Source organism: Pelobates fuscus, chromosome 1, assembly GCF_036172605.1.
Source record: "Pelobates fuscus isolate aPelFus1 chromosome 1, aPelFus1.pri, whole genome shotgun sequence".
Lineage (NCBI taxonomy): Eukaryota > Metazoa > Chordata > Amphibia > Anura > Pelobatidae > Pelobates > Pelobates fuscus.
In genome coordinates, this window is record NC_086317.1 from 479,283,304 (window position 1) to 479,571,661 (window position 288,358).

The 288,358-nt window shown below is 42.4% G+C and overlaps 1 protein-coding gene and 1 pseudogene across 3 annotated transcripts; both read right to left on the bottom strand.

Moving 5' to 3' along the window:
* Positions 1-12,362: 12,362 nt before the first annotated feature.
* Positions 12,363-167,537, bottom strand: LOC134572973 (retinal guanylyl cyclase 2-like). Of its 3 annotated transcripts, none has more exons than XM_063432318.1 (20): positions 166,655-167,537; positions 162,800-163,612; positions 154,417-154,718; positions 152,560-152,914; positions 105,942-106,026; positions 104,605-104,701; positions 101,682-101,804; positions 95,510-95,590; positions 94,762-94,938; positions 88,523-88,679; positions 87,106-87,255; positions 85,025-85,173; positions 74,976-75,139; positions 72,950-73,142; positions 65,072-65,246; positions 64,008-64,106; positions 50,486-50,580; positions 49,796-49,881; positions 37,585-37,676; positions 13,393-13,455 (listed from the first exon to the last, which is right to left on the bottom strand). In XM_063432318.1, exons 2-19 carry the CDS (start codon positions 163,542-163,544, stop codon positions 37,592-37,594), a joined length of 3,318 nt encoding a protein of 1,105 aa, XP_063288388.1. In that variant the 5' UTR covers positions 163,545-163,612; positions 166,655-167,537; the 3' UTR covers positions 13,393-13,455; positions 37,585-37,591. The 3 variants fall into 3 exon arrangements, with proteins under 3 accessions (XP_063288405.1, XP_063288388.1, XP_063288397.1); XM_063432327.1 differs by having other exon boundaries at positions 166,636-167,537; XM_063432335.1 differs by lacking the exon at positions 37,585-37,676 and having other exon boundaries at positions 12,363-13,455.
* Positions 167,538-273,723: 106,186 nt separating this feature from the next.
* LOC134600054 (endogenous retrovirus group 3 member 1 Env polyprotein-like) lies at positions 273,724-274,863 on the bottom strand (annotated as a pseudogene).
* Between the last annotated feature and the right edge of the window lie 13,495 nt (positions 274,864-288,358).

A 288,358-nucleotide genomic window follows, 5' to 3' on the forward strand; every position in this document is an offset into this window, starting at 1 on the left:
CCCCCTCCCCTCTTCTTATTCCCCCCCCTCCCCTCTTCTTATTCCCCCCTCTCCCCTCTTCTTATCCCCCCTCCCCTCTTCTTATTCCCCCCTCCCCTCTTCTTATTCCCCCCCTCTCCCCTCTTCTTATCCCCCCCTCTCCCCTCTTCTTATTCCCCCCTCCCCTCTTCTTATTCCCCCCTCTCCCCTCTTCTTATTCCCCCCTCTCCCCTCTTCTTATCCCCCCTCTCCCCTCTTCTTATCCCCCCTCTCCCCTCTTCTTATTCCTCCTCTCTTCTTATTCCCCCCTCCCCTCTTCTTATTCCCCCCTCCGCTCTTCTTATTCCCCCCCTCTCCCCTCTTCTTATTCCCCCCTCTCCCCTCTTCTTATCCCCCCTCTCCCCTCTTCTTATTCCCCCCTCCCCTCTTCTTATCCCCACCCCTCTTCTTATCCCCCCCTCTTCTTATCCCCCCTCCCCTCTTCTTATTCCCCCCACCCTCTCCCCTCTTCTTATCCCCCCTCTCCCCTCTTCTTATCCCTCCCTCTCCCCTCTTCTTATTCCCCCCCTCTCCCCTCTTCTTATCCCCCCTCCCCTCTTCTTATCCCCCCCTCTTTCTGTTTCCTGTAACCGGCTGGACTGACAGGAAGTGCACACTCAGTGTGCACTTTCCTATCACTCCGGCCGGGACCGCGGACCGGAGACCAGCTCGGCGGCCACGCTACAGGGGAGGGGAGGGAGGGAAAAGCTGCTGCAGCCGCCTGAGCGCTCTTTACAGAGCGCTCGGCGGCTGCAGCATTTAAAGTGCCGGCCCACCGCGGCCGGTCCTAAAAGAATTTTGGGCGGCCTGGGGGGCAATTGCCTCCCTGCCCCCCGGCCCAGCCCGCCCCTGAATGTCACTGTGACAGAACACCCTTTTCCCAGTTCAGTTCGGGAACCGAACAAATCAACAAATTATAGCCCCCCCACCCCCCCTGTACTCAGCCTTCATGGGGGTTCGTTAACCCTACTGACCCCTCTTGACACCTCCATAATCGTTTCACACCTAATTTTTTTGAGTGTTCTGCTGGGTGGCCGCCGTTTGCATGAACAAACTCGTCTCACGAAAGCAGGCAGCGGTGTTCGGATCTCGAGTGCATGGAACTAAAATCGGACAAACTAACTTGTGAACACTGCTGAACTTCCATCCTCGCCTGATTCTTTCCACACATCTCAGGAGAGTGCTGTTTGGTAGGATTGTTTGCACAAACTAGGTGAACAATCGCTTACTCTGAGCCAGCGAATCTGTTTGGTGCTTCGTTTGCTTTGGGACTCCCGAAAGTGACAGACCGCTATCACTTTTCTCCTGGAATTATTTTGGGCAGATGCCATGTGTGTGGTTCGTCAAAACTTTACCCCGGTGGCGATTTGGCTGTATTTGTGGGATCTGAGTGCTATTTGGACACTTTGGGTGCTCAGATCCAGGCTATCTGTGGATATAGGATTTGTGGGGATCCCTTGTAATATTGTGTGTGTTTTGGGATGTTTTATATTTTTTACATTTTACCTCTGTGCCTGGGAGATAATTTGTTTAAGCAAAAGTACACTCAATTATCTCCCAGACACAGAGACGCCGGGGAGGAGTCTGTGTTGAACTGTATGGAGACCCCCTGCTGGAGGTCTGTGTATAAATTGCGTGTACCATGTTGCATTAAACCAGTTCACTCCCAGCATTAAGTCTCGACTAATGTCTGTGGGGGAAAGCTATAATCACTCAGCAGCTATTATCACTTAGCAGCTATAATCACTGTATCTAGCAAAGCAGTGTTCCAGACAGAGGGAAAAGGATATCCTTGGCGGCAAGGCCTGTGTCCCTATCTGCGTGGCCGCCACAGTCACTTAGAGGGCTACTAGAGGTGCTTTCTGGGTTAGTGCTGCACAGTGGGGCGTTCAGCATCTCCACGCTCTGTGTGGAGATACTGAATTCACTCAATAGAGATGAATTAATTCAATGCATCTCTATGAGGAGATGCTGATGGCGACAGCGCAACATTTTGCTGTGCATGCGCAATAGCCTCCCAATGCTTTCTTTATCGGAAACCACTGGATTGGTTGAGATTATAAAATGTGATAATCTCAGCCAAGGAGGTGGAGCGGGGGTAGGGCCAGCAGCAAAAAGTTCTGTGCAGCTGTGGAAAAAAGCTTTCTTTTTAACATGGGACAAGGGGACCAGGGACTGAAACGGCGCTATTAAAACTATAGTTTCAGAAATACATGTTAGTGTTCCTTTAATTTGTCAGGTATTACAAACTGGAGGCGGATCCTTACCAGAGGTAACATTTCTAAGCATTACTTCAACGTATTAACATTTACATACCTAGCAAGTTCAAAGGGTAAAAACTACAGGAAAAAAATCAATATCTAGCAAATAAAAAAAAACCATAGTTGATTTGGAAGTAGATTTTAAAACCCACTGCTCAAAATAAAAAGTTACATTTTTATTTTTCTATATTTGGGCTACTGGTTCTCCGATTCCTCTTAATTCGTTTGGTATAAACCGAGGAGCTGTAGGTGCTTACTTAACACTGCAGAAGTTATTAGAACTATATTTACAAATGACAGTTAAATAGAGAAAGGAATAATAATATAATAAAGCACGTTCTTTGTGATAGTTTTAAGGCATTCAGGCTTTTGTCACTCGGATGATTATTGAAAATAAAATGATACTGTGAGCTACGAAGAATTTTACCATAAAGTTTATTGCTTGTTGCTGACATCGTGTGACTGTTTCCCTGTGCTACGCTTGGAATCTCAAAACAAATAATTCAAACGTTTCAGAAACAGCAGCATTTATATACACGTTTGTCACAAAACACAGTACTGTTGTGGACTGAATAATGTTTTAATCACTGGTTAGGCAACGAGGCAGTCGCTGAACTAGCATTCTCCTCCAGTCAAAAATCATCTCTGCTTCACAGTCGCGAAAGTTACAATTAATTTGTTACTTTTGCAAATGTAATGCAAATACTAGCAATACTGCCCTCTAGTGGTACATTGTAGATCTGCACTCCTGTATGTTTAAAATAAAAAAACACTTTTAATTTTCTTTTAGATGAAGATAAGGCATTAGTCTAAACGTATATCTTATATATCTGATATATATAGCTTTTGATATTTTTCTTTGCACCTCTTGCAGAAGTCATTTCCTGTGTAAGCTGGACAGAATTTCACTTGTTAAAGTTTAACAGAAACAAAGTAAACATGTACAATCTCCACTGAGGAGAAATAAAGAACATTGTGCTATGTTTAATGTAGTTTCAGTTACCATGGCAGTATTAACTATCCCACTCACAGCAATAGAAAAGGAAATAGACTGATTGTAGTATCATAAACCCACTCATCCCGATCATACAAACGCTCGCAGTGCCATGGTACCTTGGTAATTGACAAGAAATAAACGCTCTGGTTTTATTCAATCCATGTAACCATACTAATAAGTAATCTGTAATGACGGTGACAGATGTTTTAAAGAGTTTATGTTTCTGCTAAAAAGGAATGTTAAGAAATGTTAAGCCATTTGTGCTGTACGAATGTAGGGTAAAATTCCAAAATAAGACTTCAAAGACCCTGCAAAGGAAGACCTCAAGCAGTTTAACTTGCTCAAGAGGTTTATGTGTCAATAAACCAGCAGGTCCTGTCACTTCCTGGTTTGTGTAGCTCAACGGAGCGAAACTCAAGAGGCAGCAATTGTCCTGAGCACTTGCCTTGCTAAGACTTCTCATTGAGCTGCATTGGGAAGTCTGTGATTGGACAGCCACAGAAAATCTGGGTGATGAAAGAACGCACGATTAAATGTATATTTTCATTTGGGGTATATCTACTAAATAGTGATTTCTTTATATTTTAATAGTGGAGTGTCACGAACCCTGCAAGGTGTTAGCAGAAAGCCAAGAATTTCTCCACTACTTCAACCCACGCACGAACAGAAACAGTAGGACTAAAACCTTATGTTATTTGATCATCAGAGACTTAGAAAATTAGGTCATGGGAGGACGTTGTCTCTGACCTTCAGGAATAATAAAAAGACAGAATGTACATTATCAATGTCCGTGCTTTTCTATAAATGCTTACTGACATATATAGGGCATAAATGACTTATCTAGGCGTTCAGTGATATGCTCCTCACTGTGATCTCTTTTATATAATCAATCTACCACACAGAGTACTAGGGGGTGCAGTTGTAAAACAAGGACACTATATGTATTCCAATCATACATTTCTAAAAAGAGTAGGTATTAGCCTGAAATGGTAAAGGCAGAACCTAGCTGATGGCCTATGGACACCATGCATATTGGAGATCCATATATCAGAGATATGTGCCATGCTGACTGAGAACTGACATACTGCACAGTCTGTGCACATAATAAACACATTACCGTGTATCATGTGCCCCATAAAGGGTTACATATTCCTCTGTCATCCACTCAAAGTGAGAGTGCCGTTGGTCCTCTAGTCACCAAGAGGATCTACCCAGGAAGTCACATTTAATGGGGGAGGAGGGGAGTGGAGGGGGGCTGTGTGACTGGGTCTTCAGGGAGGAACAATAAATATATTATATTTAATAAATATATGTAATATATAAATATAATTTTTTTAATGCACATCCTCTTTATCTCCTTCTAATTTCCTCTACGGGTCACTTTTTATCACTTTCAACCAAACGGTGCAGAAACAATATTTACATTATGTATTTATTTTGCAGTACACCGTTTGGCCCATTTTCATGCAATATTTGGTTCATCTGATTTGCTTTACCAAATATTTTTCAGAGATGATATTTGAACGAGCCGAACCATCAACTCAATGAGTGCTGGAGGTCCAAAGCAAAATTTCCATTTTCAGGAAAAATGGTTTGGCAAAACAAAATTTTTCTTTCAGTCACACGTCTATTTATTCTCCTGTGCAGTGAGGGTCCAGGCCAGAAGGCATAGTCATTTCACAAAAAAATCTATTTTCTTTCGAAAGTTGATGAAAGGATCATTATATTAAAATATAGCGTGGAGGTGACTGCTCTGCTTTAAAGGGGCAACTCTTTTTACAACTTAAGGTAGATCCGAGCTTTGTAATAGTTGATATCAGCCCTTAAGATAGCTTACATTCTCTGAGAGAAATACGTGTTTAATCAATAATTGTATTTCTGAGTTTTTATTGTTGAGACAAAGCTAGAAGAATTTGAAATCTCCTATTAATGGTATAAATCCCATCTCACGCAACGATTTGTACATGGGAGTCCTGAATTTCGACTTGGCAATTCCCTTGGCTAATTCTTCATTATGTGAATTGGGGAAATGTTCTCATATTTCTCAAGCTCTGCATTTTCCATAAATTCTTCTGTAATTCCCATAATAAGCCAAACAAGACCGTTTACAGGAAAAAAAAAGACAAACTAGTTATGCTTTCATTAAAATCTTTCCTTTTCCCATTCACACGTTCTGAACACATTTCAGACTTATTGAGGGTCCATTTGAATTTTATAGGCTCGTGAGAAGTCAAAATGCTAATTGTTAGCAATGCACTTTTACTTTTCAACTTTAATAGAGATAATAGCACAAACATTAGGATTGACGAATTTAGTTAATTGATAAAAAATGTTAAATGTGCCAAATGTTAAAGGAATACTATCGTCACCTAAATTACTTTAGCTAAATAAAGCAGTTTTAGTGTATAGATCATTCCCCTGCAATTTCACTGCTCAATTCACTGTCATTTAGGAGTTAAATCACTTTGTTTCTGTTTATGCAGCCCTAGCCACACCTACCCTGGCTATGATTGACAGAGCCTGCATGAAAAAAAAAAACTGGTTTACCTTTCAAACAGATGTAATTTACCTTAAATAATTGTATCTCAATCTCTAAATTGAACTTTAATCACATACAGGAGGCTCTTGCAGGGTCTAGCAAGCTATTAACATAGCAGGGGATAAGAAAAGCTAACTTAAACAGAACTTGCAATAAAAGAAGGATAATCTTTAGATCACTCTTTACAGGAAGTGTTTAGGCAGGCTGTGCAAGTCACATGCAGGGAGGTGTGACTAGGGTTCATAAACAAAGGGATTTAACTCCTAAATGGCAGAGGATTGAGCAGTGAGGCTGCAGGGGCATGTTCTATACACCAAAACTGCTTCATTAAGCTAAAGTTGTTTTGGTGACTATAGTGTCCCATTAATGTGGAACTGTTTGGGACTTGCACTTCATTGAGCGTGAATTAATATATACTTTTTTTTACTATGTTAGGCAAAAATATTTCATACACCAATCCAAAGATTGATATCGCACTCTTGTGGATATATCAGAAAAGTTTTTAAATATATATATCAACCTTTTCTGATTTATATCTACATACAAGTGCGATATCATTCTTTGGATTGTTGTATTAGTTGGGGGCCTAAACAGTGGGTGGCCTTGATACCTGCACCTTTTGTCAGGAGAGTGTCAGCATCACATTTTGTTTTTTTATAAAAAAAAAATGATATTCTTCACATTCCGAGGTAAATGTAAAGTATCGTGAAATGATTATCATTGACTGAAGACATTTTACTTTCCTTTTTCTTAGCTTTGATGCAGAAAATCTCGATAACATTAATTATACTGAACAAAATTATAAACCCAACACTTTTGTTTTTGCCCCCATTTTTCATGAGCTGAACTCAAAGAGCTAAGACTTTTTCTATGTACACAAAAGGCCTATTTCTCTCAAATATTGTTCACAAATCTGTCTAAATCTGTGTTAGTGAGCACTTCTCCTTTGCCGAGATAATCCATCCACCTCACAGGTGTGGCAGATCAGCATGACTATTGCACAGGTGAGCCTCAGTGGCGTGTTCAGGATTCATACTTAGGGGTGGCACATGGGGGGCCAGGGAAAAAAGTAGGGTGGCAGTTATAAAATGTATTTATATTTATATATATATATATACACACACACATACAAACACACACATACATACACAGAGCATGACAAATTCCAGGCGCCAGATGTCGCCTGGCATTTGTCAGCCCTTTGCTAAGCCATGCAGGAAACATTAAAGCCGTCCGACGCAGGGAGCAGTAACCTTCCTGCAGTTCCTCTCTGCTCCCTCATGTGCTGTTTAGTGGCATGAAGTCACTCCAGCATCACTACAGAGAGCGCGCAGGGGAGCAGAGAGAAACTGCAGGGAGATTGAGAGGAGACACACTGGACGCCAGGGAAAGATCCACTCAGCTCTCCCAAAGGTAGGGAGGCTGGGTGGATTTAAATAAAAATAAAAATTGCAATTTGTGAGAAAATGTGTGTGTATGTGTCTCAGTGTGTGTCTCAGTCAGAGAGTGTGTGCCTGTCACTGTATGTCTGTCAGAATCTGTGTATGTCTGTCAGTGTGTGTCTCAGTCAGAGAGTGTGTGCCTGTCACTGTATGTCTGTCAGAATCTGTGTATGTCTGTCAGTGTGTGTCTCAGTCAGAGAGTGTGTGCCTGTCACTGTATGTCTGTCAGAATCTGTGTATGTCTGTCAGTGTGTGTCTCAGTCAGAGAGTGTGTGCCTGTCACTGTATGTCTGTCAGAATCTGTGTATATCTGTCAGTGTGTGTCTCAGTCAGAGAGTGTGTGCCTGTCTGTCAGAATCTGTGTATGTCTGTCAGTGTGTGTCTCAGTCAGAGAGTGTGTGCCTGTCACTGTATGTCTGTCAGAATCTGTGTATGTCTGTCAGTGTGTGTCTCAGTCAGAGATTAAGGACGGAGCTTGCGTACGGGTAGGCGATCTTCCATGCAGGGCGAGAGCTTGTGTGCCGGGGAAGCTGCTGCACAGTGGTGGAACTAACGTAGAGAGGGCCCTGGTGAAAAAACTGTTTTGGGCCCCTGAAAACACATGCCCATCGGGTGGCCCTAATTGCACGGCCCACTCAATGTAGTTCCACTGCTTCGCCTTCCTTATTACAGGCAAGACATCTTTTCATGGAAACTGGAAAATCTTTTCAGGAGATGCAAGATAATTTTCCATGGTGTTTAAAAGGGGCTGTGGGGCTGTGGCTGTGGTTTTGAGATTGTGTGTGTGCCGAAAGGGCCTGTAAAGTGTGTGCGTATGCATTTAGGGGCTGCATTGTGAGTGTATGTGTATTGGGGTTATCAAGGAGCTGTAGATATATATATATATATATGAGACTCCATGTGTAATGGGGTGAAGCATGTATGTATGTATGTATGCATGTGTGTGTGTGGGGGGGAGGGGTAGAAGTGTGTATGTGGGAGAGATGATATGAGATGGTATGTGTAGGGGTGGACTGTGTGTGTATGCAAAGGTGTAGTCTTGATGGGAGTGTACTGTATGTGGGGGATTTACTGTCTGTGAGGGTGTACTGTGGCCAGGGGGTGTAGAGAGTGGGACAGTGAAGAGCTTTACCATTTTTACTTTAAATTGTTTAGAAAAAAAAAGAAGAATATTCCCCTTTCCCCGATCTTACCTTGCAGGGAAGAGGTAGCACAATCAGATCCGTGGTGGCTGAGAAGGCTGCCTATCCATCGGGTACAGGGGAGGTCACAAAATGAGAGGTCTCTCTCTTCAGGGCCGTTTGAAGGAATTTGGAGGCCCCAAGCAAAATGGATATGGAGGCCCCCTCAACCCCCCCCCCCACGCATGCAAACGTGTCCTTCTTACTTCCCCCTCCCCCTCCCTGTGTACTTCTTACTCACCCCTCCCCCTCCCTGTGTCCTTCTTACTCCCCCTCCCACTCCCTATACCACTGAGCCACTCCAAGGTCCAATATACCACTGAGACATTCCAAGGTCCAATATACCATTGAGACACTTCTTACTCCCCTCCCCCTCCCTGTGTCCTTCATACTTCCCCTCCCTGTGTCCTTCTTACTCCCCCTCCCTGTGTCCTTCTTACTCCCCTCCCCCCTCTTTCTTACTCCATCCCCCTCCCTATGTTCTTTTTACTCCCCCCTCCCCATTTTCTTTTTACTCCCCCCATGTTTTTTTTTACTCCCTTCCTCCCCCTCCCTATGTTTTTTTTACTCCCCCCTCCCCATTTTTTTTACTCCCACCCCCTATGTTCTTCTCACCTCCCCTTCCCTGTAGCATGGCCGAGCTCCTCTTCCTCCTGGCTGTCAGTCCGGGCGGGTACCGTGCAGTAACTCAGTGTGCACTTCCTGTCAGTCCGGCCGGAAACAGGAAACTGAATCTCCTGTACCGCGCGGTACCCGGCCGGACTGACAGGAGGAAGAGGAGCTTGGCCACGCTACAGGGAAGGGGAGTGAGGAGTGCTGCAGCCGCCTGAGGCTCTCTATAGAGCGCACAGGTGGCTGCAGCCTTATAGGAAGCACCTCTCTGCTTGGGGCCCTGGACCACCTCGGGGCCCCAAGCAATTGCTTGGTTTGCCTGCCCGCTAGCAACGGGCCTGTCTCTCTTGGAACTCTAGCACTTACACAGACTGACCCAATCAAACCCAGACTGACCCATACATACTCACAGACTGACCCATACATACACAGACTGACCCATACACACCCACACTCAGACTGACCCCCACACACAAAGACTGACTGCCATGCACACAGACTGACCTACCCCACACACACAGACTGACTCCCCAACACACACTCAGACTGACCCCCCCCCCTCTCCCCACACACACAGACGGACCCATACACCAGATCACCAGATCAATGTAGTTGTTCTGGTGCCTATAGCCTGTCCCTGTAGCCTTTTCAATGTAAACGCTGCATTTTCAGGCATTTGAGAGAAATAGGCCTTTTGTGTACATATAAAAAGTCTTAGATCTTTGAGTTCAGCTCATGAAAAATGGGGGCAAAAACAAAAAGTGTTGCGTTTATAGTTTTGTTCAGTGTACGTGTGACGTTGGCCATTCTCTTATATATGATGTTGGTTCTCATATATACCTGATGTTAAACATGTGCTCTTCCAGCAATTTACTCTTCCTCTGGCAGAGTTATTTCAGCATCCACAAATATGCACCTTAACCCCTTAAGGACACGTGTGACACGTCATGATTCCCTTTTATTCCAGAAGTTTGGTCCTTAAGGGGTTAAATGAGGTTCCAACATGTAACATTATCCAGCCCAAGGTACCATTAATAGGGATGGGCGTCTCTAGGCTTGTTCCCCATATCTATCTGCTAAGACCAGTACATTTAAGTGGTGCAGTAAGATTTAAAACTGTATTTTTGTGTGTTGCTCCCTAATCTTGTGTGAATTTATCTATTTATTTAGTTTTTTCTTATTTTCGTTTCCATGTCTCATGACATTTATTTTCCTAAATCATACAAAATTTACCAGAATAGCTGATTACATGGGTCTGGTCATGTTTTTGATTCATTTTTTCCTGTTTACAGACTTTGACCACTGTGTTTACTACATAGAGATGAAATATTCTTTATTATGGAATCTTAAAAACATATTTGTGTCTGTCTAGCGCCACCTGTAGTTGCTGTCACACAGACGCCCACTAGAGGGGGCTACTTGGGTTTGATCCTGTAAAGATTGCGATACTGACATTCAGCGTCTCCACACTCTGTATTGGGATGCTGAACACTCCTCATTGAGTTGCATTGATTCAATACAACTGTATGAGGAGATGCTGATTGACACAGCGCAGAGATTTGCTGCATATGCAAACTAATCTCTCCATGACACTCTATGGGGAAGGATTGGATTGGCTGAGATCATCAAGGTTGATGAACTCAGCCATCAGAGTTTGGATGGCCCCATGGACACCAGCGTGCCGGGGAAAATAAGGTAGGTAAATCTCTTTTTTTAATTGAGCGGAGAAATATCTAAATAGTTACTAGAACAATATAGCCTTAGGGATACATTGTACCCTCAACAATACAGTGCTCCTTAAATAAAATATATTAAAATAGTAAATATTTAGCTGTATTTCTGACCTCTGTACTGTAACCCTTGTATCCTAAATATTTGGATCTCTATAAATAAACCACAAACTATGCAAGACTTTTATCAAAGTATTTCATTTATTTACAGAAATTTATTTTTTATAAACCTAAAAATATCACCCATATAAAATAGAAACTATCTACAAACTATCTACACAATAAAATACAGTGGCTTCCTGTACACACATTATGGTTACACTAGAAATCGATTTATAGAATATGTGAAGAATATATAAGAAATGCATTGGGTCCACAGGGTGAATTATTCCGATACAAATCTGTAACCAAGTTGACACGCACACACAAAAATGTTTGTCACTGACGGAGTGTCATACAACATTATTAGTAAGCTAGATTGCTATAATAATACTCGAGTTTCAGTGTATTCATGTACGTATTGTTGATCTCGAAAAAATTATATAGAAATACGGTTTGGATATTTTAAATTGTTGCCTATTACAAGCACATGTGTAAAATATTGTGGTTCCTAGCTGTTGAGGAACTACACAGCATCTGATGGTTTGAAAACCTTAATTGAGTAACTAAAACTCGATTCAATAATTTTATCTAGGAAATGGGCCATTGACATAATATCAAATCTTCCTTCCTTTTACCTACACATATCACTGCCTACAGTGTGAATATGGGATCACAATTATCCAGTTGAAAAAAAAAGATACCCAGAAAAATATTTTATGAAAATTGACTGTATATTTGCATAAATATACACTCGATAAACCTTTTGATATATTGTGTAATTTTTTAAAAACAAATTTTAGTTGTTACAGTTGTTGGGTCTTGTAAACCCGGCAGATCCTAAGATCAGATCATTTTTTTTATAAAGACTGTTTTTACACTGAGTGTAAAGCCAAAGTTCACTCGTATATAAGTAAAATAAAAATCAATTATTCATCAAACAAAAACACACAAATTCCTTAATTAGACTATTTTAAAGGTCAGTTGTTAATTTATAAAGTGTATTCGTACTGCAAAACAGTTTAATATAAATTGTCTTATTTTTCTAATAGCTTGAACTGCTATATCTTTAACTATCATCATTCTCAAACCTCGATTTAATACGTTTTCTAAATAATTCAATATTACTAGTAAAACCTTGCAAACAATTTATCAACAGAACCATTAAAATCTATGGAAAATGTTGTACGTAATCAGAAATATTGTGAAAGTTTTTCTAACAGCATTGAATCATTGGGGAAGCGTATTAAATCGAAGGCTCAGTTGAATGAAAAGAAGGCTTGATTTTATTCACAGCTTTATCCACTAGATGTCACTATATATCTTCATTACTTCTTTACACTAAGATCCATACTCTATATTTTGTTTCTTTTTAATTATCCATGTGAGTTATCTGAAAGATCCGATCATTGCAAAAACTATGTCTTGGAATTCAAAGACCGATATTTTTTTTTTTAATGATATAGTTAATGTCTGAATCAATTAGCTGGGTTCAGTGACCGAGTACCGTAAGACATTGTAGGATTACACCTCTATTTATGAAACAAGAGGCAAAGATGGTTCAGAAAGTTCAGAAAGATATCTGTATTTCATATTCTATCCCAAATTCTAACTCTATGCATTATATGTTCTATTCCCATCTCTAAATGCACTGCCTTCCAGTCATGTTGACCATTAACTGATCCATTTGTTTGTAACATATATAATTTTAGACATGCTCTAATTTTCTAATTAAGGGTTTTGTTATCTTTCTGCTTCTTGCTCATACCTGTTTTTTTATTGACCATTTTGCTTTGTCCATGCCTATTCTGTTTTGTTTCTGCCCTTTACTTACTTGTCACTCTATATCAATCCTCCGTTGATACATATTGTTACTCTCTCATTGATACTACGGTCTGCAGAATGGCCATAAAACTCAGGATGGAAGTGAATGATGTTCAGTGTAGATATAGGACTTTTGCTTCTGGACCATATGAGCATAAAATCGAACGTAACCAAATACCAATATACCTTCAAACTATCCTTTTCATTAAGACCTCTAATCTTGTATTTCTCTGTTTTCAAAAAATACAATTACAAATTAGTTTGGGCATAATATAAGGTCTTTTAGATTAAATATGATACAATTATTCTGAGTTAAGCCAGAATAACATGGCTTTTTCTAAAGTATGGTTTCCTTATTTCGTTGGTTCTCACTCCGATATCCATTTCATCAACGTGGCATCTTGCAATGATCATCATGTCAACAAAACGAATGCCGTAGATTCCAAGTTTTTATTGTCCGTGGCTAGATTTTCTAGAGCAGTTGCTTGTTTTGTAGCTAGGTTTAACCTTCAGCCTCCATATGCTTTGTCTACTCACATCATTTAATTCTCTGTGATTCTATAGTCAATGTCTCTGTGAGCTGACTCGTCCAACCAATTAAACCACCAGGAAACCTTCCACAAGGGTTTCTGCTCTACAGCTGATCAGCCAGTCCAAGACTATCACAGTCTCAGTATTTTGTGATTACACTCTTTCTTGTTTTCCAAAATATTGACTTGATTTCTTTGTTTATGACTTCAAACCAGTCTTCCCTGTAAAGAAGAAAAACAAATTAATCAGAAATTACTGCATTGAATTTTTTTTCCTTCTTTCTTTTTTGCCATAGATGAGCACAAATAAAATCTAGAAAAATATTTTGTTTAAAATGTTCTTCCCTACAGGGCAAGGCACCTTAAAGACTCGGAAAAATGTCTACAGGAAAAATGCTTCTTAACGGGACACTGTAAATAACATAATTACAGAAGGGTTAGGCCACCTTTGGCTCTCCAGATGTTGTGGACTATATTTTCACTGATGCTTTGCCAGCATTATGGTTGTAAGAGCTTTACGGTAGATGAAGTCCACAGCATCTGGAGTGCAGCGGGTTGCCTATACCTGTTAGCAGTTATGTTCCCTGGAGTGTTCTTGCACCATGACCCAATTTAATTTTAAAGCATTTAAGAGCAGTTGACGTAAAACTGGCTTTTTGCGATGCCTGCACACCACCTCCTCGGCTGCATTAATAAAGTGAAATTTACACTGATTGTCTATTTCTTCCAACACGTACAGCATCGCTGTTAGCATTGCTAATTCTCCTGCAGATTTTACAGCAGATTATTCAGTAGTCATAATTTTGACTGACAAGTCAGTCATAGCCAGTGGTGTATCCTGGTTTTGTGCTGCCCTAGGCAGGACAAAACTCAGGCGCCCCTGCCGCCCCCCCACCCCCCGTGCCACCCCCACCCAACCTTTCCCCCCACACCGCATTCTAAATACACACACATTCACTGACAGATACGCATACACTAGCTAACAGAAACACACACTCGCTAACAGAAACACACACACACTAACAGACACACTCACACTCAGTAACAGACAAACACCCTCACTAACAGACACACACTCGCTCACTAGCAGACACAAACTAGCAGACACACACACACTCACTAACATACACACACACACACTCACAGTCAGACACACACACTCACAGGCAAACACACTAACAGACACACACACTAACAGACACACACACTAACAGACACACACTAACATACACACACTAACATACACACACACTAACAGACACACACTAACAGCCACACACTAACAGATACACACACACTAACAGACACACTCACACTCAGTAACAGACAAACACACTCTAACAGACACACACTAACAGACACACACTCACTCACTAGCAGACTCACTCACTAGCAGACACAAACTAGCAGACACACACACTCACTAACATACACACACACTCACAGTCAGACACACACACTCACAGGCAAACACACTAACAGACACACACACTAACAGACACACACTAACAGACACACACACTAACAGACACACACACACACTAACAGACACACACACACTAACAGACACACACACACACACACACACACACACTAACAGACACACACACACACACACACACTAACACACACACACTAATTAACACACACACTAACACACACACACTAACACACACACACTAACAGACACACACACTAACACACTAACACACACACATTAACAATTTTTTTTAAATTTATTTAAACACCCCCCCCCCCCCAGCCTCCTTACCTTTGGGAATGCTGGGGGTGGGTTGGGGGGGGGGGGCTCTTCCTCCCTGGTGGTCCAGTGGCTGCTGGGCTGGGTGGGCTGGGAGGCAGAGCCGGAATATGACGTCATATTCCGGCTCCCAGCCTCACTCTGCGGCGCGCGAGGGAGCTGAGCAGACAGCTCAGAGGAAGTGCTCCCTCGCGCGCCGCCTGCCAATGCCGCCCACCCAGCCCAGCAGCCCGCCGGCATGTCTGTTAGCCGCAAGGCTAACAAGACATTTGCCTTGGGCATTTGGGGGCGGCTTTTTTTGCCGCCCCTGGAAAATGCCGCCCAAGGCAAATGCCTTGTTTGCCTTGCGGCTAATACGCCCCTGGTCATAACTCAAGCAGTAACTTTGAGAGCAGTAATGGGCAGTGAATTTTGGGTTGTTTATAAACCCAAACTTAATGGCATATTCGTTTTCCTGGCACTGCAGGATCCTGTAGTGCCCCTCTTCCTCCCACCCCCATCCCAAGTTGCTGAAGGGGTTAAAACCCCTTCAGTGACTTACCGGACTCCAGTGCCGATTTCCCTCGGCGCTGGGTGAGGCTTCGCCTACTGTCCGCCTACTCTGCGCCTACTCTCCTGAGTCCGCAGGGGAGACCTCCCATAGGAACGCATTATACAATGCTTTCCTATTGGGATTTTGGCGATGCTGGAGGTCCTCACATAGGACGTCCAGCTTTGTATAACTCACTTTTCGTGTTCTAAGAACACGGAAGTCCTTCTAGTGGCTGTCTGATAGACAGCCACTAGTGGAGGACTTAACCCTGCAAGGTAATTATTGCAGTTTATGAAAACTGCAATAATAACACTTGCAGGGTTAAGGTTAGTGGGATTTGGCACCCAGACCACTCCAATGGGCAGAAGTGGTCTGGGTGCCTGGAGTGTCCCTTTAACCTCACAATGGTTGTAACAATTAGTTTAGATACTTTGAAGGTTTATAAATGAGGAAAGATTGAATATTAGTCATATGGATGATTCAAACAAAATGTAGGACAATTAAAGAACCACTGTGAGCACCATAAACCTATGCTGCAAAAAAGCCATGTTTTTGTGCCAGTGGTTTGAACAAAAGCATGGCTTACCCTGGCACCACCCTTTCTCTCCTAAGCTGCAGTAGCAATGCAGAATTACCTTTTTCACATTATGAATATTGATGGTGCACAACATCGATGATGAAGATTGGCTGAGTGCACTTTGGACAGAATAGTTAAAATCTTAAGAGCTAGCCGAGATAGTGCATAAGTGAAAAATTGGTGCAAAATGGTGATACAGACCATGATAAGGCTGGGTATACAAATTTTAGACCCAATCATATTTTGTGACTCAACCGAGGGCATCTTAGAGTAGCAGTACCAAGCAAAAGGAAAGCTAGAGTACCCTGAATAATCAGAGTCCCTCCAGAAAATTAGCACTTACACAACGGTCACATCAGAGAGATACCATCAGGATGGCTAATACACCAGCTATAGCTCCAGCCCACGCACACCAGCTAGGGGAATGTGCAGTAAGGGGTTTTAGCGACTCTACAAGCACAATCATGTTGTTGTTTCCAGCAATGATGACAATGATCAAGACCACCAGACAGACTCAATCTGTTACAGATGTAATATTATGTTATGCTGCTGGTTGTCCAAGACTGAAGGGGACGATTTTCAAGTAAAAAGGAAGAGATTGTTGATTTCTCATATGAAGTATTTTAGAATAAACATGCAATTCAGTGGATAATCCCCTTGTGAATTGAAGTACTTGCTTCATATTCAAAACAAAGCTTAAAAGGTTACCCCAAGCACCACGACCACTTCAGTCAATGAAGTGGTCATGGTGCTTGGAATCTGTATGTGCACACTCTGTATGCAGAGAAAGTTTGTTCAGGGAAGTGATACTCCAACTCCAGCACCATCAAGAGTTCCAGGCTGCCTAGTGTCAATTATTTGCATATTTCTTTGCAGATTAATTGGTTGAGAGTGGCCAGTTGACGCTCTTAGCCAATGAATCGCCTCTAGGATTAGCATCTGGTTTCTGCAGCCCTTCAGAAGCTGGATGCACAACAACAAACCTGGAGGACACTTGGTGCCCAATAGGGACCAAGGTATGAGGGCAAACCATTACAAAGTGGCTTGCCAGATTACCAGGAAATGTCCCGAAGGTACTCAAGCAGTCAGTAGTGGCTGTACAATGCTTGGAGAAACCCTTTAAGACTTATGTAAAAAATTGTAACATAACATATAGCCGATATCGCAACATTCTTTACCAACGTTATCAAAAAGAAACATATATAACTTGCAAGTGCAACACAATACTAAAATGCATCACAACTAATCCAACTAAAGGCAGAGCAGCTAGTGTTAGGCTTTATAAGTTCTTTGCATGACTTTGTATTAGTTTTGGTAGAAGTGTAGACAGAAACATAGAAACATAAAATGTGACTGCAGATAAGAACCATTCGGCCCATCTAGTCTGCCCAATTTTCTAAATACTTTCATTAGTCCCTGGCCTTATCTTATAGTTAGGATAGCCTCATGCCTATCCCACGAATGCTTAAACTCCCTCACTGTGTTAACCTCTTACCACTTCAGCTGGAAGGCTATTCCATGCATCCACTACCCTCTCATTAAAGTAATACTTCCTGATATTATTTTTAAACCTTTGTCCCTCTAATTTAAGACTATGTCCTCTTGTTGTGGTAGTTTTTCTTCTTTTAAATATAGTCTCCTCCTTTACTGTGTTGATTCCCTTTATGTATTTAAATGTTTCTATCATATCCCCCCTGTCTCGTCTTTCCTCCAAGCTATACATGTTAAGATCCTTTAACCTTTCCTGGTAAGTTTTATCCTGCAATCCATGAACCAGTTTAGTAGCCCTTCTTTGAACTCTCTCTAAGGTATCAATATCCTTCTGAAGATATGGTCTCCAGTACTGCGTAAAAAATAGATCACAAGGCTTCTATAGTGTAATACTGTCAAAATAACTTAATGCCTTGAATGAAAACAAGAAATAAGGACTCTAACCAGGTAATAATGTGAACTGCTGTGTAAAAAATGTACAATAAATGCATGAATATATGACGGTCTCAATCCAGGAATTGTACGGCCAGTAAGAAAAATATGCGACTAAAATCGCTGAAGTCTAAATACACCACCAGTAATAAAATGAAACTCAATTGTTTTACACAGTGGAGCCTCTCTTTTCTCTTAACCCCTTTTATTTATTTGTTATTTTTTCTGTGTTATTGGGCTTGACATTCTTTTATTTTCAGAAAAACTTAAAAAATCCTGTTCATGGCCGTGAAATGTCTCTCTTGCACATTCTGTATGCAGTTTACTGACACTTTTACCATTGGTGTTCTGTGATAATAACGTGTTTGCATACACATTCATGACTAAATGAAGAATTAAAAAAAAAATGAAATGAAGTTAAGGCAAATATAGTTCTGTGTCTTAAAGGTTATCGCTCAACACCTTTGTGATTGGTTGTCTGCAACCAATGCGTTTCACCATTGATATCAGAGCACTGCGTTGACTTTGTTACAGTGAGATGAGACGCTTAGAGGACACAGCATTCTGAATAGTCTATTACCAGGCATGCTGAATAGTCAATTACCAGGCAGAGATTCAGATAATCAGATTAAAATGTCATGGGATATCTTTCCTGAAGTGCTGAATAGACAAATCAGGATCAGGAAGCTTTCTGCTTCAAAAGAAAAGGATAGTCGGAATACTTTACGTGTTCATGTCTGTAATATTAGTTTAATTAATTCTGGAACATAAAGTTATGCACAATATAAAAGTTAATTGTTAAATTTGTTAGTATGGGTCTCCGGAAAAAAATTCAATCTCTGTCTTTTCTCTGTATTTCTCTCTTTCTCTATGTTTCTAATCTCTATCAGACTATGCACTAAAGTGGGAATTTAAAGTGAATATAAGGTCAAATTAGCTGAACTAAAAGCTTAGGTGACATGGAGAATATTCCAATTTGGCTATATTGACCTACAATATGTTACATGTATATAATACAATCCTGACTCTTTCTGTTTCATATTGCTAAATCTTATCTAATGCTGACTCATTCTCTATGCCGATAAGCTCTGTTGGGCAAATCTCTCCCCACTAACTGTTTCTGTATGTCAGACATTCTGATCCAGTATGTTTTGTCAGAATTAATTGCTTGTCTTGGTTAATCAGCCACAACATTAAATCCACTGACGGGTGAAGGGAATAAAATTGATTATATTATTACAATGTCCCCCGTCAAGGGGTGGGACATATTAGGCAGCAAGTATACAGTTAATTCTTGATTGTTCTTCATGTGTCGGAAACTGTAAAAATAGGCAAGTTAAAAGTTCATGAGTAACTGACAAGGGCCAAATAGTGATGGCTAGATCAGACCATCTCTAAAATGGCAAGTCTTGTGGGGTGTTCCTTGTATGCAGTGATTAGTACCTACCAAAAGTAGTGCAAGGAAGAACAACCGGTGAACCAGCATCAGGGTCATGGGCACCCACTTCGCTCATTGATACATGTGGGGAATGAAGGCTATCCCAACTGGTCCGATAACACAGAAGAGCTACTGTAGCTAAAATTGCTTAAAAACATTATGCTGGCCATGATAGAAAGGTGTCAGAACACACATTGCAGTTTGCTGTGTATGGGGCTGCGTAGACGCAGACCTGACAGAGTGATTATGATGAATTCTGTCCACTGCTGAAAGTGTCTTCAGTGGGGGGCATAATTGGTCTGACAAGTCACAATTTGAGATGGCAGCAGGATACACCATTGGAAGAAGGTAGGCCGGCAAAGACACTGTTATGATCTGGGCACTGTTCTGCTTCTTGGACCTTGGGTTCTGGCATTCATGAGGATGTTACTTTGACTTGTACCACCTACACCTCTTGGCAATGATATTCCCTTAAGGCAGTGGTCTCTTTCAGCAGGATAATGCAGGAATGGTTTGAGGAACATGTCAAATAGTTTCTTAGGTTTTACACAAAATAAACAAATAAAGAAATGATAAAATATGTAGTTCAAAACCAGCAGACTGTAGCTCCTCCTTCTTTGAGCTGAGTTGATCCTGATGAAAGCCACTGATGCGGCTGAAACGTCGATAAAATGACAGCAACTATGTTTTAACAATATGGAATAAAGAAGAAGTGTTTTAATACTAACAACAGACCGTGAGTGCAAGCCTTTATTTTTGGGATTGTTCTATATATATATATATATATATATATATATATATATATATATATATATATATATATATATATATGTATATGTATGTATATATATATACACATATATACACACACACACAAAGCTGTGTGTGTGCTGTGTGAGGGTGCTGTTAGTGTGATGTGTGTGTGCTGGTAGTGTACTATGTGGGTGAGGGTGTTTGTGTGTGCGTGCTTGTGAGGGTGCTGTGAATGTACTGTGTGTCAGGGTGCTGTTTGTGTGTGTGTGTGTGTGTGTGTGCACTTGTGAGGGTGCTGTAAATGTACTGTGTGTCAGGGTGCTGTTTGTGTGTGAGGGTACTGGTAGTGTTTTGTGTGTGTGTGTGTGTGTGTTTGTTAGGGTCCTGTTTGTGTTTGTGAGGGTGCTGTGTGTGTGGGTGCTGTATGTGTGTGTGGGTGCTGTGTGTGTGGGTGCTGTATGTGTGTGGGTGCTGTATGTGTGTGGGTGCTGTATGTGTGTGGGTGCTGTGTGTCTGTGGGTGCTGTATGTGTGTAGGTGCTGTATGTGTGTGGGTGCTGTGTGTCTGTGGGTGCTGTATGTGTGTAGGTGCTGTATGTGTGTGGGTGCTGTGTGTCTGTGGGTGCTGTATGTGTGTGGGTGCTGTGTGTCTGTGGGTGCTGTATGTGTGTAGGTGCTGTGTATGTCTGTGGGTGCTGTGTAGGTCTGTGGGTGCTGTGTATGTCTGTGGGTGTGCTGTGTATGTCTGTGGGTGTGCTGTGTATGTCTGTGGCTGTGCTGTGTATGTCTGTGGGTGTGCTGTGTATGTCTGTGGGTGTGCTGTGTATGTGTATGTGTGTGGGTGCTGTGTATGTGTGTGGGTGCTGTGTATGTCTGTGGGTGCTGTGTATGTCTGTGGGTGCTGTGTGTGGGTGCTGTGTATGTCTGTGGGTGCTGTGTATGTCTGTGGGTGCTGTGTGTGGGTGCTGTGTATGTCTGTGGGTGTGCTGTGTATGTCTGTGGGCGCGCTGTGTATGTCTGTGGGTGTGCTGTGTATGTGTATGTGTGTGGGTGCTGTGTATGTCTGTGGGTGCGGTGTATGTCTGTGGGTGCTGTGTGTGGGTGCTGTGTATGTCTGTGGGTGCTGTGGATGTCTGTGGGTGCTGTGTATGTCTGTGGGTGCTGTGTATGTCTGTGGGTGCTGTGTGTGGGTGCTGTGTGTGGGTGCTGTGTATGTGTGTGTGGGTGCTGTGTATGTGTGTGTGTGTGCTGTGTATGTGTGTGTGTGTGCTGTATATGTGTGTGTGTGTGTGCTGTGTATGTGTGTGTGTGTGTGTACTGTGTATGTGTGTATGTGTGTGGGTGATTGTGGGGGGTGGAGGTGGGGGTACATTACTAAATATCCCCCCTCCCTTCTTACTTTATGTGGGGAGGGGGGATTCTTGTTCCTTGTCCCTGGTGGTCCAGTGGAGGTGGAGGCAGATCAGTTATCCCCCCTCCCTTCTTACCTTATGCCTGGGAGGGGGGATCCTGCTGCTGCTGCCATCCCTGGTGGTCCAGAGGAGAGTGAACTCTAGCCCCGCAGGGCTAGAGTTCACTCATGCGAGATCTCGCGAGAGGAACCCGGCGGAGCTGCTGGCAATAGCTCCCCGGGTCCTCTCCTGCCTCCCTCACTGCCTGTGAGCCGGTGAGGGGAGGCTGAGAGCAGAGCCGGCGCTCGGATAGCGCCGGCTCTGCATGAGCCGACAGGGGAGATCCTGAGATCTCCCCTGCCGGTCTCAATGCATAGGCGTGCCGCGGGGATTAGGGTGTGCCCAGGCACACCCGGCACACCCCGTGCGCACGCCTATGATCATATCCCCCCTGTCTCGTCTTTCCTCCAAGCTATACATGTTAACATCCTTTAGCCTTTCCTGGTAAGTTTTATTCTGCAATCCATGAACCAGTTTAGTAGCCCTTCTCTGAACTCTCTCTAAAGTATCAATATCCTTCTCCAGTACTGCGTACAATACTCCAAGTGAGGTCGCACCAGTGTTCTGTACAATGGCATGAGCACTTCCCTCTTTCTACTGCTAATACCTCTCCCTATACAACCAAGCATTCTGCTAGCATTTCCTGCTGTTCTATTACATTGTCTGCCTACCTTTAAGTCATCAGAAATAATCACCCCTAAATCCCTTTCCTCAGATGTTGAGGTTAGGACTCTACCAAATATTCTGTACTCTTCCCTTGGGTTTTTACGTCCAAGATGCATTATCTTGCACTTATCCACATTAAATGTCAGTTGCCACAACTCTGCCCATTTTTCTAGTTTACCTAAATCATTAGCCATTTGGCTTATCCCTCCTGGAACATCAACCCTGTTACATATCTTGGTATCATCAGCAAAAATACATACCTTACCATTAAGACCTTTTGCACATACATAAAAACGCACAGAGACCACCTGGGAGACCCATCGTCTCAGCCATCGATGGTATCCTTGAACCCATTGCACAGTGGCTAGATTTCATCTTCAAAAAACCAGTCGAAGCTCTGTATACTTGTGTCAAAGACACGCAGTCTCTACTACATCATCTTAAAGCATTGGAGTTTGGAGACACGAAGCCGATTTTTATCACTATGGATGTATCCAATCTATATACAGTTATTCCACATATAGAAGGGGTAGAAGCGATGCGGCAAGTATTATGCAATACACCATACTATCAAGGCCCCCCCATAGAAGCGGCACTGGAGTTATTATTGTTTATCTTGAATCACAACCATTTCAGATTTGAAGATCAATGGTACCTACAAACAGCAGGAACCTCCATGGGCTCGGCAGTAGCACCAAGATATGCCAATGCATACATGTATATGTATGAAACACAATACATACTGACCCCATATGCTAGATCAATAATGGGGTACTACCGCTACATTGATGATCTCCTCATTATCTGGAAGGACACACCCGAACAAGCCCAGAATATGGTGGACACACTGAATCAGCTACCCACACCGATCAGGTTCACTTCTAACATCAGTGAACATTCAGTCCAATATTTGGATTTAGAACTATCTTATGGAATAAATGGTATTGAGTACACCCTGTTTTCGAAACCAACCGACAGAAACACTCTCCTGCATGCCCAGAGTGCACACCCATGGGCATTGAAAAAATCGATACCGAAGGCACAATATCAGAGGGTGATACGGAATAACTCAAACGCAGAAACAGCGGAGATACAATTGAGATCAATGACCCAGAAATTTGTGAACAGAGGCTATGAAGATAGGGTGCTGCGAGAAGCACTCATCCAGGCCAGGCTAGCCCCAAGAAAGGATAAGGCGCACTCTTCACAACGTATGGTGTTTCCATTGACCTTCCATAATACTGCAGACAAGGTAACAGCACTCATCAAGGACAATTGGAAGATGGTATCCACTGACGATTCCCTGCCCAAGATTTTCAAGGAACCGCCAATGATCTGCTACAGAAGAAACCGCAATTTACGTGACATTCTGATACATACAGACCCTGTGGACAGTTATACCAAGACATTGAAGTCCAACATACGCGGCTGTGTACGTTGCCTGGGATGTGTCACGTGTGGGCACATGATCCCATCTAAGAAGTTTTGCCATCCTCACACTAATAAAATATATGACATCAGACATACTATCACTTGCAAGACACCGTATGTCATTTACAAGCTTATGTGCCCCTGTGGGCTTTATTATGTGGGCAAGACGGAAACCCCCATCTGTGAACGTATACGTGGCCACCGGTCAAGTATCAGGCTGGCCTATCGAGATGGCCAATCTGACAAACCGGTGGCCAAACATTTTCTGGAGAAAGCACATCCATTATCCTCACTTAAATTTGTGGGTATAGACCATGTACCTTGCCCAAGAAGGGGTGGTGACAGGGGTCGTATGCTGCTCCAAAAAGAAGCGTTTTGGATTTATCAGTTGGGAACTATGGCTCCGAAAGGGTTAAATGAGAGTATCCCATATTATGCATTTATTTAACTCCTGTAACTTGTATTAATTTTTATAGTGTATTTTTCATAGTTAATTTTGTTATATATCTTGATTTATACAGTACTCGGGTATTTGTCTATATTAGATACAGATAATCGGATTATAAGGCATTAATATATGTTCTTTTTTCAGATTTAATATTTAGTACACATGCCTGTTTAAGTAGAAGTGGTGGTTGGGCATTTTACATTGCACCAGGTGTTTATTACATCGGTCTAAGTGTTCATGGGCATTTTTACACTTAGATGTTCACTGACCATGTATGTAAGTATGTCTTACATTTCTAGGTACATACACTATTTACACTGCACTGTGGGTATTAGTAAAAATGCTACATCTTCATGGTTATTTAACACATGTACATCTATTGTCCAGTTCTGTAATGAATCGGAACATACACTGTTTTCATTAAGTATATATTTTATAATCACTTATGTTTAAGATTCTGCACCACAAGATCATTTAGATTGTAGATCTTGGGCACAAAACCGATACGTTTTCGTATCTTTTTATTATCCCGGCATGTCATATTGTTCATTTTGTCCTTATCCAGCCAGCCGGTTGCACACACATCATGTTGCTTAGCAACTGTATACACATCACACGCCTAGCACGCATCACGTGCACGTAAAGGGGGCGGAGTCCCAGCGGGTGTGCGCGCGCATACCCGGAAGGGCCACTGCACACGGCGGATCCGTTTTCACTACACCTGGGTGAGTTTTACCAATTATATTTACCTATATATTGTCTGTTTGCTGCATATGTATTTATTATTGTTTTGTTACCCTGAGGAAAGTCCCGAACGGGGACTGAAACGTTGGTCTCTTTTTTAATTATTTCTAAATAAATTTTGGACTTTTACAAGACCGGTGAGCGGCAGTTTTTTGGCAAATATCTTTCTATGGGAGTTCATGCCAGGCACCCGGCAAATTGGACACACAACTAAGCGTGAGTGCGGGGGATTTTCAATTTTCTTATATATATATATATATATATATATATATATATATATATTTGTGTACGGCACATTCCGAGGACGTAAGGAGAACAGGGTTTAAAATAAGTAGTTCCTTAATAGCAAGTCAGTTGAGGTGTGCCGAAACTGACGTAAGGTTAGGCCTGTAAAAGAGGGCCCACCTAGGAAAATGATAAAATTGAGGGTGCGGTGGGAGGGGCACTTCCGAGATCGTCGAAGACAGGTAAGCAGGGGCTTACTGGGTTTAAATAGGGAAATTAAGTGCCTCCCACAATTACAGGCCAAGCCTTCTATTTGTGTACGGCACATTCCGAGGACGTAAGGAGAACAGGGTTTAAAATAAGTAGTTCCTTAATAGCAAGTCAGTTGAGGTGTGCCGAAACTGACGTAAGGTTAGGCCTGTAAAAGAGGGCAAAAATAATAACCATTTAAAACAAAATGCGTTTATTAAGCGGTACATCATTTAGTCATATCACAGAAAGCCATCCTTATCTCTTTCTCTGGATTGGGAATGTATCTGTTGTATGCGGATGACTTCCACCTCCCCATGTTTTTAATTATGTGTGTCGGTACATGATTACCTGAGGCAGCTGTGGCTGCTCCAATGCGAAAAGAATGGCCCGAGAATGACCGTGGGTTTTGTCCCAAACGGAGTAAAAGGGTGCGTATGTAAAGCATGAAAATTTTTGTGGTCAGGGGTTTCCCTAGAATAACTAGAAGTGGGCTATCGGGAGCGGAATTAGCTTGGGCTGCTACTAGCTTATCCAATACACGAACGGGACACCATTTGGTTGAAGTGGGATAAAAGTTAATTTCCACTGGTGGGCCTGATTGGCTTGTTTTGGTGCGGGTAACGGACAGAGTGTAGTGATCTAGATTTTTAACTAAGTGTTTCTTTTGGAGGCACGAGCTGAAATCAGAGGCTCTCTCTACGGTGAACTCTTTGGGTCTCAAGAAACCGTAAAAGGCTAGATAAGCCGCTGATTTGACAACGAGGTTTGTGATATGTTCGAAAGGGGACGTGTCGAGTATATCGGACAAGTTCTTAAACAGCTTACTATCTATGGGAAGGCGTTTAGTGGGTATGTGTACTGACAAGTTATGAATGCCTTTGAGGACACTTTTAAGAGGGTAGGAAGATAGGAAAGGAGACTTGTTGGGAAAGGAGGTTAACATGTAGTGTTGGATTCCCGTTAAGTAGAGTTTGATTGTGTTGTAAGATAGATTAAGAGAAAAGTGGCAAAAAGTTGTGAAAGCAACCATGGTTTCAACAGAAAAAACATTTATTACACAGTAATTACGAATGAAACACATAAACAGTTCATATGCTCTGTAATAGGCTTTCCTCGTGTTGAGGGATAAACCCGCCTGAGCAAGCGTGCCGCTCAGATGTAGGAGAGAGCTTAATGCATTACCAGGTCTTCGAATTTTGGAGGTACCCTGGGTTGCTGGGAAGCTGTAGGATGTAGTCTGAAGAACTCCTGCAAATTGAAGCGTGACAGAGCATCAGCGGCAGTATTTTATATACCTGGGACGTGAACACAGGATATGCAGAACTGGAGATTAGCTGCTAGCCAAGTGAGTCTCCTGACTAGGTTCATGATCGTGAGGGACTGAGAGCGGCCCTTGTTGATGATGTTACAGGTAGCTAAGTTGTCACAAAAACACCTGACTGACTGCCCCCTCCACTCTACCCCCCACGTGTAAGCTGCTGCTACGATAGGGTAGATCTCAAAAAGAGAGGAGGTGGTACTGAATCTCTCGAGTGACGTGGTTTCGACCAGCCAGGAGTCGTATAGCCACTCGTCTCCAAAAATGGCCGCATATCCTAAGGCACCTGAAGCGTCAGTCCAGAGTACTGGGGAATCGTCGGAAACGGGGGGAACAAACAGCGACCTGCCATTCCACGAGGAAAGGAACAGCTGCCACATTCTCAGGTCAGCTGTAGCTGACTCGTCTAGGGTTGTAGTGGAGTCATCGTCAGGGAGACCGTGCAAAAGTGAAAGGATCCTGGAAATGAAAGACCTACCCTGTGGAATTATTCTCATAGCAAAATTAAGTGAGCCTAAAAGTGACTGTAGCTGTTTCCTGGTGCAAGTGCCTAGTGACATGCAGGTGCTAATGTAAGATAGAATACGGTCTACTTTCTCCTGGGGCAGGCTGGCGTGCATGGTGACAGAATTGAGTGTAATCCCCAGAAAAGTAATTTCGGTTTTGGGACCTTCAGTTTTGTCCTGGGCTACGGGGACACCTAAATCTTTGAAGAGCGTGAGCAAGAGATGAAGGCTGCGTGGAGTGCAGTGGTGAGGTTCTATGGCGAGGAAGTCATCTAAATAATGTATAACAACTGGGCATCTGCAGAAGTTAAGGAGAAGCCATGTCAAGGTTTCGGCGAACAGGTCGAATAACTTGGGGCTACTTTTGGAGCCGAAAGTAAGCCTGGTAGCGAAATAGTAGTTGTCTAGCCACTTAACTCCGTGCAGATGCCAGAGTGATTGATGGATGGGAAGTAACTTAAAGGCGTTGGTAATATCTGACTTACTTAACCAGGCTGCCTTCCCAGAGTTAATAATCGCCTGAATGGCATCATCGATTCTAGCGTACTGAAGAGAAAAATCTTCTGACGGGATTAGTGCATTCAGGCTAGGTGTGGGAGAGGCGTGTGGTGCAGAAAAATCAATAATAAGTCTCTTTTTGTCGTTAAACTTCCCAGTGGCGATACCTAGAGGGTTAGTTCTCCATGAGGAGAAAGGAGGAGTAGTGAAAGGGCCTATCATGAAGCCGTTATCCACTTCTTTCTGTAAGAGTACTTGTAGGGTATCGGGGTCTGTGAGAGCTGACTGAAGGTTGGGGCACTCCAGGATGCCTGAGGGGAGAGAGACAAAGCCTGTGTGAAACCCGTGAGTGAACCCCGACGTGAGAAATTCCACCAGATGTAAAGAAGGATGATTAGCCAGGTAACGTTGCAAACTCGGTATGTTTATTGGAGTAGAAGCCTTTTTAGGGTACAATTTGTTAGGGCACATCGTCTTGGCATGTGCCCTGAAACAAAGCGAGCACACATGCAGCAGCCTACAAGCACTGTAACTACAACCCCCAGCATTAAAATTATTGCAGACCTGAGCTTTTCCCAAGAACACTATTGGCCTGCCTAATTTATCTCTAATCTCCTTCTGGTTGGAAGTTGACTGAAAATCGGAGTTGGCGTTGCTGGTAGAGGGGATAGCTACATTCTCAGGACAGAAATTAATGGAGTGAGCTGCAGACGAGCAAATGGCACAGGAAGGGGTTTTGAGACCTGCAAAATGCATAAGAAACAATTCTGTATCTAACTGACCCCAGTCCGTGACTGTATTATACTGGGACAACGAAGCGGCTGACCTAGCGGAGAACGACTTGTGATAGTCGTAAAAGGCAAAGCCCCCGTACTTATAAGCCAGCTCTATCACCTTGTGAAGGTACAAATCTAGCTCCTCTCTGCGGAGGGGAAAAGCAGTACAGATAACGTCTCTGTATAGGCCAAATGCCAAGACAAACTCAGGGATGTTAAGTTTCCTATTCAACCTAGGGTCCCTGGTCCTCATCACTACTGATAGGTCCTCAAACGTGTATGACTGAAAAATAAAAAGCTGGAGGGACCCCACTTACTAGGCTAGTGCCCATAGGCGAAATTGTATTAGCTTAGCTTTCGTTGGTGGCAGATGAGGCCCTAACTACTTGCCAAGTGGCTATGAGAGGCACTAACTATGATTTGGCGCGTGGGGCCTTGGTGCCACTGAGGTGGGTGGCGGGGAGTTGGCCTCTCGGTGACATGAAAAAGAAGCAATACGATTGGCCGTGACTGGTGAGGCCCTAACTAATTTTGAAGCAAGGCTATAGCTATGCGTTGGGACGATTGGCCTGAACCTCCGAACGTAAGGGCTGACCTATGCCTTGCGGGACCTCTAACCTTGTAGGCAAAGAGCCCACGGGAACATACCTAAGTTGGCGGGAGAACTACAACTAGTCCTCGAACCCCCCCCCCCCGCCAGGAACCAATGGAACTAAAGGAAAAGAAACGTGACCTATTTATGAAATGTACTATTTAACTACAACATACACACAAGAACTGGGTGACACCGAGGCCTACCTCTTTAACAAAGCTGCGAATACGTACGCCCGCGAAGGGCCACTTGCGAGAAGTGTCAGTACTAGTAAGAACTACAACAAAAACAGGACAGGAACAGCCATTTAACACAATGGAACAACATACCCCCTATTTACACTATTTAGCTATTTATGACATTAAGGGGACCAAATAACTACTTTAAACACAGAAGTTAAGAATACTGGCACTACTAAAACCGCTTAAACCCCTTTCATATAAAACGTAACTATTAAGACATAGCTTAAAACGTGAACAAAACCCAGAATACGGAACAGAATGAAGATATAGTACCCCCTGAACGAAAACGTATGGCAACCCGGTGTGGCTGAACGAGACTACGAGGTGTAAGTGTAACTGAACGTGTTACACTGACTGAAAAAATGCAGGAGCGGATTGAATCCGAGCCCGTGAGCGACAGGGCTAAACTTACGATTCTGATGCCGTCCGTGTGAGGCAAAAGCGGAATACTCACGAATACAGCCGCAGGGCGTTTGAACCGGGCTGCCGGCGGGCGGGAATACTGACGTCACGGATCTGTAAACCGGAAGTACACTGAAGCACTTCCGAGATCGTCGAAGACAGGTAAGCAGGGGCTTACTGGGTTTAAATAGGGAAATTAAGTGCCTCCCACAATTACAGGCCAAGCCTTCTATATATATGTATATGTATGTATATATATATACACATATATACACACACACACAAAGCTGTGTGTGTGCTGTGTGAGGGTGCTGTTAGTGTGATGTGTGTGTGCTGGTAGTGTACTATGTGGGTGAGGGTGTTTGTGTGTGCGTGCTTGTGAGGGTGCTGTGAATGTACTGTGTGTCAGGGTGCTGTTTGTGTGTGTGTGTGTGTGTGTGTGCACTTGTGAGGGTGCTGTAAATGTACTGTGTGTCAGGGTGCTGTTTGTGTGTGAGGGTACTGGTAGTGTTTTGTGTGTGTGTGTGTGTGTTTGTTAGGGTCCTGTTTGTGTTTGTGAGGGTGCTGTGTGTGTGGGTGCTGTATGTGTGTGTGGGTGCTGTGTGTGTGGGTGCTGTATGTGTGTGGGTGCTGTATGTGTGTGGGTGCTGTATGTGTGTGGGTGCTGTGTGTCTGTGGGTGCTGTATGTGTGTAGGTGCTGTATGTGTGTGGGTGCTGTGTGTCTGTGGGTGCTGTATGTGTGTAGGTGCTGTATGTGTGTGGGTGCTGTGTGTCTGTGGGTGCTGTATGTGTGTGGGTGCTGTGTGTCTGTGGGTGCTGTATGTGTGTAGGTGCTGTGTATGTCTGTGGGTGCTGTGTAGGTCTGTGGGTGCTGTGTATGTCTGTGGGTGTGCTGTGTATGTCTGTGGGTGTGCTGTGTATGTCTGTGGCTGTGCTGTGTATGTCTGTGGGTGTGCTGTGTATGTCTGTGGGTGTGCTGTGTATGTGTATGTGTGTGGGTGCTGTGTATGTGTGTGGGTGCTGTGTATGTCTGTGGGTGCTGTGTATGTCTGTGGGTGCTGTGTGTGGGTGCTGTGTATGTCTGTGGGTGCTGTGTATGTCTGTGGGTGCTGTGTGTGGGTGCTGTGTATGTCTGTGGGTGTGCTGTGTATGTCTGTGGGCGCGCTGTGTATGTCTGTGGGTGTGCTGTGTATGTGTATGTGTGTGGGTGCTGTGTATGTCTGTGGGTGCGGTGTATGTCTGTGGGTGCTGTGTGTGGGTGCTGTGTATGTCTGTGGGTGCTGTGGATGTCTGTGGGTGCTGTGTATGTCTGTGGGTGCTGTGTATGTCTGTGGGTGCTGTGTGTGGGTGCTGTGTGTGGGTGCTGTGTATGTGTGTGTGGGTGCTGTGTATGTGTGTGTGTGTGCTGTGTATGTGTGTGTGTGTGCTGTGTATGTGTGTGTGTGTGTGCTGTGTATGTGTGTGTGTGTGTGTGTACTGTGTATGTGTGTATGTGTGTGGGTGATTGTGGGGGGTGGAGGTGGGGGTACATTACTAAATATCCCCCCTCCCTTCTTACTTTATGTGGGGAGGGGGGATTCTTGTTCCTTGTCCCTGGTGGTCCAGTGGAGGTGGAGGCAGATCAGTTATCCCCCCTCCCTTCTTACCTTATGCCTGGGAGGGGGGATCCTGCTGCTGCTGCCATCCCTGGTGGTCCAGAGGAGAGTGAACTCTAGCCCCGCAGGGCTAGAGTTCACTCATGCGAGATCTCGCGAGAGGAACCCGGCGGAGCTGCCGGGTCCTCTCCTGCCTCCCTCACTGCCTGTGAGCCGGTGAGGGGAGGCTGAGAGCAGAGCCGGCGCTCGGATAGCGCCGGCTCTGCATGAGCCGACAGGGGAGATCCTGAGATCTCCCCTGCCGGTCTCAATGCATAGGCGTGCCGCGGGGATTAGGGTGTGCCCAGGCACACCCGGCACACCCCGTGCGCACGCCTATGATCATATCCCCCCTGTCTCGTCTTTCCTCCAAGCTATACATGTTAACATCCTTTAGCCTTTCCTGGTAAGTTTTATTCTGCAATCCATGAACCAGTTTAGTAGCCCTTCTCTGAACTCTCTCTAAAGTATCAATATCCTTCTCCAGTACTGCGTACAATACTCCAAGTGAGGTCGCACCAGTGTTCTGTACAATGGCATGAGCACTTCCCTCTTTCTACTGCTAATACCTCTCCCTATACAACCATTTCCTGCTGTTCTATTACATTGTCTGCCTACCTTTAAGTCATCAGAAATAATCACCCCTAAATCCCTTTCCTCAGATGTTGAGGTTAGGACTCTACCAAATATTCTGTACTCTTCCCTTGGGTTTTTACGTCCAAGATGCATTATCTTGCACTTATCCACATTAAATGTCAGTTGCCACAACTCTGCCCATTTTTCTAGTTTACCTAAATCATTAGCCATTTGGCTTATCCCTCCTGGAACATCAACCCTGTTACATATCTTGGTATCATCAGCAAAAATACATACCTTACCATTAAGACCTTTTGCAATATCACTAACAAAAATATTAAAGAGAATGGGTCCAAGTACAGATCCCTGAGGTACCCCACTGGTGACAAACTCAAGCTTCGAATATACTCCATTGACTGCAACCCTCTGGTGCCTGTCACTCAGCCACTGCCTTACCTTATTCAACAATATTGGAATCCAAACTTAAATATTGCAGTTTATTGATAAGCCTTCTATGTGCAACAGTGTCAAAAGCCTTACTGAAATCTAGGTAAGCAATGTCTACTGCACCACCCTGATCTATAATTGTAGTTACCCAATCAAAAAAATCAATAAGATTAGTTTGGCATGATCTCCCTGAAGTAAACCCATGTTGTCTCTGATCTTGAAATCCATGTGTTTTTAGATGTTCAACAATCCTATCCTTTAACATGGTTTCCATCACTTTCCCCACTACTGAAGTAAGGCTTACTGGCCTATAGTTGCCCGACTCCTCCCTATTACCTTTCTTGTGAATGGGCACAACATTCGCTAACTTCCAATCTTCTGGGACTACTCCTGTTATCAATGATTGGTTAAATAAATCTGTTAATGGTTTTGCTAGTACACCACTAAGCTCTTTTAATAGCTTTGGGTGTATTCCATCAGGTCCCATTGACTTATTTGTCTTTACTTTTGACAGTTGAAATAGAACCTCTTCCTCTGTAAACTCACGAGTAACAAATGACTCATTTATCCTTTTTCTTAAGTGAGGTCCCTCTCCTTCATTTTCATCTGTAAATACTGATCAAAAATATTCATTGAGGCAGTCAGCTAGACCTTTATCCTCCTCTACAAACCTTCCTTCTTTTGTTTTTAATCTAACTAATCCTTCTTTTACTTTTCTTTTCTCATTTATGTATCTAAAAAAAGTTTTGTCTCCCTTTTTTGCTGACTGTGCTATTTTCTCTTCTGTGTGTGATTTGGAAGCTCTTATAACTTGCTTAGCCTCTTTCTGCCTAATCTTATAGTTAATTCTGTCTTCCTCACTCTGTGTTTTTTATAGTTACTAAATGCTAACTTTTTTGATTTTTACTATTTTGGCCACATCTGCGGAGTACCACAGTGGTTTCTTGAATTTTTTGATTTTACTGACAAGCCTCCATCTCGAGTTCTCTGCAGTACAAGGCTAAATAGGGTCCTGAGGGGAGACACCTGTGACAGGGAGGGGTGCAAAACCCAAGGAGCTGGCTAGACTCCTAAATATATATGTATATGAGAAAACAAGCAGCAGCACCCCATTCAAGCATGTTTAGGTGAACATAAATGCTTGGTTGTATAGGGAGAGGTATTAGCAGTAGAAAGCATAGCATGTTCGCGTTCGCCACCGCGGGCGAACACATGCGATGTTCGGTCCGCCCCCTATTCTTTATCATTGAGTAAACTTTGACCCTGTACCTCACAGTCAGCAGACACATTCCAGCCAATCAGCAGCACACCCTCCCAAGCAGACCCTCCCACCTACTGGACAGCATCCATTTTAGATTCATTCGAAAGCTGCAACCATTTTATTTTATTTTTTCAATTTATTTTTTATTTTTTTATTTTTTGTCAGTGCATATAAATGTTACAAGGAGATACTCCCCCGAGACACTCTGTATTACTGCAGATACTCCCCCCAGACACTCTGTGTTACTGCAGATACTCCCTCCAGACACTGTATTACTGCAGATACTCCCTCCAGACACTCTGTGTTACTGCAGATACTCCCTCCAGACACCTTGTGTTACTGCAGATATTCCCCCCAGACACCCTGTGTTACTGCAGATACTCCCTCCAGACACTCTGTGTTACTGCAGATACTCCCTCCAGACACCCTGTGTTACTGCAGATACTCCCTCCAGACACTCTGTGTTACTGCAGATACTCCCTCCAGACACTCTGTGTTTCTGCAGATACTCCCTCCAGGCACTCTGTGTTACTGCAGATACTCCCTCCAGACACCCTGTGTTACTGCAGATATCCCCTCCAGACACCCTGTGTTACTGCAGATACTCCCTCCAGACACTCTGTATTACAGCAGATACTCCCTCCAGACACCCTGTGTTACTGCAGATACTCCCTCCAGACACCCTGTGTTACTGCAGGTACTCACTCCAGACACTCTGCATTACTGCAGATACTCCCCCAGACACTGGTACAGAGCAGAATAGGGACTGTTCCCCCTACATAGGGTCACTTGGCAGATATGGATTGACACCTATCCTAAGGATCCCTGATACACACTGACACAGAGCAGAATAGGGACTGTTCCCCCTACATAGGGTCACTTGGCAGATATGGATTGACACCTGTTCTAAGGATCCCTGATACACACTGACACAGAGCAGAATAGAGACTGTTCCCCCTACATAGGGTCACTTGGCAGATATTGATTGACACCTGTACTCAGAGACCATGATACACACTGACACAGAGCAGAATAGAGACTGTTCCCCCTACATAGGGTCACTTAGCAGATATGGATTGACACCTGTCCTAAGGATCCCTGATACACACTGACACAGAGCAGAATAGAGACTGTTCCCCCTACATAGGGTCACTTGGCAGATATGGATTGACACCTGTCCTCAGAGACCATGATACACACTGACACAGAGCAGAATAGAGACTGTTCCCCCTACATAGGGTCACTTGGCAGATATGGATTGACACCTGTCCTCAGAGACCATGATACACACTGACACAGAGCAGAATAGAGACTGTTCCCCCTACATAGGGTCACTTGGCAGATATGGATTGACACCTGTCCTCAGAGACCATGATACACACTGACACAGAGCATAATAGAGACTGTTCCCCCTACATAGGGTCACTTGGCAGATATGGATTGACACCTGTCCTCAGAGACCATGATACACACTGACACAGAGCAGAATAGAGACTGTTCCCCCTACATAGGGTCACTTGGCAGATATGGATTGACACCTATCCTAAGGATCCTAAGGATCCCTGATAAACATTGACACAGAGCACCCCTACATAGGGTCACTTGGCAGATATGGATTGACACCTGTCCTCAGGGACCCTGATTCACACTGGGGGGGGACCTACTGTCCCCCCCTCCCCTGCAGCTTAATTGACGAAGGCAGGGTGGTCTTTGTTCGTCTCCTGGTTCCTATTCGTGGGGATGTAGCCGAACAGCCGTTTATTCGGTATTTTGTTTCATGTGAATTTGTGGTAACCCAGATAGCTATGCCATGGAGCCTATTCGTGTGATTAAAGACTTTGGCTCCATGGCGATTAAACTGTATTCATGTGGTCTGAGTGCCATTCACCTAATAATGTGCACTCAGACCTGAGCTATCTGGGGATATGTGACATGTCTATGTTTAATGTATAAAAAGTAACTTTATGTATTTTAAAGCATATTACTGTATTTGGGTCCCCACATGTGTAATGGAGTTTTGCCTTTGTCCTGGGAGATAATTGAATTACTTCTCCAATTATCTCCAGGGCAGAAGGGAGGAAGCCAGGATGCATTGTGGGGATGTTTTGCTTCTGTGAGTCTGTAATGTGATACATGTCTGTCTGTGTTACAGTCTTCCATTTGGTCCCCTAGGGGAGTGTCCACCAGGTGGGAGACCTGCATAAATACAAGGGCAGGTAGCCCTCAATAAACAGACCACTGCTTGACCCTCAACACGGAGCCTTGTCTCGTTCTTGGGGGAATTCACTGTATGCTGATAGGGACTGACTGCCAGGAGTGTAAGCCGCTTGGGAGCTTTTCCTGTTCGTCTGCTAGCAGCTATTCGTGAGGTTCCAGTTCGGGAGTTTGGAGTGCTAGCTTATTCCCTTGTATGCAGTTCGGGAGTTTGGTGCATTCACCTATATCCAATTCGTGAGTTTTGGTGATTTTACAGTAGCTGTGCCTGTTTTGAAAAGGGGATTATCGCCTAAACAGATTTTAACCCTTTGTCTGCTGAAACGGTCCGTTACATTGACTGTAATGTCAAGATTATATGTATACGAGGTGGTTCTTTATACAGCTGCCTGTAATATCCATTTCATAGATGTACATGACAATGGCTTTATTTAAACGATTATTGGGGGGGGGGGGGTCGTAGATGATTATTACTGCAGGTCATGGCTCAATATAGGGTCCTTTTTGTTTAGACCTACAGAGATTATAGCAAGATATAGGATACATTACATGGATGGGATACAGTACAGGCTCATCTTGGAGCAGTAACACTGGTAAATACAACAAGGCACTTATAGGCTTGAAAATACGATTAGTCAAACTAGAGACACAAAGGGAAAACAATAACTGGTTCTGGATCTCTGAGCAGTATTTTGGGGTCATTCCTCAACCCGTGTACTCACGTTGTGTTATCAGACTCACTGTGACATTAACCCTATAATGTATCAAGACACCAATATATCAAATCAGGTCATGTTTCCAGATGAAAAGATTACATTGTGTTTTATTCTTATTTTTAGACTTGTGTGTAGCAAAAAAAAATAGTCATGGCTGTCTTAATTTTGCTGATATTTTTTTTTTTTGTTGGTTGATTTATGATTTGTGGCATTTTGGTTCTGAAGAATTTCATCCATGTTTTGGCAAATATGACTGGGATAAACCAAAATGTGGCAGTCAGTGTAAATATTAGCGATATCTTTTGCAGTACACTGATAAGATCCATATCCTACCATATGGTTCACAGATCATTTGGATATAGAATTTCAGAGTTCCGAAATTTGATTTTGATTGCCCAGATCTCGGACGAATCGCAATTCTTTTCAAACCAAAAATCTACTTACTATGTGCGTATAATTATTACATTTTTTTTGTACCTTTCTACTGTGAAATGTTAAGAAATGCCATTTAAAATAGTGATCAATATAAAAAAAAATAAACTTTTGTAAATATGCAAAGGAAAAACAAAAAACGCACACAATTTCTTTATATGTAGTTTTTCACGTAACAAATGTATGACAGATATCTGACTATCACAAACCCCCTCAAATCTTTGCAGGAATTTACTCAGTACATTCAAATGTGCATATGTTCACGTTTTAATTTTTGTTAGAAATCTTTATTGTTTGTTTGGTAAAATCAAAACTAAAGAAGAATTTACCAATTCTTTTACTTCTGTTTGGTTATTGTTTTTTTATTTTCAATATAAAATTATGCAATTATCCATTATATAGAGTTTGAATAATTGCCACCAAAAATGCCAATCTACGGGTTTGGGTGAATTCAACTTTCAGAAGAGAAAAATGTTTTGAAAACAAACAAAACACAAGCACATGGAATAACTGAACAAAATTATAAATGGTCCACTACCTCCACTCTACTCCTTTTTAGCAAGCATCTTTTCAGATTTTCTCCTTTTGAACTCTGCAATTTCCTCCGCTGTTAAACCGTGGGAATTACACCTGCGATAAATATATATACCATTAGTATAGAAACCTTTGATTCATAACAAAGGTAAAAGAAAAATCCTTGTGGAATTATTTACAACTTATTAGGGCTTGAAAGGTAAATAATGTTATCCAATTATTTTTTACATTCGTTCGGCACTTTTCGGTATAAAATACAATATTTTGAGCAGCAAGGATATCTGCATTTAGACTTTGAAACATTTGCCTGCATTCTCAGTAATGCGAATAAGCTTTTGGAATACAAATAGATGTGCAGGTGTTTGATCTTATCCAGGTGGAAGGTTAACCTAAAGTCTGATTATCTGAAATAATTGCATAGCTAAAAAAACATACATAATTCTAATATTTGCATTAAACAATATAAAACAGTTGAATGAGATATAATATTCAAGCAAAATATAGAATGCGTAGCTAGCGCTTAAATCTAGGACCAAGCAATAATTAGGAGTATGGAATATTTCAAAAATATTAAAACAAAGTCAGTTTACATTATTTTCAGTTTTGTTTAATTTGTTCATCTCTACAGAGATGAGGGCCGGTGTATATTTCCCTAGAGATTATGTGATATATGATATATGTACAGAAGTTATAACAAAAAATGGTCAAATACCCTTCTTAAGAACATAATGTAATTTCTGGGAATGCAGCTTCCTAAAAATGCTTCCAGAATATTAAAATAATGTCCGTATGTCCACATAATATCCATATACAGTAAGTGCAGCTACACTAATCAACTGTACTATACTGTGCTTTGCATGATCCCCTTGCAGCCTACAAACATTCATTGTTGCACATGCAGAGTACTCAGAGCCTTCCCTCAACTTCTGACTCAATGTCTAGGATGTAGCCATGAAGTGTGATCTATTAGCGTCACTCGTTAGTGAAAGATGCTTTGATATCCCCTTTGCAGAATGGTAATGGGCATATTGGTGCTTAGGTAGATAAATGTATTACTCTGCGCAATAAAAGAATATGAGACTTTGTGGGATACATTTTGTATTGCGTTGTTTAGCATAAATGTGGGACAATAATGAATTGTATGATTAATATTATAACAATATATATATATATATCAATTGGGCCATGACTCTGGGAAAGAGGGCTTTCTAAAGAAAAAAGGAGCACATGATTGGCAGAAGCGCTAACAAACTCCAGCTGTGAGAGCTTTTTGTCCAAAGGAATCTGCCTGAAATAAATGTAACTGGCTTTGACAAGGGAAAATGCTGATTTGGAGAGAAATGCAGAATCCTTAACTGGCACCCCACAGCTGTCACTAATTTGTCCGTCATATTGTTCCCTGATTAGAAAAGTATTGATAAATGCAATATTAGAACTTCATTGACAAAAAAGCCAGTACTCAAAGTAAAATCCATAAACTGTAAAAAGAAAGGGGGCAAGGTAAAGGGGTGAGTGCTGAGGGGGGTTAATTAATATTAGTAGTCATTAGTATTTCTACAGACTGCCCCATTTTCCTAAACATAAAATGCAATGGAGAGAGGGGCTAGATATAAACCGGCTCTTCTCTGCCTTATTATTATTATTATTATTATGTTATTATTTATATAGCGCCAGCAAATTCCGTAGCGCTGTACAATGGGTGAACTAACAGACAATTAATTGTAACCAGAAAAATGAACGCACAGGAACAGAGGGGTTGAGGGACCGGCTCAATGAGCTAACATGCTAGAGGGGGTGGGGTATAGTGACACAGTAACAAAGGGATTGAGGCCCTGCTCAGTGAGTTTAAATGTTAGAGGGAGTGGGGTATAGTGACACTGTAACAGAGGGATTGAGGGCCCTGCTCAGTGAGCTTACATGCTAGAGGGAGTGGGGTATAGTGACACAGTAACAGAGGGATTGAGGGCCCAGCTCAGTGAGTTTACATGCTAGAGGGAGTGGGGTATCGTGACACAGTAACAGAGGGATTGAGGGCCCTGCTCAGTGAGCTTACATGCTAGAGGGAGTGGGGTACAGTGACACAGTAACAGAGGGATTGAGGGCCTGCTCAGTGAGTTTACATGTTAGAGGGAGTGGGGTATAGTGACACAGTAACAGAGGGATTGAGGGCCCTGCTCAGTGAATTTACATGTTAGAGGGAGTGGGGTAAAGTGACACAGTAACAGAGGGATTGAGGCCCTGCTCAGTGAGTTTACATGTTAGAGGGAGTGGGGTATAGTGACACAGTAAAAGAGGGGTTGAGGGCCTGCTCAGTGAGTTTACATGTTAGAGGGAGTGGGGTATACTGACACAGTAACAGAGGGATTGAGGCCCTGCTCAGTGAGTTTAAATGTTAGAGGGAGTGGGGTATAGTGACACAGTAACAGAGAGATTGAGGGCCCTGCTCAGTGAGCTTACATGCCCGAGGGGGTGGGGTATAGTGACACAGTAAAAGAGAGATTGAGGGCCCTGCTCAGTGAGCTTACATGTTAGAGGGAGTGGGGTATAGTGACACAGTAACAGAGGGATTGAGGCCCTGCTCAGTGAGCTTACATGCTAGAGGGAGTGGGGTATAGTGACACAGTAACAGAGGGATTGAGGGCCCTGCTCAGTGAGCTTACATGTTAGAGGGAGTGGGGTATAATGACACAGTAACAGAGGGATTGAGGCCCTGCTCAGTGAGCTTACATGCTAGAGGGAGTGGGGTATAGTGACACAGTAACAGAGGGATTGAGGGCCCTGCTCAATGAGCTTACATGCTAGAGGGGGTGGGGTATAGTGACACAGTAACAGAGAGATTGAGGGCCCTGCTCAGTGAGCTTACATGTTAGAGGGAGTGGGGTATAGTGACACAGTAACAGAGGGATTGAGGGCCCTGCTCAATGAGCTTACATGCTAGAGGGGGTGGGGTATAGTGACACAGTAACAGAGAGATTGAGGGCCCTGCTCAGTGAGCTTACATGTTAGAGGGAGTGGGGTAACACAGTAACAGAGGGATTGAGGCCCTGCTCAGTGAGCTTACATGCTAGAGGGAGTGGGGTATAGTGACACAGTAACAGAGGGATTGAGGCCCTGCTCAGTGAGCTTACATGCTAGAGGGAGTGGGGTATAGTGACACAGTAACAGAGGGATTGAGGGCCCTGCTCAATGAGCTTACATGCTAGAGAGGGTGGGGTATAGTGACACAGTAACAGAGAGATTGAGGGCCCTGCTCAGTGAGCTTACATGTTAGAGGGAGTGGGGTATAGTGACACAGTAACAGAGGGATTGAGGGCCCTGCTCAATGAGCTTACATGCTAGAGGGGGTGGGGTATAGTGACACAGTAACAGAGAGATTGAGGGCCCTGCTCAGTGAGCTTACATGTTAGAGGGAGTGGGGTATAGTGACACAGTAACAGAGGGATTGAGGGCCCTGCTCAATGAGCTTACATGCTAGAGGGGGTGGGGTATAGTGACACAGTAACAGAGCGATTGAGGGCCCTGCTCAGTGAGCTTACATGCTAGAGGGGGTGGAGTATAGTGATATAAAGGGTATAAGTAGGGGTAATGAAATAGGTTGTTAGAAAAGTATTCACAGATAACTATTTTTGACAGTTGCAGGAGAGAAGTAATGGGGTGGGGAGGAGGAGAATGAAAACACGCTAACAGTTTAAATGATATGCACTCCTGAAGAAGTGTGTTTTCAGATATTTTTGGAAAGAGAGAAGACGGGGTGAAAGTCTAATGGAGAAGTAAAGGTAGTTCCACAGAAAAGGTGCAGCCCTGGAGAAGTCATGGAGGCGAGCGTTAGAGGTGGGAGTACGAACAGAGGATAGACGTAGGTCTTCAGCAGAGCGCAGGGGCCTCGATGGGACATACTTGCGTATTAGGGAGGATAGGTAGGTTGGAACAGCATTAAGTAGGGACTTAAGCAAGGTAAGAAAGCACCTGAATCTTAAATTGAGCCTTATATCTAACTGGAGTTCAATGTAGGGATTGACAGAGAGGGGAGGTGTGGGAGGTGTGGTCAGACAGGAAAATGAGCCTCGCCGCCGCATTCATTATAGCTTGCAGCAGTACAATCTGGGAACACATAAGACCACTGAGAAGGGGACTGCAGTAGTCAAGGCAAGAAAGAATAATGGCATGGACCAACACCTTTGCTGCATCTGGTGTTAAATAGGGCAGATGCAAGCTAATTTTTTTAGATAGAAGCAGCAGGATTTGGCAATCGACTGGACTTGAGGGGTGAAGGAGAGGTTGGAGTCAAAGAGAACACCTAAGCAGCGAGCCTGCGAGGTAGAGGTGATGGTGGCGCCGTTTACTTGGAGGGAGACAGACACAGTACCAATGGTGGTCTAGTGGTTAGGATTCGGCGCTCTCACCGCCGATGCCCGGGTTCGATTGTAGTTTAGGTAAACTAGAAAAATGGTCAGAGTTGTGGCAACTGACAATTAATGTGGATAAGTGCAAGATAATGCATCTTGGACGTAAAAACCCAAGGGCAGAGTATAGAATATTTGATCGAGTACTAACCTCAACATCTGAGGAAAGGGATTTAGGGGTGATTATTTCTGATGACTTAAAGGTAGGCAGACAATGTAATAGAGCAGCAGGAAATGCTAGCAGAATGCTTGGTTGTATAAGGAGAGGTATTAGCAGTAGAAAGAGGGAAGTGCTCATGCCATTGTACAGAACACTGGTGAGACCTCACTTAGAGTATTGTACGCAGTACTGGAGACTGTATCTTCAGAAGGATATTGATATCTTAGAGAGAGTTCAGAGAAGGGCTACTAAACTGGTTCATGGATTGCAGGATAAAACTTACCAGGAAAGGTTAATGGATCTTAACATGTATAGCTTGCAGGAAAGACAAGACAGAGGGGATATGATAGAAACATTTAAAATACATAAAGGGAATCAACACAGTAAAGGAGGAGACTATATTTAAAAGAAGGAAAACTACCACAAGAAGAGGACATAGTCTTAAAGGTTTAAAAATAATATCAGGAAGTATTACTTTACTGAGAGGGTAGTAGATGCATGAAATAGCCTTCCAGCTGAAGTAGTAGAGGTTAACACAGTAAAGGAGTTTAAGCATGTGTGGGATAGGCATAAGGCTATCCTAACTATAAGATAAGGCCAGGGACTAATGAAAGTATTTAGAAAATTGGGCAGACTAGATGGGCCGAATCGTTCTTATCTGCCGTCACATTCTATGTTTCTATGTTTCTATGTTACTTGATGGAGGAAATATCAGAATTTCTGTTTTAGACAGGCTGAGTTTAAGGAGGTGAGCAGCCAGTTGGAAATCGCGGAGAGGCAGTCAGAGACAAGAGTCAGGATGGGTGGAGAGAGATCAGGAGAGCACAGGTAGATTTGTGTGTCATCATATAAATGATAATGGAAGCCAAAGGAGCTGATAAGTTTACCAAGGAAGGCAGTGTAGACTGAGAACAATAAAGGATCAAGGACAAAACCTTGGGGAATGCCAACAGAGAGGGGTTGGGGAGAAAAGGCAGAGCCAGAGAAAGAAACACTGAAAAAGCACTGGGTGAGGTAGGAGGAGCACAAGGAGAGAGCAGTATCTCGTTGTAATGGAACTCCCCGTACTCTGACCGAGTACCTTCCGTTGATGGATGCTTCCCAGCCTGCGCTGAGAACCACAGTCACCACACTGGACACCACAACCACCGCAGACGCCACAACTGCCGTAGCTTAACTGGAGTCTCGCCGTCTTCTGTCCACCCTGGATCGGCTTCTGTCCTCCAGGACCGTGTGGGGAAGACCTCTCCTCCAGGAGAGCGTATCAGGAACAAGCTCTTAAAAGAGCTAAGTGATTAAAGCTCAAGGGAGTATGCAGAGCATAGCAATCCCCAGTGTGATTATAGCAGTTCCCTCCAATAACGAGACGAGGCTACGTTTTGAAGGGTAAAGAAGAACTGTTTTACTTGGCACCAAAGGGCTTTCTTTAATGCAGGGTTTACAGATACAGTACCACCCACAGGGTTTTGTAAAATAACCAATAAAGCACGTAACATACGGTAAAACCACACCCATTCACTTCCACAAAATCCTCCCCTCTGCCTGTGATATAATTATTCAACAAAATAGATTAACTTAATTATCACAGGCAGAAAATATACAGTTTTTACACATACACTATAACTTTAAAACCACACATCCAATCTTCATAAATCAGCATACTTAAAATATGAACATACTCAAAAATCATGCAAATCCTTCCATTAGTTCAAAAGTTAGTCGGAAGTCCTTTGTTACCGACCGCAAGCGCATTTTCCTGCCCAAAACAGTTCCATAGATTTGGGCTGTACGGTCGGTTAATTTCACACTGAAAATATGACTAAGTCCCATTCGAACGTGCATTCGAATCTTCGAACGGGACCTAGTCTCTGTGGCTGAAAACTGAAAAAAAAAAGTGCAGGAGAAGGTAAGGGTCAGCGGTGTTCGTTGAAATGTGTAGCCGATTTCAGTTCCATGGATTTGGCTACACATACCTCTGACCTCATTCGAATGAACAAAGATGGCCGCCGCCATGTGTTCGTTTGTCGACTGGCGGCCACTTCGACTACTTCGCCACTTCGGCTGCATCCAAAGTGCCAATTTAAAGCTGCAAAACTGCTCCAATACAATTTAAAGGGGCAGCAAGAGTCTTTTAAAATCCAATCTGCTAAAATAGTCTTTAACAGGCAATATCTTCCAGGGGCCATAGTCTTAAAGGGGCGTTGTTCACCAAAGTCACAATATGCCCACAGACGGTTCTTAAAGGGCCATAAACAGTCCAATAAAAGTACATAAGCCCAAATGTTGGTTTAAAAGGGTACAATCTCCCAGGGCCAAAGTCGCAGGGCAGGAGGCTGGCAAGCAGGCCTCTCCAGGACCAAGTGGTGAAGGGCACTTAGTCACACATCTCCCCTTTGGGGGTAAGACTAACCAGGCACCTGACCTTCTGTCGGTCAGTGCCTATGTTAGTCCATCCACCCACTCACAATAAACAAGTACCAGAGTAGCCCACCCACAACAAACAGATACAAGAGCAACCCACCCACAACAAACAGTTACTGCACCTGGATATTCCTCTGAGGTCACTGGGCAACACGCTGTGGTGACTTGGGGGCAGAGGCCAGCTGCACTCTGCCCCGATGCCAGCGCTTCTGCTGGGGTAGACTGTTTGGGACATGGCTGGGGAGGGGAGACATCGTTGGTTTAAAAGGATAAATCTCCCATGGCCATAGTCACAGGGCAGGAGGCTGGCAAGCAGGCTTCTCCAGGACCAAGTGGCGAAGGGCACTTCGTCACACTCGTAGACTGAGATTACGGAGAATGAGAAGAAGCTGTTGATGATCAACAGTGTCCAAGGCAGCAGAAAGATCAAGGAGAATTAAGATAGAGTAATGGCCGCGAGATTTAGCAGTGATTAAATCGTTGCATACTTTGGTCACAGCTGTTTCAACAGAGTGACGAACATGGAATCCAGACTGAAGCCGGTCAAGCAGAGAGTTGGGTTTGAGGAAGTCTGTCAATCTCGCATACAAAACTCTCTCAAGGATCTTGGAGGCAAATGGCAGTAGTGATATAGGGCGATAGTTGGATGAGGAGTTGGGGTCAAGGTTGGGCTTTATCAGAATCTGGGTTATAGTTGCATGCTTGAAGGGTGAAGGGAATGTGCCGAAGGAAAGGGAGAAATTTAAAATTTTAGTTAGAGGAAGAGCAAGAAAGGGAGACAGAGTGCGGATGAGATATGAGGGAATAGGATCAAGGGAACAGGTGGGAGGGTGGGAGGACAGGAGCAGAGCAGAAACATATTTCATTGTAGTAGGTGTGAATGAGCAAAGAACCGTGGAGCGAGAAGGGTTGGGTGATGTATTGGAAGATGTATTGTAAGGGGAGGGAGAGAGGTTAGAGATCTCTTCCCTGATTGTAGAAATCTTCTCAGCTAAGTGAGTTGCAAAGTTTGAGGCGGACAGGGTGGTAGGGGGAAGGGGAGCAACAGGGCGAAGGAGAGCATTAAAAGTGTGAAATAGCCATTTGGGTTGGTGGGACAATGTGCTCATGAGGGTGTTAAGGAAATTTACTTTTGCAGAGGAAAGAGCCAGAGTGTAGGAGCACAGCATACATTTATTGTGGAGGAAGTTCGGTGCAGAGTGAGACCTTCTCCAACAGATATCAGGTCTGCTTGGTGTGCCAGGGTTGTAATTGGAAACGCTTGCTGCGTTTAAATGTAGGAGGTACCATGATGTCAAGTTGAGAGGAGAGAGTGGAGTTGTCGAGTAAGGTTGCAGAGTTAGGGCAAGTGGGATTTGAAATGTGTAAAAGGAGAGTTTGGAGGAGAGATGCTGGAGATCAAGGCAGTGGAGGTTTCAGCGAGATTGGAGAGTTGAGGCTGGTGAAATTTGGGTACGGGGTATGCCAATGTCAAAGGTCAGCAGATGTTGGTCAGATAAGGGAAATAAAACATTAGAGAGATTAGAGGTGGTTCAGAGATTGGTGAAGATGAGGTTGAGAGTGTTTACTGCTGTATAAGTTGCTGTACTAGGTATGCACAGGTAATTTTTCATATGTTCTAGGGCTGATTAGTCAGGTGTACTAGATCCTAATAGCAATTGTTCTAGAGTGGCATTGATGTGGTGTGCTTATTTACTAGACAATGAATTGCAGTGAACTGAAACATGAATGTCAAAAATATGATTGTTCAGAATAAATTCTACCATCTGTGACCACAGGTTGGCTTTTTTCAGCCTAAATTCTGCAGTTAATTTCTCAGTACATGGCTCTTTCCTGGTTAGTGAATAGTGAGTTTTTCCCGATACCGTGTGATGATTATCTGGAGGGTCCAATAATTTATTTTGGTCTATAGCCCGTGGTGGTGCATACCAAAATGAAGGGATTAAACCCCAATATAATGTAAATACAACAAAACCTGTGGTAGCAGCTAAGCAGTTACTAGGTCTGATAGACCCATTATTATCTATGCAGTGGAAAGATCCAAACTCCACCCCTAAAAAACGTAATTATATAAACTGTTTAAATTTTTCATTGAACAATCCACTAGAGGAGCTATTTCCTAGATTTGCTTTGTTGAGTTAAAGCTGGTTTAATATGTTATTTTTAAGACTATCAACCATCAGGGCTATTTCCTAGCATGAGAATTTAAATTATGGCAAAGTATCCAAATTGAAATAATTCCCGTATTCAGCTAGGCTTCCTGTTGGCTTCACTGGCATTAAATATAAAATCACTTTGAATTCCCAACAACTGCCAATAGAAAATCAACCACGGATTAGTAATACTAATCAGCTCACATTATTGAATACACACATTTTGAGCTGTATCGTAGCTCGTAAGGAAAATGTACTGTTTCTTTTTATATTTTCACAAATTTTTGACAAGTTAGTCCAAATAAAAACTCCCCCCCCCCCCCCCCCCCAAATCTGAAGATCTAAAGCAGGCGTATCCAACCAGCAGCCCGTTGACCACATGCGGCTCTGAACTGCTTGTAATGTAGCCCAGTTGCTGTCCGGACTGCCGGGTGGCAAGGGAGGTAATGAGCCCATTACTTAATGTGCACTTTTTGCACAGCTCTCTGTGTGTATGTGTTTAGTAGATATCTCCCTAATTTGATATCCTTAGATATGGCAATGCCACATAAGGATAACAAATAAGGGGTTATCTACTAAACAAATGAAATATAAAAATTAAGAAAAAGGCTTTTGAAGTTTAATTATATAAATTAATGGTATTATATAGTTTATATGTGGCATAAGACAATTACTCTTCGCTCATTGTGGCCTGGGGTAGCCAAAATGTTCAACACCCGTGATCTAAAGAAAGAAAGATTTTGTTAAATAAATAAATAAAAGATTATCACTATGTAAAGTATCAAACAAATAAAAAGACATAATATAAATATAAAACCAATAATTAAGATAAATGTCATTAGAGAGGGTTTAAATTTCACATTTAAATTAAACCAAGGGAAATGGACATTTTTTTGATTTCCACGCCGGGTCCCTCAAAAGGGATTTAAAACTATAAGAGCAGTATTGTGGTGGGGGGCTGTATTGTGAGGGTATAGGGGCTGCACAGTACGCTAGGTGCTGTATTGTGGAAGATAGTGGCTTTATTGCAAGGGTGTAGGACCTTTATTGTAAGGGGGATATGGGCTGTATTGTGGGGGGATTGGGGCTGTATTGTGGGGTTTGGGGCTGTATTGTGGGGGGATAGAGGTTGTATTGTGAGGGGATTGGGGCTGCACAGTATGTTACAGGATAGTGGCTGTATTGTAAGGGTGTAGGGACTGTATTGTAAGGGGAATATGGGCTGTATTGTGGGGATTGGGGCTGTATTGTGGGGGATAGGGATTGTATTCAATTTCATTTACAGGATAGGGGCTGCATTGTGAGGGGATATGGTCTGCGCAGTGTGTGGGGGGGATAGGTGCTGTATTGTAAGGTGGTAGGGGTATTATTGTGGGGGATATGGGCTGCACTGTATGTTAGGTACAGGGCCTGCATTTTGGGGGGGGAAAGAGCTGTACTGTGTAAAGTGGAATGGGCTATAGTGTATGGGGCAAGACAGGGGCTATATATAACCCATTATAACACACTGATACACTGGCCAAGCAAGTTATCTGTTCTGCGCCCCCTGCATTCCCTGCTCCCTGGTCATGTAGCTCCCTCTGTGGGCCGGCGCTGCGTATTGTCAGCTCTGCATGGGCCATCTGGGAAAATCGTTTAATCTCCCCTGTCAGTCTTAGCCCATGGCCTTCATGGTCCACAGGACATTTACTGTGGTTACATCTTGCTCTTAAAGAAGTCTCAATTCCATTCTTCTCTTGTCCTTGGTTGTAATTACTTTGTTTACAATTTGTTTACGTTATAGTTTCGGGTGTAACCTAGTAATTTGGGGTAAAACAAAGAAAGAAAGAAACAAACAAACAAACAAACAAACAAACTCAGAAGCACCACATTCACTGCTTTACATATCCCATATTGCTGTTCAATCTTAATATAAGTGAAACCACCTTACATTACTAGCTTGACAATCAGATGTCTCCCTTAATAAACAGGTTTATATTGAGATGCCAGGGCATACTTAGTTGTATTAACACCATCTGATCAGTGACTAGCCGTCTTGGTCTGTAAATTAAACCCAGGACGATACTTACTTACATCCCTTAGCAGAACAGCACAAACATCACAAACATGTTTAAAGATGGATAACATGTAACCTCTGTATAGCACACTGGTGGAAAACAGGTTAAGCATGAATCACAGGAAATAAGACAATGTAACTCGTACTGTTTTATGGGCCACCTACAATGTGGCTGGAGATTGGGTTGTACATGGATTAATTTAAACATCTCTTTAATTGAATCATTTGATCTTTATATGTAATGTCTTCGGTGGTGAGGAGAGGAAATACCAATAGCACGACATGATCACCCTATATGATGAATGTCCACGGCTTTATTTTTTCAATTTTGATATAAGCTCATCAACATTTAACCTTTTCTACCAGTCAATGTTGCTAACATCATCCTTCATTTCACAAGTATATGATCCAGTTTAGTTTTAAAGGCTTACTCAAAGCATCATGAACACTTCGGTGATTTGAACTGGTCATGGTGCCTGGCAAGTGTTTGCTATGAAATGCTGCATGTACAGAGATTAAACACTCTGCTGCCAGAGGTGTAACTCATTAGCCAGCCCATTGAAAGGGTGGCTAATGTGAATTCTGTGCAAATCTAGCACCTGCCGTCAACACGCACAACGTGTTGGCAACATACAGCCAAATGAGCACTCACCCCTCACCTCAGCCTTCACTTTTTTTTACTATTTACTTTTTACTATTTTTACTATTGCTTATGTTGCAGGAAACCAAATCATGCAAATATAGTTATTTGCTGGATAGATAGATGGATAGATAGATAGATAGCTAGATAGATAGATAGATAGATAGATAGATACCAGGAATGGCTGAACCTATCTTAAGTGGCCATGATGGGAAGCACCTCAAACCATTCACTGAAAAATTGAAGCTGCAATACTTTCTATTTGAATACTTTTATATTGTCTTCATGTCTTAAAAAAAATAACAATGTATACACTCTATTCATAGAAACAGTTTCCATTTAATTTTCCTGGCCAAATAGGTCTATAAGAAGAAATACCTACCCTGGCTTGATATCCAGAGGATTTGGTAATGGTTTGGTAAAGCTATCTCTTCCTACTAGCCAAAATGTTTCTTCTATACCTTTACCCTAGGAGAGATAAAGTGAATAGGGTGTGTTAAAATGCTACGTCTTTATAGTCTTTTGACAATAATGTAGAGACAGTCCCCACAAAATAATTGGAAAAGTAGGAATGATGCAGATAAGAACATACAATTTTCAACTTTATGTTGATTTAAATCAGGTAACGATTAAACAAAACGTGTATACACAGTCGTATCTGTGTCAATCTTTGAAGGAAGTTCAAAAAAGTTGTTTTATATCACCAATTCCTTATTAACAATTAAGTTTTTATTTTGACAATATTTTTTCAAATGTAAAAATATTAGAATGGTTAGAATTTGAGGTAAGACTTTGACCCTCAGGACGTCAGTGTCTTTCGCTAGTTGCAGTGATAATGTATAAACAGAGCTCTCCCATTGTCACAGCAATAATATAATTTACTCAACTATTATCTCATCGGCAGCTCCTGACAACCCCCGCAGACGGGCAGGCGTGCACACTGACTGTTCAAGCCTGCTGCCTCACTAACAATATTTATAAAACCAGCACTTATTAGTCAGCAAAAACACTTTGACGCTAATCCCTCCACAATGAAACACAAATGCTTAATTCATTTTATTACTAAACTCACCTTTAGTTCTATCTTCCCTCTAAGTTCTATTTTGTAATTTTCCTTTAGTGTACGAAGAGTTGCCACTGTGCTTTGGTTGACGTGGATCCTGTAAGCTGTAAGATAATGATAAAAAAAGAGGTATAGGACAATGTATAATAAAATTTCACAGACAATTTAAACATCTCCTAGTATGTTCGTACACTGCAAGAAATATGGCTTATTTTCAACTATTTTTTCAATCACCAAACAATAATGTGGAGTGAGGTGACAACAGTATTTTACCTTCACCTCCACTCCAACCTGTTCTGCCAGTTATTATTTATTACCTTACCAATAAAACATCAGTCGTTTAAAGACAAACAGTAGGTCCTGTTTATACTCAATGCAAATTCATGGATTGATTAGTATCATATCATAGAAAGAAGAAAAAATAGTGCGTAGGCGCTTCACTGAAATTATGACAGTTTTGTATATAGTGAAAATATACAATAAGTGGTGTAACCGGTACCCTAGTGCTTCCCTTATGCACCAGATATTAGTAATACAATTTTCACTTGTCAATTTAATGTCTGGATATTGAAGGTTCAGGAATTCTAAAAATGGCCGCAGTGATTCTTCATCATCACGCCAAATAAAAAAGGTGTCATCTATAAACCGACGATAAAGGACCAGGTTCCGCACCTAGCCACCTTCCTCCGTTAAAAATGGATTTTCCCAATGCGCCATGAATAAGTTAGCGTAGCTGGGTGCGAACCTGGTCCCCATCGCGCTCCCCTTAAGCTGTAAGAAAAAATTGTAGTCAAACCAAAAGTCTTTGCATTGGGAAAATCCGTTTTTAATTGAGGAAGGTGAATCGCAAAGATAGGACCTATATAAGAAGACTCAAAAGGACATTGAGATAAGCACTGGAAGAAGGCTGCTAGTCGAAACGCATTTACTTTTAACTTATATACCTGTTATTTGTTATTTTATGTGTATATCCACACTCTGGGCTACTATACTAATAGGGGTAAGTGGAATTCCAATTTTGTCATATTTTACAATTGTCTGTCTTGGGTTCCATCCCCATAGTGCCCTGTAGTGCATAATTTTTATATATTTTTTAACAATACTTGGAGTCTCATCTACCTGAATCACCTGGATCGCTAGCCAGTATTTGGCACCCCTGAGCCTGATTTACATATCATAGAAAGATCTGATTGTTTACGCATTTTAGTCTGATGTTTTTTTGTTTTTAGACATTTAATATATGTAAAATTATTTTCTATAACAATAGACCACAGACCATGAATACAATATTGAATATTGTTAATTTTTAAAAGACAATGTAGAGCACATTTTACCATTTAACTTTTTTTCTAATAGATAAAATACACAGCACATTTAATTTAGCGCAATACATAACTGAGTGCACACACATGTTTAGTATACATAGTGTATTACTCTGTGGTCCGGATATTCACAGATATTCACAAATACTGCAGCCAATGAGAGCACTAACAGCATGTAAAACTCATGCACACTATATAACACTATATAACACCCACCCCTGTGACACAATGGTAGATACTTGCAGTATATAGCTGGTGAAAATGAGGAGTGCTTTTTGCTAGCCATCTGGCATTGAAGCCACAAACACAGCACCAATAGTGATTCACAAATGTTAAAAATTAAACAGTCTATTTAATTTACTAAAAAGTTATTGCAAAAAATTGAATTGGAGAATTTTTCCAGTTTGGTTAATTTTGCCTATATTTGATAGTTCTCTTGGAATCTGCTTGCAAATTCACCGTTAATCGTTTTTAGTGAATAGATCTTAAATGTGAAACATATATGCACACAATTTACTATTTTTTATTTAAAAAAAACATTATCATATTAATTGACAAAAAGAAATAAAATTATTTTTACTGGAGCAATTAAGTGTACTCAAGCTCTATATGGGTGAAGATTTAGAGCTATTTAAGCATATAGTTATGTACAATTTAATTACAGCAGCTTCCACGCTTCTACAGGTGTTCCCTTCACCAGATATAAAATATTGTAGTAAGATGTATAAGAAGTGGAGCGATATGAAGTGAATAAGCCCCTATCACCAAACAAAGATGAATTTATACTTAGACTTTGCTGGATAGGATTCAAATTTCAAATGCAACATGCAAAAAAAGATCAACAAGAGATCATAGTACAGATCTGCATGGACTAATATGAATTCATATACGTATGTATGATATAAAAATAACAATTTATTGTATACAATTCATAAAAAACGGCTAAAATATAGCTAAATAGCAGTAAAAACAAATTCCTGCTTACTGGAAATGGAAATGGAAAAGCCTTGCAGATAACTTGTGATTGGATGACTCGAGACAAGGTGCTACAGCTGTTAAAGAAAATACATGTGAAAAAAGTTCTGGGCCCTGACGGTATTCACCCACGAGTACTTAATGAGCTAAGTGGGGAAATAAGTGAACCTCTGTATTTAATTTTTCAAGATTCTTTTGTTTCAGAAATTGTACCGGAGGATTGGAGGAAGGCAGATGTCGTTCCTATATTTAAAAAGGGTTCAAAATCCTTGACTGGAAATGATAGACCTGTGAGCTTTACTTATGTGACTGGGAAAATATTTGAAAGGCTATTAAGGGATAATATTCAGGAATTCATTGGGAAGAACTTTGTTATTAGCAATAATCAGCATGGTTTTATGAAACATAGGTCATGTCAAACTAATTGCATTCTACAAAGAAGTAAGTAGAAGTACAGACCAGGGTGTTACAGTGGATGTGATCTACTTGGATTTTGCCAAGGCATTTGATACGGTTCCTCACAATAGGTTAGTCTTTAAACTAAAAGAAATTGGTCTAGATGAATATTCTTGTTCTTGGGTAGAACACTGGCTTAAGGATAGAGTACAACGAGGTGTTAATAATGGTACATTTTCAGGCTGGACAAAAGTGGTAAGTGGTGTCCCTCAGGGTTCTGTTTTGGGACCGCTTCTATTTAACATATTTAGAAATTATCTTGAAATAGGCATTGAAAGCCATGTTTCAGTGTTTGCAGATGACACAAAACTTTGTAAAGTAATACAATGTGAGCAGGATATCGCTTTGCTAAAATGGCAGATGAAATTTAACATAGAGAAATGCAAAGTTATCCACTTTGGGGTCAAGAATGCCCAAGCAAATTACACCCTAAATGGAAGTGAATTAGGGATAACCACACATGAGAAGGATTTGGGAATTGTTATAGACAACAATTTAGGTAGCAATATGCAATGTCAATCTGCAGTTGCTAAGGCCAGTAAGGTTTTGTCATGTATAAATAGGGGCATAAATTCTTGGGATGAAAATATAATTTTGCCTCTTTATAAATCGCTGGTAAGACCACACCTTGAATATGCTGTGAAATTTTGGGCACCGGTTCTAAAGAAGGATATCATGGCACTAGAAAAAGTGCAGAGTCGAGCTACAAAATTGTTAAAAGGAATAGAGCATTTTAATTACGAAAAAAAGGTTAAAAAATGTAAATGTAAAAATTTAGTTTGGAAAAACGGCGCCTCAAAGGGGATGTGATAACATTATACAAATATATTCGGGTTTGGTACAAACCATTATCTGGAAATCTATTCATAAACAGGGCTATACATAGGACACAAGGTCACACATTTAGGCTGGAAGAAAGGAGATTTCATCTAAGGTAAAGAAAAGGGTTTTTTTACAGTAAGAGCAATAAGGATATGGAATTCTCTGCCTGAAGAGGTGGTTTTGTCAGAGTCTATACAGATGTTTAAATTGCAATTGGATAAATACTTACAAAAACATAACATTCAGGGATATCATTTCTAATTAGTGGGGTAATAGCTGCTTGATCCAAGGAGACATCTGACTGCTATTTTGGGGTCAAGAAGGAATTTTTCTCCTAGTTTGTTGCAAAATTGGAAGCGCTTCAGACTGGGTTTTTAGGCTTATTTTGGATCAAAAACATGTGAGGAAGGCTGAACTTGATGGACTCAAGTCTCTTTTTAGCTATGTAACTATGTAACTATGTACTATATATGTATATATATAGATTTACTTAATTGTACATGCGGATTCCAATACATTAGAAAAACATCAAGACAAATAATAATTAGAATGGGTGAACATATAAGGAACATAAAGAAAGGATTCATAAACCACAGTGTATCTAAACATTTTTAGAGAAACGTGGATCAGATCCGAAATCTCTAAATTTTTGCGCAATAGAAAAAGTTAAAGGGACACTCCAGGCACCCAGACCACTTCTGCCCATTGAAGTGGTCTGGGTGCCAACTCCCATCACCCTTAACCCTGCAAGTGTAATTATTGCAGTTTTTTCACCCCTTCAGTAACTGGGGATTGGTGGGTGGGAGGGAGAAGGACCCTCCAGTGCCAGGAAAACGGATCGTTTTCCTGGCACTGGAGTTTCCCTTTAAGTTGCACTGGAGAGGGGGAATCTTCCAAAAAAATTAAGTACCCAGGAGGTGAAATGGATTTTTGAAATGCGCACCTTAACACCTATGGGTGTTAACATTGACTTTGAAATAAACAGTATTTTATAAGGTTATTCACCTATATACATGTTTAATATTACTCTTTTATATTTTTGTACAATTTTTAAAAAGTCCCCCTATGTCTATTTGACTTCTAACCTTGCACTATTCTACACGTTTCCACACAATATGTTGTTGTAAATATGGACTAATGCAACTATATTTGTTTTTTCTATAAAGAGCATCATATCTTGTTTTCATTTACATATCTGTGCTATTTTTGATATTAATATATATATATATATATAGATATCAAAATACACGTAGAACAAAACAATATATATATATATATATCTATATGCATAAGTATATACGTATATATCACGATATATACCTATATGTAAATACAAATAATAATAATAATATATATATATATATATAATTCTATGTATATATTAATGTAATATTTTAACATAATTAGGTCATTGTATTAATTACTATTAGTTAGTTATTATTTAGGTATTAGTTATTAGTTTACTGCATTTTTCACACACAAACAAATATTAACACTAAATTTGGCCAGTGTTTGTGACCAAGTGGCTACTATTGCAAATGGGCTACCACACGGTCTCAAAGTCAATGTAACCAATCTGTCGAATATCAATGTGAAAAAACAGAAAAATGTAACATGCTATATTTGACCCTGTAACTTCCCAAAACACCATAAAACATGTACATAGGGGGTACTGTTTTACATTGCTGAATACAAATATGTGTATTTTTTTTGCAGTAAAAGCAAACAGTATTATGACATTTACAGTTAAAATGTCACGTAGAACTAAAAAAATAACAACATTTCTTATTTTCTCCCATTTTTTTAAATATTTTATTCATATTAGTTATGTTTCATAGCTAAATATTTAATGTTAAATAAAAGCACTGTTTCCCCTGAATAAAATGATATATAATAAGTGTGGATGCACTTAAAGGGACACTATAGTCACCAGTGCAACTACATGTATTCCTGACTCTATAGTCTTAACACCACCATCTAGCCCCCCCTTGGCCCCTCATGCCTTCATAAATATAGTAAAATCTTACTATGCAAGCCAATAGCTGTAACTCTGCATGCTGTTTTCCTAACAAAAAAAAAAAAAACAGTCTGCTGACATCATCAGAAGTTGTAGCCTGATCCAATCACATTGCTTCCCCATAGGATTGGCTGAGACTGACAAGGAGGCAGATCAGGGGCAGAGCCAGCATGATTCAAACACAGCCCTGGCCAATCAGCATCTCCTCTTAGAGATGAATTGAATCAATGAATCTCTATGAGGAAAGTTCAGTGTCTGCATGCAGAGGGAGGAGACACTGAATCACAGGATGCTCGTGCACAGCAGATCTGAAGTCCCTCTGGTTCACTGTGAGTGACTGCAACTGGAGGTGTTCCTAGCTTTCAATGTAAACACTGTATTTTCTCAGAAAATACAGTGTTTACATGAGAAAGGCTGCAGGGAGCTATAGTTCTCACCTGAACAACCTCATTAAGCTGAAGTTGTTCAGGTTACTATAGTGTCCCTTTAATATGAAAGGGATGAATTACGGCTGACCAGACATTTAGTCAAATTCCAGATTTTGTTTACGTTTTCTTTTGATCACAACGTGTACATTTGGCTCAGTCCTTAAGAGGTTTGTGAAAAATTGTGAGTTTAAATAAATATTCTTACGTATATATAATCTCACATATATGATTATACTATGTGTGTTTTTTTTAACTCATTTTAATATAGGTTAAAATAATTCTCTGTGTGTTGGTTACCAAAGAGATATTAAGTGTAAGGTAAACCAAAATATTTATTTCTGTGTGCACAAATCACCTTTTCTGCCGTGTTTTACTTTAACACACACAGAAACACACACTGGCACATACACAGACACACACATTCTGACACACACGCGCACACACACACACACACACATTCTGACACACACACATACTGACATACCTATACACATGCACACACACACACACACACAGACATACTGATACACACACACAGACACATTTACACTTTTAAAGCCACCCTCCAGTTTCCTACCTTCTGGGTGAAGGAGGGTGCCTACCCTGGATTCCAGTGTGCTTGCTAAGCCCGCCTTATCACAGCTTCCTCCTCCTCCCGGCAGAGGAAGTGACCGGCTCTCACTTCCGCACATGCTGCCGATAAGAAGGCAGCCTGGTGCACTGTTAAAGGGCCACAGCATTCAGCCTGAACCCTGCTGACAAATGCCCACCTGGGGGTCCTAAGTGCGCTACCCGATGGGCCCCCTTAGTGTGCGTGCCATGGTGCACGACAAGCACTGGCGGGGTCTCGTGGCAGTTAAAATAAACTGCTGCATGCAGCGGTTCATGTGGCAGCTAAAATAAATTGCTGCATGCAGCGGTTCACGCGGCACTTGGTTTAGGCCCCCTAGGAGTAACTGGGACTGGGGCAGCTGCCCCATTTGCCCTGAGTTAAAGACGGCCCTGATTTCTAATATGCTTCACTAATAATGCTGTATGTAATAATGCAGGTATTATGATTGTAAGGTGGTGGTGAAGAAGAAGATGGTTGTGCTAAGCAGATCATTGGGGAGAGCTACCACTCAATGTTCGTTTCAACCAGTGGATGGTACAACTGCTAGAAGGACTCCAATAAAACTCTCTGGTGTGTTTTCTAATTACAATGATCAGGCACTGCCTGCTTACTGTTTAGCTGACATACCCTAATTATACAAATTCTTACTGGGTTATTGATTAAAGTGAGAATTTAAAATGAATTTAAAATTTTAGGTCAAGCTTAATTAGAAGCATTGCTGACTTCCAGTACAGCTATTTTAACCATACATATTAAACTCACTTTGCATTCTCTATAAATTCTCACTTTAGGGATTAACCCTGTTAGTATACATACCATATACTAATATGGGGAAGGGGTCTTTAACCAAGGAGAGATCTGACTGCCATTCTGGGGTCAAGAAGGAATTTTTTCCTACTTTGTTGCCAAATTGTAAAATGCTTCAAACTGTGCTTTGTTTGTCTTCTTTTGGATCAACTGCAAAAAGAGATGTGTGAAAGACTGTCTCTTTCCAGCCTATGTAACTAGGTAACTATATAACTGTCATGATATATGTAAGGGAATACAAACACACAGACCTGAAATATACAACAGAGTATATTATAATCGTATTACCGGACCATAGAGGCTTAACATTAATGACAAAGAGATAGCCAAGATCAAGGGTAGGAGAAATAGAGTAAACGTTAAGACAAGACAAACTTCAGGAACACAGAGAACAGAATAAACCAAGGTCAGTAACAGGCGATCAGAAATATCACCAAATGCACTACTTGGCTAAACAGGAACCACAACAGGGAGATTGTGACAAGAAAATTGTGGATCTATTGGGGTTGGATTAATTCATAGGGGATCACTAGAAGACGATTGGCGATTTTCCGTCATTTGCAACTTTATTCGTGTGCACTAAACAGGTGCTCTGGGTCACTCAATTTGGACGTGTGCCAAGCACTTATAAATAGACACAGCAGAGTGTGGTGTCCGACTCATTGCCGTAACGGTAATGGGGAGCCCTGGAATCGATAAGTCTGATAGTAACCATCTTGAGAACCACCCACAGAGTAAAGACCAAAGGCCTTGTTGGGAAACTATGCATGGAACCTACAGAGCAGATGAGGAGCATGCTCATCTGAAGCAGAAACCCATGAGGGTTCCTCTGGACTGTAACCCTTTCAGTGAGCGAGATACTGCAGACATCCAGAAGAATAGCTGGAATCAAGGATTGATTGCACTTTAAACTCTTCTGACTGTTACAGGATGAGGCTTGGAAATATTTAAGTTACAAATTAAAGGTTTAAGAACAGATGTATGGAATGTATTTGGGATCCTTAGAGAACTGGGTAGGTCCAAGGTACAGTACACAGGATTGATGCATCTGAGAATCTTATATGGACCTATGTATTTAAATTTCATAGTGGGGACATGTAGGAGAATGTTACATGTCAAATCGGAATTACTGATTTTATGTAATTTGTTACTTAATTTGAATGCGCTCTGGAGTACACCATTTGGACTTGGCCACAAGTCTATAGATCTAGATTTAATAAGCACAGTGGCGTACTAAGGGGGGGGCGGAGGGGGAGGCCCGCCCCGGGTGCCACTGACTAGGGGGGTGCCATGACGTCCGGTGTCATGTGTCACCCCCCGGCCCCCATCATTACGCTGCGCACAGCCGCAGCACCTTTGCGGCCCGGCAGGACTTACATGGATGAGAAGGGGAGGAGTGTTGCGGGCCGCGGCGTCGCGCAACGTGATGACGTCGTGCGCAGCGCCGTCAGCCCGCCTTCACGGATCTTCAGCGGAAGGATCCGGGCGGTGAGGGACCCAGTCGGTCAAGGCATCAATAAAATGTAAGTAGTAATTTTATGTGATGGGGCTAAATTAATTAAGGGGGGGGGTGTATTAATTAAGGGGGGTTTATTAATTAAGGGGGTGTGTATTAATTAAGGGGGGAGTGAGTATTAATTAAGGGGGTGTATTAATTAAGGGGGTGTATTAATGAAGGGGGTGTATTAATTAAGGTTTGAGTGAGTATTAATTAAGGGGGTGTATTAATTAAGGGGGTGTATTAAGGGGGGAGTGAGTATTAATTAAGGGGGGTGTATTAATTAAGGGGGAGTGAGTATTAAGGGGGTGTATTAATTAAGGGGGTGTATTAATTAAGGGGGGTGTATTAATTAAGGGGGGTGTATTGATTAATTAAGGGGGGAGTATTAATTAAGGGGGGGTGAGTATTAATTAAGGGGGGAGTGAGTATTAATTAAGGGGGTGTGGATTAATTAAGGGGGGTGTATTAAGCGGGTGTGGGTTAATTAAGGGGGGTGTATTAATTAAGGGGGGAGTGAGTATTAATTAAGGGGGTGTATTAATTAAGGGGGTGTATTAATTAAGGTTTGAGTGAGTATTAATTAAGGGGGTGTATTAATTAAGGGGGTGTATTAAGGGGGGAGTGAGTATTAATTAAGGGGGGTGTATTAATTAAGGGGGAGTGAGTATTAAGGGGGTGTATTAATTAAGGGGTGTATTAATTAAGGGGGGTGTATTAATTAAGGGGGGTGTATTGATTAATTAAGGGGGGAGTATTAATTAAGGGGGGTGAGTATTAATTAAGGGGGGGTGAGTATTAATTAAGGGTGTGTGGATTTATTAAGGGGGGTGTATTAAGGGGGTGTGGGTTAATTAAGGGGGGTGTATTAATTAAGGGGGTGTGGATTAATTAAGGGGGGTGTATTAATTAAGGGGGGGAGTGAGTATTTATTAAGGGGGGTGTATTAATTAAGGGGGGTGTATTAATTAAGGGGGTGTATTAATTAAGGGGGGTGTATTGATTAATTAAGGGGGGAGTATTAATTAAGGGGGGGAGTGAGTATTAATTAAGGGGGGTGTGGATTAAGGGGGGTGTATTAAGGGGGTGTGGGTTAATTAAGGGGGGTGTATTAATTAAGGGGGGTGTGGATTAATTAAGGGGAGAGTGAGTATTAATTAAGGGTGGTGTATTAAGGGGGAGTGAGGATTAATTAAGGGGTGAGTGGATTAATTAAGGGGTGAGTGGATTAATTAAGGGGGTGTAATAATTAAGGGGTGTGTGGATTAATTAAGGGGGGTGTACTAATTAAGGGGGTGTGGATTAATTAAGGGGGGTGGAGTAATTAAGGGGGTGTATTAAGGGGGAGTGAGGATTAATTAAGGGGGTGTATTAATTAAGGGGTGTGTGGATTAATTAAGGGGGTGTATTAATTAAGGGGTGTGTGGATTAATTGAGGGGGTGTATTAATTAAGGGGTGTGTTGATTAATTAAGGGGGTGTATTAATTAAGGGGGAGTGAGGATTAATTAAGGGGTGTGTATTAATTAAGGGGGGTGAGGATTTATTAAGGGGGGTGTATTAATTAAGGGGGGTGTGGATTAATTAAAGGGGGCTGTGGATTAAAGAATTAAAGGGGGAGGTTTAAATAATGGGGGTGCAGGTTTTTTTTTATTAAGGGGGTTGCAGTATTCTATTTATTAAGGGAGGATGTGTACTGCAGATTTTTGTTTTTTGTTAAGGGGGTGTGCAGGGTTTTTATAAGGGGGGTGTGCAGGTTTTTTGTTATTAAGAGGGGTTGTGCACGTTTTTGTTTTTTATTAAGGGGGTGTGCAGGGTTTTTTATTAAGGGGGTGTGCAGGTTTTTTATGTGTAGGGAGTGAATGAAATTTATGTGATCGAGGTGCAGGGTTTTTATGTGTAGGGAGTGAATGAAATTTATGTGATCGGGGTGCAGGGTTTTTATATGAAGGGCGAGACAAGGGGCTTTGTAGAAAGGGGCAGGGCAGGAGTTTTCTAGAAGGTTCTCACCAGCCCCTTTCTACAAAAGCACTGGTATTAAAACTATTGAAAAAATATGTGGGTGTTTTCTTACATTTTTATTATGGGGGGGTGGGGGGGGGTGCCACACTCAGGGTCCGCCCCGGGTGCCAAATGCTCTAGGTACGCCCCTGAATAAGCATGCAGATTATTGTAAAGGAGGAGCCATAGAATCTGTAAGTATGACAGTAACATCATCCAGTGGATGGCTGAGTCTGATTAGAAGTTTAGTTTACAAAAGCTCTAGAAAGCTAGTCAGTATTTTAATGGACACACGCATTAATTATTAAAAACGGATCTTGAACCAAGTATGAATTTGCAAGCTTTTGACCGGATAGTTTCCCAGGCATAGCAAAGAATTCGATGCTGGGAAAAAATATAGATCTCCATATGCTGCAGAGGCCAGTTTTGCAGCTAATGACATGTAACTTTTGATGTGTTCATCCTTTATAGAAATTCTTATGGATATAAAGCTTTAGACCATATACAGTGTCCTTTATCTTGCAATGATTTAGACAGGGTATGAAATGTTACAATAAAAGAAAAACAATATACAGTGTGGCAAAAGGAACCTCGCCACTGGGTCTTGGAGGGGCTTGCTTGCCAGTCTCTTGCCTCAGGACAATGGCCCCTGTAATAAACCTTGCTTACAGACACTGTTCGTGCCTTTTGGTACTTGTATGGTTCGGTATATGAAGCTTGTCGAACAGATTAGACTAATATTGTTTGAATACTGAATGAACTGTCGAACGGACTGGCTACCCAGAACAGTCATATGCTGCTTGTTATCCTCATTGACCTCGCTAACCGCAAGTGGTTAGCTGGGTGGCTGTCGTTCTTATGTGCGAACACGTGGCGGCAGCCATTCTTAGCCACGAACACAGACAGAGGTGTTTGGTTGTCAAGTGCAGGGAACTATAATCGGACACTCGACGGTGTAGCGCGGAGCTGGGACTTCCACCTCCAGTCACGTTCGGGAAAATGGTTTAGAATGAATGGCGTTCGGTGGGTGCAAACTCCAGAACGTGGGGCACAAGACAAGCGTACGCACAAACAGTTTATTCGTTGATTTGACTATATTAAGTAATCCTGAAAGAGACCGACCACACAGCCTGAATTCATGGAACTCTTTTGGACGGGAGCCTCGTCTGCGGTCGGACAAAATATGACTTCCATGGAAATCATGAACCCGTGAACCAATCTGGGTGATTTTTGGATATGTTGGTCACCAAGATCTGGTCCATCAGGGGATGTAACTTTGATGGGGTTTCCATGGGGTTTAGGGGTACTTTCGGGGTATTGCTGAAATGTGTGTTTTTCTGCCTGGTGATAATTGAGTTAGTACAGTCCATGACTCAATTATCTCCTAGGCACAGGGGAGGGATTTTCTCATTATGTATGGGAGTGTCCTGAATCTGAGAGCCAATGTAATTGTGTATTTGTTTCTACTGTGGTTTACTCTCAGGTTCAGGGGGGAGTGCCCCTTGCACGGGGACTTGCATATAAGGCCAATTGTGGCTACCAATAAAGAAGTTCCTCTTCACCCTCAACATAGAGTCTCATCTCATGTGTGGAGGGGACATCTATACTCACTCTGGAGATTGCTATATCACTATACTCTCCTGGGATTATAATCACTGGCTCTTTTAAAAGCATATTGCTACACTCTCTTGGAGGAGAGGTCTACCCACTGGAAGTTGGATCCTGGTCTTGGGTCCAGGGTGGGTGGAGGACAGCGAGATACCAATCGAGCTGTAACGCTGTAATGCTGGAAGTTGGGACTATAGTGCTGATGGTGTCTGGTGGAGTGCTTGGAGTACTCAGTGAGCACTAGGAGCATCCATTAGCAGAGGCACCCGGTCGGGTGTCAGGCGGTTCACCACATCTAGTTTTTCTCAAAATAAATAAATAAATAAATATGATTAAATACCTTGTTTTTAGGTGTTTGTAATGAACAAGAAGGCATTATAAGCTGTGCAACTTACTGAAAATGGCAACATTTTCTACATTTGAGTATAGTGCCAACATATAGTAAATATAGTTGAACGAATACTCCAAACGTGTTAGACACTCCAGCTCGACAACAGACCCTAATCATGTGAGTGTTTCTGATTGTTTAATACACTGGCACAAACTGAAAGAGGATAGAGGGCTTGCAAAGGCTGCAGACACCAGATTGGCAGCTTTTGCAAGCTGTTTATCATATATTGCAAAAGAAAACATGCAGACTAAAATACATATACGTTTTGTTCAGGGGTATATTTCAGGGGACTGTTCCTTTAAATCTAAAAATAAAAAAGTATTTATAAAGTATCACAGCAAACATTAATTTTTGGAAAAGATTATCTTTGGAATACTTTATAATGCTAACAGTTAAATGGGAGAGTCCATTCATCATCCACCTCCCTTACTGTAGGAATGTTATGACTCAGTGAAACCTACTTTATTGTTTATAGTTTATTTTATTGTTTAAATATTGACTTTTTCTGCATACTTGCAGAACTTAAGTGATATCCAGTAAATCCTGACAGAAAATGTGTTCCTCTCATTTCAGGGGTACAAATGGGTAACTTACGCAGTCCTGTGGATTCCATTCGTGAGGCAGTATTTACGGTGTCTCCAAACAGACAGTAACGTGGCATTGTAAGGCCCACAACTCCAGCCACGCAAGGTCCTGGTATAAAATAAGAGGCATATTGTTAGATTAGATCTCAACAGCAACCCCTGTAGTAGAATTTACATAAAAACAGATACATCTAGTTGCTGCAGGCATCTATAATTTCATAAAAACATTTTAAAAGATAATTTAAACATCTGGAAATGTATACTAACCACAGTCCTTCCATAAAATATTTCAATCAGGACTCACATATTCCGTCTTGTGTCCTTTGTGCCCAGCATCCCAAAACATTATACCCCATAGGGTTTAATGCCCTATATAGCTATTAACTTCTTAATTATTGCTATAATGTGCCATGTTCAGGACCTCTCCAGACTGACTGCAAATCATGCAACCTGGCCCCATTAAGGGCTGAGCATGCGCAGAGTGCAAAACTGAGGCTGATATGCCAGATTTGGGCAGTTCGGAGGTTTGCCACTGGATTATAAATGGGTGGCTGACAACCAACTTAAAGGGTTTTCCTGCATCCTATCAACACAAATCAGATTATTTACTAAATTATGAACTGTACTTAATTAAAATACAAATTACAAAATTATATGACTATAGCTGATTTAGAGAATGTTTAGATTGGTTTTTAATTCTGTTCAATTTGTTTAGTGAATAACTCCTCAAAGCTCTCCTTATCCTATTTAAAACTCAAGTTTTGGAAAAAATAAGGTAAGCATAATATAGACCAGCTAAATATAGACTTCCATGTTATAAATCTTATTAAAACAGAGCAGAGATCATTTTCCGTTTGCATGTTAGAAGCAATATATTTAAATGGACACACATAAATTGCATAAATAAAATAAATGTTTTTAAGAATGCCCCATAAGCCTATGTAATGTAATGTTGGTGCCATTACGTTCACATAAGCTTATTAAGTCCATCCTGAACATATGGAACAAAAATAATGTATTCACTCAATTTAGAAACCAAAACATAGGTGTTTGGACATCCATCAAACATTGTACCTGAATGCAATCCTATCCTAATCCTGACAGGTACATCGGGCATGTGTCTCATTTGGAATGTTCCTACAGAGCTAAGGATGTCTAAAGACATATTGGCGATCTCTGCTGCGTGCTTGTTTCCGTTCCTCTTTGGGAGTCCAGATGCCACCATGTAGGCATCGCCGATGGTTTCCACCTGAAATAAAATACATACCAGGCGTTGACACAATATTTTAGTCTTGATGTAGAGGCACAAATTCACACACCATTTACTGGCATCAAGCCATAACTGCGGAATTAATAATCTAATTTGTATTTGTTCCAGTCCCTGAGATTTATTTGTTTGCCTACAATGCCAAGAATCTATCAACTAATAATCTATAGTAAAACACACACAAGTGATACATAAAAGAACAACATTGTAAAAACATGACATGTAACTACAACATGACCGTTAGCACAATGTGTTTTTTTACGTTACTTTTTTGTTCTCTTGACCGTGGTTATAGGAATACTTTAAAATTTAATTTTTGATTTTTGTAATCCTTTTTTTTTATGAGTGACAGTCATGACATTAACATCACATGTAACATTAGGTAAACTTGGTACAGATTCTATGCTGATAAATACAAGCCGTAATAGTATATTTCTAAAAAGGTGTGTGGACTTTCCTTTTGGTAGTGCCTATGTCAAAAACATGTCACATTTTTATGGTTTAGGTATATCATGCGCTACAGTTAAAAGAATTGTAGTTGTTAAATTATAATCCATTTGTTGGTGCTGTAGGTAGCTTATTTTATGGTTGGATAGGAAGTGTAAACTGTTCAGAATGATTCCGAGAACTCCCAACATAACACAACAATATTGAACCAACAAGGGTTAATATCGGGTCTTTGATACATTCCCATCTGGAGAAATAGAAGGAAAGAGTGAGTAAAGGAAAGTAAAAAGGTAGGGTCTAGAAGAGTCGAGTCTATAAGAAGAAGAGTCAAGTATAGGTAGGTCAGCGGTGAGCCATGAGTGGCCGGGCGCGTAGTACTGGGCATCTATAGTCTTCTGCTGTCTCAAACCATGTCCCAATTTGAGGGTCTTCGTAGATCATTGTACTTTTTTGTTGTTGTTAAACAAGTACAACAGGTACTGACCCCTTATTTAGTCTGCTTAACTGCAATTCAACCAGGGTTCCTATACATTTCTTCATGGAGCCTCTGACCCTAGTGGTCAGAGTTTTCTAGCGGTTTTCCATCAAATATGTATTTCGTATTTTAGCCATGATTTCGTCTTAAGATAAAAGGCATATTGCACAGTCTGTTGTTCTACATAATTCATTTTCTGCACTTTCAGAGTGTAGTGGTGTCCTGGAGATAGGCACTGAGGCTAGTGGTGTTGTGCAGAGAGGCACTGAGGCTAGTGGTGTTGTGCAGAGAGGCACTGAGGCTAGTGGTGTTGTGCAGAGAGGCACTGAGGCTAGTGGTGTTGTGCAGAGAGGCACTGAGGCTAGTGGTGTTGTGCAGAGAGGCACTGAGGCTAGTGGTGTTGTGCAGAGAGGCACTGAGGCTAGTGGTGTTGTGCAGAGAGGCACTGAGGCTAGTGGTGCTGTGCAGAGAGGCACTGAGGCTAGTGGTGTTGTGCAGAGAGGCACTGAGGCTAGTGGTGTTGTGCAGAGAGGCACTGAGGCTAGTGGTGTTGTGCAGAGAGGCACTGCGGCTAGTGGTGTTGTGCAGAGAGGAACTGAGGCTAGTGGTGTTGTGCAGAGAGGCACTGAGGCTAGTGGTGTTGTGCAGAGAGGCACTGAGGCTAGTGGTGTTGTGCAGAGAGGCACTGAGGCTAGTGGTGTTGTGCAGAGAGGCACTGAGGCTAGTGGTGTTGTGCAGAGAGGCACTGAGGCTAGTGGTGTTGTGCAGAGAGGCACTGAGGCTAGTGGTTTTGTGCAGAGAGGCTTGAAGACTATGGTGAGGCCTAATAGAAAGCAGTTGTTGTTGGGGGATTCCATCATAAGAGGTGTGGAGATGGACAATGGTGGTCTTGTGAGGTGTCTTCCCGGAGCTACTGCTCACAGAGACAGGAGACGTATCTGTAATATTGTTAAGCAAGCAAAGCAGGAAGGGGAATTGGATGTACTTGTCCATTTAGGGACAAATGACTTGGCTTGCAATGAGGTTTCAGAGGTTAAGGAAGTCTTTAGTGTTTTTGCCAATGATATACGGCAGGTTGCTTCCACACTGTCATTCTCTGAAGTTCTGCCTGTGCATAACACTCAGAACGACAGGCGGATGCGTATTAGGGACTTTAACTTGTGGCTTGGTGAATGGTGTCGGGAGCAAGGATTTGGCTTTATTGTTCATGGTAGCTCTGTTTGGAATGGAAATAAACTGTATAAAAAAGATGGTTTGCATCTTTCTCAAAAGGGAACAAATGTTCTCAGTGAGCAGTTCAGAGGTTTTGCTAGGATGTTTTTAAACTAGGAGGGGGGGGCAAAAGGGTGATAAAACATCAATCCAATTGTCCCCCAAAACAAGGACAGAAGGTGCCTGTAGCAAGTGTGTTAAAAAATGATAAGCTTAGAGTCATGTCTACAAATGCTCGCAGTTTAGGGAATAAGATCCATGAACTTGTGGCAATAATGGCAACTGATAGTGTAGATTTAGTCGCTGTTACCGAGACATGGTATAATGAGAAAAATGACTGGGACATAGCAATACCAGGGTACTCTTTATATAGAAAAGACAGGGAAGGCAAGAAAGGGGGAGGGGTGGCCCTGTATGTAAAGGATAGCATAAAATCTAGCCTAATAAAGGTTAGTGAGGCGAACATAGAGTCCGTTTGGGTTACGTTAGAATTTGGTAATCACACAGTAACTCGTGTAGGTGTGATTTATAGGCCCCCAGGACAAATTGAAGAGTTAGATAATTTACTAGTTGAAGAAATAGCTAAAATGACAATGAAGGGGGAAGTTATCATCATGGGTGACTTTAATCTTCCTGATGTGAATTGGAAAACAAAAATAGCTACTTGTGCCAGGAGCACACATATTCTAAACTCCCTACTGGGATTGTCTCTAAAACAAGTCGTTGAGGAGCCAACTCGTAAAGAGGCCATACTAGATTTAGTGTTAACAAATGGAGATTTGGTATCAGATATTACTGTAGGTGAAAGTTTAGGATCCAGTGATCATCAGTCAGTGTGGTTTAATATAAGAACAGTGACTGAGTCACACCACACAAAAACAAAAGTTTTAGACTTTAGAAAAACAGACTTTTCTAAAATTAGAATATGTGTAAAGGAGTCATTATCAGACTGGAGCAATTTATATGGAGTCCAAAATAAATGGGATTATTTAAAAGTTGCACTACTAAAGGCAACAGAAAATTGCATTAGGCTTCTCAGTAAAAGCAAAAAATTCAAGAAACCACTGTGGTACTCCGCAGATGTGGCCAAAATAGTAAAAAACAAAAAGTTAGCATTTAGTAATTATAAAAAAAAACAGAGTGAGGAAGACAGAATGACCTATAAGATTAGGCAGAAAGAGGCTAAGCAAGTTATAAGAGCTTCCAAATCCCACATAGAAGAGAAAATAGCACAGTCAGTAAAAAAGGGGGACAAAACTTTTTTTAGATACATAAATGAGAAAAGAAAAGTAAAACAAGGATTAGTTAGATTAAAAACAAAAGAAGGAAGGTATGTAGATGAGGATAAAGGTCTAGCTGACTGCCTCAATGAATATTTTTGTTCGGTATTTACAGATGAAAATGAAGGAAAGGGACCTCTGTTAACAAAAAGGATAAATGAGTCATTTATTACACGTGAGTTTACAGAGGAAGAGGTTCTATTTCAACTGTCAAAAGTAAAGACAAATAAGTCAATGGGACCTGATGGAATACACCCAAAGCTATTAAAAGAGCTTAGTGGTGTACTAGCAAAACCATTAACAGATTTATTTAACCAATCATTGATAACAGGAGTAGTCCCAGAAGATTGGAAGTTAGCGAATGTTGTGCCCATTCACAAGAAAGGTAATAGGGAGGAGTCGGGCAACTATAGGCCAGTAAGCCTTACTTCAGTAGTGGGGAAAGTGATGGAAACCATGTTAAAGGATAGGATTGTTGAACATCTAAAAACACATGGATTTCAAGACCAGAGACAACATGGGTTTACTTCAGGGAGATCATGCCAAACTAATCTTATTGATTTTTTTGATTGGGTAACTAAAATTATAGATCAGGGTGGTGCAGTAGACATTGCTTACCTAGATTTCAGTAAGGCTTTTGACACTGTTGCACATAGAAGGCTTATCAATAAACTACAATCTTTGAGTTTGGATTCGAATATTGTTGAATGGGTAAGGCAGTGGCTGAGTGACAGGCAACAGAGGGTTGTAGTCAATGGAGTATATTCGAAGCTTGGGCTTGTCACCAGTGGGGTACCTCAGGGATCTGTACTTGGACCCATTCTCTTTAATATTTTTATTAGTGATATTGCAGAAGGTCTTGATGGTAAGGTGTGTCTTTTTGCGGATGATACTAAGATATGTAACAGGGTTGATGTTCCAGGAGGGATAAGCCAAATGGAAAATGATTTAGGTAAACTAGAAAAATGGTCAGAGTTGTGGCAACTGACATTTAATGTGGATAAGTGCAAGATAATGCATCTTGGACGTAAAAACCCAAGGGTAGAGTACAAAATATTTGATAGAGTCCTAACCTCAACATCTGAGGAAAGGGATTTAGGGGTGATTATTTCTGATGACTTAAAGGTAGGCAGACAATGTAATAGAGCAGCAGGAAATGCTAGCAGAATGCTTGGTTGTATAGGGAGAGGTATTAGCAGTAGAAAGAGGGAAGTGCTCATGCCATTGTACAGAACACTGGTGAGACCTCACTTGGAGTACTGTACACAGTACTGGAGACCCTATCTTCAGAAGGATATTGATACCTTAGAGAGAGTTCAAAGAAGGGCTACTAAACTGGTTCATGGATTGCAGGATAAAACTTACCAGGAAAGGTTGAAGGATCTTAACATGTATAGCTTGGAGGAAAGACGAGACAGGGGGGATATGATAGAAACATTTAAATACATAAAGGGAATCAACACAGTAAAGGAGGAGACTATATTTAAAAGAAGAAAAACTACCACAACAAGAGGACATAGTCTTAAATTAGAGGGACAAAGGTTTAAAAATAATACCAGGAAGTATTACTTTACTGAGAGGGTAGTGGATGCATGGAATAGCCTTCCAGCTGAAGGGGTAGAGGTTAACACAGTAAAGGAGTTTAAGCATGCGTGGGATAGGCATAAGGCTATCCTAACTATAAGATAAGGCCAGGGACTAATGAAAGTATTTAGAAAACTGGGCAGACTAGATGGGCCGAATGGTTCTTATCTGCCGTCACATTCTATGTTTCTATGTTTCTATGTTTCTATGTCTTTAAGCCATGATTGGGCTTATGCCCTCCTAGCCGCTAAGGTAACCTTGTGTAGTAATAGTTGTTCGTGCTTAGTCCATCCCTTCAAAGGTCTGTTTAATAGGTATACCCATGGGTTAATGTCAGGTTTACGTCAGGTCCTATCTTTTTCCAATACAGTTGAACTAGGGGGCGTGTGGATATAGGATCCTCTATGTCCGTATCCTGCCCAAAATGTATCCATCAGCGAATTTTTCATTCTATACAATTTTACGAGGGTTGTGTACCACCTGAACATAGTTTTAAACTATTGTTCCTGTAATGGCACGCATATGGACACAGCGTTATTGGCTTCCCATATGTTTTGCCAGTCTACACGTTCTAATGTTTCCCCTAAGTCTGCTTCCCATTGTTCTGTGTAAGTTAATGACCCCCATTCGTTTGTTTCGTGCTTAGATAAGCGTACAAGATAGTGATTAAGTCTGACTGTATAGACACTCAAACACATCCTCTTAAAGAAAGACATTGCTTTGTGAGCAGTTTCTCTTATGTGTGCTTGATTCGCAAAACCATTTAGTTGTAATAACAAAAGAAATTAGTTGTTGTAAGGTGGGCCTTTTTTTTAATTCATCGAATTGTATTATCTTTTTGTTAATATACATTTGATATATTCTCTGTATGCCTACTCTCACAAAGTTTAGGAAACCACCTTTCAAATGAAAAGAAAAGTAAAAATTAAAAGTTAAAATCACTGTTAATTCAATTTAGTTCCACTCGCCTTGAAATCATCATGATCAATAGTCTCAGACCGATCCTTAAAATTCTCATAGAGAAGCACTGGGGACCCTACAGAGCATGCGCGGCAATCAGAGTGTTTCTCCACTTATCATTGAGAATCAGTGGTTTTATTCACTCTAGAAGTGAACAATTTCAGTAACCGAAGGTCTTCACAAAGAAGTGCCCTAGTAACTAATTAACACCCACTAGAGGCATCTTTAGTGATAAATGTAAACATTGACATTTTATCACAAAATGCACTGCTTACATTTGCCAGATTACAGGAACGGGCTCTTTGCTTTAAAATCACTACATTAAGCACCAAAACCACTGTATTAAGATTTAATCATTTTGGTGCTTAGAGTTTTCATTTACTAGAGTTATTATAACAAGCATAAGCATATGCATGGGGAAGATTTTCGGTTCAGTTCGGCATTCCGAAATTCGTGACTTTCGCAATTCGGAACTTCGGCACTTCAGCACTTCGGAACTTTGGCACTTCGGCACTTCGACACTTCGTAAATTCGGCAACTTCGGCACTTCGTAAAGATTAAGATTACTTAGTATTAGTAAATTATGCCCCTACTCTCTAAACCGCGGTATAGCGAGTAGGGGCAACATTTACTAATACTAAGTAATTTTTACTTAGTATTAGTAAATTTGTCTGAAAGACCAATTTAGGTATGTCAGCCTTTTGGTAGATAACTCCCTAATACCGTGGGAATTAGGGAGTTATCTACTTATTCATTCTTGTCATTACATTGACTGGCTAAGTAACTTACATTTTACATGAACCTATGTTACTTGATTGTTGTAAGTGTTGCAAATGCTTACAGCTGAATCCTGGCTATGTTTGTATACTTTTTATTTCAAATTGAATACAATGTAACATTCTTCTTCTTTCACTGGGTAAGTATATTAGTACTTAGGCAATACTGTGCTTCGGCACTTCGGCAACTTCGGCACTTTAGCACTTCGGAACTTCGACACTTCGGAAATTCGGTAATTTCGGAACTTCGGGACCTCGGCAATTCGGCAATTTGGCACTTCGGCAATTCGGACATTCGGAAGTACCCGAATGTCTGAATCGCCCGAAATTCGTCCGAATTCATATTCGGACCGAAACGAATTGCACATGTCTAACAAGTATTACTATAATAGACTATATGGCATACAATACAAGTTACAGCACATTTTCAACAGCAAAATGTCAACTAATAGACAGACATAAAAAAAGATCACAAGCTCTAAGCTAACAATAGATACTTGATGAGTTTTGTATGCATTATTAAAAAAATGAAAAATAGTTTGGAAGTTTTGATTTGGGAGACTTTCAAAAGCAATAACAATAAATGGACACTCATGCACCAGGACCATTACAGTTTATTGTAGTGGACATTGTGCAATAAATTTAGGGTATCCCAAAACCCAAACTCTAGCGCCTCACCTGCCATTCAGATAATCAAACACATTACCTTCTGCATTATGTGTCTACAGTCATATAACCTAGGACAGTGATAATAGGCTGTGAATGCTGACAGTAGATGGATTTAGGAAAATGTGCAGAAGGTTGCAGACCCAAAGATTTATTTCAGCATAACCACTGCACTAACCTTTAGAGGATATATTTCAGAGAATGCCATTTTAACTCTTACTTGATACACAGTGGTGTACCGGGGCATTCAATGAATACCCATGCTGTAAACCATACGTAGCTTACCTTGTAAACATCGTGATTCCCCAGAACAGCATCAAACAGGGTGTAGAGGTCGTTCAACAGGTCGACCACTTCAATAGGTTCACTGAGCGCTGATATCGTGGTAAATCCAACAATATCACTAAAATAGATGGTAACTTGATCAAAATATTCTGGCTCCACGGTGCCACCGGTTTTCAGAGCTTCGGCCACAGAACTGAAATGCAGAGTGTTCACTACTCAATAATAGCCAATCATATGAAAACCAGCAATGATTAAAACATAATAAATATGGCATATAAAAGCTAAAGGCTAAGGATCAGATGAGGCCATAATTTGCATTTTTAAATTTTTTTACGTATTACATTTGATAGTAGTAGTGGGTATAGCATGTTATTGTATGAATTTATTTCGCTTTTTTCCTCTTTGCATGCATATTCACACTTTTTATTTGTTATATTAGTGAAAATTCTAGACACTACACAATATGTTATGTTTTGTACTACTGGTGTTCCTAAACAATTTTCCAGTAGTTAATGGGACACCTCAAACCCAGAAATCACTTTAGCTTGCTGACATGCTTTACGTGTGAAGAGTGCGTCTTGTTTTCATTTTAATTGAAACTTTTATAAATTAACCTGGTTACACTTCCAGACTGTCTATCGGACAAATGGTCCTGTTACTTCCTGGTTTGTTTAGCTCAGTGGAGATAAACTCAAGAGGCAGCAATTGCCCAGAGCACCTGCCTTGCAAAGACTTCTCATTGAGCTGCATTGGGAAGTCTGTGATTGGGCAGCCACAGAAAGTCTGGGCGGGGTTAGAAGGGGAGGGTTTGCAAAGACTGAAGACAAGATCTGCAATGTTAACAAGCTGTTTTCAGATTTATCGCAATGAAAAAATGCATAATTAAAGGCATTCTTGTTTTCATTTTGGTTAGATCTATTAAACAGGGGTTTTTAACATTTTGTCAGTGGAGTGTCCCTTTAACAAAGCTACATAGTTCACATGTGCAGATTATATTAACACTAACTTAAGCTTACTACTACTACTACAATGCTCACTTCAGTTGGTGCATTAACCAACTGGCTTATCACACAGTAGAGCCAGACTTTGCTATTAAGCAGATGATAGTGAAGTGATGACATTATCAAAGTAAAATAATTTGTAAGCTCTGCTTTCGTTTGTCAGATAAGTAAACCAGAGTTATTATTTTTATAAATATATTTCTTATCTGAGAATGTCATATTTTTTTCCTTTGGTTTTCCTACAAAGTCTGCTGTCTGTTGTAATATATGCTGTGTATTAGGTTTTGTATAATGCATGCTGTCTGCTTTAATGCATGTTGTTCACTTACTCATGCTACTACTTAAAGGGACACTCCGCTGCTCATATTAAAACAAAATAAAAATCACTGTTTAGCAAATATACCTAAAATGAAAACATGAAAACATGTGTGTATTTAATTATGTATTATTATTATTATTGGTTATTATTTATATAGCGCTAGCCTATTCCGCAGCGCTTTACAATAAGAGGGGAATTTACCAAATTAGACAAAATGTAACAGGAACAACGAGCTATGTATTTTTTCATTTGACAAGATCTCTTGCTTGCAGCCTATGCAAGCCCTCCCCGCTCAGACTTTCTGTGGCTGTCCAATCACAGACTTCCAATGCAACTCAACGAGAAGTCTTTGCCACGCAGGTGATCTGGACAATTGCTGCCTCTTGAGTTTATCTCAACTGAGCAAAACAAACCAGGAAGTAAAAGGACCGTCTGATTGACAGCCAGTGGGGTGCAACCAGGTTCATTTATAAAAATGCCAATTGCTATTGAAATCTGAACATTTTGTAAAAAGAAAAAAAGAGGACACACTCTTCACACATATCGTACTTCAGCAAGCTAAACTGTGTTAAGGGTTTGGGGTGCCCCTTTAAGAAAGCAGAACATCCTGTAAATTAACCTTTTCTTTACATACAAAAAAATACAAGAAAAATAAAAAGATAATTATGTGTTTTGATTGTTCCACAAAATGACTTTTTAAACTTACGGTGGTAACATCTGAGAAAGAAGTTTTTCAGTTTTCTGCTTCTCAACCTCCAATTCCTCTGTTCGCTCTCTGATTAAATCTTCCAAATTACTCGAATATTGCTCCAGCATCCTCAACATTGAGTCTATGATATTGGTCTTCTTTCCTTTGTTAATTGTTTTAAACTGTAAATGTGACAAGGTTAGGTGGATGCTGCCGGCTTATTTGATACAATGGTTGCAAGTGTAAAAAAATAAATATAAACGTAATCCGGATACAATATATAATAATAACAACATATAATAGCTGCAGAATACAATGCACAAAATATAATGTAAAAGCAGGGTAGAGCTAAGTCAGGAACCAGAGAGAAAATACATTTTCAACTATCTTGTGTGCACAATTTAGAACAGTGTGCCTACTAACCACTAAATCTTGTGCACAAGATAACTGTATCATGTGGGCACCTACCTCGTTCCCTACTGCCTTGACCTGCTCTGTTCCCTGCCTGGGCCTCCAATTACATCACTGGAGGGGTCGTCAGACTCTTCCACTAGAGGTGCTACTCAGATGGCCACTAGAGGTGCTTCCCGGGTTAAGTTCTACAATGTTTGCAGGACCCATGTTCAGCATTTCCATGCTTTGTATGGAGACGCTGAATGCTCCCCGTAGAGATGCATTGATTCAATACATTTCTTTTTTTTAATATTTTATTATTTTTCTTATTATATAAAACATATACAGTATGCAATATACAATATTTCCTCATATTGCAATTACGTGATAAAATTTTCAAGTGTATACATATCTAACATACAAAACATTAACTATACATTAACAAAGATAAACAAAAAGTCCAGACTGAGGGCTCTCTTGAGTCAGATTAGATTTTAATTTAGTAATTTTACATTCCTATTATAGCATCTAGCTATCTTTATATCAAATGTAAGCAGGGTTTATCTATAGACTAATTTTCCTGTATGATACCTAGCCAGTTTTTCAGAGTACTTGGTTCTTTAACTAACCCTATCTCCATTTTCAACTGATAGATTAATTGTGATTTTACTTCCTCCCATATTGGGATTTCTCTGGCTTTCCATTTCCTAGCAATTGATATTTTAGCTGCTAACAGTGTATGGATTATCAAGAAAACATATTGATCCAAATTCTGAGACATATATAGTTGTAACAAAAATAACTGTGGTTTCTTGTCAACCTTAATTCCTGTCCATGATTCAATATTCATAGTTACCATATCCCAAAATCTTTTTATCACACCACATTCCCACCATATATGTAGCATTCCTGCCTTATGTTCCCCGCAGCGCCAGCATTTATCCGATGCATCCGGGTACATTTTAGCAAGTTTATCTGGCGTTAAATACCATCTATTCATGATTTTGTATTGGAGTTCCACTAGGTTCAGACAATGTACATTTTTTATGGTCAAATTCAATGCTTTCATCCAGTCATCGTAACTTATGTTATTGTCTATTTCCTTTTCCCATTTTGATATCACTAGACCAATAATTTCTTCCGGGTCAGTTTCGATTAAATTAAAACACTTTGAGACTAACTTTTTAATAATAGTATGGTCTTTTAATAGTTGTTCCAGTATTAAATGTTTCGCTGAATAATTTTTTTAATAAGTGCTCTTTAAGATACCCCTTTATTCTCATATAGGTAAATATCTCTTTAGATTGTAGCTTATATTCGTCTGTTAAAGTATTAAAATCTTTTATCTTACCATTATCTATTATATTGTTAATTTTGTTAACCCCTGCATTGATCCAGCTCTGGATGTTTAGATCCATTATATTTTTTTTGCAGCTGTCCAAAATCAATGCTAGTAAGCAGTTTGTCTTGTAAGTCTAGATCTTTTCTTAATTTATACCATATGGGGATTAAATTGTTTAGGATCAAGCCCTTATCATAATTACCCTGTCTAAGGTTTTTTCTATGATCTGTCTTCCAGAAAAGAGAATATATATCCTCCTTTATTTCATCGTTAAGTAGACTCTGTTCCATTTTAAACCAGATTTGTTCTTTTGCTAAATCGGATTGGGTTATTATTGCTTGTGCTATGTTACAAACTCTCCAAGTATGATTTAATTGTGGGATTCCCAGTCCACCCGATTTTATCTTTAACTTTGAATGGTTTCGACTTAATCTAGGACGTTTTTGACTCCAAATAAATTTATTAATAATTGATTGTGCTAAAGATAGCCAGCTTTCTGAACAGTAAAGGGGTAGCATGCGGAAGAGATACACCCACTTTGGGTATATATAGAATTTTATAATATTTATTCTCCCCCACCATGATACTTCAATTCCCTTCCAATTATTCAGGGTTTTTGCTGTATCTTTCATTAGCCTTAAAATATTTTGTTCCATCATATTATTCGGTTCATTAGTAATTTCTATGCCCAAAACTTCCATGGTTTTTTTTTCACAATTAAATCCGAATTTGTCAAATAACTTTTGCTTAATATTTAACATGAGATTGAATGAAAGTGCTGTAGACTTGCTTAAGTTTAATTTATATCCTGAATAGAGTGAATATTCCTCTATAGAATCCATGACCTTTTCCATGGATTTCACGGGGTTTCTCAGAGTATGTACCACATCGTCTGCATACATTGTAAGCTTTAATGATTCCTTCTCTAGTTCTATTCCTTTTATAGAGTCATCAGCTCTGATTTTGTGTGCTAATGGTTCAAGACTAATCAGGTATAATAGTGGGGACAGGGGACATCCCTGTCTTGTTCCATTTGTTAACTGGAACCATTCGGAAGAAAATCCGCTTCCCACTACCCTAGCCGTTGGAGTTGTATATAAAGCCATGATAGCCCTGGTGATATTACCTTGAATTCCAAAGCCAGATAGGGCTTTCTCCAGAAACTCCCACCTTACCCTGTCAAAGGCCTTTTCGGCGTCTAATGACAGGGCAAGGAGGGGGATCTTGTGTCTGGTTGCCAGATCTGCCACATCTATCAATCTCCTAATATTAGAAGTTGGGGCTCTACTGGATATAAACCCCACCTGGTCTTGATGAATAATACTTGTTATTACATTAGATAACCTGTCTGCTAGAACAGAAGAGTAGATTTTAATATCACTGTTAAGTAATGAAATAGGTCTATAATTTATTACTAATTCCAAATTTTTCCCAGGCTTTGGAATTGAAACTATGTGGGCTTTTAACAGTTCGCTGGGGATATTTCCGTATGACATAAAGTCATTAAATAGTTTGGTGAGAGGTTCTATTATATTACCCCTAAAGGTTCTATAAAAGCAGTTACTAAACCCATCAGGTCCTGGTGCTTTTTTTGATTTTAATTTTTTAATTGCAGATTCTACTTCATTTTGTAAGACAGGTTCATTTAATACTTCCAGTTGAGCCTCTGTTATACACGGGAGTTTGAGTTCTGTAAAGAATTTGGAAATATCATCAGTACTATTTCCCCCGGGTAGATTATATAATTCTGCGTAATATTTTTGGAATGCATTACCGATCTTCTCTGGCGACAGGACTACTTCTTCTCCGTTTATTTTTAATTTAGAAATAATTTTTTTAATTTTTTCCTTTTTTAATCTATTTGTTAGTAGTTTATCCGCTTTATTCCCTTTATAGTACCAGTTTCTTCTTAAACGTTCTAACGCAAGGTTGGATTTGTTTATCAATATATTATTAATACTCTCTTTTATTTTTTTTAATTCTTTACTTATTTCATACGATATTTTTTTTTATTCTGTTTTTCCAATCTATCATGATCTATATAAAGTTGTGCCAAGTTTTGTAAGTTTCTTTTTTTTTCCTCTGTGCCCATTTTTATAAAGCTTCCCCTGATTGTACATTTAAACGCACACCAGAGCGTAGATAAGGAGGTCTCAGAATTATTATTTTCTCTGAAATAATCTTCTATAGCCTTTTGTATTGTGTCCACATTTTGTTTTGTTTTTAACAAGTATTCATTAAATCTCCAGTTAGATCTAGTTTTAACAAATTCTTCTTTGATTTCTAGAATTAGAGCATTATGATCTGACCATGGGATATTAGTGATCAGAATTTTCTTGACCCTTCTAACAATATTTATTTCTGTCAATATGTAATCTATTCTTGAATATACCTGATGCGGGAAGGAAAAACAAGTATAATCCCTTTCCATAGGATGCCATATGCGCCAAATATCCATAAGGCCTGCCTTTTTAATTACCTCGTTAAATTTTTGGGAGGATTGTTCTAACTGTCTCTTGTTCTCATTTTTTTTTAATTTATTTCTGTCCATATCAGGGTCTAGTATACAGTTGAAGTCTCCCATATATATTATTTTCCCTTGTTTAATTTTTTCGACTTTATTCACCAGTTTATTTAAAAACCTTATGGGAGCTTTATTGGGGGCATATAGATTTACAATTGTGTATCTCTGATTGTTTATCTCTCCAATTATTATGAGAGTCCTTCCTTCGTCATCTGAAACTTGGTGAATTAACTTAAAATCTATCTTCGCAGAAATTATAATTGCTACTCCTCTTTTCTTGTTCTTGGGCATAGAGGATCTAAAAATATGTGGGAACTCTTTTGAACCAAACCTATCTTTGTCATTTTTTAGCCAGTGTGACTCTTGTATTCCACATATGTGTATTGACTCCTTCCTAATAAAATCGGTGAGGATAACTATTTTCTGCGGTGTATTTAACCCCCTTACATTCAGAGATGCTATTCTAAGCATAGCTTAATTCTATCTGACCCCTTTCCCCTCAGTCTGGACAACCAAAAAATAACATAGCATACAAGACATTGCACCCCTACATTTAACATTAAAATAAATGGTTCCTTTCCCATAGGAGCCATAAATATCCCTGCGTTCCTTCCCCCTGTATGTCAGGAGGGAAGAAATTTACAGATTAACCACCCTATATGGTTAGGTGATGGGATATACTAACAATTCTATCAAACGTGTAAGAAATCTGCGAGTTACCCTGAGTTCAAGCGGGGATAATAATATGAATGAGAAAAAAACAAAACAAAAAAAAACATTTGCTTTACATTCTTTACCTAGATTCCTTCTCTCTCCTCTGTCTTTTCCCCTGTATTATTTATCTTTAGTGCTCATGTCCAATATTATTTACTTAAAGTGTGATAAACTCTCTCTGTTTATTATTTATTTAATTTCCCTATCCTTCTCCCTTACTATTTATACTAATAATATCTATTCTTTCAGTGCTCAAGTGCTCCCCTCCCTTGAATTTCACTTCTTTTTACCTGGAACTACTATCATTTATTTGTGTGATATTCAAAAGTATCTTATATTCCTTCACTTCTAACCCCCTTTGTCTTACTCATCCTCTTCCTCTCTATTTCCTTTCTTTCTATATATTCTTTTATATTTATGTGAATTATTTAACCATATGATTTTCTGTTTCTCTAATTGTGTTTATCTCAGTTCAATTCACCTCGTGTTAATTTCTATAGAGAAAATGATATTAGCTACCCTACTTTCCTAATTTTCTTATTCTTTGTTTCAAAACGCGTCTTTGTATAGACTGCTTATCAATGTTACCAACCATAATCTCTCTTCAAGGGAAAACGATAGAGGGGGAAAGACACACACACACAAAAAAAAAAACAAAAAAAAAAAACAAAAAAAACAAAACAAAAAAAACAAACAAAAAAAAAACCTTTATAGGGCTACTTAGAGTTACCTCTTCCCGACCCCTATTCATGGGGAGAGGGAGGGGGAAGTCTAATGTAGACCCATACATCTATTATTTAAAGGTTTCCTGAATCCATTTTTGCAAACTCTGAACTTCTCTAAACATTTCCACTTTTTCTCCATACGTGAATCTTAATCCAACTGGGAACAACCAAATATACTTAATTCCCATTTCTCTCAATTTAACAGTGCAAGATGTGAAATTTTTTCTAGCCATTCTGGTACTTCTAGATAGGTCGTTAAATATTTTGATGGATTCATATTTAGAGTCCTGTAGGGACTTGGATCTCATTGCCCTCATAATTTCTTGTTTAAGTCTATATGAGTTTAAAGCTGCAATGACGTCTCTTGGATGCTGGGCTGGAATATTGCTTGGGTTTGGGATTCTATGTATTCTTTCCGTGCAAAATTGGCTATTGTTCTGCTGGACCCCCAAAAATTTACAAAACTCTTTTAGGAATTCATCAAGTCCTCCTGAAGTCACTTCTTCTTGGATTCCTCTTATTCTGATGTTGTTTCTCCTTGCTCTATCTTCGTTATCCAAAATCTTGGCTTCTATTAACGCCATTTTTTTTCCATCTGTATAATTCTTTCTTCATTTAAACCTTGTTGTAATTTTATATGATCCATTTTGTCTTCCATTAGATTTATTCTGCCCATTATTTTGGCTATCTCTGTTTTAAAATCCCCCATCATTAGGTGTATCTCTTTCTTTATATTTTCTAGTTGCGCTTGTAAGCATTCATTCAAGAGATCTTTTCCAATCAGGCCAGCGTCTTTACTTAGAGAGTCCGACATTTCATGCTCGGGGTTTGTTTGTATTATAGATTGCATTATGGGTTGGGCTGCTCCATTTATACTATTTCTTCTTTCTGCCTTCTCCTTATCTTGGGGTGAGAAATAGTTTGAAAGTCTTTTTTCATTTCTTTGGTCGAGTTTTTTTTCTCTTTTGTTTCCCAGCTTAAGTTCACTTTTTTTGTTTGCCATTATTGCACTTTCTTGTATGGAATTAATAAGAGCAGGATAGTATGTATCAAAAAGTATGTATCAAGGAGGGCGGAGCTTGACCGTCAAGCGGAGCGGACGCAGGTTGCATGAGCTCCTGCCCGACGGGCACAATCTGGCAGTTCAGCGGCGGCTACAAAACCCACAGACACCTCTGGGTGCACTACCCATGCTGGGGGTGCACCACGGAAGAGAAAGGCACGATTCCGACGCCCGTTGGAGACGGGGGCGCTAAACGCCGAACGAGGCCTATAGGAACCGGGGCAAGACGCCTGCTCTCCCCGACCTTGGGAACTCCAGACCGACCCGGCAAATACCCTCCGCCCCCCCCCCTTGGACCGGTGGGGGTCATCCCGGTCCGCCCCAGCCACGCTAAGCACACCCGAGGGTGGAACGACAGGCCACGCGGCCCACAGGGGTAAGACTCCATCGAGGCACAGCCAAGATGGCGGCCCAACGCAGGCCCCAATCAAAGGGCACAAGCATCCAGCCGCCACTCCAGCCCACGGTGACGATGGACCGGCTCTGCGAAGGCATGTGGGCAGTGCTCCGCAACCGAGGAGCAACACAATACCAAGCGATGAGAGCGGTGGCCGCCTGGATTCGCCCAGCCACCAGGCGCCGCCATTATGGAGCGCTGCCGCGGGCCCCCAGACCAGCTGCCTGGCGGGGTAATGGCGGTCGACCAGCAAAGCGGGAAGCACGTACACCCATCCCCACACGGGCAAGAACTGGGGAGCTACACAAGCCACATATGCACGCACCTGGCCGAGCCCTGCATGACACACAGCTACCCTCTCTGGTGTCAGCCGCCTACCGGATCGTTATGAGGGGACCCACACCACCACCCATAGAGGGAACTGAGCCCTGGCATAGAGGTGCCACAGAATCCGCCTGCCCCCATGGAAGGTGCTCACAAAAACGCCTAGAACACCCGCCCAGGCACGCACGTATGGCCTCCAGGACGGGCATCGGCTGAGGCAATATGGACAGACAAGGGGTGAGGCCCACAACCCAAGACCCTGCACACTATGCAGAGACTCTCTCCCTCCACAGCCTACGCAAATGCCAGATCCTTAATTCCTACCACACAGAGCGTTTCTAAAGCTCACTTTATGCCAGACTCACTACACTTGTTTGCCTGTGCTTAGCTCTACTCTGCCTCATTTTGCTATTTAGTTTTGTTGTTTAATGCGCAAGTTAAGCATGTACCATAACTACTGGTTTGCATTGCATCGCAACATGTCAATCCCACCGCTATGCGCATGAGGCGAACATATCACATTAAATGCAAGACACGTATTTATAACCATAAGCGCAACTAATATACTTATAAGCGACTCTGCCCTAGCTGGTTATACTATATAAGCGACCTGTTTAATAGCACACAGATACATATGTATATGCTAAATGTTATCACTAGCGTTTTACTACACTACCTGTACTATCTATGTTGCCACTAACCTAATTCACGCATGAACCAATCCTGTTTACATAATATACTTACATTTCAACTGATGTTTTAACGTTACATTAATTAAGCCTGATAAAATATAAAATTGTGCCAGTTAATCGTATACCCCGCATGTTAAGCGTGGGAATCTCCTGAGGATTGCTTTTGGGGCACCTCAAGCTTGCCTGTTTCCTTTACGTGCACTACAAAAATAAAGAATTAAAAAAAAAAAAAAAAAGTATGTATCAAAAAAAAAAAAAAAACAACAAAAAAAATAAATAAAAAATAAATAAAAGTTTTTTATTTGATTGTTCCGTCTTTCTTTCGCTTGATTGTGTCCAATATCTTGGGTTCAAGGACTAGGGTCTCACGGCGTTCCACGGCTTTCAATTGTTCTCTGGCGTTTTATTCTTAAGCTCCAATTATCTTAACATTCATTCTTAACATCTTAACATTCAGCAAGTGAACATTAGAGCATTTAGAAAGAAAAAATAATATTTTATCCAAATAACCCACAGATCTCCAGATAGCTCCAGGACATTTACAAAATAGTAATTTTCCCTCTTGAATGTCTATTTTGAACGTGGGACTTAACGATATTCCATACTATTCCATATATTCTACGTTATTCCATTTTTTTTTTAATCCGTCTTAGCTATTTTATGGATAACGATTAGGTTAAACACGCTTATCCAGAAGAGATAACTCTCTCAGCCAAAATTCGTTTGGAGCCTTTGCACGCTCCTGTTAACGGAGTTTTCAATAATAATAATAGGTTAGACACATATCTCCAATGGGGACGAATCTCTCAACCGGGATTAATTTGGAGCCTTTTCCACGCTCCTGTTAATGGAATTTTCCTTAGGTCTATATATCAGTATATATCAACTGAAATTAGTTTGGAACCTTTGCACACTCCTATTGGTGGAGTTTTCAGTAAGTCTATATATCTGTATATATTAAGTATTTATCAAGTCTACGTTCAGTATGCCAGTGAAAGGGATAGAATGGCAGTTTTCTGTTGATTATGCAGACATTATTCAGCTTGTTTATATGCTTTTTATATACTTGCAGTTAGGCTGTCTTCTGCCTGTTATTTATGCCATTTTTTAGGCTTGCTGCCGTACTGGATGTTCCGAATTGCTCGTCTGTCCGTCCACCACGTGTATCTGCAAGTTCGTTCCCCTTTACTGCATTGACACTAACTTCAGTCTTCACTGTCCTGGATCTCTATGCCACCGGAGACTCTCCTGTGCTATCTGGACACTGTCAGCAGCGTGTCCACTCATCCGTCGCCAGCTACCGCCAGCTGCCGCCATAGACCCTCGGCCTCAGGTACCTCGCGGCTTCCTTATCTTTTTCGCGGCTTTTCCCCTCACCTTCCGCGGGACGTGACCGGCGTGCGTCGTCACGTCATCGCCCCTCCCCCGCAAGAGATTTTTTTTTTTTTATTCAATACATTTCTATGAGGAGATGCAGATTGGGAAAGCACTGGATTGGTTGAGATTATCAGGATTGATGATCTCAGAAAAGGAGGCGGGTCTGGGTGTGGCAAGCACAAGTTAAGATTGATGATCTCAGTAAAGGAGGCAGGTCTGGCTGTGGTAAGCATAAGATAAGATTGATCTCAGTAAAGGAGGCTGGGCTGGCCGTGGCAAGCATAGGATTAGATTGATGATTACAGTAAAGGAGGTAGGGATGACTGTGGCAAGCATAAGATAAGATTGATAATCTCAGTAAAGGAGGCAGGTCTGGCTGTGGTAAGCATAATATAAGATTGACAATCTCAGTAAAGGAGGTGGGTCTGGCTATGCCAAGCATAAGATAAGATTGATGATCTCAGTAAAGGAGACGGGCCTGGCTGTGGCAAGCATAGGGTACAGTGAAGAACTGACCTGATCGAATATCTCATCGAATGTTGGCCGCCTCTCGGCAAGTTCACTCCAACATTGCTTCATCAACTGAATGCATTCCAGGGGGGCTTGATCAGGGGCCACAGTTGGGCGGCATAGAGGAGGGGGTTTCTTCACTTTTCTTATAATTTCTGAGTGACAGAGAGAGGGAATATATGTAGTGATAGTCAGTGGTCCATTTGCAATGATTTTTTTTCAGGCACACAATGTAAAACATCAGTTAATAAAGTACACAGTGCATTCTACTATTGTGTTTTCCAGTTTTCATTTAATAGTACATTAACATTTCATTGTGGGATTTTGAGAGGTTCAACCCGGATGTGTAATGATCTAAAACTCATAATCATCAATAGGTGTTAAATATTGAATAAACATAATTTGCCATGTGGGCAATGTAGACATGCTTTTTCATATGTCCCATAAAACAGATAATAAAAGATTGATATCCTGAATATATTAATATTTTGGTCTCTGATTATTAACAAATGGTAATGACATGCTTGACAAAGACCCCATTAAGGGTTGAAACGTTGCTGGGTCTATTTGTTTATTTGGAATAAATCTCCTTTTCTAAAATAAGACTGGTGTTTTGACTTTATTACTATACTTTTCTCTTAAAACAGCCAGGGGGGACTAATCTCACCTTGTCACATAGTTGCTGTAACAACTTGCCACCAGCTTTACAGACTTGTTGATACATTTTTGTAGCCGATAGCTAATAAAGGCTGCTGATAGAGATACAAATCAACATATCAGCTTCTTGCTAATAAAGCACAGAAACACACAGCTGAGAATGCGCAATCCATCCTGTGTGGCCAGTAGCAACAGGCAAGTAGAATCTGGCCAGTAGAATTTGCAGCAGCATTGGAACAAGGCTTTTTGTTCAGTAGGATGTGTAGGGATTTAGCTGACATTAATCTATTTTTACACCAGACCAGAGACTGGTATTAAGGTTTTGGGTTAGTGACATCCATTAAAGGGACACTATGGTGCCAGTAATACAAAGCTGTATTCCTGGCACTATTGCTCCCCCTGCCTCCCCCTCCCTCATGCCCCCTCCACCCTGGTAAATAAAGGGTTAAAATGCTTTATTTACTTACCTGATCCCAGCACCGATCACCTCTGGCGCTGGTCATAGCTCCTCCCCCTCCAATGGCCTCAATGAGTGGGCGCTAATGCGCGCATTAGACCTCCCATAGGAAAGCATTGAATCAACGCTTTCCTATGGGAAAAAAATCTGACGCTGGAGGTCCTCATGCTGAGCTTGAGGATGTGCAGCGTCTGATACCGAACCAAAGGTCCGTTTCAGTCCAAGAAGACTTTGTGCTGCAATGTAGCACTAGATGCAATAGGGACGATACACCCAGACCACTTCAATGAGCTGAATTGTCTGGGTACCTACAGTGTCCCTTTAATAAACAGCAATAACATTTGAAACTAGTCAGCGGCAGCTTCTTAGGAAGTACTTAGAGACTGGCTTTCAGTAATGACTGTTAATAACGACCTATTGATACAGTTAGAAATTACAGTTGGTAACCAGCGGCTAACAAAAAATCCCAGTAGGGAACGTGATTTTAGCCAGCAGCAGCTGGGCAGATAAAACAATTAGCAACAAGGTTGTAAATGAGCCCTATAGTGACAAATTTTATGGTACAGTATGGTAAAACATGTGACAATATAATAGTACCCAACAATGGCTTTCCATTTCTATTGGACTAGAGTTCTTGTTGAGTGTTATGGAATTATTGGAACCTACACTGGAGAGACGACCGTAGGTCACTTTGTCAAACAAGGGGAGACCTCGTTAATATACAGAAGTGAGTAAGTTACAATAAGTTAACACATCTATGATTAATAGGCAAGATTGTGTAGATAAGAATTGCAACAACTGCTGACTAAATCATTTTTTGAAACTAAAGCTCGAATAAAATGGAAAATCACATTTCATGACTTAAGAATACACTCTGGTTAAAAATATATATTAATTTAGCAATAATTCCTCCCCCCCCCCCCCCCATGCATTTAATTGGACATTTTTTATTCACAACAAAGAATGTTCTTACCTTCAGCTGAAAGTCCTGACATACAATATGGTGGGCCCCTTACTACGACTTCTTGTAAAATAATAGCAAAGCTATAAACATCCCCTTTAAACGTGCCTCTCCTAGCCAGTGTCTGATCCCGAAGTAACTCTGGAGCTGTCCAAAACAATTCTATGGGAGAAAGAGAGAATGTGTTCGTGATCAGCCACTAGATACTGGTATTACCATTAATATCTTCGGCTGATTGCTTGTATTATGTTAAAAAACAGCAGCAGTTTAACTCAATTGATTTGTCACTAACACAAATATTGTTACCAAGTCTATCCAACCAACCAAGTCATCAGTCTCTACATCTTTTCAGAAAGGCAGCAGGGGCTCAGAATCTATTGGGCCACAGTTCAAAACTTGACATGGGGCCCCTCGATGTGTCTCATCCCCCAGCCCCTCCATATGTCTCATTTCTCCCCAGCTACTCCATGTGCCTCATCCTCCCAGCCCCTCTATGTATCTCTTTCCCCCCAGCTCCTCCATGTGTCTCATCTCCTCATGTGTCTCATTCATCCTTCATCGCCGCCATATATCATCCCCCCAGACCTCCATGTGTCTCATTCTCCCCCCGGCCCTCCAAGTGTCACATTCTCTCCCCAGCTCCTTCATGTGTCTAATCCCCCAGCTCCTCCATGTGCCTCATTTCCCATGTGCCTCATTTCATTCTCCATCCCCTCCATGTGCCTTCTGTTGTCCCCCAGCCCCTCCATGTGTCTTCTTTTATCCCCCCAGTCCCTCCATGTGTCTTCTTTCATTCCCCATCCCCTCCATTTCCTCCATATGTTGCTTTTCCCCAGCCCCTCTATGTTTCTCCCCCAAGCCCCTCTTTGTCTCTCATTCCCTCCCCCAGCCCCTCTATGTGTCTTTCCCCCATCCTTCTCACTTCCATGTAGCATGGCCGAGTGGACCATATGTCTCTATTCCTCCCTTCTTCAGCCCCTCCATGTGTCTCTTTTCCTCCCCAGCCCCTCCATTTGTCAGTAACAATCCACCACTATTTCCATTGTGAGGCCTTACAGCAATGCACAATGAGAAGTAGCAGAGACATCGAGTAACAGAGCAGGAAAATGCTAATTTCTCTCTAGTTTCTCAACCTGAATTCCAGGGATAATCCATATTTTCCTTAAGCTTCCTTATGTTAGAATTACTCATCATCATCTACGCAATGCAGTCACCTGCCCAAAATTCAGACCATGATATGCACTGCTTAGAGAAGGACATCAACCCTCATTGACAATAAAAAAGGCTGGGTGGAGAATAAAAACCACAACATCATTAAAATTAAAGGAAATAGATCATTACAGCATATGTCAATTTACTACGATAGACTGCAACTTATTAAAAGTTATTTTTTGAAATTATAATTCACATTTTTATTCCTACTTCTCACCTCCTGGTGGATGTGGGTAACGAGGGCATTTCTGAGTTTCTATAATATCATTTAATCCATAGTCAGTGATTTTCAGCACAAAGCGCCCATCGACAACACAGTTCCGGGATTTTAAACGACCGTGGGGAAAGTCCCGATGGTGTAAATATCTCATACCCTGTAATGTCAGAGAATACAGTTCCAAAGATTAAAATGTATCTATATATGTTATAATATCACTTCTAGCCTGTATGTCTGAAATAGGGATTGACAGAATTCCAGATCAATTAATCTAGATCTGGACAATCCTAGATTCAGCAGGATGGTCCTTAACACAGGCCTTTACAGGTCTGTCCTCAATAAGCAATTATTATAAGCATTGGTTCCATATAAGATGTTTTTCAGACATGCCCTACTCGTGGGATGCACTGATTGGGCACCTTGTCACTGGGACGCACCCGTGTGACCTACCCACTCTGTCATGCATTGACACCTCGCATATCTTTTGGACAATAATAAAGCTTTAAAGGTAAATGCACGGTAGGTTTATAGTCTATACAGCAGGTATATTGGTTTTACTGCACCTACTGCTTTTGGAGCCCTCAAAATATATATTCACAGTATCAGAAAAATAGTTTAAAAGAATCACCCCAAGGGTCTTTTTCCCTTTCGTGCAATTTGGTCCTGTTTTGTCCTACCTAAGCCATGACGAAGGCTGAAATGGCATAGTGAAAAAGAATCGGGGCAGTGCAACACAGGACAGGCAGTGCACACAGTACAAAGGCTGAGATGGCATAGTGAGAAAGAATCGAGGCAGTGCAACACAGTACAAAGGCTGAGATGGCATTGTGAGAAAGAATCGAGGCAGTGCAACACAGGACAGGCAGTGCAACACAGGACAAAGGCTGAGATGACCTTGTGAGAAAGAATCGAGGCAGTGCAACACAGTACAAAGGCTGAGATGGCATAGTGAAAAAGAATCGAGGCAGTGCAACACAGGACAGGCAGTGCAACACAGGACAAAGGCTGAGATGGCATTGTGAGAAAGAATCGAGGCAGTGCAACACAGGACAGGCAGAGGCAGCACAAGGCTCTTCAGTGGGTAAATTGCTGGGTAATAACAGGTCTCTCAAGTGTAGAAATTAGTGTCTGACAAGTAAGAAAATGGTAAAGGAAAAGCTCCCCAGGGAAGTAAGTGACAGCATAAAACTGCAGTTTTTAGGATTAAGAATTTCTGCTGAAAAATTTGTTTTAGTTTGAAAACTGTTTCTGGTCAAATCAATTCAGGAACACCTTTGATCTCTGCCTCTTTGATGACAGGCAGATTCCTTCATGCAAGCCCACACCTTTCCAACTCACTCACCCCCTCTTTTTTGTTTTGTTTAGTTTTTTCCATATTTTTTATGTTCTAGTAAAGATAAAAAAGGAAATGATTTAATAATCTGTTTTACTAAATACTATGTTTGCTATCTTTCCATGTTCCGAATTAATTACATTTAAGAGGAGAAAAATGAGAAGAGTAACTAAGGATGATTTGCAAAGGCATTGCAACATTGATTTAAAGAGGCACTATTGTCACCAGAACAACTACAGCTTAATGTTATGTATAGTGTGTCCCTGCAGGCATTTTAGTGTAAACTCTGCATTTTACATTACTGCCTAGAAGTCACTCAGACGGAGTTAGTCAATTTTGATGATCTCAGCCAAGCAGGTGGAGCGGGGGCAGAGACAGCCAAGGTGGACTCGCACAGCGCTGGAATAAAGGTAAGTTTTAAAAGGACACTATAGTCACTAAAACAGGTTTAGCTTAATGAAGCCGTTTTGGTATATAGATCATGCCCCTGCAGTCTCACTGCTCAATTCTCTGGCATTTAGGAGTTAAAACTCATTGTTTAGGCAGACCTAAGCACACCTCCCTCACATATTCTTCCTAAACACGTCCTGTATACAGGTACAATATGTATTATTATTGGGGGCTGTGGGGAACAATAGGTCCTCCCCCATTAAAATTTAGGGCTCATACCCACAACCAATGTGCGGGGCTGGGAAATTTGGTCCGCCCACCATTATTATTTACCAATGAGTGGGGCAGGGGAGATACTATGTTTCCCCCTTGTTTAGTTTGACTGCCCACACTCATGGGGCATGGGTAAGGGCACAAGGGGACACTAGACTAATCAGACTAGATGGGCCGAATGGTTCTTATCTGCCATCACATTCTATATTTCTATGTTTCTATGACCCCATGGCCATTTAATTAGGTGCCAAACCATGGGGGCCTGGGGGATCTGTGCCAGGTCCCCTTTTATTGGATTGGCAACTGGGCATCAATTTTGGTCTTTCAGCCTCTTAGTGACAAATCCTTGTTAATTTGCCATAAAGATACCAAAATGCAGCTGAAAGAAAAAAAGGGGAGCGGTCAAGGATAGGGGTTTAGTGTAACACCCTCATCCCGTACCTAACCCACAAAAAAAGGTCACCTAGACTGGAAAAGTAGGGGATAAGCCTAGGGAATACAGTAAATAGTAGAGAACCAAAGGTGTCACTTGAATAGAAAGTGACCACAAGGTTAAATTTCCAATCCACTCCAATAAGATCCTAAAGGAGAAAATAATAAATAACAAAAAAACTTTATTAGTAACTCTAAAAAGTACTAGGAAAATTAAACAGTGCTCAATAATAGGTAGTTAATAATAAAGCATACCACACTAGTTCAAAACGGGTATGGATTGGCAGTACGAGAACTAACTGAAGAGATAATAATAGCTTTATTATTAACTATATGTTATTGAGCATCTCACTCAGGGCTGTTCCTCCCCCCCCCCCCCCCCCCATATCAGGCTACATTGTTTAATTTTCCTAGTACTTTTTAGAGTTACTAATAAAGTTATTTTGTTATTTATTATTTTCTCCTTTAGGATCTTATTGGAGTGGATTGGAAATTTAACCTTGTGGTCACTTTCTATTCAAGTGACAACTTTGGTTCTCTACTATTTACCAAAAAGCAGCTACCTACTAAACAACTACTTTTTTTTACTAACTTTTATCAACTAATTTGATACCCATAAATATGGAAATCCCACAGAGGTAGCCACTTTGGAAGTTATCTACAAACAGTTGCAAGATGCAGCTGTGACTTATGACATGGATCGAAATTTCATTCGTCTGAATGAAATCCCAAAACAAAAACAATGGCTGAATTTTGTCCAAAAATCAAGAAACAAACAGACTAAATTTGGTTTGGATTAAACAATTATTTTTCCCTTCCAAACGGATTCTGACGAAACTAAAATGTTGCCAGCGCCCAACTATTATTTATGTTTTAGTGTCACATTCTCTCAGTATTACCCAGCTATAACCCCGGTACAAACCCGGTAGATTAGCAATGGGTCAATGGCTTTCTGATTAATTCCATGATGAAGAAGGCTGTGAATAGGACCTTTACTAGTGTTGTCGCGAACCCGAAATTTTCGGTTCGCGAACGGCGAACGCGAACTTCCTCAAATGTTCGCGAACAGGCGAACCGCGCGAACCGCGCGAACCGCCATTGACTTCAATGGGCAGGCGAATTTTAAAACCAACAGGGACTCTTTCTGGCCACAAAAGTGATGGAAAAGTTGTTTCAAGGGGACTAACACCTGGACTGTGGCATGCCGGAGGGGGATCCATGGCAAAACTCCCATGGAAAATTACACAGTTGATGCAGAGTCTGCTTTTAATCCATAAAGGGCATAAATCACCTAACATTCCTAAATTGTTTGGAATAACCTGCTTTAAAACATCAGGTATGATGTTGTATCGATCAGGTAGTGTAAGGGTTACGCCCGCTTCACAGTGACAGACCAAACTCCCCGTTTAACGCACCGCAAACAGTCCTCTATATACAGAGTAAACATGGCTCCCTCTATATACAGAGTAACATGGCTCCCTCTGTATACTGTGTAAACATGGCTCCCCTCTATATACAGTGTAAACATGGCTCCCTCTATATACAGAGTAACATGGCTCCCTCTATATACAGTGTAACATGGCTCCCCTCTATATACAGAGTAACATGGCTTCCCTCTATATACCGTGTAAACATGGCTCCCTCTATATACAGAATAACATGGCTTCCCTCTATATACCGTGTAAACATGGCTCCCCTCTGTATATAGAGGGAGCCATGTTACTCTGTATATAGAGGGAGCCATGTTTCCACTGTATATAGTGTAACATGGCTCCCCTCTATATACAGAGTAACATGGCTCCCCTCTATATACAGTGTAAACATGGCTCCTCTCTATATACAGAATAGCATGGCTCCCCTCTATACAGGGGCGTACCTGGAGCATTTGGCACCCGGGGCGGATCCTTTATTTGGCACCCCCATCCCCAACTTTGAAATGTAAAAAACAGCTGCAATTTTTTTTAAATGTATGTTTATGCAGTGTGTGTATAGTGTGTAAAGTGTGTGTATATTGTGTGTATAGTGAGTGTGTATAGTGTGTACAGTGTGTGTATATTGTGTGTATAGTGAGTGTGTATAGTGTGTGTGTATAGTGTGTATAGTGTGTGCAGTGTGTGTATAGAGTGTGTATAGTGTGTGTATGCAGTGTGTGTAGTGTGTGTGTATAGTGTATGCAGTGTGTGCAGTGTGTGCATAGTGTGTACAGTGTGTGTGTATATTGTGTGTATAGTGTGTGTAGTGTGTGTATAATGTGTGCAGTGTGTGCAGTGTGTGCAGTGTGTATGTAGTGTGTGTGTATAGTGTGTGCATAGTGTATGCAGTGTGTGCATAGTGTGTACAGTGTGTGTATAGTGTGTGCAGTGTGTGTATAGTTAGTGCAGTGTGTGTATAGTGTATGCAGTGTGTGCAGTGTGTATGCAGTGTGTGTAGAGTGTGTATAGTGTATGCAGTGTGTGTATAGTGTGTGTATAGAGTGTGCAGTGTGTGTATAGTGTGTGCAGTGTGTATAGTGTGTGCAGTGTGTATGCAGTGTGTGTAGTGTGTGTATGCAGTGTGTGTAGTGTGTGTGTGCATAGTGTGTACAGTGTGTGTATAGTGTGTACAGTGTGTGTGTATATTGTGTGTATAGTGTGTGTATATTGTGTGTAGTGTGTGTATAGTGTGTGCAGTGTGTGTATAGTGTGTATGCAGTGTGTGTCCCCAAGCCCCTAGTCACACAACCAAATAAAAAAGCCCCTACCTACCCCCCTCACCCTAAAAAATAGTGAAGGGGGAATAAAATTACTACCCTGTAAAGTAAAATTCAACTTACTATTCAACGTCTTCTTCTTCTAAAATCTTCATTTTTTTTAGCCCCAAAAAAGGCCAAATAAAAAGCCATCATACCCGTCGAACTTAAAAATAAAATAAAAAACCCGAGCACAAAAAAAAATTAATCCATCTTCACCCATGGAGGGCTCCGTGTCAGTGTTTATCAGGGATCCTTAGGATAGGTGTCAATCCATATCTGCCAAGTGACCCTATGTAGGGGGAACAGTCCCTATTCTGCTCTGTGTCAGTGTCTGGAGGGAGTATCTGCAGTAACACAGAGTGTCTGGGGGGATTATCTGCAGTAACACAGGGTGTCTGGAGGGAGTATCTGCAGTAACACAGAGTGTTTGGGGGTAGTATCTACTTGTAACATTTATATGCACTAAAAAAAAAAAAAAAAAATGGAAAAAAAAAAATGGTTGCAGCTTCCGAATTAATCTAAAATGGATGCTGTCCAGTAGGTGGGAGGGTCTGCTAGGGAGGGTGTGCTGCTGATTGGCTGTAATGTGTCTGCTGACTGTGAGGTACAGGGTCAAAGTTTACTCAATGATGACGAATAGGGGGTGGACCGAACACCGCATGTGTTCGCCCGCGGTGGCGGACGCGAACATGCTATGTTCGCCGGGAACTATTCGCTGGCGAACAGTTCGGTACATCACTAACCTTTACCAAAAAAAGCATTTACATCCAATATGGCAGCAAGCTAAGGAGACATAGAGGAGGCCTTCATATAATTTTTTCAAGGAGAAACGTTTTATAAAGTGCATTTAATATTAATGAATATTTTGGCAGCCCTAACTTGCAGCCGGTTAGAATACATCTCAAATGTAATTCTGTCTGCAAAATTCTATAAAATTATGACATTCTGGCATAAACATATTCCAATACCATTGGTCTACTCTATAAAATTCAGGAATATTCTACACTTCTCTACATGTGCTCATTTATCTAAATGTTATTTAATTTAAAATAAAATAAAAATTATGTTTTAACTTGATACCTTTATTAAGTCCAGCAGCAGAGATGACTTAAACATCCAGTCCAGTTTGACATCTTCATTCCGAAGGAGATCCTCCAAACTACCTCTAGAACAGTGTTCGGTCACGATGGCGAAAATACCACAATCAGAGAAAAATCCCAGAAAGGGATTGACATTTTCATTTCTCAAATCTTTCATCTGACAGGAAAGAAAATGTAGGTAATTTAATTGCCATTATAGTACAATTTAAACTCGAAAATATAAATAGCATTGGATTTTCAGTAATACGATATAAACAGGGTACCAGATTAAGTATTGTATAATAGAAAATTCCATTAACTAGTATCTCTACTGCCTTAACTACGTGGTAACTGACAGTCACAGTATTCTAATCGGCCAATAATAGGACCCTGGATTCCTGCCCTCTATACTGGTGAGTAATGGGGAAGAGATTGTGACTGTTAAATAATTGAGTATGACTAAGTACCCCTGGGTTACTTGGGTGGGGTTGGGGTTGTTGGCTGCATCACTTGGCCTATTTTAATCTGCACTTTTTGTGTATTGAAAAAAGAGGACCTTCCTTCAAATGCTAATAAAATGAATTGTGCTGTTCATTGATTGGGCTGGCTTGTTCTATGGATAAAATGGCCACCTGCAATGTTGAATACACTCCCGAGCAGTCAAGGAATTCACTGATCCCATTGTATTGGTGATAAATACCCAAATTAATAATGATCTGGCCTTACTCAAAGTCTCTGGGGAAACGTACCTTTCGTAGTGTACTGGTGGTACTTTGCCTCAGTTCGTGGTAAACACCAGGCTCAAATTTCTTCAACCAAACCCAATCTCCCTAAAAAAAGTATTCAACACTAGTTATGTGACTGTTGAAACAAAGCAAAGCAAAAAAAAAACTGTTAAAACAAAACAAAAAAATAATATTTAAGTATTTAAAGGGACCCTATGAGAACAATAACACATTTGTGTTAGTCAGTATCACAGATGTTGCATGACACCTTATGCACACATTAGGGCGAGTCCTCAAAATACCCACATGTATATCATAAAACAAATCAAAACGACGAGAAATTATCTTGCGAAGGAGAATTTTACAAGTGGGTTCTGCCTTCCAGGTAATCAAGGAAAGCATTCACTACTAAACATTAAAACAAATTTAAACAACAATTTATTTTCTAAACAGCTGCCTTGAATATTGACTCAACAATTTGCACCAAAATAGCTGGGAGAAAACAAAGCCTATATGGGATATTAACACGAATACTGAAATTATGAAGGATGAGAACGTCAGGGGAAACAAAATGAAAAATACAAGCAGGGAAATGTTAAAAAAAAAAATTGAGAACTTAACACCACAATGGAGTACGAAGTAAAATGAAAAAATGTTAATTGATGTGGATTTTTACTCTCTGTAGATGGAGAGGAGACTAACAGAAGAAATGAAGGTAGATGTAGGAATGATATTAGCAAAGTTTACAAATGCGCTTGAAGGTAAGTTAAGGAGAACGTTGTAAAAATATTATCAATGGTATAAGAGATAAGAATAAGTCTTATAATAAAAAAATGTTGGTGGCAGATGATAGGGAAAAAGAGGCAGAAAATCTAAATTAGAACTTAAGATGGCATGGGGGGATAGTCAAAAGAATGAAAAAGAGAACATTCAGGGATGGAGATCGATATGAGAGACGAGGGTTTACAGAAAACCACCACTGCACTAATAATTACATTAAAATCACTGTTTAGTAGATATACCCAAATGGAAACATTAATGCATTTAATTGTGCATTTTTTTTTTATCGTGGGTATGCCTAAAAACAGCTTGTATAAGCAGCAGGTCTCTTGTCTGCAGCCTCTGCAAGCCCTCCCATTCTAACCCCGCCCAGACTTTTTGTGACTGTCCAATCACAGACTTCCCAATGCAGTTCAATGAGTCGTCATTTTTTCCTTTTGAGTTTAGCTCTTTTAACTAGTTGTCTGATTGACAGCCAGGTTGTGTAACAATAATAATTTCTAAAAGTGCCAAGCTCTAGTGAAATCTGAAAAATCAAAAAAGAGGATATACTCTATATACATAAAACAATTTAGCAAGCTAAAGTGCTTTAGGGATCTGGAGTTTCTCTTTAATCATGAGGAAATAGAAAGGGGAACAATTAGTGGAGGAGCACATTTTGGGGATAGACTAACTGTGGCGAAACCAACCTCGCCACTGGGCCCTGGAGAAGCCTGTTTGCTAGCCTCCTACCTACTGACTATGGCCCCTGGGTTATTTGGGGCATATTGTACTGTATATTGCTGCTACTGGCCCTTTTAACAGCATCTATGGACATATTGGGACTTTTGGGACTACTGTCCCTTTAAGACTGTGAAGCATATTCAAGTGTACTGCCTGTAATATTATATATGTATTTATAGATGTGTTAAGTTTATCCTGGGTGATTTGTATGCAGCATTCTGATTGTTCGGTAGAATCACTCCATTCAGTATATTGAGTGAAACTACCGAACAACCAGACCACCCAGGAATGAGTGTGCCTCCAATTACCGTTTGCAACAATGTTGCAAACGGGTAATTGGCAATCATGTAATGTGTTCTGTGTCCTCTGGGTGGCCGCCATTCAGGAAACAAACACGTGGCGGCGGCCATCTTAAACTACCGAACAGCGGTGTTTTGCCGTCGAGTGTCTGGAACTAAAATCGGACACTTGACTAGGCAAACACCGCTGAGACCTCCATACTTCCAGAAATTCGTATGGAAACTACCGAATGACCCGCCGTTCGGTAGAAAGAGCCCCATAAACAAGGGAATTCATTCAAACCCTCTCCAGGCTCTATAACACAGGCAATTCGCCTGTTTTCATTCCCTTGTTTGTGACCGACCGCAGGGCCAAAATGCATGGAACTGTTTTCGGATACTTTACCCATGCGGTCGGTCAAATCTTTGGAACCCCATATCTCACGAACCATTCATCCGAATTACTTGAATTTTGGATATGTTGTCCCCCTGAATAAGGGCTATCCAGCGATGCTGGATTTAAAGGTGTACCCCCGGGTTTTGGGGTACATCCAGAACTTGGCTGAAAAAGTGTACCGGATAATTGAGTTTAATGTTATCTGAGGGGAGGGGATGTGTGGGCTGAACCATGTATGTGATTGGTTATTTTATGCCTCCCCCTGGGTGTGGTCTGTATGTGGATTAGTGTAATAAAAGCCAGGCTGGATGAGACAGTCCTGAGTTCCTGTTTTAACCTCAAAGTGATGTGTCGTCTCATTATTGGGGGAAGGATTTATTGTATGCTGTTCCAGTTGACTGCTAGGAGTACAAGCCTATTCGTATGGTTCCTATTCAATGGTCTACAGCATTCATACGCTTGGGAGAATTTAAAGGTTTCTTGGATTCGGTGATTATGGTGTCTGGTGGAGTGCTTGGAGTCCTCAGGAAGCACTAGGAGCATCCATTAACGGAGGTACCCGGTCGGGGTGCCAGGTGATCCGTTACATTGGTGGCAGCGGTGGGATGGCGTCCTAGTGCGAGGTAAAGCAGCTCGGAGACACAGTTCGTTTGGATTACAAATTGAGGGCAACGCTAGCAGTCGTGCAGCGCCCCTGGGAGCAGACAAGCATGGAAGGTTCTGGCTCTGGAGATGATTGGCTGGCCGAGGTGAGGCAGCGAGTGGCCGAGTATGGGGATGATATACCCATGGAGACACGCCGGGTGATCTGGAACCAGGTCATGGCTGAGCGAAACACAAGGCTGGACCGAGAATTCCGGTTGGCAAAAGAGAGGAAGTATGCTCAGCAGCAGGAGCGGTACAGCAGCCGAGTAGAGGCTGCATCCGAGGAGGTTAGCCGTCTTTCCCTGAGGCGGCGGGAGGAACCCGAAGTGGGGGTCCTCATAGACTGGTCCTGTGAGGAACCACAACAGGCAGGTAGAGATGGGACCAAGGTCTCTCCACCGGGCCCTTACTCACAAATGTTGCGGGGCCTCACGGATTGGTCCTGGGAAGACCCACAGATGGCAGGTGGAGATGGGACTGCGGTCTCTCTACCGGCCCTACAGGGATGCTGGGCAGTCGGCCCAGATCCCCAGCGGCAGTGTGCGTTACAGGGAGCTGAAAGTGCCGTTCTTGCTCCCCAGCGGCAGTCTACGGTGCAGGGAGAGGAGCCTGTTATCCCCTCTCCCCAGCGGTTGAAGGTGTGTAAGGGAGAGGAGTTTGTTACCCCCTCTCCCCACCGACAACCTAACCCACCAAGGGGAGACAGTAAACCCCTCACCAGCGCAGATGGGACCGTGGTCTCTGCGCCCAAGTTACAGGGAGCTGAAGGGGCCGTCCTCCCTCCCCAGCGGCAGTGTGATTTGTTGGGAATTGGGAGCCCAGTCTCCATTCCCCAGCGGCAGTGTGAATTGCAGGGAATTGGGAGCCCAGTCTCCATTCCCCAGTGGCAGGCTGAGTTACAGGGGACAGAGGTAGTTGGTCCTACCCCCCAGCAGCAGAGTGATATGCCGGGAAGGCAGTGTGAAGTGCAGGGAGAGGAGAGCAGCGTCCTCCCTCCCCAGCGGCAGGCTGAGTTGCAGGGGGCAGAGGTAGTTGGTCCTACCCCCCAGCAGCAGCGTGATTTTTTGGGAATAGAGAGCCCAGTCTCCGTTCCCCAGCAGCAGGACACTGAATTGGGAGGAGAGACAGTCGGTCTCCCTCCACAAAGACTGAAAGTAGGCATGGGAGAGGATATTGTTACCTCCTCTCCCCAGCGGCAGATCATCAATGGGCAGAGTGTTCTAATGGGAGAGGAGATTGTTACCACCTCTCCCCAGCGGCGGATCATCAATGGGCAGAGTGTTCTAATGGGAGAGGAGCTGGTTACCACCTCTCCCCAGCGGCAGCTTAATGTACCAGGGGGAGACTGTAAGCCCCACACCTGTGCAGATGGGACCGTGGTCTCTGCACTTCCAGCACAGGGGGTAGGGACGGTCGGTCCTGCCCCCCCACAACAGGGCTGTTTAGCCAAAGGGGAGACAGTCTGTCTCCAGCAGCAGAGCTGTGTAACTAAAGGGGAGACAGTCGGTCTCCAGCAGCAGAGCTGTGTAACTCAAGGGGAGACAGTCGGTCTCCAGCAGCAGAGCGGTGTAACTCAAGGGGAGACAGTCGGTCTCCAGCAGCAGAGCTGCGCAGCTAAAGGGGAGACAGTCGGTCTCCAGCAACCAGGCTCCAACCAGACTACTCCTGTAGTAGTGCTGGCACCAGGGCAGAGTACCGCTGGTCTCTGCCCACTCAGCAACCCACCAAAACAGCCTACCAGTCCCCCACACAGCCGGGGTGAGGCACCTGGACCTGGACAAGTTTTTCCATTACTCAGGTGTAGTAACCATTCATTGTGGGTGGACTGTACTGCTGTTTCTGTTTTGTGGGTGGGCTGCTGGACTAACAAGGGCACTGACCGGCAAGAGGTCAGGTACCCTGTTAGTATGTTTGGAAAAGGGGAGAAATGTGGCGAAACCAACCTCGCCACTGGGCCCTGGAGAAGCCTGTTTGCTAGCCTCCTACCTACTGACTATGGCCCCTGGGTTATTTGGGGCATATTGTACTGTATATTGCTGCTACTGGCCCTTTTAACAGCATCTATGGACATATTGGGACTTTTGGGACTACTGTCCCTTTAAGACTGTGAAGCATATTCAAGTGTACTGCCTGTAATATTATATATGTATTTATAGATGTGTTAAGTTTATCCTGGGTGATTTGTATGCAGCATTCTGATTGTTCGGTAGAATCACTCCATTCAGTATATTGAGTGAAACTACCGAACAACCAGACCACCCAGGAATGAGTGTGCCTCCAATTACCGTTTGCAACAATGTTGCAAACGGGTAATTGGCAATCATGTAATGTGTTCTGTGTCCTCTGGGTGGCCGCCATTCAGGAAACAAACACGTGGCGGCGGCCATCTTAAACTACCGAACAGCGGTGTTTTGCCGTCGAGTGTCTGGAACTAAAATCGGACACTTGACTAGGCAAACACCGCTGAGACCTCCATACTTCCAGAAATTCGTATGGAAACTACCGAATGACCCGCCGTTCGGTAGAAAGAGCCCCATAAACAAGGGAATTCATTCAAACCCTCTCCAGGCTCTATAACACAGGCAATTCGCCTGTTTTCATTCCCTTGTTTGTGACCGACCGCAGGGCCAAAATGCATGGAACTGTTTTCGGATACTTTACCCATGCGGTCGGTCAAATCTTTGGAACCCCATATCTCACGAACCATTCATCCGAATTACTTGAATTTTGGATATGTTGTCCCCCTGAATAAGGGCTATCCAGCGATGCTGGATTTAAAGGTGTACCCCCGGGTTTTGGGGTACATCCAGAACTTGGCTGAAAAAGTGTACCGGATAATTGAGTTTAATGTTATCTGAGGGGAGGGGATGTGTGGGCTGAACCATGTATGTGATTGGTTATTTTATGCCTCCCCCTGGGTGTGGCCTGTATGTGGATTAGTGTAATAAAAGCCAGGCTGGATGAGACAGTCCTGAGTTCCTGTTTTAACCTCAAAGTGATGTGTCGTCTCATTATTGGGGGAAGGATTTATTGTATGCTGTTCCAGTTGACTGCTAGGAGTACAAGCCTATTCGTATGGTTCCTATTCAATGGTCTACAGCATTCATACGCTTGGGAGAATTTAAAGGTTTCTTGGATTCGGTGATTATGGTGTCTGGTGGAGTGCTTGGAGTCCTCAGGAAGCACTAGGAGCATCCATTAACGGAGGTACCCGGTCGGGGTGCCAGGTGATCCGTTACACTAACTGAAGAGGGAATAATTATGGGATGTTAATCAGAGTTAAAGGAAGGTGCAGATGATGTGGCAGAACACATCCATACATTTCTATACACTTTTTATACACAATTCTATCATGAATCAGTGATGTCCTTACCTCATAAACAGCCACATTGGAGTTCTCGTGTGTTGCCCCCAAACTTTTTGTAGAGAGTGATCGAGCGAGACTCTTGCAGTCAGACACACTCTTGGTGTCACTCATACTGTCAATGTTCAGTTTCTACAAACAATGGGATTTGCATGAATTAAAATGTGTCTATTCTGAAGAAAACAAAATGTACTTTAAATAAATCTTTAATCATCTTTATTTAGTTTATCATCTTACAAAATCTAAAACACAAACATGTATCATCGTCTTACATAGCACACAATATTATAACCAAGTAAGCAGGCATACCAAATCCGCACAATACACACCAAAATAAAACACATTTGTGCCTGCTTCCATGCTACTCCTTAATTGAAAGGTAAAACAAGTTTCAATTAAGTCAGTTCTGTCTAATTCTGAGGAAATGTATGTCACTCATGAAAAGAGTTAGGAGACAGTCTCTCTCCTCCCCTCACATTGGCTTCTGTAGGCTGTCTTGCAGCGGAGTGCTTGGTCTCTCTCTCCATATCAAACTCTTGGACGTTAGGTCTAGCGTGCTGCTCACAGATTTAGTGTACAGCTAATGTTATAAATACAGCTGGTATTGTGAGACATTACGGAATATGCTGGGGCGATCTGTACTGTGGAGTCTGACCAATAATTGATGTTAGCAATGGATGTCTAACTTTAACAAATGTCAAATGTTTTATAAACTGTATGCCTGTGATTTAGACTGTCTATATAGCTACATATAGGGTGATATCACCTTTACATACAACTAAAACAAAATAACTAAATAAAATAGATTCTTAGTAACAACCTCACAATACATTTATTCTAATCTTAGCAGAAGCAATAGTGTGCTGTGGCAGGTCTCCTTTAAGGTGGCTGCTTATAACAACACAATAATAAGATGCATGTTTAATATATTGAGTGAGAATTATAGGAAAATGATACACTAAAGGAAAACTTGAATATTTTAAAAAATTAGTGTTCCTTGCTGTGTTTAGATTACTGAGGCCCAACTTATTATACGCAAATAAGGTTAAAAAAAATGACAGTTACACCTTTATTCAGAGTTGGGACGGTGCCAACTCTCCAGGAACTCCGCCTCTGATGAAGTCATTAGTGTTGATGTATTTTGTCCAATCCAGTGTTTCCTATAGAGAATCACTGGGGATATTGGACACATGCACTGCAATCACCACTATGAGAAGCATTGGATGCATTTGACATCATCGTACTGTGTGTGCTGACACCAAATATGAAGACCTCAGAAAATCTTTGGAAGTCTTCAAAGCCGAAGCAGCTGTAGTGTCTGACAGCCAGTATAGACATAGTTTAGGCACGATGTAAACATTGCCAGGCAAAAGGGTCAGCATCTGTACACCAAAACCACGTCATGAAGATGAAGTGGTTTCTGGTTCTTAAAGGGTCCAATTGTGGTTCTTCATAATAACCCACAAGATTAAGGTTCCTGAGATTGCATTATTACTTTGCAATTAACATGTCACAGTTTTTGTATTACATTATTATTTAAAATGTAGGTTAGTGCTCGGGTCAAGACAGAGGCTACACTTTGTCACACCCTGTTCCTAACTGCGGATCATTCTGGCAATGGCTTCTGGTATCCAGTCTCCTTTCTCTGAATGTCTCCCTGGTTTGTCTCCTTTCTCTGAATGTCTCCTTGTTTTGTCTCCTTTCTCTGAATGTCTCCCCGGATTGTCTCCTTGGATTTTGGTTATTATTCTATGTATTGGGGCTGAGGAGTTACTATAGTCAGTGTCAGAACTAACAAAGAGAGAGCCCATGTTAAAATAACAAATTTGGGGCACTACTTTTTCCCAGGAATGGCCAAAAGATAGATCCTAATCTGTTGTAAAACTCCCATAATGCTTTGCCAGCTGGGGATGCACATCCGAACACTGAGCAACGTTTGTGTGTTTGAATATAAGCATGTGAATGCAGGGCTGTATTTGTGTAGTGTGTGTTTTTACATACTGCTGCCATTTGAAAGCACTGGTGTACTTGTATGTAGTAAATGCTTTTGAATGTAGTGGTGTGTTTGTATATAGCTTTGGCATTTGAATGCAGGTTTGCATTTGTGTATGGTGTTGGTTTTCGACTGCAGGGTTGTGTTTATAAATAATGCTGGTGTTTTAATACAGAAGTGTATTCGTATGTAGTGTTGACTTTTGAATGCAGTGGTCTATTTGTATGTTGTGTTAGCTTTTAAATTAGGAGATGTATGCACATATAGACATATGCTGCCAAACACACATGCAGATACACACACACACACACACACATGCAGATACACACACACACACTGGTGAAAATGTTATATTTTTAGCCACTCTCCATTTCCCTATCATTTGTGTGCGGGAGGTTAGCTTCCCTGGGGTTCAGTCTTCTGGCTGAGGCTGTTGGGAGTCAAAGTCTGTCTCTCCAAGTTTGTGTACCCTGTCCTCTCTGTTTTCTCCTGTGCTCTCTCCAACTCCCTCAGGTGTGGCTCAGTCTGTGTTAGCTCAGATAAAGTGACATGCTCTCACTTCCTCCTAGCACTGACAGCCAATGAGAGGATCCTGGTTGCGCTGTTAAAGTTCCGCTGCTGACTATAGGTATTGAAGCAGCACAAGAGTAGTGAGAGATTGTGCACACAGCTTAATTTGTGTATGTATTTTGTAATAGAATTGTTCTAATGAGGGGGTGACAGAAATGGATCTTTAACTCAAGTGGCAAAAGAATGCACCACCCCTTTCTCAGTATATTATTATTATTAGCCCTAAGCCTTCCGGACCCAGCAGGTAGCGCTGATGTTCATTTAAATTGGTAATATTTTCTGATTTACTTTTTACATAATCTGTAAAAACAATGCGATTATCTATGTAATTCTTTCCATTGTCCTAGCTGTGAAGCTTTACATCCTTACCTTTATACTGAGTTTGGGGTTTATAAACGTCAGGTCATCCAAAGACAGTAATATTCTGTTTGGTCCTTTAACCAATTGTATCTGGAGGATGCTATGTCTGAAATACAACAGAGAACCAGCAAGAGTTAAACAAACACACATTTAATCACTAAATCAAGAATTGGAGACGTTAGGCAAAAAACTGTTATACTAAAGAAACTGATTTTTTTTGGGGTGATTATTTTTCCTATGGTACGAGGCTCACAATTTATACAGACTACTCTCTCTCTCTCTCTCTCTCTCTCTCTCTCTCTCTCTCTCTCTCTCTCTCTCTCTCTCTCTCTCTCTCTATATATATATATATATACAGATAAAATAAAAAGAATGTCACTTGGTTGAACCTAATTATCAGGTTATATTGTGTGTATTGTGGCATCTAAAAGTATGGACATCTTTAAAGGGATGTTTACAGCATTGAATAAAATATTCAAATTTACCTATAATTTGAGTAAGCCTTTTGTCAGGATTTCCCCAGATTTTACTTACAAGTGTATTGAACGACATGGCGTGGTGATCCAGTTCAGGCAAGACAAAATGAGGGGAAAGATTGCAAACAAAGAGAAGGATTTGAAACATTGTTTCATTTCTCATCCTCTCTGTAAGCTCTCTCTATGCTGACTGACAGGTGTAAAGGACAGAGCTTGTAACAACGATTGACAGGGAACCAAGATGGAGGTGTCCAGTTGCAGGATAAAGAGATTTGGATTTCTACATTTTATTTTTCGTTAAATGCTGGGATAACTAAACATAATAAAATACAAGGAAGTCACAGTTTAATAAAATACAAGTAAGTCACAGTTTCTCTTTAAGTCTGTATGTCTAATTTTTACCAGATATTTTTTCACATGAATATATAAATATATTTTCTTGTCTGGTGTGTTTCTTAGTAGGTTTATATTATACCACGCCTCTTGTTAAAAAAAAAAAAAATCAGCTGAAAAAAGCGATTAAAATGACCTGTAATCAAATGCCGGTACAGCCTCCAGCATGATGATCTTTGGCCCAATTCGATACTTCTCATAGGGAAGCATTGTGGACATATGGTACATGCGAGGCACTCACAGCAATCTGTTAAATAAAATCCATGCCATCCAATGCTTCTCGAAAAAAGCAGCATTAGTGTCACGCAGTATGATGACGATGCATGTGAAGTCAAAATTAAAAGGGTCTAAAGAAAGTGGCCCTTGTGACTGTCTAATTGGCAATATGTAATAATTATCATTTGACTGATATCGTGATTTGTCAGAGTAAACGGGCAACGTTATTACATCAACGCAACCATATTGCTGTTTTCTTACCTGATCAGATAAGACACACAAACACCACACAGAGCAAGAGCAAACACCAAACCAAACACCAGGATGACAATAGATGGTTCAATACCTGAAACACAAACAAAGGAAATGGATTTAGAATATTAAGAAACTATTTTGTATTGACATTAAACTGATAAGGTGTTTTCTGTTTCATGTGTTTTTTTAAGCAGCAGAAGACGAGAGTCTAATATAACGTGCATAGAGCTGTCAGGTAGCTAATTGCAGTAACATTGATTCTGTTATCAGCTTAGGCACCTGATCCAGTGATCTTCTCTGATGTAAGTGCAGTCAAGTGCTTAACTACATGTCTCATGCTATATTTACATGAGAAGTTGCAAACCCTAGGAATGTGCAGAAAATGCATTCATGTCAAAGAGGAATATGTTTTTACATTAAAAAAAAAAATTAGCTTTATTTCTTAATGCATTCTCTACATGATGCTTCATGATGCTTTAACAAAGTAGGTGTAACACAGCCTAGAGCATCCCTTTAATCATTCCATGCTGTATGACAACCCCGGCCCTTGTCCTAGAGGAAGAGTGACTGTCCTGGCACATACATGCATGCTGTGAACTGTGAATAAATACTGATGGCTAATGACTAAAACCATCAGTATCTGTAATTTATAGATATTTATTTTCATTCAATTGTTGTTATTGTGAGAGCTAAATTTTACAAATAAAAAAAATATTGACTGGTTAGCACAATGGTAATGTCACTGCTTTAGAAGCTAGGTTCGAATCCCAGTCAGACCACCTCACCAGTAAGTGTCCCTGAACAAGACACATGTTCACCATATTCACCTACCTCAATAATATGAGAGTAACAAGAATGCCATCTCAGACGTCACCAAGACTAACAAGGTCCATGTCCGATATTAGGGTACCAGGGCAATCTGAAGGCAAGTGGGCTACTGAAACAAACCATTCCTGTATACGAAGTGAGAACCGAGACTGCTACTACAACAGCAGACCCAATGATAGAGGCTACATGAAACGTATTTGGCAAATATGGATGAATAAAATATCTCCATCTAATTAACACCAAAATACAAGATTTGTTCATTTTCAAAAAGAAGCTTGTGTCACAGCTGGAATTAGATGGACCACACAAAACATCATACATGAGTCATGAGGAGTAGTAATTCCTATACCAACACCTATACCCACAGAAGGTTGCCAACCTGCATCTGTATCCCAAGATGGCATAACAGTGGATATAAGAGAGATGATCATAGAAAATCTAGTTTTTTGACTACCAAACAAGACTGCCAAAAAATTTATCCACACCTACTAGATAAAGAAACACTGCATGAATGTCTAGAAGCACAAATGAACAAGCTATTAAAGAGAGGCTTCCACCCTGACTGACAAACATGAGGTCAAAAACAATACAGGTTGTGAATGATCATCACAAGGGAACAGACTGTCTAATTACTGAGCAATCACCTGGCTCCCCACAACATAGAAGGTCCTGTCAGCATCATGGCCTCCAAAATTGATGGACATATAACTCAATACATAAGCAACACCAACAGCTGGTAGATAAAGCCATAACACAGGAAGAATAGACAGACCAATATGTGTACAGCCTGGAATACTTTGCTCTATACAAGGTCAACAAGACACTAAGATCCTTCATCAAGAACTCGAAGTGGGGAACAAATCTAAAAGCAAAATCCAGGGCAACTACACAAGTGAGTATTAAATGTGGCCTATACAGTGAGGGAAAAAAATTATTTGATCCCCTGCTGATCTTGAACGTGAGGTGTATTTTAACAGTAAGAGACAGAATAACAAAAACAAAAACTGAAAAATAATGTCAAAAAAGTTATGAATAGATTTGCATGTCAATGAGTGAAAGAAGTATTTGATCCCCTATCAATCAACTAAGATTTCAGGCTCCCAGGTGTCTTTTATACAGGTAACAAGCTGAGGTTAGGAGCACTATTCTCAGCTTGTTACCTGTATAAAAGACACCTGTCCACAGAAGCAATCGATCAATCAGATTCCAAACTCTCCACCAAGACCAAGACCAAGACCAAAGAGCTGTCCAATGATGTCAGGTACAAGATTGTAGACCTGCACAAGGCTGGAATGGGCTACAAGACCATTGCCAAGCAGCTTGGTGAGAAGGTGACAACAGTTGGTGCGATTATTCGCAAATGGAAGAAACACAAAATAACTGTCAAATTAACAATATTACCCCTATAGCACACAACACCAGTGGTTAAATAAGGGAAACAAACAATAATAAGTTACCCCTTAAAAGGTAGTAAGAAGATTCCTATACAAATATAGATAAAAATACACAACCTAAAAAATATAAACACAATGAGGAACCACAAATGGTGCAGAAAAACTTAACACCATAAAAAGTAAAAAATCAGATGCACTCACAAAAGTATGATAAAATGAGGCAGAATATATTAATCGGATATGGACTTCTTGTCTGAAGTTTGCGAGTAAGAAAATAAAACATACAATAAAATCAGTAATATGAGGTAGTCCAGCTGCCCTATGCGTTTCGTCCTTGAAATGTCTTCATCAGGGTATCCAGTCCTGTCTAGTTATTCTGCTTAAATATCCTGCTTGGTCCTCCCCTAGCGCTTATCAGCCAATTAGGGAAAGGGTCCGTAATTAATTCCACCTGTAAAGTAAAAAAAGACAACTCGTCCGCATATCAAGCCTCCTTCTGGTAATCTGCGTGTCAAGCCTCGTTTTCACTATTTGGAGCATGTCATCACGTTCACGTTGGCAATCCCGTCTTCTTACAGCAATGGAACGCATATGCGTTCCAATGATTCAAGCACATCTACAGGCCCGTCTGAAGTTTACCAATGAACATCTGAATGATTCAGAGGAGAACTGGGTGAAAGTGTTGTGGTCAGATGAGGCTAAAATCAAGCTTTTTGGCATCAACTCAATGCGCCGTGTTTGGAGGAGGAGGAATGCTGCCTATGACCCCAAGAACACCATCCCAACCATCAAACATGGAGGTAGAAACATTACGGTTTGGGGGTGTTTTTCTACTAAGGGGACAGGACAACTGCACCGCATCAAAGGGACGATGGACGGGGCCATGTACCGTCAACTCTTGGGTGAGAACCTCCTTCCCTCAGCCAGGGCATTTAAATTGGGTCATGGATGGGAATTCCAGCATGACAATGACCCAAAACACATAGCCAAGGCAACAAAGGAGTGGCTCAAGAAGAAGCACATTAAGGTCCTTGAGTTGCCTAGCCAGTGTCCAGACCTTAATCCCATAGAAAATATGTGGAGGGAGCTAAATGTTCGAGTTGCCAAACATCTGCCTCAAAACCTTAAAGGTTTGGAGAGGATCTGCAAAGAGGAGTGGGACAAAATCCCTCCTGAGATTTGTGCAAACCTGGTGGCCAACTACAAGAAACGTCTGACCTCTGTGATTGCCAACAAGGGTTTTGCCACCAAGTACTAAGTCTAAGGCATCAAATACTTATTTCACTCATTGACATGCAAATCAATTTATACCTTTTTCAACATGCATTTTTTCGGGTATTTTTTTTTTTTTGTTATTCTGTCTCTCACTGTTAAAATACACCTACCATTAAAATTAAAGACTGATCTTTTTTTTTTTTCAGTGGGCAAATGTTCAAAATCAACAGCAGCGGATCATATACTTTTTTCCCCTCACTGTACCAAGGTGAGGCACTATCCCCAAAGCTATATTATTATTATTTTATTATTTATATAGCGCCAGCAAATTCTGTAGCGCTGTACAATGGGTGGACTAACACACACACGTATTTGTAACCAGACAAGTGGATGCACAGGAACAGAGGGGTTGAGGGCCCTGCTCAATGAGCTAACATATAGTATAGTGACACAAAGAGTATAAGTGGTGGTAATGAAATTAAGTGCTAGAAAAGTATTATATATAGGCCTCAACAGCCTCAGACAGATTATCATGAAGAATGGATATGGATACAGGTTCAAAAGTGGAGCTACCATCAGCTACCTACTCTACATGGACGACATCAAGTTGTGTGCTAAAAGTGAATGGAACATTGATTCACTGATCCGCCTTACTAGGATATACAGCAAGAACATTGGAATGTCATTTAGACTACAGTATATAAGTAAGGGCGATAATCACCAAATTAGGGAGATGTTTGATAAACAGCTGAAAGATAAATTAAGAAAAACTATTTTCTTCATTTTGTTCTTTAGTTGTTTAGTACAGAACTCCCTAATTTAAATGGAATTAAACAAATTTAATTTGTTATGGATCTGTTTCATTTTCCTTCAATTCAGAAGTTCAGAAGCTTCTATCCAGAAGAAACAGCTAAGATACTGCATAAAACTCTCAGACTCCCAGACCTCTGGTAGAGGAACCGAGAATGAGAAATACATAAAATACCACCTGGAGGAGTCTGGAAACATAGAAACATAGAATGTGACGGCAGACAAGAGCCATTCGGCCCATCTAGTCTGCCCAATTTTCTAAATACTTTCATTAGTCCCTGGCCTTATCTTATAGTTAGGATAGCCTTATGCCTATCCCATGCATGCTTAAACTCCTTTACTGTGTTAACCTCTACCACTTCAGCTGGAAGGCTAATCCACGTGTCCACTACCCTTTCTGTAAAGTAATAATTCCTGATATTATTTTTAAACCTTTGTCCCTCTAATTTAAGACTATGTCCTCTTGTTGTGGTAGTTTTTCTTCTTTTAAATATAGTCTCCTCCTTTACTGTGTTGATTCCATTTACATATTTAACCCCTTCCCGACCTTGGACATATCACGTACGTCCAACAAAAAATGGTCCTTAAGGACCGCGGGCGGACCTGATACGCCAGACGCTCTAACGGTATTGCAGCGATGCCTCGATGTCGAGGCATCCTGCAATACAAACCTCACTGTCGGGCCACCGGTTGATCGTTCCCCCTGAGTGATCACTTCCGGGTTGCCCCACGTGGCGCCAGGCAGTGAGGCAGAGCATCGGAAGCCATCAGGCAGGCTTCCGATGTTCTGCTTGTGCAGAGAGCCTCGAGGGGTCGAGGCACCCAGTGAAGAAAAAATAAAATGAAAAAATAAATAAATACATTTTTTAAAAATTACCCCCTTCCCTCCCTCTCTCTCTCCCCTGCCGGCAATCGGTCCTCTTCTTCTATGGGGGACTGTCTGACAGCCCAGACAGTCTTTCTTCTGCAAATTAGGACTCCCAGGGGCCATGTGACTGCTTTTAGGTGCAATAGGTGTCCATAGTGCTGCCAGCAGGGGGACTGCCTGAATTGAAATAAAATAAAATAAAAATTAAGTCAATAAATAAAAAAAAAATTAAGTCAATAAATAAAAAAATAAAAATATATATATATATCAGCGTATATACTCGAGTATAAGCCCGAATTTTTCAGCACATTTCTTGTGCTGAAAAACCCCAACTCGGCTTATACTCGAGTCAGTGTCTGTATTATGGCAATTTACATTGCCATAATACAGACAGGGGGCTGTGGGGGCTGCAGAGCGTTTACTTACCTCTCCTGCAGCTCCTGTCAGCTCCCTCCTCCTCCGCGCCTGTCTGGTCAGCACCTCTGTCAGCTCCCAGTGTAAGTCTCGCGAGAGCCGCCGGGTCATAGTGCGGCTCTCGCGAGACTTACACTGTGAGCTTACAGAGGTGCTGACCGGATCAGCGCGGAGGAGGAGGGAGCTGACAGGAGCTGCAGGAGAGGTAAGCGCTTCCTGCCAGCCCCCCTCCTACACAGTGCCCATCCACTGGACCACCAGGGAGTGAGAGCCCCCTCCCTGCCATGTATTAAGCAGGGAGGGGGGACAAAAAAATAATAATAATAAAATAAAATGAAAAATAATAATAAAAAATAATAATTAAATTAAATAAAAAATAATAAAAAAAAAATTATTACAATAATAAAAAAAAATAATAATAAAATTGCCCACCCCCAACCAAGGCTCTGCGGCACACACACACACACACTGAACTCATACACACACACACTGCATTCATACACACACTGCACTCATACACGCCCTGCACTCATACACAAACTGCATTCATACACACACACACTGCATTCATACACACACTGCACTCATACACACCCTGCACTCATATACACACACACTGTACTCATACACACACACACTGCATTCATACACACACTGCATTCATACACACACACTGCATTCATTATATACACACACTGTAAATAAATATTCAATTAATATAATTTTTTTAGGATCTAATTTTATTTAGAAATTTACCAGTAGCTGCTGCATTTCCCACCCTAGTCTTATACTCGAGTCAATACGTTTTCCTAGTTTTTGGGGGTAAAATTAGGGGCCTCGGCTTATATTCGGGTCGGCTTATACTCGAGTATATACGGTATATATAAAAATATATATATATATATATCTTATATATAACGTAATACTGAGTGTATTTTTATTAATATATACATATATTATTATAAAAATACACTTAGAGTAAAACGTATTGCATATATATATATATATATATATATATATAAATATATATATATATTGTGAATATATATATATATATATTTATTATAAATAATAATTAATTAAAAATAAATTTAAAAAATGTAAAAATGTAAAAAGTCATATATATATATATGTAATTTTATTCTAACTGTATTTTGACATTAATATATATATATATATATATATATATATATTTATATCAAAATACACTTAGAATGAAATTATATATATATGTATATATAAATAAATAAAAATAATACGAAAAAACATATGTCCATATACATAAATACATAAATAATTTCATAAATATACATGTAGCCTTCAGATATATAAATTTGTATATATATTTAAATTCTATGTGCATATTTATGCAATATTTTTACATAATTAAGTAATTTTATTGATTGCAATTTGGGGGACCTGCCTGACAACCCAGACCAAAAGTCCACAGAAAGTCCAGATAATTTAATTTGCTAGCACTATATTTAACCCTATAACTTTCCAAGACACCCTAAAACCTGTACATGGGGGGGGGGGGGGGGGGCGGGGGGAAACACTGTTTTACACGGTAGACTTCACTGAATACAAATAGTATTGTTTCAAAACAGTAAAACATATCACAGCGATGATATTGTCAGTCAAAAAGTGAATTTTTCAGCATTTTTCACACACAAATGGCACTTTCACTGATGATATTGTTGTAACACGTTTTACTGTTTTGAAACACTAATATTTGTGTTCAGCGAAGTCCCCCGAGTATAACAGTACCCCCATGTACAGGTTTTATAGTGTTTTATAGTTACAGGGTCAAATATGAGGCAGTTTTTTCACATTGAAATTTGCCAGGTTGGTTACATTGCCTTTGAGAGCGTATGGTAGCCCAGGAATGAGAATTACCCCCATGATGGCATACCATTCACAAAAGAAGACAACCTAAGGTTTTGCAAATGAGGTACGTTCAGTCTTTTTTATTAGCCACTTAGTCACAAACACTGGCCAAAGTAAGCGTTTCTAATTGTTTTTGCATTTTTAATACACACACAAATATAAATGCTAACTTTGGCCAGTGTTTGTGACTAAGTGGCTACTAAAAACGACTGGACATACTCCATATTAAATACTCCAGGTTGTCTACTTTTTGTTAAAAAAAATATGGTTGGATGGGGGTAAATTACATTGGCTGGCTTTAAAAATGTCCCAAATAGGACATGGGTGCATGATTACCTGTGAAAATTCCAAGTTGGAAAACTGCAAATAAGGTCTTTTAGCCCCCAGAGAACCCGACACACGTATAAATGGGTGGTATTACTGTACTCAGGAGATGTTGCTGAACACATATTGGGGTGTAGTTTGACAGTAACCCTTAAAGTTCTCAGTACATGTATTCTTAAATTGCTATGTGTGTCAAAACAATCACCAAATACCCCAAGTGTAATACCTTAGGTTGTCTTCTTTTTTTTTTTTGTAAAGTTACTTTTTATTGTGGTCAGTTGACAAAATAAAGGAGCAAACAAAAGTATCAAACATTTTAGCGGTGGGACTCGCAGGTCTCCAATTAAGTTACGTCAGCAATGGGAGTGTTAGATCTGTCACGGGTGTCCTGTCCTCTCCTTGGTCTCTAGTGCACACCTGTGACAAACAGCTATGTAGGTATATGAGTAGTCATTAGGCTTGTGCTATGCCTGGTGGGGTAAGATGTATACTTTGCAAGCTAGTGGGGCCCTTCATCGTAAAGGTCTCAGGAGCAGAGATGGGATCGTGGGAGTGGGAGTGCGCCTGATTGGTTTTCACTTTGGTGGCTAGGAAAATTGTCTCCCGATCTCCGCCCAGGAGCCTTGACATGACCCTGTTGTCTAATGTTGGGGTCTTATTTAGTTACTCATGTGAAATGTGAATTGGGTGTCAGAGCCTTAGCTGCATTCAGCAGGTGTCTAAGAATCGATCTCTTGTAAGTCGACAGTGAGCCTTCTGTCTGGTGTAATAGGGTTAGGCACGCCATTAAGGTTGCGGGTTCCCTCAGTACTTCACGTATCTCCGTTTCAAGTTCGTTCCAAAACGGCCGGATCTCGGTACAGTCCCACCAGATATGTTTGATGGTTCCCACTCCAGATTCGCATCTCCAGCAGGTGTCCGGTATGTTTGGGTTAATTCGATGGAGGAGGGATGGCGTACGGTACCAGTGGGATAGTAACTTATAGTTCATTTCCTGGTAAGTGGTGTTTGATGAACTCTTGTGCTGCCGCAATAGGATCTGTTCCCATTGATCTTCCGTGAATGTAGTGTCTAGCAGTTCTTCCCACTGCCTTTTAAACAGATCGTTTGTGTCTTTTTCTCCCGTTATCAGTTTTTGGTATATAATCGAGACCGAGCCGTTCGATTCAGGCGTCAGAAGGCAGAGACGTTCAAACCAGGTTAGGCCTCTGTGTAGTTTGTTTCTGTTCGGGAGGTTATGGTAAAAGTGCCTAAGTTGCGCATAATGGAATTGGTGTAGGGGAGTGGTTATCCGTTCGTCCGATAAGTCTCGCATGGTTCGCAATCCAGAATCAGTTAGCGCCAGATGCAGCGGAATGTAGCCTTCATGGGCCTCCAATGACCACGCTGATGGTGGGAGGTTATCTCCTATGTGCGAGTTGTGGGTGATGGGGATCAGTGGGCTGGGAGAGGGGGAGATGTAGGGTGTCCTCCTCAGTCTGGTCCATGGTTTGAGCATGGTTTGAGAGATTCATCCCCCATCGGGGTTGTGGCATCGTTTCCATCATGCCAGATGTATTGGAGCAGCTGGTTTCGGGTGAGGTCTTTACACAGTGTGGTCCACCGTTTCTGAGGGGTGGCTACATGGAGTTCCCTAATACGCTGCAGCACCGTAGCCTGGTGGTATTTGTTGAAGTCGGGCAGGGCGAGTCCCCCCCACGACTTGGGAAGGCTCAGCCTACCGTGAGCTATCCTGGCTCTATCCCCTTTCCATATGTATTTGAGGATCGCTGTTCGGAGCGTTTTAAAGAAGGTTTGGGGTATGGGGCATGGGAGCGTGTGGAAGACGTAGAGTATCCTGGGGAGGATATTCATCTTCACCACCGCGATTCGCCCCTGCCAGGAGATGTGGTTGTAGTTCCATCTCCCAAGGTCCTTCAATACTGCGGACAGAAGGGGCGTGTAGTTGCGTGCGTAGAGATCTTTCGCTGCAGGGGTAACCTGGAGTCCCAGGTATTGCATACTGTCTGCGCACCAGTGGAACGGGAATTGTCGCCTTAGCTGCCCGCATTCCTCCTCCGGCACCATCACGTTTAGGATCTCGCACTTGGGCATATTGAGTTTGAGCCCTGATATAGCCCCGTATGTCTGAAATTCCACCAGAAGGTGAGGGATTGATTCAAGGGGTTCAGCCAGGAAAAACATCATGTCGTCTGCGTACGCAGCGACCTTGTGTTCCTGCGTCCCACTTCTAAGGCCAAGTATCCTGGGGTTTTTACGTATTTTATCCAAGAGCGGTTCCAAGGTGAGTGCAAAGAGAAGCGGTGAGAGTGGGCAGCCTTGTCTGGTCCCGTTCATTATGTTGAAGCTCTCCCGTTCACTCGAACTTTAGCGTTCGGCCGGTGGTATAGCGTCCCGATCCAGTGTCTCATTTGGTCACCAATGCCTGTCCTTCGTAGCGTTTCCATCATGAATCGCCAGTCCACTCTATCGAATGCTTTCTCTGCATCCGTAGATAGCAGAAGTAGCTTCTTCCGATAGAGTTTCGCCGCATGTTGGACCATGAAGAGCTGGAGGGTGCTATCCCTGGCTTCCCTGCCCGGGATGAATCCCGTTTGGTCCGAGTGGACCAGTCGCGGTATGTACTGTCGTAGTCGAGAGGACAGGACTTTTGAAAAGAGATTGATGTCAGCATTGATAAGCGAGATCGGGCGATAGTTACCAACCTGTTCCGGGTTTTTACCCGGTTTCGGGATCACCGTTATCGTTGCCGCTAGGGACTCCTTGTGAAAGGATGCGCCTTCCCGGAGGCTGTTCAGTGCGTTGACCAGCTTCGGAACCAATTCCTCACCGAACTTCTTGTAATACTCTACCGGAAAGCCATCCGGACCTGGCGCTTTACCATTTTTGGCCACCTTGAGGGCGAGTTTGACCTCTTCTTCAGTCACCGGTGCGTCGAGTGATTCAGCTTCCTCAGGGGTGAGTGTATCGGGGTTGAAGGCCCTTAGGTATTCTATGGTGTTTCTCTGTTTGCGTGCAGCAGCGGGGCCCTCAGGTGAGTTGTCCAAGTTATAGAGGTTGGTATAGAAGACCTCAAATTCCTTTGCGATAGCCTCGGGGAATTGCGTCAGTACTCCTTGTCTGGTGCGCAGAGTGTGTACTTGGGCCCGATTTTGTGGGCCTCTTAACATTTGGGCCAGCAGTTTACCCCCTTTGTTAGCATGCCTGTAAAAGAAAACTTTGGAGCGTTGTAACTGTCTCGTATATTTGCGTTCTAGGATGTCAGTTAGTCTTCTCCTTTGTGTGACAAGATCTTTAAAAGTTTGATCTTGTTGAGATCTTTTATGGCTCTGCTCTAAGGCCGCTATCTGTTCGGTGAGGTCGCGTATCTGTTGTCCTTCTTCTCTCTTTTTCCGTGCTGCTATCCGAATTAGGTGGCCTCTGAGGACACTCTTGTGCGCTTCCCATAACGTCATGTCTGTCAGTTCCTCCTGTCGCGTTCTCCTCAAAGAATTGACGGATGTGCCCCGCAATTTGCAGTCTCGTCGGTTCGTCTAAGAGCAAGGCATCATTTAGTCTCCATGTCCTTTTTGTCGGGCGGTATAAGGGTGACTCCATCTCCACTTTCACTGCACTGTGATCCGACCAGAGTGTAGTTTGGATAGCAGCTGACCTGAGATAAGGCAGTCCTTCCTGTTGTACGCAGATATAGTCAATTCTGGAGTATCGACGGTGTAGCGTGGAGTAGTATGTGAAGTCCCTCTCCATTGGGTGTAGTGCACGCCACGCATCCATGAGCCGAAGGTCTCTGAGGGCCTTCAGGATGGTCCTGATTGTCGAGCTTGGCACACTGCTCCCTCCCGTGGATGTGTCAGTCAGGGGGTCTAGCGGGACATTGAAGTCCCCCCCCAGGATCAGGACTCCCTCCACGAATTTGGTTAGCTTCAACAGTGTTCTGCGGATAAAGCTCGCCTGTCCCGAATTCGGGGCGTAGATGTTCGCGAACATATACTTTTTCCCTGTTATCTCCCCTTTCACGAACAGGAATCTGCCGTCGGCATCCGCTATCTGGTCGGAGACTGTGAATTGGAGATCGGCCGCGATCAGTATAGCAGTACCTGCCTTTCTCATTGAGGGGTGGTTGCTATAAAAGTTGTTCGGGTAGTACTTGTTCTTGAGTAGGGGATTCGCTGCCGCCCTTAGGTGGGTTTCTTGTAAGAGCACGATTGAGATGTGTTGGCTCCTGAGGGTCCTCAAGAGATGGGATCTCTTTTCCGGGGCATTGAGTCCCCTGCAGTTCTGCGTGAGAACGGTTAAGGGTGATGGGGAGTAGGCCATCGTGGGAAGGTGGGGGGGTGTCGGCGTCGATCCGCCGGTGCACGGGTCAGGGGCCCAGCCCCGCCGGACTACCAGCTGCACAGGAAGACAGAAAAAGGAGGGGGGGGGGGTAGCGGTGTTCACGGGGGGGGGGTAGCGGTCGCCTGGGGGCCCAGGAGGGGAGGGTGTGAGGCAAAGGTGTGTGTGTTGGTCCTCCCACAGAAGCTACTGTGCTCCTCGTGTGTTAGTATCCTGATGTGTGTTAATGTGTGAGGGTAGTTACCCCAAAGTATCCCAACGTGTGGGGTTGATACTGCCTTTTTCAGGCAGAGTCCCGTGTAACTGGGTGGGCGGCCTACGCTGTACCACTACACGGTGAGTACCGGAGCGGCAGCAAGCGCGGTTCCCCCAGTAGTCCTGGTGTACTCGGGTCTAGGTCGGGTCGTGGCTCTCGCCTAGTGGCGACGGTCAGGTGTGTGTGTTCCTTATGGGTTGGGTCGGGTTCCTGTTCCGCTAAGCATGTGTCAGTAGGTGTGCACATAGCGATCGGGTCAAGTGCCAATGCGTACTCTCCATTTGGGTCCTGAGTCGTCCGTCAGGTGTGTTTCGTACCAATGTGGTCCCCCTGTCTCCCGTAGTCCGGGCTCTCGTCATGATAGCTGGTAGGGCCATCTAAGCATACAGATAAAGTAGTGAGCATGTCATTCGGGAGCAGAGGGGAGGCGGGGGGGGGAGCGAGGGAAACAGCACGGTCCACCTTCCCACAATACTACATAACAAGCAACAAAAACATATGAACTAAGGTACATAAACATGTATCGCCCCCTCCCCACCCCCCACCCAGCCCAGCCAAACATCCCCGGCCACCCGTCAGGTGAAGAATATTGCATATACATAGGGCAAGTTATAATGTTCACTATTATCAACCAGACAGTTCAGCATAATCAGGATGACTTGTGGCACATTTGTCCCCATTGTAGTGGAACCCCTCCCACCCCAACATGTGTTCCCACCCAATATTGTCATGGTTCTTGTGCAATCCATTTATAGAGCTGTTAGTGTGTGTGGCCCACCATAAATCTTCCGCTGTACTGCTGCAGCGCTGATGTAGATAGGGTCCATGAAGAACACCCCCCACTCAGCTCAGTGCCCCGTCTCCATGCGGGAACCCCCAGTCCCCCCTCCCAAAGTGTCCACATGGCAACATAATGCTCCTTAGTGTGTGTGTTTCCATCAAAAGTTATGCCCCATGATGGGAAGGGTCCCCGGGGGGACGAGTCACTTTCACGAGTGTGAGGGTAGCAGTTGGTATACGACCCATTATGGGTGGTGGAAAGTGCTCATCCACGACTGTACAGTGTGTGGTGTCTCCGCTATCTTAGCTGCAACTATGGGTGTGGTGCATGCTACCAGTGGTGGGCTAGGTCCCGGGGGGGGGGACGGGTGTATGTCTATCGCAGAAAGTTATCAGTCAGTGTGCAGCCCAAAATGGGGGGGGTGGAAAGTACTTATCTGTTTCTGTGCGGGGAATGACGTCTGGGTCCTATAATCGGATGCGGCATCATCTCCGGACCACAGGGCAGGGGGGAGAGTCACTCCGGTCAAGCTGGTCCGCTCGGCTATTACTCAGCATGCGGGGCCGGGTTGCGCGGCCTGTGTGCTGGGGATCTGCGTGGCGAGTCCTCTCTGCGTCTCCTAGCGGCTCTCTGAGCGACGGGACCTGGTCGCTGTTCAAGGGGTCCCAGTATCCAGTCCGCAACTTCGGTCGGCGGTAGGCCTAGTTTCCTCAGGAACACGGGGACCTCGTCTGGCCACCTCACGGGTACCCATTCATTTTCATGGCGAGCTAGCAGGCTAAAGGGGAATCCCCATTTATATGGTATATTTCTGCTTCTGAGCAATTGCGTTACAGGTCGTAGAGCTCTGCGGGCTTCTAGTGTGAGGGGTGAGAGGTCCTGGTAGAGGGCGACTTCGGCTCCTTGAAACAGCCAGGTTTGTCTGGATCTGGCTTTTGACATGATGAGATCTTTGACCCTAAATTCGTGTAGGCAACAAATGATATCTCTGGGTGAATTGTCTGCATTGCGGGGCCGGAGCGCTCTGTGTGCCCTGTCGAATTTGAAGGTCGGCGGTGAATCAGGGCCCAAAATCTCCGTAAATAGGGCAGTGACAGTAGCTTCCACATTCTCTTCATTACGTGGTTCAGGGAGGTTACGTATCCTGATGTTAGACCTGCGGCCCCTGTTGTCCAGGTCTTCCGCCTGTCTCCTAAGGTGTAAGAGGATGGTACCTTGTCTGCTTATAGCCAGGTTGTTAGCTTCTATGCGGCCCGACATTGTTTGTTCTGCTGCTTCCAAGGCCAGTATACGGGTGCCCTGCGCTGCTAGGTCATTCCCCAGCGTTGCGACCTCGGCACGAATAGCCTCATGTAAGGTATCGGATGAGGCCTTTAGGTCCGCTTTAGTGACCATGCTGGCAGTCAGGGTAGTCAGGGCTCTTATGTCCGCCCTGATGTCTGCTAGCGAGAGGGTCTCCCCCTCCGGTGGCGTGGTCGGCCCGTCGGCCATCTTGGGGCCCTGTTCAGCTTGGGACGGTCGCAACGGCGTGCAAAGGTATCCGTCCAGCGGTCCGCTCTGTGAAGCGGGCAACTGCCCCCTGGGTGTCTGTGGAGCGTCTGGGCGTTTGGTGCGCCCCATTTAGAGAGTCTGTGCTTCGGGATGTGCCCTTATTATCGCTGCGCGGGTCGGAGCTCCGAGATCAAGCGGCCGGCGCCATCAGCGTTCAAGCCACGCCCCCCCCCAGGTTGTCTTCTTTTAACCCCTTAAGGACCAAACTTCTGGAATAAAAGTATGTTAAATGTATTGATTGTCATACATGTCATGTGTCCTTAAGGGGTTAAAAAGGAAGTTTGGAAATAGCAAAGTGCTACTTGTACTTATTGCCCAATAACTTTCCATAAAAAAGCTAAGAACATGTTAACACTGGGTATTTCTAAACGTAGGACAACATTTAGAAACTATTTAGCATAGATGTTTTTTGGTGGTTGTAGATGTGTAACAGATTTTGGGGGTCAAAGTTCAAAAAAGTGTGTTTTTTAATTTTTTTTATCATATTTTATAATTTTTTATAGTAAATTATATGATATGATGAAAATAATGTTATCTTTGGAAAGACCATTTAATGGCAATAAAATGGTATATAATATGTGTGGGTACAGTAAATGAGTAAGAGGAAAATGACAGCTAAACACTGTAGAAATGTAAAAACAGCCCTGGTCCTTAACGGTAAGAAAATTGAAAAGTGGTCTGGTCACTAAGGGGTTAAATGTTTCTATCATATCACCCCTGTCTCGTCTTTCCTCCAAGCTACTCTCTCTAAGGTATCAATATCCTTCTGAAGATATGGTCTCCAGTACTGCGTACAATACTCCAAGTGAGGTCTCACCAGTGTTCTGTACAATGGCATGAGCACTTCCCTCTTTCTACTGCTAATACCTCTCCCTATACAACCAAGCATTCTGCTAGCATTTCCTGCTGCTCTATTACATTGTCTGCCTACCTTTAAGTCATCAGAAATAATCACCCCTAAATCCGTTTCCTTAGATGTTCAGATTAAGACTCTGTAGCGGAATGGATGCGCTAGCTCCACTTTTATTCCCTTTTGTTTGGCTGTCCATACACCCCCTGTTTGTTTACCAAAACAACTATGTGTTGGTCCCCAGATTCCTTTTGTATTTTGGTCACCCTGTGCCCATTATTGGTGCAGGGTATGTTAAATGTATTGATTGTCTGTGCCTCTTCTCCTCCACCTTTTTCCTGTCCCATTGTTTCCCCAGAAGGGCGTTGTCCCAGGTACACTGCCAGACCACTTTAAACCAGCTGCTTTGTGCCTCCTCAATCTCCAATCAGCCCTTGCTATTGTCTGACCCTTCCTTGTACTATAGTAATCTATGTACCCTATTGTATGTAAATGAGACTGTTGGGTTTTTTAAACTATGTGTGCTATGCCTAGTAAAATCAGTTGACTCCCAGAACTGAGTGTCGTCCAATTACTGGGGGATTGGGATTACACTGCCGAACTGTGCTTTTCTTTATGGTTTACAGACTACCAGCAGAGATATTGGTTTTATTATGGCAGCTCCGCTACAGACTCCATCAAATATTCTGTACTCTAACCCTGTTACAAATCTTGGTATCATTAGCAGAAAGATATACCTTACCATCAAGACCTTCTGCAATATCACTAATAAAAATATTAAAGAGAATGGGTCTAAGTACAGATCCCTGAGGTACCCCACTGGTGACAAGCCCAAGCTTCGAATATACTCCATTGACTGCAACCCTCTGTTGCCTGTCCCTCAGCCACTGCTTTACCCATTCGACAATATTGGAATCAGGAAGTTATTAATATGTAACCACAGGTTCACAGGTTCACAGGAACATTTTTGCGTTGGAATAATAACCTAAGAGTTATTATTTGTCAAATGAGTTTACGCTTTAAATACTATTCTGTTCATAATAAAAAGCTCACTATACAAGTCTAAATACTAATACTTATAATAGGAAAATAATTCCATTAAGGGATTCTTAACATCATAATTAACTCCTGAGATATTTTAGGATGAATGTGCTAATATTGGGGTTATTATTATTATTATTATTACGGTATTTATATTTATAAGGGGGAGATTTAACAATAAAAAGTGTTAGTGTTGCAACTCGTATCCCTATAAAGAATCACTTCAAGCACCATAACCACTACATTGCATTGTATTTGGTTATGTTGCCAGGAGAGCCCTGGTACCCTCAATGTAAATAGTCAAATTGTTTGCTAATGGATAATGGTTAGTTACATGTGGATACATATGAACCTAAAGGTTAATAGTTTACAACTGAATTCTGGCAATAATTCACTATAAATAAAAATGTTAATAATAATAATAATAATAATAATAATAATAATAATGAATGTAAACAACTAAAAGCAATATGTCTGTCAATTAGATAGAAAGCAAGTTATTAGTATGATTAAATTTGTAGAGCATTACCATTTTCTGCAGCGCTGTACAGCAGAGCATTAACAAACAATCAGGACTGAAAGCCTTTGATCCACCTGTGTAAGAATGTAATACGGCAGGCAACCTTCGGCTCTCCAGATGTTGTGGACTACATCCCCCATAATGCTCTTACACACATAATGCTGGCAAAGCATCAAAGGAAGGTGTAGTCCAAAACATCTGCAGAGCCGAAGGTTGCCTATCCCTGGGGAATCAAAGCTCTACAAACTACCAGTGAGTCTCTTTTGTTGCATTCTGCCACAAAACTGCCAGCAAGTTGTCTTGGTGGAATTTCGATTATATTCAGATTGATATTAAATGCATTGTTGTGCTGGTACAGGCTCTAATCCAACCCATCAATGGTGGCTACAAGTATCTTAAAGTAATCTTGAAAACCCCATCCCTCTTGATACAATGTGTGTGACGGAAGAATGTAGCTGCGGTGCCAACTTAGGGCTGGTTTCCAAGCTTGTTTCTGAATGTCTGCCATAAGCAGTTGTATTTAACAGTTGGTAGATAGTAGCAGCCTCTAATTGCCTTTAAATTTTCAGCCCTGTCGCTATTTCTTATTGGCCTACTGCTAATTTGCAACTGATATCGATCACCCATTGCCACATGTGAAAAAAAAAAAATACCAACAATACAGGACAAACTAAACCCTCTCAGTCATAGAAAAAAAAAATGGAAGTAAAAAAAATAAAGAGTCTAAGTTTATCCTGGACCCCAATTATATTGGGTAGAGGCCCTTTCACATTGGAGTGAAGAGTAATAACTGGCTCATGAGATAACCAATCACCCAGGATCCTATCCAGGCCATTTCCTGGGCTCTCCTATAAATCTTTACCCCATTATAGGGGCATCATATGGGCCCAGGAGACTGAACATCTCATCTCAGAGATTCCCAATCTAGTAGGCCCCTAAAACTAAATGAACATCTCCTGCTCTAGGTGGCGAGCGGTCCCCAAGCCCTTAGCCACCCTTATATGTTCCCACCTAACCCCACACTAATAAAATGAGGAGGACAATAAATCTAAAATAATAGAAAAAGCTTTTATGTTTACTGTTTGTAGCCTTATTCTTTCAATCTTCTTTCTTCAGCCTCAATAAAGGCCATATATAAAACAATTATATTCCAATGAAACAATTTGAAATAAATAACACCTGATTCCCCCATCACCAAAAAACACATTAAAAAAATTAAAAAAATAAACGAGATGCAAAAAAAGATTACCCAAGTGAGCCCATCAAGGGATTGAGAAGCACTTTGATAAAGACTGTGGTCGAAACGCGTTAGTGCGGTTGTTTACGAGAGATCTTTTGCTGTTCTTTATACATTTTGATCATATTTCATTAAAGTTTGTTCCTGCAACCATCCCTATATTTGGTTTCTATTGGAAACCTAAAGGCAAGTGGCAACATTCAGTGTAACATCTAACCATCAATTTCCAGCATCTGATCTCAGCAACCATCTTTATATACCCCAAAGGCGCTTATAGTCTGAACCTGCTTCAAACGGCTCAGCACCACGTGAGTGGGATAATTCTTCTTTTACTCTTTTCAGTTACTTATACAGGTTATACTATGATCTGTTATTTTTTGTGTTTTTAGATTGTACCCTGTTATATGGTAACTAGCATGTGTGTGTTATTATACACTATTTTGTATACTCTCACCTAACTGTCTATTCACTTTATATGTTGCACTCTGTGTGGTTTGAGTGACACACACAAGGTGATTGGAGCATTACTCTTCAATTTTAACCTTTATTATATACACTGTTTTTACATCAAGGGATCCATGTTGTGACGAAGTGCCCTTCGCCACTTGTGCCTGGAGAGGACTACTTGCCAGCCTCTTGCCATGTGATTATGGTCCCTGGAAGATCTGGCCCTTTAAATACAGTATTTGGGCATATTGTATTTTATTGTGCTGTTTCTGGCCCTTTAAGCTTTGGGAAAGAACTTGCAGTTTTGGCATTGCACTTCGGATGCAGCCAAAGTGCCGAAGTAGTCGAAGTGGCTGCCATTGGAAAACCAAACACGTGGTGGCGGCGGCCATTTTGATTCATTCCAATGCAGTCAGCAGTGTGTGCCGTCAAACTCATGGAACTAAAATTGGCTTCTGAATGGCACGAACACAGCTGAAGTTTTACCTTCCCTGGAACTAATGCATTCGACAGTTCATTCAACAGTTCAATCGACAGTTCATTCAACAATTCGAATGGTTGTCGTTCGTCTGTTTGAACTGACTTTAACATAGGAAATAGACTGGCTGCACAGCCTGATTCTCTGGAACTGTTTTGGGCATGAAAATGTGCTTGCGGCCGGTCAAAGGTGACTTATATCTATCTACCGAACGGCTGAACGGATTCAAATGATTTTTGGGTATGTTCGTATTTAAAATATGCTGATTAATAATATTGTTGGGTAAGGTTGGGTAAAAAGTATGTTTTAAACTGTACGGCTAATTGTGTTACATCTCAGGCTAAGGGGAGGAGATGTGTGGGATGTAACCAGTGTGTGATTGGGTAATTCATAATTGTCTGTGGGCGTCTCCCTTGCTCGGGAGAATTGCATAAAAGCAGAGTGTGTGTCATTAAAAACCTCAGTTCTTCTTCACCCTCAATCTGAGTCCTGTCTCTTATTGGGGGAATCTGCTACTATGCTGGTCATATTCTCTTGCTATAATCACTGAGCTCTTGTAAGAGCTGTTCTTTCCTCTGGGGAAAGAGAGGTTCACCACTGGAAGCTGGATCCTGGCCTTGGGTCCAGGGTGGGTGGAGACGGTGAGACCCCGGCGCAGCTGCATCACTGGAAGTGGGGTCTGCAGTGCTAATGGTGTCGGTCGGAGTGCCAGCTGTCCATCACACATGTCAACTGAGCATTCAAGGCAGCAAAGGTCTTTGTAAAGGCACTCTCACACTTCCAATGCCATTATGCCAGTCAGAGCATTATGATTGGTTTATGAAGTCTAAACTCTTTCAAGAGGCAAGAAAAGGTAAGCTAGAGGAAGGTGATCACGGAAGGGACAGAGAGGGACAGAGAAGGACAAATAAAAAAACAAACTAAACAGCAGGATAGGAAGATTAGAAAGAGACACACAGATGAGCATAATTGCAGTAGGCATAGATAAACAGAAGCCACAAAGAGGGGACGAACCTCAACAGAGAGAAAATAGCAGAGTAGAGAAGGTGTACTAATTGTAACTGATATGTGTTGTAATAATGACAATTATCTATTTCAGAACAATTAGTTACAGTAGTATAGCATTAGACAGTCCAAGGGAATGTTTCACACATTTGAGAAATAATGTATCTCAGAAAAGTAACCAAGAGGCTAAAATTAGCTCCAAAAGAGCTGGACTGTCCATGGAGCAACTCTAACCTGGGTTCTCCACAAAGCTGTGCTTCATGGAAGGCATATTAAGGGTTAAGGCAAAAATAAAGAATAAAAACTTAAGTTTATCAAAAGGCATGTGCGAGAAACAGCAAATGTGCTGGAAAAAAGGAAATTTAGTCCTATGAGAGCAAAACTGAACATGTTGCCACTTTAGAGCAAAACGCTATATGTGACTCAAAGCTTACACTGCATCATCATCACTCTGAGTGCTCCAATCCCACAGCCGCTCATTCATTGGCTGAGAGAGTCAGCTGACCACTCTGAGCCAATGAATGCCCCTCTAAACACAGAAATATGTACTCTTGTTCTGGGCTGACTAATGGTACCCCAATGACGATGCTGGAAGTAGAGTAATACCTCTGGCAGCAAAGGGATTAAACTCAATATGTGCGTCATTTCACAGCAGAACACTGCACATACAGACTCCAGACACCATAACCACTTCAAATCACTACTGTGGTCATGCTGATTTGAGTAACCATTTATGGCCAGAGAAGACAAACTGAAGGAAGACATAGAGAATTTTTCCAGTTTGGCTATTTTGATTATACATTTGAAATTTACTTTCAATTTACTTTGATTTCTCACTTTTGTAATTAAAACTAAAAACCTCGGGGGATGAGCTTAGCCTTTGAAGCAACCGGTCGCATGTCCAAGGAGCTCCGGGCCTCAAGCTGTAGAAAACACACTTTCCGACACAATTATCGCCTGCTAAGGTCAGGGCTGGCGCTACCTGTTGGGAAGGGGTGCCCCCAGGAGCGCCGGCCCCCCTAACGCTGCAGCCGCCCGAGCGCTCTGCAGAGAGCCTCAGGTGGCTGCAGCTTTTCCCGGGCTGGTGCGTCCATGAGGGTGCACCGCCCGGGCGCAGCATGAGGAGAGGGACTAACAGGAGGGAAGCGCTCAGCGCTCCCTCCTATCACTCCCTCACTGTAGCGTGGCTGAGCCCTGCATGGTCCACGGGTACAAGGAGCATCTGTCTCCTGTACCCGGCCGGACTAACAGTGCACACTGAGTGTGCACTTCCTGTTAGTCCGGCCGGGTACAGGAAACAAAAGCTCCCTGTACCCGCGGACCATACAGAGCTTGGCCACGCTACATCATAGGTAGGGGAGGGGGGGGAAGAAAGAAACAGGGAGGGTGAGGGGAAGAAACAGGGAGGGAGGGGGAAGAAACAGGGAGGGAGGGGGAAAGAAACAGGGAGGGAGGGGGAAAGAAAGAAATTGACAGGGGGAGGGGGAGAAAGAAACTGACAGGGGGGGGGAGAAAGAAACTGACAGGGAGGGGGGGGGTAGAAATAAACTGACCAGGAGGGGGGGGGGAGAAAGAAACTGACAGGGAGGGGGGAGAAAGAAACTCACGGGGGGGGAGAAAGAAACTGACAGGGAGGAGGGGGAGAAAGAAACTGACAGGGGGGAGAAAGAAACTGACGGGGGGGGAGAAAGAAACTGACAGGGAGGGGAATTGACGGGGAGAGAGAAATTGACAGGGAGGGGGGAGTGACAGGGGAGGGAGGGGGAATGAGAGTAGCAAGGGAGGGGGGAGAAGAGAGTGACAAGGGAGGGGGAGAGATTGACATTCATCACACACACAATCACACACAATGCACCCCTTACACACAAAGACAATGCACCCCTTGCACACAGAAAAACACACAATGCATTACACACACAATGCATTACACACACACACACACACACACACGCAATGCAAGCCTTACACACAATGCATCCCTTACACACACAGAAACACACAATGCATTCCTTACACACACTCAATGCACCCCTTACACACACTCAAAGCACCCCTTACAGACTCACACACTTCATCCCTTACATACACAGAAACACACCTTGCAGCCCTTACACATACAAACACAAATTCACACAATGCATTCCTTACACACAAATCAGGACATCCCCTACACACTCCACCCCCTGTTAACAAACTCATTGGTGGACCCTGGGACCCAGACCTTGAGCTGTGTAAAGGGCCCCAAAAAATGGAGCTGCTTCCCGTTCTCCCAGAACATTGATTTTTGTGACCACAGTTACAAACAGCCTCCATAGATCCTGTTCTACACCAGACCAGTGGAGCCAGACTGCAGCTAGAACCCATCATCATCCTCATCTGGTTGTAAGTAGGCAATCTAGTATATTATTTGTGGCACTAATCTCTAAGTTACCTCACATTAAAGAAACACTATAGTGCCCAGAACCACTGCAGCTTAATGAAGTGGTTCTGGTGTCTATAGCCTGTCCCTGCAGGCTTTTTAATGTAAACACGGCGGCACTGCAGCAATAGCGTTAGTTAACATGGCAGGTCATATGGGTGGGGCATTGTGATGTCACTGGGGGGGGCGGGGGGGAGGGGGAGCGGCAAACTTTACTTTTGCCTAGGGCGGCAAAAATCCTTGCACCGGCCCTGGCTAAGGTGACCTGGAGACCTCCACCAGTCCGTCCAAACACCATGGGGTGAAAATCTAAAAAAAACAAGCCAGATAGACCGAACATGGGGCTAAATATTGGAGAAATGTGGCGGCAGGTGCATGGCGCACACGGACCTAAAATGGCTGCCCTCTTGGGAGGATGCTCAGATTTTTCAGACGGGCTCTCCTTGGATGAGGAAGAAGACTGCATACCTGTCACCTCGAGGCCGAAGACAGGTCCAGCTACACCGGACAAGCCCCAGTCACCACAGCTGTCCTCAAAGAGCTCTTGGCAGACTTGAAAACCACCCTCCAGGCGGACATAGCTACGATCCGCGGAGGCTTGCAAGGCCTGACGGGCCGCATCGGAGCCCTTGAGGAGGCCACACAAACAGACACACAGCGCTTGAACACGCTGCAACAGGAGATTAGAGACCTACAAAAACAAAATCACCTGCACGACCACCGTTTCGCGGCACAGGAAGATGCCCGACGCCAGAACAATATTAAAATCAGAGGGATCAAAGAGGACGTACCTGAAGCTGAACTGCCACACTTACTAAGAAGATTAATGAGCGCCCTGCTGTCACCGCGACAAGCTAAAGCTGTAACGCTGGACGACCTCTTTCGCATCCCCAAGCCGACCAAGGCCCCGACTGGTGTCCCACGGGACCTGGTGGTACAATTCCGGTCTGGGACCGATAAAGCAGCGGTCCTCCAAGCCCTCAGGGGAACACCCCAATTCCAATTTGAAAGCATGGTGCTGGCCTTTTACCAAGACCTCTCGAACAGCACCCTGGCCTGGCAGAGATCTTTGAGGCCAATTACCACACTCCTGCAACAACAGAACATTCCTTACCCTTGGCGCATGTCACGCACCCTCATAATATTTTAGGGAGAATCCGCGCACACAATCCAGGACATTCAGGACTTGACCACATTCTTACAGGCCTTGGGCCTACCGCAGGACTGCCTGGGCAACAGGAACCCCACTAACGCCTCCCAGCCTCCACACAAGTGGAACCCGGCAACAGCCGCCCCGTTCTATCCGCAGGGGCACCGACCAGACCCAGCCGCAGCAACAACGACTGTAACGGATCGTCGGGCACCCCAACTGGGTACCTCCGTTGAAGTATGCTCCTAATGCTTCCTGAGGACTCCAAGCACTGCAGCAGACACCACAACCACCGAACCGGAGAAGCATATGAATGCTCTCAAGCATTTGAATGCTGTAAACAGCTGAACAGGAAAAGCATACAATCAGCTTACACTCCTGACAATCAGCATACAATCCAATTCCCCGAATAACGAGACGACACTTCGTTTTGAGGTCAAGCAGAACTAACTGTACTGGCATATACAGCCTATTTTATTCACAATCCACAAACATAGTACTGCCCACAGGGTTTTGAAATACAACCAATCAATACGTACAATACACACAGACACTCCCACACAAAATCCTCCCCTCTGCCTGTGATATGATTACTGAACACAATGGTTAATATAATTATCACAGACAGAGAAATACAGTATTATAAAACATATCACAGGGACCCCAAAACATGAAATAACCCCATATATCCTCAGAACTGGGGGATCTGGGTGAACCACATATCCAAAATTCACCCAGATCCGTTCAGTAGTTTGGAAGATACAGTTTAATGCAGATTCCGCAGAACATATACAGATTATATGAAAAATAGTAACTGTATAATGTGTCCCCTGTTGTATAGTTTAAAACTACTGCACGATGTCTTTGTGCACCAAATACCGGCGAGATGGCACCGTGTAGAAATGTCCAAACAGTGTCTGTGAGTTAAAATGGCTGCCATCCATTGTTCTCACCATGTGCTTCATCCATTGTTCTCACCATGTGCCTCTGATACATGGAATGGTGGCTACCCAGTAACTCCACAGTATGTCCCCAGATTCTTCTTAAAGGGCCAGCAGGAGCATAATAAAATACAGTATGCCCAAATACTGTATTTAAAGGGCCAAATCTCCCAGGGGCCATAGTCAGCAGGCAGGAGGCGAGCAAACAGGCTTCTCCAATGCCCAGTGGTGAGGTTGGTTTCGCCACAATGACCTGAAGCAGAACCTGCCCAACTCTCTCTTATGGGACTCTTATGTTTAATATTTCATGTTTTAGACTCTTATGGGACTCTTATGTTTAATATTTCATGTTTTTTATCCTGCCTTAGTTACACCTGGTTTTCAACCAATGCAATGCTCCCTTAACTCTCCCCACTCCTGATGAATGAACGTGGCAGATATGACACCTACACGACATCCCCCCCTCCCTCCCACACTCGGAGGCCTCACCGACTGGACCATTTCATGACTTAGACACAGGAGGCAATCAGCGCTTTACCAAACACATGCGATATGTCACGCTAATACACCCGACACACCGGACGCACAAGACAGATGCGATTTTGTCCCGGTAAACCCATTCCTGGGCCCAACGCATATACCTGACCGCACGCAAACACTACCTGTACACTAGCAGGCTAGTCACACATACAATACTGCATAACTGCGGACTGACGGATGAGACATGCAGAAATCATCACTACTGCACTGACAGCCACTGTATTGCCTGTAACAAGCTGGTGCACTCTACTACAAATTAAAATGTTATCAAGCTTTTCTACAAAACAAAAATGTTAGTGCTTTAACTGATTGCCACGAAAATGTTTATGATATATTGTTTCTTTAACTGGTACCCACTGTTGTGGTGCTACTAGCATACTTGTTATATCCTAAGCACGACAAAATAAAGAATAAAAAAAAAAAAATTAAAAAAATAAAAAACCTCAATATATTTGAATGTACCAAACAAAGCCCTTAATCTGATTGAGAATATGTGGGAAGGAAGGAGACTGATTTCTGGTCATCAATTACCCCAATAATCTAACAGGGCAGACCCTAGGCAAATTTGGCAAGAAGACTTGACTATAGCTATAACTGCAGCCAATAGTCACTTCTACAAAGTATTGACTTGGGGAGGAGGCATTATATTTACAACACAAAAATATATATTGAAAAAAACTAAAATATTTTGAATTGCAGAAACTATTGTGTTTGCACATTGAAAATAAAACAAATGGTAAATAGCCCAGTAAAATTAAGTGCAATATGTAAATAAGGTTCCAATTCTTTATTAAAATATATATATATATATATATATATATCAATGATATTACTTATTTTATCATAAGATTTTCCTTTTTGCCTCTCCCTCTCAATCTGCAACACTTCCCATTGCTCGAAAATATAATGCTGTACATGATGTTATGAGAGACGCTATAAGCAAAACACACCCCACAACAAACAACTTTAGCTTAATATATAGTGTAAATAGAATAGGATGGCGCAGAAGTATGGAGAAGAGAAATTAAATAGATAAATGCAGCAACCTACAAGGGGATCTGATACAATTCACCAAGTAAAACATAAACCATAAAAAGTAGGTGCGCAAAATAAATATATCACTTCAACAAAAGAATGTGCAAAACATGCAGATTAATCCTGCAATTAGCTGTAAAATCGCAGGTATATTCACATGTTGGGAAAACACCATATATCAAGTGATTGGTGACAAAATCGCAGGTATATATATATAATGGGAACACACCATATATCAAGTGACTTGTGCAAGCAGGATACACACTGATCAAAAATAATACATAATTAATACTTGCACAGGTCTGCTTAGATGGTCCGATCTGAAAATATAAAAAGACACAGACCTAGTGCAGTATTGTGGAACAGATAAATATAACTGAAAAGGAATATTCCAATCTCACAATTGTGGAGTGGTTGTAGTACCACTCCAGACTATCTGGCTCTGGGGGGATCAGTCCCCTGTGGTCGTGGGATCCGGTAGGTAGATAACTGGGAACAATCACTCGGTAGCCGGTCCGGTCAGAAGTAAAAATCCATTTTATTTCAACATAAAAATGTGTATAAAAATAACTTATAAAATATAAAGTAAGTCTTTCTGTCGCTAGTGTGAGAGTTCAAAAGGTCCAGAGTTGCACTTTCCGAGTAGAACGAAAACGAAAGTAGTAGTTCTTTTACTCTGTCTCCCACGCTCCCAGCCAGCGAAGTTACTTCCGACTTCCGGTTTCCGGTATCACGCAACGCGTTTCGCCCCGCCTCTTGGGGCTTTCTCAAGCGTAAGATGTGAGTGGCTCCCAATGTCCTTTAAATAGTATCTACCCAATTAGCCCAATTGGCATCTTTGCAAGCCTCAATACTTGAGCCTGTTATATCATACATATAGAGTGCAAATGTATTTAAAAAAAACAACTACCAATGTATCTTTTAGTTTGGTTACAATTAGTTGTAGATACATACATATGCTAAAATGATATCTAAAAAATGTGGGAAGAAAATATATATATATTTTTTTAAATTCTTTATTTTATGCGTGCAGTGGTAATAACAAACATTCGCCATGACTTATAACAGGAGCCACAATGGTAAGGACAATGTGCTAACAAATAAGTTCAAGATAGGCTGCACTTTTTTTTTGAAAAGGGAAAACAAGCTTAGTCACAATGAAGGCATGAACGACAACTCAAAAGTTACGGCTAGTAATAATTAGGTTTAGATGCTGTATAGTCTGGTCTATCGATGACACAGGTAACGCCCCTATACATATAGGTGATTACGTTTAGCTAGGAACTGTGGGTCAACTTAGTAGGTAGGTTTGATTAGTCATGTCAATATTGCGGCTGCAGCGTGTACAGTAGTTTCATAAGACATACAGACTAAGTCAGTTCTGACATTTAAGCAGTTTCCTCTTCTGTAATAAATCTACCGCTTAAGCAGGCTAGGTCTGATATTGCATTAGATCATCACTGAAGCATTACTGATACACTCTGTTAAGCCTAGTTGGCCAATATTAAAATGTTAGGTCTGACAGTTGCACCTAAAGCCAGAAGTAGGTCCTGGACCCATGAACCATAACATTAGAACATGGGTTAATATACGTCAGGTATCAGAGCTAAAAACAAGAAGCAAAAATCACGTTGCTTAACAGATTGTAGACATTGCCTACATTACGTGGTCGTAGGTACATTGTGGTTAAACTGTACCCGTTCTAAAGTGGTATGAAATATGCTAGTCTAGTAGCACTGTGTGATTTGTGGAATGCTAGGCAACTCATTTGTGGAACGCTAGGTAACTCATATGTTGGTTTAAGACGGGGTAATATCTGGTTAAGAGAGCTCTGTATATAGAAGGGAACGTGTTGGCATAGTCATGCTCCTGAGTAGTGCGGTTGGTATGGAGTCATCATACCGCTATGTATCGCTGGTTAGGCGGCTAATTTAGTGGGAAGTGTTGTAGTACGTCTACAGGGAATGGGGGGGGGAAAGGGGGAGGGGAAAGGGAGAGGGGAAAGGGAGAGGGGAAGGGGGGAAAGGGGGGGTGAACTGTGGAGGGTCGCCATGTTGGTGTAATGTGTGGTCTGACAGGACCGGTCAATACCATCCGTATCTCAGGTTGCGCCCTGTCGTGTGAGCAGAATGGCATGTTCTATCTGTGCCATGAGCGTTGTGTGGTATTCGCTGGGTAACAGATGGTTGGTGTTAGCTTGTTGTGTTGTGTGCGATAGGGGTCATGTGTCCTGGTGTTGGGGGGGGGGTTGATGACCCAGGCTAGGTGTATGTGTCAGCCAGATTAAGTGTACTAAAGAGGGGGTTTGGGATCAGAGTTGAGGCCCTTTCAAAGCATTTGTTAGAGTCCTTAAAACTAAAGTCTCTGTGTCAGAGTCCCTCAGCAGGAGGTGCTTTCATTGTCAGGTCGGTTGTTCTCTTCTGTGCTGTACCGTGCACGCCTTCAGGTGGTGAGTGCCACATATGGATCAGGTGTGCCTCTTGTTGGCACGAACGGGATGGATCTCTCGGGGTCCCACGAGAGTCGTTGGGGAGTTGCCCTCACAGGGTCTGCCTGATTGAGGATGTCTGGAGGGAGACCCAGCGCTTGCAGGAGCGGGGCTGCGTCGTCCAGTTCCCTGACTCGGTGGGAGTCTGGTCCCAACTGTACTGTAAGTATGTGGGTCGCTTGCCATCTGTATTTAAGGTCCCGTTGGCGTAGAAGCGTGGTGAGTGGCTGGAGGGACCGCCGCCAGGCCAGGGTATCTCCCGAGAGGTCGGCAAAGAAGCTCACCGCCATTCCCTCAAACTGGTATGGTGTCTTGCCCCGCAAGGCGGCTTGGACCGCCATTTTATCCCTCCTGGTTTGGAAGGCGAGTATAACGTCTCGCGTGGCTTCAGTTGGCGCTTTAGGTGGTTTTGGGATTCTGAAAATGTTGGTGAGGGCTATCTTGTTAGCCTTAGCGGGTGGTAGAATAGTGGCCAGTAGACGCTGGACCACCTGTGGTAAGTCTGTGTCGGGGATCGTTTCAGAGATCCCTCTGATTTTCAGATTGTCTCGTCTTCCGGCATCTTCCTGCTCCGCCATCCGGTGTTCGTGTAATTTTTGCTGCCGTTGGAGATCACTTACAGCCCGTTTAAGTTCCCCGAGGTCCTGAGTATTGGTGCCGGTTGTGCATTCGAGTGCATTTAGGCGGGTTGTCAGACCCTTCAGGTCTCCTCTCAGTGCCGTGATATCTTCCCGCAGGTCTTTGTGATGTTCTGCAAGCAGCCTCGTGAGGACCGCTACGGTCACTGGTGCGGTGTCCGGGCTGATGCCAGTCGGCTGTGTCGGCTTACTCAGTGTGGGGGTTGGCAGACATTCATCTCCGGATAGATCTTCAGAGAAGTCGGAGCAGCCTCCGTGAAGCGCCGCCATATTGGTCTCATGGGCCTCGCGGGCCTGTCTCCACATGTCCCCAATTGTAAGTCCCGGAATGGGTTTTTCTTTGGGTATCTTTCTTGTTTTTCGCCCCATGGCACGTAGGGGGGTGTAAAGTGTCGCTGTTAGTCGTTTGAGGGTTTGCAATCCGTTATTTTTCTGGTTTTTCCTTGTTTTTGCCACGGAGCTCTTAGTCCATGCGGCCGCTTAGCTCGGCAGTCAAGCTCCGCCCCCGGGAAGAAAATATATTAATACTTTAAAAAAAAATTTATACTACAAACATATATATATAAAAATAAAAACAACGATAATACTTGAAACAAAATCAGAATGGCTTAGCATAATGTCTAAGTACATTTTAAATGAATACATCTTATAGAAAAAATGGAATTTATACATGAGCATAGGTAGAATAAAGACAGCCTGAAATATATTAAGCTATCACCAATTATTCAAAGCCTAAGAAAGGGGGGATATCTACTAAACACATACCCATCTAGACACATTATTATCTCTCTATTCAGAACTAAATAAATGCTAAATATTAGCCATACTGATCTTATGACCGGAATAACTGTCAGAGAGGGTTAAACACTAGAGGAAGTAAGAGGGTTAAACACTAGAGGAAGTAAGAGGGTAAAACACTAGAGAAAGTTAGAGGTAATTATACTGATCATCTGTCTCAAATATACTGATCCTATGTCCAAAATAACTGTCAGGGAAGGTTAAACACTAGAGGGGGTTAGAAGGTTAAACTGTCAGGGATGGTTAAACACTAGAGGGGGTTAGAAGGTTAAACACTAGAGGAAGTTAGAGGAAATTATACTGAACATATGTCCCAAATAACTGTCAGAGAAGGCTAAACACTAGAGGAAATTAGAGGGTGAAACACTAGAGGGGGTTAGAGGAAATTAAAAAGGTCAAAATCGATATTCAGTCCCATAGGGGATAATGTGTCCATATAGTAGGCCCATTTCATCTCCTCCTGCCCGATTTTCTTAATGAAATCACCCCCTCTCCAATCTTTGTACACTCTTTTAATCCCTATAAACGAAAGGCCTACAGGGTCTTGGTTGTGCATCTCCTTAAAGTGATTGGAGACACTGTGGCTTGTGACCCCCTTCCGAATATTGTATACATGTTCACGTATTCTCACATAGAGAGGCCGTGTGGTTCTCCCAATATACTGGAGACCACAGGGACATTCTAAAAGATATATTACATTAGCACTTTGGCATGTAATATGCTCCCTTATATCATATTCCTTTTTATTTTTAGTTGACTGGAATTTGTATACTACTTTATCAGTCCGGCGTGTGTCTCTACACCCCAGACATGTTCTACATTTGTAAAAACCTTTTAGGTCTCCAAATGCATTATTGGTTATTGGTGGAATTTTTTCTTTTAAGAAACTTTTCACCAATGAAGTCTTGAAACTCGGTGCGCCCCTAAAGGTGATATTTGGTTTGTCAGGTAATGTATCTCCAAGATCTTTATCCATTTTTAGGATATGCCAGGATTTGTTAATCACTCGTTTTATTGCTTTATGTTCTGAATTAAAATTAAACACCATTAGATCTTTTGGGGGGTCCTTTCCACTATTTACAGGTTTTTCCAGAACATCCCTCTGTGTTAGCTTTTCCACCTCATGCCATGTCTTGTTTAGAATATCATCAGGATATTCCTTCTCCTTAAACTTATTCAGTAACTCTTTAGCTTGTGTCTGAAAGATGTTGTCCTCTGTGCAATTCCGCCTCAGTCTCAACAGTTGCCCTTTCGGGATACCATTGAGCCAGGGTGAATAATGGCCACTGTTATATGCCACATAACCATTGGCATCCACCTTCTTGAAGAAGGTTTTAGTCTTCAATGTATCTCCCGCTACGTAGATATTCAGGTCTAAAAAGTCAATGGCTGAGGGACTGATATTGTGGGTAAGTTCAATTCCCCAGTCATTATGGTTAAGGAACCTCAAGTAGTCTAGAAAGGTGTCCTCAGTGCCATTCCATATAAGGAACATATCATCTATGTAACGGCGATAGGCAAGCACGTGTGCACCCCAGCCATGGTCACCATAGATGAAACTTTCCTCCCAATGGGCCATGAATAGGTTGGCATAGCTAGGTGCATACGTGCTGCCCATCGCCGTTCCACGCAACTGCAGAAAAAATGAAGAATCAAACCAAAAATAATTGTTCTGGAGGGACCACCGAATGCACTCCAAAAGAAACTTCACCTGTGAGGGGGGTAAATTATGATTTTTCAACAAAAAGTGTTCTACCGCTGCGCATCCCCTATCATGTGGGATGCAGGTGTACAGTGAAGACACGTCACACGTAATCAGAAGGTATTCTCCCTTCCATACAAAATCCTTCACCATATCGAGTACGTCCATAGTGTCCTTCAAATATGATTTAGTGAGAGGAACAATAGATTGTAAGAATGAATCTATGTACTTGGAGATGTTATAGGAGATGGACATAATGCCCGACACTATGGGCCTACCCGGGGGTTTTTCCAGATTTTTATGGATTTTCGGGAGTATATAAAAGACTGGGGTTCTTGGGGATTTGATATTTAAAAATTCGTATTCCTTTTTGGAGAGAATCCCTTCCAATTTACCCTTGTCTAGAATTTTTACAAGAGACTTTCTTATATCCCCTAATGGGTCTTTCTTCAGTCTCTCATACACTACCCGGTCCTCTAGTTGCCTATTGCACTCTGCCACGTATTTAGTTGTATCCATCACCACCAAGCTTCCGCCTTTATCTGCGGGTTTGATGATGATGTGTTCATTTTCTCTAAGACCTTTCAATGCCTGTCTCTCATCATGTGTGAGGTTCGGCTCTTGTTGTCTCTTTTGCAACTTCTTTAGATCATGTGAGACCACCCTCTCAAAGGTTTCTATTGCACCCTGTTTTAAATAACTCGGGTAGAAGGTGGACCTATTTTGTAAATTGGAGTGTTTGAACAGGTCTTCCCTCTCAGTATTATTATATTCTTTATTGGAGTTGAGAAAGAATTTTTTGATAGATAGTTTTCTACCATATTTCAGCACATCAATGTGTGCTGTAAATGGGTCAAACTTTCTAGATGGAGCAAACTTCAATCCCTTATTAAGCACTTTGATCTCATTATCGCTCAACGTGTGGGTGGAGATATTGGTAATGCCAACCGGAGCTATCGGTTGTACCTCTTTTCTTTTTTGTTGTTTCCCTCCTCTGCATCCTCTAGGCTTGCCGTCCTGGTTCTTTTTGTTGGAAACTCTCTCCTCATCGGTGTTCTGTCTAAAAAATCAGGTGCTTCCTCTCTATCTAAGACTGAATATCGATTTTGATAAGTATTCCTGTTGGAAGACGCATAGTTTTGAAAGGTATTTCTACTGGGGGGTATATATTCCCTCCTTTCTTTTTGAGGTCTAACATTATCTCTATTGGTCTGATAATTACGTTCAATATAGCTATTTTTCCTTCCCCGTTTGACAACTTGTACCCAATCCTCTTTCTTTTCTTTTTCATTGGGCTTGGACTCTCTTTCCCTCCACGGGGTTATCTTTGGTTGGGTGGACTTTTCTGTAACAAATTTTACTCGGTCCTGGCGTCTATAATAATTCCTCTGTGGGGTTATGTCAGAGCTAGTCCTCTCTCTTAGGAAATTTCTGACCCTCCCTTCTTCATAATCCTTCTTATCTCTCTTATATTTCCTATATTTGGTGTCTTTGATTTCCCTTTCTATTTTGTCCAGACTCTTTTTAGTTCTGTCTGATAACTCATTAAAATCCTCTGTTCCCACACAAGGTTGCAATTGCTCCTGTATGGAATCAACCTGTTTGTCAAGTTCTGTCAAAGTTCTGGAAAAAACCCCGGGTAGGCCCATAGTGTCGGGCATTATGTCCATCTCCTATAACATCTCCAAGTACATAGATTCATTCTTACAATCTATTGTTCCTCTCACTAAATCATATTTGAAGGACACTATGGACGTACTCGATATGGTGAAGGATTTTGTATGGAAGGGAGAATACCTTCTGATTACGTGTGACGTGTCTTCACTGTACACCTGCATCCCACATGATAGGGGATGCGCAGCGGTAGAACACTTTTTGTTGAAAAATCATAATTTACCCCCCTCACAGGTGAAGTTTCTTTTGGAGTGCATTCGGTGGTCCCTCCAGAACAATTATTTTTGGTTTGATTCTTCATTTTTTCTGCAGTTGCGTGGAACGGCGATGGGCAGCACGTATGCACCTAGCTATGCCAACCTATTCATGGCCCATTGGGAGGAAAGTTTCATCTATGGTGACCATGGCTGGGGTGCACACGTGCTTGCCTATCGCCGTTACATAGATGATATGTTCCTTATATGGAATGGCACTGAGGACACCTTTCTAGACTACTTGAGGTTCCTTAACCATAATGACTGGGGAATTGAACTTACCCACAATATCAGTCCCTCAGCCATTGACTTTTTAGACCTGAATATCTACGTAGCGGGAGATACATTGAAGACTAAAACCTTCTTCAAGAAGGTGGATGCCAATGGTTATGTGGCATATAACAGTGGCCATTATTCACCCTGGCTCAATGGTATCCCGAAAGGGCAACTGTTGAGACTGAGGCGGAATTGCACAGAGGACAACATCTTTCAGACACAAGCTAAAGAGTTACTGAATAAGTTTAAGGAGAAGGAATATCCTGATGATATTCTAAACAAGACATGGCATGAGGTGGAAAAGCTAACACAGAGGGATGTTCTGGAAAAACCTGTAAATAGTGGAAAGGACCCCCCAAAAGATCTAATGGTGTTTAATTTTAATTCAGAACATAAAGCAATAAAACGAGTGATTAACAAATCCTGGCATATCCTAAAAATGGATAAAGATCTTGGAGATACATTACCTGACAAACCAAATATCACCTTTAGGGGCGCACCGAGTTTCAAGACTTCATTGGTGAAAAGTTTCTTAAAAGAAAAAATTCCACCAATAACCAATAATGCATTTGGAGACCTAAAAGGTTTTTACAAATGTAGAACATGTCTGGGGTGTAGAGACACACGCCGGACTGATAAAGTAGTATACAAATTCCAGTCAACTAAAAATAAAAAGGAATATGATATAAGGGAGCATATTACATGCCAAAGTGCTAATGTAATATATCTTTTAGAATGTCCCTGTGGTCTCCAGTATATTGGGAGAACCACACGGCCTCTCTATGTGAGAATACGTGAACATGTATACAATATTCGGAAGGGGGTCACAAGCCACAGTGTCTCCAATCACTTTAAGGAGATGCACAACCAAGACCCTGTAGGCCTTTCGTTTATAGGGATTAAAAGAGTGTACAAAGATTGGAGAGGGGGTGATTTCATTAAGAAAATCGGGCAGGAGGAGATGAAATGGGCCTACTATATGGACACATTATCCCCTATGGGACTGAATATCGATTTTGACCTTTTTAATTTCCTCTAACCCCCTCTAGTGTTTCACCCTCTAATTTCCTCTAGTGTTTAGCCTTCTCTGACAGTTATTTGGGACATATGTTCAGTATAATTTCCTCTAACTTCCTCTAGTGTTTAACCTTCTAACCCCCTCTAGTGTTTAACCATCCCTGACAGTTTAACCTTCTAACCCCCTCTAGTGTTTAACCTTCCCTGACAGTTATTTTGGACATAGGATCAGTATATTTGAGACAGATGATCAGTATAATTACCTCTAACTTTCTCTAGTGTTTTACCCTCTTACTTCCTCTAGTGTTTAACCCTCTTACTTCCTCTAGTGTTTAACCCTCTCTGACAGTTATTCCGGTCATAAGATCAGTATGGCTAATATTTAGCATTTATTTAGTTCTGAATAGAGAGATAATAATGTGTCTAGATGGGTATGTGTTTAGTAGATATCCCCCCTTTCTTAGGCTTTGAATAATTGGTGATAGCTTAATATATTTCAGGCTGTCTTTATTCTACCTATGCTCATGTATAAATTCCATTTTTTCTATAAGATGTATTCATTTAAAATGTACTTAGACATTATGCTAAGCCATTCTGATTTTGTTTCAAGTATTATCGTTGTTTTTATTTTTATATATATATGTTTGTAGTATAACATTTTTTTTAAAGTATTAATATATTTTCTTCCCACATTTTTTAGATATCATTTTAGCATATGTATGTATCTACAACTAATTGTAACCAAACTAAAAGATACATTGGTAGTTGTTTTTTTTAAATACATTTGCACTCTATATGTATGATATAACAGGCTCAAGTATTGAGGCTTGCAAAGATGCCAATTGGGCTAATTGGGTAGATACTATTTAAAGGACATTGGGAGCCACTCACATCTTACGCTTGAGAAAGCCCCAAGAGGCGGGGCGAAACGCGTTGCGTGATACCGGAAACCGGAAGTCGGAAGTAACTTCGCTGGCTGGGAGCGTGGGAGACAGAGTAAAAGAACTACTACTTTCGTTTTCGTTCTACTCGGAAAGAGCAACTCTGGACCTTTTGAACTCTCACACTAGCGACAGAAAGACTTACTTTATATTTTATAAGTTATTTTTATACACATTTTTATGTTGAAATAAAATGGATTTTTACTTCTGACCGGACCGGCTACCGAGTGATTGTTCCCAGTTATCTACCTACCGGATCCCACGACCACAGGGGACTGATCCCCCCAGAGCCAGATAGTCTGGAGTGGTACTACAACCACTCCACAATTGTGAGTTTGGAATATTCCTTTTCAGTTATATTTATCTGTTCCACAATACTGCACTAGGTCTGTGTCTTTTTATATTTTCAGATCGGACCATCTAAGCAGACCTGTGCAAGTATTAATTATGTATTATTTTTGATCAGTGTGTATCCTGCTTGCACAAGTCACTTGATATATGGTGTGTTCCCATTATATATATATACCTGCGATTTTGTCACCAATCACTTGATATATGGTGTTTTCCCAACATGTGAATATACCTGCGATTTTACAGCTAATTGTAGGATAAATCTGCATGTTTTGCACATTCTTTTGTTGAAGTGATATATTTATTTTGCGCACCTACTTTTTATGGTTTAAACTTTAGCTTAATGAAACAGTTTTGGTGTACACATCATGCTCCTGCAGACTCATTTTTTTTTAGGAGTTAAATCACTTTTGTTTCTGTTTATGCATCCCTCGTTACACCTCCCTTGGCTGTGACTGACACAGTCTGCATAAAAATGGTTTCCTTTTCAATCAGATGTTTTATCTCCTGCTCTGTAAATTGAACTTTATTCACACGCATGAGGTTCCCGCAGTATCTACCAAGTTATTAACAGAGCAGGAGATAAGAAATTCTAAATTAAACAGACTGTGTAATTAAACAAGTTTAAAATTAGATCTCTCTTTGCAGGAAGTGTAAAGGAAAGCTATGTAAGTCACATGCAGGGAGGTGTGACTAGGACCTATAATCAAAGTGATTTAACTCCTAAATAGCAGCGAATTGAGTGGTGAGACTGCACAATGTATATACCAAAACTGCTTCTTAAAGCTAAAGTTGTTTTGGGGCCTATAGTGTCCCTTTAAGTTTATGGGAGTTCAGTTCAGCTGTTATCTTACCATAACAAAAAGTTGACAAGTGAACTACAACTTTCAGAAACCCTAGTTGTGAACATTAATCAATACTTATGGAAATGTTTCTGAAGTTCTACTGAATTTTCAATTCATATTCCACATGATGCATTAATAATAACTGGTGGACTCCAGCCAGATACCTGGCAGCCTTGGGAATAAGTCAAATAAACGCTCTTTTTCTTGTGCACAAAGCCTACAAATCTCCGTGAGCGCTTCCATTTATGAGGTCAATATTATATATGGGTTTGACCAGATATGACATCATATATCTCTATGTGGTTCCATTCATACGGTCAGTGTGATTCATGGGTTTGAAGTGATATGACATCATATATCTCTGCAACATTACCCTGTACCATCAATTCAACCTCTCAAACGCATCACAGTCTAACATGTCTTTTTAATCGCAATTAAATAAGCAGCTGCAAGTGTGAGTCCTGTGTAATTGATGGGCTATTTTGGGTATCTGCTAGTATACCTATAAAGAAGGACAAAACATAGTGCAAATATTGCTACAAAAACTAATTTAAAACTTTCGGTGATTAATATGCACTCACATATTCCAGGCAAATTAAGCGTGTTATGGGTGCCTCCCCTTGATGGAAATGGGTTTTTTTTTTGTCTTTTTGATTTTCCCTCCTCCAGTGATAGCCAATGTGGGATCCAGGTCAGCCAAAGATTCCAAGGAAACAGCAACCAAAACGGAATACTCCAAAGGCAATTTATTCACTTACAAGGATTTTAAGAGGGTGTACAAAAATGAAATAAAATAATAAAAACAAATATAGATAAAAGGTATTGGTCCTACGCGTTTCGTCCTTACACAAAACAGGACTTCCTCAGGGACCTCTTTCAACAATTATCCAGTAATAGGTACATCAAGTAAAAAACAGCTATTACTGGATAATTGTTGAAAGAGGTCCCTGAGGAAGTCCTGTTTTGTGTAAGGACGAAACGCGTAGGACCAATACCTTTTATCTATATTTGTTTTTATTATTTTATTTCATTTTTGTACACCCTCTTAAAATCCTTGTAAGTGAATAAATTGCCTTTGGAGTATTCCGTTTTGGTTGCTGTTTCCTTGGAATCTTTGGCTGACCTGGATCCCATATTGGCTATCACTGGAGGAGGGAAAATCAAAAAGACAAAAAAAAAAACCCATTTCCATCAAGGGGAGGCACCCATAACACGCTTAATTTGCCTGGAATATGTGAGTGCATATTAATCACCGAAAGTTTTAAATTATTTTTTGTAGCAATATTTGCACTATGTTTTGTCCTTCTTTATAGGTATACTAGCAGATACCCAAAATAGCCCATCAATTACACAGTTCTGTTATACGGTTATCAGCTGGGAGATAACCCTGGGAAGCAGTGTACCTATCAGCTAAGTTTTTTATTATTATATATTTTTCTTCACGGGTGTCCGTGTGCTTGTTATCTGCAAGTGTGAGTCCTATTAGGTTTGTTCCCAATTAGAAAAATATGGCTGGCTTAAAGAAAATTAGTGCTTAAATATGCCAGTTTTAGAAGCAACATGAAGAAACTAACAGAATTCCAAAAAGTCCACATAGTCAATGCCCGAATTGCAGGTACAATTTAATAATATCATAAGAACAGCTTCAATTATACCATGGCAATTGTAATACAATGGAAACATCTCAGTCTGACTGGCACTAGTGTCCCTGGGACTCTGCCAAAGGAATGTCAAATTGCCAAGTCCAGCAATTAACATGAAGTCAATGGAGTTGTGTGAGTGACTCATTCAACACTCAATCAGAGTCTGATGTCCTTCGGCTCTCACCCGATATACCATGAGCTGCCCCCGATTATACCTTACTGCTAATGATATTTTATTATAATGCTGCTATCTTTTGACATTCATTTAATTAAAATTCCTCTTTCCTCATGATGAGTATAGCATTATGTATGGTTCGATATCTTACTAGCAATGAGATTTAATGTTTCTAAATATTGCTCTGTGTATAGCTGCATGTGGTTTGAGAAATAAATAAAAAAAAAATTAAAAAATAATCGTATTTCACAGAGTATACATTTATTTATTTTCAGGTTCTTTTGTTTGTTTGTTTTTTATTTAATTTTGCATTCACTTAAGACCTTTTTTAAAAAAAAAAAAAATTAAACTATTTTTAATCTAATAGATGGAGTTAAGAGGAAGGTTATTGTAGTTAATAAGACATAGTGCTAAACCCACCCTTAGATTTTTTTCAAACTGTACTTTTTTTTTTGCCAGTCGTGGTGGGATATTTGGAGAATGTAGTGCGTTAAGGTTTGCCAGAATGGAATTTCCACATTCACTTAATTGTTCCTTTCACTTTTCACTCTCAAACACTCACTATAACTATACAATAATTCTATATAAAACACATATTAAAGTTTTTTTTTTTTTTTAAATCAAAGAGACACCAAGCTCGGAATCCCCTTGTAGTTGTAGCTTTTTGTTCATTAGCACATAGGCAAATGCTACAGCAAAGCACAGTGTACGGACAGCCCTGATTGGTTGCTTTGCTGGTCAGTCTTTGTCAATGAATTTAAATGTATTGCAGACATCACCAGCTACTGGTGTTCTACTACCCCCCTTCCTGATATTCTCCATATTTTCAAGGCTACCTAACGATTATTCCTGCTGTTGAATGTTACATGAAAAGTTATAAACTGAAATCATGTAACATTCATAAATCAATCTATTAATTGTGGGGTATCCCTGGGGATCTGCTTTCATAAGTCAGTGGAATACTGCAGCATTCACCATGTGCTTCCCACCAGCTGGAAGACGTGCTATGTGTCCATGAAAACACAATGGATCTGCAAACCTATATAAAGGAGTATTTGGGAGTAGGTAAAAATGAGAGGAAGAGAGAACTTGCAAACATCTATGTAATTGAGTTATTAGTATCGCTGGTGTGAAAGAGCAAAACACCAGGAGAGAGATCATCGAAAAACCATATGACATTCAGTCATGTGACTGAAATCTAAACGTGTGCAAACTACAACTGAAAAAAGTCCAACATTCTATCTATAGAATCTAACAATCCTCACATTTGCTTTTCTCAGCACAACATATAAAAAGAAAATATTGTCACAAACACTTACTATAATCTCTAAAAGCCAGAAAGTTTTAGCGTGTGCAATCTGGTTCATTTTAGCCACTCTGAGGCTCAAACTATTAAACAATTCTATGCAGGCACAATATATATATAATCCAGGTCAAAACACATACAAAAAAGGTCAGCACTAATCGAATATGGTAAGTTCATCCAATGTTTTACTGCATAGCAAGCAGTCACACAAAATACACATTTTCACAATAGTTCAGTCATTTTAAAGACTTTTCCATACAGGCTTTTAATTGGCGTCTCTAAAGATTTCTAAAGGGACACTATAGTCACCAAAATAATTTTAGCGTAAAGGAACACTATAGGGTCAGGAACACAAACATGTTTTCCTGACCGTATAGTGTTAAAACCACCATCGAGCCCCCCCCTCCCTTGCATTCCTCCCTTCCCCCCTTGCCTCCCTACATATAGTAAAATCTTACTTGTTTTTAAGTCTTCAGCTGGTGGCTCTGCCCTTGTCTGCCTCTGACCTTCCTGTTGTCTGCTGACATTATGAGAAGTGATTTAGTGAGTAAATCACAATGCTTCCCCATAGAATTGGCTGAGACTGTCAAGGAGGCAGATCAGGGGCAGTGCCAGCACAAGCCAAACACAGCTCTGGCCAATCAGCATCTCCTCATAGAAATTAATTGAATCAATGCATCTGTATGAAGAATGTTCAGTGTATCCATGCAGAGGGAGGAGACACTGAGTGTCAGTCACACTGTGCAGCACTGCCCCTGGAAGCACCTCTGGAGTTATCACTAGGCTGCATTTTCTCTGAAAGGCAGTGCTTACAGCAAGGGGATGGTTCTACTAACAGATACAATAAGCTGCAGTTTTTCTGGTGACTATAGTGTCCCTTTAATGTAGCTGTTTTTGTGTATATATCATATTTCTGAAGTCTCACTTAGGAGAGTTAATCTTTAATCACACACAGGGGGCTCCTGCAAGGTCTAGCAAACTATTAAAAGAGCAGGAGATAGGAAATTCTAAATTTAACATACTGTGCCATGAAGAATGTTTAAACATTAGATCTCACTTTACAGGAAGTGTTTAGGAGGGCTGTGCACAGCACATGAAGGGAGGTGTAACCAGGTGTGTTTAAACAAAGTGATTTAACTCCAGAATGGCAGAGAATTGAGAAGTGAGACTGCAGGGACATGATCTATACACCAAAACTGCTTCATTAAGCTAAAGTTGTTTTGGGGACTATAGGTGCCTTTCAGGATTTTTTAAAAAACTGCAAAGACGTGGAGAGTCGAATGTTGTTGCCAACATTCCATAAATATTCTATCATAGCAAGCAGACTCCTTCTGTTAAAGGTGTTTTAGATTCCTACATTTCTTCTGATTACTAAAATGCTTAGGTTGCGCATTACCTAAATGGTTGAAATAAATCAGGTCAATTATCTGTTTTTATCCCTTTAAAGAGCAACAAAAAAAAAACATTATCCCAAAAACGCGTTCTGTGTATAGTTTGTCTGTATGATATCTCCTGGTATTTTCATTGGTTACATATATGTGTTTAAATGGCTGTAAGAAACTACATAGTATAACCCATAGATAATACCATCAAGTGAGATAGTGTGGAAATCTATATATTATTCATAAATAGATAACAAGTATGATTAATAAACTGACACACAAGGTCTCGTGTTTAGACCGGAAGGAAGGAGATTTAGATTAAGGCAAAGGGAAGTTTTTTTTTTGTTTTGTTTTTTACAGAAGAGCAATAAGGATATGGAATTGTCTGCTTGAAGAGGCGGTTTTATCAGAGTCCATACAGATGTTCAAACAGCAACTAGATGCTTACTTGCAAAAAACATAATGTTCAAGGATATAATTTGTCAACTGTAGGGTAACAGCTTCTTGATCCAAGGATAAATCTGACTGCCATTCTGGGGTCAAGAGGGATTTTTTTTCCTAGTTTGTTGAAAAATTGGAAGTGCTTCAAACTGGGTTGTTTGCCTTCTTTTGGATCAACAGCAAAAAACAGATGTGAGAAAGACTGCACTTGATGGACGCAAGTCTCTTTTCAGGCTAACTATGAGATATATGAGATATCTAACTATGAGATATAGAGCATTAAGAAACGTCCAGATATTGTAGTAGTAAAAGAATGACATTTTTGCCACTTTCCTACAATACAAAGATATACAAATCTTTTAGAACCTCCCAATACTGTATGTCATAGATGAAATCCTGCTAAGACAAATTGATCCTCATTTATATGTGTAGATTTTATTGGAAATGTGTGAAAATGTAATAAAGCTACGGGACTTAAATAGAGCTGTTTGAATTACAATCATAACCTTATTATTACATACCAATACTACAAATCCCTTACTTGACAAATAGCAAACCCTGTTAGTTAAGTAGCCAATATAGTTCCTAGAATTGTGGCCACCATGATGCCATGACATGGCTCACATAGCTGCATGCCCTGTGTCTCCTCTGTGGGATGAGGGATTGTTGATCTCTCCAACACAAGAAAAGCTCACAATACGAGCCTTTCGAGTGTGGATTTCCATTCAAAGGAGAAAACATTGAGATCTTGCCAGAAAAAACAGGTAAAGGGTTAAATAGACCCTCCAAGTTAAATCTTTACACGTTTCTATATTTTAAATATAGAATGCATTAAATATATATTAAAATAGCTCATCTTTGGATATCCTTTTTTATCTTCTCTGCGTAAGCTTTGAAAAGTGTGCTAAAATGGTTAAATCTTAACGTGGAAGCCATGCATGTCAATGTTTTGGGAGCTTTGTTTGTAGGTCTTGTCCCAGATTTATATCGATGCACGTCTCTAGAGAGAGTAGGGAACACCCGTTAGACTAGCAGGATGGCTCCCGGAGGCCATAAATACAGGTATGTGAGGTAGACTTGTATTGTATAGAAAACAAACGATATTTGACATAGACAATGCAGATAATAAACATGTACAAAGTTGTACGGAAATCTTTGGGCATCACTGACCAAATAATTTGATTGAATAATTTTTCAAGTCAAAAGAAGTTAAAATGACCTTAACAGTAAACAAACATACACTTGACATATTTCTGCAAATATTTTTGAACATTATGGACTATTAGATACTTTGTATTTGCTGAATTTAAATGACTGACAAAATAAATAAATAATCCAATAGTAAATGTGGCATGTGCAAATGTTTGGGCAACCTGCCAGGTGGCCCACTAATGATTTATTTGGAAAACATAACAGTTAATAGCATAGAGGTATTGCTGAGTTTAATAAATTCTCTCATTTTGGGAGCTTTCTCCATTGTAACTATCATTCTGCCTGATATTTCTCCTGAGTACTCCAGTTATCAGATTTGAGGATGATGATGATTTGAGGATGATGAATAAATTGTTCTACGTAACATTATTGTTCTGTAGCCTATCATCTATAACTTAGAATTCTGCAACATCAATGTTCTATAACCTACTGCCTTCCAACCAAATTATTGATTGGTGATCTATGCAACGCATTTTATATAAGACTGCATACTAATAATAATAATAAACATTTGTTAAATAAATATATGAAGAAATAGGCAGCTGACTACGTAAAATAAAGATAACTAGCTCAAAGCAGGGAAAACTTGTAAAATATATCTACATGCTTACTGCTTGCACTGTCCAACATGTCATTAAAAATTGAATGTAAGAGGGAGTGTTGAAGACAAGGTAAGATCTGCAACAAAAGTCTCCAACAGAGAATACCCACATCACAGCAAATGACCCGCAGTTAGTTTTAGCTGGCACTGGAGCAGCTGTGCACTGAACCACTGCGCAGTAATGCTTACGCATTCATGAATTGCATAAAGCGATCATCGCAACACTCAACATCTGAAATATGCAACACAATGCCTACATAAGCCACAGGCATTATGGAACAAAAAAAAAAGCATTTGAAGATAAAAAAAACACCTAGCCAACAGTTAATTAGTCACGAAGAAACTGCTAAAAAGGAGTCGCATATCCAAACAGGACAAAGTTCCAGAACATACCACAAAAGCAACCATAAATTGCTTCAAGAAACTTTTCAAGTTTTCGAATGTCCTTCTGGGTCTCTGGACTAAAATATTATTGAAATCTCTGGGTTGATTTTAAACATGCAATGTATACAAGAGAAATACTGAACATTTCTGAATTAGAAGTGATCTATGAGGAAGAGTAGATGCATTCCTAAATTTAGTATAGAATGACTGGTAGGTGGCTGTAAAACTATTTGGAGGCAGTTATTTCTTCCAACGGTCGTGTTACAGAATGACTGAATGGATGCCCTAATTTTTAATATGCTACATTTACCGTTAAATAAAAATAACCTGTGCATTTTATTTTAGTTTGTGTTAGCTTCTTTCACAAAACCAACACATTTCATGGCTGCCCAGTGGCATGCATTCAGATGTATTTTTAAAGCTTTTGACTTTATTGCCCTTCTTTTCTATTCTTTTTTGCTTCCAAAAACAATTAACAAGAAGGTTGAGGTTCAAGCAGCTCCACAACCGCTGAAGACTACTGTACTATTTATGGTGCCTGGAGTTCCATAGCACCTTCAAAGTGTAATTTGTCACACCATGCTACACCATAGGCAGGCTGTGGTGGTTATGGTGCTTGTAGTGTTTTCTTTAAGTGGGAGGAACAATATGAAACCAGCAAAAGCCGGTAGGTAGCTGCGTGCACCAGATACAGAGTGAAACAATCTATTAAAGTCAGAAGAGAACAAAATCTCCACTGAAACACATTTTGTAAATCAAGTTCTTCGCAACAACCCAAAATCAGTGAAGTGATTTAAAGAAGTTAAAAAGGCAGGGAAAGCACACAATACAATGTATGATCATCAAAGAAGGGTTTTGTGATTTGTATAAATGTGTATTACTTTCATATAGAGCTAACCACCAAAATGCACTTTAATAAACTCATAATTTGATTACACGGTACCATATCACGTTCCATATCACCTTCTGTCCTTATATAGAGATCTAGACATATCACTTCCCATAACTTACATAGAGATCTACACGTATCACTACCCATAACTTACATAGAGATCTACACATATCACTTTCCATAACTTACATTGATATCTACACATATCACTTTCCATAACTTACATTGATATCTACACATATCACTTCCCATAACTTACATAGAGATCTACACATATCACTTTCCATAACTTACATTGATATCTACACATATCACTTCCCATAACTTACATAGAGATCTACACGTATCACTACCCATAACTTACATAGAGATCTACACATATCACTTTCCATAACTTACATTGATATCTACACATATCACTTTCCATAACTTACATTGATATCTACACATATCACTTTCCATAACTTACATTGATATCTACACATATACCTTTCCATAACTTACAATGATATCTACACATATCACTACCCATAACTTACATTGATATCTACACGTATCACTACCCATAACTTACATAGAGATCTACACATATCACTTTCCATAACTTACATTGATATCTACACATATACCTTTCCATAACTTACATTGATATCTACACATATCACTACCCATAACTTACATAGAGATCTAGACATATCACTTTCCATAACTTACATTGATATCTACACATATTGCTTTCCACAACTTACATTGATATCTATACTTTTCATTGTGAAGTGGTTAAATGCAGTTTGCTTCAATGACACAACAAGATCTGTCTGGGATTTTTGTTTGCAGCATCAATTTTATAGCAATCCAAAAGATTTCATCATGAAGGTGCCCAACCTTAAACACAACTGAAGTATTCACATTGTTTGAAGACCCACAACAGTGGGGTCAAGTGCACATTTTATTCCTTTATGTGTGGAACACAGTGAAAACTCTGATAGGGTTACAACTATGAAAATGAGAAAACCGTGCAGCCAACAAGGATCTCAGGAGTAGGATACATTCATCAGTTCAGATGCTGTGGACTATTTTCCCAGAGGCTTTGCCAGCATTATGGCTGTAAGACCTTTATTTGAGATCTAAACCAAAACATCTGGAATGCTGAAGGTTGCCTACACTACCCTAATCGGTGATACATATTGAACTGCAAAACATATTTGCAGAACAAAATAATTTTTAGCAACATAAATAAATACATAAATCCTATGAAAGAATGAAAAATGGAATTACCTCCTATACATATTATGTCAGGGTCAAACCAGCAGCTGGAGTCTGCAGGAGGTGGTGTTCCACCTGGAAACCTTATAGTCTTGCCCAAAAATCGCACCAAGTTGGATGCTATCTCTACAGAGTAGGTTGGGAAGAGCTGGTTCACTTTCCCATCAGTATCCAGTACTACAAAGTTACTCAGACTATTCCCCTTTCCATCTGTGTAAAGCATTTGTATAAATCCAGGGATATCCAGGTTTTTGGTGTATTCTGCCAGATTTGTTCCGGAAATCCAAGCTCCTTGTTTCCAAGCAGTGCTCATGGCTTTGGCCATGATGTACATTGCATCATAGATAGTTCCAAATAGTGGAGACACCTGAAATTAAAATGGGTTTTCTAGTGAGTCTTTTGGAAAGTACAGCAGTAATAAGATCGTAAGAGTATAGTAACTAAGGATAGAAACTAGGTTAAACAAAATTCTAAACTGCAATATACACATATACAAAATATACACTGATCCGTATTAAAACCACCTGATTAATATCATGTAGGTCACCCTCATGCTGCCAAAATAACTCTGATGCACTGAGGCATGGAATCCACAACTCTGAACGTGTCCTGTGCTGAACGTGTCCTGTGCTGAACAATATTTGCAGTGTGGCAGGATGCATAATGTGTGTACGTGGTCTGCAACAATCTCTAGGTAGGTGTTACATATCAAAGTAACATCCGAATGACACATCTTTATCATGGCCAGCATTACATTTTCCAGCAATTTGAGCTACAGTAGATCTTCTGTGTGATAGGACCAGACGGACTATCCTTCACTCCCCACGTGCATTAATGACCCTTGTGCTCCCATGATCCTAATGCCAGTTTACCAGTTATCCTTTCTTGCAACACTTTTCCTCCAGGAACACCCCTTAAATTTTGGAGATGCTCTGCCCCAGTCATCTAACCATCACCATGACTAGCCCTTCACTACATCTAGCTCTTGACAAAGCCACTCAGATCTTGCCTATTTCTTCTGCTCCCAAATACATGAAATTCAAGAACTGTTAACTTGCTGCCTAATATATCCCACCATGAAAACAGGTTCCATTGTAACAGTATAATCCATGCTATTCACTTTATCTGTCAGTGGTTTTAATGTTGTGGCTGATCAGTGTAAAACAACAATTGAATACCAGTAAATGAAGATATCTGTAAATAAACACAGTGACTGAAATAAATGTCACACATAACACCAGAAACAGAAAAATCAGGATATTATCCCTTGTTTCATTCCTGCCAAATATTAGAAAAGCACACCCCGATAACTCTTACAAGCAATGGAAATATTTAAATGGGTTAACAAATACTCGAGCTGTATATAAATTATTTTTCCATTTTTTTTTTTTTGTGCAGACAGAGAACTTGTTTACCATTGTAGTTTATTTACCTTGTTTACTATCAGAGTTATTCACTTAACTATGAAATGTTCTTGATTGGAATCTGAATTACTTAAACTGTACCTATAACTGGGTATGATTTTTTTTTTTTACAAATCAGCTATTTTGACCTTAGTTTCCAATGTGAATATGAAACCTGTGCAATTCAGAGTTCATCGAATAACCCTGTTTGTGTTTCGATTACGGTTAGCAGCTTACTTTGTATTTGTTACTGGTTCTTTTCTTTTTGTGTAACAAAGGAGATAAAGCAGGAACGATAAAGGGAAAGGTCGGTGCGTGCATTGGTAAAAACATAGAAAAGGTCACAGGACGGTAGGAGACAGGACAGACAGGTCAAGGGGAGAAGGTGGAAAGAAGAAAACATTGGTTAACTGCAGCATGTTTATAAACAGCACAGAAACGAAATCCCAAAGATGTTACCACTCACTTGGTGTGGTTCCAGATTCGTTTTAATCCTACCCTTTTCTTTCTCTTCTGCAAATACGTCATAAAATGACTTGTCCTCATAATCCACAGTGATTGTCAGCACAGCATCATAAGCCTCCCGCAGTTTGCTGTTTTTATCAAGGATGTATAATGAGTTGTTTTTATAAGGAAGACTGTAAAGCAAAGTGTCGTATGGTATAAAGACATATCTTCCGTCTGTTAGTCCCATTTCATGCGCTTTTGTAAGAAAGATGGCCTGTTCTTCCCCTCCAATGAGTACAGAATGCATGCACATTATGATAACTAAAATACAAAAATGACAAGAGCAGTTTAACATGCAAGCCTAGAGAAGGAGTTTAACTCTTTCAGTGGCATACGTTGGGGCAACGTTTTCTGGAATTAAAAGAGCTGTGTAAGTCTGGGCTAGGGTTGCATAAATACAAACAATAGTAATCTAACTCCTAGATGGCAGAAAATTGAACAGTGAGGCTGCAGTGTCTGCACAGTAAAACGGCTTTATTAAGCTAATGTTGTTTGGTGACAATCGTTGGCCCCTAGAGACCTTAGTTGCAAGTTTAAAAGGACACTCCAGGTGCAAACACAACCTTTTTGTCTTATTTGTCTTATTTGTCTTATTTTTTTGCATGCCCAATTTTGTATAGTTTTTGCAAAAACAAATTAATTTTTTGCTGCATACAAAATCTTAATGGAACAATAAAGTTGTTATGGAGCCATAAGGTCCTACAGAAACAATTAAGTTGTTGTAGTGCCACAAGGTCCAAGGCATCATCTTATTTTAACCCCTTAAGGACACATGACACTAGTGATGTCCCGAACGGTTCGCTGGCGAATAGTTCCTGGCGAACATCGCTTGTTCGCGTTCGCCACGGACGGCGCACATATGCGCTGTTCGGTCCGCCCCCTATTCGTCATCATTGAGTAAACTTTGACCCTGTACCTCACAGTCAGCAGACACATTCCAGTCAATCAGCAGCAGACCCTCCCTCCCAGACCCTCCCACCTCCTGGACAGCATCCATTTTACATTAATTGTGAAGCTGCATTCTTAGTGAGAGGAGGGACAGTGTAGCTGCTGCTGATTTGATAGGGAAATTGATAGCTAGGCTAGTGTATTCAGTGTCCACTACAGTCCTGAAGGACTCATCTGATCTCTGCTGTAAGGACAGCACCCCAAAAAGCCCTTTGGCCAAACGTACCACTAATCGAAAAAAAAATTATAGGCAATGGCAGGTCACCCCGCAGGGGCCGTCGTGGTCGTGGTGCTGTGATTCCCTTTGGCCCTAGAATAATGCCCAGTGTTCAGAGGCCACGTACCCTGAACTTGAAAAGTTCTGAGGACATAGTTGACTTGCGAACACAGGACACCCAATCTTCTACAGCTTCCGCTCGGAACCTTGACGCACCATCCTCCTCCAGCTTAGCTTCGGGCACCTCTCAAGTTACCACTCGCCCGCCTGCCGCCACCACCAACACTAGCACCACAGCCGCTTCACTTGGTATGTCAGAGGAGTTATTTACACATCAGTTGGAAGAAATGAGTGATGCGCAACCATTATTGCCAGAGGATGTAGATAACAGGGATATGTCTCAGTCAGGCAGCATTACACATGTACGGTGTGATGATGATGATGTTGTACCCGCTGCTGCTTCCTTTGCTGAGTTGTCAGATACAAGTGAAGCGGTTGATGATGACGATGCGTCCGTGGATGTCACGTGGGTGCCCGCTAGAAGAGAAGAAGAACAGGGGGAAAGTTCAGATGGGGAGACAGAGAGGAGGAGGAGGAGACGAGTTGGAAGCAGAGGGAGGTCGTCGCAAGGAACTAGTGGCACAGTCAGACAGCATGCATCGGCACCCGGGGTCAGCCAGACAGCACGCCAATCAACGCATGCTGTTGCCACCACCAGAATGCCGTCATTGCAGAGTGTGTCGTCATTTTTTGTGTGTCTGCCTCTGACAACAGCAATGCCCTTTGCAACCTGTGCCAAAAGAAACTGAGTCGTGGGAAGTCCAACACCCACCTAGGTACAACTGCTTTGCGAAGGCACATGATCGCACATCACAAACGCCTATGGGATCAACACATGAGTACAAGCAGCACACAAACTCAAACTCTGTCTCTCGCCTTGAGCAGTTCCTGCTCATCTGCCCACAGTCAAGTGTCTGTCAAGGACATGTTTGAGCGTAATAAACCAATGTCACAAAGTCACCCCCTTGCCCGGCATCTGACAGCTGGCTTGTCTGAACTCTTAGCCCGCCAGCTTTTACCATACAAGCTGGTGGAGTCTGAGGCGTTCCAAAAATTTGTAGCTATTGGGACACCGCAGTGGAAGGTACCTGGCCGAAATTTCTTTGCACGAAGACCAACCACAACAGGCATCCCAGGGTGCTTGTTATCACCATCTGGTACCAGTGGTGTTGTATGTGGCTGGGGGGAAGAACATACTTTCAGAGAGATCACTGAGGACGAGGAACAGGACATGAGTAGCTCGGCATCCAACCTTGTGCAAATGGGGTCTTTCATGCTGTCGTGCCTGTTGAGGGACCCTCGTATAAAAAAGCTGAAGGAGAACGACCTGTACTGGGTGTCCACGCTACTAGATCCCCGGTATAAGCAGAAAGTGCCTGAAATGTTACCGAATTACGGCAAGTCAGGAAAGGATGCAGCAGTTCCAAAATCAATTAAAAAGTATGCTTTACACAGCGTATAAGGGTGATGTCACAGCACAACGGGAATCTAACAGGGGAAGAGGTGAAAGTAATCCTCCTCCTCCCACGACCACGCCGGCAAGGACAGGATGCTTTACAGACGTGTTGTTGATGGAGGACATGCAGAGCTTTTTAAGTCCTACGCATCGCCACAGCCCTTCGGGGTCAACTCTCAGAGAACGACTCGACCGACAGGTAGCAGACTACCTCGCCTTAACGGCAGATATCGACACTCTGAGGAGCGATGAACCTCTTGACTACTGGGTGTGCAGGCTTGACCTGTGGCCTGAGCTATCCCAGTTTGCAATAGAACTTCTGGCCTGCCCCGCTTCAAGTGTCCTGTCAGAAAGGACCTTCAGTGCAGCAGGAGGTATTGTCACTGAGAAGAGAAGTCGCCTAGGTCAAAAAAGTCTAGATTACCTCACCTTTATTAAGATGAATGAGGGATGGATCCCGAAGGGACTGACAGTGGGCGATACATTCGACTAAAAAAGGCCTGATGAGGGGGGCGTAACAGGGTGTCGCGGCTGCCGACCCGCCGCGTGATATTTAAATCCCTAGCTCACCCCAGTACCTTGCCCTGTCGTGGTTTCCTGTTCCTGGTTTCCTGAGAGTGCTTTATCATTGTGAATCTGATTTCCTGGTATCCTGATCTTGGCTTTTCCCTGGTTATTCTGAATTCTGGTTTCCCTGACTTGGCTTGTGTAAACGGTATTGTGTATTTTCTGGCTTCCTTTCCCTTTGACCATTCTCTGTCTCTAGCGTATTAGTCCGGCCATTCTAAGGTCCAGTTTACGCTCTGTCCTTTTATTTTCCTTTTCTTGCCTATGTATATGCTTACATAGTTTCTGCGTGCTGGACCACACTAGTAGTCGTGACATTGGGATTAAACTGATAAGAATAGTACTACTTAACACACCACTCCTATCTGGTGGCACATTTAATTGCACGCGCAGTGCCCCAAATTTGAAGTAGGATGACCGACCAAGCATCTTTTTCCTAAAATCGATGCCTTATATACACGTCCCCTGATAGGGGACGTAACAGGGATTAAACTGATAAGAATAGTACTACTTAACACACCACTCCTATCTGGTGGCACATTAGATTGCACGCGCAGTGCCCCAAATTTGAAGTAGGAGGACCGACCAAGCATCTTTTTCCATATCCCGGTACCTAAAATCGATGCCATTGTAACCCTGTTACCTTTTTTTGCCCTGCTCCTGGCAACAAGCCGTAGCTAGCAGCAGTTACACCTTCTTCTGTGGCTGACAGGGATCCTGAGCCTCCGCTATAGTTGGGAGATCGGGACATCTTGTTCTGACGCAGTGCCTCCACTCAGTGCAACTTCTATTTATGGGGAACCCATACCACTGAGTAGATGAGTACCCTCCACTTAATACCTCAGAGACATGAAATAAATACAGACATGGGAATAAACACTGTATTGTGGTCAAAGGGTACACATATAACAGCCACATATAACAACGCAGTTCCTGGCTAATGTTAAACACAGTCACAAGAGTCTTTAGCAGCAGGAATGCAGACAACAAACTTCTCTGATTAACATTAATAACTACATCTGGACAATTAAACTTCTAGGGTACCTGCAGGTAAATTATGTGCACAACGTTGGGGCCCTTAGGTGTAGGTAGCGCTACCCAGGTAGAGTTATAAGAGAGAATCCTGAAGCAATCTCTGGACACAGTACCTTTGAGTGACTTCTGTAACTGCAGATATTTCCAGAGAGATCCAGCAGAATGTAGGACAGCAGCAAAACAGCAATGGCAATCCTTTCTCTTCCATCTGCTGGTAGGATGCAAGAGCTCATTCACACTCCTGCAGAAAGTTCCAGAATCTGCAGGGAGTTGAACATAAAATGACAGTCTTCTAATTCTCCTAGCAGAGCAGTAGACCGTCTCCAACTCCTTGTAGTTGCAGTGCATTAGCCTTCCACTGTTATTATTCCACTGTCCCAGCAGTAGTAGACCATTGAAACAGGTAGGAACACACTTTCTTTATAGCAGACTCAGAGAACATGGCTTCTCACCTGTCCTCTTCTTCCTGCCATCCTAGCCCCTCCTCCTCACAAGACAGGGCAAAGGGCAAAGGGCAAAGTTCAATATTTTAAAACTTAAAGTAAAAACAGTAAAATATAGCAGTCTGTTACATCCTCCCCTCTGTAGAATCCTTGCCTTCCACTGGCAAGAGCAGTCCATCTGGTTTATAACCGTTTAACAAGATGGTACAATACAATCTAATACAGGGAAATTCTATCACTCAATATTTCAGTCAAAGTATGCAATAAATTGATTAACTTAGTGCACGTGTGGGGGTTCTGAGAATATGTGGGTTCCCCAATGTTGTCATAGGTCAAGAATCTCGGGGCTCTCCGATTTCTTCTGCCTCTACCTAGGTTGCTCGGTGGTTGTCCACTAATTTCTTCATTACAGGGTCTTTCGCCCACACCATTGGGAAGGGATCTGGTAGACAGAGGTCCAGATCCTCGTATAGAGTTAGAGTCCCTAACTGGTGAATGAGGGACAAAGCTGGGACTTTCAGGATTCAATCCAGATGAGGGGGAAGAAGGAGAAGGAGCAGAGGTAGAAGGGACCAACTGTGTTTCTGGCGCTGTCCGCCAGTCTCTGTCAGGGCTGGAACCTGTAGCTTCTTCTTTATCATTAGTTGGTGAAGTCCCGCTGGGACCATCTCCAGGGTTGTCTTCTGATAGGGGACATAACAGGGATTAAACTGATAGGAATAGTACTACTTAACACACCTTATAATAACGCAGAGAGAGGCAACGCAAAGAGAGAATAGTCTGATGAAGAGGAGTCAGAGGAGGAAGGTGGCTTTGAGGAGGTGGAAGACCAAACACAGCAGGCATCCCAGGGGGCTTGTTGTCACCTTTCGGGACCCTTGGTGTTGTACGTGACTGGGTGGAGGAAGAGACCTTCAATTACATCAGTGAGGACAAGGAACGGGACATGGCTAGCTTGGTATCCAACCTTGTGCAAATGGGGAGTTTGTGTTTGTGCAAGTGGACTATTTGCGGTTGTTTGCGGTGCGTTAAACGGGGAGTTTGGTCTGTCACTGTGAAGCAGGCGTAACCCTTACACTACCTGATCGATACAACATCACACCTGATGTTTTAAAGCAGGTTATTCCAAACAATTTAGGAATGTTAAGTGATTTTTGCCATGGATCCCCCTCCGGAATGCCACAGTCCAGGTGTTAGTCCCCTTGAAACAACTTTTCCATCACTATTGTGGCCAGAAAGAGTCCCTGTGGGTTTTAAAATTTGCCTGCCTATTGATGTCTATGGCAGTTCGAACATTTGCGGAAGTTCGCGTTCGCCGTTCGCGAACCGAAAATTTTATGTTCGTGACATCACTACATGACATGTGTGACATGTCATAATTCCATTTTATTCCAGAAGTTTGGTCCTTAAGGGGTTAAGGAGTTAAACCATTTATGACCGTCCAAAGTTGTGAATATGGCGCCTGTCCCCTCTGCTCCTGTCTAACCAGTCCCATCTGTCTAACCATATACTTCATCTTTGTACCTGCATAGAGCTCCCTATCTGTCCAATAACACAGTTGTTGATGTCATGGAAGCAACGTAACCATTTTGAGGAGTTGTTGTTCAGCTCACAGTATTCATAACCAGAAAAAAAAAAAACATATTATGTTGTACACAGCAGTGACCCAGGAAGCACCTCTAGTGGCCATCTGAGTCACTGCCACTAGAGGTGTTACTAGTCAGTAATGTAAACACTGCCTTTTCTCTGTGTTTAGCCTGTAGGTATCAGAACTACATTAAGCTGTAGTTGTTCTGGTGCCGATAGTGTCCTTTTAAATGAGAAATAGAAATGTTGTTTATTTTGTCTCTGTATGCTCTTTCTATACTGACTGCCAGGTGCAAAGGACAGAGAATGTAACAATGACTGACAGGGAACTAACGTGGAAAAGAGGAGTACATTTCTAAATTTATTTTTATATTTCACAACTGACAAATACATATTTGTTAAATAGATGTATAAGTAAACACACTATTTTAACATCTTTTGAAATTACAGCTCCCATTTAATATATCACAAACTATATATCACTTCCTGTAGAGGAAGTGAAGGGACAGAGAGATTGGGTGTCCTCTAGAGTTTGGGGTTAAACCATTCAATTATGGTTTCTGTCCTAAAGGTAAGATAATGCCCAGTATCTGATTGCGATTCCATTTTTACGGTGCTCAAAATGGTCCTTTATTTTGCATTTATCTTGTCAGTGAACCTCATGATAGTTTAGCTATCCTCTGAGCAATTTTGTACTCAAGTCTAACTGGGTTTAATGGCAACATATCAAAGTTAAAACGTTGTGGTTCTGTAAAAGACGAGTAAGGGAGAACAACAATGTTTTTTTGTATATATTCATAATGTCTGCTTCCAGGAGGGACAGTGAAGAGCAAGAGCCTAAGGCATGGTAGAACTTCAACTTTGTTTATTGTTATTTAGCATAGATAGTCCCCTTAAACTTTGTTTATTGTTATTTAGCATAGATAGTCCCCTTAAACTTTGTTTATTTTTATTTAGCATAGATAGTCCCCTTAAACGTATTTATGATAATCCTGTCTGAATTACTGCAACCATTGTCCCTTTCCTGGATATCAGGATTTAACAGTTCCCCCAGTCTGTACAAACTCCATTACTCTACCAGTCTCTCAAACCATTTACATCTCCAATCCTATATAACATATCACTGTATTTCAAATTGCTTGTAACCCTAGTGTGTTAAGTTTTATCAACTAATTAGATTTTTGTTTGAAGCAGTGGTCCATGTGTTTTAAAAGAAGGAGCTGGAATACAGGAGATGATCTTAGATAAGATAAGTGATTAATTACTCAGTAATTATGCACCTTAAATAGGGGATACAAGATGATGAGTTTTCAATAATGTCTTAACATTAAAATGATCAAGTAATAACAATGGCAGGCAAAATAAATTGTAGTCACTCTGTTTGACTCATTGAATTCATATGTTCCATACAGATCTTGCTTAACTGTCCAATACTCTGCTTGATTCTAGTTCTTGAGAAGTGAGAAGCATTTACTATTCTGTTGCTCATCCCTGACACAAGAGACATCTGTCAAACGGAAGTCACAGTGACATTCAAACTCTGGTTTCTCCTGACTGAGGATAAAAGCCAAAGGTTACCTTGTATTGTTGAAATTTCACTCAAAGTTTGACAGGGCAAATTTTATCCCAAGTTTAATTCTCCATCATTGCAATATTTGAGGTGAGAAATAAGTGCATGGACAAGTGCCTTATACGGGTAGGCATATGAAAATTCAAAAGGGAAAAAAGAAACTATTTGAAAAAATGACCATCCCACAAGTACTGTATAATACTGGATGTATTTTATAGCACATGCAACAACAATATGGCCAGATCGATGCTTAACTACATAATATTGCTAATAAAAGCAAATATGTTTTGGAGTACAATACAAGTTTAAATAGAAACCTGATACCTTATAACCTATAAGGAGTAAGGTATACATGAAACATTTTATTTTACACAAATACATATAATTACATTTTTATAATGAAATTCACACATTTTTCGTGAGTGTTCTTTCAAGAACAGATAGCTAGTTTGTACTTACCTCTGAGGTCATTGGTGTCTTTAATATTTCTCAAGGTGTCTTCAATACCTTGATTTCCGTTTCCCATGTTTTTCACAATACCCACAGGTAGCCCGAGATTTCTAAGAGCACTGGCTACTTTCCGAGCTGTGTCCACCCATATATCTTCATTGGAAGAAATCACTCCGACATGTGCCCACCGAAAATATTTCATGAAGTGAAATAACACTTTGGTTGGTGAGGGCATAGTCCGGGCAAAAGTTGGGAAACTGTCTTTGCTGTCCAGATCATGATTAACACAAGTCCAAGAGAACACGGCTTTGTTCCAGTTTTTGCCCAAAAGTGTTGCAGAGTCACAGTATCCAGGATTTAAAGGGCCTAAAAAAGCAGACGAGAGTTCGCCATAACTAGCAAACTCCACCAATGCTTTGGATGTTTCACAGTTTTCTTGCAGGATTTTGTAGTTAAGTTGGTAGGAAAGCTCTAATGTAGAATCATTGTTTATTTTGTTCACCGCTAACCTTGCAGCTAATTCCGGCAAAGCTTTGGAGAAAATTGGATCACAATCCCAAGGACCTATAATGCCCACCGTAAAGTTTACTGATTGAGCTCTCCAAGAATTCATTAATACACCTAAAATTAACCACCAGATATAAACGTGGAAGGTAAACGTTCTGGAAGGTCTCTGTGCACATGATTTGAAGGACACTGGAACTTTTGATTGCTTCAACAAGAAGTCTCCAAAACTTGTAAAAAGATAAAACATTGTCTTATGGCTTGCTACGGTGAAGCTTAAGTTCTTCAAAGGCCATTCATTTCTAATTCCATGAATGTCTGTGAATAAAAAAATAGTAAATGTATACAACATATTTTTATTTTTGTATAGTACACAGTGGCAGAACTACAGCGGTTGCAGGGGTCGCAGCAGAGTCGCAGAGTGGGAACTCTGACACCCATCAGGCTGAGCCACCACTGGACCCCAGGGAAGTCACCCTCCTGCATCTAAAAGGTAGGAAACAAGAGGGTGACTTAAACATTTTGCATGTGTGGGTGTGTTAGTGTATGTGTGTCTTTAAATATGTGTGTGTGTGTGTGTGTGTGTCTGTGGGTGTGTCTACATGTCTGTGTGTATGTATGTGTTTCTGTATGTATGTGTGTGTGTGTGTGTCTGTATGTATTTATGTATGTATGTATGGGTCTCTGTGTGTATGTGTGTGTGTTTGTATGTGTGTGTTTTTGTTTGTGTGTCTGTATGTATGTGTATGTGTGTTTATATATATTTGTGTGTGTCTACATGACAGTGTGTGTTTAATGTGTGTGTCTATGTGTGTGTCTGCATGTGTGGGTTGGCGGGGATGTGTGGGGGGTCGGAGACGTATGGGGTGGGGGGTAGACATATGGGGGTGCCCCAGGACAATCTTGCACCGGGACACATGGTTTCTAGTTACGCTTCTGATAGTACATATTTACAAATAGCACCACCTTATAGGAGAAACCACCATGATTTGTATATTCTCATTGATAGTCTATTTTATGTTTTTTTGTGTTTTATGATATACTGCCAGAAAGACAATATACTATATATAGTGAAGGTGGACTGGTTCATGAATAGTTCCAGAACCCAGAGAGAACATTCCTTTTCCATACTTTTTGGCATGATATATAATTTTTTTTCTTTTTGGTTTTCTTTTCTTATGCCCTCTGTATCTTATATATGGGTGCAGCCATTTTGTTTTCTTTAGTCTATGATATCTATTATTAGCCTAACTGTGGGATTCATTTACTAATTGGATTGTGGGTAAATATGATTGGCAATTGAAACAGAACCTTACTTAAGCTCCACCCATGTTCAAGAATCAAGTTAAATGTATTATGATATAAATAGAAAGTTGTTTGAACGCTGATAGTGTATGGTTATACACAGCAAGGCGTATTCACTAAAGTCTCTTTCAATTATTAGTCCAAAAAACAAAAAAAAAATTGATTTGTACCTTTTTTCAAGTTTGCCCCTTGTGGACTTATATTTGAAAATCACTTTGAATTCCTGACAATTCACATATTAGTGAATATTTCTGATAATGTAGGTAAATATAATGTATGAGAAACATTCGGATACTTTTTTTGTTAATAATTTAATGTATATGTCTATAAGTGCAATACATCTTGAATATTTTTTGTAATTATCTTTTTTTCCCCTTTTTGTCAAGAAAATAAACAATTGGACCCTCACTAAGATTACGTCTATATTCCACTGCAAACTTAATTTTTCATTCAATAAACTTGATGATGAAAAATCATCAAGGCAATCACAAACTGGAAATTCTCTAATTTTTCAGTTCTTTAAAATCCTAAATTTTAGTGAATAAATTATAAAATGTATATAAACGGGTCATACAAAGAATTATTAAATCCAGAAGTTCATAAACACTTATACATGTTAAGAAATTAATTGTGAAATGTTCTCAATATATATAAATATTCAGGAATCTCTCCAGTATCCAATAATGTAACTAATTAGAAAGCACTGTGCTTTTATGATAGAATATTGTCAGTTGTTATGTGTAATTAAATTGGACACTGTTTATAGCACATGTGCTGGTCTGTATTTTGCTTACAATGAACTAGCTTAGAGTGGTCACAGAGGGCCAGGGATGTGCTTATAGTTAGTTTGAGTAGGCCTAGAACAACAGATACAGGGAGGAAGCAAAATATCCACAACCCACCCATTCCTCCTATTATAAGGGGTTCTTGACATCCACCAAGAGCAGGAGTTCTTGACGTCCACACCAGCAGTGGTTGCTTGCCTGATACCATCTCCGGCATCTGCCATATCAGTGAATTTCCAGAGCTAACACCAGAGTGTTACAGGAACGAGAGACAGAGCTGTGGATGAGGTGTTCACACAAAAAGCTCTGGCATCACGCAGAGTTTCAGTGTTGAGGCAGCATCAGGCAAACCTGCCACCTGATTGATATTGTGTGTATATGAGTTTAGAGTTTATAAATATATATGGTGGTGGTGGGGAGGTGGGCGTGTAAACCTATTGTTGGGCCTAGGGTACAAACATCACTAAATACATGACTGTAGATGAGCTTACTGTGATCCCCAGACTTGGCCTATTCAATAAGTTGAATATGTGAATTGACAATACGTTTTTCATCAAGTTTTTGTATGTAAATTGACAACTAGTTGGATAATTCGGAAATAAACTGATGTGCTGGTAAATCTTTGCAATTCAGCTAAGCTAGGGATTTCTTGCGGCCTAAATTTTCAGTTTTGTCCGAATTGTCGATTTTGGCCTAGCATTGGTTCTCCACAAATCAATGTATGGTGAATCGACACTAACACTGATAGCATGTCTTACTAAACAATAGCATTTACAGGAAAATATAGAGAAATTTATATAATACATTTCCACTGTGTACTAACTTGATAATTCTCTTTCTAGCTATGGGATGATTGGATTAAGAACAGATTAACACTGTGATTGAGCATTCCTACAGTACATTAATGAACATTTTTAAACTAAAATAACAAGTCAATATGTATAAACACCCATTTTACTCCTACTTATAGGTGATTGGCACCCTGGTGACCCATATGATCTGCCTGAATTCTGAGCTGTGCATTTCAGTACTCTGGAACTCAGGGGTTAACTATAAAGTTTAAGCCGTCAGTTAGTAATCTATCAATCTATGGATTTCTATAATGTGCAAGTTTAGCACACACAATTTAAATATTTTTTCCATTAATTTAGATTGAAACAAAAAAATAGAACAAAATGCAGTGCTGCTTTAAATATCAATAAAACTTGATAGTAATTGAATACACAATATTCACATGACATGTTTTCCCACCTGTATAATTAGAACTTACAAGTCAGGAGACCATTCTGGAGTTTTGATGAGAGTTGTTGAGATAGAAATAATGTTGATTAGTGGCAGAAAAGACATAGGCACATGTGCCATGAATTTTAAGAGATTGGTACAAGTGCCGGGTTACTGGTTCTTCCCGAAAGACAAGTCCAGATAGACTTCAGCACCAAGGACAGCTCCAGGTAGACTTCTGCATCAAGGTCAGCTCCAAATAGATTTCACCACCAACTATAGCCTTTACCTTGCAGCACCAAGGATAGCTCATCACACATTTCAACATTAAGTAAAATTCCTGTTACCTTTCAGCACCAAGAATATCTCCCTTCTTTTAACAACACGGAGAACAGCTTTAGTAGAAGCACCAAAAGTAACTCCAAGAAAGATTTAGGAAGCCTTACACATTTCTCTACAATCCAGATAATTTTCAAGACAATGATGTAGTACTGCTTGCCCGATCACAGAATCCTCTGGTTTCCTCTTGTACTGTGTCTTCACCTGTTCCATGGAGTCTCTTCTTATCTTCCTTGGATCCAATTCCGCAGTCAGGAAATTCCATTTCAATGGGTCATGCTGCCATTAAATAAACAATGTCATCAAAACTATTACGCAACACAAACATCTTTCCACTCTCTCCTGGGAAATATAAAGGATGTGTTATTTCATGTTCTACATCCGATGAAGTCTTAAATCTTTCATGAAGCTTAAAATAATAGGAATATTAATAAAATAAAATAAAAAATCCCAGATTCGTCACTGTAAAACCCTGTCTAGGTTTAGGGAACTGTCTATACAATTCTCGTTTAAATCTGTCCCTGGTGATATTAAAACTGGGAAAGCTTTGAGTGTTTCTTCTGCATATTTCAGCGTGTGACCTTTAGGTCAGAGTCTGGGCATTATTCGGAGCTCTGTGCTGTGTTTAATCCCTGCTTTGGTTTGGAAGTCTCGTAAGAAGATTGTTACTTCTCTTCCTATCTCACACCTCAAACTCTTGTCTCTGCATTCAGCCCTCCCTCTGGCTTTCAGCTTGGATCTCTATGTCCTGGTTGTTTTATCATCTTTCATCAAATATAGAACATCTGGGTAGTTTACACATATTACATAAAGAATGCAATGGTCTAAGTACAGGGCATGCAGCAACACAGCCAGCAATAACACATTACATTAGCACTACCCAAGTTTACATATTTCCATATCTTTACATGCAGCTTATCAATTATAGGGCTGTCTGCATTCTCTGTTAATGAATAAGGGTCTGTGTGTCTCTGAGTGTGCTGTTTTAGTGGTTAGAATTCTATTTCTAAAAAGCAAAATAATATATGTTGTTTGTTTCTTGATGGCAGAAGAGATATGGATAGACATTTTATTAATTAAAAAAAATATATATTTAAATATCTAATATTTTTCAAGAGTTTACACGCTGAATTAACATCTGTAGGGAACCTCTGATTTTGATTATACTAGCTGCTTCTCACTGGCTTTTCTGATTTATTTGGTTAATTCAGCAACATTTCCTAGTTAGAGGAATAATCTGTTAACTCCTTAACTGCCAAATGAGTGGGGGCATGATAATAATTTGTCGGCCTCTCAAGGTGTTGAACAAACTCATTAATTTGTAATGAACACCACAGTATCAAAATAAAACAAATGTATCTATTAAGTGCCCTGAATTACGACCTACCTGTTTTACAATGGCTTGCGCTTACGACCAGCTCTCTAGCATGGGGAATCAAGGGATTCCCCACTTTAGAGAGCTGGTCTATGTTCGGGGAATTATCCTCGAATATAGATTTCAGCGATTCCCTGTGCTATTAAGCCAAGCTATGTTCGGGGGAGTGTTCGCGGGATTCCCTGCTTTCTTGCGCATGCTCGCTAGCGCATCCTCACTTACCGACCAATTTGTTTTACGACCGGTTCGTAATAACGGAACCCAGTCGGTGAGGAGTGTCTGTACTATATATTCATAACCTGTGTGTCTGAGAGTTGGATTTGTTTAGGAGTATTGTGTGTGTGAGCGAGTGTGTGACTCTGAGGGTTGTATGTATAAGGAGGATGCTGAATGTTGTGTGTGTGTGTGATTGGGGGAGGTTCAGTGTTGTGTGTAGTGAAGGCCGAGTGCTGCATGTGTAGGGGTGTATGTGTGACTGTGTGGTAGTTGAGTGTTGTATGCTTTGTAGCTAAAATTTTGCTGTTTGTGGTGGCTGAATTTTGTGTGTGTGGAGGGGAGGCTGAATGAGTATTGTGTGTTGTGGACGCTGTGCTGTGTTTGTCGGGTTTCCTTATTTATTTATTTATAAATAAATACATAAATAAATAAATGAAGGAATAAATACATAAATAAATAAGTAGAAGGGATACTGATCTCCTTGGTCTTTTGCCATATTCCCACCATTACATACCCACCAACCTTCCCATTACTACTTCCTAAGTCACGTCCCTTCTAGTACATCTCTATTCATCCACATATCTCCTCAGTACAACTTCACTCAGCCACGTTTCTTATTTCTACCCCCACAGCTTACCAATGGCAGGAGGTAGTACAATCCCTTGTGATCCAATGGAGGATAATCTGGATTTAATTCCTGATTTTCCAGTGGGGGAGCATTGCAGTGTGCCGTGCAGATTAATGTTAGAGCTCCCTCAAAATCCTGGTGCTCAGTCAGTTACTCAAAGTGTCAGACCTTCCGGCATTCGCTAACCGTGGACTTCCGGGTTCTCGGAGCGCGGCCACTCCCCCTCCTATGACGTGGTCGTTCCCAGGGTTCATAGAGAGTCCGCGCCAACACCACAGTGCTTGATCAACTCGAAAGCTCCCGCGAACTTCAAACTGAATAATTACTTCTACTGTGTATCGGACCCGGACTGTTTAATCATTTACCCTCCTTCTCCTCTCCTACGACCTCGGACTGTTTTTGGATATTCTCTTGCCTGCTGCAACCTCGATTCTCTCTGGAATCTCCATCACCAATTTGGATCATCACTCCTTCATAAGTTAAGTAAACCAGATTGGCTCAACCTTAATATATAACCATCCTAAATCTAAGTGGTTCGCTATCTGCTCCACATCAACTCATAATCTTAATTCCAACACCTACTTATCTGCATCCTACTTTGGAACTTCTCGCTGGTTGTGTTAAAATTACCTCATCCTAAAACAACTTCAAACACCGCTGCTGGTTATAACCTGCCATGAATTAAAGAGACAGTTCATTTTGATTATCTTTTTTTATTTAAAGTAATAAACGTTATCAAACTCAGAAATCTGCAGTTGTTTCCATCTTATCAACAATTGAGCGTTACAGATTGATCAAGCCTAATTAATGGATACAGCAGATCTCACTTCTGAAATCACCAGATTAAACCAAAGGGTGGATACTCTCACTCAAGGCATGCAAGATCTACAGATCACCAATGAAAGAATCCTTACTTATGTAAGGGACTTGCAAACCCATACTCCTCACACAGTTACACACTCGGCTAGTGACCCTGCTGTCTCCAACCCCGAAAAATTCTCTGGAGACAGGTCCCAATACCGAGAGTTCATCAATTCCTGCAAGTTGTTGATTGCATTAAAACCCCGATCATATCCCACAGAAAGATCTAAAGTTTGTTCTGTTATTTCATTTTTGAGAGGTGAACCCATGGCCTGGGCTCATTCCTTTCTTGAGAATGATGATCCCATATTGGATTCTCTGGATGAATTCTTTGAAGCCATGTCTCTCCTTTACGAAGACCCAAACAAACAAGTGACTGCAGATTTAACCATTAGAACACTGCAGCAAAGAAACCGGCCTGTTGAAGATTACATTGCTGAATTCAAACGATGGGCACCTGAAACTCAGTGGAATGACATAACTCTACGTAACCAGTTCCGTATTGGGTTATCTGAAGCTGTCAAAGATGAGCTCTCCAGAACTGAACTACCTACTACACTAAATACACTTATTCAACTGTCAATCAGTATCGACAGAAGACTTAGGGAAAGAAAAGCTGAGAAAGCACTCACTAGCTCTCTATGGAAAAAACCCTTCACCTCTTCAAAGGCACCGGAGAAACCTATAACTCCCGCTGAACCCATGGAAATAGGGGTTGTGAGAAGTTCTCTTACTCCAGAAGAGAGAACCAGAAGAAGACAACTGAACCTCTGCATGTACTGTGCCTCGCAAGAACATGTGGTCCCAGACTGTCCCCTATTGAAACGTCCAAGAGGCGGTAAGCATGGTTCTACCACGACTATAATGAGTGTACTTCCTTCTAAACCAACCTCTCATTTCTCCTCTGTCTCTCTCATATTACAGTGGGACAAAGAAAGAATTACGACTAAGGCCATTATTGATTCCGGTGCTAATGGGGTGTTCCTGGACTCATCCTTTGTTACAAAAAATAAAATTCCTTGTGTTCAAAAACGTAATTCCGTCTCTGTCAGAGTTATTGATGGCTCCTTAATCTCCTCGGGGCCCATTCGCCTTGAAACTGTCCCTTTAAGGACTACTACTAATTATGTCCATTCTGAATTTCTTATTTTTGATGTCATAAATTCTCCTCTTTATCCTATAATATTAGGGATAGACTGGTTACGGACTCACAACCCACTTATTACCTGGGCTCCTTTCTCTCTCACGTTTAACTCTGCATATTGCCAGAAAACATGTCTACAACACATCCCCATTTTGCATGTTACTAGGGAATCCACTATACCTTCCAGTTATTCGGAGTTCGCTGATGTGTTCAGTAAAAAGGAAGCAGAGACACTTCCTCCTCATCGACCCTATGATTGTCCGATTGACCTTGTTCCTGGTGCTCCTATCCCTTTTGGACATATTTATCCCCTCTCTGAATCAGAGCTAAAAACCCTCAAGGAATACCTAGATGAAAACCTCCGGAAGGGGTTCATTAGACCTTCCTGTTCACCAGCCGCTTCCAGCATGTTTTTTGTAAGAAACAAGGACCAGACTATTCGGCCAATCATCGATTACAGGTCTTTAAATAAAATAACTATCAAGAATCGTTACCCTCTTCCCCTGATCAATGAACTGATCGAAAGATTAAGAACAGCTACCATCTACACTAAACTTGACCTTCGTGGGGCATATAACCTTGTTAGAATCAAAGCCAATGATGAATGGAAAACGGCGTTCAGAACCCGATATGGTCTTTACGAATATCTTGTCATGCCCTTCGGGCTATGTAACGCCCCTGCAACCTTTCAGCATTTCATTAACGATATCTTCCGAGATCTCCTAGACGTTTGTGTCATCATTTACTTAGATGATATTCTCATCTACTCCAACAACCTTGAAGAACACAGAAAACACGTGAGATGGGTATTATCCAGATTAAGAACACACAAATTATACGCAAAACCAGAAAAATGTATATTTGAAGTCAATGAAATCACTTTTTTGGGATATGTTATCTCCCCTCATTCAATAAGTATGGATACCTCCAAAATAGATTGCATTGTCAACTGGTCTACTCCTACTAATACTAAAGACTTACAACGTTTTCTGGGATTTGCCAACTTCTATAGGAAGTTCATTAAAAACTACTCCAAGGTTGCTCATCCCCTCAACCTGCTCAATAGCAGTAAACGGTCCTTTGCTTGGAACGAAGAGGCTCAAGCAGCCTTTGATGAATTAAAACGGAGATTCACAAGTGCACCCATTCTTCAACTACCTAATCCTGCTTTTCTCTACGTCATGGAAACGGATGCTTCTGATACAGCTATCGGGGCTGTCCTCTCTCAACACCAAACGCCTCAAGATCCTCTTCATCCAGTAGCTTTTTTTTCACGATCCTTGTCTCCTGCTGAACGAAATTATCCTGTAGGAGAAAAAGAATTATTAAGTATTAAAGCTGCATTCGAAAACTGGCGTCACATACTTGAAGACACACGCACTCCTGTAATTGTTTATACCGACCATAGGAACCTTGAATATCTTCATTCCAACAAAACACTCTCTGCCAGACAAGTACGCTGGAATCTTTTCTTTTCCCGTTTCAATTTTCAAATCATCTACAGACCTGGATCCAGAAATAAAAAGGCAGATGCCCTGTCCAGAATTCACCAAGATCTTCCTGCAAATGAAACTCAACCTCCTAAAATCATAGGTATTATTTCGTCATTAACTGATGATATTAAACATCTCAAGGAAGAAGATCTTGAACTTCCCAAACAAGGCAATCTATCAAAAAAGGACGGGTTGTACTACTTCAAAGACAGGTTATACATTCCTCCCTTGTTTAGGAATAAAATACTCTCCCTGATTCATGATTCCCCTCTGGCTGGTCATCCTGGTACAAGAAAAACACTTGAGCTGTCTAAAAGATATTACTGGTGGCCTCGCCAGGACAGAACCATAGAATCTTATGTCAAAAACTGTCCAACCTGTCTGAGATCAAAATCTGACCATCATCCACCATTCGGTCAATTACTGAGCCTACCTGTTCCAGAAAGACCTTGGCAGTCCATCTCAATGGATTTCTTGGTAGAACTCCCTCCTTCGCAACATCATACCACCATTCTGGTAGTGGTAGACCGTTTCACCAAGATGTCCCATTTTATTCCTTTAAAGAAATTACCCTCTTCATCTGAACTTGCAAAAGTATTCATCAACAACATCGTGAAACTTCATGGTCTTCCTGAAGAAATCATATCAGACAGAGGAACACAGTTCACCTCCAAATTCTGGAATGAGATGTGTTCCTCCCTCAACATTCAACGTAAATTATCTTCAGCCTATCATCCTCAAACCAACGGACAAACAGAGAGAGTTAACCAATGTCTTGAACAATACTTGCGATGTTATTGCTCTCATTTACAAGATGATTGGATCCGTGGTTACCAATGGCAGAGTTCTCATACAACAACTCGGTACACTCTAGTAGCAAAATGACTCCATTCTTCTCAAATTTTGGATTCCATCCTTCTTCATTCCCCGATCAAGGACTTCCTTCTTCTAATCCATACGTCTCCAACCATAACTCGTTCATGTCTGCCCTCTTCCTCAGGTTACGTGATAACCTTAAAATTGCATCATCTGCTCAGAAAAAGTTTTTCGATACTGGTAGACGACCTTCCCCTACTTACAAGGTTGGTGATCTAGTATGGCTCTCTTCAAAAAACATTGTTACCAACCGTCCCTCAAAGAAACTAAGTTCACTCTTCCTTGGGCCTTTTCGTATATTGTCACTCATCAACGAAAACGTGGTTAGATTGAAACTTCCACCTACCATGAAGCTGCATCCAGTCTTCCATGTGTCGTTGCTTAAACCACACCACTCCGACCCTTTCATGAGGGATGTTCATACCACTCCTGATCCCATTCTGGTACAAGGTGAAGAGGAATACGAGGTTCAGAGGATTCTCGATTCACGAATCCATCGTGGTTCCTTACAATATCTTGTCCGGTGGAAGGGCTACGGAGTTGATGAAGACTCATGGGTGTCGTCCTCCGCGGTGCACGCTCGTCGACTTATCAACGCGTACCATGCTCGCTACCCATCCAGACCTCGTTGATAGCATCCGGTGGCTGCTTCTTATGAGGGGGGTTCTGTCAGACCTTCCGGCATTCGCTAACCGTGGACTTCCGGGTTCTCGGAGCGCGGCCACTCCCCCTCCTATGACGTGGTCGTTCCCAGGGTTCATAGAGAGTCCGCGCCAACACCACAGTGCTTGATCAACTCGAAAGCTCCCGCGAACTTCAAACTGAATAATTACTTCTACTGTGTATCGGACCCGGACTGTTTAATCATTTACCCTCCTTCTCCTCTCCTACGACCTCGGACTGTTTTTGGATATTCTCTTGCCTGCTGCAACCTCGATTCTCTCTGGAATCTCCATCACCAATTTGGATCATCACTCCTTCATAAGTTAAGTAAACCAGATTGGCTCAACCTTAATATATAACCATCCTAAATCTAAGTGGTTCGCTATCTGCTCCACATCAACTCATAATCTTAATTCCAACACCTACTTATCTGCATCCTACTTTGGAACTTCTCGCTGGTTGTGTTAAAATTACCTCATCCTAAAACAACTTCAAACACCGCTGCTGGTTATAACCTGCCATGAATTAAAGAGACAGTTCATTTTGATTATCTTTTTTTATTTAAAGTAATAAACGTTATCAAACTCAGAAATCTGCAGTTGTTTCCATCTTATCAACAATTGAGCGTTACACAAAGTGCTGGCTACTGCCAGTAGGTAGGTTAACATATTTAAATCTGTTTAATTTAGAAAAACGGCAAGATGTGATAGCATTATACATATATAGTTGGGGCAAATACAAACCTCTATATGGAAATCTACTCATAAACAGGACTATATATAGGACACAAGGTCACACAGTTAGGTTGGAAGAAAGGAGATCTAGTCTAATGTCTAATGGAAATAGATTTGTTTTGTAAGAACAATAAGGGTGTGGAAATCTCTGCCTGAAGAGGTGGTTTTATCAGAGTCTGTACAGATTTGAAAACAACAACTGGATGAATACTTACAAAACCATAATATTCTGGGATTTAATTTTGAATATGTAGGGTAACAGCTTCTTGACCCAAGGAGAGCTCTAAATGTCATTCTGGGGTCAAGAAGGATTTTTACTTGTTTGTTGCAAGTGTTTTAAACAGTTTTTTGTTTTGTTTTTTAATTTCTAATTTTTATTGAATTTCAGTTAAAGGCGTAATGCAGTAGCAAATATCAAGGTACTTACAATGACATGGAATTCAACAAGAGGTGTTTGTATTATTGTACATATGTATATACAGGATTGGGAGTTATCGTTTCATGTCGTATACAATGTGCAGCCAAACATTTTGGTATTTCACCCCCATTATTTCAGCAGCATGCGTATGAACCTGAATATCTTTTATATTTTTAAACAAATAAAGACGGAGGAAAGGAATAAGGTGAGAAAGAAAGAAGATGGGTGGTGGTGGGGGGTGGGGAGGAGATAGCGTACACCAGTTAGCCCAATTAGGAAGGGTAAGTAAATGACCAAGTTGTCTCAATTCGTATTGTAAACTCTAGATCAAGCTATTGTAGTTTTTAAGTAACCTCCTATCACCTGTGACCTGTTTGCTTGTCCAGTAACTCCATGCTTTGGCAAATATGTGTTCCTGCCCCCTTAATCTGTAGCTCATACGTTTATACTCAGAGGTGGTGGCCACTCTATTCCACACCTCTGGGAGGGAAGGGGCCAGGAGACCTTTCCAGTGGCTAGCTATGCTGATTTTGGCAGCCGGCAAAATGTGGCATATTACCATTTTATGAGGGGAAACCATAATTTATGGAGATATATGCAGGAGAAAGCATTCTAGTCTGAGGGGTTTAAATTAGTGTATAGATATCGACCCTCAGCTGGAGCCAGAATTGTGTCAACCTGGGTCAGTCCCAAAACATGTGTTGTAAGTGACATTCTGTTGGTTGCATCTCCAAAAAAAGGGAGAGGCCGTGGGGTATATCTTGGCAAGTCTGGCAGGTACCAGATACCATCGCATTAGTAACTTGCAGTATGACTCCCAATGTGTGAGACTATTGGAGGATGCTCGAGTCATTTGCTGTGTTTGTAGCCATAGGGGCGGGGGGAATGACTTTCCAAAATCTTTTTCCCACAGCAGCATATATAGGTGTTTATATGTTTTATCCTCATTGTTTAGAGCAGTGCATAGGCGTGCGCAGCCTATTGCATTAGGGTGTGCACCCTAAAGCACAAACACACGCCGCATGTATATGTATATATATATATATATATATATATATACACACACACACATATATACATACACTGCTGTGTGTGTGTGTGTGTGTGTGTGTGTGCTGTTAGTGTGCTGTGTGAGGGTGGTGTGTGTAAGGGTGCTGCTAGTGTGCTATGTGGGTGAGGGTGTGTGTGTGTGTGTGTGTGTGTGAGGGTGCTGTTTGTGTGTGAGGGTGTTTGTGTGTGTGTGTTAGGGTCCTGTTAGTGTGCTGTGTGAGGGTGCTGTGTGTGTGAGGGTGCTGTTTGTGTGATGTGTGTGTGATGGTGCTGTGTGTGTGTGGGTGCTGTATGTGTGTGTGTGTGTGCTGTATGTTTGGACAGATTGTGGAGGTGGGGGCAGATTAGTAAATATCCCCCCTCCCTTCTTACCCTATGTAGGGAGGGGGGATCCTTGCTGCCATGTGCCATCCCTGGTGGTCCAGTGGAGAGTGAACTCTAGCCTGCGGGGCTAGAGTTAACTCTCGTGAGATCTGAGCGTTGCCGTGGCAACGCTCAGATCTCGCCAGAGGAACCTGGCGGAGCTGCTGTCTAGAGCTCCCCGGGTCCTCTCCTGCCTCCCTTCATGCTGCTGTGGGCCGGTGAGGTAGATCTTTGATCTCCCCGCCGGCCCATGGAGGCTAAGAGCAGAGCCGACACTCAGCGCCGGTTCTGCGTGAGCAGACAGGGGAGAATAAAGTCCTGGGGAATAAAGTGTGGGAACCATGATTCCCACCCCCCCAAAAAAATAATATACACTCCAGTGTGTGTATGTATATGTGTGTGTGTGTGTATATATGTATATATATATATATACACACACTGACACGCATACTCAAACACACACACATACACTCACAGACACACACACACTCATACATTCATAGACACACACATTCACAGACACACATATTCACATACACTGACACACATACACATTCACAGACACACATTCACAGATACACACACACACACACACACACAAACACATACATTCACAGACACACAAACATTCACATACACACACACAGACACACACATACACAGTCAAAGACACACACACACACAGTCACACACACAGTCACAGACACACACACACACAAATGATTATTTTTTTAATTAAAAAAAATGTCCACCCAGCCTCCCTACCTGGAGTGCTGGCGTGGACTTGTCCCTGGGGTCCAGTGGGTCGGGCGGCTCTCTCAATATCAGCTGCGGCGAGGGAGCGGTGAACTTTCTGCTCCCTCTCGCCGCGCGGGCTGTCTGCTGTAGCTGGGAGCCGGAATATGACGTCATATTCCGGCTCCCAGCATCAGCAAGCAGCGCGCGGCGAGAGGGAGCAGAAAGCTCACAGCTCCCTCGCCGCGGCTGATATTGAGAGAGCCGACTGGGGGGGTCCATAACCTCTTGCCCCCCTCCCATCCATGACAGGGGGGACATGGGGGGAGGAAGGGGGGCGCTGAGTGCCTGCAGGAACGGCGTTCCTGCACAAAAAAAGTGCAGGAACTCCGTTCCTGCAGGACTCAATCCATAGGCGTGCCGCGGGGATTAGGGTGTGCCCAGGCACACCCGGCACACCCCGTGCGCACGCCTATGGAGCAGTGTAACAAAGAGAGACAGAGATTTGATTTTTGTATTTTTGCGTATGCACCCATGCCCAAAAGTCATTTATTGCAATTCAACACAGTACCTGATTTTGGCCAAGTGTGCGAGATGCTTAATTCTAAGATACGTGCATTGTTCCCTAGATGGGAGTGAATACTCTTTCTGGATGTCTATTGCTGTGTATAAGTCACTTACAACTGATATCCCTCTGCTGATCCATGGCCCTAAAGGGATGACCTGGGCTACAGTGCTGAGGGTTGTTATAGGTGCAAAGTAGAGGAGATTTTCTGGTCCTGCCAATTGCCAAGCCCACCTCTTCCAACTTTGTAAAAGGAAGATGGCGTTAAAGAGCTTAATGCTCGCGATACGTCCCACCAGTGAGAATGACCACAGCAAGTGATCTAGTGTTTTTGGGAATATACATGCATTCTCCAAGAGGAGCCAAATCGGTAGCACTGAGGCTATATAGTACCGTTTAACATTAGGAATTCCTAGGCCTCCCTTATTTGTTGATAGCCACGTTAGGTGCCTAGCTCAGAGGCTTTTTCTTCCAGATATATGAGTTAAAAATTGACTGAAACTTCTTTACTAGAGTGTCTGGTAATGGTACCGGAATAGTGCGGAACATATATAGTAAGTGGGGTAGCGCCAACATTTTAACAGTATGGATACGACCCAACCACGAGATCTCTAATCCCTGTCATTTATCTAGTAGTGTCTGGAGTTGTGGATAAGCGGTGTGTGATTTTCTTTAGTGAGGTAAGCGTAGAATTTGTCAAATTTATGCCAAGGTATTTTAAGGACGTTTTCTTCCACTCGAAAGTGTGAATTGATTGCAGCATTTTATATTTTGTTTGTGCGGGGAGGCCAGTAGGCAATGCCTGTGACTTTTTAATATTATTTTTGTAATATTATATTTTCCCATATTGGCTGAGTACATCCATTACTTCCGGGATCGATGTCTCTGGATGAGTGAGAAAAAGTAACACATCGTCTGCGAATAAAGTTTTTTTGTACCTGCTGGGGTAGTGAAGCCTGTGATCTCAGCATTCGTTTTAATGTGGCCCACTAAAGGCTCCAAACATAAAATGAAAATAAGTGGTGAAAGTGGACAACCCTGCCGGGTGCCATTGCTAATATAAAAGGTTTCGGATAAAAAACCTGAGTTTGACTGAGGGAGCTTGGTAGAGGTCCATGATTCCTTTTAGGAAAGAAGAGGAGAATCCCATTTTAGTCAGAGTGGCTTGCAAGTAATCTCAGTTCAGGCGATCAAAGTTTTTTCCACGTCAATCGTCAGAACCGTCCCACCCACCTGTTGGAGTTTTCCCAGTTTATTAAATGTATGAAGTGTCTGGCATTGTCACTGGCCTGATTGCCCGGGACAAAGCCAGCCTGCTTTGCAGACATCAATTCTGTCAGAAGAGGTTTGTTGTATGAGTCAAGGTCCGTAAGTTCCCGCGTCAAGAGGGCTTTTTCATCTGCAGTTTTCCTTTTGCAACGTGAACCTCTCTGGATCAACACTCCCCTCACCACAGCCTTGTGCACTGCCAATATGGTGTGCAAGGGAACTGAGTCAGTCATATTGTCTCTGAAGTAGTCTGAGGCCGCCATCGTGACATCTGAGAAGATGGCAGTGTCATCTAACAGCCCTTCATCGAGTCTCCACTGTGTTTGAAATGTGACTATGACAGGGGCATGATCTGACCAAGTTCGTTTATCTATGGTCACCTCATCTATGTTAGTTAAGGTTTGTTTGTCCACCAAACAAAGGTCAATGCGAGAGTAAGTCATATGGACTCGTGAGAAATATGTGTAATCTGTCTCTTAGGGGTATTTATTGTGCCACGAGTCATAGAAGTCATACTCAAACACTAATTTGGAAGCCTTAGTGCTGTTCGTAGTGGAGATGTGGGTGGGTGGCTTGTTCTGTTCCCTTCTAATGTCCAGCTCTGCATCTAATGTGCAGTTGCAATCCCCGCATATTATTGTGTGGCCTTGTTCCAGTGAATGAATATTTTTTTTGTGTTTTACGAAGGAACTATATCTGAGCATCGTTAGGGGCATATACGGATGCTATAGTAATTTGAATTCCATTTAATTACCCCACCAGGATCAGTACTCGACCCATCAAGTCCACATATTGTGCACTTTCCTGAAATACCCAGTCAGAGTGGAAGAGCCCTTTTCATTTGGTTGGGGAGTAGGTAAGTGATATGCTTGTGGGTATATTTTTGTATGTATTTATGGAGGGTTACGGGAGCAGAGATCGGTTTCCTGAAGGCATACTACTGCTGCTTGGGATTTGGGCATATCTTGGACCACTAAGCATTGTTTGTGCGGGCTATTTAGCCCTTTAACATTTAGAAAGTAAATTTTGAATGTCAGTGTAGTCATGGATCAGTTAGAGTTCAGGTAGCTAATTCCCTTGCTGCAGACAGGCAATATTTTGTTAGGTGGCCATAGGTGTATTGAGGGAATGGTATGTCTATCGGAGCTATTCATGGTATTCCTAGCGACCACCCCTGAGCATTATGGAACAGTAGAATAGAGTTACCAGTAATCATGAGCTTGGTCTAGATCTTGGTCTTGGTATGATGGATGTACACCTTGTGGTGTAAGGGTAGTAAGGGTGTAAAAATACTAAGGAAATGAGTGTGGTAAGTTAAAGTCATGAGCGAGTCACAAGGAAAATAAGGTATGTATAGGAAACCTTTGCTAAACAAGCAAAGAAATAGACCAAGGTGGCAGAGAATGGGATCCCTGCCCATAATTCAGTCAAGGGGTGAGGTGGACAGAATCTCCACCAATAAGCAGGGCCGGACTGGCCCACCGGGATACCGGGAAATTTCCCGGTGGGCCGTCGGCACCTGGGGCCGGGGAGACATTTTGGTGACCTGCGGCCGCATGGAGAACTTGAATGGCGGCCGCAGGGGAAGCCCTTTTGGCGGCCGGTGGGGGAGCAGGCTGTTCTGTCTCTGCTCCCCCTCCCTCGCGTGCTAGAAAGAGACCGGGGCCGGAATATGACGTCATATTCCGGCCCCGGTCTCATTAAGCTGCGCGCGAGGGAGCAGAGACAGAACAGCCTGCTCCCCCAGCGGCCGCCAGAAGAGCTTCCCCTGCGGCCGCCATTCAAGTTCTCCCTGCGGCCGCCAGCACACATATCAGTCTGCCCACCCACGCAAGTAGCAACAAGTATGTATGTCAGTGGGAGTGTGCGTGTCTGTGTCATGCTGTGTGTGAGTGTGCCTGTGTCATGCTGTGTGTGTGTGTCTGTCTGTCATGGTGTGTGTGTCTGTCTGTGTCATGCTGTGTGTGTGTGTGTCTGTGTCATGCTGTGTGTGTCTGTCTGTGTCATGCTGTGTGTGTCTGTATCATGCTGTGTGTGTGTGTCTGTGTGTGTGTCTGTGTCATGCTGTGTGTGTGTGTGTGTCTGTGTCATGCTGGGTGTGTGTCTGTCTGTCATGGTGTGTGTGTCTGTCTGTGTCATGCTGTGTGTGTGTCTCTGTGTCATGCTGTGTGTGTCTATCTGTGTCATGGTGTGTGTGTGTGTGTCTGTGTCATGCTGTGTGTCTGTCTGTCTGTCTGTCATGGTGTGTGTGTGTCTGTCTGTGTCATGGTGTGTGTGTGTGTCTGTCTGTCTGTGTCATGGTGTGTGTGTGTGTCTGTGTGTGTCTGTGTCATGGTGTGTGTGTCTGTGTCATGTGTGTGTGTGTGTCTGTGTCACGGTGTGTTTGTATCATGGTGTGTGTGTGTGTCTGTCTGTGTCATGGTGTGTGTGTGTCTGTCATGGTGTGTGTCTGTCTGTGTCATGGTGTGTGTATGTCTGTCATTGTGTGTGTGTCAGTCATGGTGTCTGTGTGTGTTTTAAAAAATAGTGTTTTACTCCCTTTTTTTTTCCAACGTCGTGCTGGTCTCTGCCTCTATGACTGAGCTTGATGATCTCAGCCAATCCGCACTGACACAGGAAGCGCCTCTAGTGACCATCTGAGTGTCTGTCACTAGAGGTGTCACTAGGAAGCAATGTAAACACTGCCATTTCTCTGAAAAGTCAGTGTTTACATTCAAAAGCCTGCAGGTACAGGCTATAGACACCAGAACCACTACATTAAGCTGTGTGTGTGTGCGCCTGCTAGTGAGTGAGCTTGCTTGCATGTGTGTGTGTGCCTGCTAGTGAGTGAGCTTTTTATGTCAATGAGCTTATGTATATTAGTGAAATTTTTGTCTATGAGGCTGTGTATCAATGAGCTTGTGTGTGTCAGTGAGATTGTCTGTGTCTGCATGTGAATATGCTTACTGTATAATTAAATGTTTTACTCTGAAAGGACCAATATTTTATATTAAAAAAGCAATATATATATATATATATATGTATATATATATATATATATATATATATATACATATATAAATTACTCAATCATCTGGGGTGGCAAGACATAGCCTTACATATTACATGCGACAATATATGGCGCAATGACTTATGGGGCTGGCATAGATTTTTTTTTCCAGGGCTGCTTTGTATCCCCAGTCCGGCCCTGCCAATAAGTAGCCCATTTCAGAGAATTGCTTGGTCAAACATAACATATATACATTAAACATTTATAACAATATTGTATACAAGCCTGAAAGAGTTGCCTATGCCTGGTTGGCAATAGGTGGCATGCCCTCTACAGGGTATGTACCAGCTGGTAGATGCTAGCTCCGCTTTGTTTGGTAGCAAAAGAGCAAATGTACCATCCCCCGGCCCAACAAGCACTACATTGGGTGTTGTGGTTATGGTTTTCCCTTATTATTGTAGTGAGATATTGTCATAGTGTCTCATTTTCATGTTGTGTGATAGGTCGGCTGGGCTGGCCTTGCTAACCATGCAGGGACCCTGATGTTGTCCATGTTATACGTGTTACAAAACACAGCATATAAACCTACCACCTATGCATGTTACGCATTAACTTTTGATAACTTTTAAAGAAAAATAGAATTGTCGTCCTAGCATTACATGTACTGTTACTAAAGAAAAGAACATGTGTGAGTAAACAGTGGATACTCAAGTGCTGGATATTGTTGAAGCAGGGAGTCCATTTAAATCTGCAGTTCTCTCGCTGGGCCCCGCTGCAGCTCCCACCATATTCCATTCTGGCCTTAGCTTCTTTGGCGATGTTTGGCGGGGTGGGTTGGATCCCACAGCGTGGTGTAGGCCCCATTCCTTTAGCTTCGCCATCTGGTTCAAGGATCACCACTGATCTTCCTCTGTACGATACCAACAGCTTTGTGGGGTAACCCCATCTGTATGGGAAGTCATGGTTGTGTAATGTCTTGGTAACATCAATAAATTCCATTTCATTCTCTGCAGCTTGTCAACCATCTCATTATGTGCTGTACAAAGTTCCTCAGCCTTGGATTCTAAGTGACTGGTTCAGCCCCGTATGTCTGATATGTCTTTCTGCAGGTTGGCAGTTATCTGTCGGAAGTCTGCCTGGAGGGATGATTTTGGGTCTTGCAGCATGGTGTGCAGACTCTTATTAGTGACCGGAGTGTCCTTGGGGGAGAGAGACAGGAGGTCTGTCTCCGTGGGACCCTCCGAGGAAGGTGAGTTGGCCATGCTTTCTTTACCATCTTGCATTTTCTTCAGACGGTCTTTCTTGCCTGGGCGCATCGTGTCAGTAATTTTAAGTTGCTTGGACGGAGCCATCTGGTTCTTGGAGCTGAACTGCTGAGGTTTAATGTGTCTTGTGTCGTCTTTCTGAGCTTTTTGGGCGTTATAATAGTAGCTTTGGGCTTGGTGGATATCGGAGCTATCACTCCATGCGACATTCCAGCTCTGCGGTTGGCCAAGCCCCTCCCTTTTCCACCCTTTTTTATGGATCAACAGGAAAAACAGAATGGCTGAACCTGATGGACGCATGTCTTATTTCAACCTATGTAACTAAGTAATGTAAATTAGTAAACAGTTCCGACAAGAAGTCAAGCGACCCTGCTACTTTGCTACTGACTACATGGTGTTGCAGTTTCATGAGATGAAAATAAAGCCCTTTTACTGGCATAAATACTATATATACAAAATATAGGTTGCGCCAATATAAAGTCCAATTAGTCCACAATTGCTGGAGTTTGTGCTCAACTGGTAACCGTCCAGACTTCAACTGGTGGGAGTATATGAAATTAAAGCAGAAAATAACCAGTTATGGTGCAGGGCATATGGAACTAGGTGCAGGACATACAACAATAATGTATATGGTATATCACTCACATTTGAGAGAGCTATAAGACCAGCTCTGAGTTAAGCAGCATGCAGCTGTACAATCCCCACTGATGGATATGTAGATCTGGGGGCTGGTCCCTCAATGTGTAGTTTGATATATAAAAGATAAAAATGGCAAACAATAGTGCTCACTGTAATCACTATATTGATGGTTTTAAGAGTAAGAATATTCTACTCACAGGTAGTGGAGCAGTAGATCCTGCTCAGATGGTAGCGCTTGGGTGGTATACTTGTTACCAGGGATATGATGTTAAGTAGATTCTCCAAGGAGTAGTATCCAAAGTTTTCTTATTCTGCATCTTTTTAAGTGCCAGGAACAGAAGAAGTAAAAATATACTAAAAGCAGAAAAAGCATAATATGGACAAACACAACTAGTAGTAAATGCTAAATATACTGTAATCCCTTAAAAACAACACAACACGTTTCGCCAACAGGGGGGCCTTTCTCAAGTGTAGTGGGACCAGTTAAATAAATAAATTATACATGTAGACGTGTTGCTGTGTGCAGCTATAATTCAAAGACGTACGCCAGCTATTTTCCCAGTATTGTGCATTGTTAGCACATTTTCTACTGTGGATATATCATACAGAACCAAGAATGGTATTTGTTACACACTAGATATACTTAGAACATTTTTTATTTTTACATTTATTTTGAGGTATCTGCACTTGTACCTTTATCTATATCAAATGCATTATAGTCAAACATCACATGGAGTTTGTGAAAAGGTATTGGTTTGAGAAGAAAGTGCTCAAAGAGTAACAGATGATCAGTCACATATGGTGTACACAATGTATCCCCTAAACAGAGTGTCCAATGGGAATTCCGTTACCTTCTCTAACCTTCAGGATGAGTCATGGTTTCCAGAGAATATTTATCAACTGAATAGACAGCTATACGTATAGTCAGACACACATACTCTGGGAAAGAGGGTAGACAAGGTCATGGTGATGATCACATGTTATTCTGATTGTTAAATAAAAGCAGCTACATATATGATAAGGTATAGGTAAGCCAGACCTGGACAGAAAGATGAACAGACTGATGGCTAAGTAGACTGACAGACTGAAAGAGAAAGAGAGATATAATTAAATATTTTTTTTTTCATTGATTTGAATGGCCAATGCAGAAGTATAACTTTCTCATTTGCAATTTTGGTAAGCAAGATGCATTGGGGACTCCCAATTTAAGCCAAGCCTCTCAAAAGTATTTTAGGCTAGGAGACGGTGCTCACAGCAATAACACCTTTACCACTACACCTGGCTGTGGCCAATGAGTTTGGGGAGTATTCCTTCTTTCATTCTAAAGTCTTTATGGCGAACTAGTGTCACTTTACTCCTAAACAGGATCAGGAGAGACCCAGACCCCTGATTTTTATTATTATTATTTCTAAAGCTCTAACACATTTTGTAGTGCTGTACAATAGGTGGACTAGCAAAGAAGTATTTGCAACAAAACAAGTTGGACGCACAGGAACAAAATGTGTTGAGAGCACTGCTCAAATGAGCTTACATTCTAAAGCGGCACATGAGGTAAGGGTAGGTCCTACATGTTTAAACCCCTCATTCACAGTAAGCCTAAATGTAGGAAAATAAATAAATATCCTCATACCTTTAAAAATGTGCAGGAAATTGTATGTATTCTTAAAAAAATCTATATAAAAAAAATCTCACATATATACAGTAAATACGCATTGCCACCAAATTCACTAAAAGACTCTTCTTCTATCTGCGTAAACAGAACCATAAAAAGCACAAACAATACACGAAGGGTTTCCCAGTGCTAGATTTGCTATGTCTTGCACGGAATTGTATTTTATGTGTGAATGTTTGGTTTAATAAAAACTAAAAAGCACACTTCGGTATTGTATGAAGGGGATCAGCCTCTGTATTGCTAACGGTATTAACTAATGAAAATGCTAAGCTCACTAATGTGCAGATACATGTTGCTATAATTACTGCAAATCATTATCATTCTGCTAGGTGAACACCTGTGGCTTCTTCCGCTCAGGGGAATCAGGAACCTACGGACACAGCACAAATGGTTGTGAGATTAAGTGTCTAAACAAAATATATATAAATCATGTTCAGTTTCATGAATGGTTTCTCCTTAAAAAAACTCGAAAATAAAGTACCTATGCTATGTTAGCCCTTTCCAATAGCCAGCAATGCTCTTTTAACATGACCATACGTTGTCTTGTCTAATTCTTATGATTGGATTTAAAAATCTTTTATATTTGTTGCTGCAATTGTGTACTTTGTGGGCAATTGCATTTGTAAATGTCACTCACAGATTGATTAAGAAGATCCACTTAATTTATAGAGGTGCAAAATCAACACTAAAAGGTCTATATCTCCATAACACAAACTGCACCCTCTCCCTCCAAATACATGCAGAAAAATTAACATTGGGATAAAAATGTATACAATAAAGAAATAGTAACGGAATATACAAACAATTTCACATTTCTGACTCTCGTAAGTCTCCTCAATCAATACAACTCCTAAAACAAATAAACCCCTCTACAGATTATTTAGAACACCATAATATGTATTGTTATAGAGTAACAAAATCCTTCGAGTAAGAAAAGTAGATCTCTGACAAGTGGAATAAAGTATAATATCTCCACACCAAACCCTGAGCATTCTTCAAACTACACACTATGGTCCACAGAGAAATGCAATACAGTGAAACCAATATCTACAGGAAATGTAACATGCCACCTATTGTGATGCCAGTGGTCATGAACAGCAGTGTGCATGGTGGTACCAGCTTCATTGTCAAAATATCCTTCAAATTGTCTCCAAACTGACTGCTAGAGAGGAAATTAGTTAGAGAAAAACCCATGAGACCTGTAACTCTGAAGGAGCTGGAGATGTCTGACATAAGATAATCAGTCCATTGGAGCACCAATAACAGAAATACTCCAGAAAGCTGGGTTTCACTGATGCCAGAAGAATGATGCCCATCACATCTTTACTGTTATTTCATGCACCATCACCAGCACATACCCCATTCACATTCCTCTATTCTATTCCCCCTTCTCACCATATCATCCCCACTCACATCTCATAAGCTTTGTGGTATGCCTATAGGTAAAATGGAAAGACCGTCAAGAAGGTAGGATAGCTAGAAAACATGCTGAGGTCTAGGAATAGAGAAATCAAGAAAAAAAAAACAACAATGGTCAAGGATAACAGAAGTTAGTAGAAATGAAGGAAAAACCCAGGTAAAAAAAACAGCTATTGGCCAATTTAATTCCTGTGAGTGTGTTCATTCATTGATGCACATGCAGTGCCGCTGTGTGAGTGTGTTCATTCATTGATGCACATGCAGTGCCGCTGTGTGAGTGCTTTGAGAATGATGCACATTAAAGATGCTACTGAGAGCCACAGAGGGGTAGCATCCTGCATTACAACTGACACCAGGAAGGTGTGCCATGTTGGGCAAGGAGTAACATGAAGACTAGCCCAAATCTGAGTTGCAGGAGATGTGACAAAACCTGGGGGTCATCTTTAACTCTTCACTCTTCTCTAATAAATATATATCCACATACTTTTTTTTATCTGTTGTTTCCATCTTTTTAATGTCCAGAAAATGCACTTATACACTGCAAAACTACATATTAACTCTTTAGCAGGCTTGATAACTACAACTCCCTTCTGCTTGACCTTACACAACATTACATCATCCCACTTCAACTAATCTAAAATGCTGCTGCTATACACACATATAAGTGAGACATTCTGAAAAAACTCCACTGGCTTCCAATACATCCGAAGTCTGTCCTTGTCTTACCTTTGTGTACAAACCCTTCCCAAATATTGCTCCTCTCTACCTCACCTCACGTATCTCCTGCTATACCCTATACTGTCCTCTGCCCTCCATTAACACAACAACATTTATAACTCCACACCCACGTGCTACTGCCCAGTTATGTTAATTTTAACTCTTAGCCGCTTACACTAGAATATAATCCCTCCACATATGCACTTAGTCACATCTTTCTTACTCCTAATGACGGACCACTTCACTAAAGCCTTCTTCTCACCTAATCCCTTACAGAGTCTCTCGCAGTCCAATATATCTGACCATATCCACTTCCATTTATTTCCTGTTACCCACCATTATTACCAACAACATGGCTCTACCTATCCCCTAGATCCTCCCATTTAGGCTCAAACTGACTCTCGGCATCAGATCCAGCTATGTTTACACTTTACCACCTGATAACCTCTCTTTCCCCACTGTCATTATTCTCTTTAATCCCACTTTGTCTACAATGCAAGCTTGCTTGAGCTTTGTTCATACTTCTCACTCCTTATGAACTTAATTTGTTTGTGTTATTTTCCACTTTGCTCACTGTATAAACAATGCTTTCTATTTTCTACTTGATTTACTGTATATTGTTTGCAAAGTATTAATGCCCCAATTAACATGATTACGTACTGCATTTATATTATTTGAAAGGAACACTCCAGATGCCTAAATCACTTTAAGGCTTAGGCTTTTTATAAAATGATTTAGGTGGGCTTACTGATTAACATCTCTTAAAAGATTATTAGAGCTACAATATGGATGCATTAGTATCCACAATCATCACATCTGATTGTCGCATTCACAGCAATTGCCGCACATACAGCAATTTTGTAGGAGACGAAGCGAGATTGTCTTCGCTGACATTCTCCCAGGGGTGAGGCAGATCAGCAACGATAGAGGACATACTGCTGCAGACAAAGGTATGAATACCTTATTTTTTTTTAAATATGCGTGTTCTGGGGGAGGGGGTGTCTGGCATCTAGAGTAGGGAAGACAAACTCTGAATATTGGTTCTCAAGATTGGAGTTTTCCTGTAACAGTTGTTTTTTTTTTTCATGCAACCTTTTGCCTGAATGCACACAATTCCTCTAGATTGTAAGCTTACTCTGTCCTGCCCTCTGACTGTAAACCTTTTGCTTCATTTGCAAAGAGTTCTAGATACAAGTACAATACAAGAACTGTAAAATAAAATAAAACAAATATTAATTCCTGGTTGGATTTTTCCAAAAGGTATGTGAGATAAACAGCAAATATTTGGAAAAAGATTATCTGGTCTGATGGGCCAGAACCGAACCAGCCATTATAACGCATATCTTATACCAGTGAATTATCCGTATGGACACTGAACTGGTCGGCACTAAGGGCAATGTGGAAAGGGCCAAATGCATATCAATATTATTTGTTTTAGTCTATAAGACACATGAACCTGGGTAAAAGTTCCCCTTTTAGCAGCATAATTTCCCTATGCACACGGACACCGCTACACTCGTTAAAAACAAGAACCTGAATATTTCACAGATGGAAACCACATGGGCAATCCAGAACAGAAATATCAGACAGGTCTTAGCTCCTTTACCTATCATTCTAGTGTGACCCTACTGGCTTGTTGGTCTTGGATTTATCCAGGGTGACATCTGCTTGAAATGCAAGTGTAGTCTCCTATGTGGCAGCACAAGCAAGCAGGTATTATTACAGATTAAGCTTGCCTTGTTTTTTCTTATGCCCTTGTCCATTTTCCCAATAAGCAACTTGGCTATATCACGGAGCACTTACTTATCTGTTTATATATCCTTGACATAGGGAGCAATGTTTGTGTCTAGTACTCAAGATGTCAATCTGACTCCAAGTGCAATAGAAAGGTCTCTGTTACCTAAAGTTAAAGAGCTACTCCAACCAAAAACAAATGTGTTTGACAAGAAAGAAAGAAAGAAAGAAAGATATAAAGGAAGATTGAAAACATGGCTAAAGCTTACCTTTGTTCCAGCTCTAAGGCCAAGTTCTCTCTGCAGTCCAATCATCCTCCACTGATATTACTCCCCTTCACAGAATGCTGGATAATGATACCCCAGTGGCGGGGCCAGAGGTGGAGTCACATCTTTGGCAGCAGAGTGGTTAGTCTCCATATGTGTAACATTTCATAGTGAAAAGCTGCACTTACAGACTCCAGGCACCATGACCACTTCATGTCACTGAAGTGGTCATTTGGCATAAAATAACCCTTTGAGTTCCTAAACGTAATTCTTGATTTATATAAACTAGAATCAGTTTGGGGACTTATTTTTGTGAAAGTACAGAAACAAAAAAATGGCTTCTGTATTTACCAGAATCTTTCTGTACTGGGGTGTCCAACGCCTCGGATAGGAAAAAATATGAGAATTTCCATCTGGGATTGGAATAAGTTACTGTGTATATAAGTGGTAGCGACATTATCATGAGATTACCTACCTGAAGGTGACTCAGTCCTCCGCAATGGAATATATTATACCACATTGTTCAGCATCAATCACTGAATTTGTTGAACCCAGAAGACCCAGTTAAGTGGCAAAAAAAATCATTTGTAATACAACAAGGAGACGGAAATATTAATGAAGCCTCTTGGTACTTTGCAAAGTATTGGGAAAATGCAAAACACCTTGACAATTAATTCAAAGTTTCATTTTAGAGAGCTTTATGAAGAGGGAATAAAATATCTGATGACAAACAGAAATGCTGCGATAAAAGAAGTTTAAATACCATAATGATAAAACAAGTATGAACTACCAGCAGATATGATGGTTAGTGACTCATTGAATAAAACAAACCATTACTTTTAAATCCATCTGGTTCATTGTCGATGGGTATAATAATTATTAGAACATTGCTAGTACTACATCTTGTATGATCCAAGACACATGCGTGGTGTGTGGTGTGCATGTTTACAGATCTGTATCTTTATAACTTTTTAGATTTTTATTTTGCGCTATTCAACCTTACTGATGCCATCCTTGCCCTCAAACATTGTATGGATAATCTACATGAGTACTATGAATATTAGTACAAAGGCAAGATATAGTTGGCCAGCAGTTTATCAAATCTCCGCAACATCACCGTACTACAGGACGATGGACAGGGACCTCCAAAACCGAGAAGGTCAATTCAACTTGCCTCTTCTCCTTATCATACTCTTATTTAGAGGTATGTGAGGCACAGTCAAATTCCAGTAGCCAAATACATTCCCTCAACCCATTGGAACAGAGGAACAGAATGGTGATTGGGGAAAAACAATCCCTGGGTCCTAATCTGTATCCTCTAATAAACGAAAAATCATTCAAATTGGTCTTAAAAATATCATATACCACTGAAATCTCTCTTACGACTGTTTTAGTGGTGTGCATGTTAAACAAAACACTATTGGACAATTAAGTATGTCTATATATATTTTTTACAAACATATGTTCTTTAGATTAACACTTGCGAGTGCCTTTTGAAGTCCGTTGTGATTAAAAAGGGTGACAGATGTCTTAATCCCTTGGAAAAAAGGGCTCAGATTGTTTCTTGTTCATGATCCTGGCATCAGATGATTGCTTTTCTCCTAAGGATGATGAAAAGATAAAGTGCAATTAACTCCTTCCTTCCTGCTTTGGATTATGACCCAATGTAACTAGGACACATGCCAGATGTTGGCAGCCAAGAGTTCTGTGTCTCCCCCGTGTAAGGTGGGATTGTATTTCAACTTGCTTGAATTATTGTAAAACGCCACTATATCTATTTAAACACATTTATAGTATTACCCACTGCTATTCAAAATTCAACATAACTTTATTTTCAGTTTGGCTATTTTTGACTACAATGTGATATTAACTTTGAATTGCGGACAGCTCACACTTTAATGATTAGCCCTGTTTGAATCATATTCACACCAGTGTGTCTTTTTTCTATTTAGTTAATTAAATCGATAACAAAATTACCCATACTGGTATAATAAAGGAATAATTCAGACAGAAAGGTTTTGTAGCGGTACTTACCCTTCCAGGTGCCGGCCGGGGTCCTCTATTCAAGTCGCGCGCGGCTCAGCTGCTGCACGAGCCGCGTGCGGCTCATCCGACGGCTGGAACTGGAGGGCGGGCAGTGACCGCGAGAAGCGGTCACGTGTCCCGCCTGACTCTAAGAACGCGCCGCGAGTATCGGGCGTGCTCTTAAAGGGACAGTGGGAGCCTAAATTAGAAAAGGTCTCCCATTGGTCCCTGTCATGCCACACTCCCCATACATTACCTTTTGGGGGTGTGGATATGACAGGGACCAATCAAAATAGATGTTTAGCTATTTATACTTACCTCTTTCCCTTAGTTCCTTGCCCTATCGTGGTTTCTGCTACAGTTCCCTTTAGCGCTTGTGGTGTTCAGTTGTGTTTCTTCGTTTTGACCTTGGCTTTGTATTCTGACTTAGTTTACTCTTTATCCTTATCTGTTCTGTTTGCCGGCTTGCTGTTTACCAGACCCTGGCTAGTCCTAGTTTACGCTGTCTCTTAGTGCCCTTGACCTCGGATCGTTCCTGACTCTGTACTTCTCCTATTTACGTCGAGTCCAGCCACTCTAAGGACCAGTAGACGTATCTTCCCTCTGTGTTGTCTTCTGTTTAGCTGGATCCTGCGTGTTGGGGTATAATCTTGTTACAGGTTTTACTCCAGTATTGCCTTCTTAGTAAGGATTACTTAAATGTGACTGTTTAACATAAATTATTGGACCCTTTTTACAGATTTAGAAAGTTTTGTCGGAAAGCATCAGAACAGTGAGATCGAGATCACTTCAACATAGTTAAATGCTTGCTGGCCGCCATTAATGTGTTAACAACTAGACTTGTGCACAGTGAAACATTTTGGATCATTTGGAAAACAGTTAGAAAAATTGAAAAAAATGACAGGAGAGTCATAAAATAAAGGTAAAAGTTGCCGAATAGAGTCTCTTTGACAAAAAGCTATTCAAAGTCAGTGTTAAGTGACTACTAGCAGAAGGCAAGGCAAGCTGAATTCCATATCTTTTTGTGATTTGTGATTTGAGTATATTTCAGTTCAGATTTTGGAAATTCGTCCAAATACCGAGACAATCTAAATTTGACTAAATTGCAATTCGGTCCGAACCGAGTCTCCAAGTTTTTAATTTCTATTAGTAATTTAATGTATTAATATATAAAGATTGTAATTTACTCCTTTATCCCATAATTTCTCTGTTAGCATGAACAGATAAATGGAAAACTATCATTATGTAAACATATACACTTTTTAAGCATGGGTGAACATAACATTTAGATAAAAAAAAAAAAAAAAATAGTTTTGTCCTAAATTTACATGCTACCAATGCATACCGTATTTCAAATTAATGATATCAATTTTTTTAACTAATAGTACTTGGAAGCAAAAAGGGTCTATCAGAGTCATGAAAACACGAAGGAAGACTTTGTAGTAGTTTTTCTTTATATGTTTTTACTTTTATGAATATTTCACATTGTGGAATGTAATGTGGAAATACGTGCTTTTTGCTGGTTAGCATCCTTATTCCAGTCTTAACTTGCCCAGCCCAGACCAGATCGTGGGGTTAATGTTTGCCTTTCACATAGGAACCACTATGTATGATTTGACATAAATACTCCTACTTTGGCCTCGATTTAATATTGCAACAGAAACAGAAAATATGAGAACTCTGACAATGGGCAAAAGCTTAAATAAACTGTTAGTCCCAGCTCACTCATACCATTACAAAGAGAACCTTGACATGTGCATAGCGGACTGGTCCCACCCGTAAGGGCAGTCCTATTTAATATCAAGTAATATTGTTGGATAAGCTGTTCAAATGACTTGGTAGTTTTGGCTAAACTTTTAAAATTATTTACTATTATGAAAAATATTTCAATTTTGAAATATTTTGATATGTTGTGATATATTGATACATTTTTATACATAATATATTTTTGATATTTTTACATTTTGAGGAAAAAAATCATTTTAAAAGTTTTCCAAAAATATTGATTGGATACCTCTCCATATACAGCCAAGCATTCTGCTAGCATTTCCTGCTGCTCTATTACATTGTCTGCCTACCTTTAAGTCATCAGAAATAATCACCCCTAAATCCCTTTCCTCAGATGTTGAGGTTAGGACTCTATCAAATATTCTGTACTCTGCCCTTGGGTTTTTACGTCCAAGATGCATTATCTTGCACTTATCCACATTAAATGTCAGCTGCCACAGATGTTAAATGATAGAGTTCCATTTTTGTTTAATACATTTTTCAAGTAGAAAGTCCTTATAGTTTTGCATTTCTCAGTTTCCATCTTCTCTGTACCTGTTGAATCTGGTGCTCCTATAGCACAGGATAGTGCCTCTTTTGAAAGAGACATTTATGCCCCTAGTGACAGAGACATACATTTCAGCCTACTGTAGGCCTCCACAGTGAGATGTACATATGGTCTACATGTACATCTCACATATCCTCCGTATATATTAAAGAAGAACCCATGGCAATAGATGTGCAAATGATTGCTACTAAAAACTTGCAGAATAATTGTAATTGGTTAACTCAAGACAATGTGCTGCAGCAACTAAAGAAAGTTAATATAAACAAAGCTCCAGGGCCTGACGGTATCCATCCACGTGTACTTAAGGAACTAAGTGTAGAAATAAGTGAACCTCTGTTTTTAATCTTTCAAGATTCGTTTCTTTCAGGAAGTGTTCCGGAGGATTGGAGGAAGGCAGATGTGGTTCCTATATTCAAAAAGGGTTCAAAATCCTTGCCTGGAAATTATAGACCTGTGAGCTTAACTTCTGTGGCTGGTAAAATATTTGAAAGGTTATTAAGGGATAATATTCAAGAATTCCTTGAGAAGAATATGGTTATCAGCAAAAATCAGCACGGTTTTATGAAGCACAGGTCATGTCAAACTAACTTGATTGCGTTCTACGAAGAAGTAAGTAGAAGTATAGATCAGGGTGTTGCAGTGGATGTGATCTATTTGGATTTTGCCAAGGCATTTGATACAGTTCCACACAAAAGATTAGTGTTCAAACTCAAGGAAATCGGTCTCGATGAAAATGCTTGTTCTTGGGTAGAACATTGGCTTAAAAACAGAATACAAAGAGTTGTCGTTAATGGTAAATTTTCAAGCTGGACAGAGGTGGCAAGTGGTGTCCCTCAGGGGTCTGTTCTGGGACCCCTTCTATTTAACATTTTTATAAATGATCTTGAAGACAGCATTGAAAGTCATGTTTCAGTGTTTGCAGATGACACAAAACTTTGTAAAATAATACAATGTGAGCAAGATATTACTTTGCTGCAGAAGGATTTAGATAGACTGGAGGACTGGGCACTCAAATGGCAGATGAAATTTAATGTTGAAAAATGCAAAGTTATGCACTTCGGCGTAAAGAATACACAAGCAAGGTATACCCTTAATGGAAGCGAATTAGGGATAACAACACACGAAAAGGACTTGGGAATTGTTATAGACAACAAACTATGCAACAATGTGCAATGTCAATCAGCAGTGGCCAAGGCCAGTAAGGTATTGTCATGCATGAAAAAGGGCATTCATTCTCGGGACGAGAATATCATTTTGCCTCTCTATAAATCACTGGTAAGACCACATATTGAATATGCTGTGCAATTTTGGGCACCTGTTCTAAAGAAGGATATCATGGCACTAGAAAAAGTGCAGAGGCGGGCTACAAAATTAATAAAAGGAATGGAACATATCAGCTATGAAGAAAGGTTAACAAATTTAAACCTATTTAGTTTAGAAAAACGTCGCCTGAGAGGGGATATGATAACATTATACAAATATATTCGGGGCCAATACAAACCATTGTGTGGAAATCTATTCACAAACCGGACTTTACATAGGACACGAGGCCATGCGTTTAGACTGGAAGAAAGAAGATTTCGTCTAAGGCAAAGGAAAGGTTTTTTTACTGTAAGAACAATCAGGATGTGGAATTCTCTGCCTGAAGAAGTGGTTTTATCAGAGTCCATACAGATGTTCAAACAGCTACTAGATGCATACTTGCAAAGACAGAATATTCAAGGATATAATCTTTCAATGTAGGGTAATAACTGCTTGATTCAAGGATAAATCTGACTGCCATTCTGGGGTCAATAAGGAATTTTTTGTCCTAGCTTGTTGCAAAATTGTGCTTCAAACTGGGTTTTTTTTTTTTTTTTTTCTCTTTTGGATCAACAGCAAAAAACAGGTGTGAGGAAGGCTGAACTTGATGGACGCAAGTCTCTTTTCAGCTATCTAACTATGTAACTATGTAATGGATATATCCTTAGCTTTTAGAAATATACCATAATGACATGTAAACTGTAAATACCAGGCAAATGATGAATTCAACAAAAGTGTAAAAACTACATTGTGACAGAAAATTGCAATAAAACACTGATAAAATATATATGCAAAAGTATAAAGCTTGTGATAATATGTGTATACCCCTAAAAAAAAAAAAGTTGGCAATGTAATATACAAAAAATATAAACACCATTTCTAAAATACAGTAATAACAAACACAATGGTGTAGTACACGAGAAAATCAGTGAGAATGTGTATGACTGATACTCTCAGAAACATGGAACGTAAATAGAGCTTTGCATGGGCCTCTTATTTACCAATTCTCACATGACAGATACTACAATGAAGAAAAGATGACACAGTGCAGCGTTCAGTATGAACACATGAAGAAATAAAGCTTCCAACTTAAACCTGCTTTAAAATTTAAAAAATGTAACACCGAATTTTGGATCAAGATTAGAGTACATTTTTAGGGTATCCATCTGTACATCTTTAACCCCTTAAGGACTAAACTTCTGGAATAAAAGGGAATCATGACATGTCTCACATGTCATGTGTCCTTAAGGGGTTAAAAGAGAATGTTTCATTAGGTGGATCCTAGACAGCGTCAAACATAGTCACTTCCACTCAAGCTATTCTCTGATATGTTTTAGAGGCTATGGTGAGAGAGAGGCCGCTTCTCCCAAATGTGGTGGACTTCCCCTTCCACTTAAACATAGAAACATACTTCTGCTTTCTGAGAAAAGTTGAACTTCCGAGTGAAGTAATTGGATCTTTTGAACAATTACGATTAAAACAATATGCGATATGAAATAAACAACTGCCTGGATTCAGGGTACCTTAGAGTTACATAATAAATACTTTTTCTTCTTTCCTTCCAAAAAACTTCCTTCAATTTTTTCTTTGATCGCACAAGTGGAACTAAAGCGAAACTACAAAATAAAATAAAAATCCATTTAACGGAGCTTAAAGATGTTTATTGTTATGTTGTTATAATGCCTATTCAGTTTACGAGATGCTATTTGTGTTTAATCCTACGATGCATTGTATCTCTTTTCTATTGTTATTTCTTATACTTTGTCATTTAAGAGTCTTAGTAAATCACTTTTACTACTAATAAAAATTAAAATAGATTTCCAAAGTACCTTAATTGCTTTATCAGGACATTCGGCTGGGGCACAGCAAGCAGAGTAACACAGACAGATGGTGCTAACATATTTTGTGTTTTAGCGACACTTCGTCAGAGACCATATTGCTGCATTCTCTTGCATCATAAAAAAGCTCAACACTTAATGTAGCTAATAAAATCAACGACAATGTGTTTAGTAAAACATCTGACTCTACGACGAGGTACCTGGTTTGGTATCCTCATCCCTATATTTTTTTGTACATTGCTGTTATATATATTAGACAAAGTCGATTTATCAGGTTCAGTAATATATGTTTAGATATACATAATATTATATTACAAACATATGTATACGCACTAATCAAAATTGCAATCTTACACATTTTTTAAAATCTATGTTACATATTGCACTAAATATTTGGCTCTATAATCATATGTTTTGGTTCAATTTGTGCAAAATGTGTTATATGTTTTGTACTAGGTAGGAGAAATGATTCCATTTGCAGTGCCAGCGATAGTTATAGACTGTTAAAGGTAATATCTGTGTGTACTGGTTAGAAATGCTGATTTATTTTAATTTTACAAAACAACATGTCGACTAAAGCAGTAATGAGCATCATGGGAAAAACTGTTCAAATTAATTTAATTTCATTCAATTAGCTAAATGAAAGCTGTCAGGAATAAAAAGAATCTCAGGACACCATTATTCAGTTTACAGCTACCAACTAGATACATGAAAAGTACAGAAATACAGCATTTAATGCAAGAGGTGGCAGCAATACTTTAAAAGCAAAGAAACCAACAGTTTTCCCAGAATCAACATTAAACAAATAAAATTAACAAATCATGCATATAGTGTAAATCTGGTAAGGTAACAATATATGTTTATATAAACACACAGACAGACACACACACACACACACACACACACACATAGACAAACACACACACACACACACACACCCACACACACTTTGAGGTATTCGATTGCATGCATTTATCCAACTAGTTTGGGGTATGATTGATTGGTGAATGTGATTAGGTTGGTGGTTGAATGAAAGTGGTAAAGTGCTGTGTGTGTGTGTGTGTGTGTGAATGACATCTTTAAACTTTGCCAGCCTTAGCAGCACCATAACTAAATAATACAAGGTTTAGGTGTGCCTTAAATAAAGTTTTTTTGGAAGATACAAAGTATGGTCCACTGTGGTCAACATTCCAAAACATGAAAAAAAGGACAAAGGGAACTTTATATATATGAAATCAATCAATATGCTCACAATATATTGAGCAATATACCATACCATCCTCACGGAAACAGCCAAAGATGGTGCAGGAATACAAATTTTATCACATGACAGGAGGCTTCATATTTTGCATAATCTTCCTTTACTACTCCATAGCAGCAAAGACATATAGAGAAAAAAAAGGAACCAATCAGAGACAGGCAGAGAGTATAAGATACGACTTCCACTGAGCCACTTCCTCTTTCTTTGCTGCTCTATCACAAGTCAGGTCAGGATATTGTGTGTCTACACTTTGTTGGCTTGTCTTGTTATATTTACTTAATTTTACTTAATTGATTTCTTTGTTTTCTTACTGTATATGTATGTATGTAGAGTTTTATCTGATAGTGGGGATGCTGGTTTTGTTTTGTAGGGTATAGACTTTGGATGTCTCTGTAACTACTTTATCCCCTTTTATTCCCTGTCAATGTTTTGTTTATATTACAGTTTATGTCAGTACATGATACTGATTTCATTGTTGGAGGGTGCGCCCCTCTTCTAAACTCAGACCAATACTGATATTTATACTGCTTCCTTTCAGTTTTTGTTTATCTTACAGTTTATGTCAGTACATGATACTGATTTCATTATTAGAGGGTTAGCCCCTCTCATAAATTATCCCCTCTTCTAGCCCCTCCTATAAGCACTCTCCCACCACCACAAACTCTCCTCAGCGCGTCTAGAACCATCCGCCAACTACCGATTTTCTACAGCTGATTACCATACCCGGAGGGTGCAGCGGTAGACACATTCCTGCAGGCATGGCTGATCGAAGGGGCTTACGACCTGTTGCAATGATCACAAGAGTTATTCACCACATCAGATCGCTGGAAGTGGCAAGCCCCGGGTCACGTCCCGGTGGCAGAGTCTACCTTGGTTCCCAGATCTTCTCACACTGTCATACCAGGACCCTCAACTATCAACAGATGATCAGATGATACTCACGGATTCCCTGGGGAATCCTCATCCCATGCTCCAAGAAGGACATCTCTCTTAAGTGACCTTGAGTCTTTCAGTGTTGGGTGCATTGATGACTTATCGTCAACGGCTAGAGATTTACTCTGGGACTCATGGGCCCCTGGAACGAGGAAGTGTTACCTCTCAGCTTGGAATTCATGGATCAATTGGTCAGATTTCGGACATCTCATTTTCTCCGGAAGGTGTCACTTTTCGGGTGTCTTGATGTACAAGGCGGACTCAACGTTGATTTTTTTACCCATTTTTTCCGTCGAAACCCAACTTTACGTGGTCCAGACACTACACGCCTACGTACGGCTATGGCCACGTTATGATTACCACACATTATTGATGTCCTACGTTAACCAACATGGGCAAATCTCAGTTACAACCTTGACCCACTGGGTACGATGGGTTTTATCTCTTGCCGGGATTGACCCTTCCTTTAGCGCGCACTCGGTTTGGGGTGCAGCGGCCTCTTCTGCCTTCACAGTGGGGGCCTCCTTATCAAATATATTGCTCTCTGTATACTGGTGACAAGAAACCCACCTTTCGGACGTTTTACTCTTGCCCCTCCTCCATTGTCGCTTTCTCTCTATTACCTTAGTATTAAAAATGCAAAATATGAAGCCTCCTGTCATTATTAACATTAAGATTATTAGTACACTAAAGCTAACATAATCTTCAATTATTAAGAATTATACATTAATAAACATGTTTTAAAACATGTCAACAACAAAAGTGCCAATATTGATTGAAATCTGATTGTTTTATAAAATGAAAGAAAGAGAACACACACAAAACACTTCAGCAAGTTAAACTGATTAGGGGTCTGTAGTGTTCCTTTAAATTAGTCATTACTATTATTTATATAGCACCAACACATTCCACAGCGCTGTATACCATAAAGACTAGTGCAATGCAGTTGCTTTACTGTGTATGTATATAGCACTATGCAGTGAAAGGTTTTTACTTAGACTTGGGGGTTGTTACAAATGTGATCAGTTTCATTTGTTCATTTCCATCCTAAATCCTGAGTTCTATTTACTGATTTGAAAGATTATTTTTAGCCCCTTCAATCCTTGAATCCTGGCATGATTAGTTATAAAGGAACCTCAAGAAAACCTAGTGACTTGGTGTAGAAATTGCTGTAAAGCAATATATAAACATTAATGCTTTTTAAATGTCATTTTTAACAAATGTGCTCATTCTTCACAGACATATCAATCCAGTAATGTATATTGCATTGCATCCCTTATGCTGTTATAAATCAGACTGTTCATAAAATATTAGTAAAAATACAGAAAAAGGCCATTTAACTCCTTAAATATTATATTTATTTTATTATGGGGAGTACGTTTTCACTTATTATGATTTAGGTCTTCTTTAGTTTAGTTCCTTGCTGGTTTTATCTCTGCAGTAGCAAGGTACTGGGATTATTCTGGGCTGTCTTCTGGGAGGGCCATTGTTAGATTTTATGCTGTATTATATCCATTAAGCCTCCTCTCCTTCCTTAGTAAGCACTTGGTAGTATTCCATTCCTTAGTAATTAGTAGGTATAGCTGTATTTGGTACACACTCAGTCTATTTCTGCGTGCCGAGGTGTACTCATCTGTAGCATATCTACAGCTCATCTATAGCAGAGGTTCCCAAAAGGTAGATCCCCCAGACGTTGTAGAGCTACAACTCCTATAATGCTTTGCATGCCTTTAGAATGACAAAACTTTAAGGAATCTGTAGTTTTTACATACTTCACCTCTTGCAGTCCAATGTCGGGTTTTCCCTGAAGAGTACCGCCGATCCTCTGTGCCGGGTGCCGAATATGCCTGTTTGCCTCATTTGCATGTGAGCAAATGTGAGTGGGGCGAACAGGCACACATGTGCAATGCGAAATTGAATGTGCATGCAAAATTCAGAGAAATGGCGCACCGAAAGTTTTATTCAGAGAAAGAATTAGTTAGAATATTAGAACAGAGTGATTCTGACTATAATTTCAGTGATGAAGATGATTATAACCCCAGTAATTTGGATTCACGTGACACAGAAGATGACGATTTCAGTGATGAAAATGTTGAGGATAAAGACGTACCAGCTGAAATTGTGACAAATAAAATAAATAATTGGGAATGATACCTTATTAATGGTCCTAATTTTCCAAGACACCCTTTCACAGTTCTCAAACCAGGAATTCCAATTCCAAATGGTATGTGAAAAGGTAATTTATTTATTTTTTATCAGTTTTTTACTGACCAGCTACTGAATCAAATTGTCACAGAAATTAAAAATATGCGATAGAGAAAATACAAAAATGTATTCCTCTTCCTTAATATTCAATTTGTAATACTTGGAAGGAGGTGAATTTGATTGAACTTAAAGCCTTTTTGGGCGATATAATGAATATGGCTCTAAATTCAAAATCAGAGTTGAAATTGTCTCAATCGCATTCGCCCTTCTTTACCGATGTGTTTTCTAGAAATAGATTCTTGCATAGTTTCTGGATGCTCCATTTGTGCCCTCCACCAACATTGCAGCCAATGGTGGCTAGATCTAGGGGGGGTAAATAAAGTGACAGTGTCAGACTAAATAAACAAAAAGTGCAGTGAGCTATTTATACCTGGGGCGAATATAGCAGTAGATGAAAGTACGGTTGGATTAAAGGGCAGAGTACAGTGGAAATGTTATAATCCACAAAAGCCCACCAAATGGGGACTTTGTGTTTACTGCTTAAAAGTTATAGTAAAACAGGTTACCTAGCAGTATTTGTTCCTTCTTTTGGCAAAACTACTGAGAGTTTTGTACTTAATTTGTGTAAGATACTTTCAGTGCCTTAAGGAACAGGTTATCATTAGAGATGTTGCGAACATAAAATTTTCCGTTCGCGAATTTCCGCAAATGTTCGCGAACGGGCGAACCGGGCGAACCGCCATAGACTTCAATAGGCAGGCAAATTTTAAAACGCACAGGGACTCTTTCTGGCCACAATAGTGATGGAAAGCTTCCGAATGAATCTAAAATGGATGCTGTCCAGGAGGTGGGAGGGTCTGGGAGGGAGGGTCTGCTGCTGATTGGCTGGAATGTGTCTGCTGACTGTGAGGTACAGGGTCAAAGTTTACTCAATGATGACGAATAGGGGGCGGACCGAACATCGCATATGTTCGCCCACCGTGGCGAACGCAAACAAGCTATGTTCGACAGGAACTATTCGCCAGCGAACTATTCGGGACATCTCTAGTTACCATCTGTATACAGAAAAGTAATGATGATCCAGGTACTCAAAGTAAATCCAGTGAGCAGATTTATTGAAGCAGATGGAAAGCAATGATTTGGCCCTCAACAGGACCTTGGTCAAGTTGTGGGCCAGAAAACATTGCTTCTCATCTCCTTCAGTAAATCTGCTCACTGGATTTACCTTAAGTGCCTGGACCATCAATACTTTTCTGCAAATTGCATTGTGAGGATTGTCCAACCTCAGGACTGGTTGCCCCCTGGGATCCAGGAGAGTGCGGTTTCTATTTCGGTAATATCTGTATACAGACCGATTTTACACAGGACCTCAACTTTGCCAAGAACTATTACGCTTTGGGATTCACACCACTGCCACTGTTATCACCAACCGCGCAGGTTTGCACCAGGAAATGAAGAGCAAAACAATAAAATTGTGCAAGGTCATTGCATTCCAGTAGGATAATAAAATAATGCCACCCCAATGGAAAGATAAAAGAATTGTATCCATTTGTTTAACGGTGTACATCATCGACACAGAAGAAATTCAATGTATAGTTGCCAGAGGCAAATTAGTAACTATTTCAAAATACGCAAAAATACATTGGCGATGTGGACAGAGCAAACCACTACTGCAGACGTCATGCCTTAAATAAGAACTGATGAAAATGCATTGGACCTCAAAGCTTAAAACATCTGAGGATTTACCTTTCGGGAACCCATGATCTATAGGAATTCATACACTATTCATGGAACTCAGTTACATCCTCTTTTCGAGGATATGTGTACCTTTTTCTCCAAGCTTTTTTGTATTGTGTATATTTAGGATAGACGCCATCTAAGGGTACGGTGTGATATTTCATCCTTTCTTTTTTCTATATCTTTGACTAGAGTAGGAAGTATTTTTGGTAGTTTCTCTCTTTTAGGAATTTTGTTTTAGATATATATTCTTGATACTTAGTACTTAGAGCATTTCTGTAGTTGAAGCTACCTACTAATAAATAACCTCCCTCGACTATCCAACCACATCTTATAATCTTACGATGGGGACTTTCAATGGCTATGCTGGCCAACATGTATCACAGCATAAGGTTATATTTTTTGTTTGGTTGTTTTGGTTATTATGAAGTGGTTAGTGTAAGTGATAAGTTATATATTTATTCATTTTAATTATTATTAAAAGTTCAGTTTTATACTGAGACTTTCTGTCTGTAAGCTCGTTTGAGCAGAGTCCTCTTCAACTTACTGTTTTTGTAATTGTCTCATTTATTGTTAAATCGCCCCCTCTTATATTATTGTAAAGCTCTAAAGTTGGCAATATATAAATGCCAATAATAATAATAATAATAATAATAGGTACTATACTTTCTGTGTGGTACTCTTTTTTTCTCCGTGTGTATATGTTTTGTGTTACCCCCAGCTTGACCTTGTGGTTATTGTCGCATCCAGTGGTTGTTGACTACTTTTGTGATCAGCAGTTTGTTGTATTTTTAAGTATCCTTATAAATCAGGCTGTATTACTAAGAATACAGAAATACAATTTTTGTCACATGCAGTACATGTTGTTGGAAAAAGGTTTTCAAATAATTTAATAGTTTGGATAAACCTTTGAAACAATTTAATATTACGATTTTAATATTCTTCGATATAGTGATATTTTTGTTTATATATATTTTTTTATACTTTAATATTTTCAAAATAAATCTTTTTAAAAGTGTATCCAAAAATATTGAATAATTTGAAAAGTGTATCGAAAATATTAAATAGAAGCCTAAGATAGTTAAAATGATCAAATAGCACAGTAATTTTAAGCAGTCTGCTAACATATTGGGAAATGTTAAATGTCAAAACGACTTTAGAATAAAAAAAATAAATCATTTGGAGTAAATATCCAATTTCATTTGCTAATATCAGGAGTCAGAGCTCCCACTGTGCTCTCCTTCTCCTCCCGCGTGGCTGTCTGTAAATGCTGAGAAAAAGTGACCGACTGTCACTCCCTACAGCATTCTGACATCATTACATGGGCCTGGTCGTGCTCTTAAAGCGTTGCAGCACTGACACGGCCCCTGAATATAAATTGCCATTGGTGGCTCTAATAGCATTGGCCACCCGATGGACCTCCTCATTGTGCGGGCCGCGTTGGTAGTTCCACGTGCCCCTGGCCCTGACCCTAAGAATGACTGGGCCACGGGCAGCTGGCCCTTTTGCCCCACTTTAAAGATAGCCCTGAGTATGATCATATTATTATTTTATTATTTATATAGTGCCATCAGGTTCTGTAATGCTGTACAATGGGTGTACTAACAGACATGTAATTGTAACCAGACAACTGAACGTACATGATAAAAAACTAATGGAAAGGTGTAATTAGAAACAAAAAAATCAAATGGGCTGCACCATATAACTACAAGTGACCTAAATAGAGTGTGAGCTCAAAATCTGAAAAAGTATATGTGCGCTCCTAAAGAGTAAAATAAAAAATAAAAATAACACTTATAATACAAACGTATATTTAATGAATAAAAAAAAGACCTTTATAATCAAGAAATCTAAAAAACATATGCAATTATGACGAACTGGATCTGTTACTAAAAGGTGAATAACCAATAAAAGATCAAATGGATACACAAATCCTGGTAAATAGTAAAAAAATTAATTGAATAGAAAAGTAAAAAAGCCAGGATAAACACCTAACAGATACTCGGTCGGCAAAATATGAAACAAAGTATCTGGAGGTGTGACCAATGCTAACAAATTAATACACAGGACATAGGTATCACACAAATATAGGAATAGTACCTTGCCTCGGTGGGGGCCCCCACCGAGGTGTAGATGGGAAGGAATAACAGTGGCCACTGATTATGGAAAAACAGCTGGAACAAACGTTGCACCGCGGTCGGGATCTTCAAAAAAGACCGCGGTGTAAATTGAAAGCACTCCTCCAGTGGGGCCAAAACTTATTCTCACGCTGGGTATGGTGTGCTGCACTGCGGTCGGTATCTTCGAAAAAGACCGCAGTGTAAAGCAAATCAGCTCCCGACAGGAAACCGGCACACAACTACAACTTCCCACAGCAACAGAGCAGAACGTCCCGAAATCAGCTGCAACTCATCGACGCGTTTCGTCCCTCCCACGGGACTTTTTCAAGACAAGGGAGTTGCCGCAGATCAGAGTTTAAATAGCCATAGCATAGCTCAATAAACCTGGACAAGAAGTAAGTTCTGGACTGGATCCACAATCAGCTTTATTAATTAACAATAGAGATAAATACTAATAGGAAACTTATCATATATCACAATCCTATGTATGTAGGGACTATTGCTTTACATATAAGTGTTAAATGGAAGAAACAATGAGTAGATAAAAATAAAAATATATATATAAAAATATATATGTAAACAAACAAATACAAATTGATAAATAAATAAATAAATAATAATACTGATAAATACATTAAAGTTAAGCCACCTAAAAAAGTTATTAATCTCCAAAATGAAAAAAAGGGGGGGGGAGGAGGGGGGAGAAAGGGGGGGGGGGAATCAAATTAAATATCAAATAAAGGGCAAAACACACAACCAGACAAACTAACAAACGGATGGCAGATTGTCCAAAAAGACCCAAAATCGGATCTCAAAATATAGACATAGAGGTACATAGAAATGTGTATGCTGTCACATGGTCCGCACTGGATAACCAAGGTAAGTGCATATATACACAAATACAAGAGTGTATACAGGTTAGACCCACAATATAACCTAGAATATATGCAATATTCGCAATAATAAAAGTTATATTGCTACATAAGATAAACCAATATACAGGGCTTAAAACAAATCCAACTCCTCATTTAAGCCATTAGGTGTCATGGTGTTTAGCTTAAAAATCCACATGGACTCAGACTTGATTAATTCCCTTTTCCTTAGTGCTCCATCCTGATAGGGGGGGATATGTGTCAGACCCAATAGCTTAATGCCCGATGGATTTTTCTCATGGTACATAGCAAAATGTCGGGCTACTGAGGACTTGGTATTGTTGCGAATTATAGCTGTCCTATGTTCGCGAAACCTGCATTTCAAGGGCCTGGTGGTTTGGCCCACATACTGCCGATTACACGGGCAAATCAAAAGGTACACTACAAATGGAGTGTTACAGGTAATTACAGATTGCACAAAAAATACCTCTGAGCTATTATAAGGGCTACAACTAAAAACAAGATGACAGATAAAGCCACAGGTAAGACACTTGGTATGACCACAGCGCTTGTTGGTAGGGCACTCTTTTGTGGCTCTCACTTTCTGCTCATTAGGGTGCCGTAATTTAGAAGGTGCTAAAATATTCTTTAGACTGGGAGCTTTCCTGAATGTGACCCTAGGGGTTTCTGAAATACAAAAAGAAAGCCTTTGGTCAAAATGTGCCAATATTTATGGAAAATCCCCATAATGCCATCAAAGGCCACATTAAATGCAGTTGAAAAGGTAGGTATTGTACCTCTACCCACCTCTCTTGTGCTAATATTATACATTGCTTTTTTTAAAAACTTAGGGACACAGGTATTATCCAATAGGTCCAAAATCTTGTAGTGCTCAACCGTGTCAGAATCGTATTCAGAACGCACTATCAAGGAGGGACTTACCAGACTAGAGGGGCCCATGGAGTGATTGTCAGGTGGGGCATTAACATTAAAATTAAAATTGTGCCCTTTCAAATACGCCTGTAGTACCTTAATTGGAGAGTAAGATTTATCGATAAAACGTTGGCATAACACAAGGGACTCTTTCTCGTAATCAGACAGGAACGAACAATTTCGTCTAATCCTAGTAAATTGTCCTAAAGGGATGTTTTGTATCCATGTGGGGTGATGGCCACTTCTCGCATGTAAATAACCATTCACATCAACACTCTTTTGGTACGTCTTAGTGATAATTCTTCCTTTTGTCCCAGTCAACGTGAGGTCTAGGAAATCAATAGAAGACCTGTGTTTCTTATAAGTAAAAGAAAGGCCCCATTGGTTGTCATTAATATAGGTCATAAAATTTTCTACTTCATTCCAATCACCTCTCCAAATAATAATAATGTCGTCAATAAATCTCCGATAGAGGGCGAGTCGCTCCATCCAATAAGGGTTAGAAAAAATCATACTGTGTTCCCAGTGACCCATAAATAAATTTGCGTAGGATGGAGCAAAACTCGCCCCCATCGCGGTTCCCCTTGTCTGCACAAAAAACTTTCCGTTAAACTCAAAATAGTTGTGTTTCAACATAAATTCTGTAAATTTAATAATAAACTCTGACTGCTTGATTGGAAGAAGGGGATCTGATTGTAGAAAAAGAGAGATGGCTTTAAGGCCTAAAGTATGGTCGATGTTGGAGTAAAGGGCTGCCACATCGATTGTTAACCAACAATAATGATCTGACCACTCTATCTCCTTACTAATAGACAACAAATGTCCTGTATCCTTTAAGTAAGAGGGCAAGTGTGGAACATATCTCTGTAGGTGAAAGTCAACCCACTTAGAAATAGGTGAGATCAGTGAGTTTAAACCCGATATTATCGGGCGGCCTGGTGGATTAGTGAGAGATTTATGCACCTTTGGAAGGTAGTAGAAGATGGGAATCTCTCCCTGTGTTGCAAGAAAAAAACTTCTCTCTTTTTTATCTATAGCCCCAGTCGAAAAGGCCAGTTCTATAAGGTCTCTCAGTTCGGCCCTAAAGCGTGAGGTAGGATCATCCCTTAAAACCTCGTAGTAATCACCATTATCCAAGATCCGCTCAGCTTCTTTAAGATAGTCAACTTTGTCCAACAGGACAATCCCCCTTCCCTTATCAGCTCCTTTGATAATAAGGTTACAATTGGCTTTCAGGCTGGTAATGGCCGCTAATTCTGATTTATCCAAATTGTTGCAAACCCGGTCTCTTTTCCCCTTTAAAGTGTCGCAGAGAGCTCTCAAATCTTTCAGGACTAATTCATAGAACATTTGAATATATGGGCCTTTATCGACCTGGGGATAAAACATGGAGGGAGGTTTCAATCCAGATGGAATAATGGCCTCTATTATATTCAATGTATCCCCGATTTGTTGTGAATGGTTATCTTGTTCGTCCAATAGGGAAATTAAATTATGAAAAATTATTTTGTCCTGTGGGGTATTAAAGATCTTGGGGCACTCTTCTGGACCCCTGGAGTCCCTAATATTGAATGATCTAGAAACCGTCAGTTTCTTAACAAAGTGATTCAGATCTTTAAACAGATCAATGATGTTCGGTAATCTATCCGGGGCAAACTTAAGGCCTTTACTCAGAAGAGAGATCTCCCCCTTATTTAAGGTATAATTGGACAAGTTAAACAAGCCTTTCATCAAAGACATCTTATTTTGGCTGGACTGTTGTCCCCTTCCCCTCGTTCCTCTATGGGTACCCCCCTCCTCTTTTTGTTGTTCATTTTTTGGAAGAGGGGAAAAGTTCTCTCTTCTCTTATTTGGGAGGGGACTGTCTCTAAAAAATCCTCATTAGGACTGAGGCTATTATTCTTACTGGGGGCAAAGTGTTTAGGTTTAGCACCTAGATCACAAAGTACACCAGCCCCCCTCGTATCCAATTCCTTCTCCCTCGTGGTATACTGTGATTTGTTCCCCAATGGGATATAATTAGAATTGGAAAGTTCACCTTTACCACGTAAAGGTGGGTGCGGGGGGTAGTTAAATCTTCTTTGACCAGATGAGGCCCTATATGAAGTAGAGGGGGTCAGATTTCCCTTTCGGGGCAATTTGACTGTATCTGCATAGGATCTGAACTTGTGTCCCTGGGAACCTTCAGAAGACAAATGGGACCGTTGCAAATTAGCATGTTTTGGGTGGGGTTCAGAGGGACCTTTCTTATATGAAGTGGATTTAAAATTGTGTTTCCTTTGCCAACTCCTAACTTATTGGTGCTGATAATCAAGTTTATCCCTATGAAATTTCTTGCTCTTATGTGTTATAAGATCTTTTTCAAAACTAATCAGTTTTATGTTGGTGTCTTCATCCAACTTAGCGATAACAGTGGATTGATGCTGTGTGGAGCTAATCCTTTCCTGGAGGTCCTTGATTTTCTTTTTAGTAGCTAAGAGCCTCGACTCTCTATATCTGATGAGAATATCAATCAATACAAAAGAGCAAGTATCAAGGGCAACTAACCATTCCTGTTCTAAAGGGCTGTTGTCATTGAAAAATGGTTGTTTATCGAATCTGAGACCTCTAGGGATAAATTTATTATCCACATATTTTTTCAAAAGGGCACTATCCCACCAGTCTCTCATTTCAGTTTTAAGCGTTTTTTCTAAATCAAAGAACAATTTATGTATATTAGTTTCAATAGCTGGGGTAGTATCGCCAGGGTTTTGATCTCCTTCTTTTAAGAGATTAATTCTCCTATCGAGCCTATTATTCACACTATTAAGGTTCATAATGAATCCAAAAAAAGGGGGACAGTAGGGAAAGAGGATACCAATAAAAAAGGGGGAGTTTAGGACCCTAGTTAAGGGTATGGCTTAACGATACACCTAATTGCACTTGTATATAGGTAAAGGAAGAGCGATAAAAAACTAATGGAAAGGTGTAATTAGAAACAAAAAAATCAAATGGGCTGCACCATATAACTACAAGTGACCTAAATAGAGTGTGAGCTCAAAATCTGAAAAAGTATATGTGCGCTCCTAAAGAGTAAAATAAAAAATAAAAATAACACTTATAATACAAACGTATATTTAATGAATAAAAAAAAGACCTTTATAATCAAGAAATCTAAAAAACATATGCAATTATGACGAACTGGATCTGTTACTAAAAGGTGAATAACCAATAAAAGATCAAATGGATACACAAATCCTGGTAAATAGTAAAAAAAATTATTGAATAGAAAAGTAAAAAAGCCAGGATAAACACCTAACAGATACTCGGTCGGCAAAATATGAAACAAAGTATCTGGAGGTGTGACCAATGCTAACAAATTAATACACAGGACATAGGTATCACACAAATATAGGAATAGTACCTTGCCTCGGTGGGGGCCCCCACCGAGGTGTAGATGGGAAGGAATAACAGTGGCCACTGATTATGGAAAAACAGCTGGAACAAACGTTGCACCGCGGTCGGGATCTTCAAAAAAGACCGCGGTGTAAATTGAAAGCACTCCTCCAGTGGGGCCAAAACTTATTCTCACGCTGGGTATGGTGTGCTGCACTGCAGTCGGTATCTTCGAAAAAGACCGCAGTGTAAAGCAAATCAGCTCCCGACAGGAAACCGGCACACAACTACAACTTCCCACAGCAACAGAGCAGAACGTCCCGAAATCAGCTGCAACTCATCAACGCGTTTCGTCCCTCCCACGGGACTTTTTCAAGACAAGGGAGTTGCCGCAGATCAGAGTTTAAATAGCCATAGCATAGCTCAATAAACCTGGACAAGAAGTAAGTTCTGGACTGGATCCACAATCAGCTTTATTAATTAACAATAGAGATAAATACTAATAGGAAACTTATCATATATCACAATCCTATGTATGTAGGGACTATTGCTTTACATATAAGTGTTAAATGGAAGAAACAATGAGTAGATAAAAATAAAAATATATATATATAAAAATATATATGTAAACAAACAAATACAAATTGATAAATAAATAAATAAATAATAATACTGATAAATACATTAAAGTTAAGCCACCTAAAAAAGTTATTAATCTCCAAAATGAAAAAGGGGGGGGGGGGGGGGAGGAGGGGGGAGAAAGGGGGGGGGGGGAAATCAAATTAAATATCAAATAAAGGGCAAAACACACAACCAGACAAACTAACAAACGGATGGCAGATTGTCCAAAAAGACCCAAAATAGGATCTCAAAATATAGACATAGAGGTACATAGAAATGTGTATGCTGTCACATGGTCCGCACTGGATAACCAAGGTAAGTGCATATATACACAAATACAAGAGTGTATACAGGTTAGACCCACAATATAACCTAGAATATATGCAATATTCGCAATAATAAAAGTTATATTGCTACATAAGATAAACTAATATACAGGGCTTAAAACAAATCCAACTCCTCATTTAAGCCATTAGGTGTCATGGTGTTTAGCTTAAAAATGCACATGGACTCAGACTTGATTAATTCCCTTTTCCTTAGTGCTCCGTCCTGATAGGGGGGGATATGTGTCAGACCCAATAGCTTAATGCCCGATGGATTTTTCTCATGGTACATAGCAAAATGTCGGGCTACTGAGGACTTCGTATTGTTGCGAATTATAGCTGTCCTATGTTCGCGAAACCTGCATTTCAAGGGCCTGGTGGTTTGGCCCACATACTGCCGATTACACGGGCAAATCAAAAGGTACACTACAAATGGAGTGTTACAGGTAATTACAGATTGCACAAAAAATACCTCTGAGCTATTATAAGGGCTACAACTAAAAACAAGATGACAGATAAAGCCACAGGTAAGACACTTGGTATGACCACAGCGCTTGAACGTACATGAACAGAGAGGTGGAGGGCCCTGCTCAATGAGCTTACATTCTAGAGGGAGTGGGGTATAGTGACACAAAGGGTAAAAGCAGGGGTTCGAAGTAAGTTGTTAGAAAGGTATTCGCTGATGGCTCAGTAGGTAATTTTTTACAGTTGCAGGAGAGGAGTCATGTTGGGTGGGGGATAAAAACCTGCTAACAGTTTAATTGATATGCTTTCTTGAAGAAGTGAGTTTTCAAACATAGTAACTGCTGATGATAGTTCTTAGCCAATGGGTTAAGTCTTGCATTGCCAGCGAGTCTCCAGGTGGCCTGGAGGCTGAGCTGTAAGTGGGGAGCCAGCGAACCCGAGGTAAGATGTCAAACCATTTCAAAATAGTTTGACTGCTTACAATAAGGGGTACAAGGACACTTTATATGTCATGTGTTTATAAAAACCTTTACAGAGGTTTGTGAGGTTTGAAGTTGGTTGTGAGTTGAGTGTAGTAGATACTTTTTATTTTATATATACACAGGATTCAAAATTTCCAATATAGATATGTTATATTTGGAAATTAAAAAAGAAAAGCCGAGGACATACTTTAAAATGAATTTTTGGGCCAAATCACAAATTTGAACTCATAGCCGAAAGACCCCAATCACAAACCATCCGAAAAACATGCAATGCCGAACATGTTTGTACATGTTTGTTTGGGTTCTTAATTCTGAATTCCACCCACGGTGTCAAGACGAGAGATGATAGGTGGGGAAAAAAATGATTGGTGGCTAGAAAATAGTCACTATATGTTGATTTTAATCACAGATCAATTGAGCTATACAAAGAAAAAAAAAAAAAAACAAGCAGCAGTAACCCAATCTATATTTATATATTATATATTTAATAAATATACATGTTCTCTACTGTTCCACCTGTTTTTCCTTCCATGAATTACTTTTTCTCAGTTGATCTGCGAACCAAAATGTGAGAAAGTCCTTCTATCAGTGCACTGCAAAATAAATGCATAATATCACATTATCTATATATTTTACAGTACACTGCTTGGCCCATTTGGAACTTTTTATCTCAGTTTCTGAATAAGCACATTGTTTCTAAAATTCGACTGAGAAAAATTTACATTTGGACAAAATTGTGGTGTCCCCAAAAATTTTAATTTTTTGGGTAAAAATGGTTCGGTGCCAAATTTTCTCGCCAGGCACCTGCCTATTGGATGCTCAACACAGTCTATTTTAGACTAAATTAACAAAACGGTTCAATGCACATACATACATATTGGTTTTATTTACGTTCGGTTAATGGTTTATTTTGGTGAAGAGAAACTTGAATAGGTTAAAATAAGGCCAAAATACGTGACATGAAGAATTGTCCAACTTGGCCAGTGCATATACATAATGTTTTTGCTATTGTTGCAAATAATAAATTTTACAGTGTGATGACGGAAGCTTATTTGCCAGGCTATGATTGTTTTCAGGGAGGAATTTGTCTTGCAGTGTAATTCCACTGGTATACATATAAACGCATTGAAACTATCTCTTTCTTTCCTCGTGCGAAAGTGTCTCTCATGATTAAAAACACCCACCTGACCTATATCTCATAAGCTGATAACATTAAGCAGCTTAGCACGATTACACTCATGTCCTACTCTGAATATTCATCCATACATTCTGTAACATCAGCAAACATCCATTACGGATCTTTACAGAACTGAATCACTGTTCTGTTCATTTGTGTCCACAACTAGTGCTTTGGGTCCATACTTGTGGAGTCATTGAGCACCATGCAATATTTGCCGTAGTGTACATATTTGATTTAAGAGGCTGAGGTCACTGCCACCACTTACCTCACTAGCTTCAGAGGGACATTTCTCATTGGATAGCTATAAAAGGAATAGAGATTTGAAAGAGCTGAGGGATTTGTGGAGACAAAAGTTCACAGGCTGAGATTTTGGGATGTGCTGAGTGGTGAGAATGCACCAGATGGAATTTAAAGAAAACACAATGAATAAAAAAAAAAAAATCAAATTTTTGGTTGTTAGATTATGTATAAGACAATTGAGTTGTATTCACTGAATGAGAATTAGGGAGAATATGAGATGGGGATTGCAAAAGTAAAAAAAAAAAAACAAGCTCCAAAGAAGTGAGTTTAATAGGGTGAGCTGGTTCAGAAACCTTGCACCATGGCATGGGCTATCTGTAGGAGTGCTCAAGTCACTTCTCCAAGCAGTGGGCCTTATGGAGCGGTGCCTGGCATAATTTAAAATGGACTTGGCGGATCTGCCTTCAGAAGCAATTCTTCACATAACCCCGAGGATTGACCTACCCATGAGAGTCCTTGATAATTCCCTCCCTGTAGATGTGCCTAGGGCACCTTAATTACTAGGTATTGGCTTGATTATCTGCCTTTTGGAGGCATTGTTGCTCTGCCTCTCTAAAATGTATTGGCCTCTGATTGGATGACTGGCAGATCTGCCTGTAGAAGCATCCTTCTGCATTCATGCCGCCAATGCTCTGCCTTTTTAAAACGTGTCGACTTTCGATTGAAATAATAAACTACAACTCTCAAATGTCTGTAAGGACATTGATTGGTTAGTACACACATGGCTAATTAACATGCCTCTTATATATGCGGTACATAGGAGACCCAACATTTGATATCACTGGTAAAGGTGTAATTATACATCGAAACATGCGTTGGGCGCTCACTCACTATGGGTAGCACATTTTTCCCAAGTTCTCTATCCTGCATTCCTGATTGCGTAATATTAGAGTATATTTGAAGGCTTGGCCTGTAGTTGTGGGAGGGGCATGGTTCCCCTTTAAAAGGGCTGCCAATCCACTCCCACCTTACCGTTGCTGGCCTGGCGAGTCTGAAACGTTTTAACGTTTTACTTCCGGTTCAGATCACCATCTTGGATTTTCCTTACCTGTTTCCTCGTGGTCTCCTGGTCCGGCACTTCCCTGGGTCTCCTTCCCGTCACTGGCGTCCGCACAGCCCGTTTCGTTACTTGCAACCGTAGGAAAAAAACGTAAGTCAGGCCCGCCGTAAAGCAACCGCCGCAAACTTCCTAGCTTTACACAGCGGAGCCCCGTTCCTTTTCGTACAAATATGCCGTTCGGCTAAAAATCCTTTATCTACTCGCATGGTTCACATTACTTAAATCTAACAAACATATCATTCGGTTTTATAAATATTGAGTTGCCGTTCGGTTTACGATTTACACTTATGATGTATCCATTCGTATGTTTCAATACCCTAGTTCTTTTGGTGATTACAACAACTCACGAAATAGGCACGAATTTCAACCGGTACTCCAAGGGATTTTGCCCTTACTGGTTACAAATGTTATTACAGTAACTTATAACATTCTACTAATATAAATATTTAAACATGGATGACGTGTCCTGATTTTCCTGACCTTTTTCCCACAGGTTCATACCAGGGGTTCGTACTAGGAATTGTGATTTCTGACACCTGTGTCAATTGTATTTACTTTATAGGTTGGTTGGAATTTATTTATGATTCAATTTTGAAGGCCAACAATACACATTAAAATAGTTAAATGTGTAAATGTACTCTTTTAGGTTATTATACATTGGACGGCAGCTTTTTTACAAGCACGGAAGCCGTCATCTTCTTTTCGTTTAAATCTACCCTCTGCAGAGTTTAGGGTAGGTTCTTGTTTTAGGGCCCACGATCTGGCCAAACTACTACATTACATTCAGACGTTTATATATCAAATCTCATGTCCACAAGTAAACATCTCAATACTTTTTCAGTCGCTGGTTACCTCTACTTTGACAACTCGGCCTGACTCAAATATCAGGTACTACGCCAGAACCCATTACTTTCTATGTTCTGAGTGGTACTGGTCCTATGTTACGTGACCCAATTAGGTATTACATTTTCTAGTCTTAATCCATAGGCTAGTGGTCCCGCGAGGTCAACAACCCCATCCACATACGCGGAGGAATACGTCCCTCGGGCCAAATCATAGCTAGCCGTCTCGCACAGTTGCATAGAGAGGGCCTCACCTATCACTCCTATTCTATCTTATGCTTTAAACTGTATACAAAGTAACAAAGTATAATTGTTTCGCCGCTTGGTATTTAGCTAACATTACCAGTACCCACCCAATTCATTACAGAGTGATTGATTAAAGCTACCTTATATTTTTCAGTTATGTCAAATACTCCTGATATCCCTGAGGAACTCTCGCTACCCTGCACGCCCGCTAGGCCTGGTACCCCTGTTCCTGGAACAGACGTTAATAGTCCTTCTTCACTCGGATCATGGACCATCCCACGTCTCACTGCAGAACTTAGAAAACGCTGCATCCCTTTCCCTGCTACTGGTAGGAAGGCGGAGTTGTTTAGACTTTTAAACACTACCACTGACAACTCTGATGCAGGGGAAGGCCCTAGTGGCACAGAATTGCCAGCATTTCACACCATGATGACTTCTCTTATGTCATCCATCAGCACAATTAGCAATAGACTGGATAAATTGGAAGCAAGTGGTGCTAAACAGACTGCTACAAATCCAATTGTCGCCAGTCAACCTCTTGCTGATATTATGCCTGGTAATTCATTGGAATCCAATTATTGAAGCTATTAATCCTTCGCACATGGTCCCACCTCATCTTAAAAAGGACATTCTGGAAGGGAAGGATGTAAACCTGGTTTCATTGCTCGTAGCCTCCCAGGATGTCCTAGAGAATAGGACATTTGCATATGGGGATATGTCAGTTGTGCTAAAAGCAAGAGACCCGAGGCTGAACAAAAAATTGGACATCCCTGAATTCGTACTAGGTTTTGGGATCTATAGGGATGTTTACTGCTCAGTATACCCGGGGAAAAGAGCAGAGCTGGATGCATACATGCACAAGATGGTGGAGCTGGGGCACAAATACGGTGGTACTGCTTTTTACGATTACCACCGTTCCTTTTCTGCAAAGGTGGCTGCAGCTCTGGCTCAGTTCATTTTAAGCATTAATTGGAGTAAATTGGACACTGAGTTATTCTGCAGGCCTCAGGCCTCCAGCTTGTGCAGTTTGTGCATCTACAGCACATCATACAAATTTCTGCAAAAACACAGCAGAAATAGAACAAAATCAATCTACCTCTAACTTTCCTAAATCTGCTAGGGGATTAAAAGACAAACTGGGTAGGGATATTGTATTTCTAGGTAAATCCCAGGTTTGCAACAACTTTAATGCGGGGAATTGTGGTTTCAGTTCTTGCAGGCTAATGCATGTATGTTCCCACTGTTTCAGGGCCCATGCCAAGACTATGTGCCCGAATAAAGCATTCCCCAAACCGTATCACACGTGTGTGAACATCACATTATTGACCTTGCTATTACAACTACATCCATCACGTCATTTCATTGACTATATTATTACGGGAATGACTGAAGGGTTTCACACAGGGTCGGTCCATCTACCCTCCGGTACACTGGAATGCAACAACCTACAATCCACGTTAGATGATCCACAGTTGGTAAACACTCTTATCTCGACCGAGGTGAAACAAGGGTTTCTGTTGGGGCCATTCTTTTCCCCACCCTTCACATCTTTGAGAACCAATCCCATAGGTGTGGTCACAGGGAAGACCTCACTTAAACCCAGACTGATAATTGATTTATCTGCACCATATTCCTCCACTGTCCCTAGCCTTAACTCTCTAATACCCTCCGAAGAATTTTCACTTCACTACACCACTATCGACCATGCCATAGGGGCCATTCTTCAAGCTGACACAGGGGCATGGCTAAGTAAAACCGACGTGGTAAACGCTTTTAAATTACTACCCATGCATCCTTCCCTATGGCATCTATGCGGCATTAAATGGCAGGGGATGTATTATTTCTTCACCCGTCTAACTTTTGGCTCCAAAAGCAGCCCATGTATTTTTGACACGTTTGCAGAAGCTTTATGTTGGTTGTTACTAAATGTGTTCAAGTGCCCTTCGGTTATTCACTATCTGGACGATTTCCTCACGATTGAGAATAACACACTCCCACCCAGTAGTTTGAAACACATGCTGGCTTTGTTTGAATTCCTCACTATTCCTGTCTCCCCTCACAAAACTTTAGGTCCAGATCCCAACATGCAATTTTTGGGGATCCAACTAGACACGATACACATGCAAGCTAGTCTCCCTCAGGACAAGATTGAGCATACCCTAACAAGTATTGAACATTACCTGCTACAAGGTCATTGCAATTGCAAAGAACTTCAATTACTGCTAGGGTCGCTCAATTTTGCCATGAGGATCATACCCCAAGGTAGATCCTTTATATCCCACCTGCTATCTTTGTTTCCACTATTCACCTCAGACACTTCATGTATCACATTAGATGTACATGCAACCTCGGACTTACACATGTGGGGGCTTTTTCTCACCTCTTGGAATGGGCGAACCATGCTTATACCACCCCCCTCCGACACTTCACCTACACTTTGGACAGATGCTGCAGCTAACACTGGCTTTGCGCCATCTGGGGTGACCGAAGTCAAATCAGTACCCAAATTCTCTGATACCTCAGCTTTATTCGAATTGTACCCTATCGTGGTGGCAGCCATTGCTTGGGGACCATATTGGTCTGGCCACACGGTCAGGTGCTTCTCAGATAATATGGCAACATGCCACATAGTCAATAAAGGCCAATCGGCATCACTGGTCATTATGAGACTACTAAGGCGACTCACATGGGTAGCGGCCACTAGTCAATTCTTTATAACATGTATACACATTCCGGGGTACACAAACACCTCTGTTGATCACTTGTCTCGGTTTCATTTCCAGGCTTTCTTCTCGACACTACCAAACGCTTCCAGACGAGCGACACCTGCACCACTATTCCAAGACATGATAATGGATTAAAGACTTTGTTAGATCACGCACGTCACATTTCTCATCTGGCACTTTCAGTAAACACTAGGAACACTTATGATAGGGCTTTTCACGTTTTTACGAAATTTATCACCGAGTTCCACAACCATGACAAGTTTGCGCAAGAAACGATATTAGGTTTTATCTCTTTTTGCCACATCAACCTCAAACTATCCTTTAATATCATTAAACTGTACCTTACCGGCATTCAGCACCATATGCTTATCCAACAACCTAACACCTAAGCAGCCAGTGGCTGCTCACTGTAAAAAAAAAAAAAAAAAAAAAAAACCTATTGGCCCCCACCCCTGAATGGCAGGTGGGGGCCCTAATGTAAAATAAAGGGGGGGGACCTATTGTCCTACATGAAAATCCACCCCCCCTTCCAAAGTGACTAGGGGTCCCCAAGCCCCTAGTCACCCCCCACCCAAATCAAATTTATCCCCTACCTACCCCCTCCTCTAACCCTAAAAATAGTGAGGGGGGAATAAAATAACTAACCAGTAAATTAAAATAAAACTTACCATTTGATGTCTTCTTTCTTCTAAAATCTTCATTTTTCAGCCCCCAAAAAGGCCAAATAAAAAACCATAATACTCGTTGAATTTTAAATAAAATAAAAAATCAGAGCGCAAAAAAAAACCTGAGAAAAAAGAAGGAAAAAAACAGACGCAAAAAAAAAAAAAATCCATCTTTACCCATGGAGGGCTCCGCGTGGAACTTTCCCACGCTGTGTAAAATGACACAGAGCTCTCTGATTGGTTAGATTCCAAGCCCACCAATCAGAGTGTTATGAGTCAAATTACACAGCGTGGGAAAATTCCAATGAACTTTCCCACGCTGTGTAAAATGACACAGAGCACTCTGATTGGTTAAATTCCTACCCCACCAATCAGAGTGTTATGAGTCAAATTACAACGCGTGGGAAAATTTCAAAGAACTTTCTCACGCTGTGTAAAATGGCACAGAGCACTCTGATTGGTTAAATTCCAAGCCCACCAATCAGAGTGTTATGAGTCAAATTACACAGCATGGGAAAATTCCAAAGAACTTTCCCACCTGTGTAAAATGGCAAAGAGCACTCTGATTGGCTTAAACCAACCAATGAGAGTGTTCTTAGCCTAATTGCAGGGCGGGGCAAGGCTTTATAGTTTTATTTTAATTTACAGGTTAGTTATTTTATTCCCCCCTCACTATTTTTAGGTTGAGGGGGGTAGGTATGGGATAACTTTTTTTGGGTGGGGGGTGACTAGGGGCTTGGGGACCCCTAGTCACTTTGGAAAGGGGGGGGATTTTCACTTAGGGTGCCCACCCACCACTCAGGGGTGGGGGCCGGGGTGAGGACAGTATGTCCCCCCCATTGATATTTAGGGCCCCATCTGCCGTGCAGGGGTAGGGGCCGGGGGGGGGAGGACAGTAGGTCCCTACCCTCATTCTTATTTAGGGCCCCCACCCGCCAGGCAGTGACAGCATGCAGATCTACAGCTTCAAGCTTGAATACAGTAAGATTTTGCTATATTTATTGGGGCATGAGAGGCCCAGGGGGGCTAGATGGTGGTTTTATTATTTAGCCGACAGCCTCACCATTAGCCACGATCGCTCCCCTGCTGAAAGAGCTAATCATTGATTAGAAGACTTGCTACGTCATAGCAAAGAATTGGCAAAACTGGCATTATCAAAAACATGCATAATGCATATGACAGGGCATTCGTTTTGTATAATAGGTTCATGACAGAACACCACCTGGCCAACTGGTTCGACACTACTACCTTGGTGGCCACTTTTTGCCACCTCAAACTGAAGCTGTCACATAACACCATTAAGTTATACCTCACTGGCATCCAAGACCACATGTTTTCAACATTTCCCAACAACCCAGGCTTCCTCACATCGTACCCCATCAAAACCATTCTCCAAGGCAAACGGTCCTACACCACGACATAGATTACCTATTGACATACATCTGTTCAAGCGTATATCAGGCGTACTGGATACCTCACTTTTTTAACCACATACAACCTCCGCTATCAAAACAGCCTTATACTTGGCTTTCTACGGCTTTCTCAGACCACGAGAGTTCAATATCACGGGACAACACGATGGTAAAAAATCGCACCTCATACCTTAACAAGCGACAAGACCATTACGTTCTGAGCTTACCCACGACTAAGAATAGTCAGATGGGTCAAACCGTTCTTATCCATTACTACCCCACCGACAATTCATGGTGCTCGGTGAAAGATTTTGATGCATACTTACTTTCCCTCTCCTGTCACTTCACGAGACTACCCTCACCACGTCTAAATTCATGGTATATATACGACTATTGTTGACACGATTCGGCTTGAACGCCAACAAATATTCGGGGCACTCATTTAGGATAGGGGCGGCATCCACTGCCTCAAGCCAAGACATTCCAGTACATGTGATCAAAACCTCAGGCCGCTCATGCTGTTTATATATCTCAACCGATACAGGATACAAGAAGGGCATTTGTTAAGATGTTCTCATAGATATATTTGTATTATGTCATGTGGTTTCGTAATAAATATCTTTTGAGCAAGATTGGTATTCCTTTTGCCCACTTATTTACAGGCCTACCACATACGTCGGTATCGGCACACCTCAACCGACTTTGCTTAGTAAAGGTAGATGACTTAATCTCTATTTCATTTCATTACTGAAATGGCCCTGAACACAAATTGGAAGGCATGGCCTGAAGTTGTAGGAGGGGCTATGTACCTTTAAAAGGGACTCCCCCTCTTCCCTACATTACCTAATTCGTTCCAGACGTACTGCAGGCCCACCCTCTACTCCCTCTATTCAACTCTATCTAAGGTAGGTCCACTTATTTACAGGCCTACCACATACGTCGGTATCAGCACACCTCAACCGACTTTGCTTATTAAAGGTAGATGACTTAATCTCTATTTTATTGCATTACTGAAATGGCCCCGAACACAAATATATATATATATATATATACACACAGTATATTGCTTGTCACATTTCCCTTAAAACTAAACTAGAATGTAGCCCATGGATCAGCGCAGCTAAGAGGAATAGGCCTTGACAGAGGCAGGAGGTAGGCATAGCAACCACAGGAAGTTAGTGACAGCTAGCATGCTGGGTAGGGCGGAGCCATAAGGGGAATATTTACACCAGCCATTATATGAAGTGGCCATTTTAACTGAACCTAAGCTTACCTGTCAGTTGTCCCTCCCACCCTCCCTGTATTTGGTTAGGTTAGTTGATTTCCCGTTTTTTCACAGCGGCGGGGAATGGCCTGGTTAAATCGGAGGGTAGATGGAGGAGAAAGTGGGCATCCTGAGGTTTAGTGTGGATTGGGCAGTGTTGCACGTGGTTGGTAGGTTCGAGCCCGTTGGTGGCTCCGAACCTGGGGGTGTGGTGGAGTCTTGGTACACCCTACACTGGAACTGGTGGGTAGCGGTGTCTTGGTACACCCCTACAATGGATATGGTGGGTAGCGGTGTCTTGGTACACCCCTACAATCGATATGGTGGGTAGCGGTGTCTCGGTACACCCCTACAATCGATATGGTGGGTAGCGGTGTCTCGGTACACCCCTACAATTTAACCTGGTGGAAATGTGGTCATATTGGGCGGCCAGTTTCTGTATTAACATGTTTTTTAGATTGTTATCTATTGTTATTATTGTGGGGTCATTGCTAGGGGTATGTTATGTATATGGGGGGATGTTAACTTTAATAAAATTTGTTGGCAATGACCCCATTTGTTATTCCTTAATTACTTTATTAATAATTTAATAAAGCTGTGGACTAATTATTTTCAACAGTATAACCTGTGTCCGTGTTTTAATCGGGGTTTGGGTAAGGTTAGCGCATATGCCGGCAAATCCGACTGTGCGCCTGTCATGGGATGTGCAATTCAAAGCCCCAAAACATCACATCCCCTGTCCTACTTAGCTGTAGTGTAGGTAGGTTGATATATATATATATATATATATGTCTATATCTCAACATGTAACATACAAGGGCACTGTCTGAACAGTTAACATTTTCGGACGCATTTTCTCATAAAAATAAAATAAAAATGCTGATATTTGAAAAGAACTAAACCACTGTTCTCGGAAATCTTAAGCTCATATAAAGAAAATTGGTAAAGTCATGTAAAATGTCACCCATAAATGTGTGTGTATACATCTCGCCGGGTGCCTGAGCTCTGTGATGTTTTGTGCTTTCAGTGTCATATTGAGTTTCTTGCTGCCCTTGACTGTCACCTAGTGGTCACATAGTAAAATCATTGAAAGGCATAAACTGAAAAAAGGGTAATTCACAAAAGTGAGAATTCAAAGTGAATTTCAGGTTTAAGGCTAAAATAGCTGAACTGGAAATTCTCACTATAAACTTTATTCTCAGATAAACTTTATAATAAAGAAAAATCTACGGGCGTGGTAGATATTTTGTACTGTAAATATTTTATCATTAAAACTAAGTCTGGTCTAGATTAACATTTTAGTATACTGGATCCACCGTAATATACTAAACATGAAAACCAAGTTCTTATCACCACCAGCATTTGTTTACTCCTGATTTAAGAAGGAGTATGTTTGAATTTCAGGGGAACCGCAAGTTAAGGTGCTATCAAAGGCGGAGTTTCGTATTTCGTAAATATGTTTTGTGTTTTTTTTTGTGTGTTTATGTGAGAAATGTCATTATAGGGGTGACTTGTAGCGCTGAGGATGCTGGTTGGAGTCGAGAGAGTTTGCAGGATTTAAATTGCAGAGACAATTGTTTAGAAGAGGATATAAAGTTAAACAATGTCAATTAAAATACCATCTATAAATGCTAGGTTTAAATAATCCTATTAAGAGCGGTATACTCTATAAAAAACTATTAGATGACAATATAGATCTATGTTTTATGCATGAATCACATTGGAAAAACAATAGTCAGGATCAGTGGACGTTTTCTAGATATCCAATTATTTTATGTGCAAATCTAAGAGGGAAAAAAAAAATGATATTAATTTGTAAATTAACTGACAAGATCTACACTTTGGCAAATGTATATGCCACCAACGAATTTTCACAGAAATTTTACAAAAATATATTTAGTAAGCTGGATAAAATAAAAAATAAAGGTATATTCCTTATAGGTGGTGATTGGAACACTGTGGTTAGAGTTGAGCGAACCCGGACTCTAAAGTTCGTGTTTGTACCAAACATTATGTTTTTTGGACCCCGGACCGGAAAACGGACATATCACTGTATGTTCGGGTTGGAGTTCAGTGTTCGGCGATTTAATGGCGCGTTTTCAAAGGCTGCAGGGCAGCCAATCAACAAGCGTTTGACTTGTGTGCCCTTAGAAGCCATCACAGCCATGCTGTGATTGGCCAGTGTAGCATGTGACCCAGCCTCTATACATAAGCTGGAGTCGCGTAGCGCCGCACGCACATGAGGTCTTAATAGTGTAGGCAGAGGATGCTGCCAGTGTGAGGGACAGCTTAGGAAATAATTCTGCAAACTAGTACATTAGTCGGGTGCACTTCATATCTGAGAGTCAAATAGAAGCGTCAAATACCGCAGTTACATCAGCGTTTTAAAAAGTCATTTTTTTTTGGGTGCTAAATAGTACATTAGTGGGGTGCAGTTCATATCTGAGAGTCAAATAGAATCGTCAATTACTGCTGTCACATTGCAGTATTAAAACTTGAAATGTTTTGGGTGCTAAAAAGTACGTTAATGGGGTGCACTTCATATCTGAGAGTCAAATAGAAGCATCAAATAGTGCTCTTACTGCGCAGTTGTAAACATTCTAATTGTTTTGGTGCTAAACTGCTAAATAGTACATTTTGGGGCGTGCTCTTCATATCTGAGAGTCAAATAGAAGCATCAAATAGTGCTCTTACTGCGCAGTTGTAAACATTCCAATTGTTTTGCTGCTAATCTGCTAAATAGTATATTTTGGGGCGTGCTCTTCATAGCTGAGAGTCAAACGAAGCATCTAATAGTGCGCTTACAGCGCACTTGTAAAAACTCTAATTGTTTTGCTGCAAATCTGCTAAATAGTACATTTTGGGGCCTGCTCTTCATAACTGAGAGTCAAATCGAATCGTCTAATAGTGCGCTTACAGCGCACTTGTAAAAATTCACATTTTCTGGGTGCTAATCTGCTAAATAGTACATTTTGGGGCGTGCACTTCATATCTGAGAGTCAAATAGAAGCATCAAATACTGCGGTTACAGCAAAATTGTAAACATTTTAATTGTTTTGCTGCTAATCTGCTAAATAGTACATGTTGGGGCCTGCTCTTCATATCTGAGAGTCAAATCAAAGCGTCTAATAGTGTGCTTACAGTGCAGTGGTAAACATTCTAATCGTTTTGCTGCTAATCTGCTAAATAGTACATGACTCTTCATATCTGAGAGTCAAATCGAAACGTAACTTTGATTCGAATTTACTACATCGGTCACTTGTAATATTGTTTCACACCTACAACACTTGTTACACAAATCTAAGTGATAGAAAACAGATTGATATTTTTTAAACTAGAAACTACCAGATAACAAGCTGCTATATTTAAACCAGTGATCAATAGCTAAGAGGTACTTAAACAATATTGTAATTCTGGGGCAATACCCTCACAAGTCAAACTGAGAGGTCAGTTCATAGGGAAAACTGTTGCCTGGATACAATTCTAGACTTTGCAGACATTCCGTGCTGGAAAAACACAGGTGCCAACTGCTGTGGCTTTCTGCAGTGTGTATACCGGCAAGGAGGGCAGGGTTGAGGAGTGGGTGGAAGATGATGTGGAGGATGATGAGGTCCTAGACCCCACATGGAATCAAGGTCATGCGAGTGACGTGTGCAGTTTGGAGGAAGAGGTGTTGGTCGCACAGAGGCACCAGCACAGCATAAGAGGGAGCAGGGTGCAAAAGCGGAGCGGCTGTCCCACAGCACTCGTCGGCATGTATTATACAAGTAACAGTTGAAGCGATAAAATGAACCATAACAGATTTAACGAGCCATTCGCAGTTTCACAGTCCGGTGACCGGGACCCAGACACTGTCTGGGCGGCGGTCGTACGACTGGGACCCAGTATGCCTGATGTAGAAGTTAGGAGTCACAGTGTGGAATGGATTAGCAGGGTCTGGTGCAGGGTAACCGCACGCCCCCTGGTGTTGAGCACCAGCGTTTGTGCGGCCACATACCAGGACCCTGATGCAGCTTCAGTAAAAGAGTACTGGATACCAGAAGCCATCACCAGACTGATCCGCAACTTGAAACAGGATGTGACATTCACTGTAGCGGCTGTGCGTGCTTTCGGCGTTCTCACCCTGCTGCTGCTCGCCTGTCTGCGCTGCAGTGTAACTTTGGCCTTCATGCTCACTGCCTCATATGCGACGTGTCCACAAGGTGGAACTCCACCTTGCACATGCTGGAGAGACTGTTTGAGCAGCAGCAGGTGATAGTGGAGTTTCAGCTGCAGCACGCACGGGTCAGTGGCTCTGCACCAGACTTCCCTCCAATTGATCAGAGTTAAAGGATTTCAAGTGGACTCATTACAATTACAGGGCCTCTAAAGACTCCTGTATTGTTATTTGTCATCACTACCTTACCGCGTCGGGAGTGGGTAATTTGCGCGCCTGCTGTCTTCCTTGCATGTGGTAGCCGTTTGTCAGGGTCCCTGTACGGAATCGAACCCTGATTCTCCATTACCCGTGGTCACCATGGTAGGTGCACTCAATGGCATCGAAAGTTGATATGGATTGACATACGAATGCGTCGTCACCTTCTCGTTCTGGGTGGTCCTTGTGATGCCTCGTTTATACCCAGATATATCAGAGATGCTGTAGAAAGTGCGGGCCGTCTGTGCGCGCTTTTGGTGTTCTCACCCTGCTGCTGCTCGCCTGTCTGCGCTGCAGCGTAACTTCGGCCCTCCCGCTCACCGCCTCATGAGACTGTGCGAGCAGCAGCAGGCGATAGTGGAGTTTCAGATGCAGCACACACGGGTCAGTCTCGCTGCGGAACAGTTTTCTTTTTTATATGTCCCAATATTTTGGGGCTTCCCCAATTAAAATAAAAAATATATATATATATAAACATTGTTGGCGACCTACTCCTCCTCCACTGCCGCTTCCACCTTCACCGCCATGGTCACCGCCTCCTCGAACTATGGGTCACTTAGTATAAACTATGTACACAATAGCAGAGACTTGTGAAGGCCTTTTCTCTATGCATCAGGAGTTGAGCATTTCTCCATGCATCAGGACTACAAGAAATGCACCGCAAGCCGCAAATGTTTATTTTTTTGTATGTACCAATATTTTGGGTGCTACCCCAATTAAAATAAAAAAAATAGATATATATAAACAGTGTTGGCTACCTCCTTTTCCTCCACTGCCGCTTCCACCTACACCGCCACGGTCACCACCTCCTCAACCTTTGGGTCACTTAGTATAAACTATGTACACAATAGCAGAGGCTTGTGAAGTCCTTTTCTCCATGCATCAGGAGTTGAGCATTTCACCATGCATCAGGACTGCAAGAAATGCACCGCAGGCCGCTAATGTTTATTTTTTTGTATGTCCCAATATTTTGGGGGCCACCCCAATTAAAATAAAAGAATATATATATATATAGAAACAGTGTTGGCTACCTCCTCCTCCACCGCTGCTTCCACCTACACCGCCACGGTCACCGCCTCCTCAACCTATGGGTCACTTAGTATAAACTATGTACACAATAGCAGAGGCTTATGAAGGCCTTTTCTCCATGCATCAGGAGTTGAGCATTTCTCCATGCATCAGGACTGCAAGAAATGCACCGCAGGCCGCAAATGTTTATTTTTTTGTATGTACCAATATTTTGGGTGCTACCCCAATTAAAATAAAAAAATAGATATATATATAAACAGTGTTGGCTACCTCCTTTTCCTCCACCGCCGCTTCCACCTACACCGCCACGGTCACCACCTCCTCAACCTATGGGTCACTTAGTATAAACTATGTACACAATAGCAGAGGCTTGTGAAGGCCTTTTATCCATGCATCAGGAGTTGAGCATTTCTCCATGCATCAGGACTGCAAGAAATGCACCGCAGGCCGCAAATGTTTCTTTATTTGTATGTCCCAATATTTTGTGGGCTACCACAATTAAAAAAAACAAAAAACATAAAATACAGTGTTAGCTACCTCCTCCTCCACCGCCACGGTCACCGCCTCCTCAACCTATGGGTCACTTAGTATAAACTATGTACACAGTAGCAGAGGCTTGTGAAGGCCTTTTCTCCATGCATCAGGAGTTGAGCTCAGTTTGAACAATGAAAGAGAATACCCTGCACTCCAACCCTCTCTCAAATGAATAATTATGTTGATCCTCCTGACAGCCATGCTTTAGATTTTGATTTATGTTCTTCCAAAGCTAAAATCAAAGATTCCATCTATTGCTATTTTATGGCTCAGCTGTATTTTTAATTTTTATGTTATTTTAAGTGATTTCCCTATCCACATTTGTTTGCAGGGCACTTATCCTACTCTTACCCCCATTTTACTTTCTTTTGCAGCTCTCTAGCCCTTCCCAGGACTTTTTTAGAGACATTTTTGTGGCCAAACGTTCGGGTCCCCATTGACTTCAATGGGGTTCGAGTTCGGGGTCAAGTTCGATCACGAACCCGGACTTTTTTTCAAAGTTCGGCCGAACCCGCCAGACCCGAACATCCAGGTGTCCGCTCAATTCTAACTGTGGTAAATGAAAAATGGGATAGAAAATCAGAGACAATCAGTAAAAAAACTAAAGTGTATAAAAATAGAGCTAAATGGTTAGAAGATATTCTTAATGATTAGGATCTATTTGATATATGGATTGTGCAACACCCAAGTGAAAAAGATTATACCTTTTACTCCAAAATTTATAATAGCTGTCAGGGCCCGACTGGGAGAAAAATTTGGCCCGGGCATTTTTTTATCCCAGCGGCCCACTAAGAAGGGTGCGGGGCAGAGAGGGTATGTTTCGTCATCACCAATGACAAACACGCCCCCTCTCAAAGTGAACATGTTGGTTCAATGCTCTTCCAGGGCAGACCATGCGCAGAACTCTGCTAAAGAGCTGTAGCATGAGAAAAAAAGCCCTGTATTTGTTCTGCACAGTGCAAGCAAATTTAATAACATGCTTGAACTGTGTTTCCTTGCAACTTGTCTCTGGTGTCTCTATAAATGGATACCTGGAGACAAAAGGGCCAGGAAAGAGTATTGTGCATGTGTTTGGAGCCTGCTTATGGGATTGCATGTGTGTAGAGTGAGCTGATTGTGGTGTGGTATTGTGTAATAAGGTCGGTTTTAGTCGTGTTGTGTTTTTGGTGTAATGTAATGCATATATGGCATGGGGCTGTGTGTGATGGGTGTGAGAGTGCTGAGTGTGATGGGTGTGAGAGTGCTGTGTGTGATGGGTGTGAGAGTGTTGTGTGTGATGGGTGTGAGAGTGCTGTGTGTGATGGGTGTGAGAGTGCTGTGTGTGATGTGTGAGAGTGCAGCGTGTGAATAGTAGAAGGGATTGTGTGTGTTTTGGGGGTAAAAAATAAAAATAAAATTAAGCAGGCATTATGTCCCCCCCCTCCCTTCTTACCTTTAGCCTGGGAGGGGGGAACCGGCACGCTGGTACCTAGGAGAGAGGGGGGGACCGGCACTCGCACTCCGACATCATACCTGGTGGTCCAGTGGTGAGTGAACTCTAGCCTGCGGGCTCATGTTCACTCTCGCGAGATCCGGTCGTTGCCATGGCAACACACCGGATCTCGCGAGAGGAACCCGGCGGGTCCTCTCCTCCCCAGCCTCCCCCTCCCTCCCCAGCCGCAGGTCTGTTTAACCCTTTAAGGACACATGACATGTGTGACATGTCATGATTCCTTTTTATTCCAGAAGTTTGGTCCTTAATGGGTTAAGTGGGCCGGTGAGGGATATCTTTGATCTCCCCACCGGCCCTTCATGGAATACAGCAGGGCCGGAGCTCGGATAGTGCCGGCCCTGCAAAGACCGGCAGGGGAGATCCTGTGACCTCCCCTGCCAGCCTCGGCCTATGGCCACCGCGGCCCACCGGGCATTTGCCCGGTGTGCCCGATGGCCATTCCGGGCCAGGTAGCTATTCTCGAATAGATTTTCTCTTGACGGACTCAGTAAATTTAAGTAACTTTACAAATACCAACATAGGCCTTATGACTTGGACTGACCATGCTCCAATTGAAGTTATAATTAAAAACGGAGAATAAATGAAACAATTTTACTTAATAAAGAGAATAGAAACTCCTTAGAATAATTAGCTAAAGAGTTTATAGCAATTAACGATATAGGTAATGTATCCAACGAAACATTATGGTCAACATTCAAATGTGTAATGAGGGGTAATTTAATCCAACTAGAAGCTAGAGTGAAGAATAAATGAACAAACTAATAAAAGTAGTGCCTCTAAAGAAATAAAGAATAGCTGATCAAATTAAAAAAATTCAACTAAAGATTAACTTTTTACTTGCTGATAGAAGCATCGCCATGTTGAAGGTGGCTGAATGCACGTTCTGCATTGGGGGAGGGAGGGGGGAATTGTGCTTAACATGGTTATTAGGTGGCTATACATATTGTGAGGGTAGAAGTGAAGTAATATGCTGAGGAAGACCATAGTGTGGTTGAAACATGTTGTGTTGAGCTACCTGTTATTTTAATTTTAACTTTCTGTTTGAATAGTAAAGCTTTCTCACTTGATTGTTTTGCTTCCTGGCTATCTTAATTTATGATAGTAAAAACTTCTGTTTCCCAGGGGACCTACTGCTGAATCAAGTTATTCACCAACATCCTAAAGTTGATGGAATGCCAATATAGTCCAGAGCTGACTGCAAACAGGCTCGGAAGATTGTGAGTTTTCCAAACTTCATTATTGTACTTGATATACTACACTATGATGTATTTTTTTCATTCTTGTTTTATATGGGAGAGGTAAATGTAATCACTGTGTGCACAATCACCTTTTTTTGTTTTTAGATCATAATGTAACCCCAGTCAAATATCCTATATCTTATATATACCCTTGATTGGTCCCACTTTTTTGCCCCAAAAGAAGTCCAATCGTGTGCATCTTAAAATGCTATCATTTGTGTTGTTCATAAGGACGTTACATCCAGTCTCCATAAGGACGTTACATCCAGTCTCCACACTGAAGACATTTCTTCAAGGTATAAATGTCTATAACGTAATTTCCACAATATAGGTTATTAAAAATTATCATTTTTTAATTCTATTTTCACAAATCAACTCCAGGAAGTGATATGCAACATTAGATGCAAAACCAGGCTTGCATAATATACACATGAATAGTTTAAGAATCTTTACATTATAGTAACATCTATAATGTTTTATTCTGTAATAAAAAAAATGTGTCTATAGAATAGATCTATGGTGAGCTATCAACATTTTTAACCCCTTCAAGACGGAGTCAATAGTGCACATTCTGATCAAAACGAAAACCTAAACAAAAACTGGAATTTGCGCTATGTGTCTGTTCACCCGTAATTCACCGCTGTCACATTAAGTGCACCCACACTTATTATATATCATTTTGTTCAGGAGAAACAGGGCTTTAATTTATCATTAACTATTCATATATGGAACATAATTTATTATGAATACAATTTTTAAAAATGTGAGAAAATAAGATTTTTCTTTCAATTTGTATTTCTGTCTGACATTTTAGTTGTGAATGTCATAATGCTGTTAGGTTTACTGCAAATAAATAAACATATTTGTATTCAGCTAGCTCTCACTAGTACAACAGTACCCCCATTAACATGTTTTATGGTGTTTTGGAAAGTTACAGGGTCAAATATAGAACGTTCCATTTTCAAATTGAAATTTGCCAGATTGGTAATGTTACCTTTGAGACTGTGTGGTAGCCCAGGAATGAGAATTACCCCCATAATGGCATACCATTTGAAAAAGTAGACAAACCAAGGTATTGAAAGTGGGGTATGATTAGTCTTTTTTAGTAGCCACTTAGTCACAAACACTGGCCAAAGTAAGCGTTCACATTTGTTTTTGGGTAAAAAAAAGCAAAAAACTAATATTTGGCCAGTGTTTGTGACTAAGTGGCTACTAAGAAAGACTGGACATACCCCACTTGCAATACCTTGGGTTGCTTTTGCAAATGGTATGTCATCATGGGGGTAATTCTCATTCCTGGGCTACCATATGCTCTCAAATGCAACATAACCAATCTGGCAAATTTCAATGTCAAAAAAATGAAATGCAAGCCTTATATGTGACTCTCTAACTTTCCAAAACACCATAAAACCTGTACATGGGGGCTACTGTTCTCGGGAGACTTCACTAAACACAAATATTAGTGTTTTAAAACAGTAAAACATATTACAACAATAATATAGTCCATAAAAGTGCCATTCATTTGTAAAAAATGCAAAAAACATCACTTTTACTTAAAATATCATTGTTGTAATACAATTTACCAGTTTGAAACACTAATATTTGAGTTCAGCGAAGTCTCCAGAGTAAAACAGTAACCCCTATTTACAGGTTTTATGGTGTCTTGGAAAATTACAGGGTCAAATATAGTGCTTGCGAATTAAATTCTCTGCACGTTCTCCCTGTGTTGTCAGGCATGTCTATCAAATTTTAATTACCGTATATACTCGAGTATAAGCCGACCCGAATATAAGCCGAGGCCCCTAATTTTAATTCCCAAAAAGCTGGGAAAACTTATTGACTCAAGTAAAAGACTAGGGTGAGAAATGCAGCAGCTACTGGTAAATCTCTAAATAAAATTAGATCCTAAAAAAATTATATCAATTGAATATTTATTTACAGTGTGTATGTATGAGTGCAGTGTGTGTGTATGAGTGCAGTATGTGTATGAGTGCAGTGTGTGTATGAGTGCAGTGTGTGTATGAGTGCAGTGTGTGTATGAGTGCAGTGTGTATGAATGCAGTGTGTGTGTATGAGTGCAGTGTGTGTATGAGTGTAGATTGTGTGTGTCTATGAGTGCAGTGTGTGGGTGTGAGTGCAGTGTGTGTATGAGTGCAGTGTGTGTATGAGTGCAGTGTGTGTATGAGTGCAGTGTGTGTGTAAGAGTGCAGTGTGTGTGTAAGAGTGCAGTGTGTGTGTAAGAGTGCAGTGTGTGTGTATGAGTGCAGTGTGTGTGTAAGAGTGCAGTGTGTATGAGTGCAGTGTGTGTGTATGAGTGCAGTGTGTGTGTGTGTGTGATGCAGTGTGTATGAATGCAGTGTGTGTGTATGAGTGCAGTGTGTGTGTGTGTGTGATGCAGTGTGTGTGTATGAGTGCAGTGTGTGTGTGTGTGTGTGATGCAGTGTGTGTATGAATGCATTGTGTGTGTGTGAGTGTAGTGTGTATGAATGCAGTGTTTGAGTGCGTGATGCAGAGCCTTGGTGGGGGTGGGGATTTTTATTATTTTTTTATTATTTATTATTAGTTTTTTTGTTATATTATTATTATTTTTTAATTATTATTATTTAATTATTTATTTTATTATTATTATTAATAATTTTATTATTTTTTTCGTCCCCCTCCCTGCTTGCTATATGGCAGGGAGGGGGGCTCTCACTCCCTGGTGGTCCAGTGGCATTGGCAGTTCAGTGTGGGGGAGGGGGCTTGCAGGAAGCACTTACCTCTCCTGCAGCTCCTGTCAGCTCCCATCTCCTCCGCGCCGGTCCGTGCAGCTCCTCTGTCAGCTCACAGTGTAAGTCTCGCGAGAGCCGCACTATGACCCCGCGGCTCTCGCGAGACTTACACTGGGAGCTGACAGAGGTGCTGAAAGGACCGGCGCGGAGGAGAAGGGAGCTGACAGGAGCTGCAGGAGAGGTAAGCGCTCGCTGCCAGCCCCCAGTCTGTATTATGGCAATGTAAATTGCCATAATACAGACACTGACTCGAGTATAAGCCGAGATGGGGTTTTAAAGCACAAAAAATGTGCTGAAAAACTCGGCTTATACTCGAGTATATACGGTAATCAAATCACATAATTATGTTAAAAGATTACTTAAATATACATGTAGAATTTTAATATATATGCATTTATAGGTATTTAAATTCTACGTGTATACTAATGTAATCTTTTATGTAATTATATGTAGTGATGTCGCGAACATAAAATTTTCGGTTCGCGAACGGCGAACGCGAACTTCTGCAAATGTTCGCGAACGGGCGAACCGGGCGAACCGCCATAGACTGCAATGGGCAGGCGAATTTTAAAACCCACAGGGACTCTTTCTGGAACAATAGTGATGGAAAAGTTGTTTCAAGGGGACTAACACCTGGACTGTGGCATGCCGGACGGGGATCCATGGCAAAACTCCCATGGAAAATTACATAGTTGATGCAGAGTCTGGTTTTAATCCATAAAGGGCATAAATCACCTAACATTCCTAAATTGTTTGGAATAACCTGCTTTAAAACATCAGGTATGATGTTGTATCGATCAGGTAGTGTAAGGGTTACGCCCGCTTCACAGTGACAGACCAAACTCCCCGTTTAACGCACCGCAAACAACCGCAAACAGTCCATTAGCACAAACGCAAACTCCCCATTTGCACAAGGTTGGATACTAAGCTAGCCATGTCCCGTTCCTTGTCCTCACTGATGTCATTGAAGGTCTCTTCCTCCACCCAGCCACATACAACACCAAGGGTCCCCGAAAGGTGACAACAAGCCCCCTGGGATGCCTGCTGTGTTTGGTCTTCTACCTCCTCAAAGACACCTTCCTCCTCTGACTCCTCTTCTTCAGACTTCTGGACCTCTGTCTACCAGATCATTTCCCAATGGTGTTGGCGAAAGACCCTGAAATGAAGAAATTAGTGGACAACCACCGAGATAGTGCACGTGTGGGGCCCCGAGATTCTTGACCTATGACAACATTGGGGAACCCACATATTCTCAGAACCCCCACACGTGCACTAAGTTAATCAATGTATTGCATACTTTGACTGAAATATTGAGTGATAGAATAAGAAGAGGACAGGGGAGAAGCCATGTTCTCTGAGTCTGCTATAAAGAAAGTGTGTTCCTACCTGCTTATATGGTCTATTACTGCTGGGACAGTGAGATAATAACAGGGGAAGGCTAATGCACTGCAACTACAAGAAGTTGGAGACGGTCTACTGCTCTGCTAGGAGAATTAAAAGACTGTCATTTTATGTTCAACTCCCTGCAGATTCTGGAACTTTCTGCAGGAGTCTGAATGAGCTCTTGCATCCTGCCAGCAGAAGGAAGAGAAAGGATTGCCATTGCTGTTCTGCTGATGTCCTACATTCTGCTGGATCTCTCTGGAAATATCTGCAGTTACAGGGAGGTATTAAGTGGAGGGTACTCATCTACTCAGTGGGGTGGGTTCCCCATAAATAGAAGTTGCACTGAGTGGAGGCACTGCGTCAGAACAAGATGTCCCGATCTCCCAAATATAGCGGAGGTTCAGGATACCTGTCAGCCACAGAAGAAGGTGTAACTGCTGCTAGCTACGGCTTGTTGCCAGGAGCAGGGCAAAAAAGGGCAAATAAAAGTTACAGGGTTACAATGGCATCGATTTTAGGAACCGGGAGATGGAAAAAGATGCTTGGTCTTTCCTACTACTTCAAATTTGGGGCACTGCGCGTGCAATCTAATGTGCCACCAGATAGGATTGGTGTGTTAAGTAGTACTATTCTTATCAGTTTAATCCCTGTTACGTCCCCTATCAGGGGACGTGTATATAAGGCATCGATTTTAGGAACCGGGAGATGGAAAAAGATGCTTGGTCGGTCCTCCTACTTCAAATTTAGGGCACTGCGCGTGCAATCTAATGTGCCACCAGATAGGAGTGGTGTGTTAAGTAGTACTATTCTTATCAGTTTAATCCCTGTTTTACGTCCCCTATCAGGGGACGTGTATATAAGGCATCGATTTTAGGAACCGGGAGATGGAAAAAGATGCTTGGTCGGTCCTCCTACTTCAAATTTGGGGCACTGCGCGTGCAATCTAATGTGCCACCAGATAGGAGTGATGTGTTAAGTAGTACTATTCTAATCAGTTTAATCCCTGTTTTATGTCCCCTATCAGGGGACGTGTATATAAGGCATGATTTTAGGAACTGGGAGATGGAAAAAGATGCTTGGTCGGTCCTCCTACTTCAAATTTGGGGCACTGCGTATGCAATCTAATGTGCCACTAGATAGGAGTGGTGTGTTAAGTAGTACTATTCTTATCAGTTTAATCCCAATGTCACGACTACTAGTGTGGTACAGCACGCAGAAACTATGTAAACATATACATAGGCAAGAAAAGGAAAATAAAAGGACAGAGCGTGAACTGGACCTTAGAATGGCCGGACTAATACGCTAGAGACAGAGAATGGTCAAAGGGAAAGCCGAGGTCAAGGAAGCCAGAAAATACACAATACCGTTTACACAAGCCAAGTCAGGGAAACCAGAATTCAGAATAAAAAGGGAAAAGCCAAGATCAGGATACCAGGAAATCAGATTCACAATGATAAAGCACTCTCAGGAAACCAGGAACAGGAAACCACGACAGGGCAAGGTACTGGGGTGAGCTAGGGATTTAAATATCACGCGGCGGGCCGGCAGCCGCGACACCCTGTTACGTCCCCCTCATTAGGCCTTTTTTAGTCGAATGTATCATCTTAATAAAGGTGAGGTAATCTAGACTTTTTTGACCTAAGTGACTTCTCATCTCAGTGACAATACCTCCTGCTGCACTGAAGGTCCTTTCTGACAGGACACTTGAAGCGGGGCAGGCCAGAAGTTCTATCGCGTATTGGGATAGCTCAGGCCACAGGTCAAGCCTGCACACCCAGTAGTCAAGGGGTTCATCGCTCCTCAGAGTGTCGATATCTGCAGTTAAGGCGAGGTAGTCTGCTACCTGTCGGTCGAGTCGTTCCCTGAGGGTGGACCCCGAAGGGCTGTGGCGATGCGTAGGACTTAAAAAGCTCTGCATGTCCTCCATCAACAACACGTCTGTAAAGCGTCCTGTCCTTGCCGGTGTGGTAGTGGGAGGAGGAGGATTACTTTCACCTCTTCCCTTGTTAGATTCCCATTGTGCTGTGACATCACCCTTATACGCTTTGTAAAGCATACTTTTTAATTGATTTTGGAACTGCTGCATCCTTTCCGACTTGCCGTAATTCGGTAACATTTCAGGCACTTTCTGCTTATACCGGGGGTCTAGTAGCGTGGACACCCAGTACAGGTCGTTCTCCTTCAGCCTTTTTATACGAGGGTCCCTCAACAGGCACGACAGCATGAAAGACCCAATTTGCACAAGGTTGGATGCCGAGCTACTCATGTCCTGTTCCTCGTCCTCAGTGATCTCTCTGAAGGTATGTTCTTCCCCCCAGCCACGTACAACACCACGGGTACCAGATAGGTGACAACGAGCACCCTGGGATGCCTGTTGTGGTTGGTCTTCCTCCTCCTCCTCCTCAAAGCCACATTCCTCCTCTGACTCCTCTTCCTCACAATCCGCTTCCAGCGTTGCTGCAGGTCCAGCAAGCGATGCTGATAAGGCTGTTTCTGGTGGTGATGGTGACCACAACTCTTCCTCTTTGCGCTCATCTACGGTCTCATCCAGCACTCTTCGCAGGGCACGCTCCAGGATGAAAACAAATGGTATGATGTCGCTGATGGTGCCTTCGGTGCGACTGACTAGGTTTGTCACCTCCTCAAAAGGACGCATGAGCCTACAGGCATTGCGCATGAGCGTCCAGTAACGTGGCAAAAAAATTCCCAGCTCCGCAGAGGCTGTCCTAGCACCCCGGTCATACAAATACTCGTTAACAGCTTTTTCTTGTTGGAGCAGGCGGTCGAACTTTGGGAGTGTTGAATTCCAACGTGTCGGGCTGTCGCAAATCAAGCGCCTCACTGGCATGTTGTTTCGCCGCTGGATATCGGAAAAGTGCGCCATGGCCGTGTAGGAACGCCTGAAATGGCCACACATCTTCCTGGCCTGCTTAAGGACGTCCTGTAAGCCTGGGTACTTATGCACAAAGCGTTGTACGATCAGACTACACACATGTGCCATGCACAGCACATGTGTCAACTTGCCCAAATGCAATGCCGCCAACAAATTTCTTCCGTTGTCACAAACCACTTTGCCGATCTCCAGTTGGTGCGGAGTCAGCCACTGATCCACCTGTGCGTTCAGGGCGGACAGAAGTGCTGGTCCGGTGTGACTCTCTGCTTTCAGGCAAGTCAACCCCAAGACGGCGTGACACTGCCGTATCCGGGATGTGGAACAGTACCTGGGGAGCTGGGGGGGTGCCGTTGATGTGGAGCAAGATGCAGCAGCAGAAGAGGACTCAGCCGAGGAGGTTATGGAAGAGGATGGAGTAGGGGGAGTAGAGGAGGTGACAGCAGGCCTGCCTGCAAGTCGTGGCGGTGTCACCAACTACTCTGCAAAGCCACGCATTCCATGCTTGGCAGCCGTCAGCAGATTTACCCAATGCACAGTGTAGGTGATATACCTGCCCTGACCATGCTTTGCAGATCAGGTATAAGTAATCAGATGGACCCTTGCCCTAACACTGTATGCCAGACATGCCATTACTTCCTTTTGCACAATCGAGTACAGGTTGGGGATTGCCTTTTGTGCAAAGATATTTCGTCCGGGTACCTTCCACTGCGGTGTCCCAATAGCTAAAAATGTTTTGAACGCGTCAGACTCCACCAGCTTGTATGGTAAAAGCTGGTGGGCTAAGAGTTCAGTCAAGCCAGCTGTCAGATGCCGGACAAGGGGGTGACTTTGTGACATTGGCTTCTCACGCTCAAACATGTCCTTGACAGACACCTGACTGTGGACAGATGAGCAGGAACTGCTCAAGGCGAGAGACGGAGGGGCGGATGGTTGAGAGGGGGCAAGGAGGACAGCAGCGGTTAACGTGGCTGAAGATGCTGGACCAGGAGGAGGATGGCGGCTTTGAGTTTGTGTGCTGCTTGTACTCATGTGTTGATCCCATAGGAGTTTGTGATGTGCGATCATGTGCCTTCGCAAAGCAGTTGTACCTAGGTGGGTGTTGGACTTCCCACGACTCAGTTTCTTTTGACACAGGTTGCAAATGGCATCGCTGTTGTCAAAGGCAGACACACAAAAAAAATGCCACACTGCTGAGCTCTGCAATGACGGCATTCTGGTGGTGGCAACAGCATGCGTTGATTGGCGTGCTGTCTGGCTGACCCCGGGTGCCGATGCATGCTGTCTGACTGTGGCACTAGCTCCTTGCGACGACCCTCCCCTGCTTCCAACTCGTCTCCTCCTCCTCCTCTCTGTCTCCCCAACTGAACATTCCCCCTGTTCTTCTTCTCTTCTAGCGGGCACCCACGTGACATCCACGAACGCATCGTCATCATCAACCGCTTTACTTGTATCTGACAACTCAGCAAAGGAAGCAGCAGCGGGTACAACATCATCATCATCATCACACCGTATGTGTGTAATGCTGCCTGACTGAGACATATCCCTGTTATCTACATCCTCTGGCAATAATGGTTGCGCATCACTCATTTCTTCCAACTGATGTGTAAATAACTCCTCTGACATACCAAGTGAAGCGGCTGTGGTGCTAGTGTTGGTGGTGGCGGCAGGCGGGCGAGTGGTAACTTGAGAGGTGCCCGAAGCTAAGCTGGAGGAGGATGGTGCGTCAAGGTTCCAAGCGGAAGCTGTAGAAGATTGGGTGTCCTGTGTTAGCCAGTCAACTATGTCCTCAGAACTTTTAAAGTTCAGGGTACATGGCCTCTGAACACTGGGCATTATTCTAGGGCCAAAGGGAATCACAGCACCACTACCACGATGGCCCCTGCGGGGTGGCCTGCCTCTGGCTGTCATTTTTTTTTCTGATTAGTGGTACTATGCGTGCAAGCTACTGTGACAACAGATATGAGTGGCACTGTGCAGGGGCAGAAGTTGGCAGAGTAGACACTGTAGGCCTGACACACACGCTTGCAGACAACTAACTGCTATTCAATCTATTACAGTCAAAATTGTATTTTTTTTTTACATGTACACTACTGTTACACCAGATATGAGTTGCACTGGTGTGACACTGTGCCCTGGCAGGCCCTGAAACGCACACGCGTGAAGGAAACTGACTGCTATTATATTACAGTCAAAAAAGTTTTGTTTTTTTTAAATGCAAGCTATTGTGACACCAGTGAGTGAGTGGTGGCATTGGACAGGCCCTGAAACGCACACTCGTGAAGGAAACTGACTGCTATTATACTACAGTCCAAAACGTTTAGTTTTTTTTAAATGCAAGCTATTGGGACACCAGATATGAGTAAGTGGTGGCACTGGGCAGGCCCTGAAACGCACACTCGTGAAGGAAACTGACTGCTATTATATTACAGTCAAAAAAGTTTTGTTCTTTTTAAATGCAAGCTATTGGGACACCAGATATGAGTGAGTGGTGGCACTGGGCAGGCCCTGAAACGCACACTCGTGAAGGAAACTGACTGCTATTATATTACAGTCCAAAAAGTTTTTTGGTTTTTTAAATGCAAGCTATTGTGACTTTAGATATGAGTGGTGGCACTGGGCAAGTGGGCACAGTATACACTGTGAGCCTGACACACACGCTGGCAGACAACTAACCGCTATTCAAGCTTTTACAGTCAAAATTGTATTTTTATTTTTTTTTAAAGTACACTACTGTTACACCAGGTATGAGTTGCACTGGTGTGACACTGTGCCCTGGCAGGCCCTGACACGCACACGCATGAAGGAAACTGACTGCTGTTATATTACAGTCAAAAAAGTTTTGTTTTTTTTAAATGCAAGCTATTGTGACATCAGTGAGTGAGTGGTGGCACTGGGCAGGCCCTGAAATGCACACTAGTGAAGGAAACTGACTGCTATTATATTAATTTTTTTTTAAATGCAATTTTTTTTTAAATGCAACACCAGTGAGTGAGTGGTGACACCAGTGAGTGAGTGGTGGCACTGGGCAAGTGGGCACAGTATATGTTGTGAGCCTGACAAACAGGCTGGCAGGCAGGCAACTGCAATTACATTACACAGAAAAAAAAAAGCAGACTGATGTTCTAGCCCTAAAAAGGGCTTTTTGGGGTGCTGTCCTTACAGCAGAGATCAGGTGAGTCCTTCAGGACTGTAGTGGACACTGAATACACTAGCCTAGCTATCAATTTCCCTATCAAATCAGCAGCAGCTACACTGTCCCTCCTCTCACTAAGAATGCAGTTTCACAATGAATGTAAAATGGATGCTGTCCAGGAGGTGGGAGGGTCTGGGAGGGAGGGTCTGCTGCTGATTGACTGGAATGTGTCTGCTGACTGTGAGGTACAGGGTCAAAGTTTACTCAATGATGACGAATAGAGGGTGGACCAAACAGCGCATATGTTCGCCATCCGTGGCGAACGCGAACAAGCGATGTTCGCCAGGAACTATTCGCCAGCGAACCGTTCGGGACATCACTAATTATATGTATTTATCTATATATATATATTAGCGGTTATTTGTATTTTAAATATAGATAAATATATATATATATATATATATATAGAATGTCATTCTAAGTGTATTTTGTGTATATTAATAACAAAATACAGTTAGAATGAAATTACATATGAATATATAATTTATAATAAATTTTTTTTCAATATTTTATTTATTTTATTATTTTATTATTGTAATTATACATATATATATATATATATATATATATGTGTGTGTATAGACAGACTTAACCAAAAAGAACTTGCCTAGGATACTCCTGTGGTCTCCCGCCTGTGAAACCGCCTTTCAAGCCCTAAAGACTGCTCTAATTCACGCACCTGTTCTGTCTGCCCCCGTCCCTAACAAAAGATTTGTCGTTCATACAGATGCATCCATGTATGGACTGGGGGCAGTTCTAAGCCAAATCGGAGAAGATGGGGGCGAACACCCTGTCGCGTATCTCAGTAGAAAATTGTTACCCAGAGAAGTGAGTTACGCGGCAGTGGAAAAAGAATGTCTGGCCCTGGTCTGGGCACTAAAGAAACTCACCCCATATTTGTACGGACAAGAATTTACCCTAATCACCGACCATAATCCTCTGGTATGGCTGAACAGAGTAGCTGGAGATAATGGACGTTTATTGAGATGGAGTCTAGCACTGCAGCCATATAATTTCTCCATTCAATACCGCCCTGGCAAGTTTAATGGGAATGCCGATGGTCTGTCCAGACAAACCGAACTTTTGCCCTAACAATTGACCGGACAGGCCCAAGTCGACCCGAAAAAAGGATCAATCCGGGTCTGCCGGGGTGTTCCACAAAAGGGGAGCAGTGTAACAGAACTTCATCATCTCCTAAGCCCTGTGGAATAAGACAGTGAAATGCATGATAAAGCATCTGTTCGGTAGTTTAATTCGTTCTTTTTCAGCATATTTCTACCGAACACCGGACTACCTTGATGTATAATAAAAGCATGTTTTACCCTCCCAGCTTGTTCCCAGCCGTTCGCATCGTTCAGCACGAACTCTGTGTGTAACATATAGGTGGCCGCCATTTCGGGACTTACACGTGTTCGCGGCCATCTTACGCACGAACAGCGGTGTTTGCCTGTGAACGCATGGAACTAAAAACGGATACACAAACAGGCGAACACCGCTGAGACCTCCATGCGCCCAGAACTTCGTGCTGAAACTACCGAACAACGGGCCATTCGGTAGTTACACTTAATCTTCTATGGGGAGTTCAGCGAACACGGAGATAGTTGTGGATGACAAGAATTTCGTAGAGTTTTAACAGGCGAACGAAGACCGACCGCAGGGCCAAAACTTGTGGAACTCTTTTCGGCTAGAAAATCCGTGCGGTCGGTCAAAACTTCAAACATCCATTACTCCCGAACCCCTTAACCGATTGAGCTGAAATTTGGACATATTGTTCTCCTAACCAAGACCTATCAAGCGGTGCTGGACTTAAAGGTGTACCCCCTGTTTTTGGGGTACATCCAGAACTGGGGTAAAATACTGTATGTTATAATTATGTTACGTGGCGGTGTTACCATGCATATGATTGGTTATTTTCAACCTCCCCCTGGGTGTGTTCTGTGTGTACTGTTTGGTAATAAAAAGCAGGCTGGGTGTTCCAGTCCTCAGTTCTTGGAAGGGGATTATTTGGGAATGTTATCCTGCTCCTGTTACAGCTAAACCTGACTCTCGTTCTGGATATCGTGGATGGGATTATACCAGCTTGACTTCTCCACAGCAGCTTGCAGGGAAAAGGACGTCTCTAACGGCAGATACCCTATCTCTACCTGGGTAGCCGTTACAATGAACAATACACCACAAATACAATAACAGGAGAAACAAGCATAACCTAAAGATGAATGCAATGCGAACTAGAAACCGTGGAACCAGTGGGTGAAGCCTTGACCTTTATCCTGTAGAGTAGTTGGATCTAAGAACTGTAGCCAAACCATTAAACTGAAACGAGAGAAACAGAGTCGAAAACACTGATTAGCGAATGAAATGTACTGAGAAAACATGAATCCCCATCGTAAATACTGACAGTATAATATCCCAGAAAATGAAAAAAACTGAATCCCCATCATAAAATACTGACGGTACTATATCCCAGATAAACCCCAAGTCCCCACGATAACCAACCTAGCCCAGGAGACCAGGTGAATAAACAACAAGTCAGTCAAACCAACAAACAACAAAGGGATAGAGAAACTGGGAGGGAAATATTCGCCTCCTGTCATTAATAAAATTAAGATTATAGTTACACTAAAGCTAGTATAATATACAATTTTATAGCATGACAGGAGGCTTCATATTTGCTGTTTTAACGCTTGGACAGCAAAGACCAAAGAAACACTGTTACAAATTGCTATTTGTAACTGGCCCTTTAAATGAGAAATTGCCCTGCTTCCCCGGATTGTGGAGAAGCATGTTTGCCAGCCTCCTGCCTCATGACTATGGCCCCTGGAAGATTGTGCCCCTGAAAATGTATTAACTTTTATTGGGTGTGTATGGCCCTTTAAGAACCGTCTGGGGACATATTGTGACTTTGCTGAACAATGCCCCTTTAAGACTATGTCCCCAGACCTGTAAAATAACTTGTTCCTGGCTCTCTCCCACTTGGTTCAGTAAATGGGGCTTACTGAACCAAGTACCACACAGGCGGACCACCCAGAAGTTAAAGTGTGCAGGCAATTTACCTCCCAGGCTGTGAGGTTACTGCAGGTTAATTGCCGAGCGCTGGGTGGCCGCCATTCGGCAGCCGAACACGTGGCGGCGGCCATTTTGGTCATATGAATGCGGTCAGCGGTGTATGCTAAAGATTCTGTGGAACTAAAATCGGCTACACATTTTGCCGAACACCGCTGACCCTTACCTTCTCCCATACTGAACTTGCAGCTCCGTTCGAAATGGGACTTAGTCGTTTTTTCGCATGAAATTGACCGGCCGCACAGCCCAAATCTATGGAACTGTTTTGGGCAGGAAATTGTGCTTGCGGTCGGTCATAAAGGACTTCCAGCTAACTTTTGATCCACTGGAGGGATTTGGCTGATTTTTGGAAGGGTTTATGTTTGATGTATGCTGAGTCTGAATATGCAACTTTTATTGAAATTGAATGTATGGTTTTAAAGTTACAGTGTGTATGTGAAAACTGTATTTTTATTGTATGTATGGGAGGGAACCTGTGGGCTGTACTATGCTGTTATTGGTTAATTTCATCCTCCCCCTGGGAGTGTCCTGTGTGTACCTTATCCTAATAAAAAGCAGGCTGGGTGTTCCAGTCCTCAGACCTCTTCTGACCCTCAATACGTAGCCTTGTCTCGTTATTGGAGGGAACTGCTATATCACACTGGGGATTGCTATGCGCTGCATATTCCCCTGAGCTCTTAATCACTTAGCTCTTGTAAGAGCTTGTTCCGGATACGCTCTCCAGGAGGAGAGATCTTCCCCACACGGTCCTGGAGGACAGAAGCCGATCCAGGGTGGAAGGAAGACGGCGCGGCTCCAGTTAAGCTACGGCGGTTGTGGAGCCTGCGGTGGTTGTGGTGTCGTCTGCAGTGCTTGGAGTCCTCTGAGAGCGCTAGGAGCATCCATCAACGGAGGGTACTCGGTCGGGGTACACAGAGCTCCGTTACAAACACGATCCGCCGTACCAACCTAAACTCTGCGAAGATAGCTCCTTGTAACCGGCAGGAAAGCGTACAATGTCTTGGAGAAAAACGCCCGCCATGTCGGTACCTGAAGTCGCAGTGTTACGGACTGAAGTGAACCGAAAAAACCTATGCGCCCCGATGTAGCGGAGGGCAATATTATAATCCACAATCTCCGCTGGTATTATCGGTAAATCCACAGTCAGCGCTGAAAAGTAAGGCAATGTCCCAAATCCTCCCAATAACCGGACGAAACACAGTATGTCAACTAACTGGCTTTATTCACAGGCTTGTATATTTATACAGTTCCCCATGCAAGGGGTTTCCTTACAGATGTTTCAGGGGATTTCTCCCATCAGGCAGTGTAATTCTCCCAGCAGGCATTGCTGCACGAGAGGGATACTCCCACTAAAATGGACGGTTAAGTGGATTATCCCCTTGTGCAGCAAAACCGACAATTCACATTAAAATACATTTTCTGGACATTATTCGGTACATTGACATAACCGAACGTTCGGTAGATAGCTGGGGTCTGAGTGCATCTTTTGTGAGAATACCGCTCAGATCCCAGCTGAAATGACCGAACGCCGCAACAAATACGGTTCTGCATTAAAGTTCCCCTCAATCTGTCGATTGAACTTAGGGGAACTATTCTACTGAAAACCGGGCTCCCGAACGGTCTGGAAGTACAGCGGTGTTCGTGTCGTTGAGTAGCCGTTTTCAGTTCCAGGCGCTCGATGACCAAACACCGCTGAAGAATAAAGGATCCAAGATGGCCGACCGCCGCATGGTCGTTAGTCGAACGACGGCCACCTAGGAGAGCCTCTAATTACTGATTGCAACATTGTTGCAATCGGTTAACAAGCGCCACACGTCTCTAAGTGTGTGGTCTATCAGGGGAGCCCGCATTCGTTCCACGAACAGCCCGTATAGCCGCTGTTCGTGGAATTAAGTACTGGTATGCTAGTAGCTTACGGCTGCTAGCATGCGAATTACCATAGCCCAATATACATAGCTGTTACAAACTGCTATTTGTAACTGGCCCTTTAAATGGAAAATTGCCCTGCTTCCCTGGATTGTGGAGAAGCCTATTTGCCAGCCTCCTTCCTTATGACTATGGCCCCTGGGAGATATTGCCCTTTAAGGGACTGAATTGGGGCTTATGGACTTCTACCATAATGTACTGACCCTTTAAGAACTACTTTTGGGCAGGTGGATTGTATTATACTGTCCCTAGCTCTTTAAATACTTTGGGGAAGGATTGGTACTTTTGTATATGACACTTCGGACACAGTCGAAGCTGTCGAAGCTGTCGAAGCTGTCAAAGCTGTCAAAGCTGTCGAAGTTGTCGAAGTTGTCGAAGTTGTCGAAGCTGTCGAAGCTGTCGAAGTGCCGAAGTTACCGAAGTTGTCGAAGTCGTCGAAGTGGCCGGCATCGGACAAAGGACCACGTGGCAGCGGCCATTTTAACTTCGAACACCGCCAACCCTTAACATCAACTCCACTTCGACACTTCGAATACCGGCCACACTTCGAATGGGACTTAGCCGTTTTTATGCTAGAAATTGACCGACCGCACAGCCCAAATCTATGGAACTGTTTTGGGCAGGAAATTGTGCTTGCGGTCGGTCATAAAGGGACCTCCAGCTAACTTTTGATCCACTGGAGGGATTTGGCTGATTTTTTTTGGAAGTGTTTATGTTTGATGTATGCTGAGTCTGAATATGTAACTTTTATGGAAATTGAATGTATGGTTTTAAAGTTACAGTATGTGTGTGAAAACTGTATTTTTATTGTATGTAATAATTGGTTTAACTGTTTATCTGAGGGGAGGGGATGTGTGGGTTGCACCAGATGTGTGATTGGTGAATTTATGCCTCCCCCTGGGAGTGTCCTGTTTGCATGTAACCTCAATAAAAGCCCGGCTGGGTGTTCCAGCACCTCAGACCTATTCTGACCCTCTAACTTGCAGCCTTGACTCATGTTTGTAGGGGACAGCTATAATCACTACAGGGATTGCTATGCTCTTCATACTTCCTTAGCTACTGAGCTCTTGTAAGAGCTCTGGTTCCTGATCCTGCTTCGCTCTACAGAAGGAAGAGGTTCGCCTATTGGAACCTGGAGCCTGGTCGTAGGTCCAGGGCACAGAGCAGACGGCGAGATACCAGCCCAGCAGCGGTGGTTCGTGGAGTCTGCAGTGCTTATGTTGGCTACGGTGCTGATGGTCCTTTGGCGAGCGCTAGGAGCATCCTTTTCTACAGTCCAACTTCCAGCCAGCCTGGAGGCAACCGTAACAATAGCAAAATACATATAGCACACAGCACAACCTACAGACTACCTTTCTTACATTATAGTCTGTAGCGGATTGGTACCGGGCTGTCCTACGAAATTCATGGGAATAACTGTATTCATGTATATTGCCAGTTTTATGTGTGTAAAATAATGTATTCCTCTGGTTGTTCGGTAGAATCATTCGAATAAAGCAAGGGAATGAAACTACCGAACAACCAGACCTCCTTGTGTGAAGTGTGCCTTCAATTACCGTTTGCAACAATGTTGCAAACGGGTAATTAGCCATCCGTGCAGTGTGGTCTTTGTTCTCTGGGTGGCCGCCATTCGGGATACGAACACGTGGCGGCGGCCATCTTAGACTACCGAACAGCGGTGTTTTGCCGTCGAGTGTCTGGAACTGAAATCGGACACTTGACTAGGCAAACACCGCTGAGACCTCCAGACTTCCAGTACTTCGTGGGGAAACTACCGAACGGCCCGCTGTTCGGTAGAAAGAACCCCACGAACTGGGGGATTCATTCGAATCCTCCCCAGGCTACATAACACAAGTAATTCGCCTGTTTCTATTCCCTTGTTTGTGACCGACCGCAGGGCCAAAATGCATGGAACTGTTTTCGGATACTTTACCCAGGCGGTCGGTCAAATCTGTACCTGGTCATAACTCCCGAACCCCTGGTCCGATCTGGGTGATTTTTGAGTATGTTGCTCACCCAGATCAGGGCTATCAGGGGATACCATCTCCATCCAGAAACTGGGGAAATTCGTGTACAGTATAAGGGGATTATGATGTGAGAGGAGGGGAGGAGATGTGTGGGAGGTTACTAATCACCGATTGGACACTGTACTGATTGTTAGAAACTCCTCCCTTGCATGGGAGCACGCTTTATAAGGCACTGTGGAATAAAGCTTGTCAGTTCTTCTCCTGAAACTGTGTGTCGTCCAGTTATTGGGATTGCTGTTGGGATGCTGCTGTATTACTTTACCTGCTGGAAACCTTGCCTGTGGATTTAACATCATCTTGTTCCTGAGCCTCACTGGGATCTTTAGTGGAGAATAGCTGTGAGATATCGGCTCGCCGCTACATAGTCCAGAAGTGGCTAGGTTTGCCACACCCGCCAATGCCAACCACAACCAAGCGGTACATGAAGGGCGAGAAAAAGGGAAGAACCATTTAAACAAATGGTGACATCGAACACTGCCTAAAGGTGGGAGCACTACCAAAGTAATAATATGACCCTCGGGGCCGACTAAGACTGATGGACAACTAAGGTCCGAACCACCGAACCCATCTGAAAGAAAAAACAAGGTATACTAACTGAAATAAATCCAGAATCAGTGAATGGACAAAACCGGACAGAAACCACCATAAGTGCATGACAAAAAAGCGTGTACCCCCTTGGGGAGATGAATACCCATCCTCAGGAATCGTAAAGGGAATTCTAAGCAGAGCGAGGCCCGCTGACAACAGTTGTATGCACTACCTAATCTAAAGGATATGGCAGTCCCCGGTAATAAAGTGACCAAACAATACCCGAAACCTGTAAAAGCGGTAGCAAAATTAGGAGATCTGTACCAGACCCAACTACGTCAGGGTCGCCATGCAGACCAAAGTCTCACAATCCCCGAGATCAAATGAGCAAGGGTCCAAGGAATCCAGGAACTGCAGACCGAGGCACCTGTAGAAAGATCCTGAGACCAAACAAACGGAGGAGACTCGTCCGCATATCCGTGTCGAACACTCCTTGAGGGAAGCGTCCATCGCTGAGCAAACGGGTCCGTCATCCAGCCGAACTGGTCGGGCCCTGATGGGTCCTCCTCCGTGGACTAAAGTCTTGACGCCGGGTCCTCCCAGAGAAAACTATTCCATACGTACGAGAAACTCGGGCAGTGGAGAGCGTAGGAGGCACCCCCTTGCGTCCAATCCGCCCTCAGGACTCCATTCCTTGAGATGTAGAGGAGGTCGATATTTCCCTGGTTGAAAAAAAAAAACGAAATCCAGGGACTCTAACCAGGGAAAACGCAGGGAGCTTCTGACCTTTCGGTCTGGGAGGTACCTCGCAGGGGTTCCGGCAAGCCCGTCCAGGTAGACCGTACAGCAAGATGAAGAGTCGCTTCCGGGTCCCAATGTGTGGAGAACGACAAAGATCTCTTCAGATAGTTCTGGTATTCCTGAATGTTCTCAATTCCTCCCAACCTGCCAACCAGGTTGTATTGTCACCCAAATGACTGATGCACAAGATACCTATCTCACCAGGGAGAAAATAGAGGCCACCTTACCAGAACTGGGCCCCGCGGTCCCTAGAAGTTTCTTGAGGGCCGCGTCTAATTCAACGCAACTAATGGATATACGTTCAATCGTAGACTCGTGCCGGGACTCCGAGGGGCTCAGATCCCTTTATCCCAAGCACCTCCAGCGGTCCAAATTGCGTTTAGGATAGGGTCGTCTGCCACCCCAGACGTGGGGGCCCATCTGGGATGTCATCCGAAAGTGGAGGTAAGTGTGAAATTCCGGGTCAAGGGTCCAATCCCCTATACAAAGGTACGGGTTGGAGTGGAGATAAGCCTCCGTCAAGTATTTCCATGTAAAATAGGACACCTCTTATACTTCCTCGTATGTTCTGCTAGCACAACTCACTCGTGTAGCGGAGAACAATTGGCTTGCCAGTGCGGACTTCATAGTATAGGCACTGCAGTGGGCCGCTCTCAGGATCTCCTGAATACTAGACTTAACCAGCAAAACCAGCAAAACCGCAGTGCCCCATCGGGGTCTAAGTCTGGGTTTGCAGCTACTTTGTTCGGGAGCCCAGCTGGGAATACCACTCAAATTATCCTGCGGGCTTCTCAAGCCAGCGGTCTACGGGCCCATAAATGCACCGATGGTGCTAGGTGATCGGGCAGAGACCATTCCAAAGAAACCAGGTGAGCAATGGATCGAGGGTCGAACAGGGGTTTGTTTAAGGCGATCCACGAGACGACCTCTTCTTCCAAGGATGTCGGGGCCCCTGTAGTGGACTTTGTTCTACATCTCATAATGCCACCAGGGGCCGTCATCATAATCCACACCCCCATCGTCCTCTCCTTCCGAGGGGAACCAGTTCGCCCGCCTTTCAGCTAGGGCGACCATGGTGGGGGGTTACGGGGACCTTCACCCCTGTGCCACATAGGCAGTGTTGTCTGGCCGTCAAGGTCGATCATATCAGGGCTAGACACTTCTCCGGAGTCTAATCTTTCCGGACGTCTGGTTCCGGGCCTTCACCCTATCCGTAGTACTTATGCGCCCTTGCCTGCTCTCCACTCGGAGAGTCTGGCTCCTCCAAGTCGCCTGCCTTTTTAAGAAGGCGGTCACTGCCGCGTCCAGTGGTCATCGCCTCCCCCACGCCATATAGGCAGGGCCGTCTGCAGAGGGGTTAGCCGCTCCTAGGAGTCTTATCTTTCCGGGAGCCTGGTTCAGGGCATTCACCCTTCCAGTAGCGCTCATGCGCACTTGCCTGCTCTCCTCAAGGAGAGTCTGACTCATTCAAGTCCCTGGTTCAGGGTCTTCACCCTTCCAGTAGCGCTTATGTGCCCTTGCCCGCTCTCCTCTAGGAGAGTCTGACTCATTCAAGTCGCCTGCCGTTTTAAAGGCGGGCCCTCTAGTGTTATGCTCCTGATAAGCTTAAGGGAGGACCCTGGCTGAAGCCTAATTCCACGGAGGCGGTCACTGCCATAGTAGTCATTGTCTGCGCTGTTAACCCGGAAAAGGGTTCTCCTGTGCAGCGGTCCCAGGCAAAGCGACCTCAAGGAGTATAGAGGACAAGAGTCACCGGCAGGGAGATAGGGGCAGCACCCCATATAGTGACCGAGGCAAGTTGGGCAGTGCATGCAATGCACAAGCGTGAGTATGTGGCAGTAGGCTTGGCATGCAGACATTCTGGCACAGACAGCACAGGCCAGATCAATGGGGCACAGACAAAGCAGGCCAATCAATGTGGCACAGACAAAGCAGGCCAATCAGTAAGGCACGGACAAAGCCGGCCAAGTCCTGGGGCACAGACAATTCAGGACCTTCAGAGATGTAGAGGTGAGGAACTGCACATTCTATTCTTCCGATAAAATTTACCTTTTGCTAAGAAGTACATAACACTTCTTCAGATTATTAGCACATAACACATTTCTGTGTAACTGTACGTAACCTTCTACCGTGTAACTGTACGTAACCTTCTTCTGTGTAACTGTACATAACACTCTTCTGTGCAGTGGAACATAACATCCTTCTGTGTAAACATACAATACGTTCATCTGTGTAACCGTACCTAACGCTCTTCTGTGTAACTGTATATAACACTCCTCTGTGTAACTGTACATAACACTCTTCTGTGTAACTGTACATAACACTCTTCTGTGTAACTGTACATAACACTCTTCCATGTAACTGTACATAACACTCTTCCGTGTAACTGTGTATTTGTACATAACACTCTTCTGTGTAACAGTACATAACATTCTTCTATGTAACTACATAGTATATTACTGTGTAACTGTACATTGCCTTCTTCTGTGTAACTGTACATAGCATTCTTTTATGTAACTGTACATAGCATTCTTCTATGTAACTGTACATAGCATTCAGCTGTGCAACTGTACATAGCAGTCTACTGTGTAACTGTACATAGCAGTCTACTGTGTAACTGTACACAGCAGCCTACTGTGTAACTGTACACAGCCTTCTACTGTGCAACTGTAGATAACGCACTTCAGTTAAATAGTGCCTGTTACGGTTACTCCGAGGCTAGCTGGAAGCTGGACCGCTTGGATAGTCTGGATCCCGGTTTAGAGAGAGAGAGGAGCAGCTTCGTCTCAATATCCAGAAGGATCCTGTAAATGTAGAACAATCCCACTAGCTATTTTACAGCTAGGATACTCTTTCCCCACAAAACGAGTCGAGGCTGCGATTTGAAGGTCAAGCAAGAACTGAAGTTTATTGACAGTTTATTGTCTCCTTTTATGCAACACTGCCCTGGAAAGGGCTACACCTACATAATTACCACAATAACCAATCACATACATGGTACAACCCCCACGTCTCCTCCCCTCAGATAAACCTTTAACATAATTAACACACACACAATTTTACCCAAGTTCTGGATGTACCCCAAAAACAGGGGGTACATCTTTAAATGTGGTATCCTCAGACAGTCCTGGTTTAGGGGAACAACATATCCAAAATCCGGCTCATTCGGTTAAAGGGTTCGGGAGTTATGGATCTTTGAAGTTTTGACCGACCGCACAGACTTTCTAGCCGAAAATAGTTCCACAAGTTTTGGCCTTGCGGACGGTATCCGTTCGTGCGTTAAAACCCCACGAAACCCTTGCCATCCACAGCTATCTCGGTGTTCGCCGGAATCCCCATGCAAGGTTTAGTCTTTCGAATGGCCGGTCGGTCGGTAGTTCCAGCACAAATCTACGTTGTCCTGGAGGACTCAGCGGTGTTTGCCTGTTTGCGTATCCGTTTTTAGTTCCAGGCAGTTGCTGGCAAACACCGCTGTTCATGAGTAAGATGGCCGCGAACACGTGTAACGTCCCGAAATGGCAGCCACCTATGCTTAACACAAAGGATTCGTACTGAACCATGCGAACGGCTGAAATAGAGCTGGGAGATAAAATTAATTGCACACCAGGGTAATAGTGATTCACATGTAACAAGCAACTTGGTCCTTTATATATCCAGCTGTATTATTATTGAGAGTGTCCAGGCAGAATTCATAGTTCCGTCACACAGGGTAAATTACAGTTTTGTAACAGTGCCTGACACTCCGTAAATAGTGAACTTGCATATTGAGTACATCTGTATTTAGGGAACTCACTAACTGAGTTACCTCACAAGAGGTGCTCCATTGGTCAAGCAATCATCTGAACAAACAAAAAAGAGGGGGGCATGAGTATAAGTGGTAACACTGCCAGTTGGGCCTGTAACCCTTGAGGGGCTGTGCACAGCTCTATATAGCATGCCTGTGATCTATATCATCCACTATAGTCCCCAGTAGCCTAACCTGCCAGCCCCATGGGGCACAAAGCCAGGACAGCCTGAGGGTGCAATGCGCCCAAGTCATAGCTGAGTCCCAGTCAAAGCTACAGCACATGTGCCTGCCATCGACGGAACTAATGCGGCAAGTCTGCCCCCACCTGACCACGCGGTTGCGGAGAAGTGGATGCACGGGGCCGCCGCACTGCATGGGAAGGTAACCCCCCCAACCACGCCGTGGGAGCAGTAATACCGCAAGCGGAAGCATGGGTCGGGTGGGGTGTGGAAGCAGAGGATCTCGCTCGGCAGATGGAGCCGGTGGGCGGGATCCAACACGTGGGAACGCCAGAGTCTTACTCCGGGGTCCCGGCGGTCGGCAACATAAAGCGGTCAGAGGAACGCTTTCCGGCGGCCGCAAAACGGACAAAAAGTGAAGGGGCAAAGCCACCCGGAAAAGGTAGAGGGAGGGAGGGAGGGAAAAAAGGACCCCCCCCCTCTCCCCCCCAAACCCAAGAAAAAAAATGATCCCCAGACATGGGGGCCCAAAACAGGAAAATGCAGAAAAGTCATAAGAGAAAATACATCCCTACAGCAAAAAAGTAGGGACAGAAAAATACAATCTAAATAAATAAATCATAATGGCAGTAGGAAGGTAAACACATTCTAAACAAATACATCCCTGCAGCCATAAGAAGGTAGATGCAGAAAAACAGAGTAAATAAATCAATCAAGCAATCACTACAGCACTAAGCAGGTGGGTGAAGAAAATACAGTATAGCTAAATAAATCAATCACTACAACACTAAGAAGGTAGATGCAGAAAATACAGTCTAGCTAAATAAATAAATCCCTACAGCACAAAGTAGGAAGATGCAAAAATACCCTCTAAATAAATAAATCAATACAGTAATAAACATATAAATACAGTGTAACGGATCCACTGGCACCCCGACTGGGTACCTCCGTTGAAAGATGCTCCAAGCGCTTCCAGAGGACTCCAAGCACTCCACCAGACACCATAAGCACCGCAGGCTGCAGCTATCTCCCTTCAGAACGAAGCAGGAACAAGCTCTTACAAGAGCTCAGTGATTATAGCAATGGAATATGCCTAGCATAGCAATCCCTTGTAGCAGATTCCCCCAATAAGAGACAGGACTCAAGTTGAGGGTAAAAATAGAACTCCCTGGCTGCTAGCTTGCAGCCCTTTTTATTAGGTGCTCCCATGAAGGGGAGGGACACACACAGTAACGTACATTAACCAATCACACAATAGTTACATCCCACACATAGCCCTCCCCTCTACCTGTAAACTAATTATCTGTACACACAGGAAAATACAATTATCATAGGTAGGGAAAATACAGTTTTTACACAACATTCATAACTCCCAAAATATACATCACATCCGCATAAAAATACATATTCACAATCAATCCATTCGGGGGAACAACATACTCAAAAATCATACGAATTGGACCAGGGGTTCAAAAGTTAGTAAAAGTATATTTTGTTCCCCCTGGCTCAAACAGTAAAAGTAAAACATCCCCACAATGCATCCTGGCTTCCTCCCTTCTGCCCTGGAGATAATTGGAGAAGGAATCTAATTATCTCCAAAGACAGAGCCAAACTCCATTACCCACATGGCAGACAAAAAGACAGTAAAAGACATAAAATTACATACTGATACATTTAGTACATAAAACACACATTTCTACATATCCCCAGATAGCTTTGATCTGACTGCACATTATTAGATGAATGGCACTCAGATCACACGAATAAGCCTTTCTGCAGGGAAAATAAACAGTTTAACCTGCAGGGCCATAGTCCAAAGGCAAGAGGCGGGCAAGCAGCCCCCTCCAAGGACACGTGGCGAGGTCGGTTTCGCCACACTTCTCCCCTTTGCCCCCCAGACTAACAGGGTATCTGACCTCCTGCCGGTCAGTGCCCTGGTTAGTCCAGCAACCCACCCACGAAGCACAAACAGCAGTACAGCCCATCCACAATAAATGTTTACTCCACCTGGATAAAGTAGCAACTTGTCCATGTCCAGGTGCCTCACCACGGCTGTGTGGGGAGCTGGTAGACTGCCTTGGTGGGTTGCTGAGTGGGCAGAGACCAGCGGTACTCTGCCCTGGTGCCAGCGCTTCCACAGAAGTAGCCTGATTGGAGCCTGGTTGTGGGAGGGGGAGACCGACCGTCTCCCCTCTGGGTACACAGCTCTGGGGCTGGGGGACAGGACCGACCGTCCCTACCCCTTGGGCTGTAAGCGCAGAGATTACGGTCCCATCTGCACAGTTGGGGGGCTCAACATCTCCCCTTGGTGGGTTAGGCTGCTGCTGGAGAGAGGGTGTAACAAGCTCCTCTCTCTGGACTGTCAACTGCCGCTGGGGAGAGGGGTTAACAGGCTCCTCTCCCTGACACTCTCTCTGCTGGTGGAGAGGGGGACCAGCTGTCTCCCCTTTCATTATTTTGTCCTGCTGCTGGGGTGTGAGACTGACGGTCTCTGCTCCCTGCAGGACACACTGCCGCTGGGGAGGAAGGACGACACCTTCAGCTCCCTCGGGTTCCCACTGTCGCTGGGGAGGAAGGATTGCACCCTCAGCTCCCTGGGGTACACACTGCCGCTTGGGAGGAAGGACGACACCTTCGGCTCCCTGGGTTACACACTGCTGCTGGGGAGGACGGACGACACCATCAGCTCCCTTGGGTACGCACTGCCGCTGGGGAGGAAGGATGGCACCTTCCGCTCCCTGGGATACACACTGCCGCTGGGGAGGAAGGATTGCACCTTCAGCTCCCTGGGGTACACACTGCCGCTGGGGAGGAGAAATATCACTTACCTCCCCCTGGTACTCCGGCTGCTGCTGGGGGGGGAGGTCGATGCTCTCCACTTTCTGTAACTCCAGCTCTAGTTGGAGATCTGGGCCGGTTGCCCAGCATCCCTGTAGGGCCGGTGGAGAGATCTCGGTCCCATCTCCACCTGCCTGCAGGGGGTCCTCCCAGGACCAGTCTATGAGGTCCTCTACCTCGGGTACCTCTGGTTGCTGTTGGGGAGGGAGACCGGTTGTCTCTTCCTCCAATAACACATTCTGCCGCTGGGGAGTGAGACCGACTGTCTCCCCTCCCTGTAAAACATACTGCCGCTGGGCATCTGGGCCGGGTGCCCAGCATCCCTGTAGGGCCGGTAGAGAGACCTCGGTCCCATCTCCACCGGCCACCTCGGTTTCTTCCTCGTCCCACTCTACCTGTGGCTGGAGTTTCTCCCAACGTGCCCACTGGCCTTCCCTCAACGCCCTGTGTTGAAGGTTCCGGGTCACCATGTCCCACACGAACCGCATGTATTTCTCCTCTGGATTGGGTCCGTAAAACTTCAGGTGTAACCCTACCATCGTGCCAAACTCTAGTATGGAGTAGCTATACGCCATGCTTGCTGTAGCCACTGCTGGTTCCATTATGTTGCTGAAGATAAGGACGCTGCACAACTCCACACGTTACCGGTGTCTCCGAGCTGCTTCTCCTCGCACTAGGACACCATCCCACCGCTTGCCACCAATGTAACGGATCCACTGGCACCCCGACTGGGTACCTCCGTTGAAAGATGCTCCTAGCGCTTCCAGAGGACTCCAAGCACTCCACCAGACACCATAAGCACCGCTCCCATGGGTGCTCCCATGAAGGGGAGGGACACACACAGTAACGTACATTAACCAATCACACAATAGTTACATCCCACACATAGCCCTCCCCTCTACCTGTAAACTAATTATCTGTACACACAGGAAAATACAATTATCATAGGTAGGGAAAATACAGTTTTTACACAACATTCATAACTCCCAAAATATACATCACATCCGCATAAAAATACATATTCACAATCAATCCATTCGGGGGAACAACATACTCAAAAATCATACGAATTGGACCAGGGGTTCAAAAGTTAGTAAAAGTATATTTTGTTCCCCCTGGCTCAAACAGTAAAAGTAAAACATCCCCACAATGCATCCTGGCTTCCTCCCTTCTGCCCTGGAGATAATTGGAGAAGGAATCTAATTATCTCCAAAGACAGAGCCAAACTCCATTACCCACATGGCAGACAAAAAGACATAAAATTACATACTGATACATTTAGTACATAAAACACACATTTCTACATATCCCCAGATAGCTTTGATCTGACTGCACATTATTAGATGAATGGCACTCAGATCACACGAATAAGCCTTTCTGCAGGGAAAATAAACAGTTTAACCTGCAGGGCCATAGTCCAAAGGCAAGAGGCGGGCAAGCAGCCCCCTCCAAGGACACGTGGCGAGGTCGGTTTCGCCACATACAGTAAAATATCCACAACCACCCATATAAAACAGGATGCAGTGGTACTCTGACGTGTACTGTCTGCGGAGCAGCAAAGAAAGAGGAAATAGTTAGTTGGGAGAAGCCTTTTATAGATTCATGATTTTTTTGTCTCTGGTGTTTTTATCTCTATGTTAATGTGCTGCTGTGGAGTTCTAGTAAAGAAATATGAAGCCTCCTGGCATGCTATAAAATTAGCAGTGTCTTGCCAAAGAAATATTTATTGCATAGATGAAACATAGTGCAAAGAAAATATCTCAAGATGACAATTTAACAAAGGCAGAACTAATTTCTAACACAGGTTGAGGTATATTCAAAGCAAATGCTGCTGACTTCCAGAGGCCCAAAAACTTAATTACGTGTACTGGAATATCATGATTAGAGGCTGTGGAGGATGCCCCTTTCCGAAAAGAATGTCCAGAAAAATTGCTAGTGTTCAGACCTAGTATGGTCAGTAGTATGCGTACGTACTGCTTGAATTTCGCTGTTGTTAAGACAGCTTTGTGGAGGACTAGCAGCGGGATGTCAGACTGAGGTGGTAATGATTGGAGATATATATCTAGTACTTTTACAGGGCACCATTTGTTTGAAGTAGGATAATATGTGATATGCACTACTTTACCCAGCTAACTTGTTTTAGTAATGGGTAGGGACAAGATATAGTGATCCTGTCGTTTAATAAGATAGGAACGTTTGAGGCAGTCTTGTGCGTATTTGTTACCAAGTATGGTAAATTCGCAAGGTCTAAGAAAACCGTAATAAGCCAAATAAATGGCTGTTTTGATTACCAAATTCGTGGTGTGTTCGAATGGGGCAGTATCCAATAAGTCAGACATGTCCTTAAATAACTGTTTGTGTATTGGTAATCTTGTGGTTGGAGGCATAGTACTGGTTTTCTGTATGCCTTTTAGTATGTTTTTAATGGGGTAAGATGATAGGATAGAAAACTGGGGTTATCTGGGTATAAAGTATACATGTGGTGTTGGATGCCGGTTAAATATAATTTAATGGTATCGTGTGACAGTTTGAGATGACAAAAGGAGGCTAAAGCTACCAGCGTTGAAATGATAAAAAACTGAACCAAGTTATGTTCTAACATAAATCTCTTATATGGTTTGAAGGCTCTATTGTAGGACAGTTTAGTGTTTTCAGATAGGGCTAAACTAGCCAAGGCGAGACTATGCCTTTCCAATTCTTTTAGTCCATTACAAGATCCTGAAAACACGGTGCTGCAGTAGCTGTCGGGGAGGCCGTGGTTAATGTGTCTCTGAAGGCCTAGAATTCAAAGCGAGACAATTTGTCAGCTGCAGTATTATAGATCCCTGGTACATGACAACAGACCAAATAAAACTTATTACAGGCAGTCAGCCAGGTCAGTCTTCTCATGAATCTCATGATCGTCAGAGATGAGGAACGTCCCTTGTTTATGATGTGGCAGGTAGCTAGGTTGTCGGACAAACAGCGTACCGAGCTACCTGCCTGTCAGAACTTAACTGTCGGCTTCTCGCTATTGCGACATTTCCGGGTTGACGGAACAACATCACGCCCCCTTCTCTGACGTGGCTTCCTCACGCTACATAGGGGAACTGCACCAGTTTCAAAGTGCTTGGTTATTTTGAAGCTTTCTAGATCATCTTCTACAAACAATTCTCTCGCTAAACTTCCCTACACGTCTACCAAACCTGGACTGTTGAACCGCTGATCTCCATTTCCCTTCTGTTACAAAACTGTTATTTACCCTGTGTGATGGAACTATGAATCCTGCCTGGACACTCTCAATAATAATACAGCTGGATATATAAAGGACTAAGTTGCTGGTTACCTGTGAATCACTATTACCCTGGTGTGCAATTAAGTGCTATTTTACCTCCCAGCTCTATTTCAGCCGTTCGCATGGTTCAGCACGAATCCTTTTTGTTAAGCATAGGTGGCCGCCATTTAGGGACTTTGCACGTGGTCGCGGCCATCTTACGCACGGACAGCGGTGTTTGCCAGCAATCGCCTGGAACTAAAAACGGATACGCAAACAGGCGAACACCGCTGAGACCTCCAGGACAAAGTAAATTTGTGTTGGAACTACTGACCAACTGGCCGTTCGGTAGAAAGACTTAATAGACTATGGGGATTCTAGCGACCATCAAGAACCGAATGTATGGCAAGATTTTTGTGCCTTTTTACTGCACAAACGAGGACCGACCGCAAGGCCAAATCTTATGGAACTACTTTCGGCTAGTGTGTCTGTGCGGTCGGTCAAAACTTTGAAGCTCCATATCTCCCAAACCCCTTTACCGAATGGGATGATTTTTGACAATGTTGTACCCACAGACTAGGGGTATTTTGGGAACATCCAAAACTAGGGTAAAATTGTGTGCTTGTTAATTGTGTTACTTGCTTATCTGAGGGGAGGAGATATGTGGGAGGTAACTCATGTATGATTGGTGTCTTGTGTAATTCTTGTAAATCCCTCCCTTGCATGGGAGAATCCTTTATAAGGAAGTTAGGTGAATAAAAGTTCAGTTCTTGCTAGACCTTCAAATCCCAGCCTCGACTCGTTTTGTGGGGAAAGATTATCCTAGCTGTAAAATAGCTAGTGGGATTGTTCTACATTTACAGGATCCTTCTGGATATCGAGACGAAGCGGCTCCTCTCTCTCTCCCTAAACCGAGATCCAGACTATCCAAGCGGTCCAGCTTCCAGCTAGCTTGAGAGTAACATTTGATGGCAGCGGCGGGATTGTCCTGGGTTTCCTAGGAGAGGTACTGAAAAATGTAAACATACGACCCTGAAGGATTTACTCAAAAGCAGAGGGGGGAACGCCAGCAACCGTCCGAGAAGGGAACTGATCGCAGAATTAAACGAACTGGATCAGAGCTTCACGATGGCAGAAACCCCGACCACGAGTAGTGACGAAAAGACCAGGATTGTTCGGGAGAGGCTCTCGCTATACGGGCCGAACCCACCTATGGAACTGGTGCAGCAGTTGATGGCAGAAGCGGATGAGGATATACGGAAGGCTCGAGCCCACGAACTCAGCCTAGTGACCGCACACCGCAATGCCGAAGCACCGCAGGTAATCGTTCCTGTCAAAACGCCGGGAGGCCAAAGATACCCTATGCGGCTTTTAGACCCTTCCTAGAGAGCGAGACAGGAATCGATTAATATTTGGCGGACTTCGAAAGGCATTGTGCCCTGCACCAGATTCCCAACAGAGAGTGGCCCACGATATTGTCTGGGAAACTATCCGGGTGAGCCCTGCAAGCATTTCGGACTGGGCGCTGAGGAAGTGACACAGTATGCGCTGGTCAAAGAGACACTGTTGCGGCGGTACGCGGTAACTCCTGACATGTATCGCCGACAATTTCGTAGAAAAAGAAAAAGAAGCCTAACGATACACATATGGAATGGGCACACTAAATGCCGAGAGTGGCAAATCACTGGATGAGCAGAAGTAAAGCTGTGACTGGTGGGGAAATTTTACAGTTATTTCTCTTAGAACATTTTTATAACGGCATCGAGCAGCAGGGGAAGGAATGGCTGCGAGACAGACGACCTTCTACCTTAGAAGAAGCAGCCAAATTGGCCGATGAACATTACGACTCCCGTCTACACGAACCCACGAACTACCGAACTCCAGCACGGGTCGAACACAAAGATATTTACCGTACATCACCACGTACCGAATTCCGAGCCCCGGTGCCCGTACGGTACTCAGGACCACGGAATAACAACTCTGATCGTCCCAGACCGACCTGCTACCGATGCAAGCAACCAGGGCACCTCATGGCTAGCTGCCCCCTTAATGCACACCAGACCCCCCGGAATTATAATTACCACTCTGGGTCATCTCGTCCTGCCCGGGCACTCTGTGTTAACCAAGACCCCCTATGGAGGAATATTTGGGACCACTTCACAAAGCAGATCCTGTATATGCTGCTTCGGATAACCGCCAGCACCATCGGCAGAAGGTATGGCTCGAGGGGCGATCTACCGAGGGGTTAAGAGACACAGGGCTACCATTACACTGGTCCAGAGCCATTTGGTGCCGGAGCACAAGCGATCAGGGCAGACTGTGGCCGTTAGAGTGGCGGGGGGATGTGTACAAAATTCCGACCGCTAAAGTACATCTTGATTGGGGAGCGGGAAAGGGGGCCGTGAACATGGGCATAATGGATAATTTACCTGCCGAAGTACTACTGGGCAACGATTTGGGCCCCATGACTTCTGCCTATGCTCCAGTATACAACAACGAGGCGAACCCAGTGACTACCCGAGCCCAAGCCCGAACGGAGCGAGAACTCTCACCAGTGCGGGAGACACAGGTAAGACCTACCCCGACCTTGACTGACCCGTTAGGTCCCATACCCTGGGACACCCCAGATGCTTTCGAGACAGAGTCTAAGACTGACCCGACATTACAAAAGTACTGGGAACGAGCAGAGACCGGAGGGAGCGGGTCAGATAACAAAACCTTTTTATGGGAAAAGGGAAAGCTATAACGCTTGATGGAGAAAAGGGGGCAGCATAGGCGACAGCTGGTAGTGCCCCACAAATACTGTTGAGAAATACTCAAGATAGGACACAACATTCACTTGGCAGGCCACCTAGTTGTAACCCGCACACTACACCACATTACTCACACGTTCTTTTGGCCAGTGGTACACGCTGATGTTAGGACTTATTGTAATACCTGCGATGTGTGTCAACGAGTAGGGAGGAGAGGCCCTAAAACTCATCTAGTAAATATGCCCATTGTAGAGGAACCCTTCAGCAGGGTTGCTATTGACCTAGTGGGACCTCTGGCTACCCCTAGTCCCTCCGGTAAGCACTACATTCTTACCATAGTGGACTACGCTACCAGGTACCCAGAAGCCGTCGCCCTATCCAACATCCAAGTGGATACAGTAGCGAATGCGCTGGTGCAGGTGTTCTCCCGGGTAGGATTTCCGAAAGAAATCCTGTCCGACCGAGGCACCCAATTTACTGCCGAATTGACTCAGCAACTCTGGCAGGTTTGCAAAATTAAGTCCCTCCTGATCTCTCTATACCACCCCCAGATGAACGGACTTTGTGAGAGGTTCAATGGGACCCTCAAACAAATGCTCAAGACGTTTACTCAGGAATACCGAGACTGGGAACGTTTTCTGCCGCACCTCCTATTTGCTAATCGGGAGGTGCCCCAGGAAACGACAGGGTTCTCTCCCTTCGAGTTGCTCTACGGAAGAAAGGTACGGGGACCCCTAAACCTGATACGGGAGCACTGGGAGGGAGAGATGACGGTGTCCCCATTGTGCCGTACGTGCTGGAACTCAGGGACCGAATGGAGCAATTAGCCAAATCAGTGCAGGCTAACCTCCAATCGGCCCAGAGAAGATAGAAGGTATGGTACGATCGGGGGGCCCGAAAGAGTATCTTTACCATAGGGCAAAAGGTGTTAGTGCTTAAGTCAGTTAAGACAGACAAATTGCAGGCGTCCTGGCAGGGCCCCTACCAGATAGTGGAGAAAAGGGGAGACACCACTTATGTAATAGCTAGCTGCCATGACAGCAATCTTAGAAAGACGTTCCATGTGAACATGCTCAAGAAATATCTTAAGGGACCAGAGAACGTGACGGCCGTATGCTGTCCCCCTCGTGAAGACCCCGACAGTCTACCCATCCCAGATCTGTTAGAAAAGAGTCCGCACGCAGATATAGTAGCTCAGGTCAAGATAGGGGACCGACTTAGCCCCACTGAAAGGGAGCAGCTTAACCAACTCCTGCAGTCCAAAAGCCCCACTTTCTCCCAGAAGCCAGGGTACACTACCTTAACCACCCACCAGGTAGATACCCCGGGACAAGCTCCTTTACGCCAGGCTCCTTACCGAATCCCCGAGGCAGTTAGGACAGGAATGAATACGGAGATCGGTGAGATGCTCCAACTCAGGGTAATTGAGCCCTCCGATAGTCCCTGGGGTTCCCCAGTGGTACTGGTGCCCAAGAAAGATGGGTTTTGCTTAGACTATGAAAATACTTTGCTTAGGCTCAATGAAAATACAGTGATGGACGCTTACCCTATGCCCAGGGTAGACAAGCTACTCGATTGTATAGCCAGGGCAAATTATCTGACCACCATCGACCTCTGCAAGGGTTACTGGCAGATTCCACTGGCCCAGGAGGCTATCCCCAAGTCGGCATTCGTCACCCCGTTCGGCTTATATCATTTTAAGGTAATGCCGTTTGGGATGAAGAATGCCCCAGCTACATTCCAGCACGTGGTCGATAGGCTCCTGGATGGCTTCCAGAGTTTTGCTTGTGCATACCTGGACAACATAGCGATCCACAGTGAGTCCTGGGAGGACCACTTAGCTCACGTAGGAATGGTTCTGGATCAGATCCGGGCCACTGGCCTGACTCTGAAGCCAGAAAAATGCCACTTTGGGATGGCCGAGGTACAGTACCTGGGTCACCGGGTGGGGTGTGGGAAACAGCGACCAGAGCCGGCCAAGATAGACGCTGTCGCCAATTGGCCCACCCCCACCACTATGACTCAGGTCCTAGCATTCCTGGGCACAGCAGGGTACTACAGATGGTTTGTACCAGACTACAGCACACTTGCCAAACCCCTGACTGACCTGACCAAGAAAAACTTACCTCGATAGGTCCTGTGGTCTCCCCACTGGCTTTCCAAGCTCTCAAAAATGCTCTTGTTAACGCTCCTGTCTTGGCGGCCCCAGCCCATAACAAACATTTTCTCGTCCATACAGACGCTTCCATGTTCGGACTGGGAGCTGTCCTCAGCCAAGTAGGCGGAGACGGAGGGGAGCACCCAGTTGCCTACATCAGCCGTAAGCTCCTGCCACGCGAAGTCAACTATGCAGCGGTAGAAAAAGAGTGTTTGGCTTTGGTGTGGGCACTGAAGAAATTGACTCCCTATTTGTATGCACAAGAGTTCACTCTGGTTACAGCCCATAACCCGTTGGTGTGGCTAAACCGGGTCTCTGGGGATAACGGCAGACTTTTACGTTGGAGTTTATCGTTGCAACCCTTCAACTTCACCATTACCTACAGACCTGGGAAACAGAATGGCAACGCCGACGGGTTGTCCAGACAAACAGACCTCAGCCCAGCATAACTAGCGGTCTGGACAGCCTTAGTCTGCCCCGAAAAGGGGTCAGACAGTGTCTGCCAGAGTGTTTCACAAAAAGGGAGCACTGTTACAAAACTGTTATTTACCCTGTGTGACGGAACTATGAATCCTGCCTGGACACTCTCAATAATAATACAGCTGGATATATAAAGGACCAAGTTGCTGGTTACATGTGAATCACTATTACCCTGGTGTGCATTTTAGTGCTATTTTACCTCCCAGCTCTATTTCAGCCGTTCTCATGGTTCAGCACGAATCCTTTGTGTTAAGCATAGGTGGCCGCCATTTCGGGACTTTGCACGTGGTCGCGGCCATCTTACGCACGAACAGCGGTGTTTGCCAGCAATCGCCTGGAACTAAAAACGGATACGCAAACAGGTGAACACCGCTGAGACATCCAGGACATCATAAATTCGTGTTGGAACTACCGACCGACCGGCCGTTCGGTAGAAAGACTTAATAGACTATGGGGATTCTAGCGACCATCAAGAACTGAATGTATGACAAGATTTTCATGCCTTTTTACCGCACGAACGAGGACCGACCGCAAGGCCAAATCTTATGGAACTATTTTCGGCTAGTGTGTCTGTGCGGTCGGTCAAAACTTTGAAGCTCCATATCTCCTGAACCCCTTTACCGAATAGGATGATTTTTTACTATGTTTTACCCACAGACTAGGACTATCTGGGGATACTAAATTTATGAATGTACCCTGTAACGGACCGTATTGCTCAAAAGGGGATAAAAATCGTTTAGGGAATATGCCCCTTTTCCATAGACCAGCAGCTACTGCAAGCACCAATCTCCCGGACTGCAAACTGTACAAATCTTCCAACTCCCGAACTGTAAACACACGAACCCTGGAATAGCTGAACAGGAAAAGCATACAATCCGCTTACACTCCTGGCAGTCAGCATACAATCCAATTCCCCCAAAAACGAGACGACACATCGGTTTGAGGGTCAAGCAGAATCTCAGGTCTGGAGGCATAAAACAACCAATCAAGTAACAATACAACCCACACATCCCCTCCCCTCAGATAAGCTATTAACATAATTATTACATACAGTAAAATACAGTTTCCACACATACTCTGTAACTTTAAAACCATACATCACATTCACATAAAAATACATATCCACAACCAATCCATTCAGGGGAACAACATATTAAAAAATGGCATGAATCAGACCAGGGGTTCAAAAGTTAGTAAAAGTATCTTTTGTTCCCCCTGGCTGGCAGTATTTTAATCTGGCTCAAACAGTAAAAGTAAAACATCCCCACAATGCATCATGGCTTCCTCCCTTCTGCCCTGGAGATAATTGGAGAAGTAATCCAATTATCTCCCAGGTCAAAGACAAACTCCATTACACATGTGGGGACCTAAATACAGGATTATGTTTTAAAATATATAAAGTCACTTTTTATACATTACACACAGACATGTAACATATCCCCAGATAGCTCAGGTCTGCGTGCACATTATTAGGTGAATGGCACGCAGACCACACAAGTACAGTTTAATTGCCATGGAGCCAAAGTCTTTCCCATAGTCTTTCATTATATGAATAGGCTCCATGGCATAGCTATCTGCGGGTATCACTGCTCACACAGGGCAAGTACCGAATGGCCCCACTGTGTTTAAAGGGCCAGAATGAGTGACATGCACTCTGTTAGGGCCGAATACGTTTTGTAGAAGGGCCCAATCTCCCAGGGCCATAGTCCAAAGGCAAGAGGCGGGCAAGCAGCCCCCTCCAAGGACACGTGGCGAGGTCGGTTTCACCACACTTCTCCCCTTTACCCCCCAGACTAACAGGGTATCTGACCTCCTGCCGGTCAGTGCCCTGGTTAGTCCAGCAACCCACCCACGAAGCACAAACAGCAGTACCTCCCACCCACAATAAATGTTTACTCCACCTGGATAAAGTAGCAGCTTGTCCAGGTTCAGGTTCCTCACCACGGCTGTGCGGGGAGCTGGTAGACTGCCTTGGTGGGTTGCTGAGTGGGCAGAGACCAGCGGTACTCTGCCCTGGTGCCAGCGCTACCACGGAAGTAGCCTGATTGGAGCCTGGTTGTGGGAGGGGGAGACCGACTTTCTCCCCTCTGGGTACACAGCTCTGGGGCTGGGGAACAGGACCGACCGTCCCTACCCCTTGGGCTGTAAGCGCAGAGACTACGGTCCCATCTGCACAGTTGCGGGGCTCAACATCTCCCCTTGGTGGGTTAGGCTGCCGCTGGGGAGAGGGGTTAACACGCTCCTCTCCCTGACACTCTCTCTGCTGGCGGAGAGGGGGACCAGCTGTCTCCCCTTTCATTATTTTGTCCTGCTGCTGGGGTGTGAGACTGACGGTCTCTGCTCCCTGCAGGACACACTGCTGCTGGGGAGGAAGGATGACACCTTCAGCTCCCTGGGATACACACTGTCGCTGGGGAGGAAGGATGGCACCCTCAGCTCCCTGGGGTACATACTGCTGCCGGGGAGGAAGGATTGCACCCTCAGCTCCCTGGGGTACACACTGCCGCTGGGGAGGAAGGACGACACCTTCGGCTCCCTGGGTTACACATTGCCGCTGGGGAGGACGGACGACACCATCAGCTCCCTGGGGTACACACTGCCGCTGGGGATGAAGGATGGCACCTTTCGCTCCCCGGGATACACACTGCCGCTGGGGAGGAAGGATTGCACCTTCAGCTCCCTGGGGTACACACTGCCGCTGGGGAGGAAGGACGGCACCTTCAGCTCCCTGGGATACACACTGCCGCTGGGGAGGAAGGACGGCACCTTCAGCTCCCTGGGATACACACTGCCGCTGGGGAGGAAGGATTGCACCTTCAGCTCCCTGGGGTACACACTGCCGCTGGGGAGGAAGGACGACACCTTCAGCTCCCTGGGATACACACTGCCGCTGTTGAGGAAGGATTGCACCTTCAGCTCCCTGGGGTACACACTGCCGCTGGGGAGGAAGGCCTGCACCTTCAGCTCCCTGGGACTTACTCTGCCGCTGGGGAGGAAGGACGACACCTTCAGCTCCCTGGGATACAATCTGCTGCTGGGGAGGAAGGACGGCACCTTCAGCTCCCTGGGATACACACTGCCGCTGGGGATCCTCGCAGGACCAGTCTAGGAGGTCGGCTACCTCGTGTACCGCTGGTTGCTGTTGGGGAAGAGGGCCGGTTGTCTCTTCCCGGGCCTCATTGATGAGTCGCAGGTAATCCCACTCCTGGTTCCATTCCTGGGTGACCAAATACCGTAGGTCTGCCTCGAGGTCAATAGCGCTAGGGAGACCCAGCATGTCTTCTCGGTCGTAACACAGGTCCCAAAAACGAGAGTCGGTAGCTGTCCCAAAGTCCTCATCTTCGATATTATCCCAAAATAGGCCAGGGCCAGCGTAATCTCCACCTTCTGGGAACTCATACCCTGCCATCTCGGGGACACACTGAGCTGCGTACCACTGTATCACCTGGTATGCGTCGTCGAGCACCAGTTCTCCATATACTAAGATCTCGAGTCTAGTCACCCACGCTTCTTCGGTCTTTTTCCTCAGGAGGGGCATCCGCTCTGCCATTCGAGACAGGATTCGCTGCCTTCTGCTGCGGCTCCGATCCCCTCTTGAATACTGTACTTCCTCTAGGGCTTCGTCCCACAATCTGGCTCTGGCAGTCTCTCTGTACATCAACATGTCCTCTTCTGACACTGCTCCAGACCTCCGGAATACGGAACCGTACAATCTATCCTGCAACTTCTCCTCCATTTTCTGAGTTCCTTTGTAGATAGGGTCGCTGTACGGGTACTAGCGTTGCCCTCAATTTGTAATCCAGGAATGGTGTTGTCTGTAGCTGTCCCTCTGGTTGTAGGAACGATCCCACCGCTGCCACCAATTGTAACGGACCGTATTGCTCAAAAGGGGATAAAAATTGTTTAGGCGATATGCCCCTTTTCCATAGACCAGCAGCTACTGCAAGCACCAATCTCCCAGACTGCAAACTGTACAAATCTTTCAACTCCCGAACTGGAAACACACGAACCCTGGAATAGCTGAACAGGAAAAGCATACAATCCGCTTACACTCCTGGCAGTCAGCATACAATCCAATTCCCCAAAAAACGAGACGACACATCGGTTTGAGGGTCAAGCAGAATCTCAGGTCTGGAACACCCAGCCTGCTTTTTATTACAGTTCTGCACATACAGGACACACCCAGGGGGAGGCATAAAATAACCAATCAAGTAACAATACAACCCACACATCCCCTCCCCTCAGATAAGCTATTAACATAATTATTACATACAGTAAAATACAGTTTCCACACATACTCTGTAACTTTAAAACCATACATCACATTCACATAAAAATACATGAATCAGACCAGGGGTTCAAAAGTTAGTAAAAGTATCTTTTGTTCCCCCTGGCTGGCAGTATTTTAATCTGGCTCAAACAGTAAAAGTAAAACATCCCCACAATGCATCATGGCTTCCTCCCTTCTGCCCTGGAGATAATTGGAGAAGTAATCCAATTATCTCCCAGGTCAAAGACAAACTCCATTACACATGTGGGGACCTAAATACAGGATTATGTTTTAAAATATATAAAGTCACTTTTTATACATTACACACAGACATGTAACATATCCCCAGATAGCTCAGGTCTGCGTGCACATTATTAGGTGAATGGCACGCAGACCACACAAGTACAGTTTAATTGCCATGGAGCCAAAGTCTTTCCCATAGTCTTTCATTATATGAATAGGCTCCATGGCATAGCTATCTGGGGGTATCACTGCTCACACAGGGCAAGTACCGAATGGCCCTACTGTGTTTAAAGGGCCAGAATGAGTGACATGCACTCTGTTAGGGCCGAATACGTTTTGTAGAAGGGCCCAATCTCCCAGGGCCATAGTCCAAAGGCAAGAGGCGGGCAAGCAGCCCCCTCCAAGGACACATGGCAAGGTCGGTTTCGCCACATACCCCAAGTATTTGGGGTACATCCAAAACTAGGGTAAAATTGTGTGCTTGTTAATTGTGTTACTTGCTTATCTGAGGGGAGGAAATATGTGGGAGGTAACTCATGTATGATTGGTGTCTTGTGTAATTCTTGTAAATCCCTCCCTTGCATGGGAGAATCCTTTATAAGGAAGTTAGGTGAATAAAAGTTCAGTTCTTGCTTTACCTTCAAATCGCAGCCTCGACTCGTTTTGTGGGGAAAGATTATCCTAGCTGTAAAATAGCTAGTGGGATTGTTCTACATTTACAGGATCCTTCTGGATATCGAGACAAAGCGGCTCCTCTCTCTCTCCCTAAACCGAGATCCAGACTATCCATGCGGTCCAGATTCCAGCTAGCCTGGGAGTAACCATAACACCTTCCCTTGACCTTGGACTACCTGTGATATTGTTCCTACTTCCTCTAGTCGGATTACATTACTTGAAAACCTTCCAAGGAAACGGCAAGTTATCTAAATTGGATTGTATCATGCATGTACGTAGTGGGCATTGGATAGCATTCCCTTCATCCCCCATAAAACCATAATTTACCCCTTCAAATAACGACAGACAACTTCTTGGAGAAAACAGGCCACAGCAATTATTAACACAACCAAATACTGTATAACTCCTTTAACATATAACGAAATAATAATTATCATAAATTAACATAAACAATTTGCATATAGTCATACAGTAACCAAAGAAACCGTCCTTGCCAATATAACTTCCCCAAGGCTCTCACCTCCCCCCCTCGGCATAATAAAAACATCTTCCTTTTCCGGGCTCCCCACCAACTCGGTGGGGCCCAACCATAATGCTCCCCACTGGTCGACTTACAACCCAGTGGGGACACGTCTAACCTGGTACCTCCTCCTGGTTCACCATAAGAGACAGGGGGAGGATGGTACCAAACCATCCCTTATTTGGCAAGGACACCCCCCTGCCACAACCCCACTGTTTTAAGCCTAAAATCAGCAGGGGACCCCAAACAAACCAACCATGGCCTTTTCCACCGTCTCGCGAATGGCCAGATTAAAATGGTCGAGCACGACCTTAGTCAAATGAACCCCATCCGGCCGCAACAAATCTGACGCCTCCTTCTCAAAACCTGATGAAATGGGTATCCCCCAAAACCCCTATAACGAACCGCTTAACCCAACGGTTGAACCCTTCGCGGCAGCCCTTCAACGCACTCCAGATGTGTGCTTGCCGCCAATAGTTCCTCGCCACAACCTCCGACCACACCATGCAAAAATAACCCGGAAATTACATAAGGATCTGGGACAAGTCCCGCTTCCCTATGTCCACCAAGTCTCCGAGCGCACCGTCCCCAGGTCAGTACCCCCCCAGGGGGAATGACCAGAACCAATGACACCCCCCGCAAGCGAGAGAACCTGACCACTTCACTTCCGGGAGGAGCCAGACCCACGTCATGTCCCCCCGGCGCTGAACCTCCGAACCTCCACCGTCGAGTGCTCAATCATCCGCCCCGAGAAGGAAAAAACAATCAACGGAGCAAACCAGCGTACCGCACTCTGGAACAAATCTCCCAGAGTTCCACCTTCCTATCCTTCGCACATCCCGATTCAGCATACACAGCCGAAAGGCCTCCGTCGCAGAGTCAATGCGGAAAGAATGACCGCCAAACTAATTGAAAATGGGAGAGGAAGTTCCCCTCCTCGTATACCATGATTGGGCCAGCCAGGTACGGCGCCCGGACCAGACAGGCGTCCAATCCTGAGACCGCTGCCAGCGGGACCCACCTGCCCTTGCAAAGGATGTTGGTCTTGTATGGACGAGTCTTGAAGGACACCAGGTCCTGACCATCCTGGACATCCGCAAACAGAATCCTCCCCTACCGGCTGACCAGTTCGGACCCACCAATACTCCAATTCTCATGGCCCCAAAGAAATGAAGAAATGACGAGGCATACCTCTGGGAGCACTTGGCACAATTGTGCCCATAGGGCCCCCAAAACCGGCCTCTTTGGATCCACAGAAACCGACCCCTGCACGGCCCCTAAACCTCATGCCATACCAGAAACTCCGTGGTGACAGCCACCCAACCCTGGGACTGAACCAGAAAACTAAACTGGACACGGACAAGGACACCCCGGAGGGCGACATATTCGGCAAAACCCAACGCTCCTGCAGTCACAACAGACCTTGTAATGAGCAGGCGAACCCGCAAATACACCCACCTCTGACTCCCGCGCCTGCCTTTCCACCCATACCCTGGAGTACTTTGGCCCAAGAAGAACCGGACCTACACGACACATGAAGACATGGGCACCGGAGCACCAGACGCTGGAGCAGGGGAAGCAGGGCCGGACTGGCCCACCGGGATACCGGGAAATTTCCCGGTGGGACGTTTGCACCTGGGGCCGGGCAGACACCTGGGTCTGCTGGCGGCCGATGGGGGACTTGTCCTGGCGGCCGCTGGGGGAGCTGCACTGGCTCTGATCTCCCGCTCCAGCGTGCAGCTGAATAAGACCGGGGCCGGAATATGACGTCATATTCCGGCCCCGGTCTCATTCAGCAGCGTGCGAGGGCGTGAGAGCAGAGCCAGTGCAGCTCCTCCAGCGGCCGCCAGGACAAGTCCCCCAGCGGCCGCCAGCAGACCTCCCCCAGTGGCCGCCAGGACAAGTCCCCCAGTGGCCGCCAGCAGACCTCCCCCAGCAGCTTCCAGCACAGGTGCCCTTGCCCCAGCAGCCTCCTGCACTGCACAACCCCCTGGCAGGTAGGAGTAATGTGTGTCAGTGTGAGTTTTCTGTCATTTTGTCATGGTGTGTGTCTGTATGGTGTGTGTGTGTGTGTGTGTCTCTGTCTGTCTGTGTCATGGTGTGTGTCTGTGTCATGGTGTGTGTGTGTGTGTCTGTCTGTGTCATGGTGTGTGTGTGGGACTAATGTCACCAAAATACAACAAGAGCTGAGCCACGAACAATAGTGTAGGTTCCTTATATAGGCATGTAACTCCACCCATAATCAGCTCTACCCACACATACTCTTACCCAATCAATCGAACAAGAACTAACTTCCTGTTTGGCCACATGGCTTGTCCAGCACAATGGAGGAGGGGAATACTATATCCTGTATCCTTGCACATGCTCCGTACACTACTGATTGTATCTTTGCCACGTGCAACCAACCGACCGATACACCAGTATATGCACGTACACATAAAACGTGGTAATCTCGGCCTACTAAATTTATTTTTACCGAGATTCCACCACATTCCCCCTTTGATGCTTCTGATATTTCACAATTCCAGATGCATCACTTAACCATAGTTTGCATATACCTCAGGTTGCCATGAACCAGACCAGACTTTGCGAATCCCTAAAGACATGAATCCCTCAACATTAATCTTCCTGTACTGGTTCTCCCTGATTTAGAGCCTCATATCTGTATATAGCCATTATCTGTGCAGCAGCATTTCTCTCTGCTATATTTTCTATAATGCTCTGCACAGACCTAACTACCAAAGGAATAAGACATGGTAGGAGAAGACACAGCATCAAGATTAGCATGACTCCACCTACCAATGCCTTAAGTCCTACAAACTGCTCATACCAGTTACCAAACCAACTACTTGGATTATACCCTTTCCATACCTGAGTAGGCACATGCGCTAGTTTAACCATATGGCTAGTAAGCTCAGCTATTGCTTGCCCCTCATCGTCTATTTGAAGACAGCAATTGCTTAGGTTAAACTTCCCACATACACCTCCCTCTACTGCCAATAGGTAATCCAAGGCTAATCTATTCTGGTAAACGGCTGTCCTCATCCTAGTATTATGTTTCGCTAGGAGATTGAGCGCTTGCGATGTCTCGTTGGTAATAATCTCAACCACTGCCTGTAACCTTATAATACGGTTGAGCATATATATTGGGGTTCTATATCCAAAAGTACCATCCTCTGCCCATGTAGTTGGCCCATAATAATCTATAATACGCTGGGGAGGCCATTCATTATCTTCCCAGGTACCTATCTCTAGGGGTCCCCTTTTCTTTCTATGATTCACATCATATACCTTAACTCACAAAGTCTCACCTGTTTCAATAGGCAACAAGAAGAAGGATGGTTTGAGCATACCTAACACACATGCCCCTTCCCAGTCCTGTGGTAACTCCGAATAGGCTTTCTTACCACAGATCCAGTACAAATTTGCTGGGGCTTTCCAACTAGATGTAGTAGATAGGTCAAACCACACGTCCTTTAAATTGGTATAACTTGCAAACGGGTTAGGTGGTTCCGAGACATTTGAAGCCGACCACCAAGTTGTATTCTTTATATTATCATCATAAGCTTTTTGCCCTAGACAAGTCAAGTCTCCTACAGATGTATTAAACCTTATTCCTTTTCTTGCTATGCAAACATAACCTATAATGGAGGTCTTTAATCGCCACTGAGATTTACCTCTAACACTCATTTGATAATCGGCTTGAGAAGATGTTATCTGTTCAATTGTCTCAGAACCAGAATACATTACCTCCTTTGCTTCCCAGGGCCATTGGTCTCCCATATTAGTACCTCCACACACATAGCAGTTGGTTACATTAAGACTACCAGCAATACTCTCGGATAGATCAATAAACAAGTTCTAAGCATTATGGGGGATCTTATTTTCTACACTCATCTCTTCATAAAGGGAGAGGTATTAGCAGTAGAAAGAGGGAAGTGCTCATGCCATTGTACAGAACATTGGTGAGACCTCACTTGGAGTACTGTACACAGTACTGGAGACCATATCTTCAGAAGGATATTGATACCTTAGAGAGAGTTCAAAGAAGGGCTACTAAACTGGTTCAAGGATTGCAGGATAAAACTTACCAGGAAAGGTTAAAGGATCTTAACATGTATAGCTTGGTGGAAAGACGAGACAGGGGGGATATGATAGAAACATTTAAATACATAAAGGGAATCAACACAGTAAAGGAGGAGACTATATTTAAAAGAAGAAAAACTACCACAACCAGAGGACATAGTATAAAATTAGAAGGACAAAGGTTTAAAAATAATTTCAGGAAGTATTACTTTACTGAGAGGGTAGTGGATGCATGGAATAGCCTTCCAGCTGAAGTGGTAGAGGTTAACACAGTAAAGGAGTTTAAGCATGCGTGGGATAGGCATAAGGCTATCCTAACTATAAGATAATGCCAGGGTCTAATGAAAGTATTTAGAAAACTGGGCAGACTAGATGGGCCGAATGGTTCTTATCTGCCGTCACATTCTATAAAAAGAATGGAAAACCTGATGAGTTTGGGATGCTACGGTATCGGTCTCTATCCCTATAAATAATATTGTCCCAGGATCCAAACCCGTCCCATATATCTGGAACCCAAATAAGTTTCCGAACCTATCTATAAACTGTTCAGGATTATTAATAAGTATATGGACTGGGTTACACTCCATAGACTTACAATATGGTTTGGTAGGCAACTTAGTAACAATCATATCCTTATCTACTGTCTGTCCCCAAGTTGCCCACCCTACACAAGACCAATATGGACAATAATTATAATCCTTATTTGGGCATTTTGGATCTATATACTTGTTCTTACTACTGGGGCAAATATACTTATCATTAGACCCATACGCTCTTTCCCATTTAAGATCCCTGCATACATTCCACGGTTTTCTACCACTTGATATCGCCTTACATGCATCAAATAGCAGAACACCCGAAGAATGTACGGTTTCTAGTACTGTCTTGTTTATTAGGGTCCACTGTGAGTCTCCATTCCGAAGGGTCAACCAAATTGTACGGGGTTGATACTCTGGATTGAAGCACTTAGGTTCTCCTACTCCGAAATGGCATACACTATAATCTATACCTAAGTATCTACACCTAGATACATATCCTTTACACTCATATTGTGAATGCCAAATAAGGGTCTGGGAAATATGATTACCTGTTTTAGTAGTCTTAATGCAAACCTCACAGCCAGGTGTGTCGGTACCTCTACCTTCCTGAATGATTAAAAACACAAATATATACATTATCAAACACATTTCTCCTAATTCTTCGTCCGTGCGATGGCACCTCAGCTTCCAGGTTGTAAGGGCTGCAAGGAATGGAGTTATGAAAATAGAGAAAAGATCCAGACTCTAGGCTTTAAAAAGATGCTACAGTAGAAAAGCTGCCACTCATAATAGGCACACCCCAGAGAAGCCTATAAACAAATGGGAAGTAAAGAAGGGGAGAGTGTCAGTCTCCCCTAATGAGGGCGCTAATCACTAAAGTAAAAGCAAAATGGAAAGTGTAAAAAATACAAATTTATTATACAATTAATGTAAAAAATCGTAAAAATCGAGCAGTGCAATTCCAAGACCAATTTGTTAAACACCAACTGCTAGCACACAAGAAAAAGGATGATGGAACGTTTCCAAATAGCCCTAGGTCGCGACACTAAGGGCTAGATATACTTGCGGCTTTCTACCACTAGAAAGCCGCAAGTATATCTAGCCCTTAGAGTCGCGACCTAGGGCTATTTGGAAACGTTCCATCATCCTTTTTCTTGTGTGCTAGCAGTTGGTGTTTAACAAATTGGTCTTGGAATTGCACTGCTCGATTTTTACGATTTTTTAAATTAATTGTATAATAAATTTGTATTTTGTACACTTTCCATTTTGCTTTTACTTTAGTGATTAGCGCCCTCATTAGGGGAGACTGACACTCTCCCCTTCTTTACTTCCCAGGAATGGAGTTCTTCAGGTCCTCTCTTCCCTTCACAGAGGTCCCTTCAAGACACTCTGTCTATGTTACGTGGGTAAGTGGTCAGGCTTTATTATGGCCGTCAAAACACCTACTTGCTGATCTCTTTAATTACGCTTGAAGTCCCAATATCTCCTCGTCACTCCGACTGAGTTGTGCGCTTTAACCGGATCTTGCAGGGATTCTCTGGATCTGGTGTAGCTTGCCAAGAATCTACTGCTGCTGGTTTAACCCTGGAGTGATGAATCCACGGAGTCACTTCAGCCACCTTTATAGCTGTAGGGGTAGACAAAAGAACAACATAAGGACCCCTCCACTTAGGCCCCAACGGTACACTGTTCCACTCTTTTATCCATACTTGATCTCCTGGATGATAACTATGAACAGGTGGATAAATATTCACAGGTAATCTATCTTGTACCCATTTCTGTACCTCCTCCATAGTTTTACCCAACTCTACAACCTGCTGCTGGATAATTCCTTCTCCCAACTGACTCAAATCCCCCCTTAAGTTACCAAGTACGGGAGGTGGACGCCCATACATGATTTCAAAAGGTGAGAGACCCATCCTTCTGGTAGGTGTACTACGAATGCGCAACAGAGCTATGGGCAAAAGAATATTCCACTTAAGTTGAGTCTCTTGACACATCTTTGCCAATTGGTTCTTAATAGTTCTGTTCATCCTTTCCACTTTCCTAGAACTCTGAGGTCTATATGCCGTATGAAGCTTCCACTTAATACCAAGCATATGAGTCAGTTGTTGTAGGCACTGGTGAACAAAGGCTGGACCATTATCCGATCCTATAGAACATGGTAGTCCATATCGGGGTATTATTTCTCGCAACAGGAATCGCACAACTTCTCCTGCTTTCTCTGTACGAGTGGGACATGCTTCTACCCAACCTGAGTAAGTACACACAACTACTAGTAGGTAGCGATGTCCGCCGGATTTAGGCATTACCGTATAGTCTATTTGTAGATCGGACATAGGGAGTCCCCCCATATACTGGACTCCCGGCAGTTTCACTGGTCCCTGCCTTGTGTTATTCTTGGCACATATCACACATCTTCTTACAATGGCTTGAGTCAAGTTGGACAATCTTGGTATGTAGAAATGTTTCCTGAGAGATTCTTCCATACTATCTCTTCCAGAATGTGTCCTGTTATGATAATTCTGGACAATTTCTACAGCTAGTGATGCTGGAATGACTATTCTTCCATCTTCTAACTGATACCAATTATTCTCCAGGTACTTCCCAGCTTCAGTCTTTAACCACTCTTCTTCTTGAGCTGTATAAACTAGGGTCCATTGAGACAGTGGGGTCGGTATAAGAGCAGCTATATGTTCCACATACTCCTGTTTTCCTGATTCAGCGGCACGCTTGGCTGCATTATCTGCCATCCGATTTCCTTTTGTTACATCACCATCACCTTTCAGATGCGCTCGACAATGTATGATACCAACTTCTTTCGGTTCCCACACGGCTTCCAATAGTTGTAATATCTCAGCTGCGTACTTGATTTCTTTACCCTCTGAGTTCAATAGTCCTCTTTCTTTATACAAGGCTCCGTGGGCATGAGTGGTTAAAAACGCATACTTGGAGTCCGTGTAGATGTTCACCCATAAACCTTCAGCCAATTGTAACGCTCGTGTGGGTGCGATTAGTTCTGCCTTCTGTGCCGATGTTCCTTTTGACAATGGCCGAGCTTCTATCACCTTGTCTATAGTTGTCACTGCATATCCTGCATAGCGAATCCCTTCTTTCACATAACTACTGCCGTCCGTATAGTACAGGACATCAGGGTTCTGGATGGGAAAATCACAAAGGTCCGGTCTACTTGAGAACACTTCATCCATCACCTCAAGGCAATCATGTTGACTCTCAGTAGGTTGTGGCAAAAGGGTAGCTGGATTCAAGGTATTAACAGTTTCTAGATGCACTCTTGGGTTTTCACATAACATAGCTTGATACTTAGTCATGCGGCTATTACTAAACCAATGATTGCTTTTATAGTCTAGCAACGTTTGTGCTGCGTGCGGGACTTGCACGTAGAGTTCCTGACCCAGAGTGAGTTTATCAGCTTCGGCTACCAGCAGGGCGGAAGCAGCTACGGCTCTTAGACAAGGTGGAAGACTACTGGCCACTACATCCAGTTATTTCGACATATATGCAACAGGTCGTTGCCATGATCCCAAGTACTGTGTCAATACTCCCACAGCCATTCTTCTTTGCTCGTGTACATATAAGTAGAATGGACGTGTATGATCAGATAGACCTAATGCTGGGGCGCTCATCAACACCTTCTTCACATCTTCAAATGCCTTTTGCTGTTCAGGGGTCCACAGGAAGGGATCGTGTTCTGTACCTTTTATAGCTACATAAAGAGGTTTCGCCAATATCGCATAACTGGGAATCCATATCCTACAGAAGCCTGCTTGCCCCCAAGAATTCCCGCACTTGTCTTCTATTCTTGGGTATTGGTTTTTGGCATACAGCTTCTCTTCTCTCTGGCCCCATTATCCTTTGACCTTCAAAGATATGGAATCCCAGATACTTTACAGTTGGCTGACACAACTGGGCTTTCTTCCTGGACACCTTGTTTCCTGCCTTCCAAAGAATGTGTAGTAAATCATGTGTTGCTTGCTGACATATCTCTCTTGTAACTGCCGCTATCAACAAATCATCTACATATTGTAATAGTACACACTCTCCTGGGATGGACTTGAAATCCAGTAAGTCTTGACTTAAAGCTGATCCAAATAGGGTAGGTGAATTTTTAAACCCTTGGGGCAGTCTTGTCCAAGTCATCTGGCGTTTCGAGCCCGTTACAGCATTTTCCCATTGGAATGCAAAAATACACTGGCTCTCCGCAGCAATTCGAAGGCAAAAGAAGGCATCTTTGAGATCCAAAACAGTGAAATAGGTAGCCCCGCCCGGAATCAAAGCAAGCAGGTTATATGGATTGGGCACAACTGGGTGTATACTTACGACCGCATCATTGACTGCTCTCAAGTCCTGCACAGGGCGATACTCATCTGTACCGGGCTTTTGAACAGGCAACAATGGGGTGTTCCAGGGGGAAGTACAGAATTTTAGGATACCATACCTTATGAACTTATCCAAATAAGATTGTATATTCTTCTTGGCCTTTTGTGGGATGTGATATTGTCTTAAGCTCACTGGATAAACCCCAAGTTTTAGTTCGATTCTAATTGGTGGGATATTGCGAGCAAGTCCCGGTGGGTTGTTCTCTGCCCACACTCCTGGTATATTGAACAAGGATTCATCACATTCTATAGAATGTAAGCTCGTTTGAGCAGGGTCCTCTTCAACCTATTGTTCCTGTAAGTTTATTTGTAATTGTCCTATTTATAGTTAAATCCCCCTCTCATAATATTGTAAAGCGCTACGGAATCTGTTGGCGCTATATAAATGGCAATAATAAATAATAAATAAATAATAATCACTCTTAGGGTTTTGGCAGATTCGCCACTCTTCTTCCTTTGGTACAGCTATTGTCATTATACCAGAAGGTCCATTGAACTTCAAAGATGTTGTTCCGTTAGGTAGAAATGTTATCTGTGCTTGTAATTTCGACAACAAATCACGTCCTAGCAGTTGGACTGGACATTCAGGCATATAAAGGAACTGATGTTTCACTACATGGCCTCCCAATGTACAGAGTCAACTTTTAAGAACCGGTTTAGCAGCACTCCTTCCAGTTGCTCCTATTACGGTAATAGTTCTTCCTGAAGGAGGAGCGACTAGGTCAGTCACCACCGAATGTTCAGCACCAGTGTCAATCATGAAATCACTCCTTTTTCCCCCTATTGCTACATCGACCATAGGCTCCGCTCGGCCAAGGGGAATGGAGCCCGGTCGGTATCAATAGTCCTCCATGACTGTGTCAGCCAAACCCACAAAGTCCCTATCCTCTCTCTCGTGGGGTCTCTACGCTGCTGGGTAGTATCTATCTCCACTAACACTTCCTCTATTATTACCACTATTTCCTCCAGGACCTCCTCTACCTCTCACTCTACCTCATTTAGTTACTGCTATATCCTGCCTGTCTCTCTCATTCTGTTCCCTTCGTGGACACTCACTTCTCCAATGCCCTTCTTCCCTACAGTACTCGCATTGGTTCCTACTCAAAGGTTCCCCATTCCACTTACTCTCGCCTTTATCCGTTCCCCTATACACTTCCTTTTCCCTTCTATCTACGCCTGCGATAGCTACCGCTAGCATATCTGCTTTCCTACGCATCTTTCGCTCTTCCTCCTTCTTCGTCTCTGTCTCCCTATTCATATAGACCTTATTTGCTATTTCCATTAGTTGGGTTATAGACATCCCTACAAACCCTTCTAACTTCTGTAGCTTGCGCTTTATATCTCCGTAGGCCTGGCTGACAAAGGCAGAGTTAACCATTCGGGAATTCTCAGGAGCCTCTGGATTAAAGGGGGTATACAAACGGTATGCCTCCAATAATCGGTCATAAAAGACACTGGGCGATTCATCACATTTCTGTAATACCTCAGCCGTCTTAGACATATTAATCGCCTTCTTCCCTCCGGCTTTCATGCCAGCAATAACAGCGTCCCTGTATGCTTTTAAATGGGCCATATCTGCGCCATTGATATTCCACTCCGGATCAGTGTTTGGATAATGTGCTGCGGCCCATGCTGCCGGGTTGGCCTGATTTTGTGTACGGGCCACTTCTTCCAGCGCTTTCATTGCCACTTGGTTTATCCTTGTCCTTTCCTCGTTATTAAACAATGTCATAAGCAGTTGCTGGCAATCAGCCCAAGTGGGATTATGTGTCCGGACTATGGAGGTAAACAAATCCGTCATGGCTTGTTGCTTTTCGATGTATGAGGAGTTATGGGTCTTCCAATTAAATAGATCAGTAGTTGTGAAGAATACTGGATCAGCGTATTGTATCTGGCCGTCACCGTTAATGTGTGTCGGGCCAGGTGTCAGTCAAAGTGGCATTTGATAATGTCGGGGTTGGAGGGTACCAGTCAATTGTCGGGTTAGTATGGGGCTTCGTTTAGGAATGTCAGTTAGGGGTTCCGGTCGAGGGGTAGTAAGACAAGGGGATGGGCCACTTTACTGAGGGGGAGGTCAGCAAGTAGCTGAAGAGGCCATCCCCAAGTCGGCGTTTGTCACCCCGTTTGGCCTGTACCAATTTTCGGGTCATGCCATTCGGGATGAAAAACGATCCGGCAACCTTTCAGCGGATGGTCGATCGGTTACTGGATGGATTCCAGGAATACGATTGTGCCTATCTAGACGACATCGCTATATTCAGCCAGACCTGGGCAGAGCACCTACAACACATAGGGGCTATCCTAGATCGTATTGGAGAGGCAGGGTTAACACTGAAACCCAGCAAGTGTCATATAGGGATGGCAGAAGTGCAGTACTTGGGCCACCGGGTGGGAAGCGGGCAACAGAAACCCGAACCAGCTAAAGTTGAAGCCGTAGCTAAATGGCCCACTCCTAGGACGAAAACCCAAGTGCTAGCGTTTCTAGGTACCACAGGGTACTATAGAAAATTCGTACCCAACTATAGCGCACTGGCCAAACCCCTGACTGACTTGACACGCAGGAACCTTCCTTGACAGGTTGTCTGGGCCCCAGAGTGTGATCAGGCATTCCAACAACTAAAGACTGCTCTAACTAATGCCCCTGTACTTGCTGCTCCTGATCCAACTAAAAGATTTCTTGTTCACACAGACGCTTCAATGTTTGGATTGGGAGCAGTGCTGAGACAAGTTGGAGCCGATGGCGAAGAACACCCCGTAGCTTACCTGAGACGAAAGTTATTGCCACGAGAAGCAAGCTATGCCGCCATTGAGAAAGAATGCCTGGCCGTGGTGTGGGCCCTCAAAAATGTACAGCCGTATTTGTATGGACAACCTTTTTCCCTACTCACAGATCACAACCCGTTGGTGTGGCTAAACCATGTGGCTGGATACAATTCCAGGCTGCTGCGCTGGAGTTTGGCCCTGCAGCCGTTTGACTTTACAATCCACTACCGCCCAGGGAAAAAAAAACGGTAACGCCGACGGGTTATCTAGACAAACCGAACTTGAAAAATGATCTGTGAGTACTCTCCCGGACATCCCCAAGCCGATCCGTTATGATCAGACTGTGTATGCCGGCTTGGTTCTGGGGGAGCATTGTGGCAAACCTAGCCACTTCTGGACTATTCATGTATAAAAGGTTGTCTGTATGTTATGCTGTATGCTGTATGTATTTTGCTGTGTATTATGGGGCCATGGTAATTCGTATGCTAGCAGCCGTAAGCCACTAGCATGCGAGTACTTCGTTTCACGAACAGCGACTATCCGGGCTGTTCGTGAAGCGAATGCGGGCTCCCCTGATAGACCACACATTAAGGGACGTGTGGCGCTCGTTAACCAATTGCAACAATGTTGCAATCGGTAATTAGAGACTCTCCTAGGTGGCCGTCGTTCGACTACCAACCACGCGGCGGTCGGCCATCTTGGATCCTTTGTCTCTTCAGCGGTGTTTGGTCGTCGAGCGCCTGGAACTAAAAACGGCTACTCGACGACACGAACATCGCTGTACTTCCATACCATTCGGGAGCCCGGTTTTCGGTAATATCATTCCCCTAAGTTCAATCGGTAATTGATGCGGCGTTCGGTCATTTCAGCTGGGATCTGAGCGTTATTCTCACAAAAGGTGCGCTCAGACCCCAGCTATCTACCGATCATTCGGTTATTTCAATGTATCGAATAATGCCAATATTATGTATTTTCAAGTGAATTGTCGGTTTTGCTGCACGAGGGGATAATCCACTTAACTGTATATTCTAGTGGGAGTATCCCTCTTGTGCAGTGGTGCCTGATGGGAGAAATACCCTGCAATATCTGTAAAGAAACCCCTTGCATGGGGAACTGTATAAATATGGCATCTTGTGAATAAAGACCTCAGATGACTCCCATACTGTGTTTCTGTCAGGGTTATCACCTGATAGACAGACAGCCAGACATGGTCGCTCCTGGAGTTCCCAACAGGGGACTTGAACCGGGGAACTTATCAGTCCTAGTCCTGCTTTCTGCCTCTGAGCCACAGCAGCTTTACAGAGAGACTACTGATTCCGGTCCTGTTCATCCTGGCATGGCTACTACACCGGGGGCTGCACCTTGACTTGGCTGTGTCTCACCTGACTCTGATCGGTCATCAGCAGGGTATTTAAACCCAGCCTCGCCCTGTGCTCAGTGTCAAGTCTTTGATGTTGTGATCCTGTTTCGTACCAGTGTTCCTGCTTCATCTACTTCGTGTTATTGACCCCGGCTTCTGACTCGTTTATTCTGACCTCTGGCATCCCTTGACTTCGGCTACTCCTCGTTGTTCCTGACCTCTGGCATCCTTTGACCTCGGCTATCCCTCGACTATCCTGCTGCTTCAGTCCTTGCCTGTCCTGCGTATTTGGTACTGCATCCTGCACAGCCCCCGTGCACAGACCCACAGGCCAGGTGAATTCTTACCTGACCACCTCGGCCTGTGGCTATCTGCAAGGGTGAGCAACATATCTGCGTTACAGACTCCCAACTCAGGTTAGACCCTGACAGTTTCGTCCGGTTATTGGGAGGATTTGGGACATTGCCTTACTTTTCAGCGCTGACTGTGGATTTACCGATAATACCAGCAGAGATCGTGGATTATAATACTGCCCTCCGCTACAGGAGACACAGGGAGGGAGAACTTTACATCATCGCTGCCGGAGTCCTACCCATGGAGGGTGCCCTGGATGCCCATGGAGGGTGCCACAGGGGGAGCCAGACCGCTGGGGAGGGGATCCTCACCGCCAGGCTGCTGGGGAAGGAGGAGTCCACTGTCTGAAGCAGTACTACCATTACCAGCCCTGAGGGCAGACAGGATGGCTGTAAAACCAGGATCCAGCATCCAGGGCCCCAGGCAGAACATCCAGCAAGCCCAGGAACAGGAGGAGGCAGGAAAACTTGTTGCTGGCCCGGCTCCTAAGTGGCACTGAGGTCAGTCTGATCTGTCAACCCCCACTTCCTCACATCTCACACTCCCACATGTAGCATATAGCCAATCATGCATCATCCATCCCACACTCATACATGTGCACCTGTCCGCTAAGCTGCGCACTCTCCCTGGGGGCCTTTCTTCTGGCATTTCAATACTAGTGCAAATCTATTTCCTCGCCTCCTGAGTTCAACTAATGAAGTATCTAATCTTTGATAGTCTATCTATAAACTGGTCTTCGCTTACCTAAACCATCTGCAGCAACCACTCTGCTTAATTGTTCCAGCTTCTACCTTCAAATCGTATTCCTTAAAGCTACAGGAACTCTTCTCAACAAATTGTCCTCATATTGTATTCTTTAAGCTACAGGAACTCTTCTCAACAAACTATCCTCATATTGTATTCATTAAAGCTACAGGAACTCTTCTCAACAAACTATCTTCATATGTGTAACGGCTACCCCAGTGGAGAGGGGGTATCAGCCGTTGCAGACGTCCTTTTTCCCGGCAAGATGCTGTGCAGTAATGGAGTAGCCTTCTTTCTATCAGCTGGATCCAAGTAGAGAGAGAGAGAGAGGTAGAGCTTTTAAAAGAGCTAGTGATTAGCTGAGCAGGTTCCCTTTCAATAACGAGACAAAGCTACGTTTTGAAGGGTAAAGTAGAACTGAGGTTTAATGACAGGTACTCTCCTTTTATGCAGTACTCCCATGCAAGGGAGACACCCACAACCAATTAGACATTAACCAATCAAACAATGGTTACAACCCACAGATCTCCTCCTCTCTGCTTGGGAGATAATTGAGTTTCTTACTGTATCTACTCAATTATCTCCAAGCTAAAACTTGTACTTTTTATGCATTTTTATAACTTTCTCATTTTACATAGTACATGAATAAAATAATATTCCTTAAAGCTACAGGAACTATTCTCAACAAACTATCTTCATATTGTATTCCTTAAAGCTACAGGAATTCTTCTCAACAAACTATCTTCATATTGCTACAGGAACTATCCTCAGCAATCCACCTTCAAATCAAATTCCTTTATTAGGAATCGTTCCATTTAAATTCTAATTCTGATTCTGATCATCCTCTAAGGTTTGTCCTATTAACAATTTCTGCAGTTGAGTGCCCAAGACTGACCCCATACCACGGATGCTACAACTATAGGGTATACCTCGAATATGGCTGAGGTGCGTGAGAACCCTTCGATGTGCTGAACCTCCTCTGGCCAACCATCCCAGAGCCACTCATTGCCAAATATGGCAGCAAAACCTCTTGATGCTGCAGCATCCTTCCAAATGACAGGAGAATGGATAGACAATTGTGGTAAAAACATACTTCTAGCATTCCATTCATTGCAACAAGAATTCCATTCGGCAAAGGTATCAAATATTTTTGGGCCGCTTTTTGACCCGAACGTGAGCCTTGTGAAAAAATAATAGAAACCTTTCCATTTCAGACCACACAGATGCCATAGTGATGGGTGTATGGGTAGTAATTTAAAATCTTACCTTTACTTATAGTGACAAAGAAATAAATTTTCTTGACCTTACCATCTATGTAGAAAATAACACTCTGAAAACAAAACCCTTTTTCAAGGCTGTGGATGTGAAAAGCTACATTAATATTAGTAGCTGTCACTATAGTCCATGGCTCAGAAACATACCGAAGGGTCAACTTATCAGGTTAAGGAGAAATTGTACAGAGCAAAGCACCTTCATTGAGCAAATTAGCAAATTGGTTCAGGATTTTAGGGAACAAGGCTACAAAGAAACCATTTTGGAAACAGTCATCCTAGAAGCACACGATAAAGAGAGTAGAATTACTCCAATATAAACGTAATAATAATACATTGAGTAATGGTGTACCCTTTATATGCCAATGTTCTGGAGAACAAAATAGTAAAGTTAGGCGTATTAGAAATAAATATTGACATATATTACTGGATGATCCAGTTTTAAGGAACATTCTGCCTCAAAATAGTGCATATGGGGGTACCAAATCTAAAGAGGATACTGACAGATGGCATACTAATAACCCCAAATTCCAGTCTTAAAAATAACTTTTTAAACATGCATCAGGATTTTTTTAAGTGTGGGAATTGTAATGTTTGTACAAAACAGGAGGAAGAAAAATGTGTTTTAAATTTTTAAAGTAAATGGACATACTTACGAAATAAGAGATGGCATGACCTGCAGTTCTCGGAATGTTGTATACATGCTCACATGCCCCATGTGGACTTAATTATATAGGAAGAACAACTAGACCACTGCGGGTAAGAATATGTGAGCATGTGTACAACATAAAGAGAAAATTTGCATTCCATCAAGTTTCCCTACATTTCAGAGATTGCCACCACGCCAGCCCAGAAGGTTTGGAGTTTATGGGTATCCAAAAGGTGAAAAACTATTGGAGAGGTGGAGACTTTACCCAGAAGATAGGCAAGGCTGAAATGAAATGGGTATATCAGCTAAAAACAATGGTACCAGAGGGTCTTAATAACAACTTTAAAATCTGCCATTTTTTAAAGTAACAGTATAATCTCGATACATTTTTAAGTAATTGTTAGTTTTTTTATATTTATTTCCTCTACTCTTAACGACCCATAGGGAACAAATGTCATCTGTCCCTTTATTTGTATTTCTCAGAAAATCCCTCTACTCTTAAGATTTTCAATGCAAGCCATTGTGAGTGAAGAATACAATGTATTGTGCATGAGCACTGCCACTTTAATACATTCTTTAATAATTTCCTCACTTCTTGGCTGTCCACTCCTATTATTATTATCTTTTCTGTATGCCTCTATGAATGTCCCTGGGATGGTTTTGTGATATACACACAGTCACTCTATATTTCATACTACGAATTTAAAGTGTATCTGTATAATAATTGTGTTTTTTTTCTTTTAATTCCAGAAACTCCCTCATTTTAAACTAAATTTAGCATTTTCTCTTTGCTTAATTTGAAGGTTTTTTTTTTTATCTTTTTATATGTTCAATGCAATAATAAATTATTATATGTAGCTGTATTTTAGACTGTATTATATATGCCGTATGTTGCTTTAAGCAAATTTTATGTTAATTAAAGGGACTCTCCAGTGCCAGGAAAACCATCCGTTTTCCTGGCACAGCAGGTCCCCTCTCCCTCCCACCACCCATCCCCGGTTGCTGAAGGGGTGAAAATCCCTTCGGTGACTTACCTGAGACCCCCGCCGATGTACCTCGGCTGTGGTTTTGGGTCGCCGCCGCTCCTCCTCTTCATCACGTCAGCCGACGGGGAAGACTGATCCCGCCTGCCAGCTGAGGAGACCTAATGCGCATGCGCGGCAATGCCGTGCATGAGCATTAGA

Coding starts and splice junctions, on each gene's coding strand:
- LOC134572973 (XM_063432318.1), bottom strand. CDS start 163,544: ATGTTTTATCTTTTTACAAGTTTTGGAGACTTCTTGTTGAAGCAATCA. Junction 75,140..85,024: donor TCGATGAGATATTCGATCAG/GTCAGTTCTTCA, acceptor TCACATTTACAG/TTTAAAACAATTAACAAAGG. Junction 49,882..50,485: donor GAGGGAAGATAGAACTAAAG/GTGAGTTTAGTA, acceptor TATCTCTCCTAG/GGTAAAGGTATAGAAGAAAC.